Genomic DNA, 288,358 nt, shown 5'->3' on the forward strand with positions numbered 1-288,358 from the left:
TCCTTAGATTTATCACAGAGACCACCCAGAACCCCCAGGGCACCACCAATGATTCCCCATTACTGGTGGGAAGTCCCCTCTCCTTTTATTCCAGGCTCCTCCTAGTGTGTTTGGGATATCTTCTCCCTTCCTCTTACATTATCTATATCTACATCTATATCTATATCTATATCTATATATCTATCTATACACACACACATACACACAAAAACAAGTGTTGGTGAGGGTGTGAAGAAAAATGAACCCTTTTACACTGTTGGTGGAAAGATAGATTGGTCCAGACACCATAGAAAACAGTATGGCAGTTCCCCAAATGTTAAAAAGTAAGATATATCATGTGACCCAGCAATACCACTCTTGGGTATATTCCTGAAAAATGCAAAAACATTAATTTGAAGCTATATATGCATGTTATGTTCATTGGAATATTTATAGTAGCCACATTATAGATACATCCTAAGTATCCAATGACAGAGCAGTAGATTAAAAATATGTGGTATAGATATACAATGGAGTACTACTCAGCTGTTTAAAAAAATGATGACCTGTTGCTATTTGTGACAACATAGATGAAACTGGACAGGATTATGCTAAGTGAAATAAATCAAGAGAAAGACAAATACCAGATGACTTCACTCATATGTGGACTACAGAGAAACAAAGGACCTGAAAAAAACAAAAAAAAACAATCCCTAGAAATTATGCCTGAAAAACTTAAGAGGGGGAGGGAAGTTAGAGATGAGAACAAAGAGAGAAGAGGACATAGTGGTCCTGGGTAAAGGACTATGAACACCTGCTGGTGGGTGTGGGGTGGTAAGAGATACCTGAGGAGGTGTGACCTAGTTCCTTAAATCACATAGCATGTGGCAAACCCATGTTACCGCAATGAAAACTAAAGTACATTAAGTCATTCCTCTCCACCTGCCCCCACTTCAATAAGCTTTGTTATTTACAGACAGGACTTCCAGAAACCTCTGTTTTTCTCCTTACTATAAACCATCTCTGAGGCAAGAAGTGCTGGGGGTAGAGATGGGAGAGAAACATAGGACAAGCACAAGCTAATGTCACAGTAAAGTGTTCCGTCACAGAAGCTAGAATCCAAAATTCAGGGGGCGATTTGAATCATCCATAGATGAGAAAATCTCTTCTATGGGTTATTACTAAGTTGGCATTTGGCAGTAAAGGAAGAGAAGGAATTTAAGAATTTTCCAGCTTGATGGAAATGTTATCTGTTGAAAGTGATAGAGATAACGTAGAGAAGTGTCAGGTACGTGGTGATTTTTGTGCAAGTCTGAAATAGCTGTTGTAAGGAAGAAGACAGGGAAGTATTGCTGAACAATGTTCAACTCTTGGCGGAAATTAGAAAACACACATTGTTATGGCATACATCTGCATTATTGTGGGATTTTTGCCAGCACGCTTGACAGCTCTGGAGCAGAAAAGAAGGAAGACTACAGTTGGATGCAAGACTACAGTGGGATGGGATGGCAGAAAGACAACAGAGCAAAGGAGATAAGGCTATCGGTTAGAAAACAGGGGACTTGGGAATTTAGACAGACAGAAGACTACTGCTGCTTATGATCTCTGGGATAATAATGCACTGAGTGGTGGTAGTGGTGTGGAAGCTAACTCATTGGAGGTAAAATGCCAAGGAACTGACAGTTAGGGTGACATCATATTAAATTTAGTGACTCCAAATCCTTAGTCTGATTGATGCTAGCCCCCAACAGGCAGCTGTGATTTGCATTCTCACCCAGAAACCAGCCAGTTCTGTGAATCAGACATTCCTTCTGAAGATTCCACTGTCCATCTTTAGGTCAGAAAAACAAAGTGAATCATTTTTGTACAGGAAAGTCAACGACCTTCTTCGGAAGTGTGGGCAGGGGCCACTCAAAATCTTCATGCACTTAAACAAATGTTGGCTGCAAGGCCTAGAACTCTGCCAGCTAAAGACTTCAGAACATTTTACTTGAACTGCATCAAAAGCTACAACATGGCATGAGAAAAAGGTGTGGTGGTGGTGTGAGCACATTTATAAAGGGGAGATTTGCTCTGTACACAACTTGAAAACTTTTCAGCAATGTCCATGCAAGGAGAACTTGACCAGTGGAAAGGTACACCCAAGAATTCTGGTTAGGAATCCCACAGCAAAAATATTTGCATGAGTCTATCAGAGCATGGAGAAGCTCAACATTATGATCGACAACTAGTTGAACTCAGATTAAGCACAACAATTAAACTTTAGCTTTCTGCATAGCTCACCTGCACAAAAAAACATGAAAATTGGATGAATTGGCCTTTTCATCCCATGTGATAGTTTTCACACCATCTGGCATCCCACATTGCCTGGGTTAATGTTTAACCACCGTTAAATAAATAATTCCTAGCTGCCAAACTTCATGAGGTCTATTACATAGGGATGCTCAAGAGAGAAACAGCTTGTTCACACAAACAAAAACCTAAAATTTGAAGCATCTGGTCCATGGACTTTGATTTTTGGCTTTTATCTGAAGCCACAGTTTGATTTCTCTGTCCGTTTAGCCTACCTCACCCATCAGCAAACTCAGTGGCCAGTCATCACACCTTAACTTCAAACCCACTTAAGTATAATAGTCTACATCTTTAAGAAATCCTTGAGGATCTTCTAGAGGTAATTAGGGGGCATTCCACAAAACTATTTAAACATACCCTTTTGTGATGGCTAATTTTATATGTGTTCACAGTTGTAGGTCAAATATTATTTCTGTGTGTGTCTGGAAGGGGTTTCCAGATGACAGTGGCATCTGAACCAGTGGATTCAGTACAGTGGATTGCCCTTCCCAAGGTGGGTGGGCATCACCCTGTCCACTGAGGGCCTGAATGGAACAAAAAGCATAGGAAAGGAGAATTTGTTCCCTTTCGGCCTATCTGCTTGAGCTGGGATGTCAGTCATCTCCTGCCTTTGAACTAGTATTTCCACCTGGTTCCCTGGCCTGGTTGAGCTCCCGTGGTTTCAAGCTTTTGAACTTGAACAAGAGTTACATCACTGACTTTGCTGGGACACCAGCTGTGGATGGCAGAGCCTAGGTCTTCTTAGCTTCCACAGTAGAATGAGCCAATACCTCACAATAAATCTCCTTTATATATTCTATTGACATTTATATTAATACACAAATGCACGCACACACACACACACACACACACACACACACACTATTGGTTCTGTTTCTCTGAAGAACTTTAATACTCCAGATTTCTGAAAAGGTATAGAATATTCTCATGAAATTAGTAACTCTCAGACTCTATTTTTATGTGGCTCTTAATAAAGTAACTTAGCACTCTTGTTAATTCAGAAAATGAAATAATCTTTGGTATTGAGATTCTATCTCCTGATCAAAGATATCAGGGTTCCTTGAGAAATAACCAATACTACTTTCGGGGCAAAAAACTGACCAGATGAGCCTGTACATCTCACCTTACAGAAAGTAAGTTATCAAAAAAGACTCAGAAGCCAACCTGAAGTTTTTAACACTGGCCAAAATAGGGGCAATTTTGATAGATTAAAACATTTAATATATGTTTAGTCCATTAGTTCATAATGATACTTACAAAACATTTTTGGTCACTACTGAGATGCTAATCAATTAGCTATTTTGAAACAGAAAAACAGGCTAGAATATATCCTGCCTTTCCTTCATACAATGTACCAAAAAGTAGAAAAAATGAGTTTCCTTTATAGAATTGTTCTAGAAAATAAATGAAGAATGAAAAAATTAGAATACTGTTACTTTGCAATTCCTCTTTTTTTTTTAATGTTATTCTACCACTTGGATTTTTTTTTTTAAGATTTATTTATTTATTTATACAAGCACTGGGTACAGTCAGAAGCACGGGAGGGTGAGAGAATTCACCAGAGCCAGAGCAGGGAGCAGAGCAGGCAGAAGGACCAAAGTACACTGCTGAGGGGAGCAGCGGGTGGCAGGAGAGGTCTGCGCACCATGTGGGCAGCTGGGGATTGAACCAGCGCTGCAGAGGCTGCGGGCAGCTTCGTAACCCAGGGCTCAACTGCTGCGGCCACCGGGGATGCCCTGCAATTCCTCTTAATGTATCTAAGGAATAATTATCGGTTGCTAAAACTCACAAAAAAAGATAAATATCAAAGGTTAAATGGCTCTTGATGAAAAACACACTACCTAAGAGATAACCTTGCTGAAAGCTCAAACCTGAACTTGTTCAAGACACTTTTCTAGACCAGCTACCAAACCACTGGAAGCACAGAGGACACCCCTACAAAACGAATATTCTTCACAAATTGCAAGAGAAAGTAAAAGATATGATGAGGAAGCTTTTTTAAGACCCTATTTACCCTTCCTCCAAATAAAAGGAACCTATATTTGTTAGGGAAAAAGGATGTCCTAAAGCTAATCCCATACAGGCTTTGTGGACTCCACCCCCACCCCAGGCCAAAGCCAAAGACACTGGGAACTCCAAATCCCATCACCACCAAAGGGAAGGTGGCTGGGACCTGAGGGTGGGCTTAAGCAGCCAGGTTGGTATAAAGCCAGACACGTGGGCTTTGAAGGGTCCCCCATTTTGGCTCTCCGCCAGCTCGCAGCGTCCGGCCAGCTCTGAGAGTGACTTTGGGTTTCCAGGTCGGCGGATCGGGTAGGACGCATTAAAGACTTTATTTCCCTATTTTCTCCCTGAGTCGTACATTTTCCTTATTTCCTTTTCCCTTGTAAATAAACCTTTTATTAACCTTTTGTGTGTGCCTGTAGTGGAGTATTAATAAGTCCCTTTTAAGCGCGCGGGTTAAGCCTGACCCACAGCCAGGAACCCGATCAATATCGGGGCTGCCCTATAACATATTGATGTCTCCATGTTTCTTGTTGACTCTGGAATGACCCTGTCTCCCTTCAATCTCAAAGTTCTCTCATTTTCCTCATACCAGAGCTATAGCAAAGCTCTTACTCTGATCATGAATGCTCAGGTCTCACCTACCCCCATGTTTTTGAGGTCCTACCTACCCCTCACTCCTACTAGTGCATTTATATAAACCAAAGTCCTACAAATTACCATAAGTCAAACAAACCCTAAATATACCCACTTTGTCTAGTTCAGAAGTTCAATGTGATTGGGAGGATGAAACTCATGTTAGAAGCTGGTTCTACAGAACTTGCCAAAGAAGGAAATCTTACTCTAGGTAGTTGTCCAAAGCAGAAAGGGTAGCAAAGCTTGCCTGAGCCCTAATCTTTGAGGTCTTTGAGGTTCAGACAAAAGTTAGGGATCAGATATTAACACTAAGTCTAAGGGCATATGAAATTATAAAAGGTAGATAAAACCAAGAGCCTGGAATCAGTTGGGAACTAGACTGGAAGGTAAAGAAGAAAGCAATTGATAGAGCCTGAGACAGGCTATAAGGAACAGGGTGGATGCTGATTGGCTTTTGTCTAGCAGTCCTTTTGCCATTGGAGAGTTCTCTCTTCTCCAACCCAAAGCCTTGCCTCCTCTCCTCCATAAAGGAGGGCGATACCAAGTTTGGGACACTCCTGGGCCCCTATCTACCTAACCATAATTACTGGTCCAGAGATAAACACAGATCCAAACAGAGCAAATGAGGTTTATCCATGATAGTTTTCTAGTTGGACATTGAAAAGTCCCCATTTTGTGTAAGGATGAAGTGTCTGTCAGCAATAATTTTCCCCATGATGTGCAAAGAATTGTATGTGGCAGGAGACAATGAAGATAACATCTACTAGGAATGTGGAAAAAAGAAACAAAAAACTGAGATTAAAAAAAAAAAAAAGTAAGCTCAATGACATGACTTGAATCCTGGATTCAGTCTTGCCTGAAATGAGTACCAACCTTGAACACACCAGTTACACAAATTCCTTTCTGTTTGTTTGTTTTAGTGCACATTAGGTTACTGCCACCTGCAACCAAGAGTTTCACTGCATAATGTGGAGAAGCCATGTGCTCTATTCATTCCAAAGTGTCCCAGTGAATCCGAGGGCAAGTTAGGGAGAATTAGGCAGCCTCAAGGACAGTGCAGGTGGGGACCTCAGGAGAATTAAGGAAGGCATCAGAGATAAGGGCAGCAAGAGGAATGTGTTAACACTGGCCTTGGTTTCCTTCAGGTGATAAAGGATGGTGGAGTTTGGGAACCGGAGAATGGTTTAATTAGGGCAGCCGACTCATTTATGCAAGGAGGAGATGAGAAGGGGTCAGCACTGAGACCGGTGGGCGCCAGCCTGTTGTTTGACTTTCTCGTCCCTAAAATGCAGGTGTGCTCATTTGGGAGACTGGGTCATAAAGATAAAGCTATCAAACAAGGGGGAAGATGCAACAAATGGGGAAAGACAAACCTGTTAGATAAGGAATGTGAAGATCCCCTGCTCAGTAGCAGATTAAGTGAGACAGCTGAGAACTAACCAATCACAAAGAGACTGGTGGAACTTTAGAATAATGAGGGAAAGAAGGTATATATTCCCTGAGACACGACTCCACTTTGGCTTCCTTGCCCCTCCCAGGCCTGGTTTCCTGGCCTGGGAGTCCCACTTTATTTCTGTTCCTTTTCTCCTCAATAAACTTTTTCTTTTTCTAACAAACCTGCCTCTTCTCTCTTGCTTGCCTGAGCATCTGTGAAGTTCCTGCTGCGGCTTCGTGAGACACCAACCTGTGGGGGTCTAGTGGCCGGGACTCAGCGCTGCCGCTGCAGTCTGGGATCCGTTCCTGGCTGGGAGACTAGGCCTGATAATTCCAGTATCACCAGGACATGGCTTGCCCTGCTGCTCAGCAGTCTCTCCCATGCTCTCCTCTATCCTTCAAAAACCCACTGACTCCAACCTGACAAGCTCTTGCTCTCTCCATGACACAAACAGTAAACTGTCTCTTAGTGAAAACATCTGAATTATACTACACTGGCTGCAGTCTCCACATAACCAAAGGCATAAATTGTCACTGCTCAATGTTATAAAAATTTGCTGAAAGGAGTGCAAAGAGCATTTGGTAAATATAACTTGCTTCTCATTGAATTCAATTACCGTTTCATAAATGTTTCATAGAGGAAGACTTTGGAGCAGGAGTCAGAGTGTTAGGGGGAAAAGGATGTCCTAAAGCTAATCCCATACAGGCTTTGTGGACTCCACCCCCACCCCAGGCCAAAGCCAAAAGACACTGGGAACTCCAAGTCCCATCACCACCAAAGGGAAGGTGGCTGGAACCTGAGGGTGGGGTTAAGCACCCAGGTTGGTATAAAGCCAGACACGTGGGCCTTGGAGGGGATCCCCCATTTTGGCTCCCCACCAGCTCAAAGCCATTCGGCCAGCTCTGAGAGTGCCTTTGGGTTTCCAGGTCGGCGGATCGGGTAGGACGCATTAAAGACTTTATTTCCCTATTTTCTCCCTGACTTGTACATTTCCTTAATTCCCTTTCCCTTGTAAATAAACCTTTTATTAACCTTTTGTGTGTGCCTGTAGTGGAGTATTCATAAGTCCCTTTTAAGCGCATGGGTTAGGACCCACAGCCAGGCAACCCATTTTATTTTATATCGGGGTTGCCCTATAACAAGAGGCTAGTTTTAATCCTGAATCTGTACACCTTGTTCTGTTTTGATTAAACCATGTGGCATGCCACTCTGTGTCATGCACTATTTTAAACATTTCACTTCCGTTATTGCATGTAATCCTCAATAACCTACCATAATAAGGTAGGTATTTTATCTCATTGTATAAACAAAGAGACTGAGGCACAGAGAGCTTAAGCAATCAACCCTATACAACAAAGTTAGAAAATGGGGGGTCATGTGTTTTCAACTTGGGGACTTGTGTTCCTCAGCCACAAAATATGCAAATTATCTGAAGTGTGCTATGATAGAATAAGATGGGTTTTAGAGTCAGGAAAACTTGAGCTAGAATTCTGACTCTCAAGTGCTTCATATGTAAAAGTGACTGACATCACCTTCCTCTTGAGTTTGTTGTGTAGATCAAATGAGATCATATATGTCAGGAGCTATCAGAACTCCCTGAAAGAAACTTCCTGTGAACCAGTAGGGATTGACATATCATTGCCATGGAGTTTTAAACAAGATACTTGATGCATTTGATTCCTTTCCTAGGAAATAGGCTACTCACAGGCAGCAGCAGAAGAAAAAAATGTTTAAAGGTCCCTCTTTGGTTAGAAACCATGCTTGCTTGATTTTATGTTTCTATAAAAGCACAGGGAGATATCTGCCACAAATGAAGTAAGAGCGTTGCAATTAGATATCATCATGGGCCTGCAATTTCTACCCTGATAAAATGTGTTAAAACATATACGCCCTCCTCCAGGGAATATTCACCTAGAGGCCACTGCAGACACTTGGTTGTGTGTGTAGGCAAAGCCCCGCTATATCCCAGGCCATCACCCGATGAGCCACATGGTTCTGGAGTCAGGATTGTGAAGACAATTGAAATTCCCTGCCTTCAACAGTCATTAAAATCACATATTGTATCTGCATAGTGTTTACACCTGTGTGGAGAGGAATGCAGGAGAGTGAGGACTTCTGACTTCTCTCTCACTCAGCGATGTGCTATTTCCACCTCCTTGTAATGAAAAGAAGTAGAATGGGAACTTCAGTATAAAGCATAAGGAAGAAATCTGCCAGTTCTCCAGGATGTCCTACAAAAACAAGGCTCATATGAACAATAGTGATGTAGGTAATAACATTTTGAGTAAAACTGGGAGAGAGATACAATCCTCAACCTCAAGAACATTTAAGGGCTGTCAGAAGTAGCCAAATTAGGGGCAAAATCTTCTTAGGAAGAAGCTGATGCTTAATGAGCTGCCCCAGGGGTTTAACAGAAGCCAACAATAATACACTTCCTCTAGGCAAGGGGCTGATCTCAAAGTGGAAGGTAAATATTCCTTGAATACAGTGGCTTTGTATGGATGCAGTTGGATAGTCTTGCCTTGGGTGTCAATTCCTGGGAACTCACTCTTGTATTTAGCCCAGAGCATTTATTGACATGGGAGGACTCTCTTGTGACTCAGCCTTGAACACCTACAGTCCCCCCTAAATATGTTGCTGGAATACCTCCCTGAAGCTAGGATACAGTGATGGCCTACAATAAATGAGCTACCAGAGCTGCCTTGCATGGTGTTTAAAGAAGAGGTGAGGAAATTTATGAAGGTGAGATGTTAGAGGCACTATTTTCCTAGCTGTAGCCAATTATGCTGATACTAATTTTTATCTAATTATTATCAATTAAATCAGTGGTTAATCATATCATACCAATGGTCTATAAACAATTATCTTCGTTACTGGGCCTCCCCTGGTGGCACAGCGGTTAAGCGCTGGGTTGCAAGGCTGACCGCAGCCTCTGCAGCACCAGTTTGATCCCCGGCCACCAGTGAGGGTCCCACAAAAACAAACAAACAAACAAACAAAACAATTATTATCATCGTTACTTAACAAATATGCCTGATATTCTATACTTTTTAAGATTTATTTATGCATATAAGAACTGGGGTGTAGGCCAGAGGTGCGGGGTGTTGGGATGACTAAGAGGATTCACCAGAGACAGAGTGGGGGGCAGAACAAGCAGATCTACTGAAATGCACTGCTGAGGGTAGCAGAGGCCTAGACAGGAGAGGTCTGTTGTGCCATATGGGTTAGCTTCCTGGGCAGCGAGGGATCTAACTCATGCTGCAGTGACTGGGGATAGCTTCATAATGCTAAGACTTTAACCCCTGCACTACCAGGGAGACCATGGAATTTTATACTTTAAAAACAACACTTGTCACAGGTTAGGGATTTCCTGGAGGTGGCAGTGGAAGCAGAGGTGGGGAAGAGTGTCTTTCTGGGGTTATGGAAATGTTCTAAAATTGGATTTAAGTGAAACGTACAAATCTAAATTTACTAAAATCATAAAATTGTACATCTCAAATGGGTAAATTTTATACTATAATTTATGCCTCAGTAAAGTAGCTTTAAAAATTACTGTGAGAATCTTGTTGATACTTTGTGACTTTCCTTCGAGTTTCCGAAGAAAGCAGTTCTTTTTCTTTTTTCTTGTTTGATTCAAGGGATTAAAAAGACAGCATTTCTTGAGGTTACTGCCCAAGGTGAAATACTGTGACTTACAAGTTCTTTCCAGCTTAGCTTCAGAAAGTTGGAGTGAGCTGCAGTGTAATAATTCCTACACTACAAACAAGTAGGCAGCCTAAACCACCAGTCTCTGCTGTCCTCAGCAGGTAACTGTGCTGCGTGATCCACATCGTGCTTTTTATTAGAAGCGCAGGAATTTTTGACACCCAGATGTGTTAAAATGACTAGCTGATTAAAGGAACAGTAGCTTAAGCATCATGCCACAGAAGAGAGAGAATTTAATCTCTGCTTGTACACTGCGATGATCATAAAATCACCAGGGAGATTTGTTAGATTTTTAACTGATTAATTTTTTTTTTTTTTTGGCCAGCAGAGGGCAATCTAGATCCCATAAGACTACTGGAGGGGAAGAGAAAACAAGAACAGAAAAGAACATGCAAGGAAGGCTAAGATGGTACCAAGATTTTGATGGTTGGGTATGTTAAGTATGTCAGTCCAGGGCTTCTCACAGTCATGAACCACTTTCCTCCGCCCACTCACTTTCCTCCTTCCATTGCTAGTTCCTATGTAACAAACTCAGAACCTCTGCTTCTAAAAAGAAAAATCAAGGTGAGAGAAAAGGGCTGTGTTACTGCTAACATCAAGCCTAGCCAGGGTCTTCTCTAATTCTTTTAACTGTCTTTTTTTTTTTATTGGAAGCACTTGTATGACAAGGTGAGAGGAAGCTGCTTCCTCCCCTCCACTCCTGAGATGCTGGTCTATTAACCAGCCCTCTTGCAGTAGTCACAAATATACTCCCTCATCTGAGGCAGGGTTTTTCAGTGCATTGTAAAGACTGCTTACATAAACCTATGAGACGGGTCAGGATGCCTGTTAAACCTACAGGTTCTGGGCCTCCCTGCCACTTGGCAGCACTGTGAAGTTAATCCATAGCCACTGTAGCACAGCATAAGTTCAATTCCTGGCTGCCCAGGAAGGTGACCCACATGGTACAGCAGACTTTTCCTGTCTTGCCGGCTGCTCCCCTCAGCAGTGTATTTCAGTAGGTCCACCTGTTCTGTTCCCCAGTCTGTCTCTGGTGAATCCTCTCACACACACCCCCACCCCACACACTCTGGCCTGTATCCCAGTTCTTATATGCATAAATAAATCTTTAAAAAAAAAAGTAATAAACCTGCAGGTTCTGTGCTCCACTCTCAACAACTGGATCAGAATCCCTGGTTTCATGTTAGTATATTTCTTGAGCTGTTTGCATATTATCTTTCCTTTCTAGGATGTATTTTTTTTTTAAACTTGGGACAACCAAGTTGTAAAGATAAATGTTTTCATCTGACAGTTATACCACAGGTAGACTGTTCAGTTGAGAAGGGTGAATTAATACCTTGTATTTATTTTTAAAATGAAATTAATCCTGGATAAGTTTTTTTTCCTCTCAAGAGTTAGTCCTTGATCATTAGTTTTATACCATTTCTATTTTGTGTGACCTGTTTTGCAAGCAGGCCTGTTACTCAACTTGACTAACTGTGCAAGTGCCTACAATGAAATGAAATGCTTTTCCAATATTAAAAAAATCAATCAATGTGAATGTCTTTAAAAATCAAAGCAAAATAGAAAATAATACAGGCAAAGAGCTGACTACTTAAAACATCATTATATGGGTAAGTACTTCCTAAACTTGCCTGAATCTCAGAATTGCTTGATAGATGGCTAAAAACAGGGAGCCAGGCTATCCAGGGCAGCCACCATGGCAGAACTGGTACTTCTCAGGTCTGTAAAAAAATATATATATACACATCTATCTGGATTTCCCCAAGTCATCATTCTCCACAGACAGTTCTACTCAGCAGGTGTGCAATAATTACAATTACTTGGGGAGAATAACTGATGAATGCATTTGTGTTTTGGCATTGTGCTCAAAACCAAATGCAGGGTCTATATATCAGAAAGCTGTTTTCCCTAGTTGTTTATCTACTCCAAATGTGGTTCACTGGGAAATGTATTATTGAATTTATTAGAAATGCAAATATCAGACTTCATTCCAGGCCTACTATATCAGAATGTATGGGTGTGGGGCCCAGGCGTCTGTTTTAAAAAGCTCCAGGTGCATAGGTATTTTTTTTTTTTATTTTTATAGAGGCATGCTTTATTTATTTGTTTGCTGGTTTGTTTGTTTTGTTTATACATGCACTGGGTACAGTCAGAAGCGCGGGAGGGTGAGAGAATTCACCAGAGCCAGAGCGGGGAGCAGAGCAGGCAGGAGGACCGAAGTACACTGCTGAGGGGAGCAGCGGGCGGCAGGAGAGGTCTGCGCGCCATGTGGGACCCTCCTCCGGTGGCCGGGGAGCAGCCGGGGATCGAACCGGCGCCGCAGAGGCCGCGGGCAGCTTCGCAAACCAGCGCTCAACCGCTGCGCCACCGGGGAGGCCCTCCAGGTGCATAGGTATTTTTGAATGTTTTTATTTTCTTCAGATACTCAGAAGTGAAACTGCTATATTAGTGGTGGTTATATTTAATTTCCATAGGAGCTGCACCAGTCTACAGTCCCACTAACAGTGGATTAGGGTTCTCTTTATCCACATCCTCACTGATACTTACTTTTTTGATGACTACCTTTCTGACAGATGTGAATTGAGAGTCATTGTGATTTTTATTTGCATTTTTCTGACCAGTGATATTGAGCATCTTAAATGTGTCTCTTAGCCATCTGTAAGTCTTCTTTGCAAAAAAAGTCTATTGAGATCCAGTATTTTTCACTTGGATTCCTTGTTTTTTGTTATCAAGTTGTATAAGTTCAACAGATTTGTATATATCTTCTCTCAGTAAACTGTCTTTTGGTTTTACTGATGGTTTCCTTGGCTGTGTAAAAACCTTTTAGTTTGATACAGTCCCATTTGCTTATATTCAGTTTTGCTGTGCTTCCTTTGGAATCAGAAAGAAAAAAAGCTAAGATTAATATCAAGGAGCTTAATGTGTTTCCTTCTAGGATTTTAATGGTTTCAGGACTTGTAGACAACTCTTTAATAAAAAAGAAAAACAAAAAGTAAAAAATTTCAGGTAATTTTGATGCAGGTTTGAGGTTTTGAAGTATGGTGGATTATTTCCTAAACCTTCCTGATGTGAAATGCAAATCCCTAAGCCCCTCTGTGAAAAAATGAACGTGAGAAGCTGGAACAAGAACCAAAAGTCCAATATGTGCAAGTATCACTGTAATGCTAATCATCGGGTAGTTTAGAAGATCCTATGGGCCTCCCTGATTTCTGATAAGAATTACTGGTAGAGCTTTTTAAAAACACAGATTCTCTAGTCAAGCACTCTGTCTGGGATTGCTGGTAGAGTAATAAATAATTAGTCTTGTTTTCCTGCAGTGACTTAAAAGAAGAGTTAACTTTTCAGTGGAGAGGACTCTGTGCTTAGGGATACTGCTGCTATAGCTGGGATCCTCAGAAAAGATCCACAACTAAGTTCAGGCACAGAGGGCTGGTGCTGTACTTTCTAGTGGACTACAAGCTCTTGGGCAAGAAAACATGTGGAGGTGACATCATCAGGACAAAAAACCAGACACCCCTCCCCGCCAATTCAGACGGGGGTTAAGGGCAGTAACCATACTGAACTTGGCTTTAACAAATAAAGGCATGTCTTCTAAATTCCTGCTATGAGTGAGACCATCTGGTATTTTTCTTTTTCTTTCTGGCTTTTTGCTGAGCATGATCCCTTCCAGCTCCATCCATGTTGCTGCAAATTGCATGAGTTTATCTTTTTTGATTGCTGAATAATATTCCATTGTAAGGGACTTGGAAAAAGACTAATTATAATAAAGTAAAAAATTAAAATCAATAAGCAACTATAAGCCAGAGAACATTATGGGGAGGGTAAGGGTAGGAGGGATTAGGGTCAAAATAAGAGGGTGGGGGAATTGTATGGGGACTATAACCAAGATGAAAGTGCATATATTGTACAAAAATGAAAAAATGATGTAAAATATACAAACTAAAATTTAAAAAAATAAAGGCATGCGATGTTTCTCTTACTAATTACATGAAACAATTTTAAGGAAACCAAAATACTAGGAGGAAAAGTGTGAAAAATAATGCTTTTATAACTTCTGTGTTACTTTTACCTTTTGAAATTTTATGAAGTGAGTCTAAGACATTTTAGTACTTTTATTTCACAATCCAACAGGCTATTTCTTTGTCTTGCTAAGATACTTCATGTTGGTAAATTCCCCTTTTCATTATTAAGCTCCAAATACCACTATATTGGGTAAATAATTAACCCACTTACAATGCTCTTTTTCTTCCATTGTATCAACCCCAAAGAGTTGAATGTTTAAGGTTTAACATGCTACTCTTCAATAAAAAGCACATAAATTGAGCTTTAAAAAGTGCTTGATGTAGGGCAATAAATAATTCTGGTTCCCAATTTTACCTTGATAAATTATAATCATCATCTTATAAAACTGTTCAATGTGTCTTGATTCCCTGGTGTGAAAAGAATGATATAGGAAATTGAAACACAGCTGTAAACACCTATTTTTATTGCTTAAAGACCATAAAAAGCCTATAATCAAGATAGATTCTGCCAGGTAAAATCTATCTTTTGCATCTTTTGAATATAAAGAAATGAAAACTAAGTGAATCCTGCAATTTTTTTTTCAGATGATACACAGAAAGGGAAAAAAACCAGATTACAGAGAGCTCTCCAAATATCTTTAAAATTTTCTGATATTAGGCCTCCCCTGGTGATGGCAGCGGTTGAGCGCTGGGCTGCGAAGCTGCCTGCAGCCTCTGCAGCGCCAGTTTGATCTCCCGTCTCCGGAGAGAGTCCCACATGGCGCAACAGACCTCTCCTGCCGCGCCCGCTGCTCCCCTCAGCAGTGTATTTCATCGTCTGCCTGTCCTGCTCCCCGCTCTGGCTCTGGTGAATTCTCTCACCCTCCCACGCTTCTGACTGTACCCAGTGCTTGTATAAATAAATAAAACCTTTTTAAAAAAATTTTCTGATATTAAAATTTTATTCTTTCCCTCACTAATGTGGACCCCTTTGTTATTTCTCACCTGAAGGAACTTCCCAAAATCTTAGTCTTGCTATTTGTGGGTGACTAGTAGCAACTAATCTATAGGGTGGTACACAAGGGGGTTTGGGGTTTCTCTTTGAAAAAAATGGTACTGAGATGCTGTTCTCCACTCTTATGCCTCTAAAACAGACAACCTGCTCCAATTCTGTTATGAATTACAGCTTTTCCTGCCACAAGTGAAGAGTGCCACTGCCTAGGCAGGCATGCATGCATGATAGCTGAGTGACATTCAGTGGCCAGGCCTTTTAAGTGATTAGTATTCACTGGTTTTGTTCTTTCCCTTGATAGCTCTTTTAATATGGGCTTGATAAGAGGCCCCTAATCGGTGGGCATAGATATTGCTGGTGTAGCTACCCTTCCATGCAGCCCAGGAAGTCTTCATTAAACATCGGAGAGGGTTCCAAAAGGAGGCTTCAGTCTTCCTCTGCCTTCAGCATCAAGTCACCAGCAACATCCCCAGGGAATGAAACTCAGTCTGCATAGTTTTTAATCTAGTTAACAGATGGGTTTAGGAATATAAGCTTAAAAGTGCCCTCACAGTCCCATCCAGAACAATACAGGCTGTCTTAAAAATAGAGCCTGATAATCCTCAGGATAATCCTGATTTCCCAAGGCATTACTAAGCGTCTGCAGAAAAGGACTTGGCATGTTCCAGAATATAGGCTACTTATTAGACACAGGCAGGGAAATGTCAATTCTTGCCTATGTCATTTTAATTGTCTACTTAATCAAAGAGAAGCTAGGAGAAAATAATCATCTTCCGGAAAATTATTTTTTATTTACTAAGGTCTTTATTTCTTCTCAAGCATGATTTAAATTTTTCTAATTAAAAATCTTTTATAATTCTTAAGATTTTTTTATCTATGGGTTTGATTTTTTGATCCCTTTGTAAATATGTTTTAATCCTTTTTATATTATGTTCTAATTGAAGCAACATTGCCTTATACATTGTTACTGATAAGTAGAAGTAAAATAATTTTTGAATATTGATTTTATATCCACTCTATTAAATTCAATTACTGACTAAAGAGATCATGTGTTATTTTTTCTGGATTTTGTCCATTCATAATATCATTATTCTTTTCAAAATTGATTTTAAGAATTGATATATAATATTCTAATTTGTGTAGCAAGCAAAATTATTTTCATGTTAGAGTGCTTCACTATAGAAATCAGTATATTAGAAGGGAAGTATATGTTAGATAAGAACATTTGGATCACTGGCTTTAGCATGGAAGGATATATCAAAAGAGAACCAAGTATTTAAAGAACATACTTGTTTTCTCAGGGGTTCAGAAAATACACATTTTGTGTGCCCTGCTCCCCTATTTCCACTCACTCGTCCCCAGCCCATACATACTTATCAAGAGCAATGAATGATGGCTTTTGGACAATCTATTTCCAAATCTATATATTTTTTGCAAGTATTAATGACAACAAGAGACTGGTTGGAATATTGTATTTTATTTGCCACTCTGAACATTATATTCTTCCAAATGATACTGGCATCGATGATTTCTCTTAATGTCTAGAAGCCCTCTTCTCTCCACTTTCTGATGTGCTGTCCTAAATCTCTTTTCTGTGGTTACCAAGCTGTTTCCAGTGTTGAGGCTAGCTGGCTTCTTGGTAACAGATATTTCCTTCTTACAGAGTAGATCTGAGCTTGGAACCATATCTGGTTCTGATGTACTAGACAGAAACTAAATCAAACCCCAATACACCCACAGTCAGACCCAAAGAACCGACACAAAATAAGGACCAGAGTCTTTAATTCTGTCTTCAGCAATATTTATTGGAAACAGCAATGCTTCCCATGTAAGAGTTTATACATTAAGCAGTAAGATTTGCCTTTCACTCCACATGATCCACTATCGCAGGTGGCACATCCGAAGCAGCACATTAAACCTCTAAAAGAATCTGTACAGCTAGATAAATAGAACTCTGGATACCTAACAGGACTTTAATGACTGATACCAAAAGAAAGAAATACTCATAAGCTTACTCACAGCACTGTACACACAAAATGAAGATGAGATAGAAGGAATGGAAATCTTAAAAAATGACTGAATTGGGAAAGTTTTGCATATGCAGCCACACATCTTAAACTGCTAAGCACAAAATTCATCTTTTTTTGGTCCTCATTGAGGGCAGAATATGCACAAATGATGTTCAAAGAACACAAGGTGAACATAGAAAGGAAAGATATTTACTGTTTCTTGGTCTATGGACTAGTGAGGAAATGGTTTCTAGTGTCTTTCTCCTGTGTTTCTGTGGCAAATGGAGTCATGAAACATGTAATTCACAAGCAAAACTGAAGTGAAGATATTTGTTCCCCCTTCCCTGTAACCTTCGGAAAAGGCCTAAATACATGTTTCTGTACAGCAAGAAATGTAAGCTTGGAAAGCAGATTTCTTCCCAATTCCTCATAATGGAAACTCTCCTCTTTTCAGCACTTCCTACAATATGCTGATTGCTGACTCTCTTACTGAGAAACAAAATGAGTGTTCCCCCTGTGACTTTAATAGCTGGGAGGGAAGAAAACTGTGCCTCAGAAATAGGCAGAAGTGGGGGGCACAACAGTGACTGTTTTCAGAGAAGGCTTTGCACCCACACTCAACACTTTTCTACTGATAGCATCAAGGGACTAACTCATTCAGACCAGAAGACAATTTGCTGGTGAGGGAGACTTTCTTCACAATTCTGTGACTCACATATTTGGGAGGGGACGGTGTGAAAGCAAGAACTTTCTCCTATTTAAATGGAGAACCTGAGACCTTGACATGGCCCCTGGGTGATAGATAATATCTTCAGTAGAATGTTTTATCTGTGACGTGGCTCATGGTCATAGTCTAAAAACCCACAGTCTCCTGAGAACTGTGTAAACAGCACTACTGGCTGGTCTCAGATGGTATTTAAAAAGCACATGCCATGCCCACCAGACTAAGAAGATACCACCCATCACCATGACTCTGTGGGATCACACAAGTCAACCAAAGATACTCGGTGGGGCTTGATGACTTGGACCACTGCGGCCTGCACTTGGGATGTGTTGTAAGCAGCATTACCAAAGCAGTGGTTAAACTTAACTATCCGGGTCAAGAGGAGGTGAGCCAGCCAGCAAAACATCCTAATGGGGTAGGGCAACCAGAATTTCCACATAATTGATGGGGAAGAAGCCTGATTGGCCATGAAGCATCCCCTCGTACCAGTTCTCATCAATTTGGTTAGTGAGTGTGATGATATCACCCTCTTTAAAACCCAACTCCCCTTCATTTTCAGGCTCAAAGTCGTACAGGGCTCGGCAGCAGGGTTGATCCATTGGGGCACCTGGGAGTCAGAGCAGGAGAGAAGAACACAGAGAGACGGGGGATTTAACACACAGCCACAGCCTGCAGCACCGCCTGGCCGCTGTGCCCTTTGTTCCTCCCTCGCTTCTCTTCTTGCCCAAGTTGCCTGCTGCTACTCGACCCATCCCCAGGCTCCGCTGCCCTCTATCAGTTTTCAGAAGCTTTCTCAGATTTCTGGAAGTTGTTGGGTTCCTGTTTCCGTTTCCAGTAAGAAAAATGAACACGTCTATTTTTGTGATATGGACAACACAGTTCATCAAGCTTTGCCTTCCTGACAATGCCCAGAGATGGGAGACTGAATGACTTAGGAGTTTATAATGAGATTTAGGTTAACAGCACAACACAGCCAGAATTCCTTCCCTTCTAGCACTTTAAGAGCTCTTCACATGTGAAACAGTAGACTTCACGGACAATGCTGTGTAACCTCAAAGTAACAATGCCATTTCTTATTTGTTTCAAAAATAATGATTCTGGCGCCCAGAAAACTGCTATAATGTTGTGAAAACAAAACAGTGTAAACATTGAGTGCAAGTTCTTACACTGTGTGACCTTGCACAATTTATTTCACACTCAGTTTCTTTGTCTAAAATTGCTCCTAAATGGTAGTATTTTGGTGATTAAATGAGATTATGTAAAAAATTAAATAAATTTCAATTTGTATAGGAAATATGCATAATGTTAATTGTGTGGTAATATGTAATGTAATGTAATGTTGCATATGTAAATATGAGGAGTGCACTAGAGCTAAGATATATGGAAAATAATGCACTATGAGTAAAATAATGAAGAATGGAAATGTATCTTCAAAATGGATCTACTTAAAATAGCCAAATATATTAATAGAGTGCATATACAAACAGGCATATAAACTCAGACAAGTGCACAAAGCTTCCATGCCATCTAGATAGTTTTGAAGGAAACTATGTAATTTATTTTTACTTAGATAAAGCAGCAAATTAATAAGTCTATCAAAGTGAAATATGTGGTTGGTTTCTCAGCAGGGAGAAGCAAGTTACACTTAACTTATATGAATGGTCCTTAGAACCAGTTAACTGCTAAGAGTTGAGCTGTCTATTTGGCATGCTGGGGCTCTGAGCAGCTCAGTGAGCTCAGAGGGCAGAGGGTCCCTGCTGTCATCACAAAACCCTCTGCGCTCCTTATAAATTCCTATAGAACATAAGCATTGGGGATACAGGAAAAACAGAAGAAAATTGCAGGTCTTTGAAATCCATACCCAGCATAAGATAGTTTCCACTTCTTCAATGCAGCAAATGTCAAGGTGGAAATGTCTCAAGCACAGGTTTTATCTATTCTTTATGTGTAGGGGTGAGGAGAGTGATGGTTTCAACTGAAAGAATACATTGTTGGGTATATATCCACATTCCTGATGCAAAATGAATTTTAGCTTTTATTGTATCAACCAGGACAGATGAACTGGTTAGAGCAGGGAAGGGAAGGGAGGCAGGATTCATCTGCAAATATATTCACTCCTTTGCTCTTTGACTCAGGAAACCCACCCTACACACTCCCGAAGCTGCTGCCTGTGGGTTGTATGTGAGAGCATGTGTGCGTCACTAGCCACGGGCATTCACTCTCATGCATGCTTGACATGTTAAGGTGACAGTCAAAATCAAGTATTAGTTAGGACATTAGTGTGTGCTGGTGATGGAGAGTGAGAGAAAAGCAGATATGAAATTGTATTACAGAGAAAACAGAAATGGGGGAAGGGGGAAGATATAATGGGTGAAAAAAGGAGGATTACTGTAAAGAGCTTCTAGCTGGCAGAAGAATTTTGTAAGACATATATTACAGTATGTATGCTTCTTATGCAGCAAGAGTGGATTGCTCCTAAAATTTTTGGAAGTGTTAAAAAGATGTGTCCAAGACCCATGTACTGGGTTCTGTAGGTCTCAGCTCCTTACCTGCAGGTTTGGGGGTACCTGTGTGAGAGAGGCCCCCATTGGGCTGGGTACTGTCTCCAGTTGGAAACTCCAGGCTCATTCGTGGTTTGGGCTGATATTCCCTTCTAGGTTGAGATGACGCTTGTCTTATTCTGCATTGACAGAGAAAGGGGGAAGGGAGAGCATGTAGCCAAATGAGACAGGCAAAAATAAATAAATAAATAAAACCCAGGAAATGCCTGAGTCACACACCAATCTATTACTGGGGAAGAGAGGAAGTCTGAAAATGACCTTTAGTTTTCATACATGTATCTGGCTCTGCTTTTAGTGATGTCCTTTTATGGTCATAACCTCACTGTCTTCATCCGTTCTTTCAATCCCTTGCTTCTTACTTCATTCATTCAGAGCTTACTTTGCAAATATGCACTGTGCTAGATGCCAGGAACATAAAGATTAATAAGATACTATTTGTGCCCTTGTGCACTTTGGTCTGTTGGGGACAGCGAACATAAATAAAAAGGGTCAAAAATGCTGTTACAGAGACATGGAAAAATTACTACAGGGATGCACAGGGCGAGGGTGGGAAGGAGATCCTCTGTCTATGGGAAAGTTGGAGAAGGTAAGGGAGGAGGCAAAACATAGGTAAGAGTCACTCCCAGATGGATCATTAGTTGTTTCCGAAGACAGCTAGTCCACCTAGAGCCTGAGGAGGACTGGTATGAGGAAAGGAGGAAACTCTGCCTCCTCCAAGAATATTGAGCCCTGTGGGATCTAGGAAGGAAGAAGTGAATGCAGGCAGGAGGAAAGTAGATAGCTGGGTCAGTAAATGTAGTTTTCACACCCCTAAGTATTTTCCAGTTTCAGGTGTTCGCTAAGTAAGGTAGACAACAGATTTGCAAGAGTGAGTAGAGAGAATTAAGAATACAGTTGTTAGCAGAATGATACTGATTTTGAACATATTTCTGGGGGAAAATAAGCAAAGTGGTCCTTAATGCTCAGAATTCATAAAGACACATTTATTTAGTATGTTCTAGTGTACGTATGATTGTAAAAGTCTTAGAGGCTTCAGAATGTTAGATATATTCACACGAGGGTTCACTGAAAGAAGATGCATAGTTCAAGAAGACAGTGAGGAAAGGGAGTGTCTGGCCAGATGGAAACAGATGAGGAGCTTTCCCACAGTGCAGCATAATGACTTGAGGACACGTTTGCTTATCAGCTATTAGAGATTAGTCTAGTAAAGAGCTGAGAGTTAAGGTTGCTGAGGTGATCCTTGATATGCATATGGTTAGCAGAAATATCCTGCTTAATCTAAGTAAAGTACCATAATGCAGTACTACTGCATACAGCGTGCACACTGTGTGCCCCAACTCCAGAGATACTCATTCTCCAAATAAATTACCACAGTCCAATGGGGCACATCTGAGGACATGGAACAGGGATACAAAGGTAGCTTTCTCTTATGGTGGAAGATTTGTATCACCACCAAGACAAATGCAAAATGAAAAAAGACAGTCTTTCAAATAGGTTACACCTGTTCATGAACCCCAGTTGCAGCACTGTGTGACCCTGGGCTAGTTATTTCATACCCCTGAGCTTCAGTGCCTCATCTGTTATTAGCCACTTGGTTTAATATTACTTCATTTACAGGACTGGTATAAGATTGATGATTATATCCTTCAGCATCCACACAGTGGCGCAAGGAGTTAAGCACTGAAGCAATCCACAGCCTCTGCAGCACAAGTTCAGTCCCCAGCGGGCCAGGGAGCAACCCACATGGCGCAGCAGACCTCTCCCGACTTGCCCGATGCTACCCTCAGCAGTGTACTTTGGTCAGTCTGCCTGTTCTGTTCCCCGCTCTGTTTCTGGTGAATCCTCTCCCCCTGCATCTCTGGCCTGTACGCCAGCTCTTGTATGCATAAACAAACAAATATTTTTTTAAAAAAAGAAATTACATCATCATTGGTAGCACCTTGGTGTTCCGTCGGTGGTAGTCAAGATATAATCCAAGTATCACCTCTCATAAACACAGGGTTAGAATCAATGGAACAAAGGTAAGCAAAGCACAGGACAAAATAAAAACAAATGGCCCACTAGCTATCTGTACAGGATCAACAGGAATTTAGGCAGAAATATATTCTTTCTATTATTTCCACTTCCTTACACCTCATATCATGGCAAAAAAAAAAAAGTAAAATACAGTGGAATTGTAAAATACCTTTCTTCCAGTCTGACGGTGACTTGCTGCAGGATCTGGACCGCCTGCTTGTGGTACTCCAGCTGGGCCTGCACGAGCGCAGAGAGCTGGCTCACCTGTTCAATCTGCAGAAATGGGGAATCACACCTTAGTTACCCATTACTGTCCTTAAGCAACTACTACTGCCTGGCACCTAAGATAGGGCTGCCCCCGACACAACCCACTGCTTGGTGATGCCAATGACTGTGTGCTGAGCCCAGCTAAGACAGTTAAGATGGTTTTGCAGGTTCCAAATCAAATAAAGATAAGAAATCACCCTTGTGTTTGGAAATGCTTACCAAGAGGAGAAACAACATAAGTCAGAATCCTGTGAAGATCACATGACACCCATTAAACAGTCTCATGCTTAGCTATAACTTTCTGATGTTAGGATTTGGTTTATTTTATTGATTTCCTATAGGAAAAGGATATATTCACCAAGCTTTGCTCCCTATACTTTTTTTTTTGAAAATTCAAATGAGCTTTTATTGATCAAGTAATTTATTAATTTGGGGAAGAACTGGCATCTTTACAATAGTATGTCTCCTGTTATTTTGAATACTAACAAAACCTAGTAATAACTATGCAAGAAAAACTCAAGTTATAGCATAGTAAATTGTTTTAACCTTACAACAGAGGACTATAATAACTAAAACATCGAGGGAGAAACCTGGTATTTTCATTTTTTTGCTAAGAGCCTGGAAACTAGTCACTGACGTGTGTGTGCGCGCGCACGTGTTGCTTTTTACAGTGGGTAACAGGGATCTCTTTTCCTAATACTTACAATAAAATGACTCACCCATAATGTCTTGTGGGGTTTAGGTAAATAAATGAGGTGAAGCACACTGCTTCCTTGGAAGCAAGTCACCAAAGGGATTCTCCCCCTTTGTGTTTTGAGCAGTTTCATAAGATGAACTTGTTTTGGTTCCTTTCTCAGCTACTCTAATCAAACCTAATGAAACACAGAATTTATACACAATTCAGTCTCGAGTGTGTTGTATGTTTTCATAAATGAGACCCCAAATTCTTTTATAGATGTGTTTTCTGTTCTCATTTTTGTGAATTGTGCTGTCTACAGATGACTTCAAGCTCCCTATATTTTTAAGCTAAGTCAATATTAGTGCTGTTAACAAAAATGTGAATATTGATTTCTCATATGAGTACTGTGGGGAATAGTGGGGTTTGATGGAAAACCTTGTCCTGTCTGATTCGCATCTATAACATAAAGGTATTGCCTCAAGTGACATCCTGGGTTCACGCCAACTCTAGGCATCTTTGGTTATTCTTCAATTTGAGTCTCCTGTTGTGATCTAGTTGAACAGAGGCCTTAATGTCAACAGAGCCAATACTGCCCATGAGTTTTGGGGTAGGGTGGGGCACTGGGTGAGGGTACGAGTGTGGTGATTGAGGTTACTCCTCATGACTTCAATATTCCTGTTGAGTAGATGGACAAGTTATTTCCCATACACACAACCCTACATGGTATCTGGGTGGTGGGAAAGTTCAATATGTTCAACATGCCTCCCTTGCCAGTCACCAGTCAGGCCACAGTGGTTAAGTAATAGTACATCAAGGCACCATAAACATCTTGGCAAAGTTGGCAAACAAATAATGAGGCTGGTGTGGGGATGAGCAAGGACAGTAAAGCTGGTTAACAGGTTTTGTTACATGAGTACTGGGAAGGAAGGAATGTCCTTATAGCTTCGAGGGTAACAGACCTTCTAAAGCCATGAATAATAATTTAGTACTCTGGAAATGTGACCTTAGTTTTTAAACCACCTCATCTATGCTCCAAATATAGAATCTATGCCACAATCATCCATCTCAACTGAAATGACTTTCTGAAAGAAAATGTCAACTTTGCTTCAAAATATAGAATAGCTTAAACTATGTTGGACACTCAATTCAGAATGCATTATAGTTGATGTTCTTTTATAATTTGTAGTACATCTGCACTGTATTCCAACAGGGTAATTTTTTTTAAGCTACTGGACTTATATACATGGTTCATCCAGAAACATCCTTTATCTTTCTACTATTGGTAATAAGCAACATAGATATTGCTACTATTTAGATCATTAGTAGCAGACAATCTAGTTAAATCAACTGTGGGAATAAAGAAAAAAATTTACCATTCCTCTATGTTCTTTATAATTTCAATTTTTTTTAAAAAAAGAATCTTCTGATGTTCTCAAGATAGTGTGTAGCAGATATTATGATGTTTTTAATCATGTAACACTTTAACGCAATAATCTTGTGATTTAATAGCAAAATTAAATTTAAAACCACAGGACAGTTACTCACATCCATCTCCAAGAGATTGAACATGCTTGACTCAGCAATTTCTTTAGACTCATCAAATTTCTCCAGAGCTTGACGAAGTTCTTCATCTGGAATCTTGCCTTGTCGTTTTTTCTTATAATCAAAGTCCAGGCGTCGACCCTCCAACTTCTTTAGATGATGCTGAAAAAGTGAAGTGTAGGAATATGCTTTGAAAGGACTTAATGGAAAAGACCTATTTACAGCCCATCATGCCTATTTGCTTCTAAAATAAGACAGGCTAAATTGTAAAATATCTCATCACCAGAAAAGTAAAGATGACTGCATCATCCTGAAATGAATTAAGAGCAAGGAGGAAACTGTGAGAACTACCAGTGCCCTTTATATTCTGCTCTTGCCGAACCAAAGTCAGGCTGGAATATGCCTTTCCTTTCCATGACAAAATCTGGGAATGTGTGTCCATGCCCCACACATGTGGAGAGCACAGGCATGTAGAGCCCAATGTCCCCATTTCCAGAGAAATAGAGTCTTGTTAGAAGGTAGAGGAAAAACTCTTTCCTTGAAATAAAGTGAGAAATAATGATATTCTTGCTTTAGAGCCACAATATGTTAGTGCTGGAAAAAACTTATTTTTGAAGTAATCCAATCTGTTAGAAATAACTAAGTTGGGACCTCCCTGGTGGCGCAAGGGGTTAAGCACTGTACTATGAAGCAATCCACAGCCTCTGCAGCACAAGTTCGATTCCCAAATGGCCAGGGAGCACATGGTGCAGCAGACCTCTCCTGACTTGCCCACTGCTCCCCTCAGCAGTGTGTTTCAGTCAGTCTGCCTGTTCTGTTCCCCACACCGCCCCGCTCACCTCTGGCCTATACCCCAGCTCTTGTATGCATAAATAAATCTCAAAAAAAAAAAAAAGAACTAAGTTGCCTATTAAAAATATGAACAAGAATACCTAGGGTGGAAGCCCAGGAATCAATATCTTAACACTTAAGCTAGCTGACAGATGCAGATTTGGGGGAACTAACGATTAGCTTGACTTTCCCATTTGACAGATAATGAAATTCAATCACATAACCTAGCTGGGAAGGATCCTTAGAAAGGATCTAATGCCCCACACCATGCTTGAATCCCTCCTTGCATCACCCCTAATACATGGCTGTCCAGTCTCTGCCCAACACTTCCAGGGACAAATGGAAAAATAGCTTCTCAAAGCTACAAAACGTTTTCTTCCTCAGAACTGTGGTGCTTCACTACTATGGACTGGAGAAAATGCTGGATTTTCCTTGATTCTGGATATGTAAGGAATGAAAGGGAAGGAGATGAAAACAGGGCTGGAATGTGAAAAAATGAGAAAGACATTAAATTGAGATCCATAAATGTCTCTATACAATCCAGTAACCCAACTCCCTGGCATTCACCTGAGAATTTCAAAAACACTCTTGAAAGGAAACTTGCACTTCCATGTTTTTTTGTAGTGCTATCTATAAAAGCCAAATTATGGAAACAACTCAAATGACCCAAAACAAAAGAATGAATCAAGAAGATGTGGTATATATACATAGTAGAACGTCATTTGTTGAAAAGATAAACTCATGCCATTTGAGCAACATGGATGGAGCTAGAAGGTATAATGCAAAGTGAAACAGGTCAGAAGGAGAAAGACAAATACCAGATGGTGTCACTAATATGTGGAGTACAAAGGACCCCAACAAAGGGTCATATTAAAACTAGGCTAAAATGGGCCTCCCCGGTGGCGCAGTGGTTGAGCGCTGGGTTGCGAAGCTGCCCGCAGCCTCTGCAGCGCCGGTTCGATTCCCGGCTGCTCCCCGGCCACCAGAGGAGGGTCCCACATGGTGCGCAGACCTCTCCTGCCGCCCGCTGCTCCCCTCAGCAGTGTACTTCGGTCCTTCTGCCTGCTCTGCTCCCTGCTCTGGCTCTGGTGAATTCTCTCACCCTCCCGCGCTTCTGACTGTACCCAGTGCATGTATAAACGAAACAAACGAACAAACAAACAAATAAATAAATAAAACATGCCTCTATAAAAGAAAAAAAAAAAATTAAAAAAAATAAATAAATAAAACTAGGCTAAAAAATTAACCCTTGTAAAAAAAAAAAACCTAACCCTTGAAAGTAGACTATAGAACTGAAGCATCCAGAGGGGAAAGGGAGTGGGGGAGGGTAAGAACCAAGAGGGAAGGAAGCACAGTGGACTACGGTGGTGGACTATGGGTAATTCGGAGGTGGGTGCACTATGTTGGCAATACCTAATTGGGGCCTCTTAATATCACCTCAATTAAAATTTAATTAGTTAATAATAAAAAAGAAAAAGAAGTAAAAAGGAAAGGCGAAAGAATATTCAAGGCCTTCCTTCCAAGTACATGCTCTGCCTCTATTTCATGCCTTCATCCAAACTAAACATTTATTCCTTTGAAGGAATAAAGCACTGAACTTGGAGTTAGTGGCAGGGTACATAGCACTGGAGTCACAGTTACACTTTAGATTTAGAGTAAGTCTACCACTTTTTAACTGTTGGATCTTGAGAAAGTGGTAAGGCTGAGGAAGATTAAAGTTAGAATAAGGGGATCTAGGAGAGTTTAATTATGGCAGTCCATTTTACAGTCAACAGAGTTAAATTTCAGACAGGTTTAGCAAGTATTTGTTGAAAGAATGAATGAACAAACATTACATAGCTATATAAAGGTGAAATCAGATGAACTTTGTAAGACATAGCTCAACTCTTCTGCATGTTTTAGGAAGAGAATTAATGGATATTTTTCCTCATTCTAACAATCAATATGAAAACACATCTCTAGAGTGACAGACTGTATTTAAGCTCACAACTGGTACAGTTAGAATCTTAGGAGGTAAAATCAGTCCAGAAACCCATAGAATAATTTAATTTTGTATTATCAGGGAAAGTATAGTATTCTGGAGAGAGCTTGAAAAAAAAACTTTAAGTGAAAATCAAATGTGGAGAAGTAAAATGTAATATTCATTACAAATGTAATACCGTCAAAAGAGTGAAGCAAAAATTACTGAATTTCTGGTTTCCATCAATTGATTTTACTGGAATGTCTTGCAATTCACACGCTCAGTGGTGACAATATGCACAAAAAGCTTAAAAATGTTTTCTTATTGAAAAGGACACTTGCATCTGCATGAGTTAAAGTGCCCCCTTCCCAAAACACTAGTTGTAGGTACCTGAATTTCCCTCAGATCTTTGTCATGAAGATTCTGAAGGGGGTCAATGAAGTTCTGCTTTACTTCCATGTCCAAAGAGTCTTTCACCTCTGAGAGTTCCCGCATGGCCTCTCCCACATCACCAAGTGCTGGGCCTGGAAGGGGAAAATGAAGAATGAAATCACAATCTAATAAATAAATCACAATCTAATAAATAAATCACAATCTAATACCGTGGGCTTACTACCTGTATTCTGCAGACAACTGAGACAAGAGAAAACATAATATACTTTCCAGAAAACATTACAGTTTTCACGTAGAGTTTTCACATCATTCTCCAAGAGGATGATGGTATCTCTCACTTTATAAAAAAACATAAAAATTTGCTTTTCCATTAAAAAGCAATTTGGGAAGCTCCCTAGCCTTCCCCATTCTATTGTTGCTCTAATAGAGGCCTCATCTAAGGACAATGCATTTAGCAAAAGGAAATACCAGGAACAGAGAGCCAGGTTCAACCAAGAAGGATGGTTATTTGCTGAGACCTCACATTACCAGGGAGTAAAACAGAAGGTGTTTAGAATGTGAGACGAGAGGGCAGTGAAGGAATACATCACGTCTCACCTGAGGCAGTAGAATTATGTTCCATACACAAAAGAGCAGAAATCTAAGGGAACATTCATGGGTCAGGGTGTTGAATCACACTGATTGTGACTGTTTTCTTTGCCCCAAGACTCAGTTATAGCCAGACACACTCCACAGTAAGTGGATATGTCAACCAGCTTATAAAGATTTGGATCTCATCAGAGAACAAAGAATATCCCTAGGACAAATCACACTAAAAATAATGAATTTTGGGCCTCTCTGGTGGCGCGCAGGGTTAAGCACCGCACTATGAAACGATCCGAAGCCTCTGCAGCACAAGTTCAATCCCCGGCCGTCCAGGGAGCAGCCCACATGGTGCAGCAGACCTCTCATATCTCGCCCGCTACTCCCCTCAGCAGTGTGTTTCAGGCTGTCTGTTCTGTTCCCCACTCTGTCTCTGGTGGATCCTCTCACCCCCTGCATCTTTGGCCTACCCCTGCTATTGTATGCATAAATAAATAAATCTTAAAAAATTAAATAAATAAAAATAATGAATTTCCCTACAAGCAAATTTTGGCTTATGTACACAAGAGCTGAAATTGAGAACCAAAATATGAAATGATTTGAATAATTTCCTATAGAGCTTCTACCTGACACTAAAATCCCCATGGACAAATGAAAGAGTGAAAATGTGAGAAAGCAGTCATTACCAAAGTTGCAGTCATCTCCAAGCTCTCTTCCAAACTTGAGCATGGCCTCTGCGAGCAGTGCTTCTGCCTGAGGGTAGCCAGGCCCTTTCTCCTGGCCACGGATTTTGGACATGGTGTTGATCATGCTGAGTTTAGCTCTGGAAGCTGAAAGATTATCAGACCTCTGAATTAATCTTTCTTAAACATTATCATCCCTGTTTTTAAATGAATTTTTAAAGGTATTACTTTCAGAAACAGAGAGTAAGACTGGAAAAATACCAATTTAAGACACCAGAATTCCTCTAACATGGTGTCAACCAGATTGCTTCACTAGCTGAATTCGCCCCTACTGATCCTTCTCTTCTTAAGAAATCTACCTTCTCTCACTTTATCACTAATTATTTTCCCTCAAAACTTTATTCTTTCTTACAAATTGTTGCAATCTCTCTGACTATGGGTCCATCTTTACTTTCCCATCTTTACTATCTAATTAGGTGAAGTCACCCTCCCATTGGGTTTTTTGTGAAACAGCATCTTAATAGCAATCTCTCCTCTGCTCCATGAGAGCAGGATCCAGATTTGTTGACCTGTGTATCTCCCAGAGACAGTGAGCATAAAGCTGTGTAAACTATATTTTTAAGCAGTAGAAGAAATGTGCCCATAAATGAATAGACTATCTTGGAAACCAGTAGCAGAGCATGGCAGTGGTTTTCATAAGTAGATACAATGCACATCTTTTGGCTCAGGTGACCAACAGTATTTTGAAACAAACAAAGAATGGAAACTTTCAGAAAATACTTGTTTTGTTGAAAAGCAGGAGATACTAGCTATCAAACAGACTTTTTTTTTTTAAGAGAAAAGGGAAGATACCTGGCTTGGCTGAGGGTGGCATTCCATAGTAAACAAAGGGCATTAGGGCCAATCCACATAGTGAAAGTGAGAGCCAGCCCACTTCCCCTACTCATCCTTGTAGAGAACTGGCAACCAGGTGTGTAGCCTCTGGGCAGGGGACTAGAATATGCTTGCCCAGGTAACACAATCAACCCAAGAAAAGAGACCTCATGGGTCCTGAGCTGGAAGCATCAATGCAACGATCCCAGGCTGTCCATCATAGATTGAAGCCATTAGAAGCAATTAGCCCCACCCAACCTCCCCACAGAAGCATTGTTTTCCACCTAAGTGGAAAGATCAGCCACTAACACCAGATTATGAAAAAAACAACAAAAATGGAATGATATGAAGCAGTTCCAGGAGACAAAAATAACTATCAATAATATTTTTAGGTGTCTAAGATACTTTATCCATGCAATAAAACAGTAACAGGAACATTCTTAGAAATTAAAATATACATTAAATATGAATGTAAGCAAAATATAAAATTACAAAATCAATAAAAGCACAAATGATAGTGTTGGGGCAAATCTCCCCTAAAAAGCAGAAAAAGAAATAGGAGATGGAAATCAAAAGGTTGCACAAGGACTCTTCAAGGAGTCCACATACTAGAATCACATTATCATATGACTCTACATGTCTCCTATTATTATCATATTATTCTACATGTCTCAGCTTTGTGCAAGGGCATAAAATGAAAACAGTGAATAGTGATCTAACAAAAATTATGCTATAAACATACTGATAAAATGAGATAGGAAAAGAATGTGGAGGAATGGGAAGATAGGAAGAAAGCAGACAATTCTAATCTTCCAAACTGGAAATTAAAGAGAAAACATCCAAAACTGGAAAACCAAGCAAGAATGATGTAAGCACACTGTTTCAAGATTAGATGTAAAAAACCAAAGAAAAAGCCACAAGAATCTTCAAAGTGTTACTTCTGGAAAAAGGGAGCAGAAAAGGTATGCTGCTTTTTGTAAAAAAACAAAAAACAGGCTATAGGCCCGAGTGGTTGCTGCTGAAATGGGCAAGTTCACGAAACCCGGGAAGGTGGTGCTGGTCTTGGCCGGACGCTACTCCGGACGCAAAGCGGTCATTGTGAAGAACATTGATGGTGGCACCGCAAACTGCCCTTACAGCCACGCTCTGGTGACTGGAATTGATCGCTATCCCCGCAAAGTGACAGCTGCCATGGGCAAGAAGAAAATTGCCAAAAGGTCAAAGATCAAGTCTTTTGTGAAAGTGTATAACTACAATCATCTCATGCCCACCAGGTACTCTGTGGATATCCCCTTGGACAAAACTGTTGTCAACAAGGATGTCTTCAGAGATCCTGCTCTTAAACGCAAGGCCCGACGAGAGGCCAAGGTTAAATTCAAGGAGAGGTACAAGACTGGCAAGAACAAATGGTTCTTCCAGAAGCTGCGATTTTAAATGTTTTGCTTTGGTCATTACAAATACAAAAAAAAAAAAAAAAAAGAAAAACAAAAAACAAACAAACAAAAAAAATGCTTTGTAAAACTTTTTTTTTTAATAACTTGTCAAGGTATTACTTCTATTATGAAAAATAGCACTATAATATTTTCCAGTTCACTTTCCCTCAGGAGACCCTAAGTTATGGCTGAACTAGGTAAGCAATGCTCACCAATTTTGCCAATCCAGGTACTGCTCTAATTTGCCCTTTCAACTAAAAAATTTTGTTAAAAATATTTTCATTACTATAAAAAAAAATAACTAGGAAACATTCTAAGTATTAACAGGTGAAATGCCATCAGAAAAGCCATCAAAGGAAAGGGCTTGCTGAGTCCATACCTAGGTGATTTCTGGAAGGAAAAGTGTGGGTGAATTTAAACAACAGAAAGTGAAAAATAGGATGAACATAAAAGGTTCATCAAATCCAAGAAAAGGGTTCCCTGTTATGTATGCTGCTAAAAATGTGAAATTTTTTTTGGGGGGGGCCTCAAAATCTTTGCTATCTTTTAAGGAAGACGAATAAGGGGCAGCAGAGGCTCAAACTAAATCAGCTTCCAACTCGAAAGCGTAATCCACAGCACCCTTGACGAGTTTTCTAATTCTGGCACAGCCGAAGGGAAGTCAAAAGCTCGGCTGAGAGTAAAGTTGAAGCTCTGCCCTCATTGCTGACAGAGTTATTTTCTGTGACCTAAAAGCGGTGTTCCTGTGAGTCACTGCTCAGTCGCTCCTGAAGCTGTTTATACAAAATGGTAACTAACTGGGAATATGGCTAGTGTGGCAACTACTGTAAGAACTCAGAACTGCTAAATCTTAAGTTGTTTTTATTTTCATTTCTTAATCCAAATGAACCACAAGAAGACAAGCTACGGGGTCTTATCCTTCATGGAAAGTATCATAGTGCATTAAAATAAACTAGTTTGGGCTTATTAGGGGTAAAAATCCCGGCTCTAAATCTAGCTGCTATGAATCTCTGAAAAATATCTTGTTCATAAGGTCGCTGCTAGTGTTTAATAATAAACAGCAGCAGGAGCAGTTGGAACAGTTGGGATTAAGACAGATTCTGGTGTCAGAATGTCTAAGTCCAAATCCTGACTGTATTTCTTGCTGTGGGCCTCAGTTTCCTCATCTATAAATGGTATCTCCCTTTCACTGCACTAGGTTGATGTAAAGATTAAATGACAAAATGTATGTCACAATGCTAGCATAAGATAAACATTCAATAAATATAGGCCATTTCAGTGAGGGGCAGACATGCTAGCAAGTTTGCTTTGTGACTTTGGATGAATTACTAAACCTCTCCGAGTCTCAGGTTGTACATTTATAAAGAGCTGAGAAAAAGGAGACAGCTGGTTAATTCCTAAAACTCTTCAAAGTTCACTTACATAAGGTGATTTTTCTTAGAAGACTTTCAGTCATAGGACAGGTTCAGGCAGTTTCCCAAAGTTGCTAGAACTATCCTTCTTTGGAAAGGCCTTCCCTCTCTCTCTATCGGCCCTCCCAACACACCACCAGGCACACACACCTCTTCTACAAAGTCTTTCTGCCTCTATGTATGTGATCCCTTCCCTCATTTCATGCTTCCACTGTGCCCTGGATATAGATAGGTCATGTCTTTTGTGATACCTTACTTCTCTGTTCGAATGTCTGTTTCCTGTTTCAAGTTGAGAATTCTAGCTCAAGCTCAAGCATACAGAGGTGTTCCTTATTAAGGATACCATTTAAAATTTTTAATTTTTTAATAAAATTCTTCTGCATACATTGTTGTTTCTAACCCTTATAAAAGACTTCCTATTGACAAGCACCAAGGCCTCCTACTGTGCTCTGACATGGATCTAAAGGTTGCTCATTAATTAGATCTAAATGACACACTAAATGATCTGACAGTATGATTTGGTGAGTGGGTCATGCTGATGGCAATCTGGCTGATGCTACCCTTATACAAACTAGCCCAGAAGTGGCTGCGTCCTTCATTTCTCCAGACTCCATTTCTCAAAGCGCATCCTGTTCACTCAATACTAACTTAATATTAACATTCTCATATAAATGACTCTTTGAAAGTAACTGATCTCTAAATGATACCATGACAAATATGCCTCCTATGAAAATGAGAAAAGAGCATACAATCTCCCAGAATCTAGATACAGGCTCTCATTTACTCCAACACCACCAAAAAAAAAAAAAAAAAAAAAGGGTTCCTAGGTTAAATGGGGAGCCCTAGGTAAAGGGATAAAAACAGATCAAATTAACGAAAGTCAGTAAGTAGATTACACTGGACACAATGATGTATATCCACCAGTACAGAAAAATTCTGAATATACCCGTTTGATTGAATTGGTATTTACCAAAGATTTGCTGTAAAGGATTTTCCTTCTGTGATAAAACAAAGCAAGTATTTACTAAGCACCTACTGTGTGGGAGGGACTGTGGGAGGGGCTGTGCTTGGGAGACTTTGAAAGAAGCAAGACCCCAGGTTCTGTTCTCAATTAGCTCACTGTCTAGTTGGAGAATCAAACAGTGCTCCACTTATGTGACAGGAAGTAGACATGGCCATGCTCTGGGTAAGGTTAAAATGCATTTAGATCACAGAAAAGAGCAATAGATTCTGCCTACAAAAGGAAGGCCGAGTAGGCTCAGAAATAACTGACACAAGTTGAGTTTTCTTGAAGAATGAACTATAAAAACAGAGAGAGACAGGAAAGGTGACTAGGCATCTGGATAATATGAGCAAAGGCACATGAAGGTGCTTGAAGTATCTGGAAACTTCAACCAGTCTGTGGCTTTGGTGTAAGGTCAGAGAGGACAAGGTGAAGCAACTACAGGTTTCAAAGTTGAAACCATGTTATATAGGACCCTGAATTTCATGCCAATAAGCTTAGATTCTACTTGTAGTCAGTGTGACCCTATCAAAAGGTTCTGACAGTTACTTAAGAATCGGGCCTTTAAAAGAGTTTAAATTCAGATTAAATCAAATTAAGTTTTAGCAAAAAGATTCCTATTATTAACATAAGGAAATTGGGAAGACGCTGAGGCAGAGAGATCATTAAGAGTATACTTTAAATAAGAGCTTCCTAAGGAAAGAAAGGGGAGAAAAAGAGAAGTGTAGAGTCCTCGGGAGGGTAGCATTAACAGGACCAGGTGACTCATTTAATGTGAGAACAAAAAAAGGGGGCATCTGGGATAATGTTAGGACAGTGGTTGGCTGCCTGTTAGAGTCACCTGGGAGTAGCGGGTGATTTTAAGCTATTAACTTAAACTTCTTTTCTTGAGAGGTGCAATGCAAAGTCAAGACATGGGGATCTTAAACCATTGAAGACAGGGCAAAAGTGGTGTTCTGAAGGGTGTTTTGATCGCAAATTGAATGATGGCAGCGGACAGAATGCTTTTTCCCCTAAGGAAAAAAATTGGGAGTCCCGGTGTCTTTTTTTTTTTTTTAAGTCTGATTCATTATAAATCAAAAATCAAGTTTTACAGCAAATGGGATTTCCTTAGCTCTGGAAACGAGTAGCCTTTGTGGACCAGGATGCTGCGATGTACAGGGTCAGCAAAAATGTGGGCATAGGCTGGGCAGTAATTGAGTACAGGGATGGTGAAAATGAGTGCTCACTGGTGGAAGGGGCAGGATGGTAATGAGTCCTCCATGCTGTACCTCTTCTTCCTTACCCACCCTAAATGATCATGATATGACAGTTTGGGCAGGGCCCCTGTGAAAATAAAATAGTATTACAATCTGCCTTAAACTGCTCTATTATGTACTCGACAGTCACTTCCTTTCCTCTTCAATCTTTTGAGAGATTTCAAATAATTGAAATCTCAAGTAAGGAAACACTGACAGGTATCTGTCACAACAGGGAGAAGCCTGGTTTGGGGGGGTACTGACAAGCACACGTGATACACTCAGTCCCAAGCGGTGGTTACAGCATTCCAGGCAGCACTGCCATGTCCTGACTATTAGGGGAAGCCTTTTGGGTTTGGCATCCACCAGGAAAGGTCAAAGAAATGAACAGATTTTCCATGAGCCTTTCACTGCTTTTAGAGACTGAATTCCTTTGTTATCTCTCCTGCCTTATAGAAACCAAACCTAGCTGCCCCAAAAAGCAGAGATCTAACACTCATAAACATTACCACCTGGTCTGAAAACTTGGGAAGAACCCTGAAATATCTTTGAAAAGCTGAATATCAGAACCACATTTCATTCCATAGCAATCCCAGAAGTATCTATTATGAGTGGTTCATATATGTCATCTCTTTAATCCAGCTCATCCAGATAAGGAAAAGGAAGTGTAGAGAAATGATGTAACTTGGATAAGGATATGCAGCAATAAGAAGCTGAATGAGAATTTGAATCCTAGCTGTGTTTTAAAAGCTCATTCTCATACCAGAAAGCCACTCTGGTTCTGGTTGCTTTATTATATCTTCATTAAAGTAGGTCATATCAGGACTTGTCAGCAGCAAAGTGTAGTGCTTTAGCTATATTTATACTCGCTAGGTGCTTAAAAATGCAGAAGTGAGGAAGCATGATAGATGCTGAGACTCAGGAGGCAGGATGGGTTCTGCACCATGAGCCCTAGCTCAAGACTGGAGGTCTTTCCTTCTGCGTGACCTTGGGTGAACTGCCTGACCCATCTGGACCCCTGCTTCCTCACTCTGAACATAAGACCAGCTTACCTGACTTTCATAATGCCTTTTAAATCTAAAAATCTCCCTAAGATTACAATAAGATAAGTGAATTAGGTCATTTGCAAATAATTAGATGGTATACATCCTGGCGAGTGTACATGGAACCTAAATGTAAATTTTCAAAACCAATGAAATTTACCTTCGTAAAACTTTTGCTGAGATCGGAACCAAGAGGTTTTACTTTAGAACTCCAATGCAAAGATTTCTATTTCTAAAATGAATACTCTAGCCAGACGACTTTCTGGTGGTCTGTTTTCTGTTTATGGATTTTTACATAAAAGGGAATTATCTTAAAAGATCAAATAGATATTTCAAGGAAAACAAGAAGATAATTTATTCTCCCCTCTTGCAGAAAATTATCAAATTTCATTAGGAATAATTATAATTAGTTACTAAATACAACAGACTTTGTTGAACAAGCATTAAAATTTGGGGGACCAAATTGACATTTAAATATAAAAACACGGCCTCTTTTTGAAGATAAAAAGATTAGAACTGCACTGTCCTATGACAGAATCTATTATTATTTCCTATAACCAATGCAAGGACACATGCTTTCAAAGGAATAACACAGGACAGGGCTCAAATTGCAGCACGGCTGAACACCGGCTCTGCAGGGAAGAGAAGGTGCATATCCTCTCAGCGTTACTTCTCATGGAATAAGTAAGAGAAAATAATATTGTGCAATATCATTGTTTTAGCAGTGAAATGAGGTAATACATCTTTTCAAAGCAAGCACTAACCAAATGTTAGTTACTTTCTCTTCCTTCCCTCTTTTGGTTGGAGAAAACTGTAGTTTTCTATTTGCCTTTTTAATTACCTATCAAGAAACAATGATGTCTTTAATTGGGAGAAAATTCATTCTTAATTATTTTTTAAAGATTTATTTATTTATATAAGAACCGGGGAACAGGCCAGATGTGCAGGAGGGTGAGAGGATTCACCAGAGAAAATGCGGGAACAGAACAGGCAGGCTGACTGAAATAACACTGTTGAGGGGAGCAGCGGGTGAGACAGGAGAGGTCTGCTGCACCATGTGGGTTTCTCCCCAGCAGGCCTAGATCGAACCTGAGCTGCAGAGGCTGCCTACAGCTAATCAGCATTGTGCTCAACTACCTGCACCACCAGGGAGGCCCTCTTAATTATTTTAACTAAATTTTTAAAGTTAGTACAGAGACTTTGGGATTGAATTGGATATGAGTACAAATCTCCAAATCACACTAAGTTAGATTAAGGACTTAGTACTTGCAATAAAACATATGTAATAAATACATTTGAGCACGTATTTCACACTGGCAACCCAGGATTATTGCCTATCAGGACCTAATTTTCCTGAGTGATCTCAAAATGTAGAAGTTTGAAATGAGTGTTTCAATGTTGCCTGTACTGAGTAACCTGTTCTCCAGCCTTGTACACTAATGGCTTATTAAAGGATGCAAAAGTTTTACATGGTAATAGGGTCTTAAGTAAATTTTCTCAAGCCTATGCAGTTTCTTTTGAAGTTAAATATCAACAGGGATTGAGGAAAAGGAAGAGTAAAGTTTGCCCATGACTTACATAAATGTGTGACCCCAGCACTGGTTCATGCTACCCTCAACCCAAATAACAGGATTTATAAATAACACCTCTCTCCAAGGGAATAGAGCTCTCTTGTGCCCTGCTGAGTGGGAAGCAGCAGGGAGGTATTTTAAGATACTGAGCTATGGTATCCAGTCAGCAGCCCTAAGAGCCTGTGAGATGCCAACATCTCCCACCTCGACTTGGGGTGTTGCAAGGTGCCACCACAGGTCTCACAGCATACCTTGGGAGAGTAGGCAACTGCATCACAGGAGCTTAAAGCAAAAATTCCTGCAATTTGAAAAATACACAATTCCCTGTGTATTAACATCATGAGGCTTTGTTTCTTCCTTTTTTTTTTTTTTTTTTTTTTGAGCAGATAAAGGGTGAGCCCTTGGTGCTGTAACACTGTTGTGAGAAAGGTCCTGCAGGGACTTTTCCTGGAAGGGTTTTTCTGTGCAGGAATTGCTGGGTAAGCACCTGAGATGCCCTGAGCTAGGGCTGTAGGCTTCTGGGCATAGAAGGAAGTCATTCTTGAGCTCTGATAAAGTTCCTGGCACTGTGCCAGGTGCTTTTCACTGTCTCATGTTTCAAAGATATGATCAGTCTTATAAAGAGTGGACCTGTCCTTCCATACCCACCATACCCCAGGAGGTTCAGGAGGCTTCATTCTAAGTTGAAAAGATGTTCAAGATTTTCTCAATATGCCTCCTGCTTCCCTGTAAGGAAAATATCCAGGCAGACAAAAGTGAGAAGGGCAAGTGGCCTGGATCCCAGCAGACAGTAACAAGCTTGCTGGGAGTTGTGCTGGGAAAAAATCATATACTGTATTTGTTTTCAGTGCTGCATAAAAAATTTCACAAACAATGGGTTCAAATAACACATCATTGTTATAGTTTCTGTAGGTTAGAAATCTATAGGTTCATAGATCAGTTCTCTGTGTAGACTACAATCAAGGTGTTAGCAGATTGCCTTGTTTTCAGGAAATTTGGTAGGGAAGAACAAACTGCTTCCAAACTCAGCCAAGTTGCTGAAAAAATTTCCCTTCCTTGTGCTGGTATGACTGAAGGCCCCGGATTCTTACTGGCTATCATCTTGTAGCCACCATTGGGTCCTATTGGCTCCCCAGTTTCCTGACAGAGTCCCCTCCTTAGGCAGTCACAAGATGGCAGTTTTCATGGTCTAGGCCAACAGGGCACTGGCTCTCATTCCAGTCTGAGCAGACCATTTTATACAATGTAACATGATTATGGGAGTGACATCCCATCAACTTTCTGCCATATAATGTAACCTCATCCAGGCAGTGGTGAGTGACTGATCCCATTACCTTTGCTATATTCTATAAATTAGAAGCAAGTCACAAACTACCTACATTGAAAGAAAAGGGATTATACAAACATTCACTAAGGGTCACTCCAGAGTGTATTCACCACACACACCATGACTGAAGGTGTTTTCACATTTTGTTGCATAAGAAAATGAAAATAAAATGAACTCTGGAAACAGTCATATTTGAATATGAATTATGTTTCTTTTATTGCATGACTTTGGACAAATTATTTAATCTCTCTTGAAGCTTCAGTTTTCTAATTGAAAACACAATCAACTAATATCTATGTCTATAATATGAATGGTCTGGAAATAGCCTCAGCCCAGTGAACTTAAAAGTATGCACATTCACACCTGCCTCAAAGCAATTGTAAAATGTATTTTTTTAAAGATTTTTTTTATTTTATAGAGGCATGTTTATTTATTTATTTGTTTGTTTGTTTGTTTTGTTTACACATGCACTGGGTACAGACAGAAGCACAGGAGGGTGAGAGAATTCACCAGAGCCAGAGCGGGGAGCAGAGCAGGCAGACGGACTGAAGTACACTGCTGAGGGGAGCACTGGGTGGCAGGAGAGGTCTGCGCGCCATGTGGGACCCTCCTCCGGTGGCCGGGGAGCAGCCGGGGATCGAACCGGTGCCGTAGAGGCCGCGGGCAGGTTCGCAACCCAGCGCTCAACTGCTGCGCCACCGGGGAGGCCCGTAAAATGTATTAATTGTACATGACACCAAGTAGAAATTACACAGACAGAGTACCTCTTATCGTGACCTCTTCAAGCCTGCAAGGCATGACTCTACCTGAAATGTTAGCTACTCCTACAGGTGGAGCTTAAATATGCTTAAAGTGATTTCATTCCTTCATTCAGCAAATTAAGCACCTACTAACTATGTACTGGCTATACATAAAAAAAAAAAAAGACATAGTTCTTGTCCTTGATAGTTTACAACATATTGGGAGAGACAGAGACCACTCATTCAATAAATATTTATCAAGGGCACTGCTTGTATATTAATGGTAGTAAACAAGAAAAAGTTGCCACAGTTGTGGAGGCAGCATTCTAGAGAGGAAATGGGGGGTGGTGGGCAGTAAAAAGGTAAAACAGAGGGTAATTTTAAATGGTGACAAAACCACAGAAAGAGATATGAGGAGTGCAGACACATTATTTCCAATAGGGTGGCCAGGAAAGGACCATGTAGGAGAGTGAAATAATAAGCAGCCATGATAAGAGCCAGAGGAAAATGTTCCAGGATGGGGAATCTCCTGTGCAAAGACCTTGAGGCAGGAAAAGTAAGCATGCTTGAGGATTAGAAAGAAGCCAACAGAGCAGTCAGCATGGTCTCAGCAGGAGAGCAAGAGCCAAATCATGAAGGGTCTTATAGCCAGAAAATAAGTCTATTATCAGCTTCATGGGAAACACTAGAGAGTAATAAGCAGAGGAGAGATAAGATATGACTTAGGTCTCTAAATGCATGAGCTGGCTGCTATGTGGAGAATGTAAATAGGAGAGTACAAATAGGGGAAGGCAGGATATTGAACAAATATAAATATAGAAAAGTAAATATTGGCATAAACTATAAGAACAGGGCTGTGTGACTGCAATCTACTAATAACACTATACTGGCATTATGGTGGGAGTGACAAGTCACAAAGTAACTAATAAGCATCTAATAAGTTTAAGTAATGATAAGTACCATGAAGAAAACTAAAACAGAGAAAGAACTTAGAGGAAGTTGATGTGGGGTAATGTTTCAGACAAGATTATTAGGAATGACACAAAAATAAGGTGACATTTGAGGTGAAGACTTTGAAAAAACTGGTGTGCTGGAGGGAAGGAGAGACTGGTGGTACTGGTGCAGAGGGAGGGAGACACTTATTGGTGGGAATGCATAAATGAATTCGGATGATTGGACCCTATAGCCCATGATGAAGACTGTCGATCTTATCTTAAATAGGGAACCACTGGAAAGACTTTTGGAGGGGACTAATGTGAAGGTGTCATGAGAATCCACACTGGAGTGGACCTAGTTAGCCAGGCATCCCTTACTTAGCCCATGGGATGCCTGTCAGAGTAGGTGATATTTTAGGGGCAAGAAGGTTGAGAAAGAAGTCAGGGGTTAAATAATTGACAGGCAAGGCATTACAGGAAAAGGGAAGAGCCAATGCAAAGTCCTAATGTGGAGTAGAGCTTGAGGCACAGGAGAAACTAAAAGGTCAGGAAGGCTGGAGCCTAATGAACAAGGGGGAGAAAGAATTTAGACAGAACACAGGGACCACCAGATGCAGGTAGTGTATTAGTAGCTCAAGGTTATTAAAATGAGGCCATATTAGCATAATTTTCCATATATGTGATTTTTTTTTAAATCTATAGTATCTCTGTTGTGATTAACTACATTTTAAATAAGGTCTGGCTTTAGCAGTCTTTAGAGACATAGCAACAAAATAATTGATCCACCATTTCTAGCTGACTTAAAACTCTGAATTAATTAAGGTGTCTCAAACACATTAGGAATCTTTTAATTTTCAATACTTTCTCCCAAAGATTTAGTAAAAATAGAAAACCCTCTAGCTTTCTCAGTACATATACTATATGAATTATATACCACATCTGACCTGACAAAAACTTTATTCCATTGAGGTTTAGCAAGATTTTTCTCAAAAATTATTTTATAATCTATACTTTTTGTATTTTGATAATTTTTGAGTGTCAGGATTTTGAAAAGTAAAAGCTCCAGCTATAAAGGCAGTATACTCTCGAAGTGAAGGATGGATATATTCATCCACACAACTTGTCAGCAGACACACTGAGGGCAGACAATGTGCCAGGCACAATGCTAATAGTCCCGACAGACACGAAGACAAACACAAGTCAGGTCCTGCCTTCCAGAAAACAGCACAAATTCAGTATGTTGTGGCGTCAGAGATTTGAATACACGAATGTCAAATAAAATGTATTGATTTTCAGTTCTACTGTGACCGAATATCTTACAATCACTATATTCATTCATCTTTGGAAGGAGATAATTAAGCTGATGGGAAAGTGTAAGAATTTTAATGTAGTATCTTTGCATGGATTATTAATGAGGTAATTTAAAATCAATACAGCTAACTATTGCTCCTACAGGCAATATTCCACAAATGAGATTTGAAATTATTATTAAAATATTCTAAATAGACATCTAATGACTCCAGTTTAATACCCGAATCTTTGGCATGCTGGAGAAAACCAGACCATGCAGGCATTCAAAGGAAAAGCATTTCCATGGAGAACCAAACCCTGACTGTACAGTGTTTTCCTTGTTCAACTGCTTTATTACCTACACACCACTGAATGTTGTATAGAGTTAGGATATCAGGGTAAATAACTCTTCAGTGCAAACTGAAAAGCCTCTGCCATGACCAGTAAGCTAAGGCTGGGAAGGGAATAGAGCCCAGCATGTTTATTATTCTATTTAATGGGAAGAGATTCACTATAGTGCCTTAAAGCAGATTTATAGAAGGTTATAAAAACAAACTTAAACAGTCCACTCTTAAAATCAAAAGTTCATTTTTCTACTGAATAAAACCACCACCAACATACCTAACCCAAGGAGCTAACCAAACTTAGAGTCATAATCAAGGTTATGGTTAGGCTGAATGTCAAACTCTCTTGTCCTACATAGTCCATTATGGGAACCACTGGCCACATAGGATATTTGAGCATTTGAAATGTAGCCATTCCTAAGTGAGACATGCTTTGAAAAGAAATACACACTAAATTTCAAAACAAAATGTAAAATTTCTCAATAATTTTAATATTGGTTAATATTTTAGATGTATTGGGTTACTTAAGGCAGTAAAATTAGTCTTAGCTTTCTTGTTACATTTTTAATGTGGCCACAAGATAATTCAAAATGACATATGTGGCTTGCATCTTAATTTCTATTGGACAATGCTGATTTACTGCTTTTTCCCCCATAAAGCATCAATACCCACAAGAAAATGGATTTACAATATATCTTGTCTGATGACCTTTATAGTCTTAGATACTATAAGAATATTAGCCCATAATCAGTAGAATGGAATTTATGCAGAGTACTTTTCATGTTCAAACCATTCTTATATAAGTAGTTTAGAAATTTATACTGGTTTATGCTGTTTTGGTCAGAATAATTTCACAGTTCTGGCTGAAAGAATTTATAGCTCTGTATTTCAGGTTCTAAAAAGTCTTGCTTCACAGGCACATCTGTAGACCATGACCCCATTCACCCATCCTCACCTCATCAGTTAGCTGGAATTTCCAAAAGAAATTAGCTATGAAGCCCTCTGGGGCACTCTCCTCAGAGTACATGTACCTTATGCTGTTAGTCTGTGAGATCCCAGAGGGCAGGTGCCCGATCTTGGTTCTGTTTTTACCCCCCACTGCAACCAGAACTGATCTTGACACAAAGGTACATGCATCTGATAGATGTTTGTTACATGTGTCAAGCTGATGGTGTAGGGAAAAGAGTTTTTTCTTTCTCTCCCTTATATTATTGTATCACCTAGGACACTGACAGTCAACTGTGATTCATATCTCATTTATTCAAATGTGCAGGTGTCACTGGCTGCTAGAACGGGTCTGGGGATGTAGCAGTGAATAAAACTGGCACAGTCCTGTCTTTACAGGGGAGGCAAACAAAAGCACACCTATTATATAACTACAATAAATGTGCAGGTGCCACCGAGGAAAAGCAGAACAAGCATTCAGCGATGCACCCTGGTTGAGCCACCTCCTAGAGTCACTGAGAGGCTGAGTAATCCAAGTATTCAGCAAACTGCTTGAGTTTGGGGATATTTCTTTTGCTCATCTGGGCCCAAGGACTAGGGAACTGGGTGTTTGCGAGACTCTCACATACTCGTCTCAAGGACACATGAGTTCCAAACAAGTGTATCTGACTAGTCACCTTTCAGGAGCTTGCTAACCAGAGTCTGCTCCCAGTTCAAGAAATTAATGGAAGAACTAAATTATATATATCATAAACCAATTAAACACATATTTTCTGAATTCCTTAAAATGGTTATGAAACTTTGTTTTGCTTGGGACTCTTCTGAGTGACACCTGTATGTGAGCTGAAACCAACCTAAGATAGCCTGGTGATGGCCTTAATTGTCTCCTTGGCAGCAGATGTCCACTTAATTTTCAAATAGCCATAATACCAATATGTTGATAGCCAGCTAGCACATTTGGCATTCTGTTAAAATTCATGATTTAAAAAAATTCAAATCTCCCAATTACATTGTCTTCTAATAGTTTTTTTTGAACAAAACTATATCTCAACCGCACTATTTGTTTTCTTTCTGAATTTTTGTTATACCACTCTGAAAGTAAGGAGCCTCTGTACCTGAATGAAACAGAACCTAATCTTCTCAAAGACAAAACTACACAACAGAAAATCAAGGGCTTAGGTGGTAGGCAGACCTGCACTACAATCCTCACTTTATTCCCTTCTAGACAGGTTAACTTCTAGAACATTTCTTAAACTCTCTGGTCCTTGTTTAATCCTGCATAAAATGAAGTTAGCGTATGTATTAGTTTTCTAGGGCTGCCATAAATTATAACAATGGGTGTCTTAAAAAACAGAAATTTATTCTCTCATAGGTCAAGTGGTCAAAAAAGCCTGAAATCAAAGTATCAGGAGGATTAGTTCTTTCTAAAGGCTCCATAAGAGCATCGTTCCTTATTTCTTCCAGCTTTTGGCAGTCCCTCAAATTCCTTGGCTTGTGGTAGCATAATTCTAATCTCTGCCTTCATGTCTGCACAGGCTTTGTCCTGTACCTCTGTGTTTTCTTCCTATATTAATACCAATCACCCTAACTCCAGGATGAGTTCATTTCAAGATCACTAATGACATCTGAGAAGACTGTATTTTCCAATAAGTGACATTCTGAGGTGCTGGGTGCCTCTGAACTTTGGGGGACATACTGTTCAAAGTGCTATGCCACCTACAATAGGACATAGTTCCATTATTCCAAACACCTATGGCTTCCCTCTCAGAATTTGTGTTACAATGGATTTTCAGTCTCTTTCTACACTATGAATTGTTCAATCAGAAAAAAATGGTCACATTTAGAGATGAGACAGTATATAAAGACAGCATATACAAAAGTGTTATATTTATCTTAGCCCTACAACAGTGAGTTTTTGCAAAACTTGTCTGGAAATGCAAGGAAATCATAGCACACCTTAAAATTCTGTGCAAAGATAAAGACAAAAATGTCTGGCTCCTATACGATAATTTTTTGTGGTAAGGCATGGTGAGCAGTTCCTTTCGGAGCTTGGCTCATTACAGTTGTTACAGATTAAGGAACTTATATACATCTAGGAGATCTTTGTATTTCTATGGAATTATAAAGGTCAAGAAGATAAGTCTGGGTAAAAATCAGAAACTTGATTTTTGCTATTCTTTACCTAATCTGTTAACAATTTGGTTACCAGGAATCCCTGGTTCCTACAGCTTATTTGTGTCTATACTTTCATCCTCATGGAATCCCACTTATAATGTATTTTAAAAAGAAAAAAAATTGAGAATGTTATCACATAAATTGTGTCCATCTGCAAAACAGCAGCTATGCGGTCCTGGGTTAGTTAAAATTGAATGGACTCTGCAGTCAGCGACAGGAGGCAGTAGAGAGCCACGCTGAACTCCCTGCACTCACAACTGCTTCCTAGCATCCCACACCTTGCCTTTTCATATCTGCTGTCCACTAATGCTCAGTATCCAAGCAGATTGGGGCTCATTGCCTGGACATTCCCTAGGACAGTCAAAGACACTGGAATCCCAACTTGAAACTCCCAAAGAAAATAGTCTCAGGAGTAACAAGTTTTGCAACTAGTCGTACCTCTCATGTAAATACACTAAGCTGTGCTTCAAGCCTCTGTATTCTGCAGTTAGTAACTGCCATACAGCAAGAGAAGTGAGTGGATCTGTGATGTTGGCTCCTTTGCTCTGTTAAACTTTGTGCCTATGGAGATTGCCCCAGTTCTGCCAGCTTCTCTTCACAAAGTATACTGCTCCATTATCTCTATTACAACTTGTCTACAGTTAGCAGAAACAATTGCTGAGCTATGATGTGCTTGTCAAGGAATTAGAATTAAGACCAACCCTCCAAAGATGTCAATCATACTTGCATGAATAGATACCCTCTGTATTTCACAAAGCTATTCTACTTCCTATTTTTTACACTAGAAGGAATTACTCTCTTATCCAAAATGTACCCTAATTTTCTTTCCATACCTTAAAAATGAAAGTTGCATTAATAACAGCTTGCAGCTACCCTAACATAAGTGCCACCCAAGCTACCCATTCAATCCTACTAGTTAAATATACTACAGTGAGATAAAATATCAGAGAATTTTCTAGTTACTTCAAGTGTTAAAAATCTCCCCTCCACAGTTAATGTGCTATATATAAAGTCACTGAACCTCCAGAACAGGACTGAAGGAATAGACACACAGCAAACCTAAGACATCTAAGGGAAACTAGAAGTTACCTGGAGGGACACCCTGAATATATAAAGTGATCTCTTACCTGGATTGGGTTGAAGGTATTCAATTGTTTTAGTCATTATCTCCATTACAGCTCTGCTGGTGACATCTACTTTCTGAAATGAGAAAACAAATCTTCTAAATGACAACAATCACTAGCTTCAGAAACTTAGTGTGTGCTTGTGTACATACACAACCACTGGTGGTGTAACAGAGCAGAGCACAAGTCTTGCAGTGGAAGATTAGGGGCTCTGAGGAGGCGCCAGAAGTAATAATAGCTTTGCATTGAGCTATGCTGGATAAAGATTTGAAAATTTGGTTTAACCAAAGAGGAACCTGGTAATCTACTTCAATTTATTTCAAAGTATGTTTCTTTTTTTTCTGGCTAAATAAACAGGAGATTGTTTTCTCTTCCTTTAACTGGCTTACAAAGGTCTCTGAAAATGGTTTGTTACTCATTTGACAAAGAACAACCCACAAAATCATGTATAGCAAGATCTTCCTGTTCACTTTAAGAACACCAGTGAAACCAGCCAGGCCAGGGTGGGTATACATATCTGAAAGACACACAGGTCTCTCAAAGAAGTCACCTGAAGCAAAGTGTATCATCTTGTCATTACAATGTTGAGTACAGAGGGGTGCCCAGGCCAAACAGCAGGGCTGGGGGCAGGTTCCATAACAGAAAATGAGGGCTGACTGCTTTAAAATGCAGCAATTTATGCTGAACTTGAGGACTTTGACAGATTCGCTGTTCATTGAGCACATTTAGGTAAATGAAACTTGTAAGGTGGTTCCTAGACTTACAGGGTTCCTGATAAGATTAGCCTCTGCTTTCCCTTCCACACTGGAAGGCTCCTTATTGAAAATTACTCCCAATTCAGAAAAGGAGGTTGCTTAGAAGAAGACATCCCAAGAGGGGGGATAAAAAAACCTTACAAAACAAAACAGGAAAACAGGAATACAGCATAAAATAAACCTAAAGTTTACTCACTGTTTAAAGATTTATGTATTTATTTATTTATGCATAAAAGAATTGGGGTGTAGGCCAGAGGTGCAGTGGGTGAGAGGGGTCACCAGAGACAGAGTGGGGAGTAGAAGAGGTGGATCTACTGAAATACACTGCTGAGAGGAGCAGTGGATGAGACAGGAGAGGTCTGCTGTGCAATTGGGTCAGCTCCCTGGCCCGGGATTAAACTCAGGCCACAGTAGCAATAGCATGATAGTAGTGAGACTTAACTTTCATACCCCCCCTTAATAAAATTTTAAAAGAGACAATGAATTATATTTTGCCCCAGAGACATTTTACTGAATGTGTACAGTGGGCAGGCAAGGTGGCAGCTTTGCTTCCCAGCCCCACCATGAAAAATCCAACATCAACTATGTTATTTTCAAATAAGAGAGGCAAAGTTTTTACTTAATTTTTAAGAATGATGTACGCATATAAAAGTCTTGATAAAACATTCTAATCACTCCTTGAGATTTTGACTAATTGTAAGTAAAAAGCCTGGCACTAAAGTTCATCCTTGGAAACTTTTGTTATGTTCAGTCTTTGCATTCATGATGTCACCACCTCTTTCTGTTGGGACCTTCTACCTACATGGAGAGGCTGTGTAAGCTGTTCCCTCCAAGCCAGTCCTCTCTACGCTCCCCAGGATATTTTTCTTTTATCAACATTTGCATTGCATTCATTCACTCTAGGGGGGTAAATGATTAGTGAAAACAAACACATCTTTCTCTCCCAGGTATGTGCAGGAAATACTTGACACAGATATGAGTGGAAAAAAAATTTGATGGTGGAATTTCAGATAGCAATTGATTCCAAGGGATTTTTATTTTATTGGAGGTAAAGGGCTCCTCTCTCAATTCTAAGGAATTTTTCAATAACCAACTACACCTACCTAGAAAAACAACATTTATGGATGGGCTAAGTCTCCTCCTCATTCACACTCAGAAACCAAACCATAATCCATCAGAAGACTTTATCTTTGGTTTACTGGAGTCTATCACTATGTGTATTAGGTTTTTGCTACTATTACAATAAACAGAGGACAGCATAGTTTTTCCTTCTGAGATCATCATGGTATGAAAGCACTCCTATTTAAGAGGTGCCTGCCCACATTATGAACCCTGCCCCACCTCCTGTTGGATAACTTTAATTTTTAAGATGTCTTAAATTTGAGTATGCACAAAACAGTATTTAGTTGTGAAGTAAAATAGTAGTCCCCAGAGTTGTGTGGTATAGGGCTTGTGGGGCCACCCATGGAGATTCTGGTAGTATTAGCAAAACACCACCCAACTGCTGTGTACTCAAAGCCATGAAAGTGGGTTCAAAAGCTGTGTCCAGACCTAGTATGCTGAAAGTCCATGTCACACCCAGGACAGAAGGAAAACACAGCTCTCCACTGCATGTAAGACAGGGAATAAGAAGTTTGTGGCAGAGTATATCCAAAGGCTCTGTATGGCTATGCTTGGAAGAAAAGTAATTCTAAAGGTCAAGATTTCCAAGAGCTAAGTTGTCCAATGACTGTCTGACATCTGGTGCTAGAAATTTAACCAACTTCTAAGTTTCTCCCATCTCTGCCCTCAGTAATAATTATCACTACCATCAGTCATAAAGTGCTTGCTCTTTGTCAGACATTGTTCTAAGGACTTTAAATATCTTTACACATTTTAACATTAGCAGCTATAAAATAGAGGTTAAGAAACTTGCCCAATTCTGGCTCCAAAGTCTATGTTCTTTTTATTTTTTTAAAGATTTATTTATTCATTTATTTATTATTTATTTTATTTATTTATACAAGCACTGGGTACAGTCAGAAGCGCGGGAGGGTGAGAGAATTCACCAGATCCAGAGAGGGGAGCAGAGCAGGCAGAAGGACCGAAATACACTGCTGAGGGGAGCAGTGGGCGGCAGGAGAGGTCTGCGCGCCATGTAGGACCCTCCTCCGGTGGCCGGGGAGCATCCAGGGATTGAACCAGTGCCGCAGATGCAGCAGGCAGCTTCGCAACCCAGCGCTCAACTGCTGCGCCACCGGGGAGGCCCCAAAGTCTATGTTCTTAACTACTACCCTATACTTTTTGAAAAAGGCAACTTGTAAAAAGGCAACAGAGACATCTTCCAACCTGAAGAAATACCAAGTCAGAGTAGAGGCCCTTTGTACCACGCCTTGGATGCAGCTGAGACCCTGGCAGGGCCAATCACACAGGACCAGGATGAAAGCACCTGCCATCCCATTTTGTTTTTTTGTTTTGAAAGTCCTCAAGGTCTGTGGAAGCTTCATCCATACTAACTATTCTACCCTGAGTCTCTCTGAAAGGGAGGTTCTCCCATGCCAAGCAGTTTGACCTCATGTCCTAAGTTACACAGGGCTCTCTACCGAAATGCCAAGAGGATGAATCTTGCATAGTCCACAGGGAAGTCACCAAGAAAGGCATGAAAAGTGGTTCTCATTGGGGGTTTAGAAATCCCCTCAACTCTGTAAATAGAAGCCACTAGCATGGTTTAAGTCAGTAGTTGCAGGGGAGCACAGACAGGCTGGAGACAGCAATTTTAGAGCATTAAGTTTGGTCTCCAGAATGGGATAAATCCCTTTTTTTTTTTTAAAGATTTATTTATTTATTTATACAAGCACAGGGTACCGTCAGAAGCATGGGAGGGGTGAGAGAATTCACCAGAGCCAGAGCGGGGAACAGAACAGGCAGACCGACAAAATATACTGCTGAGGGGAGCAGTGGGCGAGACAGGAGAGGTTGCGTGCCCTGTGGGACCCTCACCAGCAGCTGGGAATTTAACTGGCGCTGCAGAGGCTGCGAGCAGCTTCGCAGTCCAGCGCTCAACCGCTGCGCCACCAGGGGAGGCCCGGGATCAATTCCTTTAGAAGGAGATTAGAAATAAGAAGCACCACAGTATCCCCTGTGGTTTGACCAAAGTTTCCCAGGAAGGAACCCAGACAACCCAAATCTTTAGAGACCCTGTGCTCATTTGAGGTTGACCCTTTCAACGCTTTAGCCACCTGCTCTAAACCTAACAGAGTAGGCTTTACTTAAGTCCTTTTGTTCAGAAAGTATAATAACCTTCACTTGAAATCCACCTTTGAAGCAACTTTATCTAATGTAACTATTTGTGTACTGCATTATCAGAATGTATCCCGAATAAGGGACAGCCATTAGTAAATTAGTTTACTAGGATCTTGCTCCTGATTCTACTCTGACAGATAATCACTTGACAGAGTTAGAGGTAGTGAACACAGGAAGAAGAGACCAGCAGAGCACCTATCTAATTCAAAGTTTTAATGTTTTAAATGTGCAAGTCTGAAGCTAAAAAAGGGAAATTAATTCCCTGAGGTCAAGGGTCTACTAAGAGGAACCAGGTTTACTAACCTGCAGGTAGAAGGCTGACCATTTCTAACTTCTCTTCATCTGTCCTGTCAATGATGTTCAGGAGTCTTTGTGTCACACTATGCTATATTGCGTCAGTCGTGGACAAGCTGATGATGGTCATAAACCTGTGAGAACCTTGAATGCACCTTGTTGAAAGGCTAGGAAAGTTATTCATATATCTAAACTGATGCTGTGAAAGCATATACTCTCTTATTAACAGTCTTGATATAATTAGATGAACTACGAAGATTTTCACTTAAATAATTTATTATAATTGGCAAGAACATATTCCCATGTGATAACAGCACAGTTTAACTTTGAACTTATGACACATAGCTAAGGATTTCCTCAATGTCCCAATTTTCCTATTACTTGAAAATAATTTTGATATGTCCTAAATTACAACCTTTATTCTTGTGAGCTCTGGGCCCACCATTTATTTACCTAACCTTATCTGGATGGGGGAAAGAGCCACTAGGAAAGGCTGTCCAGAGAAGGTAAAATGAAATATATCCAGGCATGTTCTCAGAAATAAAATCTCTGTTTTTCCTGAAAGTAAACATGTAGGCATATATTTGTTAGGTCTTTTTCCCTTCAATTTTCTCAATATGAAGATTTCAACAACTCCCAATCTTTAGAGTCGGGCAGTTCTTCCACCACTATCCAGTCTTGTAACTATAATATTGGGTTGGGAGAGAAACAGCTCTCTTCATCCTCTTTACTCACTGTAATGTTTTTCTTCTTCATGTTTAAGGAAAGCTTCAGTTAAGTGTGGCCAGTGGACCAAATCCAGGTCACTACCTGTTTTTATGTTTTTTTTTAAATGGTTAGAAAAATTTAAGCTGTGACTACTGTTTAATTTCACATTACTGTGTGAAATTAAAATTTCAGTGTCCTTAGGTAAATTTTATAGGAACACAATCACACATTAGTTTACAGTCAATGGTTGCTTTTGCTCTTCAACAGCAGAGATGAGGAGTTATAACAGAGACCACAGAGGCCCTGTAGCCCATAAAGGCTCACATACTTCTGAAAAAGTTTATCAATCTCTGTGCGAAGGTTCTATGTTCAGTCTGTGGGTGCTGACCATGTGGCCTGCTGCCTTCCTCTTTAGAGACAAGCGAATGGAAAGACATAGGACTGACTAGAAGGAGATGAGTATTTTGAAGGATCTTACCATCACCTTTATCCACTGGAGGAAATAGGAGTCAATGTTTCCTGGACATACATAGTGACCATGGATGTGAACAACAGCATTCTTGGTGGAATAATGAAGGGGTGGAAAGATAAGTACTTTACACAGCCAGATACTACATGATATCAGATGTTGTCACAGGGACACAGGAGGAGAGTTTCAGAAAAACAGACACCTTACAATGGAACACAGGTAGTGGGTGGGTTTAGGGATCAATAATCAATAGATGAATTAAGACCCACTTAGAATGGGGTAACTCACAGGGGTTATGCAAATGAAATGTTTAAATGTTACACAGAACATAAATCTTTTCGAATTCTTAATTTTTCTATCATTGAACTTAAGTAAATGTTTCTGTTAGGAATGCACACACACTTACAGTAATGAGGACAATTCATTAAGTAAGTCAAAAATATATAAAAACAGCAGCCTGGGAAAGTTTGTCTGACAGTGAGGTACGGGTTGGTCCAATTAGGATGTCTTTCATACTTCCCTACTGACTGGGAAGAGTTAATGTACCTGTCCTCAAATTGCTCTGCTTTATGGCAGTTATCTCCCACACTGGAAAGACCTATTAATAAGCAGTATGTTCAAAACAAAAATAAACAAGGCATTAGACTGAGATTGTCCCAGTGTATTCTTTTGCTAATCTTCTTAGACATTAACTTAAATGATATTAATTTGGATATATAATGTAAACAGGTAACTGAGAAAGATGTTTTTAAAATTCCTCCTTTGGGGGTCTCACCTACCTTACAATTCTACACCAGTGAGTGGGTCTCCTAGCACAGGAATCCAAATCTCTTTTATTTTATTTTATTTATTTATTTTTTAAAGTTCTGTGTTTATTTTTTTATTATTTATTTATTTTACACAAGCACTGGGTACAGTCAGAAGCGCGGGAGGGTGAGAGAATTCACCAGAGCCAGAGCGGGGAGCAGAGCAAGCAGAAGGACCGAAGTACACTGCTGAGGGGAGCAGTGGGCGGCAGGAGAGGTCTGCGCGCCATGTGGGTCCCTCTTCCAGTGGCCGGGGAGCAGCCGGGGATCGAACCCGCGCTGCAGAGGCTGTGGGCAGCTTCGTAAACCGGCGCTCAACCGCTGCGCCACCGGGGAGGCCCCCAAATCTCTTTTAACCACTACACCCATGAGCAAGATATTCCTTGGAATGACAGATGCCATGGTGCACTCAGGGCAACTCTGAGCATGCTCCTAACTCTCCCATTTGAGGTACCTCACCAGAATCCAAGAGAGATGTTATTAAAAAGTGATAGCAGCAGGAACAAATCTCTTTCCTTAAAGTTCAAATAACAAGAGTGCTTCACATGGCATGTGGGAACAGTGGGTTTAGCCTCTCTTTAAACATAGGCAGTGATGCAGAATTCAGTAATCCCTAAGGTTCTTAAAATAAAAAGCTGTGACAATCAGAAGTTCTTTCTTATGTTGGCTCTGAATTTATCTCCCTATAGTTTCCCCTCATAAATTCTAGCTCTACCACTTGGGGTTGGGTAGAAGGCTCTAACCCCTCTCCTTCCAGTGACTAATTCAGTGGATAAAGATAATGACCATAGACACACTCCTATCAGCATTTCCCTACACCTCACTCTAAAAATAACCCACTCTTTTTCGTTCTCATGTAGAATGGCATGCTTTCTGTCCTTTCTCAAAGTCCTGCTTTTCTTTAAATTTGAGGTTACTCAACAAATGTTGGTGAGGTTGTGGAGAAAAAGGAACTCTCCTGCACTTCTGATGGGAGTGCAAACTGGTCCAACCACTATGGAGAGCTGTGTGGAGATTTCTTGAACTACTAAACATAGAGCAGCTTCCATATGATCCAGCAATCCCACTCCTAGGTATCTACCCAAATGACACAGAAACAGTAATTCTAAAGGGCACCTGCACCCTTATGTTTATAGCAGCACTATTTACAATAGCTAAGCTATGGAAGCAACCCAAATGCCCAAAAATAGATGACTGGATCAAGAAGATGTGGTACATATACACAATGGAATATTACTCAGCAATCAAAAAAGATAAACACATGCAGTTTGCAGCAACATGGATGGAGCTAGAAGGGATCATGCTCAGCAAAATAAGTCAGAAAGAAAAAGAAAAATACTGGATGGTCTCACTCATAGCAGGAATTTAGAAAACCTAAATAAGAGACCAGGAAAAAGATTAATCAAAACAAAGTAAAAATCAAAATCAACAAGCAACTATAAACCAGAAACATACTACGGGGTGGGGGGGCTGGGGAAAGGAAGGACTGGAGTCAAAATAAGGGGGGGGGTGCAATTGTATGGGGGAGTAGAACCAAAATGAAAATGCATACATTGTGCAAAGATGAAAAAAGATGTAAGAATTATATAAAATAAAATATTTAAATAAAAAAAATTTTAGGTTGCTGCTTAAGAAGAATTTCATTCTCATCAAAGTGTTTCACAGCCATATTCAAGCCCTATGGCTGCTGCTGGTTTTAAGAGAAAGGATTTCCCAAGCTAGTTTTATGATTGCAAAAGAGACACCAGACCCTTCATACATATTCCTGCTGCACCTATATATACTGGAGAAGAGAAAATTTTAGGATTTAGCTCAGGCTCCCTCTCTCAGAAGCTTCTACTGATCTACACAGCCTGAGTTAGTCAGGTCTTTCATGGCAATCCTCCCTAGGCACCAGGCACCATGTCCTATAAGTCACTGATTTTATGTATCTATTTCTACCATCATTTCTAGCCCCTCAAGGCAGGTACATGCCTTAATCATTTTTGTATTCCTGATGCCCAACACAATGTCTGAAACTTGGAGGCATTTAAACATATTCCATGTGAACTAATGATTGTAAATACACACACACACACACACACACACGATTGCAGTAACAGATTGGAGAAGGAACAAGCAAGTCCCTAAATTTACTCCTGACCAAAAATCTGGAGCCGTTCAAAAAACAAATTCATGCAATATCTGTATCATGGTAAGAAATTCAGCCTGCATTTCATGTAGCTTGTAAGCAAACAGATATCATTTAAAACTAACACCAAAACAATTCCATGCATAGCAATTAAGAGGGGGAGTGAAATGGTTCTGAGCAGGGTTTCTGCAGAGACAACACAGCCACAGTATTCCACCCAATCAGCGCTGGAAGTGGAAGTCTGTGGGCTAAGAGGCATACAGAGTGATTTTACTGCTTCTCAGCAGGAGAGTGATGGGGGTAACAGATTAGAGCAACAACCTCTAGGAATACAACTTCTTTTTCCCAGTACAGCTGCTTGATGCAAACCTCTAATTTATTTCATTTTATTGTCTAATTGCACCTCAAGGAACACTGCTCAATGCTCTCTCTAGCCCCTGAACAATGGTCTCTGTAGCCCCAAATGCTTAGGGATCAGAAAAAATCAACTATAAAAAGGGAAATCTTCTCTAGGCTAGGGAAGATATTTTTTTTTTGTGACTAATAAATTAACAGGAGAGAAAACATTTGAGATTCTAAGACCAAAGCATGTGCTTTCTAATCACCAAAGAAATATTTACCTTTGATGCAAATTTAGCATGGGTAGAGAATGAAAAATTTGCAGCAGAGTCACAGACAAGGCAAAATATAAGTGAAATTAAAATGGAATAAAATAATTTCCACACTGCACTGAAATCTAAATATCTGTTTACTTGTGTAAACCCAAATACAAACAAGGAGAAGAAATTAACTTTATTGCAGGAATGTCTAAATTTTGAAATAAAAACTTCACAGAGTACTTTCTAAGAAATAAAAATAAACCTTTCCTTCAGATGCAAAAGGATGTCTGTGGGTTTTTGCCTGAAATAAAATACTGGCAAGATCTTTTATTTCAATTAGTTTGCAAGATAAGCATAATTCCAAAAACTTAACTAGTTATTCAGTGGTAAACTACTCTTTTCTCCAAAATTTCCTCTTCTTTCTAGCCTTACTTAAGAAACAGAAAGTTTGTCTTTGTTTAATCAGTGCACTATCGCACTTACTACCTTTAGTCTGGGCAGAGGTTGAAAGGTGGACTCAAATTCTGGCTCCTTGGTTCTAAGTTCCTAAATAACTGCCTAATCTGTGATCAACAAAATGGCACAGGCAAATTACAAATTCTCTCTGGAGTGGGAGTAGGAGCGACAGCAAATGATAAGGGGTGACTAAGGAAGATTGTGTGTAGACAAATGCTGGCACAAACTAACAGATCCAGGACTGATTATAATAAAACATGAGGAACACCAAAATTACAGGGACTGGGTAAGTCCAAGTAAAGTCATTCTGGGCATGTATGTCAGCATTTAGAGACTCGGTGCTATAGAAGGAGGATGGGCAGAATACTGGTTCCAGAACTGGGAACAGTAGTAGTTATTAGCTTGACCAAAGGTCAGATGCTTTTTTTTTTTTTTTTTTTTTTATTTTTATTTATTTTTTTTTTTATAGAGGCATGCTTTATTTATTTGTTTGCTGGTTTGTTTGTTTTTTTGTTTATACATGCACTGGGTACAGTCAGAAGTGCGGGAGGGTGAGAGAATTCACCAGAGCCAGAGCGGGGAGCAGAGCAGGCAGAAGGACCGAAGTACACTGCTGAGAGGAGCAGCGGGCGGCAGGAGAGGTCTGCGCGCCATGTGGGACCCTCCTCCCGTGGCCGGGGAGCAGCCGGGGATCGAACCGGTGCCGCAGAGGCCGCGGGCAGCTTCGCAACCCAGCGCTCAACCGCTGCGCCACCGGGGAGGCCCAAGGTCAGATGCTTTTTACAACCATCCAGAGGTGAGGAAAAAATAGGGATCAATGAGTGGGGTAAGTGACTGCAAGGCATTGAGCATATGAGACTCATATCTAGTTGAGACTCAGGAGTGTCATATTAAATCTCTTACCTGGTGGGTACTTACCCTATTAGTGAAGTCCATCTCAAGGACATAGACAGAATGGCCACATAGGTAAACACTGCAGAGTCTCATTTCACAAGACCGCTAGTGGTTTTTTGGCAATTTCTTGTTTTTTTTTTTCTCAAACTCAAATGTGTCTGTTCTCTCCTACTTGCTGTTTCCTTTAGTAGGAACATACTAGGTTCTGCTAACCCACTCATCATCCACAGCTTCACTTAAATATCAGGAAGGCCTTTTCTAACTATCCTGTGAGTTAGTTTCTTCTGTTACAACAAGCTTCTCTACCACCATGCTTTGTTACTCTTGTCACACTGCTCAGTATTTGTCCAGACACAAATACTAGACTAGTATTTCCCCACTAGTCTATGAAACTCATGCTATCAGAAACCTTGTTCACCTACACACTGCTATAGCCCCACATGACTGGTTCAGAGGAGGCACAGAACAAAAATTTGAATTCACCAATTAATTCATCAGGAGGAAAACTAAAAAAAAAAGTAAGGGAGGAAGCAGTTACAATTTTATTTGAAAACTCACACAAACAGCAAAAATAGAAAAACTAAGGCAGCCCCTTGGCACTGTTATGGACTAAATAAAAATGTAGTTCGTAGGTATGAGAAACTCGTGACAACCTCTTCATTTAACAGGGTTTACATTCCCATTCACTGCCTGTTAGCAAATTACCTAAAACAATTCTCTGCACAATGCAGTATACACTATTCACCATAAACCCAAATATCACTTGCTATAAACAGTCTCAGAATGCAAGAAAAGCAAGAGAAAAATGGCAGATGTCTCTACCTTCACCCCCATTTTTTGAGAAACTACTACCTTTTCACAAATGTTTTACCAGATGATTTACATTATTTTAAGTACTTAATACACCGCCACGTAAGGATTAATATTCTCATTTTACTTCAAAAATTAAGACACTGGGCCATAAACTGACTTGTGCAACAACTGGTAGAAGTGGAATGCGGGCAAAGGCTGGCATGCTGCACAGCCCTCATCTCCATCACGCCCTGCTGTCTCAGGCCACCAGGGTCCTGTCTGGGAAGTCCTCTAAGACAGTGACTAAAACGTTCCCAGAAACATCTGGGACATCACTCCCTACCTTCTCCCCTTTTCTTCCCATTTCATCCCAATGTCCTATATAAAAATATACCCTGAAAAGAGAGTAATTTTAAGAATAACAAAACATATTCTCAGATACCAGTGGAGTAAAGAATCCCTTTTTCCTTCTCTCTTTTCTGCTTAATATGCCTAGTAGTTTGATGCAAAGGGAATTCTACATGGTGAAAACTTACCCTCTCCATCTCTTTGAAGTCATCATCTAGCTTGGTTCCTTCAGCTCCTCCAACCTTCTCACTCACTTTCTGTAGGGAATGACCAAAAAGGAGATTGATTATAAATAAGCACTTTTAAAGTGTTACAAGTTTTAAGCACTTTCACAAACATCTTAAAATACAATCATTCTTGGGGCCTCCTTAGTGGCGCAAGGGTTAAGACGCAACCTATGAAGCTAACCGCAGCCACTGCAGCACGCGTTCGATTCCTGGCCAAGCCAGGGAGAAAACCACATGGCGCTGCAGACCTCTCCTGACTCGCCCGCTGCTTCTCTCAGCAGTGTATTTCAGCCAGTCTACCTGTTCTGTTCCCCACTCTGTCTTTGGTGAATCCTCTCACCTCCAGCCCCCACACCTCTGGCCTGTACCACAGCTCTTGTAGGCATAAATAAATCTTTTTAAAAAACACAATCATTCTCTGGTATAGATGGAGAATCACATTTTCACAAGAGAAAAGTGTGGTTCAGAGAATTTAAACAACATGACAAAGGTGATACACCTAGTAGGTAAACTGAAGCAAGAGTTCAAACTAATTTCCTGATTTCAACCTCAATGCTTTCTATTATATGAATCATTATGTAACTACCTAATCACTAACATTTCCTTTTGAAAGTTATAAGGGGCAACAGCATCACATAATCATTTCCTTCTGGTAATGGATTTAAAATGACACCTAGGTAGAAAATTGCTACTTCCTCAAACTATTCCTCAATGGATTATTGAATAGAGAATCACAAGTATCTAGCAAACTGGTAAGAAAAAAATTCAGCCCAGCTGAGCTTCATATAAAAGGATTCTAGCTGTCAACATCCTTACAGACACAGACAAACTATACAGAGAGACAGTGAGGGTATTTGCTACCCAATCATTTTCAATTATAATACATTTTATATGTCTCAATTTATATATGGTAAAGGGCAATTTTCCATATGTAGAATTAATTTCCTTAAAAAGCCAGATACAGGGCCTCCCTGGTGGTACAACAGTAAAGATGCAACCTATGAAGCTAACCACAGTCACTCCAGCACTAGTTCGATCCCCAGCCAGGGAGAAACCCACATGGCACAGCAGACCTCTCCTGACTTGCCAGCTGCTCCTCTCAGCAGTGTATTTCGGTCAACCTGCCTGTTCTGTTCCCCCCTCTGTCTCTGATGGATCCTCTCACCACCCACACCTCTGGCCTGTACCCCCGTTCTTGTATGCAAAAATAATCTTTTTTTTAAAAAGCCACATACATATTTTTAAAAAGCCAGATACATATTTAAATCTTTTTTAAGATTTATTTATTTATATATATTTTGTTTTAAAACAAAGATTCAAATAAAATCTAATAAAAATTAGACTAATAGAAAATACAAAAAGATCACAAGGAAATCCTTTGGCTTCATTAAAGAAAGGACTACTAGTGCTAATTACACAAAACATTCATTTCTCTTAAAATATTCCAATTATAAAGGTAGTTAGTTGCTTTTCATCAGGATCACATGTATTATATAACATTAGTATGCATAGAATCAAAGTATGATTTTTTATTTCCTTCAAAAGCCCCTGAGTTGAGGGTCTTTGAAGAGGGACCCCACCACAACCAGACATGTAGTGATGTCAGTAACACCCTGGGTCATCTTAGTGGGTTTTATTCACCTCTTTCTAAAGGGACTCCTAAATACAAGGTTCTGTCTCTTGGCTATGGAAGATGTAATATCCCCTTGGAGTCTGAGGTGCATTTCTTACTCTCTGTATTTCACTTCTGCCTTCCACCATCAGGAAAACCTATAGCAGAGATCAATCTTGGAAGATCCAAGGGTCTGAATTTTATCATCACTCTTAGCCTGTTAAGTCATCATTCCTTTCTCCCCAGCATCAGCACCAGAAGGAATATGTCATGATAGAAAGGCATGCCACTGACTGAGTCTTCTAACTCTTTGAGGTACATAGAGTTGTTATGAAAATTAAATGGCACAATAAATGTAATAACCTGTGTCATAACCTACAATATAGCAGTAAATCCTAGTCTACCTTGCTGACCAATAAAGTATATCTGTGCCTATATCCCAGTCTCTCCCATCAATTTATTTAACTGTTGTTTCATAGATTGAAATTAATCTACCCATTATCATTAACATAATAAATCTTAGGTAGATGAAGTCTAATAATTATTCAAAGTAAAAAGACAATAAAAACAATATTAACATCTTTAATTTGTAAAGCTGACACATACTTTTACTTGTAATTTATCAGCTACTATGTATACATAAGAACTATATAGAGCAGATATTATTCCAGTGTTGCAGATCAGAAAACTTAGGGTTGCCTAAGTTAAACTACCTGTCTATGGTAGAGATCTTTAGCTAGGAAGAAATGAACCCAAAACAGGACCTGAAGGCTATTTTTACAAACTGTAAGCATCTCTGCAGTCACACCACAGTTTTGAAGAGCTGTCCATGGTGCTTATATTTCCATCAGATGGCCAGAGGTAGATTCACTGTCTTAACCTTGGTCCTCGACATCAGTCCTCTCACTTAACCTGTTTCCTAGGTGATACAAGCTATCAATTATATCAGTAGCCTGCAGAGATCCAGGCTTTGTTTGTTATCACTGCCACCTAATCCAAAGCTTGGACCAACTGTGATTTGTTTGGTCCACCAGTCAAGATTCTTTGCCTGCTTTCATAATGATTATTGTCAAACTAAAATGGGGCTTAGGGAAGCCTTGAAATTCAATTTAGAACCCCCTAGTGGGATTCTAAATGCCAATGACCTATATATTTAGGTATAAGTCACAGAAAATTAGGAATAGAAAGGGATTTAAAGGTCATTAATATCAATTTTTCCCCACCAGTAAGCAAATTTTACTATAATTTTTCCGCTGATTTCCCCCCCCCCCTTCTCATTTTGGTCAGTAATTTCAGCTCATATTTCAGCCCTCTCATGTCTTCTTGAAGTTGGTGTTTTCAGTTAAATCTGGGCTGGAAAACTAATCCAGCTGAACTCCTAAAATAAGGAAATATATGTTACACAGCCCCAAATCAACCGTCTCTTTTTTTTTTTTAAGATTTGTTTATTTATACAATATCTGGGGTACAAGCCAGATGTGTGGGAAGGTTGAGAGGATTAACCAGAGACAGAGTGGGGAAGAGAACACATGGACTGACTGAAATACACTGCTGAGGGGAGCAGCGCGCAAGACAGGAAAGGTCTGCTGTACCATGTGGGTTGCTCTGCGGCTGGTGGGGATCAAACCAGCACTGCAGAGGCTGCGGACAGCTTCACAGCACTGCGCTCAACTGCCTGCGCCACCAGGGAGGCCCCATCTGTCTCTTATTTCTACCTAACTGTCTCCAATGTCAGGGAACTTATTATATCCCAACATTGCAATTTGGTTAAAGAGGATCATTATAGATAAATCCTCACAAGGAAAAATTCATTTTCATTTGCAAAATTGCCACAATAAACATGCAGCTGAGAAATGTCTCCATTTATAGTAACATTAGAGAATCCTAGTATGTCTGAGTTAATCATATTTTGATCATTTCTAGGGAATAAAATACGGCTATCAACAAAAACTCAAGGGCTTGTATCACAGTTTTAATCCCATACTACTCTACTGAGAATGATTTTAGCCCTTCCCCCCTTTTTGGCATCCATCAACAGGTTAGCACCACAGCAGCTGGCTACTGTCAAGTGAGTTACCAAATGGAATTGTTTTTACCATTAATAATTTAGGAGTTGTCCAGAAAAATCACAGTTGAGATAAAGTCATTAGACCAGTGGCTATAAATATCAGGTTAAAATTAGTGTGTGTGTGTGTGTGTGTGTGTGTGTGTGTGTGTGTGTGAAGGGGGGAGGCTGGGGGAGAAGGGAGAAAGACAGAAAAAGGAGAAAGTGGGGGGAATGAATCATTTTCTTCTCTATAAAAGCTGACATTTGGGCTGCTCTGAGAAAGACAGTTCACCAAACAAACTGAGGTTAGGAATTAGATGTGGTATGGTCTTGATTGGCTGGCTGATATAAAAATGTATAATTTAATTACATTCTTAGGAAAAAGAAATATTCAAAATGATAATTTATGTTGTTCTCTGGGCATCTTATTTTTCAAGACACAAAGGATCTAAATATATCAAGGCATTGAATTACACAGTGGGTTAAATAACAACTGACTCATTCCTTAGGAATATGGTAAATGTTTTCTTCTGTAGCTCTTTAAATAACATTACTAAAATGTCTATCATTTTATGTGTAAGAGTCAAATTGAAAAGTTCAGGATCCCTGAGACCATCTGGCCAACACTGATTTTTGGTCTCCTTACCTTTATTTAAAAATAATTTTACCCTATTATTTTCCATAAGTTGGTTCCCTAAACTATCATAATATAAAATATTTTCTGGTGCTATTAAGTATACATTGGTGATACAGGTACAATATTTTCTGGTTATATTAAGTATATACTTGCAGTATGAAAAAAGAATCAACTATTTTAACAAACTTCAACAAAGGATAAATGAATTCAATTAGTACAAATGAACAAAAATGTCCCCCATATCATCTATTAAAAACATTTCTGTTAAAAAATCTCAAATGTACCAATTTAGTACAATAGTGAGAGTTCCTATGTCCAATTTCACCTGCTTTTACACTCTCTAAATACTCTGTACTTTAACCAAAACCAAAATCACATCTTATTCTAATTTATTCTTCATTGTATTCCTCACAACAGGTATTCAAGTAAAGATATGAGGAACTGAACTACAATGCACTTTTGTAAATATTATTATCAAAATGAATCAGGAGATGTAAAGCAAAGTAAATGAGACTGAGCCCCTCACTCTCTCTCTTTCAAAAAGCGTACCTTTTCAAAAAAATTAAAATAATGCAAATAACCCATTTTAAATGAAAAGATTTGTTTGCTTCTAGTATCTGCAGTGGAGTTGGTCATGCTGACTATTTTTTCCCACAGAGCAAGTAAGAAAAATGTCAAAGAGAATCAGCAGCAAGAGACAGCTTAAATAAATGACCACTGTTCCCAGCCCAAAGGATGCTGCACTCTTTCCAACCATGACTCATCCTCCTCTGCATTAACTGTCACCTCCAGGCAAAAGATGCTTCATCCTCCACTTGCAGCTCTGTTTCTTCCCTGCATTGCATTTCATTTAGTAAACACTGCAGATCCATCTACCATATCTCCAACTGCCTTTTGTGAAAGTCTCCTTGAAAATCACATCATCAGTGAAATTTAATAGACTTAAGACTGAATAATTCATTCATATCTCACACCTGTAGTTCTTTATATCCTAAATCCCCCATTTCTGATCAGTTCTATCTTTTATTATTCATGATAAAAAGCCAGATTTTCTTACCGCTCCCAATGAGCTGTGCTTATTCCCTATTTCTTGTACCTGGACCTATTTTTCTTTTTTAAATTAGTATTTCAAATCCTACTGATTAACTAAGATGTTTGCCTAGATCTCAGCTTCTCTATCATCTTTACTGCCCACGCTACCTGGAAATTATTAAATTTCATTTGCACTTTTAATGAAACACATCATCTGCTTACTCACTTGATGAGTAAGGTTGCTGAGGATCTCTGCTCCTCTGAATTGTAAGATGCTAAAGGTGGGAAACAATCACATACATTTTTTTGTTTGTTTGAAATATCTTTGACTTAATACCTAACACAGTGTTTGCAGAACAGGCAATCAGTTGAGAAAACTTTACCTCAGTGAATTATTCTAAGATCAAAACTGCACATAGGGCCTCACTGGTGGTGCAAGGGGTTAAGCACAGCACTGGGAAGCTACCCACAGCCTCTGCAGCATGAGTTTGATCCTGGCTGGCCAGGGAGCTAACCACATGACACAGCAGACCTCTCCTGTCTCACTCACTGCTTCCCTCAGCAGTGTGTTTCAATCAGTCTGCCTGTTCTGTTCCCCACTCTGTCTCTGGGGAATCCTCTCACCCACTCCCCACACCTCTGTCCTGTACCCCAGTTCTTGTATATATAAATAAATAAATCTTTTTTAAAAAAACTGCACATAAATTAAAGGATGACCCTTAACTACGGCGAAACTATGAGTTAGCTCTGGTTTCACATCTCCTTTTTGAGAATTTAATTTCCTTTGTAAGTGTATTATCATTTTTCTGTTAGCTACAGGCAAAAAACTGGAAAATTCAATGAACTGTGATGTGTAACTGTGATGAATATTTTATTCATAACCAAGGTTAAAGAAAATTCTGCCATAGTTGTAGCATTATTAAAGGAAATATGGCAAGTCAGTAAATTACTAACGGCAATATGGAAGGTGAAAGTAGTAGTTATTTTAGATTCATCCTCCATATTACCTTTATTGCCATTACAGTGAGTATTAATGATATATATCCATCAAATCAATCCTGGTTCTAAGTATGTATGTATTTTAATTTATATGTATATGCACACATTCATGTACATTGACATATACATATATGGGCAAATATGTCTACGTTTAACACATATAATAGAAAGTAAACAGAATACTTTTCTGAAATGCTTTTAAAGAATCATCAAAAATAATTATTAAATACCAATTATATGTTTACTTATAGAATTAAATTAAAATTAAATAGAATTATATGACTATATATTATATTATAATTAAATAGGATTACTTTAATTAACATCCATAAGTTAAGCATACTTAGTTTACTAAAAGCAAAAAGTAGAACTTATACATTATTCTGACCATTTGCATCCCATGGAGCAATGTATAAAATCATTTACATGTGTAATGAAATTCATTGACAAGTAAATAAGACCCATTTGAGGTAAATCCAATTTTAAAAATTTAAAAATCCAATTTTTAAAATTGGATTTAGAGTTAAGAAAAATGAATTCCAACCCTGACAATAACACTGAATTTGTTGTATGAAAGAGAAAATGCATAACTTCTTAGTGCCTCAGTTTACTAACTTAAGCATTGAAAACCAGTATGATCTAACTGATTTTTCTGAGAAATAAGTTAGAAATAATGAGAAAAAATATAAAAGCACTTTTTTTTTTAGAGGCATGTTTTATTTATTTGTTTGTTTGTTTGTTTTGTTTATGCATGCACTGGGTACAGTCAGAAGCGTGGGAGGGTGAGAGAATTCACCAGAGCCAGAGCGGGGAGCAGAGCAGGCAGAAGGACCGAAGTACACTGCTGAGGGGAGCAGCGGGCGGCAGGAGAGGTCTGCGCGCCATGTGGGACCCTCCTTCGGTGGCCGGGGAGCAGCTGGGGATCGAACCGGCACCACAGAGGCTGTGGGCAGCTTCGTAACCCAGCGCTCAACCGCTGCGCCACCGGGGAGGCCCTAAAAGCACTTTATAAGCTATCAATCTTTATTCTTAAAATAAGAAATTATTATTTCTAAATAGGTGATCTTACATGAAAGGCAAATTATTAACTTGAATTCCTACATTTGGCAAAAAAATTCTAAGAGTCGATTTAAATTTATTAATAAAGAACAACATTAATAATGCACAAACTCTTTAGGAAGAAGCTACAGTAATCTCTTCTGCGGGACACTGTACTATTTTCCCATTATTTGTAGAAAGGCATTACCTATGACAATAACTAAAGAAGCCCATGCTCTGACTTTTCATTGAGAGTTCTTTAATCATTATTAAAATTTTTAACACTAAATTTTTTAATTTTTAATCATTCTTTAATAAGTTACTATGAAATCAAAAATTATATTACTTGATGACATAACAAATATACAGAAGGAAATACGAAAGTCATTTTCTTAGTATTTTCTTGGTATTTGGCTAAATACAAATTGATGTTGTTTTTTAGGTAGTATTATTACAGACACAGCTCCGTGAAAGTCATTTTCTTCACTCCCACTAATCACTTATATATACCCCTCAAAGAGAGGTTGGGAGGATTTCTTATAGACAAATCATTCAGAGTTTCATTTGCCCTCTGGAAAAATAGAGTGTACTATCACCTATAGTTTCATTTGAGGTGATCCTGCTTTTATCTTCTAGAAAATTTTTTAAAGTATGTAATTTGTACAGAATAAAAAACAACTGGCATTACTCTTTTTGTATTCTCCAAATAATCTATTTCTTCATTAGCTAAGTGGTAATGTAGGAATGGAGGGATTCCTCATCTCTGGCAATAAGAAAAATTTTACACACTGTCATAGTCCACTGCAACAGCCATTGAAATTGAACAAAATATTTTAAAAAAGTATCTGCTAAAAATAGGCTAATAATTGAGGCTAGAACTATGTCTTGTAGGATTTTTTAAAATTCTATTTTAGGTTCAGTCATAAGTTCCCCTGAAGAAAAAGTATAACTCAAAAAAAGGGGAAAAATTCACTTGAGTAACTGACTTGAGTAATTCATTTGCGATTTCAGTTTCGGTTAATGAGTGACCTAAAACCTAATGCCTAATGACTCAGTTGATAAAGCAGTAGTGTACCCTAGACTTTCATCAGTCTAGAGTATCTGCCCTCTGGACCTCTGTTTCCTCACCCACAAAACGGAGTAAAGTTAGGACATGGTTAAATAGCAAGGAGAGTTTTAAGGTCCTTAATTAAAAATTTGATATCTATTTCTGCAATGGTTGATTTGATGTATCAATTTAGGTAGGTTATAGTACCAACTTATCGAATCAAACACTAATCCAGGCACAGCTATGAAGAGATTCTGTAGATGGGTTTAACGTCCACAATCAGTTGGTTTTAAGTAAAGATCATTGACAATGTGAATGGAACTCACCCAAACAACTGAATTCAATTGAAAACAAAACTGAGGTTACCTTGAGAAAGGAAATTCTGCCTTCAAATCATACTGGTTCTGTTTCTCTAAGAACCTTAATTGATACAATTTCTACTTGCTGGAGTGCTATTTTGAGTATACTAAAGGTAGACGATGAATTAGGAAAGGAAGGACAATTGAAAATACCAAGCAAAGTGTTTTAAATGAAAATGTTATGATACTTCTTCCTCCCCATAATTGGGCTGTATTTATGCAAATCCAATTCTTAAAAAAATCATCTTTAGAGTAAATATACCAAAAAGAATAAATACAACTTAATTTGAATGTTAGCCCTAGAGCTTTCATATACAAATAAGACATGGCACACGCTCTCTGAAAACTTTGTGGGATATATGTAAATATGCAGGGTTCAAAACAGGGTTGGGAAGAGCACAGGGGACTGTGGTGATGGATCACAGGGATGTGGTAATGGGAGAACTATGAGAACCACATCTGAGGGGAGAAATCAAATACTGTCCAAAAATTAACAAAGATGTAAGAAAATACATAAATGAAAAAATAAAAAAATTTTAACATAATGTGATATGTATTAAATACACACACATATTAAGTAGACTACAAGCAGAATCTAGGGTGGACAACTTTGCTGAAGTTGGGTAAGAAGACAGACTGTGGAAAGATTCCTGCAGCCCAGCTTATCCTCAAATGAATATAGGTAAGCCAGAAGCATTAAACATGGGATACAGGAATAAAGTTTATCATGTACTAGTTACTAACGACAAAAAGTCAAAAACATATCTAGCATGCATTTTTCAATGCTGCCAGAACTCAGATATGAGCAAAGACTGCTGAGAATAAAGGCTGCAGGAGGAAGGAGGAATTAAATGCTTGTAGATCTTCTATGCCACACTAAAGACCTCAGGCTTTTGTTTGTTTTTAAGTTTTAGTCAGCTTATGTAGTTGCAGAATCATCAAAAGGATTCAGTTTCAATCACTCCAAGAAGTTTCCTTGTGCCCATTTTTGGTCACTTTTCACTCCTTCCTCTACACAACTATGGTTCTGCTTCTGATTGCTATAGTTTTACCTTGCCTGGAAATGTCAGACAAGTGCAATTATACTACAATGAGTGTACAATATCTGGCTTCCTTTACTTAGCAGTATGCATTTAAGATTCATTCATGTTGCTATTGTTACCAATAGTCCAGTTTCTTTTTACAGCTGAATAGTACTCCATAGCATTGTTTTACCTCATTTTATTTGTTAATTCACCAGTTGATGGATGTTTAAATTGCTACCAATTTTGGTCTCTTATGAATATTTGCAACAAGTCTGTGTAGACAAATGTTTTAATTTCTTTCTGGGTAGAAACCTAGGAGTGAAATTACTGGGTCTTGTGGTGAATATGTATTTAACTTTCTAAGAAACTGCTAAAATATTTTCTAAAGTATTTACTACTATATCTTAGATTTTATCTTAGCATTGAAGGAGAGCCACTCACGGGTTTTAAGCTGGAGGATAACAAACTAAATTAATCTGTACTTATCTAATTATAAAGTGAAAGCCAACTTGAAAAAGGTTAAGATTGGAGACAAAGATCTGGTAAGGATACGTACATCTTGGTGGAAGAAGAGGACTTGAAACAACAACTCTGGAAGGATGGACTCAGTAACTATTTAGGGTATAATATAAGCAGGAATTTGAATAATTTGACATAGGAGTAAAAAAGGTAATTCCAGGATGTCTCCAAAGACTTAGGCTTTGGCAAACGTCTAGATGAACAGGACTGAACAGAACCAAGATATACATCAATTGGCTCTGAAGTGAAACTAAGTAGGTTCAGCAGGAAACTGAATATGAGTCTGAGCCTTTAGGGAGAGGCCAGAGCAAAAGAAAACATGTGAAATAAGCACTATTTGTACAATTTCTAAAAGTGAAAACACAGATAAGACTGCTTAGAGAGAATACGTCCAGGAAGCAGTTATGGTCAAGGAAGGAAACCTGAGTGGCAACAGTTAAGAGGGCTAGGGAACCTAAATAAATAAATAAATAAACAAACAAACAAACAAATCGTGGTATTTTATATAGAAATCAAGCCATGAGGGATAAACTGCAAGCCAACAGGTATGTAAAGACATGGAGAGATTTCATACAAATATTTCATCCATTAACAGAGCTCTCCACATGGCATTTTCTGGTAGTCAAGCTCCATCCTGAGATAAATACTCTACTCTTCCTGTGTCAGAGAATGATATTACCATGTTCATAGCTGCAATCATAAATTTTAAGACTTAAATATCTTAAATAATAATAAAGAAGACATGTGTTGGGCCTCCCTGGTGGCGCAGTGGTTGAGCACTGGGCTGCGAAGCTGCCTGTAGCCTCTGCAGTGCTGGTTCAATCCCTGTCCACCAGCGAGGGTCCCACATGATGTGCAGACCTCTCCTGCCACGCCTGCTGCTCCCCTCAGCAGTGTATTTCATCAGTCTGCCTGCTCTGCTCCCCGCTCTGGCTCTGGTGAATTTTCTCACCCTCCTGCACTTCTGACTGTACCCAGTGCTTGTATAAATAAATAATAAATCTTAAAAAAAAAAAAAAGAAGACATGTGAAGAGCCTTCATATGAAAGAGGATGAACAACCACTTGGCTTGCAGTGAAGAGATCCCAGACTCGCCATCTCACATAGAAAATCACTGACCTGCTGACAAAGGAATTAATCACACACAGCTCAGAAAGATGGATATCTGTCTCAGATATCAAATTGGATAACTCATGTTTACAGAAATTCTATCTTCCAAACCCCCAAATTTTAAAGCATCTTAGTGACAAGGCAGAAATATACTTCATTTTTAATCCTGGGCTAGACAATTTTTTGAATGCTAAGCAGCCCATCACTGTCTGGATAGGCTGTGCACTGACAGGTATACACAACAGTTTGTTTCCACTGCACTGCAGAGGCTGCTGCCTGCATTGTACTTGACTCTCTGGAGGCTCATACTTTCCCTGCTCTCACTGAATTTATGAAAGAAGTGGTGGAGGATTCTCCATTATACATATTTCTGGCTTTAAAAAAAAAAACATACTATTTAACAGGAAAGATGGCTGCCAAGAGCTGGAACACACATTCTGAGACATGTCACTGCATCCCACATCACTTAAGAGCTAACTTGATTCCTCTGCCCCAATATGCTTTCTAAGTGTGGAAAAGAGCTACTGACTTAATTTTCCCATTTTCAACTGCTTCAATCAGTTATACACCAATAGTTATATCTTACATTCTTATGCAACTATACACACACATAGCATTTGATAAACAGGGAATTTTTTGGCTTTTTTTATAGACAGAGTTGCTTCAAGTTGAGCATTAAATTGGGGACAAGCTCCAAATACTATTCTAGAATTCCAAACAGGGACTCATGGCTTCCTTTTCTTCCAAGTTTCTGTCCAGTGCTTTTCAACCATGTGGGAGACTTGTTTGTAAATGAGTTGACTGCTTGCAGAGCAAGCAGAATATGTCAAAAATTAAAATATGAAAAGGACATAGGAAAGAATCCTCCTTTTAATTCTGCTCAGGCTTACTAATGTGCTAATGTCAGCACCTGCTATTGAGTAGAAGAAGGTGAATACAGGACTCTGGGATGCTGTCTTCATTTTTGTTAAAGCATGATGAGAGGATGGGATGGAGGAATAGCTAGAAGGGATAGACATCTAAGAAGAGACTGGGTACCTCTTTCTATGACAGAGAAAGAGTGAAGCCAAAATGTATCAAGAAGGGGGTTCAGTGGTAGCTGATTTGAATTAAATTTTGTGATGGGGGAAGAATGAATTAAAATATTAACAATATTATTGAGATATAATTTATATGCCATCGAATGCACTCATTTGAAGCATACAATTCAATGATTTTTATATATGTAGAGTTATATGATCATCCCCCAATCTAATTTTTGAACTATAGCAAAGGAAATTTTATATCAAAAAGAAACATGTACCTATAAGCAATCATTCTCCAGACCCCTTCCTAAACTCCATTTAAAGCGCCACCCCATGACAATCACAAACATATCTTTATGTTTTCAGGCATATACCCACTTTGGACATTTCATATATAATCATAGTTATGTGGACTTTTGGTTCTGGCTTCTTTCACTTAAAGTAACGTTGACCCAAGTTGCAGCATTTATCAGCACTTCATTCCTTTCTATGGCTAAATATTATTCTATTATATGTATATACCATTTTTTGTTTATACATTCATAAATGTGATGAACATTTTGTGCTATCTTTTAGGTTGGTAACCTCGAAGAAGACTTTTTACCTCTCTTAAGTTTTCTGATATGTCAATAATGAAAGGCTACTTCACAAGGCAGTTATGAAAATTATATGATACCTGTTAGTGCATTATCAACTGTCAATGCAAAGGGCTAGTGGAATTAATCTAAAAGTACCACGCCATGACCCTGTTAGCTAAGAGTAACAAGGTGACAGCATAAAGAAGTTCAGGACTCTGGGATGCTGAGATTGTAAGGCAGAGCTTCCAAAGTGCTTCCCCCAGGACTAATTTGTGGAAAAAACAAAACATAAACACTTTTCAAAATCTAAGCCAATTAAAGGTTTGAGAGTCATCATTATACATGGCATCATTCCAGACAAGGATCTTTAAGAACAAAATTGTGTGCTTGTGGACACTTATTAACAAATAACAACTAGTTAAAGATGAATTCAAGATTTATACTTTAGAACACAATGCTATACAATGCTATACTGAGAAGGCATATTTTAAAAGTGACCTCTTAGTTTTCTAATCAGATCAACTGATATGGTATATTGGTTGACTGAGTTAGCAAGTAGAGGTGAAGCAGAACAAAGATTGTGGGAGGAAAATGAGTGCATGTCTGAGGCTACACAGTGAAGTTTTTTTTAGGGCAAAATGAAAGTATGACAAGATGAACAGATGAGTTATGGTCAGTCAAGATATATGAGAGAGAGGATGAAACTCAGGCCTCCCTAGTTCCATATCAAGTTAAACTCCTGTTTCCCAGGAAATACTCTATATGGGCTGGGCTATAATTAACAGGTATGAATCAGCAGCACTGGAAGAGAATTTAATGTGCAAAAATTATTTCACAATTTTTCATTGCTTTCAATTACTTTATATGGCTAAAAATTGTTGCTAAACTTTTTTTAATAACAAGAGGAATCGGTTAAGCTCAATTAGGTTTTACTAACCTTCAATAATAAATCTGTAACTTCCTTTGCCTATATGCCATACTGTCCCAAGGTACATGGTACCCTTCCCTGTGAAGATGTTTAGATTCCTCTGTGCTCCCACAGCTGCTGGGCCTACTTCTATTCAGTGCTTGTCAAATATGTTAGCGTTGCTGGAAGGAAGTGATATATTTTTTTAATATTTTATTTTATATAATTCTTTTTTTTAATAAATTTTATTGTTATATTCCCCATACAATTGCAGCCCCCCATTCTGACCCCAATCCCTCCCCTCCCGCCCCCGCCCCCCTAAAAGTGTCTCTGGTTCATAGTTTTTTGTTGATTTTGATTTTCACTTTCTTTTTTTTTTTTTTGTTTTGTTTTTTTGTTTTTTTTTTTAAATAAATTTTATTGTTATATTCCCCATACAATTGCAGCCCCCCCATTCTGACCCCAATCCCTCCCCTCCCGCCCCCCTAAAAGTGCCTCTGGTTCATAGTTTTTTGTTGATTTTGATTTTCACTATCTTATAGTTATTCATTTTCCTGGTCCCTTATTTAAGTTTTCTAGATTCCTGCTATGAGTGAGACCATCCGGTATTTTTCTTTTTCTTTTTGGCTTATTTCGCTGAGCAATAATCGCGCCTCGGATAAACCTCATTGGCTACGATACTGCCACTGCGCAAAGCTTGATTTTCACTTTCTTATAGTTATTCATTTTCCTGGTCCCTTATTTTATATAATTCTTATATCATTTTTCATTTTTGCACAATGTATGCATTTTCATTTTGGTTATATTCCCCATACAATTGCACCCCCCCTTATTTTGACCCTAATCCTTCCTCTCCCCATCCCCCCCCCCTCCCCATAGTGTGTCCCTGGTTTATAGTTGCTTGATGATTTTGATTTTTACTTTGTATTAATTAGTCTTTTTCCTGGTCCCTTATTTAGGTTTTCTAAATTCCTGCTATGAGTGAGACCATCCGGTATTTTTCTTTTTCTTTCTGACTTACTTTGCTTTTTGATTGCTGAGTAATAAGGAAGTGATTTTTGATCTTGCTCATCTCCCAGTATCTATCTACGGCAGTACTGACACATAGTTGGTCTGCAGTGGAACAGCATACCAAGCTCTGTATTAAATTGATCTGCTAACTTTTTCCTTTAATTGCCTTTTCTTATTTCCCACAACAAAAACCCCTGCGCTACTAACAAAACCTGAAGGAAAGGGTGAATATAGAAAATAGGATAATTAGTAGTAGCTCTTGAAAAAACACATTCTCCAACAGTACTAAATTAAACACTTTCTCTATTCAGGTAATATTCTGGCATGTCTACAAAGAATATGCTGAAAAAAAGCTAGAGAAAGTAGGGTAAAAAGTAAGAGTTGGTCTAGCCAATACCCATTTAAATCAACAATAATCAGACAAGGTAGTCAAGGTGGTACCTTTTTACGTTTTCCACTACCACATTTCCTCCACCACCACGCTGGGATCTGGCCACCTTCTAACCTCTGTCATTCATTCAAATGAAAAATATTTACTGAATGTTTCGTGCAAGGCACTGAAGATGCAATGAAGAGGATGTGCAAAGGACCTTCAGTATAAGGGGTAAGCGAAGATCCCCCCAGAAGCCAGCATGAACAGACTAGAGAAGTGAGAAGGCACTCATGACAAAGCAGATGATGACAGCAGGAAATGGACCCTGCAGGCCCTTTTGGACTAAATGTTGGCCTTGATCCTAAGAGTAATGAGGGTGAAAAATAAGAGGATTTCTGATTTTAAAAAATCACAATGGATACACTTAGCTCAAAGCCACTCAGCCAAATGAGAGGTCAGCATCACAAAAGGATGTTGCTTTTAGGAGAGGTTTCATCCTGCCGTAAGAGCTACACAACATTTTGCTTTCATTTGAGGACCACAGAATCGTGATTGTCAAATGTCTGGCATGCACGAGAGAACATATGGCTTCTCTCTGGAGGAAGTCCTGCATGCATCAAGTCCCAAATTTGCTAATGAAAACATCCTGCTCTCCAAGTAGGCTTAGGAGAACATGGTTTGGTGTTTTTTGTTTTTTTTTTTAATTGTTTTCCTTTTGTTTTGTTTCTGGTTCTCAGTCCGACAGGGCATGAAATGTCACTTAATTTTCTGGGACTTAATTTTCTAGAACCTAAGCGAAATTTTCCCCATGTATCATGTTAGAGTTTTCCCCAAACTATATCTTTCTTGATTGAATTACCATCTATGCTTACATCTATTACCTAACATACAGTATGCATCAACCAGCCATTCAAAGCTCAGAGCAATAACTTTTTTTAAAGCAGAGGATTTATATACCACAGTAACTGTTCAAGGAGAGAGTTATGAAGTACCAAAGGGGGTAAAAACATGGAGAGAAAGTCTCTTTTAATTCGATTGTTGTGGCATATCTTCTCTTCTACTAGTTAAATACAGACTCCTTTATTTTAAACTTAACATGAATTTCACTCAAATAGGTACAATGAGCATGCACAGGTAGAAACTAGATGTCAGACAAAACAAAAAACAGATCTCTGAACAAAAATTAAAAGTTAGACTAGTTTCACATAGAAATTTGACACATTGTTTCAAACTCAAAAATGTAAACTTCACACAGCTTTTAAAACGGTAACAGTTTACTGCATTTAAGGATATTTTAAAAGAAATAAAATGTAAAAGTATATTGAATGCTCCCTTTATGCTCTTTTCCAAGGTACCACTGTCCTTCCCAATGACAGTTTTATTCTTTTACTGTCCATGTGTCTATCTTTATTCGGAGTTTCTCAAGGCAGAGCCAGGGACAGAGACAGCACATCTGACTTTCCAGGTGACAGTCCCAGAAAGCAGAGGGAGGGAGCAGGAAGAATGGCACAGCGAGAGACAAGGCCACCGAGTGTTCTGAAGCTGGTTACTGCATCAGGCAATGTGACTGGATCCCACTGGGTCCATGGAAGGAGCCACTCAGACTTCACTTTGAATGGACAGGATGCTGAAGCAATCACTGATTCTTGCTATTACTGACTGAAAGGTGCCCATAGATATGTTAACCACTTAAATTTCAGGCAAAACCCAGGAAAAGATGAAACCTCTGAGGCAAAAAGGCTGGCGTTAAGACCAAGCTGGGGCTGTCCACCAAGCTAGGATGAAAGGATGTGACCCTCAGCACACAAAGCATCTATGAGTGCTTAATCTTATTAGTTAAAGCTTCAAGTGGAAAATAATTTAGGATTAGAGGATCAATGAGATAGACTGAATGTGTTCCCCCAAAACTCATACATCGAAATCCTAACTTTAAATGTGAAGGAATTAGTTAAGTGTGACTTTTGAGTGGTGATTTGGTGATGATGCTCACGAATGGGATTAATGCCCTTATAAAACAGATGCCAGCTTGAGAGGACATGCAAGAAAATTGTCATTGATTAACCAGGGAGAGTGCCCGCATCATACACCAAATATGCTGGTACCTTGATCTTGGACTTTCAGGCCTCACAAACTATGAGGAAATAAATAAACTTCCGTTGTTTATAAGCAGCCATGATGTTATTTTATAGCAGCCTAAAAGAACTAAGACAATCAGACATATTCTATGTCACTTTTTTTTTTGTTTGTATAATACTTTAGAATATAAATGTCATTATTGTGAGGTGCTCAAATAGAGGCCATGGGTCAGATTTGGTCCAGAGGCCACAGTTTGCTTCAATCAGCATTGTCATATCCATAAACAACATAAACATTTATTTTGTTTTTATATAAAGATGATATTGTACTGTATATATCCTTTCGTAACTTGTTACACACCAGACAGACATATGCATATTGTTATACGCAGAGGTAAACCATTTTATTATTTTTTTTAAGTTTTATTTTTTTAAAGATTTATTTATTTATTTATACAAGCACTGGGTACAGTCAGAAGTGCGGGAGGGTGAGAGGATTCACCAGAGCCAGAACGGGGAACAGAACAGGCAGACTGACAAAATACACTGCTGAGGGGAACAGCAGGCAGCAGGAGAGGTCTGTGTGCCACGTGGGACCCTCACCAGCAGCTGGGGATCGAACTGGCACTGCAGAGGCTGCAGGCAGCTTTGCAGCCCAGCACTCAACTGCTGCGCCACCAGGGGAGGCCCAAACCATTCATTTTAACTGCTATAAAGTATTCCATTGTAAGACTATGTCAACATTTGCTTACCTATTTCCTCAGTGATGTGCATATTATTTTTTAAAACATTTATTTATTTATGCATACAAGAACTGGGGTACAGCCCAGGGATGTGTGTGTGGGGTGGGGTATGTGTGAAAGGATTCACCAGAGACAGAGTGGGGAACAGAACAGGCAGATCTACTGAAATACATTGCTGAGGGGAGCAGCGGGTGAGTCAGGAAAGGTCTGCTGCACCATGCGGGTTGCTCCCTGGCCGACTAGGGATCGAACTCGTGCTGCAGCAGTTGATTGCGGACAGCTTCATAGTGCTGTGTCTTAATCCCCTGCACCACCAGGGAGGCCCGATGTGTATATTATTTTTTAATGTCACAATAATACAGCAATAATATCCTTCTGTTAAGAGTCTGTTGATGCACATGAGTGAGAGTTTTCTCTAGGACATATGCTTTCAAGTGAAATTACTGCAGAAGGCAAATGAGTATGTGAATCTCCAACTTTAGTCATTGCCACATTACTCTCCAAAGTAATTATGTTAATTTATAGCCTCATCTGCAGTATATCAAACTCCTGCTTCTCTAAATCTTTCTGAATATTTGGTTTTAACTTATTTCTTAATTTTTTTAAGTCTGATAGTTATGAATTTACATTTCATTATTATTTTAATCACCATATTCTTGTGTACTAGAGAATTTGTATGTATTTTTACACTAATTGATCATCTATGATTCCTAGTCTACCTGTAGAAATCATGCAGTTATTTTTTTGTTTTAACTGCTGTTTACTCTGTACTGGGTTGTCATTCTGGCGAGGGGTGGGGGAGGTGAGAGACTACTGACTGCTCAGAGTACACAGCTGTACCCAGAAGGAGAGGCAGTCCCTAATGACAGAGAAGTCTACCAAGTTGCTCGAGGAGACTGATTTTATTTGGGACAGAATGGGGAGCACTGTATGCCTAAGGACATTGCCAAAAATAATGCAGATCTGATGGCAAGAAATTAATGACATGGGGACTCATAACTCTGTGAGAGCAGTGCTAAAAGTGAAGTGATAGACTAGCTATAATATAACAGGAAGAACCTGTGAGATAAAAAGAGCAGTCATGGGGTCATATTCATGCCTAAAAGGTAAAGTAGGTTGAAAACATACCCTAGACTGCACTCAACTCAGGAGACACCAAAGTGGGACATGGAACAGATACAAAAAAATTTCCCAAGTCAAACAGGAATCCAAAATACACACATCTTCCTAATTCAAGGGACTTACACACGATTCTGTGTATAATACTGGCTGAATGATAACCACCCTAACCTAGGATGAAGTCAAGAAGTCGGACTTGATCTCCCTCATGATCTCCCTCATGATCTGTTAAGTCTGTATGCATATAATCTATGTTCCATCTTCACAGGAAAGACTGGAGAGAGGCCCTTTAAACTACTAGATTTTGGCTAGCTGTGGAGGGAAACTATAGTTTCTGAACTGTGAAATTTATAGGCCACACACATATATCCAACTGGCTGATATCGATAAATGACACATTTACCCAGGAAATCTATTAGGAAACTAGGCTAAAAAAGAAATGAAAGAAAAAAAAATCCAAGCAGAGAAGTCAGGAAGTATATAATGAAAAGATAAAAGTCATAGAGTTAGTCCAGTCAAGTCACAATAAACAAGTGACCAAACAACATCATCATAGACTATCCAAAAAGGGGATAAGGGCAAGTATTCAGAGGTGCTACAATATATTGCCTAAAATGTGCCATTTTCATAAAATAAGTATGATATCCATACACAGGGGAAAAAACAAACAAAAAAAACAGGCAATAGTAATTTAGATTAGTTCAGAATGGTCTGGCTCAGAAGGGGGCAAACTCCCTTACCCTCTAGCACCAAGTTCCTTGCTCTGAATTTTGCCCCTTAGATCCAAATCAATCTAGGGAGCAGCTAGGAAGGGGAAGGAACTGAGCAGGCATTTTTGGAACCTTCAATAAGGGGGTGATGCATGTGGACTTGCTCTCTTTGTCATCAAGGAGTTGCAGACAGCACAGTGGGTGCACACGCGCAAACACACACACACACACACACACACCCTGGGTGGAGGGAGGGTCAGGGAAATGAGTCCCTGACTTCAGCAACCAATGGCTGGCCTCTGCTACACCCTGCCAGGCCCTGTAACTGCAACTCCACCTGGAACCATCAACTGAAAACTAGAACTTCTTCTACTCAGTTTTTAGTTCTTAGGATAAATTGTTTCTTTTTTTCTCTTTTGCTTCACCAAAGACCATTTTGTTTGTATTTGTGGTAGCCTTTAGCTGCACCCAGAAGCAAGTGAGGGAGGTTCTAACTCAGTGACAGTTTTAGACCCTTTGCCCAGCCACCAGAATTAACAAAGGACTTGAAAGCAGCCATTATCAATATGTTCAAAGAACTAAAGGAAACCACGCTTACAAAAATAAGATGACAAACTCTCATCAAATACAGTATATCAATAAAAAGACAGAACTTGTAAAAAAAAATCAGATGGAAATTCTGGAGTTGAAAATGTACATAAGCTAAAATGAATTTACTAGAGTGGTTCAGCAGATATGAACTGACAGAAGGAAGAATTGGCAACCTTCATAACACGTGAGTATAGACTATACAAACTAAGAAAGAGAAAGAAAAAAGAAAGAAAACTACAAACAGTATCTCAGAAAGATGGGACACCATTAACTACACAAATATGCAGAAATATATGCAAAGAAATAGTGGCTCTAAATTCCCCAAATTTGACTAAAAAACATATCTGCACTTCTAAGAAGCAAAGTTGCATAAATGAAAAAAGAAACACCATCCTCAGACATATCAATGTTGAAATTCAAAAATAAAGAAAAACCATTAAAATCAGTAAGAGATAAACAACTTGTTTCATTGTTATTCAATGGACCCACAACAGGATTGACACCTGCTTTCTGATCAAATGAAAGAAAAATCAGGAAAAGACATACAAATCTTGACCGCAGGAGAAAGACTCAAGAAAAATATTAGAGAAGGGGTCCTATTTGCCTGGGTAAGAATCCTCAGACAAATAGAAAGACTGTAAAAGAATTGCCTCAGCAAGGTAATGCATAGAGAAAATATGAAGGAAAATAAAAATCGTTGAATGATTTTACCTAAAACTTGTCTTTTCATTAGAGAAACTTCTCATGTATGTGGTTTGAAAGTGAGAAGTTATGAGAAGTTAGCCATTTTATTTTAACAAATAGGTGAAAAACATTTCTCAACCAGATATGCCAGTGACCCATTTTGTATTTAAATTGATGTATGAAAGAAGTATAGAATCATTTGCTAATTTTCAGAAGCGTGGCTATATTATTAACATTTTAAAAATATGTGCCAGTGGGTGATGTCAAGGGCAAAAGAAATGTGCAATTAAATACATAAAACAGAAAATTTACTTATTCCTATTTTTATTGAAAATATAAAATTTCAAGGTTTATTAAAACAGTTGGCATGGTCAGAAGAAATGGTAGAAGGCTCACTTGCACATAAATTATTAGCACTAGAAGGGAAAATAAGAAATATATGAGAATTTGAAAGTATATTATAAAACTTTAGTACAGAAAAATGAAATTCACAGACCATTTACTTATACTAATGCAATAAGCTTACTTTGACTATCAGAAAACATTGTTTTGTTTTTTCTCTCCTGTGTCTTTTAAATGTGCTTTTACCTTACAATACTGTTTATTTTTCACAACCAAAGCAAATTTACTAATCAGGCACACCAGTGATTTAGATAAAAGATATCAGTGAGAAGGAACAGAGAGCATCAGTGAAGCTGAGATAATGAGCAAACCCAGAGAATTTGCTGATTATTTAGAATGCTCTGGATATACCTCTCACCTACACCTACCATTTCCTAGTGGGAGTCTAGCTGTTAAAATCAAATATGAACATAAATTATTGACAGACGAAAATGGCTTGTGTTCAAAGAAAATAACCAGTGATAGTATGGGTCCTGTCAGACTGAAGAGAAGTCATCCTGATAAAACATCTAATGGAAGGGTTTCGTAAGCAAATATTTTATTGCATGCTCAAAAACCAGAGTTAAATTACAAATATAAAACTAACAAAAGAAGAGCCTGAATATTCCCAAAAGGAAAATAATGTTCAAGATGGCACTAGGGATCTACCCAAAGGACACAAAAACATTGATTCAGAAAAACACACGTACACCTATGTTTACTGCAGCACTATTTACAATAGATAAAACCTGGAAAGAACCCAAATGCCCAAAAATAGATGACTGCATCAAGAAGATGTGGTATATATACACAATGGAATATTATTCAGCAATCAAAAAAGATAAACTCGTGCCATTCACAGCAACGTGGATGGAGCTGGAAGGAATTATGCTCAGTGAAATAAGCCAGAAGGAAAAAGAAAAATATTGGATGGTTTCACTTATATAGCAGGAATATAGGGGAACCAAATAAGACATCAGTGTAAAAAAATAATAACAGTACAAAACACAACAAAGCAAAAACAGACAATGATAAACGAGAGACATCCTGCAGGGGAGGAGGAGAGAGAGGGATCAGAGGGAGGGAGGGAGGAGCACAGGGGACTGAGGTGATGGTGCACCGGTGCCTTGGGGAAGGAAATTCTATGTGGACTCAACCAGAGAGGGTGGGGGGAAGCAAATATTGTTTTAAAAAATAAAAAGAAAAATAAAAAAAAAATTTCAAGATGGCATAGAGAAGATTTTGTGTCTTGAATGGATATTAATATCATCAATAAGTGAGGTCCAGTAGAGAGGATAACAGATATATACCCACACAAATCTATAATTTTGTACTGCACAAGTGCAAAAATGTCACTAAACAGAAGATACTAAGAAAACTCACTAAACAGAAGATATTCATAATCACATTTGCCTTCTCTGGGCAGGGAAGACCATGTCTGAAGTTAACTGAGAGAGAAAGCCTGAGAGAGAGCCATATTTCCTGGCTTCCAATCCTCCCACTCCCTGGTGGTGTCTTGGTGGTGTCTTACTTTTTCAATACTTCCAGAGTTCCCATTTAAAAAAATAGTCTTAGATTGTTCTTCCAAGTGGATATGGAAACTGGGGGACAGTGAAATTTTAGCTTTTATCACAACCATTCTACATGCATCTTGGGCTACATTTCATTTGATTAGAACCATTAAAACCATTTATAGACCATCACTGCATAAGAGCTTTTTGAAGTGCCAGGAAATCTGGCATTTCTTAGGCAGAGAATTAAAAAGTGACGATTAACAAAGTATTTATATTTTCTAGTAGCAACCACTGCAGCAACAAATAGTGCATCAAAGGTGCATCAATGCAGAGAGACAGGATGGCTTTTATAATGTGGTTCAACCTCCTTATTCAAGAAACCTTCATTTGCATATTGTAAAGTTTTAAACTGACACAAATTTCATTGGTCTATTTACCAATGTGAGTTTCAATTATGGTTGAATAGTTTGGAAAAACCTTTATATTTGTTGTGTTTGAGGTCTCATGCCGGCATAGGATGGCTATAAAGATTAAATAAGTTAATACACGTGGTTTTGAACAGTGCCTGACACTAAGTGCTGTAAGTATTAGTTATAAGTGTAATCATATTCTTATTTGATTATTGCAATCATATTCTTATTTGATTATTAATGCAGACAGGCAAAGTGAAGTACAGTCAGTGATTCAGCCTAGAGTTCATTATCTCCCTGGTAATGACAAAAATCTCATTATCACCTGGGATCACACAGGCAGGAGGACTAAGCATTACCACTGACATCACTACTGGTTCTCTGCAGAGCTGCCCCCATTTCACTGTCCTAAATTTCCTATTAGTAGTCAAAGCCACAAACATATACCAAGAGACATTCATGTAAGTGCACACATGTGTGATTACACATACAAATTACACTTTTTTTCTTTATATTAGCTATAATGGCACTGGGAAATTTGAGAGATTTTCCCAAGAAACTAAGAAATAAACAACAGATGGTTTCAGTAAAATGAGGTTCCTTCATGTAATGGAACTCACAGCAACAGCTTAAGATGATGGAAAAGATATTCACTACATGTTGTAAAGTGAAACAAGTCAGACTTCAGGACAGTATAATCCCAACTATTAGAAAAAATACACACACACAGATACATACACACACAAGAAAAGACTAAATCCTCAAAATACCAAAACTTATCTTTGGTGAGAGACATGATTATTTAAATTTTTCCTTTCGTGTGCTTATACTTTTATAATGAATACATATTACTTTTGTAATCCTAAAAGAAACCCTGAAATAAATGATTAAGTTTCATAGACAACACTGGATGTGGCTATTTCAATGCTAGTTTCCTAAATCAGGTAAGGGTTTGGGTCTATCTGTACCTCAGGATCGACATCAAAACTAAAAACCAGATTCTCAGTCTAATAAAACTGAAAATCAAAAGGGGCCCAAAAAGAGGTGCAGAACCCAAACAACTTAGTAAGAAAGATGAGCTAGAATATTCAGAAAGGAGTGGCTGATGTGGTCTAGATACAGCTCTCATTTTGTTTTCAGTCTATTCCTCCAGTAAAGCTTCCCACCACTTATTGACTATAGCGTTCCCTGTTTAATAACACATTGCCACCTAGTCTTGTCCAAATTTTTCTGTGGCAGACAATGCAGCAACTATTGTAGTGAATATTAATATACACATTGATCATATTTTGGTATCTCTCATTGGGGTCATCATACAAATGGACACCATAACTCATGAATTTAGAATTACCAGTTTTGATAGTTGTACATTTTATTTTATTTTTAGATTTATTTATTTATGCATACAAGAACTGGGGTACAGGCCAGAGGTGTGGGAGTGAGAGGATTCACCAGACAGAGTGGGGAACAGAACAGGCAGATTGACTGAAATACACTGCTGACGGAGCAGCAGGTGAGTCAGGGGAGGTCTGCTGTGCCATGTGGGTCACCTTCCTGGCCGGGGATTGAACTTATGTTGTAGTGGCTGCAGATAGCTTCATAGGTTGAGTCTTAACCCCTTGCACCACCAGGGAGGCCCCGAGAGTTGTACATTTTGAATCCTTAAGGTTGTTGAGCTTTTTCAAAAGTTAGACATAGAAAACTAAATATTCATCTCATTAGTTTTACTTTTCAGAGTCCTCACATCTCAATTCACCTAAATTATAAAAGATGCTAGAAATTCATTTTCTCGTTTCTTTTATCCTCTCCCCATTCCAAAGAAGTAGATGATCATGCAGTTAATTCATTTGCAAGTTAATTTCCTGGCCATGACATGTCTTGGTACCAAGCTGATTTCTATGTGAGAACAAATACTTCTAAAATGATCATTTTAGAACATAGCAGATGAATTAAAACATCCTTTCTTCTATTGATAAACTATAATTCACATCTACCTTTCAACAATGGGTTTTGTTTGTTTTAGTCCACTACAGTTTACAAGTAGGATACTCAACGAATAAAAAATATATGTGGAAGATTTTGTAGAGAAGAAAAATAAAAAGTTCCACTTATATAAAAAGATACACAATTTGTAATTTATTTTATAAGCAAAATGAACTAGAGAAAGGATTCTCAATGTAGCTGGTTTTAAATATTAATAAGCATGTGGACATTAAAACTTTAAAATGTACTCAGAAAGATATGTATCTGACTTCAAAAACTTTATATTACAGTTAAGATTTTCCTTTGTCTTCATATTTATAAGTTGCTCTGAATTTGGTATGAAAAAATTGATTGGAAACAGTTCCTACAGCCTAGAAATAGTTAACTCATATATGCTTAAGGCTTTAATTTAAAGGCTCAAAACCTTATTTAATTAGCTTAGCCACTTTAGAAAGTAGATAACATTTAGCACACTTAATGTTAAGAGAGGACAACAGAACATTTGCTATGAAGTGGGAAGAAAATCAAGTGAAAAGGCACTTGATTTTCAATGAGTTTTTACAACAATCCTGAAGAATAGGTAGACTGTATTATCTAGGTTATAATCAGTAAGCATAAAAATAATCCAAAGCCTTGTGGCTACCCTGAGTAAACCAGAGTATCTTCAGGATATAGGGAAGATTCTCTGAGTATAGAAGCCTATAAAAAATAAACCATCAGAGGTTAGTAGAGACACAGATGGATGACTATATAGAATCAGAGGCAAGGTAAGATTTATTGCCCTCATATCACAATGTCACTCCCCACCTGTTTATGAGAGCAGGACATAATGAAGGATATCAGAATTATCCAGAAGCTAATTTCAAGTACACTGAAGCTACTTCCACCCCACCAACACCCACTAAATGACTAAATCATAACATTTGGAGGTGGTGTCTGGGAATCTGCATTTTAACATGCTCCCCAATCACAAAGAAATGCCCTCACATTTTGTGCACCCTGTCTAGCACCACAGAAAGTCAATATATAGTTCCTCCTCTTAATTTCCTTGACTATACTGATGGAAATGTAATGAAATACCTGAAATAATCACGATAAGGAGCTCTAACACCCTGTGAGGGAGTTAGAGTGACCTAGTACTACAAAATCACGATATCTAAATTTTGCCATTGCTTTTTCTAAAAGTTGTTTTCTGTTTCTCCATATGGTAAATGCTGAAGTATTATCATTGCCATCTGGAGCTTTAAAGTGTTATACCATAAAGCATCAGTAGAGCTTTACAGTGTCCCTAGATTATGAGATCTGAAATCACATAATAATTCACTGGGTAAAAGTTGTCTTTTACAAGAGCTAAACCCAAATAACCTGCAACAGAGAGGGAAAATGAACTTAATGGTATTTTTCTACCCCCTGTGGGCACCATCACATATCAAGATTCATTAATTATTTGGAACTCAAAGATTTCAAACAGAACCTTAAAATTCAAAAGGTCAGAGGCATAACAGGTTTCAAAATAATGGTTGACAGATCAGCTGTTGATATATCTTTTACTACTGCTAATAATAATACCAAACATACTTATAACCCTTTACAGTGTACAGACTGCACTTTGGGTATCTTAATTAATTTTATCTTCTCTAAAGACCCACTAAGGGCTCAGGACCCTTCTATTAATAGGCAATTTTTATCTCTATGCTGCATCATTTGTGCTAGAAAGTCAATTTCTTGCTTCTTTTATCCTCTCCTCATTCTAAAAAGCAGAAGATCATGCAGTTAATTCATTTTTTCAGGTTAATATCCTTGCTGTGACATGCCTGGGTACCAAGTTGATTTCTATGTGAGAACAAATGCAGAGGTAAAATAGCATATTCTCTTCTGCATCCTAAGCACCTGGCATGGCAGCTCATTCTAAAGAAAGCACTCACAGATTCAGGATCCTTACACACACAGATCCTTCCATTATATATTTTTTTAATTTTTAAATTTTTTAAAAAGATTTATTTATTTATGCATACCAGAGCCGGGGTACAGGCCAGAATTGTGGGCGGTGAGAGGATTCACCAGAGACAGAGTAGGGAACAGAACAGGCAGATAGACCGAAGTACACCGCTGAGGGGAGCAGCGGGCAAGTTAGAAGAGGTCTGCTGCGCCATGTGTATTGCTCCCTGGCTGGCAGGGGCATTGGACTCATGCTGCAGAGGCTGCTGGACAGCTTCATAGGTTGCGTCTTAACCCTTTGCGCCACCATGGAGGCCCCACATGTTTTTTAATAATTACCATCTCTTCTAGAGATGAGACAACTGAGGTTCAGAGAAAAAATGGTATTTATCCTGGAGAGATGACTTGGGAAATGTGGGCAATGACATCTCAAATATGATACTTGTGTGGAAAAAATCATCATTTGTCATGATATAACTAGACAAACACAGATGAAGGTTAGTGGGAGACAGATTACAGCTCAAAGAAGGAAGACGTCTGTAACCATGAGAAATAGCTAAAATGGAAAAAGGTTTTTTTAAAAAGGAGAGGCACACAACATCTAAAACAGACAGCAAAAAGGGGCTGGAAAATCAGTTGGAAGATCAACCACATAACCTATAAACTTCTGTCCAAGTAGAAGGCCCCATGAATCTGTTCCTCTAAACAGCTTACACAGCTGGTAACTGGTAGAAAGGGGATGGGACTCTCTGCCTGTTATCACTGTTCACACTGGACCACAGAGAAAAGTTGTAAAGAACAGTTAACTAATAGGTTCTGACTATCCAAAAAGCAGCCCAGTAGCCGTCAGCACCAGGGCAAGGAGAAATATTCTGACATATTCTCTTCCCTGAAACCAACCAACCATATAATGCACTTGTGTGTGTTTATATATATGTGTGTACAAAACAAGTTTTCAAGAATGGGCAACAGGCAGTGACCCCTTTTTGACAGAAAACAAATGAAATGAGCCTAACAACTGTTTCAATTTACTGCTCTGAGAGATTTCCAGGTCGCAGGTCAAGGAGGGAAAACACAACTGAAGCTTCAGAGATCAGTTTCTGTGGAGATAACAAGGTGACTGGGATTCACAGGCCAGAATGCCAGAGTGGAGAGAGCTGCACAAATGCTGAGTCACAGAGAGAGGTCTACAGAGAGTCTTCTCAACTACTCAGCAGAGCACTGCTCAGTGAGTCCATGAAAGGAAACTAACCTAGACTGTGAGAAGAATCATCCAAGAAGATTAGCAGGAACAGGCCCCAACATTCCCATGGAGGCATGAGCAGTGCCTATTCCTTTCAGACACATCGTAAACCCATAGCTGCTCTGGCACTTGAGTAGTGTTCTCAGAGTCTTGCTCCAGTATAGGCATATGGTGCTTTAGAAGCAGATTAAACGCTATTCTAGACCTCCCCAGCAAATTTTAAAGAAAGGCCAAAAGAATAAAACTATTTCCAAGTAATTTAGCCCGACCCAGACTGAAGCTCAAGAATTGTTAGGGCAATTTAAAAATACCCAGCACCTAATAAGTTATAATTCACAATATGCCACTAAAAATTATCAAGCATATAAAGAAGCAAAAGTAAAAAACATGATCCATATTGAGAAAAAACAACCACTTAAATCTAACCCAGAATCAACATAGAATTAATGGCAAGAATATTATAATATCTATACATACACACACACACACACCCCATATATATATATAATCACATTCCTAGAGATGAAAACTACACTGTCTGAGATTAAAAATACACTGCACAGGGCCTCCCCGGTGGCGCAGCGGTTTAGCGCTGGGTTGCGAAGCTGCCCGCGGCCTCTGCGATGCCAGTTCAATCCCCGGCTGCTCCCCGGCCACCACAGGAGGGTCCCACATGGCGCGCAGACCTCTCCTGCCGCCCGCTGCTCCCCTCAGCAGTGTGCTTCGGTCCTTCTGCCTGCTCTGCTCCCCGCTCTGATTCTGGTGAATTCTCTCACCCTCCCGCGCTTCTGACTGTACCCAGTGCATGTATAACCAACCAACCAAACAAAGAAACAAATAAATAAAACATGCCTCTATAAAAAATAAATAAAAAAAAAATTTAAAAAAAATACACTGCACATATTGAAGGGAAAACAATGAATTTGAAAAGACAGCAACAGAATCTATCAAAAATGAAACAGGAATATTAATCTTAAAAAAAAAAAAAATGAAAGAAGCATCCATGCCATGAGTTGTGTGATTTCATATGAGTAACTAAAAGTAAAGGAGAGTGGGGAGAACAGAGAAAAAATTGAAGAATGGCTGAAATTTTCCCAAACTTTAGGAAAACTATAAATACATTAATCCAGGAAGTTCAATGAACCCTAAACACAAGGAATTCAATGAAGAAAATTGGAAAAAAAATCATAGCCAAAATGCTCAAATATTCAAATTGCTCAAAACCAATGATTTAAAAAAAAAATCTTAAAAGAAACATACTATATACAGAGGTTTAAAGGAATTAAAAGTCTAGTTGACAGCAATAAATAGAAGCAAAAAATTGTAGAGTAATATCTTTAAAATACTAAAAGAAAATAGAAATCAATCACAAATTCTATACACAGTGAAAACACCTTTCAAAATCAAAGGAAACATAAAGACATTTTCAGATGTACAAAATCTTTTTTTTTTAATTTTTTTTAAATTTTTTAAAAAGATTTATTTATTTATTTGTTTGTTTATTTGTTTTATTTGTTTATACAAGCACTGGATACAGTCAGAAGCGCGGGAGGGCGAGAGAATTCACCAGAGCCAGAGCGGGGAGCAGAGCAGGCAGAAGGACCGAAGTACACTGCTGAGGGGAGCAGCGGGCGGCAGGAGAGGTCTGCGCGCCATGTGGGACCCTCCTCTGGTGGCCAGGGAGCAGCCGGGGATCGAACCAGCGCCGCAGAGGCCGCGGGCAGCTTCGCAAGCCAGCGCTCAACCGCTGCGCCACCAGGGAGGCCCTGTACAAAATCTTAAATAATTAATCATAGGAACTGCACTAGAAGAAATGATAAAGGAAGTTCTTCAGGGAAAAATGTAAATGATATCATATGAAAATATGACTCTACACAAAAAAATGAAGATTAATGAAAATGCCTCATGGTTAAATATGTGAGATTTTCATTATTATTAAAATTTATCTAAAAGATAATTCACTATGAAAATGGGAATAATAACCATGTATCTGAAGATTATAACACAGCTAATAGTAAAATATATGATAATAAGTACATAAAAGGCAAGAAAGGGAGAGGTGGAAGTATATTGTTTTAAGGTTCTTAAATTAGATGTGAAATAGTAAACACCACTTGAAGGTAGACTGATAAGCCTGAATACTGTGCATCACCTAAAGCACAGCCACTAAAATAACAAATATAAATAACTATGGCTATTAAAACAAGGGAGATAAATTGAGATCATGAAAGCCCTCAAAAACAAAACAAAACAAAACAAAACCAAAACAACAAAAAACTGGGGCCTCCTTGGTGGTGCAAGGTGTTAAGCACAGCACTGTGAAGCTATCCTCACTCTGCAGTATGATTTCCATCCCCGGGCAGCCAGGGAGCTACCCACATGGCGCAGCAGACCTCTCTTGTCTCCCCCGCTGCTCCCCTCAGCAGTGTATTTCATTCAATCTGCCTGTTCTGTTCCCCACTCTATCTCTGGTGAATCCTCTTATCCCCCACACCTCTGGCCTGTACCCCAGTTCTTGTATGCATAAATAAACCTCTAAAAAAAAAAACCCAAAAAGTAAGAAAACAACTGGTGGAAGGAGTAGAAGATGAGGATTTAAACCAGAGATATCGGGCCTCCCCTGGTGGCGCAGCGGTTGAGCGCTGGGTTGCAAGGCTGCCCGCAGCCTCTGCAGCGCCAGTTAGATCCCCGGCCACCAGCGAGGGTCCCACAAAAAAATAAATAAATAAATAATAAATAAATAAAAAATAAATAAACCTAAAGATATCAATAAGTATGTTAAATGTGAATGTTCTAACTCCTGAATAAATGGTAGAGATTGTCAGATTGGGTAAAAGAGTAAAACAGTTATTTTTTGCTTACAAGAAACACACTTTAAATACAAAATTCTAATTGGTTCAAAGTAAAAGGATGGAAAAGATATACATGGTAACACAAGAAGATATACCATGGTAGCAAAAAATCTATATTCTCATCAGAGATTTCAGATTTCATAGCAAAGAGTATTTACCAAGGCAAACAAGATAGTTTCATAATAAATGGGTCATTTAAGAGAATGTAACAATTTAAATATTTATGGTCCAATAATAGATCTTCGAATGCATGATGCTACACAAGAGAGAAAAACAGGAAAACAGACAAATCCAAATTTAAATTTGGCTATTTTAGTATCACATTCTTAATAATAAGTAGAACAAATAAATAGACAGAAAATCACCCAGCACAGAGTAGCCTTAAACCACACATATTAAACAACCTGGCCTGACTAAAATTTATAGACCACTCTACCCAATAACTACAAAATACACATTCTTCATAAGTGTACATGATACATGTACCAAAACAGACACTATTCTTGGACACAGAATAAGTCTTAGTATATTGAAATTGATTAAAGTCATACAAAGTATATTCTCTGACCACAATGCAATTAAATTAAAAAATCAAAAGAAGAAAGATCTCTGGAAAAAATCCCCAAATATTTATAAAGTATACATTTTGCTACTAAATAAACAGTTAATGAAAACATGAAGCAAATTTAGAAAATATTTTGAAGTGAATGAAAATACAACATATAACAATTTGTAGGATGGCACTACAATATTTTTTAAGGAGAAATTTATAGTACTAAACACCTAAGGAAAAAAGGAAAATAGAAAATCAGTGACTTTGGTTTCCACTTTAAGAAACTAGAAGGAGGGCAAATTAAACATAAAGTAAACAAAAGAAAGAAAGTAATAGAGTTCAAAGCAAAAATCAATAAATGAATTAAAGAACAGAAAACAAAAGGGAAAAATCAATGAAATCAAAAGCAAGCTCCTTGATATGATCAGTAAATTTGATATATCTCTAGGCAGGTTTATTAGGAACAAAATTAAGATGACACATATTACTAGCATGAAGGAATGAGAAAGGTGACATCACTACAAATTCTACAAATTTTAAAGGAATAAGTGAAGTTTATACCAGAACCATGATGTTAAAGTACCATTACAAAAATATCAACTACCATAATAAGAAACTAAAAAGATAAAATCATGTATGATCATCTCAATAGAATCAGAAAAATCATTTGATGAAACCAATATCATCCTCCGATTAAGTCTCAGTGCAGTAGGAATAGAAAGCAATGCCATAAAAATTAGGTGGGGGTGTTGGGAGAGAGAACAGATAAACTATAAGATACTGCATATAAAACATTTTAACGTTTTGAGTTTTTAAAAAATTTTATGTATTATATATTATTTTATAATATAATTAGAAGAAAGAAATAGAATCTAGATTAAGGAAATTAAGGTGCCATGTAAAACAGCATCAAAAAATAGAAAATATATGGGGATAAATCTGATAAAATATGTATAAGATCTGTACAATGAAAACAACTGCTTCGAGAAACTTTTAAAGAAGTAAATGGAGAAATATATCTTGACCATGGGTCAGAGAAGTCAATATTTTTAATATCTCTCTCTTCCTAAATTGATTTATTATAGATTCAATGCAACTCCAGTCGAATACTAGCAATCTTTTTGCGTTTGAGTATAAACTGACAGATTCTAAAATCCATACACAGATATGGACAATAGCCAAAACAACTTAGAAAAATACAAACACAGACAGCACATAGGTCAAACACGCGTGTGCATATTTAATGTACACATATTAAGATTAAATACACAAAACATGTGTGTAATGAGAAAACCTCTTTTCTTTACATGTAATGTGCAGTCATTCACATATTGGTTCTACATTCAGTCTTAAGTTTCATACTATGTGTCTGGGTGCCCCACTAGACACAGTGGAGAAAGAGAGATCAAAGATACACATCCCACTTGTTTGTCAGATCCTATACCAGATAGAGGGCTAATATGTGGGATGTCTCTCTGCTGAGGAATGCCATGCCTCCAGGCATGGATTGGACTTTGGGTTTTACTAATACACCACAATAAATGCATCTGGGTTTAGGACTCTGACATGATATCATGATTAGAAGTTCAATAAGTTTGTGTTTTAGTTATACATAGACACAAAAAATGTGTATTTAATCTATGCACATCTTATTAGACAGTGGTCTCATTAATGAGATGACACTGGGAAGAGTACCTCAGCAAGCAGAGACTTGATACGTGATTATGGAAGTTTTGCCTGAAGTAACAGTTTAAGCTAAAATAAATGGGATGTAAGGGAGATCCAGCCACATCTGACCCCACCAATCCCCGGAGTTGATTTGACTCTTCTGGCTGGCAAATTGGTTATCCCTCTCCATCCTCACACCTCCATGTCACAAAGCTGTGTATGTTACCAAAGCTGTGCATCAGGTTAAAAGGACAGCTTTCTCTGAACAGAAATGGCCCTTTCTTTTAGTCAAGGGTATATGAGTAGTTGCACTCCCCTGCTTGAACATCCAAAAGAAAAATAAATGGTTTCTAATTCTGCACAGCATATAATTGATGATTATTTTTAAAACTTCATTAATCTTTCTGGTAAAGGAAAAATGTTAGATTTTTAGATTCCAAATAGGACCTCATTTTCCAGACTGCATTGCTGCCAGGAAAAAAAAAAAAGGGCACACACCACATTATTGGACTTCCTATTTTTGAGCCTAATATCAAAAAAAGACTGATGTTTTCCATCTAAGACAGTTATTGTAAAGGAGTGACCTCGCTCACAAGTTAAGATGCAAGCAAACAAAGCATGTTTCTTCTGGGCAAAATGTATTCTTTGTGGTCCCCAAATAACCCTTGGGGAAAAAAAAGCATTTCAACCTCCAGAGTCAGGAACATTGTGGGTCAGCACAACCTCTGTACTAAACACTTTATCCCCCCTTACAAGCAAATAAAATGTTTTCATAGAAAAAAGAATCACGGCAACAGGAAATAAACCAATACAGAAACAAAAGGTATGTCCAGGCTACAGAATACATTTTTGAACATGGAAAAAAATAAAAGCCTGGTTACTTAGGGTTTCAGAATTAAAGGTGATACACTGGTCCTGCAAGTAGAATTTTTCTTATCTAAAACCTGAGAATTTTAGAATCCAGTTTCTTTGAGCAAAATCTAAGATCTATGGCAACAAAGGTCCTCAAATGCACTTTAAATTTCCTTAATCCTAAATCTTGTAACCAGGCTGAATTTGCATAGCCTATTTTCTTAAATGGGGCCATGCAGACAGACTTTAAATAGAACTTTTAAAACTGATCTCAGAAGTGGACCTCCTTAAAATAGCAAATTTGCAGTATTCAACAAAGGGCATTCATTATTTGAGTCACACAGAAACAAGTAAAGTGGTGTGTTAAAGTTAGTAGAGACCTGGCCATGTGTTCCTGGTTAAGAACATTAAACTTATAACATTTAATTTATAAGTCATGCAATCATATATATTTGTTAACCACATATTCAATGAGTTTCTGATAGTCAAGATTTATGTTTTCAAGTTCAAATATTACACTTTTAAAAAGCACAAGTTAGAATATTTTCAAACTGGAATTATCCTATTCTCAGTTTTTAAGTTACTCAAGGTAGACTTTCTCTAGAAAGAAAAATTATAAAAAGGGGCCAAGAAGAGTTAAATACAAAAATAAAATGAATGAAACATGACCACCGGTTAAGTTGAAGGAAAATTCAGCATCACTGACTGAAAGTCAAATTCAAATGCAAGTGAAATTGTAGAAAAATGAAAAAAATAAGCAAGCCCAGAACCGTAAGATAGCAGTAGAATGGGTGAGAAGACAGTCAAAAAGCAGGAACTGCAAGTGAGCAAGTGAAAATGAGGGGAAGAAAGAAGATAGCAGGGAATAGTCTAGAATGTAGGGACATTCTAGACACCCATCTCAAAGACCCTGAGAACAGCACTGAATCAGAGAACACCCATAACGCAGATGCCCAGAGCCAATGATATGCTAAATTTTCTTTGTACACTATTTAATATAATGGAGACATCAGGAATGCTCCCAAATATACATGCTTCCAAGAGGATAAATGTGAAAATAACTCTCTCCAACTTTAACCTTATATTTGAGGGCAGGGGAGAATGAGGAGAGTAAATGCATGTTATGAGTATGTATGAGATAGTATATGGGATTATTTTATCACATGTTTATATTGGCGCAGCATTTTGATTTTCAGCAGCAAGTGGAAGAGAATCACGGATATGCTTCAGTCTTTACCCTTCAGTATTTAGCGGCAAACTCTAACAGCTGTAAAGTAAATGGTCAGTATCTGAAAATTCCCTCTCCTTTGATGAAACATCTGTAGCCTAGGAAGTGAAGAATTTTCCACATTAGTTGAGGAATGAAATGAGACACTTAAACCTCAGCTTCTGTTCATAAGTACATCAAGTTTACAAATGAGTCCGTTTGGTAGCATAAACTCAGGATAACATAATTATGCAGGTAGATTATAGAGAATACTATAAAGGTGCCTCTACTTTACCAATGTTTTGTCTGCATTTGTCCTCTGATTACACAGATTTCAAACTCACAAGGGACAACAAACAGTTTCAGAGAAAGAGTTGGGACCTGGAATGAAATGCTCCTGGAGGGGAGCTACTGAGATCACAATAATGTTCTGCATGGCCCCAGAGGTAGACTCAGAAACCCAAATATGAGAACAAGCAGCTTAGTTTTAGAATATTAATTGGCTGAATTGACTAAGAATAACAGCTGATGCTCTCTCATTTAATTCTTACAAATGGATTACAATAAGGAAATCAAGGATCAGAAAATTAAGAATGTGCTCAAGGTCAGAAAGCACATGTGTTACACTCAAATACAGAGACTTACCAGATTAAAACAACCAGGTTTCTTCTGTCATTCTAGACTGCTCTCATTAATTTCTGGTCTTCAGGGGAGTTTAAGTAGGGATTGGCTAGCCACTGTTTAGCAGTGTAGGGACTTTATATGTCAATGGTTACACAGAGATGTTGTCTTTTTAGCCTGAAATGCTACAATTCTCTTTACAAGGCACACTGAATTTTCTTCCAGCACTTACTATGTATTTTTTGAGGTGAAACCCCACAGCAGCTATATTTAGCCTTAAATGGCTCTGTGTCATTTTTCAGACAAAGATTAGCTTTGACATTAGCTTTGGACATCAGGAAGAAAGGAACAGATGAAGAATATCCAATGAACCCAAGTTGCTGGCCTATGAGATGTTTGAAGCTAAGAGGGCAAAAAAGATGCAAATCTTCCTTCATAAGCAAAACTTTGCACTCACAAAAAAGAAACTAGAATGAAGACATAAACAGTGCATAACATACAAATCAACATAGGAAAAATTACATGTATTGCACTCATTCATTTTTACAACAGAGCTAAATGACTATAAAAATTTACCAGAGGAAAAGGTAAGAGGAAAAGAAGCTACAGTTTCGCTGGGAACAGCAATTGCTTCTGGCATCTGGCAGAACCAAAAGGCTGGTACAATTTACAGGACTGGAAAGTTTGTGAAAAGGTGCCAGCATCACAAGCAGTGTGGAGGAAAAGCTTAAATTAAGAGAGCATAAAAATACATTCATGACTATCATATCTTGCTGAAAATTTAAACACATTCTAAAGAAATAAAGACAACTGATTTAAAGTACAAAAAGAAGCATGATCCCGTGGAAAAGCACAAGCATGCAACTGAAGGACCTTCACGGCCTTCAGTGATTCCCTCAGCTACTCCATAATAAAGGGGGCAAACTCTCAAATAATATTTACACAATCCTAAATTTTACTTAAAATCTAAAAATCAATTAATTTGACTAGTCTTTACATTTCTCCAAAGAGGAAATGCAAATGGCCAACAGGCATATGAAAAAATGTTCAACATCACTTATCATCAGGCAAATGCAAATTAAAACCACATTGAGATACCGCCTTACACCAGTAAGAATGGCACATATCAAAAAAACAAGCAACAACAAATGTTGGCAAAGATGTGGTGAAAAAGGATCTCTCCTACATTGCTGGTGGGTGTGCAACCACTATGGAAAGCTGTCTGGAGGTTCCTCAGTCTACTGAAAATGGAACTACCATACGACCCGGCAATTCCACTTCTAGGGATCTACCTAAGGGACATAAAAACATTGATTCAAAAGACGACCTGTACCCCTATGTTTATTGCAGCACTATTTACAATAGGTAAAACCTGGAAATAACCCAAATGCCCCCAAATAGATGACTGCATCAAGAAAATGTGGCATATATACACAATGCAATATTATTCAGCAATCAAAAAAAAAAAACAAACTCATGTCATTCACAGCAACGTGGATGGAGCTAGAAGGAATGACGCTCAGTGAAATAAGCCAGAAGGAAAAAGAAAAATATCGGATGGTTTCACTTATAGCAGGAATATAGGGGAACCCAATAAGACATCAGTGTAAAAAAATAATAACAGTACAAAACACAACAAAGCAAAAACAAACAATTATAAACCAGAGACGTACTGCAGGGAGAAGGATCAGAGAGGGGGAGGGAGGAGCACAGGAGACTGAGGTGATGGTGCATTGGTGAAGGAAGCTCTATGGGGACTACACCTGAGGCGGTGGAAGGGAGTAAATATTGTTTAAAAATGAACAATGGGGCCTCCCCGGGGTTGCGAAGCTGCCCGCAGCCTCTGCGATGCCGGTTTGATCCCCGGCTGCTCCCAGGCCACCGGAAGAGGGTCCCACATGGCGCGCAGACCTCTCCTGCCGCCCGCTGCTCCCCTCAGCAGTGTACTTCGGTCCTTCTGCCTGCTCTGCTCCCCGCTCTGGCTCTGGTGAATTCTCTCACCCTCCCGCGCTTCTGACTGTACCCAGTGCATGTATAAACAAAACAAACAAACAAATAAAATAAAGAAATAAATAAACATGCCTCTATAAAAATTAAAAAAAAATTTAAAAAATTAAAAATGAACAATGATGTAAAAATTTAAAAATTAATTTACAAAAATTAAAAAATAATTTGACCAGTCTTTAGCTCAGTTTCCAAAAAATCTTTCTTAATAAAATTCTTAATAAAACAAATTGGATGAAACTGGCACATGTTATTCTAAACAGTCACATTCTTTTTAAAACTTCATGCTCATATCAAAACTTCATGTTGATCAATTTCACAATGGTTTGGTCTCACAAACATTTTAAATATCTTTATAAAAAGAGTTCACTTAGTCTAGTTTAATAGTAATATTGTTTTTTCTGAGTCACAAATTTCTAAAACTATTGCCCTACCCATAGAATATAGCCAATTTTCAACTGGTGAAGGGCTGGGAATTCTGGTGGCACCCACCCTACCTTCACATTTCATCTGAGCTGCCTCTTCTTTCAAGACAAGCATGAAACTAAGCCTTGAAAACTGACTTTAGAACTGAAGCATCCAGAGAGAAGAGGTTAAGAACAAAGAGAAAGCACTATGGACTATGGTGGTGGACTATGGGTAATTTGGTGGTGAGAGCAATACCATGACAATATGTGATGGGGGAAGGGGAGTCCTAATATTACCTCTATTAAAAATAAAGAAAAATACAGTACATCAAAATTTTTACAAAGAAAGTGTTTGAGGCTCTTGCCAATGTCTGAGCTATACACATCTTGAAGGAATTATTACAGATTACTGGGTTGTCCTAAGTGATTTCTAAGGATAGGCAGAGCAATGCACTTCATGCAGATCAGAGCAAGGGCCAGGATTAACAAAAGGATAATGAAGTGGCATAGCCAGCTGACTGCAAGGCTTTAAGAGATTCAGAGTTTTGGGGACACTGCAAGGGGGGAAAAGTGCCTAAAAATAGTTTAATAGGAATTTCGACAGCATATTCCCTCTTTCTAATTGAATCTAATTCTTTGATACTTTTGAAGTCACAGAATCTGCATCTTATATACATTTATGAGGATATTTTTCAACAGAAGAGTCATTTTCCTATGCTTAAAGATGATTACGGACATTACAGAATCATTAGTTTTTTGGTTTTCCAATGGTATTTTAATGTGTTCTATAAAATGCTTTTTATACATAGTTTTTTTTTAAATGAAGTAACAAAAATTAGCTTCCAAAAAACGGTATTAGCCATGAGTTGATAATAGTGGAAATCAAATGGGCATATAAGGGTTCACTGTTTTTTTTTTTCTACTTTTAAATTTAAATTTTTCGATGGCCTTTCTCATTTTGTTTTGTTTTATGCCATGTACCTTGGTTTCTTTTTATATAGAGATATATGTTGATTCTCTTATTGCTTCTGGGTTTGGAATCATAACTAAATATACTTTCATCAAAGCAAGATTATTTTTTAAATTCTTCCATGGGGTTCCTTTAGTGCTTTTATGGTTTTACTTATAAGCATTCAAATCTTCATTCCATTTGGAATTTATCCTGGTATAAGATATGAAATATGGGGTCCAGCCCTTTTTCCAAAAGGACTAAGCTGTTTGTCCCAATAACTATCCAAATATCATTTATTGACTCACCTATCGTATTTCACTGGCTTAAAATGCCATATTGTTTCATATTAAATTCCACTGGGTCTGCAGTCTCTTTAGTCTAGTGATCTGTTTCTTCTTAAACCAGTAACAAACTCTTTTAAACACTAGAGATTTTTATGTTTAAGTTTATGGCAGGGCTACTCCTTTCTTATGATTCTTTTTTAATATTTTCTCTGGCTATACATGGTTATTCATATAATTATGATAAGGTTATCTTGTTTAAAACAATATTTTAGAAGCTCTTACATTTATAGATTAATTTAGGTAAGCCTGATTTCAAAGAAGAAAATGGTAGGTTCTATTTCTATGTCTTCTAAGAAGAATTTTACTTTATTTTTATTTTTTAAAATTTTACTCCTAGCTTATTCCTAGTCATTTTATCTATAAGCTACTGCAAATAAGATCTTTTCTTTCATTGTATCTTCTAACCAGTAGTTGTCTGTATGTTTCTGTATGTTAATATCTCTGTATGTCACAATGAGTCTTCTTGCTGTTAGTAATGTTCTTCCAAATAATCTCAGAAATTTTTCTAACATACAACCTATCATCCATTAATAGCGATGATTTTACTATCTATTTCAACTTCTATACTCTTTACTTCTTTGTTGAATGTACCGATGTTAAAAAAGATAGAAAAAAGATAGGTGATAGTCTTCTTCCTGATTCAAAGGAGAATATTTTAATGTTTTGGTTTGACTCTGGTTTGTGGGTAGGACTATAGCAGATTAAGGAAACATTAGTTCCTAGCAAGAATCATAGTAATTAATGAATATTAAATTATGTCAAAGCCTTTATCACTTACGTAGATAACTGCATTTATCTCCATACACTATAATGGTAGAATGAATTTGCAGCTTCCCTAATAGTAAGCCATCACTGCAGATCTGGAATAAGCCCAACTTGGTTTCTCCCCCAACATGTGTCATTTAAAAGACTTCAAAATAACAGTACACATTCTATTTATCTATCTATCTATCTATCATCTTTTTTAAAAAAAGATTTATTTTTGCATACAAGAACTAGGGTACAGGCCAGAGGTGTGGAGGGTAAGAGGATTCACCAGAGACAGAGCAGGGAACAGAACAAGAGATTGACTGAAACACACTGCTGACAGGAGCAACGGGCGAGTCAGAAGAGGTCTGCTGAGCACCATGTGGGTCTTCTCCCTGGCTGGGGATTGAACTCCTGCTGCAGTGGCTGCGGATGCGGATAGCTTTACAGGTTGTGTCTTAACCCCCTGTGCCATCAGGGAGGCCCTCTAGCTATCATCTTGATTTAAAAATTAACAATTTTCTATATTTGATTTATAACTATATATATATATATTTCTCTCTCATACAGTTTTGCTTAACCATGTGAAGCACATTTCTACTTCATGACATTTCATCCCCAAATATTTCACTAAGAATCTTCTAAAAGTAAGTACATTGTGTCAAATAACCACATGCCACTTAAAATAATTTCCTAATATCATCTAGTATTTAGTCCATATGATTTACTTAATTGTGGCAAAACATATTTTAAACTCAATTATCCACAACCCAATCATGGAACCCACATGCTCACACATGACATTTATTTTTATTTTTTATTTTTTTAGAGGCATGCTTTATTTATTTGTTTGCTGGTTTGTTTGCTTGTTTTGTTTATACATGCACTGGGTACAGTCAGAAGCGCGGGAGGGTGAGTGAATTCACCAGAGCCAGAGAGGGGAGCAGAGCAGGCAGAAGGACCGAAGTACACTGCTGAGGGGAGCAGCGGGCGGCAGGAGAGGTCTGCGCGCCATGTGGGACCCTCCTCCGGTGGCCTGGGAGCAGCCGGGGATCGAACCGGCGCCACAGAGGCCGCGGGCAGCTTCGCAACCCAGCGCTCAACCGCTGCGCCACCGGGGAGGCCCCTCACACATGACATTTAGCTGTTACACCTTTCTAGTCTTTCAGTTCTGAAATGTTTCCTCTTCTTTTTTTTCCCCTCCAAGACATTCACATTTTGAACAGACCAGGCCACTGTTTTCAAGATTGTTGCATAGTTCAGATTCTTCTAATTTGTTGCCTGACAGTGTCATTTAGCTTGTTTTTCCATCTCTGTTTTATCTAAAATCTCTATGTTAAAGTTTCATTAGATCTAGATGAACTATTTTTCTCAAGATTGCTCCAAAGATGATGATGTGTGCTTCCTATTGCATCACACCAGTAGGCTGTGCCACCAATAATAATGATCAGCTTTTTCACTTGGTTAAGGTGGTAATCTTCAGGTTTCTCCATTAAAAAGATATACTTCTACTATTTCAATTAACAATAAATGTTTGGATTAACAACCTGGTACCATCCAAATATATTAATGGCTGTAGTATCACTTAGTGGCCTACATCAGAACAATCTTTTCCCCATTACAGGTTACAGAACTGTAATTTTCTAACTTTACAATTCCTTATATAAGGTCTCATCTTCTAGAAAAAACAAGCCATCCTTTATTCATAGCTTTCTATCCTCAATTTAATTTTGTCTGACAGTAGGTTCAAAATCCTGTGTTGTTATTTTGTTTGTTTTTGTTTTTATTTTTTGCTCTGCCTTTACTGGTACAATCAAGTTAAAATGAGGACTTGCTGGATTAGGGTGGGTCCTTAGTCCAAAATGACTAGAGTTTTTCTAATAGAAAAGACAAGGAGAAAGACTCCGGAAAAATGCCATCTGATGGCAGAAGCAGAGATTATAGTAATGTGTCTACAAGAGGAACACTAGGGGGCCTCCCCGGTGGCGCAGCGGTTGAGTGCTGGGTTGCGAAACCGCGCGGCCTTTGCGGCGCCGGTTCGATCCCCAGCTGCTCCCCGGCCACCGGAGGAGGGTCCCACATGGCGTGCAGACCTCTCCTGCCGCCCGCTGCTCCCCTCAGCAGTGTACTTCAGTCCTTCTGCCTGCTCTGCTCCCCGCTCTGGCTCTGGTGAATTCTCTCACCCTCCCGCACTTCTGACTGTACCCAGTGCATGTATAAACAAAACAAACAAACAAAACCAGCAAACAAATAAATAAAGCATGCCTCTATTAAAAAAAAAAAAAAAAAAAGAGGAACACTAGGATTGCCAGCAACACTAGAAGCTAGGAAAAACATGGGGCAGATGTTTCCCTAGAGCCTTCAGACAGAAGAGGACTCTGCTAACGCCTTGATTTCAGACTTCTAGCCTCCAGAACTGTGAGAGAATACACTTCCTTTGTTTAAAGCCACCTCATTTGTAGTAATGTGTTCAACAGCAGTCCTAGAACACATATAGATTTGATCTTAATTATGTCATATGTAGGTACTATTTTGTTTTTAAACATTTTTTTCACCTTTGACTATTTTGCTTTGCATTGTCAGGACAAATATGTGTATAATTTTTAAAGTTATTATTTGAGTGTTCAGAGTTTGTGAGTGGGTAACTCAATTCCAACTTCTCTAGCCTCATTCTTAGTCCCTAGTCTTATTAGCTCCTCTCCACCAACTTCTCCACGGCAACTCAGGTCTTCAATTCCCTCTTCAGTTTTTGGCCACTGATATTTTCTTTACTTTCTGTTTGGCTCTGCTATTCATTAAAACATATAATTATTTTATTTTATCTAGCATTTCTAGGTGTGTTACAGCAAGATTTTTTCCATTTTTCTAGTCTATCTTATTCCTCTAGAAAGATTCTATACACAGATTTCATCCATATAAAGACAATGTTTATTTTGATCAAAACACCAAGAATATCCCTTGCTGGATTGGAGACTCCATTTTTCTGCTTCCCTCTCTGCTTCCATGGGTAGACTTAAAGTGGAGAATTTAGAGAATAAAGGAAGACTACCGCTCATTGTACCCATGAGGGATTAAGGTCCAGTGTGAAATAGCTTGACCATGGTAGGGCACACTCCATATTAGCATGACACATGGCTAAAAGCTCCCGCATCTCTAAGACAGGACTTTGAGATAAGTTCATCTGCTAATCTGCTTGATGTAGTTCTAATATTAAAAACTATTTGAGTAGCATCTTTATACCATATGTTTAAGTCCTCAAAGTTTGAGTCAAAATATCAGAAGAAGGGTTTTCTTAAGTCTGCAGAATATATAGAAAACCATATGGTCTAATGCTGATAAGATTTTATTGAGGGTCTTTGTAATATTTAGGAGATGCACAAACTAATCATAAGCTCATAGAGTATAGGTAATTTCTCCTCCCCCCGCAAAAAAGTAGGATAAAATAAAGGGAAAACATTAAAAATGTGGAAAAGGAAGTGAATCTGGCTAAAAAAGAGAAGGTAGACAATAACTGGTTACCTTTAAAAAAAAAAAAAGACAGATTTAGAAATCAGTATTGACTATCAGAAAAATGGAGCCAAGGAGAAGAGTTTCAACTCTTCTAGAATTATGATTAGTTTTCATCTCACAACTGGGTTTGGGGATATTGTTTTAGGAAATTTACTTGGATTTTAGATTTAAATTTATTCAACTGAATAAATCATATGTATATGGAAAAATAATAATGGTAAGAAATGCTCAGCAAGTTGAGAGAAATCTGTATACTTCTTTAAATATGAAGAGAGAACATGAGCTAGATAGTCCACCTTCTGAATCCAAATGGTTAACATGACCATTTCAAAACAATTTTTTTCTTAAAGAAAAAACAATAAATCCCTAGCAGATGGATCCTGAACACACAGAGGAACTCTAGTTCTCCAACAATAATTTTGCCTATGTGTGTGGCCATATGTTCCTTTTTGGAGACAGTGGTAGCTAGAATGCTTTTTTTCTTCACAGAGTTCACAAACAAGTGTGACAATGCCGGGAACTCTTGTGATGTATTGGGAATGCAAATAGATGTATCTACTCTGGAATGCAAATTTGCAGTATGTGTCAAATTTTAACAGTTGTACCTTTTGATCCTGGGCATTAATTCTAAAGAAACTTGTTTCTCTAGAAACAAGTATTCATCATAACATAATTCTAACAAGTGCTGAAAATGTCACAAATGTTCACCATTAGGTAACTGGCTAAATAAAATTAGCATGTGTCATCAGTAAAATTCTATGTGACAGAAAAACTGGATGAGCTACTAAGCCAAGGAATCTGGAGCTGCCCTTGTTCAATAGCCATGTGGTCATTCCTGGGAGCTTAACTTCATGCAACTTCATAGTAACACAGGCAAGCACTCCTGAACAGCCACTGGGGCCAGTGTTCAGCAGGGCAGGAAGACGAAGGGGTGGAGACAGTAGCAGAAGACAGACACTAAGGCTCTTCCTTAGAGTCAGTGAATTTCCCCCTCTAGACTGTGCAAACTTGGGGTGGGGGAGTCAGCAGAGGATATCCCTGGAGGGTGATACTAAAATTTCTGTAAACCTGACAAGAATATATTACAGTTGGTTCTAATTTAGTTTGGAAAATATAAGACATGACCACTTGTCTTTTCCACCTTGACCATTATGCAATGGTTCATGTTGGTTGCACAGAAATCTAATAATATCTTTATGAAATGACTGACAGGGAATCAATCATAATCATATACATGGAAATATTTCAGGGAATTTTGGATTTTCCCCCATGCCATTCTGCATTGATTTCCACCCCCCTACAATTTGCATTTACTATACCTTTAGGGAAAGAGTAAAAACTAAAAGGAAAAAAAATCACGAAATATCTAACTTCCTTTCAAGGTCAAAAACATCTTCCACATGTACTTGTGACCTACACAGGAACAGGAGCATATAGTAGCCCAACTTCTCTATGTACATGGAAACAAAATCAGATTTTGTTAGATGACCTGCCCAAGGCATCATTTCATCCAGCTAGTTTAACATTTTATTTCCCTTTCTTCTCTCTTAACTATTTATCACTTCTCAACTTGGATTGATGAAATTGTAGCTCTTCTATGCCCTACTTACCTTCTTTTTTTAAAAAGATTTATTTATTTATGCATACAAGAGCTAGGGTACAGGACAGAGGTGTGGGGGGTGAGAGGATTAACCAGAGACAGAGTGGGAAGAGAACAGGCAGACTGACAGAAATACACTGCTGTGGGGAGCAGTGGACGAGACAGCAGATGTCTGCCTCGCCAGGTGTGTTGCTCCCTGGCCAGCCGAGGATCGAACTCATGCTGCTGAGGCTACGGATTGCTTCACAGTGTGGTGTTTTAACCCCCTGAGCCACCACGGAGGCCCCTACGCCCTACTTTCTTAGTTTACCTAAAGTTTGGAATTCAGAATCATTCCAATACAAATATATTCATACAGATTAAAAAGAAAAAATTCCCAAGGACTTCTTTCTTCTGGTTCTCTACTATTCACAGACTTTCCATATCTCTATTTACCTTATCTATTCCCCCCCCCCTTTCTCTCTTTCTCTTCTCTCTCTCTCTCTCTCTCTTTCTCTCTCTCTCTCTCTCTCTCTCTCTCTCTCTCTCTCTCTCACACACACACACACACACACATACACACCCCACCCGTAACTTGAGCAGGAGCATCTTCTCTATTATTATTTTCCTAGAACTACAAATCATAAAGATTTTTCAACAATTACACTGCTATGGCCAAAAAGATTTCCATGCACTATCCCATAAATGTTGTCAAATGTTCTAATTTAAGGGTGCTAATTTAAATGTTCTAATTTAATAATCTGTTTCTCTGTCCAGCACAAAAGGCAGAGTATACTTGAGGTATAAGACTATATTTCTATCCAACTCCATTTCTCTATGGACCAAAAACAGCTACTCTTTACTTTACTGGGGCCTCTGGACACAGAGAAGCTCCATTATTTACATAGTCTAGAACTCAGAGCAGATCTAGAAAGTCTCTGCCTCCAAAGCTGATGTTAAGAGCACTAATAACTGATAATAGGACTTGGAGCATTTTGTGAGTTTGAAATTCATACTCAGAAAACCCCATGTTTTAGGCAAGACAACAGAGACCTGTTGTGGTGCTGACTGGAATTCTAAGTGAGAAGTTGTATCTGGAATAGAGTCCAGACATCCAAATCTTCCTATGCAGGATTCTATTAAAGTACACAATATTCATATTGAAGTTTTTTCAGGATCTTCTAGGTGAGCACTTACAACATATACTTAATATTGATGATAAAACCCTAGAAGAATCTAAAAGCTATGAGAAAGTTAAGGAAGGTAAGAAGATCATGGAGATACTATGTAGACAATGAGGTCAATTTTAGTTTGGTATTCATACAAAAAATGTGGAAGGTAGAAAGAACCAAAAGGGGGGGCAGGTGAGGACCCACCTCCCTGAAAGTCAAGTGACCATATTTCTGCTGTAAAACATGTAAGCATCTTTTTCTTCACTGTTGTTCACAAAACTTGTTTTCTTCAGTCAATTAGCTTCAGGACACAAACATAAATCTGAAGTTATCATTGCAACGTACAAGTGTAACAGCAATTTGTAGTTAAAATACCCTTCTTTAAGTTATCAAGGCAGTTTTAAAAGATATATAACCACTTGGAAAAAAATACTATCTCAACTCTTTCAACATTGTGGGCAGTCTCCAAGTCCTTAAGGTGCCCCTGGTGAGAACAACAAAGCTTTAGAACTGACAGGGACCAGGGGATTACAGAAGGCCTTCACAGAGGGATTAGAAAGGAAAGTCATCCTAAAGTCATGTGATGTATACAGATTGCTGAACAACTGAAGCAATAACAAGAGCCAGGATTAACACTAGTAGGCCTGCCTACTCATTATTCTACTGTTTTCCTCCCCAGTATGTCAAGATGTTTTTTAAAAATGCAATATCAATACAAAAAAGCCCGGTATTACTAAGATCAAGTACTCTCTTCCAATTCCTTCAGATAAAACACCATTCTCTAATTTCAGACTAATCAAAATTTTTGTTAAACTGTTTTCATTTTTTTTTTTAATCTGAAGAGAGTCTTCTTATTCCTGCCAAGAAGAAATCCACTCCCAGCTCTCTGAATAAAGGCCAACCTGACTAAAAAAGGGGCTGTGATTATGTAAGTGCTATTTGACCTGCCACCACCACCTGGGAGCATCAATACAGAAAGGGCTTTTTACAGAGAAGGTCAGAAGGCTCCAGGCCAGCATGCAGCGGGTTCAGATACCTCCTGGTTACAGAAAGTTTCCATCTGCAGAAGTATATTGAGACCCAAGCAATCACATTTGTTTCACTGAGGTTATGTGACACCAAAAACCTTACAGACTCCGTGGAAATAATCCAGTTGCTCCTTTTGAGCACACAAGAGAGAAGCTAGGTAAAGTATCTAGCCTTTAGGAAATAAAAATATCCAATACTTGCTGACACCTCAGGCATCTAATATACTGTGTATTAAGCAGAAGCAATCATGGGATTCCCAAATTCCTCTCCCATCCTTTATCATGTGCTTGTCACCCTAAGAAAGCAGAGGAATTGCATTTCATTTTAATGAAATGAAAACATCTTGGTAAGATGTTGAACTAAGGGATACTACTGAACATTCCAGAATTTTTATCCACTGAATAAAGCCAGAAAAAGCAATCGGTGGAAAGGATAGAATGACATTTCTTATTAACTCTGTTTTCCTCTGTACTCCCCTAGCAGTCTCTGCAATGCTGCTTCTCCCATCATGATTCCTGACTATTTTTCTATTTTTTCCTAATTATTCATTTTATAACATTTTATGATTTTACTGGATTTTCCTCAAAAATCAACACTGTGACTGTTGTGCTAGGTATCACTGAAGTGATGTTTTCCCCATGCCCTGCCAAAACATAAAACAATTTCCAGTCTGTAACTCCCTATTTGTGAAAATTTTACTTGGAGGTTTTATCAATATCAATCTTGGTATTTAGTTCAATTATTTTAATACCTCAGAGCAATACTGTTGAGAAATCATCATCCCCACTTTTCTGGCACAGACACTTCTAGAAAGAATGCTCTTACTTTACCTAGAGGGGGATAGGTTCATTTAAACCTGTCACATGCTTATAACATTCATGCCCTCAAATACTTGCTTTCTTCTTCCTGACTTGAACTCTATGGTTTCAGTTGCTATAAATGGGGAAAAGGTGATATGTTATGTTTAATTGTGAAGGCTGAGTAATATCAAAATTAGCATAAACACATCAAGTCTAGTATATAGCAAGTCCAGGATTATAACATTAACAGAGCAATAGTTACTTTTAGAATAAACAATTGGGAAAATTTCTCAAATAAAAATAAAGCTTTCTCATTAGCATAAATAGTGGGCAGTTAACACCACAGTCTCTTTGTCTGATTCTGTATTATCTCAAACACAGTCCAATCCAATCTACTTCTATCTCTGGTTTCCCTATTAGGATTTTTCCTTTCTGAATAATATAGAAGTTTCCAATTCGCAACAACAAAAAAATAATCACTGCCAGTGACAATTTTGAAAAATAGTAGGTTTAAAAGAAAGAAGTAAAATAAAACCTAGCATGTATTATACATAAATTCAAATCATTAACAAGCTCCCTAAATTTCCATTTTACATTCAATATAAACTTTTTAAAATAATAAACTCTTATATCAACTGAAATTGAATACTACGAAAATTCCAACCAAGATATACAGGTGAACTGATGTTCAGTGCCCATCTTGAGAGCAAAATGAGACCCTTTTCCCAATAGTGACTGTTCCTGTTTCACTCAACAGGGAATACTTCAAGTTTTTAGCAAATTTTGTTCAATCTCGCAGAACAATATGTATGTGGAAAGATCCCTGTATTAAATGACAGGGAGGAAAAGATTTGTATTGGTATTTGTGTGTTCAAAGAGCTTTTATATCATTCATTTTGTGCCAAACAAAATATAATAAACACATTATTCTATTCCCATTTTTACACAGAAGTAATGGTAACTCCTAGAAAACAGAAATTGTGTAGCAGTTTATTGTGTGTGTGTGTGTGTGTGTGTGTGTGTATCTAATACAACCAAAGAGCATCCACTAGGTTTCCTACTCTTGAGATTTTTGTACCAGGAGAGATACTCAGGTACTTGCTACAGGAGAAAAGATCACTGGCAATTAAAAATCTCAAAAGGCAATGCCAATCCATGTAGCCACTTTTCTTTAATCACAGAGAGACACTCAATAAATTTTCAAAATCTATATACATGTAAGTTCCCAACTGGCCAAGACCTTTTTAGGAAACTTTCTATTTTTAATCAACATTACAGTGACATAGTTCAAAAAAAGAACTAAAAGTTATAAAGTATTCAAGAATATCAATGTGAAAAATCCTTTAAAATATGTTAGAAAATTGAATTCATGTATAAAAAAATTATACATAACACCCAAGTGTGATTTCTCTCAGGTACGAAGACTGGTGCAGCATTTAAAAATCAATTAATGTGATCCATCACTTCAACAGGCTAACAAAGAAAAATCAGATGATCTTATCAATAGATGTAGAAAAAGATCTTTAACAAAATGCAAAACCCATTCATGATGAAAATTTTCAGCAGACTAGAAACAGAGAGGAAATGGAAAACTGGATAAAATGTAACCAGAAGAAACCTACAGTGAACATCAGACACAGTGTTGGAAAATTAGAGGCTTTCACACTCAGATGCAAAGCAAGGATGATGCTACTTAACCACTCATTGTCAACATTGTGCAGGAAGGCCTATATAATGCAACGAGATAAGAAAAGGAAATAAAAGATATTTGGAAAATAACAAAACTGTCTTTGCAGATGGCATGATTATCTATATAGATAATCTAGACGAATCACCAAAGAAACTCCTAGAACTAATAAGTAATTATAACAAGGTTTCAGGATATTAGATTAATTCATGAGAAATCAATGTCTTTCCTATACGACAGCAATGAACAAGTAGAATTTGAAAATATACCACCATTTACATTACCTCCAAAAAGTGTGTACCTCCAAAAGTGAGTACATAGGCATAAATATGATAAAATATGTACAATATATGAGGGAAATGATAAAACTTTTTAAAAAGCACAAAAAGGAACGAGAGATACTGCAGACTATGTTTCTATAAAGGAAGATTCAATATTTTCAAAATATTAGGTCTTCTGATGTTATCTGCAGATTTAACATATTTCCAACCTAAATCTCAGCATGCAATTTTGTGGACATCTACAAACTGCTTCTAGAGCTGATATGACGAAACAAAAGACCAAGAACAGGTAATATTGAAGGAGAAAAAAAATCAGAGGTCTGACACTACTCGACTTCAAAATTTACTATAAAGCTACAGTAACCACACAGCATGGTAGTGGTGAAAGAATAAACTCTTAAATCAATGAAATAGTGTGCCCACATGGTCAAAATAGAACCACAGAGTCAATCCTTATTCTTTAGTCAAAAGACTAAAAATGGATCTGCCACATAATCTAGCAATTACACACCTAGGTGCTACCCAAAGAATACAAAAACATTAATTGAAAGGAAATCTGCACTCCTGTATTTATTGCAGCACTTTTTTTAAAAATTTATTTTATTTATTTATGCATACAAGAGCTGTGGTGCAAGCCAGAGGTGCCGGGGGTGAGTGAGAGGATTCACCAGGGACAGAAAAGGGAGCAGAACAGGCGGATAGACTGAAATACACTGCTGAGGGGAGCAGCAGGTGAGACACCAGAGGTCTGCTGCACCATGTGGGTCAGCTCCCTGGCTGGGGATCAAACTTGTGCTGTAGATAGCATCATAATGCTGAGCATTAAACCCTGGTACCACCAGGGAGGCCCCTGCAGCACTATTTATAACAGCCAAGATATGAAAACAACCTAAGTGCCCAGAAACAAATAAGTGGATCAAGATGTGGTATATAGACACAATGATCAAAAGAATAAACTCATGCCATTTGTGGTAGCATGGATGGAGCTGAAAGGGATTATGCTACATGAAATAAGCCAGAAGGAGAAAGACAAATAATGGATAGTTTCACTCATATGTGGAATACAGAGAAACCAAACAAAGACAAACATTAAAAACAAGGTTTAAAAACTGACCATGGATCTGAGGCATCAAGAGGGGAGGGGGAGAGGTAAAGAGAAGGGAAGGGGTGAGAACAGGGGCAAGGGAGAGGGGTAGCGCACAACAGACTGTGGAAAAGACTATGGTGGTAGGAGAGCTAAGGAGAGAAATCTCATACTGTCAAAATATTAACAAAGATGTAAAATAATGGTACTTCATTAACATAAGCAAATCAAAAATATGTAAAATAAAAATTTTAAGAAGCAAGAAATCAACTTCCAAATCAATTTTGATAACCAATTTTAATGATTTGTTCAGCAAATGAGAGGTAAGTAAAAGATCTAATATTTTCACTGATTTATGGTGGCAACGTTCTGTGATTAACAAAGTAAAATATGAAAGGAAATAGGATAAGAAAACAAGTAAAAGGGAAACTTAAGTCTCAAAGGAAAGGATCAAAACTACAATAGCTATAAAACAACTAGAACAGGGAACAACTGAAGAAATATCCAGACATGTATCCACTTTACAAGAAGTGTAAACCTATATTGCTATTCAACACAATGTACACAGCAGAGTAATTAACACTGCAGTACAAAACTCCTGGTGAAGAAAGGATAACAGCATGAATCTGAGGTCATATTATAAAGAATTATAAGTTATTCTCCTGGAACTAGGCTCTGCTGAAAATCAACTCTGCTCATTTGTAGACTGAAGTAGGTATTCTTTTATTTTTTTTTTTAAAGATCCACCTATCCATTCATACAAGAACTGGGGCATAGGCCAGGAGGGTGAAAGGATTCACCAGAGACAGAATGGGGAACAGAACAGGCAGATCGACTGAAAACACTGCTGAGGGGAGCAGTGGGTGAGACAGGAGAGGTCTGCTGTGCCATATGGGTGCAGAGGCTGCGGATTGCCTCACAGTGCAGTGCTTAACCCCTTGTGCTACCAGGTAGGCCCTTTTTTTTTAAAAAAAAAATATTTATTTATACAAGCACTGAGGTACAGGCCAGAGGCATGGGAGGGTGAGAAAATTCACCAGAGACAGAGCAGGAAGCAGAACAGGCAAAAGGACCGAAATACACTGCTGAGGGGAGCAGCAGGCAAGACAGGAGAGGTCTGCCGCGCCATGTGGGAATCTCCCTGGCAGGCCAGGAATCGAACCAGCACTGCAGAGGCTGCGGACAGCTTCACAGCGCCGTGTTCAACCCACTGTGCCACCAGGGAGGCCCTAAAGTAGGTGTTCTGAACACATCGAAGGTAGGCTAATTTAAGCTATGACACTTGATAAATTTAGGTGTATAAAACGTATCTTTCACTGATGATACTTTCTATTAATCTGGATGTGACACCATGGTAAATTAAGGAAGATGCATACTGTAAAATGATTACTACAGTAAGTTTACTTCACACTACTTTGACTTCCATAGGGTCATTTTTATATCTAGAACCATTTCACTTTATTTAGAGTTTTTCAGTCCAATTTCACACCTTAAGCTTCACCCCTCATTGAAAATCATCTTAGATGATGTTACATTTTTTTTTCTACCCTATACAGAGGGAAGTTGAGTTAAAATATGTTCTCCTAACAAAGACTTGAAATACTAATGAAAGAAATAAGATTGTAACAAGCAAACGATAGTGTGCAATTATATTGCAAATAATATTCATTATAAAAAAAAGCATTGCTTTGAATTTGTAGAAAATTTAAAATGGGTATTTATCTCTTCCCCAGAAATCACTGTTATAACTATATCTTAGTTATGCTTACTAAAATAGAAAGAAAAATAATGACATAAATATTAGGGATTTATGAGGAAAGGGGCATAAAGATTATTTATAGTCTGGGACCTGAAATTTAGAGAGTAATTTTCATATTTGAGATGATGGCAATTATATGGAAATAAAGGAAGATTTCTACCTAACACCATTTTGTTATGTAACAAAATTCACTGAAGTTATTGCTGCTAGATATTATGCTACTATAATTGTTAGAATTTTAAGCTAGGAACAGTGAGATTGCATTGCAGAGCTCAGCATGATAATAGTAAGTGTTTCCAGCTCTATGAGAGTTTTCTGCTCCCTTTGTTCAGTAAAATTTGTCTGTTTCGGTCTCCAAAAGGCTTGGAAAATTTAAATACCCCTGAACTTGTTTTGAATATGTTATGCCAAAGAGATGTCCACCTATCCAATGTCAAATGGTACCAAGATTATTCAGTTCTGCCCACTGAGATCAGTTTTATAGGGAGACTCAGCAGTACAACACAGCAGAATTTTTGGTCCAAAATTATAACCTAGCAGAATTATCTTTTGGACAATAATTTTTCTGTTGTATACAGTATTTGATATAGTTTGATATAGCACCGAACAAAAATGCAGTTTGGGATGGAAATTCGGTAAATATAGAAAGGAGTATATCAGAGGAGAAGTAACATTCTTCAACAGGTAAACATTAGATACATTATTTGTGATCAGAAAAAGGAAAATAAATTCAGGGTTAGAAAACAGCAGAGATCATGAGTATATCTAGTGCCCAGATCAATTTCTAATACCATTGTCCAATAAGAGGAATCAGGGTGCATTGGATAAATGGCTGATTCTTGGACTGGGCAAGAAACATCCCAAGATGCACCTGAAACATTTTGTAGTCCCAGAAAGTGAGGACACATCTGATACCCAACATACACACCAACAACATGCACATATTGTTGGGATTATGTCAGAGAGGCATAAGAGCAAACTCAAATAATTCCTAATGGATGGAGTAATTTAAGCAAAAAATAAGTAGTATTGCATGACAAAATGAATTATCAAGTAAATATTCATGAATCTACATATGAGTTCATAAATGATTGAATAAATTATCAATGGGAGAGAACAGACAAATATCCCACGCAGAAGTACTCCAAATAATTTATACACTCCCCCTCTTAGAAAGAGGGAGCATAATTCCTCACTCCTCACAGTAGGCTGCTCAGAGAATTATCTTTCAAATACTACAGTATGAAAACAGGGTGTAGAGAAAAGGGTAATTTCACAGTGGGGAAATCTGACAAAAATGACGTCAGCCAAGTGACCAAGGTTCATATTCATAGTAATAATTCATTTGATACTGTGTATTATACTAATGTGACATGAGGAAAAAGCGATTTACTTCCATGGTGAATCATAAGAAAAAATATCAGACAATTTTGAGTAGTGGGGCATCCTATTATATTCCTATCCATAATTCTCAAAACTATCAAGGGCATCGAAACCAAAAGCTTTGAGAAACTGTCACAGCAAAGAGGAGCCTAAGGGATCTGAAAACTAATATGGTAATTTGATATCCTGGATGGATTCTAGAAATAGGGGGAAAAAAGCAACTAGGCCATAAAAGGAAGGGAATCTGAATAAACTATATACTTTAGTTAAATAATAATATATCGGGCCTCCCCTGGTGGCGCAGTGGTTGAGCACTGGGCTGTGAGGCTGCCCGCAGCCTCTGTAGCGCCAGTTTGTTCCCCAGCCACCGGCGAGGGTCCCACACACACACAAAAAAAAAAAATAATAATAATAATAATAATTTATCGATATTACAAAAACTGGCTAGCACTAAAGAAAAAGCAAAGATAGGCCTTGCTACCTTTATGTAGTTAATTCTACCTTCCTAAGCAGACATGAGACTAGAGAGATGCAAAGAGAGATAAAATGGAAACCATTCAATCAAGGAACTTAAAGATAAACTCAATAAAGTAGACAAGATTCTACCATAGAACTATATACATGGTGTCCTAAGGTGATCTTAGAGAAAAGTCAACAGAGGGCCTCCCCTGGTGGCGCAGCAGTTGAGCGCGGGGTTGCAAGGCTGCCTGCAGCCTCTGTAGCGCCAGTTCAATCCCCAGCCACCGGCGAGGGTCCCACCAAAAAAAAAAAAAAAAAAAAAAGAAAGAAAGAAAAGTCAACAGACATAATCTGGTATGGGATGGCTGAATGAGGGAAACAAATCATCAAGAAAGGCATCCAAAAGGAATCAGTACCAATTCTTAGCAAAATAATTAAAGAAGACACAAAGATCAGTAAAACAGAATCAGTAAGCACAATCACAGGTGAGCATGCATTTTCATGTATTTTCAGGGACCCTACAGCAGTTATCTTAAAAAGTATAAGTGGTGAATGGCAAGACATTAAGGTGAAAGAGTAAGCAAGAGTGAGATGATGGTGGATTATTAGGTGGAGTCCAGGAGTTTGGACTTTGTATTATTGGTAATCAGTCATCATCAAACTGTTTAAAAGGAAGTAACCTAGTCAGAATTTTTTTTTCTAAAAAAATATTATGGTTACAGTATAAAAGACATACTTGAGAGGATCACATCAAGGACAAGTAGATCAGTCAAAGTCAAAACAAGAGAACAGGGCCTCCCCGGTGGCACAGCAGTTGAGCGCTGGGCTGCAAGGCTGCCCACAACCTCTGCAGCACCGGTTCCATCCCCAGCTGCCAGCAAGGGTCCCACATGGCACGCAGACCTCTCCTGCCACACCCGCTGCTCCCCTCAGCAGTGTACTTCATCAGTCTACCTGTTCTGCTCCCCACACTGGCTCTGGTGAATTCTCTCATCCTCCCGCGCTTCTGACTGTACCCAGTGCTTGTATAAATAAATCTTTAAAAAAAAAAAAAAAACAAGAGAACATAAAAAGAGGAGAGTAGGTTTGCTGGGTAAGACTATTGAGAACTGGCAGGTTAGAACAAATGACTTCATATGAGTAATAGAGGAGAAATCAAAGAGCACAGTAAAACATGCAGATATAATCTCTAGATAAGACAGAGCAGGCAAAGTAATCTTTTCTGCAGGAAAAGGTAGGTGAGAGACAAATTCCTTACAGGAAATTTTGAGTTTGACTTATTACTAGAACAGTGAAGCTGTCCAGCATGTATTGGACTACACAAATCTGAATTCTCATCAAAGAGCTGGAGGTATACATTTAGAGGTCATCTTAGTACAAGAATTAAATTATTAGCATAGATGAATCCAGTAAGGAAGCTTTCTAGAATGAAAAGAGAAATGTCTCAGGGAAAGTTATAAGTAAAAATTATAGAGTTTGATGAATGTAAGGTGCATTATCCTTTATATCTTTTCTAAAAACAATCATTGTTTTTGTTCTCTATTGTAGGGGAGGTGGAGGGAGAAAATCCAAGGCTCTGTTGTGTCTCCTGATGGATTGCAGTTCAGGATTTCCATATTCAAATTAAAGTTTTAAAACTAAATGCTTATTTAAGCCCAACTAATTTTCCAGATCCATATACATGCCAGAGACTGTATCTGAGCTCTTTTCATTGGAATATTAGTCATCCTATTCATTAATCTGACCATAATGAGTTCATGTCAGGGATCTTAGAATTCAGCTGACTTTAATGGCTGTTTTAGTTTCTGTTCAATCAATTATTTACATGTTGTGCATCTTAACATCAAGCCACTGGTACAAAGATCTGATATTATATGTTTGGTCACTTAGAAACCAAGATTTTTCAAGTTTTTCTTCTCTGTTCCCAATTTTAACTCTAGCCAAGACAGAAATTTGTATGTACCACCTTAACAAAAAAAATGCAAGTTCAATATCTAAATATAAAACACTTTTAAATAACTATTTATTTTATTACCAGTGTAGATATAGGTCAAAATAAAACATCAGGTTGCAGAGGTCAGTTTCCCATTAGGCCTCTTGTGATACACCAGTCTCTAACAGTCAGTAGGTCACCCAGTCAGTTCTACACTAGCTTAAATAGGATTGACTAGTGTGGTTTCATTTCAGTCAAAGTATAGGTGCAATTTTTGACAAGGTAACCCAGTTGTTACAAAACCAAATAACACCTAAAGAAACAGTATTTTATCCAAAAGCTTTTTTTACCTCAAGGTAAATTAGATGTCATTATCAGTTACAAAAGCCATTATTAAGTTTGCCAAATTAAATTTAGCTTTAACTCCCAGCTCTACTACAGTGAAAGTCAATTATGTACAGAAAAAGGCACAGAACAGCTAACATTATTCAAAAGGTCCTGACATCAGGGACTTTTTGTTTTTTAAGTAGGACCTTAGAAAAGCTATTTAACTTTACTTAAATAAAATTCCTCAGGATATAAAATAGAAGGTTTTACAGTGCCTAGAAAATGTAATTGAAGCCAAAAAATCTGATGAATAAATGAAAAATAAACAAAAGGCTTCAGTATTAAGGGTTAATAGTCTGTTAGATATCTTTCTCTTCAGTAATAGACATTATAATGACGTATGTCCTATACAATTATTCAAATATGTACTGTCAACTATAAGATCTAACAACCTCACTTAAACATCCATAGCCATTGCATTTATAGAAACTAGTGGTTCTCAAAGCATGATCCCCAGACCAGCAGCATCAACATCACCTTGGATTGCAAATGCAAATAATCTAGCCCCACCTGAGACCTAATGAATCAGAATCTCTGGGAAAGGGATCCACCAATCTGTGTTTAAAAAACCCTTCCAGTGATTCTGATGCCCAGTAAATTTTTGAGAACCACTAATGCATGTAGAAATCTTGCTACGTAAGTAACAAAGACATCTGTTTCCAGAACTTCATTTTCCAGGGGAAAATGAACAAAAGATAGAGTTGGGAAAACAGAGAAAATGCAACTAGATGGCTCATCTTCAATGCACTCAGAAGGATAAATTATACAAAGTCAGGCTTTTGGCCTGATAACAATTTTCTCCCCATACAAACAAGGAAAATAAAAATTTAGAAAGAAAGAAAGAAAGAAGCTACTGGAGAGTATTAACCAAGATCATAAAGAAAAGCCATCACTTATCTCTCTGGAAGGAATGAAAACTGGTAGAGTCATTTTGGTAGGTAATTTGACAATATTTAACAAAATTCTTTAAGTGTTTATCTATGGATCTAGCAATCTCATTTCTAGGAATCTACCCTAAAAATGCACCTCCAACATTACCAAAATATGTATGCACAAAGTTAGTCACCAATATATTCTTTCTGACTGCAAATTGCTGCAAACAATCTAAATGCCAACATTTAGAAACTAGATGAATAAATTATGTGATATTCACACAAAGGACGCTATGCAGTTGTAAAGAAGAATGCAGACTATCTATAAATTTACATGTAGTGACATCCAGAATATCATGCTAAGTGATAAAACAAAATTCAAAAATGCAGTGTATGTTAACTTTTGTGTATGAAAGAACAGAAAATATACATGAATCTACATATTTTTACAAATGAAGTAAAAGATAAACAAGAACCAAATGACACTAGATATCTACAGTGGAAACCAGGTAGGAAGAATAGGAATTGTGACATTTCTTGGACACAACTTCCAATTTTGAAACCATATTACTATTTTAAAAGTCAACAAACATAGATAAAGGGATCCTAAAATGGAATACATCAGAAACATGACCAATTGTACTTCAGATAAAGAACATAATCGCAATGAGGAAAGGAAAAAAGGAACTAGCCCTAGTAACATTTGAATGCAGTACTTTGACCATATACCTTCAGTCTAAAGACAAAAAGAACAATGAACAATAAACTGCAGGCATTTGGTTTCTTTTTTACAGTAGTACAGGGTAGAAATTCTTAAAATACTATGTATTTTTAGGATTGAACCAAAAAGTAGGTACTATATTGAGAATAATGGATGCCAGGTTTTTCACAGATGGTGAAGTGAGTTACAAATACAGAAAGAAGAATATCAGAATGAACTCTCTGGCACTGGATTGAAATGGAAGGTATCAGTATGAGTTCACGTTTTTTAAAAGATGGCTGGATAGAAAAGTGTATGCACTACAACATGTGTATTATATGTATATATATTTACATACATATTATGCGTATATATGGTTACACATCCTATCCTACCCTTCCTCTTCTTACCACCCTTTCTCTATATATATTTTTCTCCCTACCTCCCTTCCAACTTCTCTCCCTCCTTTTTTCTCCCTGTTCCCTAGCCCCCAGCACTATAAGGGGGCCCAAATGTGACACTCTGGTAGCAATAGCAATCAGTGTACCTAGCACCATGCTCTAAATACTATTACCCACTGAAAAAGACTAGGGTTCCTTGATTAATTGGTTGATCCCAGTGCTGAATCAAAAGAGGTACAAATGAGCTTGGAACAGAGAGTGTCATGCCTAAAAATAAAAAAATTACTGAAGTTTTGATGGGCTGACAACAAAAAGATAAGAAGCCAGGTTGAAGGTGCTCTGGCCAAATTTAGGATGATTCAAAAATCAAAATGAATACTGATAATAACAGACACTGTTATATAAGACACTGAATAAGAAGAATCCATGAGTCCATAACAAATGTAAATAAATAAACAAGCAAGCATATATCCAAATACAATTGTGAAGAAACTTCAGACAACCTAAGTTCCAGGGCATTCTAAAAAATAATTTACCTATACTCTAAAAATATCAAGGTCATGAAAGAACAAATGAGGATGAGAGGAACAGCTCCAGGCTATAAAAATCTAAAGAGGCATGACAATCAAATACAATCCCTATAAATGGATCTTGAACTCAGTGAAGGGAGGAAATATTATAAAGTTCACTGTAGGGAAAATTGACAAAATTTAGGTTCAGACTGTAAACCGGATATAAAATATATTCATTTTTCTTGTGTACTAAGTCATATAAGAAAAGGTCCTAGTTCCTAGGAAATGTGTATTGAAATATTAAGGGTTAGTCTAGAGTTAACTCTCAAACAGTTCAGAGAGAACATGGTATGTGGACAAGAGGGACAGAGATAGCAACAAAGTCAATGCAATAGCTAAGCCCTAGGGAAGGAAACCCAGGTAAAGTGTATATATGGAAGGTTTATATGCTAACCAAGGAACTGATCTGCAAGTCTTACGTCATTGCAAAATAAACAGTTACTGAAAGGAACACAGCCTCTTCAAAATAAAATCAAAGTAAAGAACTGTCAAATTTGTTCTCAAGCAAAGAAAACCTTAAATCTCCTCCAATGCTTTGGTGAATCTTAGTCTGAAATGTCACTGCTCTCCAGGACACCTAAAAATATAATTTAAAGGGTAAAGGAAAGAAAGATCATACATGAAGTAGTTGGAAAATATTTCCTATTTCCAAAAGTATTTCTGAATTTTCAGTACTATCACGGATTCAGTGTCACTTTCTCTTTCTTTGTTAGAAAGGTTGTTTCTCATAAATTTGACATTAATAAATTTTAATACACAATGTTTTAAAAAACAATTCTTTGCCTTTTTGAATTTTCTTATCTCACAACCACAAGTCCAAGATAACGACAATTTTAATTTTTAAAAGATTAACAAACTAATGCAAAGACAGAGTTGTACATACAGCTCAAAGTAAGCAACGCAAAACATGCCAAGAACTGAAAATTGGGCCTCCCCGGTGGCGCAGCGGTTGAGCGCTGGGTTGCGAAGCTACCCACAGCCTCTGCAGCGCCGGTTCAATCCCCGGCTGCTCCCCGGCCACCGGAGGAGGGTCCCGCATGGCGCGCAGACCTCTCCTGCCGCCCACTGCTCCCCTCAGCAGTGTACTTCGGTCCTTCTGCCTGCTCTGCTCCCCGCTCTGGCTCTGGTGAATTCTCTCACCCTCCCGCGCTTCTGACTGTACCCAGTGCTTGTATAAATAAACAAATAAAAATAAAATCTTTAAAAAAAAAAAAAAACTGAAAATTCCAGAAGCCTGATACAATTTCCACATCACAATTGCCTTGATTTGATTTTGTTTGCATCAACACATTTCTGAATATGGTAAGAGAAAGTAATAGGAAGCCCACTATGCTAACATATTCAGGAATTCATCTTTACCCACAGGAGATTAGAAAAACAATTTCAATATTTTAATCAGAGATTTAAGCCAAACAGTACTCCCAACAGCTGTTCTTTTAGCAACTAGTAACTTCATTTAACTAGATTTAATGAAAGCTTTGAGTATGAATACAGCAAACCTAAAACTAAAGACCATTTCCAAAGGATAACTTTTTAAAAAAATTACAACATTATTTCTCTATTTCAGATTTTTCTCCCTTAGTAGTCTTTAATTTAAAATTTCCACTGATGTTGACAATAAACAAGAGATGATGACTGGAGGAGTATCTGTCACCATAACTGAGAGAGTTCATTTCTCTAATGAAATGGTGAGCCTTTAATTCATGTTGTTTCAATAGATATTTTTTTAGCTTCTTAAGAGAGGTTTATTTTTGCCTTTGATCTTGTTTTATTTTCGAACTCAAGTTCAGTCACTGACAACTTCACCTGATTACAGATCTATTAACAAAGCGTCTACAATGCTGAAGCAAGGATTGTATCATCCCACGGTAGATTTATACAAATGTCACATCTCTATGATGGATCACTCCCCAGAACCACTAATAAGAATATAATTAACAAGTAGCTATGAAATGTGAGACTGTAGCCACAGAACAACAAATCCATATTTTAGAACCCTAAATGCTCATGTTTTCTGATGCAAAAATAATTTTCTACTTCTTTGATTCACAAAATTTGCTAAAATCAGATTCATCTTTTGTAAACTGAATCAGAATATTGTTAAATTTAAGTCTTACAGAAATGGAATGCACAACCATTTTAGGCTAAGTAATGGGGGAAAACATTTATGACCAGGAAAAGCAGAAAAAAAGGAAAAAGCATTAGCACACAATAAAAAAGGAGAAATTAATTGAAAATGGAAAAAAATATGGAGGAAATAAATCTCAATATAACATTTATCACAGTCAATACACCTGTTTTATACTAAAATCACCAGCTAAAAGATTAATTCTCAGGTTTTCTGGTTTTGGGTTTTTTTTTTTTCCCCCACTTTCAGTAACAATGAATTACAACACTGTATATGTTTCAGGAGAACTGGTTCACAGCTCCTCATATGCATGTCACCCCACCATCCCCACCACCAAAGTACCCATAGTCCTTTACCATACACCACTGGACCCCTCCCTGGTTTGTTCCTATCTCCACCTTCCTTCCTCCACTTCCTTCCCCAATAGCCTCAATTCTGTAGTCATATCTCTAGGTTTTGTCTTGGTTTGGTTTTATTAGCACTTTCGTTTTGTTTCTCTATATTTCACATGAATGAAATCTTCAGGTTACTTGTCTTTCTTTCTCTGGCTAATTTCACTTAGCATAATCCCCTCCAATTCCATTCAACTGGTTATTTTTTAAATTTCAGCAATATATTATTTTAAAGAGACACATCCAATATAGTGCACTGATGTGCTGTGACTATCATCACTGAGATTCAGAGATCACATTTCTGTATCTCTTTTGACACCAATAAATCCTCAGCTGTTTTATTTCTCCTACTTATAGGAATAACCAAATCCCAAACTCACAACTTCCTTCAGAAAATGAGGCACAGAGATATATAACGTAACTTTCAAGAAGGACTGTTTTGTTGATCCATAAAGACTGAGGCCTTTTTTTTTTTTTTATCACTTAACATGCCACTCTCTTCTTTTGCAATTGTGTATCCTTCAACAGCACAGGACTACAAGACTTGATTGTTCAGTCTGTCAGACTGGTATTACCAACCATTTTGAGCATTATATTCAGCTACTTTCTAAAACATCTAATTGATCTTATACTCCATATTTCTCATTTTCTTAAGATTTATTTTTATATTCCCCATACAACTGCACCCCCGTTATTTTGACCCCAATCCCTCCTCTCCCCACACACCCCATAGTGTGTCTGGTTTATAGTTGCTTGTTGATTTTGATTTTTCTTTATTATAATGTTATTCCTTTTCCTGGTCCCTTATTTAGGTTTTCTAGATTCCTGCCATGAGTGAGGCCATCCGGTATTTTTCTTTTTCTTTCTGGCTTATTTTGTTGAGCATGATCCCTTCCAGCTCCATCCATGTTGCTGCAACTTGCATGCATTTATCTTTTTTGATTGCTGAGTAATATTCCATTGTGTATATATACCATATCTTCTTGACCAGTCATCTATTTTTGGGCATTTGGGTTGTTTCAAAAGCTTAGCTATTGTAAATAGTGCTGCTATAAACATAGGGGAGCAGGTGCCCTTTTGAATTAATGTTTCTGTGTCCTTTGGGTAAATACCTAGGAGTAGAATTGCTGGATCATATGGAATCTCTATCTTTAGTAGGTTGAGGAATCTCCACACAGCTTTCCAAAGTGGTTGGGCCAGTAAAATCAAATACTTGGGAATAAACCTAACAAAAGTAGTAAAGGACCTATACAAAGAAAACTATAAAACACTATTAAAATAAATAGAAGAAGACACAAAGAAATGGAAAGACATCCCCTGCTCATGGATCGGAAGAATTAACATTATCAAAATGGCCATCCTACCAAAAGTAATCTACAGATTCAATGCTTTTCCAATAAAAATTTCAAATGACATTCTTCAAAGAAATAGAAAAAATATTGATGAAATTCATATGGAGCCACCAAAAACCCTGAATAGCCAAAACCCTCCTGAAATAAAAAAAAAGGGAACGGAGGCATCACATTTCCAGATTTCAAACTATACTACAAAGCCATAATAATCAAAACTATATGGTATTGGAACAAGAACAGACACACGGACCAATGGAACTGAATAGAAAATCCAGAAATAAACCCACAGATTTATGGTCAACTAATCTTTGACAAAGGAGCAAAGAATATGCACTGGAGCAAAGAAAGTTTATTCAATAAATGGTGCTGGGAAAACTGGGTCACTACATGCAAAAGAATGAAACTTGACTCCATATTTCTCATTTTATGGATAGGATATCACAAAATTTTTCAAACACCCTGTGTATGGTATATCAGACTCTTTAGACAAGTTCACTACTAGAAGAAAACCTGGAAATCAGCTAGTCAACACTCTCCAATTTTCCCTGGGAAAACATTAAGATTCGGCAGGAGATTAAGTGGTTCTCTCAGGTCACCCAAGCAATTGAGACAGAATACATTCAAGGCTAAAATCATCTAAATTAAACCTGGGTTCTCTTCACTATGCATCAGTGGCCTAACAGAGAAAAAGGGAAATATTTTCTGAGCATATGTGCCAAGCATCGCACCCAATGCAACACACTCTCTAACCAAAGTCTCCATTTATGACCAAACAATAAATGCCGACAAGATCAGCCTGATCCTACAACTGTAGGATCAAACAATGTGCAAGGCAGCAGGGAGCCAGAGTCCTTCCAAAGAGGGAGAGCTGAGGAGAGTAGCCAGCTAGAGATGCAAATAGAAGGCTGCCAGCGCTTCTGATTTCTGAAATCCAGAACACTTCTGATACTTAAATGTTGTCAATTATTTTTTAATGAACGCAATCCTAGTCAAAGAAACCACATCTGAATGGCAAAGCACTTAATGCATGTCAGGGATTTTGCATTCATCCTCTCATTAAATTCTTTATACAACCAGCATGTTAATAGATGTGGCACCTTTAACTCAACGAGATTAAATATAGTTGCCCACATAGCTATCAGTGGGAAAGTCATAACTCAAGCCTTTTTACTAATACCCCCACTATAATGCCTCATTTAATGCTCATTTACACCCTCAGAGGCAGTTATCACCAGGTGTGTTTACAGATTGGGCAAAGAAAGTCACAGAAACTAGTAGATTCTAACCTGAAGTTATATCAAGAACAACTTTATAAAAACCAGGATTGTTTTTTTCTTCCAGTCTTAATGAGATGAACCGCTCTTAATGAAGATGAACATCTGAGCAGCATATCTGACACAGAAGTAATATTTCTTGACTTTCCAAATGTTTTTTGTTTAGCTTGGAGATCATATCGAGATTATTACGTCTCTAAAGCAAGTCTATTTCAATTTTAATCCAACAAATAACAATGATTTCAAACTATATCTGACAAACTCATCAGTAAATCCTGAGAGCAAATGCATTTCTGTGTTTTACCACCAATTTCTCACTTGGATTCCAGAAGACAAGTAAATATAATGATCTCTGTTAGAAGGAATAAGAATTCTCTCTCTAAATCTACATGACAAGATTTGGAGATTAACTATTAACTTCCACCCATTCATTAAAATCTCTCTGGTATAAGGATAAAAGGTGAAATACTGGTGTGAAAACATACTTTAAGGGCTGACATTCCAGGGACAACTTCTATGTCTCTATCTCCCCACACATACAAGGCAATTCAGAAACGCCTTCTCTGGCTCTTGTCCTAGTTAGTTGCCATATTCACAGCTGAATCTGTACATGGGGCTGAAACATTCTCCCAGGAATACATGGCAGAGAACCAAGGAAAACTAAAGCACTAAGTGAGGGGTCAAAGACAAATAGGAACTTCTGTTCATAAATTTGAGCTCTAAACGTAACTACAGAGAGGGGCCTGGTCATTCAGCTCACCCTCATCCCTCTTTTCTAAACTTCCCCACACTGTATTTCCTCCCTGGATTCCCATTTCGATCTCCAGTTAATTCCCTAGGAGGAAACACTAGCAAGAAAACCTCTATCTTCTTTTTTCATTCTCCCATTAAAAGTCATTTGACTCCATTTTGCTCAGAGGTAGATGATTGCACAATTGAGCTCCTATTTAATCAGTTACTCCCCTAGAGACATTTGCTTTTTAGCTGGAAAGCCTTAATGAAAAGGATTCATTTCTCAGTGCTAGTGGCAGCCATTGATGTTGCTTGGGTTCCTCTGGGCTCAATGTACCATCCCATCCTTCACACACTCAGAGTTATAAGCTGCCTTCATGATGAAGCTCTCACAAAGGCTGGTAAAAATCAAAATGACCCCAAGAAAATGGCTCCCTCCCCACAGGAGATAGAAGAAGATAGTGAAGATAAGGAAATATCAGCAGATGATTGTAGCAGTGGAGAAGACACTGTCATCCCTCAGGAAAAAAGGCAAGTAGGCTGTCACAACTGCAGCCAAGAAGGTGATGGTCTCTCCAACAAAAATGTAGGGTGTGGTTGCCATGCTAGCAAAGAAAGCTGCTGTCACCTCTAGCAAAAAGGCAGCTGCTACACCAACAAAGAAGACAGTCACACTACTGGCAAGAAGGGAGCCACACCAGATAAAGCGCTGGCAGTGATTCCTGTTAAGAAGGGAACAGTCACCTGACAAGGGAGCTGAGAATGGCAAGAATTCCAAGAAGGAAGACAGTAGCAAGGAAGATGAAGGTGACAAGGAAGAGGATAATGAGGTAAAAGAGGATGAAGATGAACAGGGAGATGATGATGAAGACAAATGAGTATGAAAAGCAATTGCAGATACTACACCAGCCAAAGCAAAGAACGCTACTTCAAAGGCTGTTCCTGTGAAGGCAAAGAACATGACTGAGGGCTGAGAAAGAGGATGATGATAAGGAAAATGAAGAGAGGAAGATCCTGTCAAAGAAGTACCTGGTAAACAAAAGAAAATGGGGCCTCCCTGGTGGCGCAGGTGGTTGAGCCCCGCACTGTGAAGCTGTCTGCAGCCTCTGTAGCACAGGTTCGATTCCAGCCAGCCATGAGAATCCCACATGACTCAGCAGACCTCTCCTGTTTCACCCGCTGCTCCCCTCAGCAGTGTGTTTCTTCAGTCTGCCTATTCTGTTCCCCACTCTGACTCCAGTGAATCCTCTCACCCTCCTGTGCATCTGGCCTGTACCCCAGTTCTTATATAAAAAATAAATAATTATTAAAAAAAAGAAAAGAAAAGAAAATGGCCAAGCAGAAAACAGGTCCTGAAGTCAAGAAGCAGAAAGTAGAAACCACCGTACCAACTCTTTCAATCTCTTTGCTGGAAACCTGAAATTCAGCAAATATGCCCCTGAATTAAAGACAGTTCTCAGTGAACTTTTCTGCCAAAAATGATCTTGCTGTTATGGATGTATAAATTGATGTATCTAGGAAGTTTTGCTATGGGAATATTGAATCTACTGAAGACCTGGAGAAGGCCATCGAATTCACTGATTTAAAAGTCTTTGGCAATGAAATCAAACTAGAAAAATCAAAGGAAAAAGACAATATGAAAGACTGAAATGCAAGAACACTTTTGGTTAAAAGTCTGCTGTATGAAGTCACTTGGGATGAATTAAAACATGTGTTTTGAAGGTGCTATGGAGATGATATTAGTCAGCAAGAATGGAAAGATAAAAAGATTGCTTATATTGAATTTAAGATGGAAGCTGATTCAGAGAAAACCTGAGAAAGAAGGCAGGGACTAGAAATAGATGAATGATCCATTTCTCTGTACCGTATCAGAGGAAAGAGCAAAGTCAAGATCATGGAGATAGAAAAATAGCACTTGGAGAGGTGAATCAAAAAATATTTTCCCAGATTTTTTTAATCTTATTTATTTGCCTTTAATTGATGAAATATTAGGATACCTCAATCAGGTAATACCACCACAGTGCACCCACCACACTATTTCTACAGTACAACAAAAAAAACTCTTCAGAAGTATTTGAGAAAGCAATTTTTATCAAAATACCCCAAAACCAAAATAGCAAACTTAAAGGGTATGCATTTATAGAATGTGCTTCATTCAAAGATGGTAAGGAAGCTTTAAATTACAGCAATAAAAGGGAAATTGAAGACAGAGCAGATTAGGCTGGAGTTGCAAGGACCCAACGGATCACGCAATGCAAGAAGCCATCCATCCAAAACTATCTGCCAAAGGTCTGTCTGAGAATACCACAAAAGAGACATTAAAGGAGCTGTTTAATGGCTCTATTCCATGATAATCATCACTCACTGGGGGACTGGATCATCCAAGGGTTTTGGTTTTGCTGACTTCAACAGTGAGGAAGTTGTCAAGGCTGCCAAGGAATCAATGGAAGATGGTGAAATTGGTGGAGAAAAGTCACTTTGGACTGAATCAAACCTAAGTGTGAGGTGACTTTGGATGTTTCAGTGGAACCAGAGTTCCCTTTGGAGGCTGAGGCAGTAGCAGAGGGATCTGGGGCAATTTCCCAGGAGGAAGAGAAGGAGTTGGCAACCACAAGCCACAGGGGAGAAAATGAAGTTTGAATAGTTTCTTCTATCCCAGTGTCTTTCCCTCTTGCAAGAAAGGTCTTCGCAGTTTTGACTGTTAGCGGGTCAATGACAGAATCTTCAGCAGATATTCTAAAATAGTACACAGTCCTGCGGTCTACGTGGAAATCCCTATAAATGACATTTCAAAGGGGAACACTTTCGGGTTTTGACTGGGTATTGACAGAAAAGTTTCAAAAAGATGAGAGACAGAGCTAAATCTGCTAATTTTTGAATTTATATTGATCCTTCCCATGTACAAAACCATTTTTTTCCCTTCAAACAGTTTTTTGTTTGGATTTATTTTTTGTACTGGGTGTGTAAATGAAAACAATGTTTTGTAATTTTAGTTTCAACAACTACAACAGATTACCTTCTCTCTACTCTCCTGACCCAGAATTTTTAAATTGGTCATATGTACATACCTTCATCACAGTGTTTACCATACTATACTAAAAAGACCTGAAGTTCCCACTAGACAAGAATCTCTCAGAAGGTAGGATTATGTGGTAGTCACTCAATATACTCAATATAGAGTTGAGAAACTAAAAAGAATTGAATTGAAATATTAATTCAAAATGTATATTTCACCTTGAAGTGGATAACTAAACAGTATTTTCTAAGCATTCCCTAAGAGTAGCTTTTTTAGTACAAAATAAGAACTTCTATAAATCTAGAGTAAACAGGTACTTTTGTAAATCTGTATTTCAAACAACTGTATATCATTTGATGATTTTTTTTCTTAAAGTCAGTAAGTGAAATCAGTTTTCAAATCCTCGCCATAAGTTAAAAAGGTTATTTGTCCTTTTTTTATCCTATTTTCCCTCAATTGTGAACTATTATAGAATTACATGAAGTTTCAGCTATAACACAAGAACTGTTTATCCAAAGAACATGAGTTTTAGACTTCTCTTTGAGGCATTTTTTACTTTTTCTCTGAAATTAGAATTTGGTCATGATTTTTCTCATCCATTTTGCCCCTTAAATTATGGTAAAAGCATATTTCACATAGGGAACAAATTACTGTAAAATTAGCATTATTAGAATTAATTTCCTTTGTATTGAGAAGTTCCCTTCCCCACAAAATTAAGGCTTATGTTACCTCAAAGTCACCACTGAAGTTTAAAGCATTGATACAATATTTTACTGCTTGTGAAATTAAGTTGGGCTTATAGCTAACAGAGTACCTAGCAGATCCTCTATATCAATTTAAAATTTTATATAGTGAATATGAACACGTTTAACTCTCGTCAGAGTGCATACACACTTCATTCCAAAGAGGATTTCAAGGCATTAAAACAGAATTTAAGAGATGACCTGACAGCAAATCTAACCCTGACTTAAACTGTATCAGTTTAGGTTTTTCTTCAGAGTTAAGACATGCAAATCTCTGTGCAGGGCAACCTGGATCCCCTTCCACCCTCTTACTGGAACAGAGCAGGCTGGGACTGAGTTAGGGAGGATGCTCTAGATGAAGGAGGGCCCTAAGGGATGCTATGCAACCCTCAGAGACCATCAGGTTCAGGCCATATAAAACAGGTATGTTCAAAGTGCTCAAAAAATCAAAAACAATGCATAGAACAGGAAGGCCAGACCTAAAATATGTGACAGCATCTAGGTCAGTGGATTTTAAAAAATAAAATGCTTTAATCATCATTACCAAACAACTACATTTTGATACGTTCAAATAAATACTATTTTTTAAATGGTTTTCAGTCATTAAAATACAGGGTAAAACAAATTTCTCCTTAAATCACTTGAAAATCGACTATGCAGATTTACCCATCAGGGCACATAATCCAACCCATCAAATAAAACACACTGTGAAACATTAAGTCATGTAGTTATCTGTTTCATTACAATGGACACAGCTCATAGCGCCACTTCCCAAGTTGCAAGATCAGGGAGGCAGAAACAACTAATGTAGTAAAACACCCAATTTCCCTCCTACAGATTTGGCCATGGTGGGCGAGGGGCAGGAAGGCTGCTGGCATGCTCCTTGTTGTCATCTTTTTGGTTATTTGAGAAAGGGCATACCATGCATATTCAGGAAGACAGGATAACAAAACATCATCCAGGTAGTTGTTTTATAATGTATTCAAATCTTCTGATTTGTTATACTGTGATTTTTTTCTTTTTCCCTTTTCACTCATGGACCCTGGCTTAAAGTCTCTCAGTTGTCCAAAGCATTTCCAGAGCAAAAGGAAAATGCATGCTGCTCCAATTCCTCTTTTCACCACCTCTGTCTGCTGAGGGATTTTTCAGAGAATGATTAAAAAACTGTTTGATCTATGGACATCTGCAGAACACAAGCCATGGTTTCTTCTGGGACCTATTTAATCTCACTGTAGATAGAGCGCCTATCACATCCTCCTGGAGCAGCAAACCTTCATCATTAAAAATAACAATTTAAATGGAAAATGTCCGCATTTACCAGAGTCAGGTATTTTTCTTTTCTTACGATTATCTTATACCCTTCCTTACAATAGAATAATATACTTTAATCACAAAACAGTGTGTTCTCATAGCCTTTAGCATATTGCATTAGTTCAATCAGCCACTGATTAGTACAGTCAGTGGTGATTAAACTCAATTTTGACTGCAACTTTATTTTCATAATTTTTTCTTTCTAAACCTTATTTTCTCATTTGAGATTCTTTGACATGATATATTTTATGTCCATCACACAACTCTACTGATTCTCAATCTTAACCTATATTTTTTGAGTAGCCTTACAGAGAAGCAAACTGGTTCAGATAGAGCTTTCCTATAAACAACCACCCCCCCTCCCAACCCAATGCCTGGCCAAAAGACAAGATTCAGCTCTAGTACTACATTTTCAGTTACTACTTATCAGTTACTGCTTATCTATTCATTTGGATAACAAAGTTTCACTGAATACACAGGAAAAAAAACACAGCAGCCCCCCACCACCCCTTCTCTCTTGGAGTGTGTTATTCAGGAGAAACAGCACAGAAAACTGCAGGAAGAATATAGTCACCATAGTAAAGACAGATTATAACTGATACATGTACAAAGATATAGAAAGTATGACTCATTCTTTAGTAGGGCAGCAGAAAGGGAGGCAGCAGAAAGGAGCAGCCAGAGAAACTATTAATATTTCCAGTCTGATCTTCTGATTTTGACTGGGGAAAAAATTCGACTTGACTCTCAGTCTCCTGCCTTCTCACAGCCTGGCTCTCTTCTTTGCTTGACACTTAGCAGCTAGTTGCTAATTAGAGTTAGGAGAAAGTCAAAGCCAAAATTGCAGAATGAATAATTACAGAAGACTGACTACGCAAATACATTACACAAGTATTTTTCTCAGGGATAAAAAAAACCTTTTCAGTCATTTACTTTTTTATAAGTTTGAGGTTTTCTCTAACTTGAAGCAAGGTGATCACACACCCTCCATGTCAGTCTTTTATAAGGTCTCCATGAATATTCACCAAAGAACTCCTTCTTCTCTTGTATGGCTAGCCCAATTCAGCTGCCCACCAATTGTACTGCTTACACCCTTCAGGCTTTGTCAAAGGTTAGGTCCTTGCTGTAACAAATCATTTCAACACATTGGTTTTTCCTGACCACCACACCTAAACATCATTGTATGCTGAACGCATAACCTCAAGCACTAGGACTTTTCACATTCCTCCTTCTCCTGAGTCATCCTAGCATATAGAGAGCTGGAGACTGTCCTACAGAATCTGTTCCCACCTTTGCTGTTTACCACCTTCAGGTATCCTCTCTAAGCCCATTTGTAAAATGGGAATGGTAGCTACTTATCCCTCGGAGGATTTCTATTAGTATTACATGAAAATACTGTGGAATGGTGCTTAACATAGAGGTTATTGCATAGAAAGGAAACAATGAGAATTCTATTTTTTTTCCTCCTACATAAATCTAACTCCAAACAAGTTTTTCCACAGAGTGATACAAGTCTTGCTTTTGAGAAGTTCTTAGAGACACTAAGTGGTTCTCAAATTTAAGTCATCAATGAAAAAAATTTAACCCAAAAATGCCATGCAGTAGCATACACTGGGATCCTATAGTCAGAATATATTCTTGGTTTACTATTTTTGAAACAATTGGATTCTGTGAGTTAACATTTTGTATAGATTTTCTATAACTCTGTTCACTAGCCTATAATTTTTTTGAAGGTTTTTTTTTTTTTAAGATTTATTATGCATTCAAGAGCTGGGGTATAGACCAGAGACGTGGGGGGTGGTGGTGAGAGGATTCAAGAGAGACAGAGCGGGGAGCAGAACAGGCAGACTGAAATACACTGCTGAGGCAAGCAGCGGGCAAGTCAGGAGAGGTCTGCTTTGTCACGTGGGTTGCTTCTTGCAGCAGGGGACAGAACTCGCACTACAGAGGCTGCAGGTTGCTTCATAGTTTGGTGCTTAACCCCTTGCACCACAAGGGAGGCCCACTAGCCTGTAATTATCCCTTCTTATATTTTCTTCCTTTCTTTTTCCATCAAAGTTTTCACGTCTCAGAAGACATCACTACCAAGGCAGGTTCCAGAGTAGTTTCTGGTTAATAAAAAAAAATTAATTCAAAGAAAATTATAAGGCATATGAGGAACACATGCATTATGAATGAAAACAACAGCTCAAACAATCTAATATTTAAGAAAACCAGGTCAAGGAGCGCTCCAGATGGTATCGAGAAGGGAGGAAAAAAGAGAAAGAATAAAATAGAAGATATGAGATTTGGAGACTAGAAACAGTAGCATTAGAATATAGTAGGATACAGAAAAGTAAACAGATGGGAGATGATGAAAAAAAAATAACAGTGAAGAATTTTTAAGAGTGGGGTAAAAAAAAATATGATTGAAAGAATTTCTATTCAAAAGTAAAATAGAAGATAGCAATGCAAGAAATCAAGCAAGAAACAAACTAGGCATAACAAAAAAAAATAGGGCCTCCCCGGAGGTGTAGCAGGTTGAGCACAGCGCTGTGAAGTGTCCGCAGCCTCTGAAGTGCGGATTCGCGGGTTCGATTCCGGCTGGCCAGGGAGATACCCACATAGCATGGCAGACCACTCCTGTCACGTCCACTGCTCCCCAAAGCAGTGTTTTCTGCTCATCTGCCTGTTCTGCTCCCCTCTCTGTCTCTGGTGAATTCTTTCACCCTCCCACACCTCTGGTCTGTACCCCAGTTCTTGCATGAATAAAATAAATCTTAAAAAAAAAAAAAAAGAGGGCCTCCCCGGTGGCGCAGTGGTTGAGCACTGGGTTGCGAAGCTGCCCGCGGCCTCTGTGGCACCGGTTCGATCCCCGGCTGCTCCCTGGCCACTGGAGGAGTGTCCCACATGGCGCGCAGACCTCTCCTGCCGCCCGCTGCTCCCCTCAGCAGTGTACTTCGGTCCTTCTGCCTGCTCTGCTCCCCGCTCTGGCTCTGGTGAATTCTCTCACCCTCCCACACTTCTGACTGTACCCAGTGCATGTATAAAAAACAAACAAACAAACAAACAAATAAATAATAAAAAACATGCCTCTATAAAAAAAAAAGAAAAAATACAACATAAGATGGCAAAAATAAGCTTGATACAACAGTAGCTATAACAAAGTAAATTAATGGAATTAAATACCATATGGCAGCATCTCAAACAGGATTTTTTAAAAATCATGACTCCAACATTAAACATATGGAAAATAAATGTCAGAGAATCATAAAGCAGAAGAAAATTATTAATTTTCCTATCATATAAGATAGACTTTAAAGTGAAAAAAATACAAAAGTTCAGGTTTGGAAAATTCTTCGGGTTCTATAATTTGATTATCAGAGGAAGAAGGAAAAGGGGAGGAAACTATAGATTTCATAAAACAAGAAAAACTTCTATGTGGTAAAGAAAAAGCTCAAGGTGCTCTAAAAAAAAGGATTATCATGAGCAATCTCATGTGTTAATACATTCTAAATATGACCAGGTTATATAAAGTAATAAGATTTGTTTTCTCCTTTATATTGCCATTTATGTATGATTTTACAAAAATATGCTTGACCATGAAAATATCAATTATGTATTAACTTAAATACATTTCAATCTATAAGAATAACATAATTGCTAGGATTTGAAGAACACAGACTTGTGTATGTATGTGTGTGTATCTTTTAGAATGTCATTTACTTCTTGCTTATGTAAAATCCTAATGGTAAGCACATTTTACTTTATTATATCAATATATATCTGCAGTATCATATTCCCTAACTGAGTTGAGAATCTGAATGAGAATAACATCATCTCAACTGTTATTTTTAGTTACAATTCTAATCAGAGCTGGTATGAGGTCAACTTACTCTCTCCAGGGAAGATGTTGCTGTTGGTATATTAGAAATATACGAGACACACTAAATAAAAACCAGTGGACATATGATTTTTCCATTAAATTAACTTAAAGTATGAGTCATTCTACATTTTTCCTGGGAAGAACATCTGGATATATTAAATACCATTTTGTACAAACCTGTCAAAACTGTTAACTGTGATTTTTTCTTCCTCATTTTTCTATGTTACAACAGATGTGTAACAAATTGGTTTGAAATGTTTATCTGTTCAACATTCAGGCAGTGAAGGAAAAAATAAATACTCAGACATCTCTGAGAAAAGAGTATTACACATTGTTTATTCAAAACAACTAAAACATTCATTATGTTTCTCATTCCTGAAATTACGCCTTATATTTTTATTAAAAGAAAACTTTGCCTCATTTAGCTAAGTCTAATGAGGCAAACTCACTTGGGTATGTTAAAGAGACACACCCAAATTAATTTTCATAACCAATAGAAAAAGCAAGCTGTACAGGCCTTTTGAATATTATATATTTGGTAATACTGATTTGTGTTTATCATACAGGTTTTTTTGGTCATTTAAAACATTCTGACGAATTGAAACTACAGTATTTGTGAAGTCAAATGTATTACTAAAATCAAAATGTTGTAAATCTGCCTTTAAAAAATGTGTACTGTAGAATTTTATGATGAATGCTGAGTTAAGGAAAAAAGGCATAAGAACACGCACTGACAGATTTATTTTTGTATATACACATTTAAAAATAACATCACCCAGGTCCTCCCTGGTGGTGCAAGGTGTTAAGACTCAGAACTATGAAGCTATCCATAGCCACTGAGGCACAAGTTTCATCTCCAGCCAGGGAACTAACCACATGGCACAGCAGACCTCTCCTGTCTCGTCCACTGCTCCCCTCAGCAGGGTATTTCAGTAGATCTGCCTGTTCTGCCCTCCACTCTGTATCTGGTGAATCCTCTCAACCCCCCACCCCAGCACCACATCTCTGGCCATACCCCAGTTATTCCATGAATAAATAAATCTTTATAAAAAAAATATTACCTAGGAAACACAATTATACTGGGAGGAAAAATAAAATGCTGAAGTAGCTGATGAAGCAGTGTTTTTGTATCTATATTTTATTATAATTATTAGGAAAAAAATTGATTATATAATGAACAGTCCGTGGTACTTTGCTTGTGGGTTCTCAGTTGTCAGTTCTTTCTAGTTGTTGTTTTCATCAGTTCAACCCAATGAACCAAAATATTGTAAGAAACTCTCTTGAACATTTCAGATATACCAAAAGACAGTTTCTAGACAATATTTGAGATTATCAACACAATAATATAGAACCTTAAAAAGCTACTTGGAAAAGGATTCTTTTTCTGAGCAGCTTTAATTCTTTCAAGCCACTATTGGTATTTTCTGGAAAATGAATGTATTAAGTAATGGCAACAAGAAAATAATCCAAGGAAACTGTCCTCAGGTGTCTAAATAATTAATTTTCCAATGCTAAGAAACAGTGTATATTTTTTAGTGAGTTAAACAGAAGAATAAAATCACGTGTCTTTGCCTGGCATGGAGCTTTAATTATTTAGCCCCAAGTTACCTTTGCTATGCAACTTCCTACCCTTTCTCGGTAAGTTAATGTAGATAAATTGATAAATTGTAGATAAATTCTTAATCCTCAAACCCATCTCAATAACTGTGCAAGCATCCACCTACTCTTTATAATGCCTTTTCCCCCAAGTACTTACATCCATATACATAAACTCAGCAAATTTTCAAGGTCTAATACAAGGATGCTTCTTTGAGTCCTTGGAAGGCTATGTGTCATATTATTTATTTTAATCTTTACAGATACCTTTTCAACAGTAGCTATAGTAGCTGTTGCCATTAAGTGCTTCCTATGTGGTACCGAGTGCTTCTTAGTATTACTCTATTTAACCCTTGCAAAAAGCTACTTTGTTATCCCCATGAAGCTCTGAATGTTAATTGTAAGAGTAGGAATATGAGTTCTGCAGTCCGAATTTGAATCCAGCCTCCATTACTTGCATTCTCCTAAAGTAGCAGTATTCCCAAATGTTAAAAGTGTGTGTGTAAAACTAACAAGAGCTCTCTCACAGAGTTGTAGTAAGAACTAAATAAAATCACCCACATGAAGCATTTAGTATACTGTTTGGCACACAGTTAGAACTTGCTGAGTGTCAGGTATTGTTCATTTTAGTCTTTCCCCCACAATATCAAGTATAGTGTTTTGCACAGTGGAGAAACAAAAACATGTTAGTGATTAGAGAATATGCCATCTTTTCTTGTAAATTCTTTACAAGTTAATTTAGAGAAGCAGTTTGTGCCCTGTTGACTTCAGACAATCAGAAAACAAACTGAATTCAAAATGTTTATGGATTGATCTCACTGATGTATCTTTTCTGTTCATTTATTACATAAGCAGCATGCACCCCAGGAGCATTGGGGAGATGGAGATTGAGCTTGACTTCAGAGGGACATGAAAAGTTATTTGCCTGGAAATTCTGCTGTGTGTTAGAAGGTAGAAATGTAATAATATACAGCTCTAGCACACAGTCTATAACATTAGAAAACTGTTAAGATAATCAGCATCTACCCAAAAAAATACTCCTTTTTGAAGTAGAAACCAACCAAAAATTTTCAACTTTGTTACAGTGAAAATTAATTTATAATTCTGTACCTAAATTCAATTCCAGTATTTCACTTAAAAATATATGAATAAAATTATGCAAGCCTAAAGGCAAGTTTTTCTAATTTCATTCTTTGCTGGAATTTAATTTAAGTAGTTAAAATACTATGCTTTTAACTACTGTGCTACATTAGGCAACATGTTGGAAAAAAATAACATTCTTTAAGACCTAAATGATATGTTAAAACTGATCTGAATACCTGCATAATATAATCATTTCAAGGACACAATAATAATAAGTAAATAAAATAGTCATGGTAAAAATAAGTAAATCAAATAGATATTTTGAAACATTCCCAGGCCTTGGCTTTGATAAAATCACGAAGAAGTGCTGTGGAGAAACACAGTAAAGTTGCCCACCCTGCAGAGGACCATGCCCTGGTGCTTGGTACTGCTCTGTCTGACTGATGGTCATAGTTCACATTCAGAGCAGCCCTGCAAGGGGCAGGACTTGGCCTGCTTCACAGGGGAAGATGGGAGGAGGCTGGTTAGCGAGGTCCTTCTAAAGAAATACAAATGCTATTGGCTTTCTTTAACATTATGAAGAACAAGCTCTCTAGTTCACAGAAAAATGTATTTCAGAAATCTGTTCAGCCCTTTAATAATAAGTGGAAATAACGCTCTTGGAAAAAAATAATAAAGGGCCAGCAAATTTGATTAATGCAGTTTTTAAAGAAAGAGAAAGAAATCAAAAAGAAAAAAGTAACCTCCTTCAAATTCTCTAGTCACATAATAAATAGTAAAATAAGAGTACAGCTCAATCAGGTCCACAAAGAAGAGAGACAAGGTAGCATTGTCGCACCCTAAATCTCTGCTCATATGTCACCTTCTCAAAGGGCCATTTTCTTACCACCTTGTCCAAATTAGTTTCCCATCATCCCAACTATTCTCCACATCATTACTGGATTTCCACATAGCATTTTCAAAATCAACTATGCTTTCATTTACTTGTTGACTTTTTTTATCTGTCTCTACTGTTAACAAGAGGATCCATTAGGACTTTTTTCCCATTGCTAGTTCAAAGTCTAATTCCTAAAATACAAGTGCTCTACAAATATTTGAATGATGGATGAATAAGCAAATGAGCATCCAATTGCACAATGACTTTTTGATAATGAATTAAAAAATATACCAGGAAATGAAAAAATAGTAAAGGCTTGTTTGGGAGATCTTGAAAAAAGTCAGCTCTATGAAATAAGTATTTTAAGATCAAAAGGTAAGCTCTATGCAGAAACAGAAATTGAGCAATTGATCTAGTCTAACAGTAATAATGACACAAGTAATAACTATCTTTTGGGCACCCAATGGTACCACAGGCCATGTTTCTAGGCACTTCATCACATCCTCCAAGTCCCTCCCTGGACACAAAAGAAGAAAATGTCTGAGTTAAATGTCCACTTTAAGTTGTTTTTTAATATAGGTTAAATATTCAACTAGATACTATTATTTTTATTTCCACAGCTATTAAACTTGCACAGTGGGAAAATAATTTTTCTGGCCCCAAATAAAGATTATTTCCCTTAACATGATAAAACAGCTAAACAACTAGAAAGTCTACTGTGGCATGACTCCCACAGTGAAGAAGGTAATTTTTCAGAGTTATGATCAACAGGGGATAGGGAATCATAGCTCCGGGCTACAACATGCTGTTGTATATCATAAGGTTTCCTTACACAAATAGGTCAGCTGAAAGGAAATACAGCATTGTTTGGAAGCATGGAAGGATTTTGGGGGTAGGATAGAATGTTGGGAATTATTAACATGAAGGTTATACATAGTATGTGTCATCCATCCTTTTTGTGATACACTTCCATGCTGTCCAGTGGTAAATGCTACTCTAGAATCTATAAATATGATAAAATGTAGTTTAGGATTTTCAATCCAATGTTGCATTGTGTTAGATACCTCTTTTTAAAGAATTACTATTATTTTAAAACCCCAGCACTAATACTCTGCACACAAGCACCCATATGAATGCTCACTCTTGCGTGACCTCTCTCCTACAACCCAAGATCTAAACCCAATTAATATTTTAGAAAAAACACAGCAATGACACACAGTAGCTAATAAAAACCAAACTTTGTGCTAAAAAAGCAAAGTTTCAGTTTGCTGTGGCTGGGTGCCTCTCCAGGTCATGTGCCCACAGAGAGCTGAGATGTGCATTCAGGACCTCTTGGTTACTTACTGCCACCTCCACCACCTGAGTTGATAAATGGCAACTACAGAAAAGAGCACCTCTCATTCTTCCAAAACTTCAGTAATATTTTTCCACTGGAATTCCGAACAACCAGAAATCCTCCAAAAGCATTAAGGGGGAACATTCATTTTATCCCTTTTTCCTGAATCCTCATGAGCATCACAGCTGACTCCAAGACACAGCTCAAAGAGAGAAGGGCAGACCAGTTAGTCCCCTGTTGTGTACACTCAGAGCTCCCCATACCTTCATAGCAGGCACCTGCCATCACACTATGACGAGGTGCCCTTGGAAGGCAGATTTGTGCATCCCCAGTCCCCCAGAAGGCAGATGCAGGATGCATTTTAGGAATCCACATGATTCTGAATCAAACTGACTCAGAGTCCGGTGCTCATCTCACCACCCATGTCTTTTTCCATTTCATCCTAATTAGAGATGTTCAAATAAGTGCTTGCATTGAACACTGTGCTCCCTCATCATCCCATGACGTAAAGAGATGTTTATCCTTCTCTATCCAGGACCCTGTTGTAAGCTTCATGAAGCAGAAAGCACATCTGTATTTCTTAGTTCAGTTATTCCCCAAACCAGAAAAATGCTTAGCATTTATGTGGGGCTCAAAATTACTGGCCAAGTGAGGTGTACAAAGTCATCTCTGCCCTGACCATTAGAGACATAAACAGAGACTAATAGGACCACATATCAATCAAGTCAAAGGTTGAGATGTAACAATGATAAAGTAACCAACCTTGATTTTTAGCTTGAAAGAAAAACATCTAGAAATATTTCAGTCGTTTGCCCACATCACAACAGTTAGTAGCAGAACCAAGACATGAAGCTAAGTCTCTACTGAGTAGCCATAAGCCCAGGACTGTGCCACACATAAGTAGAATACGGAGGAGAACAATTTCAAGGATGCTGGAAACACCCCTCTTAAAGACATCTATACTTCCTCAAATGACCAACACCTTTTATTTAATCATTAGAGAAAACAGAGCAAAATCTATGGTATAATTATGTATTTTACATAATTATGCATTTTAATTTTCTTCATGGTACTTTTTTGTTTTTCTGATTTTCCACAATGAAAAGGAGCATAGTGGTAATGAGCTCAATAAAAAGTCAACTACCCTGATGATTTTTCATAATCTTATGCTGCCATCATCAAAACTATAGCATAAGAGTACTACAGATCAGGCACTAAACACAGGGTTTCACCAAATTAACCAGTATAATCCTCACAACAATCCTTAGGGATGGGTACTACTGTGATCTCCTCTGTACAGATAAAGAGACTGTCTTTGAGAGTCCAAAGTCAGTAGGTCAGCCAGGACTCCAAGTTAAGCAGTCTGAATCTGAAACTAGTACCCTTCATCACTATGGTTTCATACAAGGTGTACGCATCTGGAACTCAAGGGCTCTATGAAAAGGAGATAGACCTGGCTATGCAAATTCTGTACTGTGTTGATGAAGAAGGTGTATAAAGGTTGCCAAAAGATACTGACAGCACATTTAGATAACTCAAATTTTCCTTTAGCCTTCTAAAAATATTTGGTTAGTTAGAAATTTTCCTGCTTTACACTTCCTCCTCAGAAAGATCTCGGAACACAGTCATGTGGACATACAGATAGAAGCTTGTTGGGCTTTTGTTGTTTGTTGTTAATGAAGTATCATTTTTTATATCCTTGTCAATAACTTGACAGTATAGGATTTCTCCCTTCAGATGTGGTCACTGTAGATTTAACACCACCAAAGCACCCATAATCCTCCACCATAGTCCACTGTGCTCTCCCTACCCCCACATATTCTCACCCCCCCTTCCCTTTCCCTCTGTATGCCTCAGATCTATGGTCAAAAAGCTTTTTGTTTTTAACATTCATTTCCCAGTGACTTAACTAGACTATCAAATTCACATCTCATCCAATTCACAGACATCAGAATCTCACATGTGTAATTGGCAAATATAACTTCATAACTATACTGGCATATGCTAAAATACCAAGAACCAGTTGCTACAAAAATAAAAAATGTCCCATAATTTCACCATACCTTATTAAAGTCACTTACACTTTCTTGTATTTTGACCATAGGCAAATACATTAAGTTACCTGCACAGTATATATACCATTTCATAGTTTCCTTTTACACTGAACATATTTTGAAGAGTTAACCATACAGTTACATGGTCTCGCAGAAGATTTTTTGAAGCCACTGGCAGCAATGCATAGCTGTATCTTCTCACACCACAGGTGTACATCAATGGACAGGGCCCACAGTGACCCCCAAGAGACCTGGGTTTACTCCTATCAGGCAAGGGCAGTACTTACAGTCCTATGCTACTGGCATTCCCATAAGCCTGCGAATCAAAGTTACCCTCGTAGAAGCTAAAATTTCACTCCTGATGGTACACTCACTTAGGAGACACTGAAAGGCAGTAGTAAAAACCAATGACAGCTGGCTCAGGAGAGGGACAGAGCAAAGCTGGCCAGTCACAAATGATGGCTAGTTAACATGCAGCTCTTCTGCAGAACTCCAAGCTGCTTTTGTGCTGAGATTAATATCCTTTCTTTTCATTCAAACTTTTTCCAGGAATGAGCACCAAGAAACAAAACAATTAGTTTCTGTTGATAAAATAATGAATCAACTCAATTTCATTAGCAGAAGCTCCTGGCAGAATCACTTTCCGACAGATCACCAAGTAACATGCATACATTAAGAGCACAAAATCTACAGAATGCATTAAGAACATAAACAGTGTAAGCTATTTGACTCACTCATGCATTAAACCTAAAACCTCACCATCACTTGTGATCTAGTTGGTTGGAAGAAGAAAAAGTATTCCTAAAAAGTGTACAACAGTATTATTTCAGGGCCATACAAGTAATCCTGACTCAGAAATTCCAAATTTAAAACCAAGTTTGACTTAGGAGCGAACATCTAAGAAAAGCACTATCGGTAAGAATACGTTCCCTACAGTATTACCTGCTGTGTCAAAAACCAATCTAAATTCTAATAATATGAACAATCTAAATTCTAATAATATGAAAACAGGTACAGTAAATCAATTGGATAGCCTGCAATGCAGCCATTTCAGTGACATTTATAAAGTATATGGAAAAATTAAAACATTGCTGGTATATGGATGATCGATGAAAATTAGATAAAACAAACACATCTGTTGGACTATCAGACTAATCAATGGGGACCAGAAGGGAAGGAAAAGGGAGGAAGCTAAATCAGGATGAGGGGAACACACTAAGGGGAGAGATAGGTTTGGACTTTTAGCAGTGAACTTAATACAGGATATACACATGTTGATTCTCAAGATTGAACACCAGAAACTTGCACAATGTTATAATGCAGTGTCACTTCAATTAAAATAATAATTCTTAAAAAGAAAAAAAAACATTGAGATAACATTGGTTTACAACACTGTATGTGATTCAGAGGTATAGGATCATGCCTCCTCCTTCATGCCACCACACCACGCCCACCACAAGGCAGCCATAGTCTTCCCCCATTGTTCATTTGGACCCTCCATACCCTGCTCTCCACTCTCCCCTGAACATTCTGGTAGCCTCAACTCTACATTCAGATCTCCAGGGTTGTAATTAGTTTGGTTTGTTTCTCTATATTTCACTTATAAGTGAAACCATAAGGTATTGTCTTCTCCTTCTGACTTAATCCACTTAGCATTAGAACATGCAAAATTGTAAATAGTTGTGGCAGACACTGTGACTTTTTAATACCAATCTATCATTGGTAGATTGTTTTTTATAATGAAAGACCAATTTACCATATTTTATTTTTCATTTCTGGCACTAAGTTTTTGTCAATTTTAAAATTCTTTCCTAATGTTACAATAAATTTAGAGAAAATGACACTGACTAGTTAGCATTATACTAATCCTTTCATTGATTCATCCCATTAATAGAGAAAATAATGTTGTATGTGGTCAGTAGAGCTTAAAAAATTCCTTAAGCTCTACTAAAGTCTTTCTGAAAACAACGCTGAAAAAGAAGATGGCAAATCCTAAAAAGCATAAAAAGAAAATGCTTCTGACAAGAAAACTTTGTCCAGAAAAGAACTTCAGGTAATTTTGAAATTATAACAAAGTATTTATGTTTTGAAGATGATTTCCAAAATATTAGCATGAGCATGGATGGAATAAGCAACCCTAAAACCATCAAGCAGCCATTTTGTCTACTTTTCAATAAAAGTTTCTTCCATTTATGGATCAGGAAATAAAAGGGTTCATTTTCAGAAAGGTACAGGAAAAGTAATATGCATAAGTCAGTGGAAAGTAGGTTAGAATACAGGATGTTTTAAATTCCCAAAGAATTCATTGTCCTATACTGAGGGTGGTATTCAAACATATAACCCTACTGCTCTCAAAGCAGTGAATGGCCAGCAAGGATGCCTACCCATCTGATGTGAACATCCACTGTGACAGGAATTCATTTTTTCCAGGATAGCAAGTTATCATGTAAATGGCCACACTTACATAAGCCTTTACGTGTCAAATCCTTTCCTTAAGAAAAGCAAATTTGTCTTCTTTGTATTTCCATCTACAAGCAGCTGAAAGTCTTGTTTCATGCATTTACACTACAATCCCAGAAAGGATAGCAAAAGACAGTAGCAGGAAAATTCAGAATGGCCAAGGTTCACCGGGCACAAGAGTCATTACCAAGATGAACATGAAGACTTGAATGAAAGAGTGTCAAAACTCCTAGGTGTCAAAACTCCCAAACTTCACATATGCTATGAAGGTAAGACCAACACACACCAAGATGTACAGTAGTCAATAAAGTTTTGCTGAATTGAATATACCCAAGCAATTACTCTATATCATAGAAGATGTATATCACAGATCAATCAGAAACTGGAACGTTCTAATAAAAAACTTGATTTGGGGCAAAAAAGACATATAATCTACTCCAGTGATCTCCTAACTTAGAATAAAATTTAGCAAGCAGACCAATGGTATTTTTATTTATAAATTACATACTTTCTCTATTAATCAAAACATAAAATCACATGTTAAAGTTTGAGAAAAATATAAAAGTGTTAAGTTCTAATATTTTTTCCTACATCTCAACACCCAGTATGGAACTGTCAATCTTAAACACCCAGTATGGAACTTCTGATCTATTGCATTCCATATTTGGATTATAATACTTAGGGAATTTGAATGTAAGTTTATGTTAGACTCACACAATAGTTCTTTTCCTTTGATTACCCAGAAGACACTTTAATAACCTGAAGCTCAAGATTTATTTTAATGGTTGCAACCCTCCTGTTTTAGTGATGAATAAATGAAAGCCAAGACACATTTGATGATTCTACTGATGTCACACAAGCCATCCATTGCAATACCAGGAATAGCTGTGACCAAAGTTCCCTTCTAAAGGCCCCCTATGAAGAGACCCTGGTTCTCTTCACTATTCCATGTCTTTGTGCAGCGCGTAAGCAGGGCCTTTGACCATAGTGCATGGAAACCTAAGAGGGAGCAGTCCACACAGTGCAGGGGATGGCACAGGGCAGACATCCTCCCCAGCAGTCTCCTTGGGATAGAAGAAACTGCTGTTCAACCTTGGAAGAGAGTTTATCTAAAATACATCTTCAACCTGGCCCTCAGGGTCTCTCTATAGAAATTCAACGAATCTTAACACAGGTCTTTAGTAAATTTAGGAAATGGAGGGGGAAATGGAGGAAAGGAAATGTTTTCAAAAGAAATGAAAATTGGGAATCAGTTACAGATATAAAGAGATCTGACACACTGAAAGTGAGGCCTCAGTTAAATTTATATTCCATTTGAAAAACATGGTTTCTTACCCAGAACCTAACTACTGGAGCTGAAAGATCAATTTGTGGTACTAAACTTTCATTTTAGACATCATAAAACTGAAATCCAAAAGACTAGAAAAATAATTCTTGTTAGGAAAATCATAAACATTGTGTGAGGGAGGTTATTCTGAAGTCCAGGGGGATAAAACTGGATAGCATCCATCTTGTTCTCTATAAAATGAATTGATAAATTTTTCATTTTGTTTTTTAAAAACAAAATGTACTGCCAAAACAGAATTACTTAGAAGAAATGCGACAACAGTTAAGAATCTACTATGTATATGCCATTGGCTATTACATTTGTACATTCCACCCTTACAGGGTTGTTTTAGTAACAGAACAGTTTTCAAGAATTAATAAATCTAGAGTTCATTTCAACTCTTTCACTCATTTAGTCCCATACAGAATCACCGTGTCTACACCATAAGTCAAAACTAGACTATCAAGGAAACAGATCATGCATAGCCTCTGGACATTTTCTTTTTAATTAAATTTGTCTGTCATTTATGTGTCTATATAACTTTGGGATTATTTGTCTTCCATATGCGCACATACTTCACTCACCCTCCACCAGTCCTCCTGTGCCAAAGAAACTGTGGACTATATACTCAACAGTATGCTCCTCAGCTATTTAAAAAATGAAATAGTTCCTTTGGGGACAAAATAGATGATGGAGCTTGAGGTTATTATACTAAGTGAATACTTTCAATGCTACCAAAAACCATGTATTAAATCAATTACTCCAGTCGCTCTCATAGGATCTATATGCTGAATATCCATGTTCCTAAACAGAGAGTTCTAATCCTCTACAGTCATTATGGTAGAAGGCGGCTGTGACTGAAAATAATATAACTGGTCCAGCCCTGCCTTGACCATAAAGACAGGCAGAGACTGGGCTACAGATCCAACCTCCACTTTCTGCCAAGTAGGATTGGAAAACCCTTTGATTTCCTTAACTTTTACTTGGCAATAATTCCATTTATCAGTGTTATCTTTAACTTTACCTAGTGTCCAGCAGTAGTGATTCTATAATCACCACAAAACTCTTAGAAGAACAAAAAACAAGGGACCATCCTGCCCATCCTAATCAGTCCACTTGACCTTAACCTCTCTGGAACTCTTAAACTCTCTGTAGGAGAACATTTGCTCTCCTACAAGATGTTCACACAGAGAATAGTGTTTCCTAATATAAGGTCAAAGATGACTCCATAGAACCAGAACAGCATCCAGAACTATGCAATATGCATAGCAGTAATATTCAAACACAGATATACAATCTTGGGAAAACTGCAATAAGTTGAGAAATAGATTTCTAATATACCATCACCATCATTCATTCAATAAATATTTCAGGGTTGTCAACTATAAACTATTAACTATTACATATTCATTCATGCATGAACTGATTCAGTTGTTTAAAAAATATTCATTAAATGAAGTTATATTTTATATACCTAGAACATGAATAAAGGTATAGTCCCAATTCCCAAAAATAGTCACTTGGGAAACGTGGTAAAATATGAGGATTTTTATGTCTTATCCCAAGAGACTTTGCTCCAGTAATAATGGGATGAAAACCAAGAATACATACTTTGATCAAGCACCTCCAGGTAAATCTATTGCAGGTGGCCTGGGGATCACACTTAAAACAATGACCTAAAAGAAGCCAGAATATATACAGAAAGACACATTCAAGGAAGCATTTGAAAACGCAAGTCAGAAGGGGCGGAGCAACATGGCGGCAAGGAGACGCTGCGAGTAAGATCTCCCATTAAAAAAAGTTAATAGGGAGGAAAAGCGGCAGGTCCCAGTGAGAACTGGGACACGGAAGATAAACGGACGACTCCAGCAAACTGCCCGAAGAAGAAAGTTGCCATAAAAGAGGACGAGAAGGGAGGGAAGCGCAGAACCCTGCTCCCCTCCCCCGCCCACAGAGGCGGCACTCTCCGACCGGCAGAGAGGAGGAAAACAACAAACCAAAACGCCCAACAAGAAAAACGGACACAGCAAGTGGGACTGTGAGTGGAAAGGAACTATTGCAGCCACCACACCCCGTGAACGGGAGCTGAGGCGAACCCTGCAGGATCCGCCGCGGAGGTGAGCTCCACGCGCCATTAAAAAGAGAGCCCCGCCCCCCAGGAGGAGACCAGCACCAGCACACAGCCCCGGCCGCCCAGCCCGGTAAGCTTGCGCGAAAGCGGTGCTCGGATTGCAGCTGCCCAGGTCCCCGCGCCTGCGACCTAGGCTTGCGGGGAGACGGCGGAGGCCCTCCCTGAGTGAGCAGGAACAAGGCGCCCAGGCAGGGGAGCGGGATTCAAAAGGCGCCATTCCCGCGCCACTGATCTGGGCTACAGCCCGCGTCCTGGAACTGAGGGCTGTGGAACTGAGACCCGGGCGGAGGCCCTCCCCGAGTGAGCAGGAACAAGGCGCCCAGGCAGGGGAGCGGGATTCAAAAGGCGCCATTCCCGCGCCACTGATCTGGGCTACAGCCCGCGCCCTGGAACTGAGGGCTTTGGAACTGAGACCCGGGGCACGAAATTAGGGGCGTGGGTTCCCCACGACGGTGGGGCACAAGACAGACACAGCACCCTAAAGCCGTTGAGGTGTACCCTACCATCCCCGCTCTGCTCCCTGTCCCACGGGGTGGAAAATCAGCTCCCCAAGGGCTCTAGGAGAGATCTCTGGTGCCACCTAGCGACTTGACCCCAGCACAGGCTACTGAAGGAGCTAGTGGCCAGCTGGGGAGTTAGCCCACACCGGGCCCCTTCTGAACAAGTAGTCTGAGCCCACAGGGAGAGCGAGCACCCACAGCCGGGGCAGACCAGGCGCGCAGAATAGAGTGCCTGAGACCAGAAGCGCAGGGAGTGTGTCCCACATCACCATTTTAGAACAGGGACATTTCTTCAGTAAAGACTACCTGCAGAAGGCTTCCCCAGGAGCCAGAGGTGAGCGGGGGAAGTTCGCCCACGCCAGACCCCCTCTGGCCTGCAGTCCAAGCCCAGAGGGGAGCAGGAACCCACCGCCGGGGCAGACCAGGCGCACAGGGGAGTGTGTCCCCACATCGGCATTTTAGAACAGGGACCTTTCTCCAGTAAAGGCTGCTTGAAACTGACAGATGACTCCTGGAAGAACCAGAGGGGAACAGAGAAGCCCACCCAAGATGCCGGCAAGTCCCAACAACACAGTGTCCCAACGCATACGGCAAATTAGAAAACAGACAGTAGGGAGGAGAAGAACCACACGCAACCTAGCAACTCTCCAGAGAAAAAGCACACCACAAAAAGAAAGCCAGCCCCCAGATTGCAACGACAATAACTTGGAAGAATTTCTGAGCCTTCCAGAAAGAGAATTTAAAATTGCCGTGATTAAAAAACTGACAGAAGTCATAAAGGAAAACAATGATAAGGGAAAAATAATCAACGATCAGAAGAATGCAATTGAGTCCCTAGAGAGGGAAAACAATGGTCAGAAGAAAGAAATTGAGTCCCTAAAGAGGGAAGTAAAAGAAATGCAGGAGATCAAAGAATTAATGGAAGAACTAAAGAATTCTGGAAAAAGCAATGAAAGCAGAATAGATGAAATGGAAGAACGAATAAGTAATCTTGAAGACACAGAAATAAAAAGAACCAAAACAGAGAAGGAAAGAGAAGTACGAAGGAAAAAGAACGAAGAAAGACTTCGGGAACTATCTGACTCCATGAGGAAAGGAAATATAAGAGTTATAGGAATACCAGAAGGAGAGGAGAGAGATGTAGGAACAGAGAAAATATTCAAAGAGATAATTGAAGAGAACTTCCCAAATGTGAAGAAGGAGCTGAAAATTGATATACAAGAAGCAAGAAGAACACCAAACTTCCACGACGAAAGGAAAAATACAGCAAGACACATAATAGTAAAGCTCCCAAGAATCCAGGACAAGGAAAAAATAATGAAGCTGGCAAGAGGGAAGAAACAGATAACATTCAAAGGAAAACCAATCAGGCTGACATCAGACTTCTCCGAAGAAACACTACGGGCAAGGAGAGAGTGGAGGGACATAGTCAACAGACTCCAAGAAAACAGATGCCAACCAAGAATACTCTATCCCGCAAAGCTCTCCTTCCTCTTTGAAGAAAGAATATGGACCTTCCCAGACAAACAGAAACTCCGGAATTTCATTGCAACTAAACCCCCACTCCAAAAAATACTACAAGGAGTCCTAAAGCCAGAACCTCAGAGCGACGAATAACAATGAAAGAAGGCCAAAAAAAAAAAAAAGTTATTAAAAGAATAAATAAATAAAATCAAAGGAAAGACAAACACAATGGCAAATACAGATGTTAACATATCAATATTAACTCTAAATGTAAATGGACTAAACTCTTCAATAAAAAGACACAGAGTTGCAGCCTGGATTAAGAAACAAAACCCAACCTTTTGCTGTCTCCAGGAAACACATTTAGCTACAAAAGATAAAAATAGGCTCAAAGTCAAAGGATGGAAAACAATCCTACAAGCAAATGGGCCAAAAAAGAAAGCAGGAACAGCTATACTTATATCAGATAAAACAGATTTCAAACTCAAAAAGATAAAAAGAGACCCCAATGGTCACTACATTATGATCAAGGGGACAATACTTCAAGAAGAAATAACACTAATTAACATATACTCACCAAACGAAGGAGCACCAAAATATATCAGACAACTGTTGTCCTCTCTGAAAACAGACATCAGAGAAAACACATACGTAGTGGGAGACTTCAACACACCACTATCAACAATGGATAGATCAACAAGACAAAAAATAAGTAAAGAAACCAAAGCTCTAAATAAAGACCTAGAGCAATTGGGCTTAACAGACATCTATAGAACACTAAACCCCAAAAAAACGGAGTACACATTTTTCTCAAGCGCACACGGATCATTCTCCAGGATCGATCACATACTGGGGCACAAGACAAACATCAACAGATACACCAAGATTGAAATCATATCAACCATCTTTTCTGACCATGAAGGCATCAAACTAGAAATAAACCATAAAAAGAAGGCAAGGAACTTTCCTACCTCATGGAGATTAAAAACCACACTACTGGAAGACCATTGGACTAATGAGGAGATCAAAGAAGAAATTAAAAAATTTTTTGAATTGAACGACAAGGAGGACACCAATATCCTAAATGTATGGGATGCAGCAAAAGCAGTAATAAGAGGAAAATATATAGCAATAGAAGCTCACATCAAGAAACAAGAAAGAACGCAAAGAAACAACCTAATCTCGAAGCTCAAAGATCTAGAAAAAGAACAACAAGAAAACCCCAAAACCAGTAGAAGAAAAGAAATAATAAAAACCAAAGCAGAAATAAATGAAATTGAAACTAAAAAAACAATCCAAAAGATCAATGAAACCAAGAGCTGGTTCTTTGAAAAAATCAATAAAATAGACAAACCCCTAGCCAGGCTCACAAAGGAAAAAAGGGAGAAAGCACAAATAAACAGGATCATCAATGAAAGAGGAGAAATCACAACGGACACAGCAGAAATCAAAAGAATAATCAGTAACTACTATGAACAGTTATATGGAAACAAGTTTAACAATCTAGAGGAGATGGACAAATTCCTACAACTCTACAATCACCCAAAGCTAGATAAAGAAGAAATAGAACACCTAAACAGACCAATTACAATTAGCGAAATTGAAATGGTAATCAAAAACCTCCCCAAAAACAAAAGCCCAGGACCTGATGGATTTATAAATGAATTCTACCAAACATTCAGAGACGAATTAGTGCCTATCCTTCACAAACTCTTCCAAAAAATTGAGAAGGAAGGGACAATACCAAACACGTTCTATGAAGCCAACATTACACTAATACCAAAACCGAACAAGGACAACACAAAAAAGGAAAACTACAGGCCAATCTCCCTAATGAACACTGATGCAAAAATCCTCAATAAAATTTTAGCTATCAGAATCCAACAATGTATCCATAAGATAATTCACCACGACCAAGTTGGATTCATTCCAGGGGCACAAGGATGGTTTAACATCCGAAAATCAATCAACGTTATCCAACACATCAATAAAAAGAAATATAAAAACTATATGATAATATCAATAGATGCTGAGAAAGCTTTCGACAAAGTACAACACCCATTCATGATAAAAGCCCTTGAAGTTCTTGGGATACAAGGAACATACCTCAACATCATAAAGGCCATCTATGACAAGCCAACAGCCAGTATCATTCTCAATGGTGAAAAGCTGAAAGCAATTCCATTAAGATCTGGAACAAGACAAGGATGTCCACTCTCACCATTGCTTTTCAATATAATACTGGAAGTCCTAGCCAGGGCAATAAGACAAGAGAAAGACATCCAAGGAATCCAAATAGGAAAAGAAGAAGTCAAACTATCACTATTTGCAGACGATATGATATTATACATAGAGAACCCCAAAAACTCCACAGAAAAGCTAATTCAACTCATCAATCAGTTCAGTAAAGTGGCAGGATACAAAATCAACACGCAAAAGTCAGTAGCCTTCCTATACACAAACAATAAATCTGAAGAAGAAGAAATCAAAAAGACCATCCCTTTTGTTATTGAAACAAAAAAAATCAAATATTTGGGAATAAATCTAACAAAAGAGGTAAAGGACCTATACAAAGAAAACTATAAAACACTGTTAAAAGAAATAGAAGAAGACACAAAGAAATGGAGAGACATCCCCTGCTCATGGATTGGAAGAATAAACATTATTAAAATGGCCATCCTTCCAAAAGCAATATACAGATTCAATGCTATTCCAATCAAAATTTCAATGTCATTCTTCAAAGAAATAGAACAATTATTGATGAAATTCATATGGAATCACAAAAAACCCCGAATAGCCAAAGCTCTCCTGAAAAAAAAAGAAGGGAATGGAGGCATCAGACTCCCAGACTTCAAACTATACTACAAAGCCATAATCATCAAAACTGCATGGTATTGGAACAAGAACAGACATACAGACCAATGGAATCGAATAGAAAATCCAGAAATAAACCCACAGATTTATGGTCAACTAATCTTTGACAAAGGAGCAAAGACTATGCATTGGAGCAAAGAAAGTTTGTTCAATAAATGGTGCTGGGAAAACTGGGTCGCTACATGCAAAAGAATGAAGCTTGACCACCACCTCACACCATACACAAAAATCAACTCAAAATGGATTAAAGAACTAGACATAAGACCTGAAACCATAAAATATATAGAAGGAAATATAGGCAAAACACTACGTGATTTGCACATCAAAGACATCTTTACAGACACATCACCCAAAGCAGTGATAGTGAAGGCAAAGATAAACAGCTGGGACTATATCAAATTAAAGAGCTTTTGCACAGCAAAAGAGACAATAACAAAAACAAAGAGAAACCCCACCAACTGGGAGAACATTTTTGCACCCAACACTAATGATAAAGGACTGATCACAAAAATCTGCAAAGAGCTGATGAGACTCAACAACAACAAAGAAAATAATCCAGTCAAAAAATGGGCAGAAGAGCTTAAAAGAAACTTCTCTGAAGAGGAAATGCAAATGGCCAACAGGCATATGAAAAAATGTTCAACATCACTTGTCATCAGGGAAATGCAAATCAAAACTACCATGAGATACCATCTTACACCAGTGAGAATGGCACATATTAAAAAAACTAGCAACAACAAATGTTGGCGAGGGTGTGGAGAAAAAGGAACTCTTCTGCACTGTTGGTGGGAGTGCAAACTGGTCCAACCACTGTGGAAAGCTGTGTGGAGATTTCTGGACCTACTAAACATAGAGCTTCCATATGACCCAGCAATTCCACTCCTAGGTATGTACCCAAAGGACACAGAAACATCAATTCCAAAGAACACCTGCACCCCTATGTTTATAGCAGCACTGTTTACAATAGCTAAGCTTTGGAAACAACCCAAATGCCCAAAAATAGATGACTGGATCAAGAAGATGTGGTACATATATACCATGGAATATTACTCAGCATTCAAAAAAGATAAACACATGCAATTTGCTGCAACATGGATGGCGCTGGAAGGGATCATGCTCAGCGAAATAAGCCAAAAAGAAAAAGAAAAATACCGGATGGTCTCACTCATAGCAGGAATCTAGAAAACTTAAATAATGGACCAGGAAAATGAATAACTATAAGAAAGTGAAAATCAAAATCAACAAAAAACTATGAACCAGAGACACTTTTAGGGGGGCGGGGGCGGGAGGGGAGGGATTGGGGTCAGAATGGGGGGCTGCAATTGTATGGGGAATATAACAATAAAATTTATTAAAAAAAAAAAAAAAAAAAAAAAAAAAAAAAAAAAAAAAAAAAAGAAAACGCAAGTCAGTGTCAATAAACAGGATGAGGCAGAAGGTGGGCCTTATTCACAAAAGCTTAAATCTGGATAAACGGGGAAGAAATTATTTTAAGACAAGCTATAAACTCTGCTTAATATATAACAAGGAACCCATTGAACATGGCAAGGATGTTGTGCCTGACAGCCAAAAATCAGTTATCTTGGTTCCTTAAATTTAATTTTCCCTATTTCCGAACTGCATGATTCTAAAGGCTGTAATATCACAATTTTACAAAAGACTGACACGCACTGTTATTTCTATCATAAAGCTGTAATAGTAATTTAACATTAACATGGGATAGGATTTTAGAGATCAGAATCTTCTTACCTGCACAGTCTGAGGGCTAAAGGCCCTGTGACTAAACACAGCTCACACATTTCAGGAAATGTAGAATCAGGGCTAGAAAGCAACTCTCCTGGCTCCCAGCCATCCACACTCCATGAGATCCTCATATTCTAAAGGTCAACATCCCAATTGTCTCTAAGTCTCTGCAAAGGCCACATGCTGAACTCTGATGCAATTTCATACAGTTTGGACAGAAGGCATCAGGGAAAAAAGGCAATTTAATTTTCTAGAAATTAATTAAAACATGGATTTTTATAAACAGCTGGCATTACATATCACCGTATGCTGTGCTAGGGTGAGCGTTACTTCTAAAAATATTGAAGCTTGTCTGATGGAATTGGATCTGAGATCGATTCTTGGCTGGAAAGCTATATGAAGTCTTGTTTCACACTGGAGAGCTATAAAAGGGTAGCTGGCAGCATTTCAGCCATTAATAGTTAGTGCCCCATATGCATTCTCTTTTTAACGGGACAAAACCTACCCAGAATTTTTTGCTGGAAATTAAAGCCGCCCATATTTAAAAAAAAGAAAAAGCTCCAAACACACTACTAAGGCTTACCCTATCTTCTCTCACATTAAAATCTTCAAATCAGAGTCAAAAAGCCTGAAGTCACCAAGGCAAGCTGCATCACATTACGTGAAAACCAGAATTACACATACTTACACTTACACACACACTCACACACCCCTCTCAAAATAAAGTTATCTGGTTATCTCCAGAACAACAGATGGGTTCCACAGCTAGAACAGTAAAACTAGTTCTATAGCTTAGAACTGTATGTAGGAAATAGATAATGTTCTTACTTCCAGCCAATCAAATGCCCTATCTGGATTGGGGGCATTTAAGGAGGAAAGAGGGGAGTCATATATTTCTAGAACACCTATGTGTAGCAACAATGCTAACTGCCTTGATCTATTCATTGTATTATGACTGACTTAACTATAAACCATGATTTTAAATGATGTAATCATGTTCAAAAGAGGAAGCTGAGACTCAGGAGAGCTTAAGTAATGTTACCCTGATCATACAGTCAAGTCTCCAGATATTCATTGACTTATGCATCATAACTGCAAAACTGCTACAACAAAGGGACATCCCTCCTTTCATCCAAGAGAATTTAGAGCTCTTGCATCTTTTGTTCACTCATGTTCATCACCAGCGCGTGCAATAGCTGGAAAAGGTAAGAAATGTGAGGTAAGAAGAGATTAAAATACATCATAGGAGAGGCTAAAGCCAAATCTTCCCAGAACACTGTTGTATATATTACTTAGTCACTAGAGCAATAAAAAGAAGCAATCCCCAATATTCGTGTACAAAGAGCCACACAGACACTTTGGATGCCAGGTGTCTTTTCAACTAATGCCATCTGGAATTTCTATCTTGGGGAGATTTACCTGGGTTTTATCCTATGTTTACACAGCTATCACAGAAAGATGAAGGGGCTTGGTAGGATAATTAATATCTTTACCTTCTCAAAATGCCATCAGAGCACAGCCACAGCAATTTATTTTTTTTAACTGATGGTATTCATAGCACTACATACAAATTACACTATAAGAATGAAAGTCCCTGAGCTTCAGGTGCATATTTTTCATGACAATGTGAGTACATTAAAACACCTTACAATTATGATTACTTTAATTATTATTTCTAATTTTATAAGTAAGGTAACAGTTGGGGTTTGCTTGCTAACACTATACTTTTGTTACTTTCCTTTCACCAGCTGAGTTGCTATAGGTAGGAGAGTCATGTTTTGTGGCTTTTACTTCTTAGAAGAGCTTTGAGGTGAAGAATCCAGCAAAACAGTTGAGGACTGAATGCCTTCACAGAGCTTTATCAATTATATCCCCCAAAGAACTTGCTAGCTCTCTGTCTCTCTGATAAGATGAGCTGAAGTCCCTACCTCCCAGCCACTATTTTTGCTTTGGGGTAACTTATATCACAGGAAAAAAAAAGAGGAAGCAGAACCAAAGGATATCTAGGTAGGTGCTAAGAAAAATGACAGCTGCTGTTGTCCTTTGAGTGCACTAAAAGAACATGAGCTTTGGAATCTGGCAGATTTTGCTGGTAGTCCCAGTTCCTCTATTTAATAGCTTGTATGGGTTATTTAATCTGTACCACTTGCTTTCCGTGGCAGTCATGAGAACTGAATGAGCAGAAGTACAAAGAGCAGGCATTCCAGGTATTGCAGGAAAAAGAAAGACAATCTGGCTCAGAGTCAGGCTCTAGAAACCAGCAGGGAAGTGGGGAAAAGGGAGGGCAAGACCCAAAAGTGTGTAGTAAAGGGAGATCATCTTCAAGGTCTGCTCTCCAGGCTCTTTCAAAAATTAAATGGCTTAGAAACCTGAGGGACACAATAGGGAAAGCCAGTCGCTCCGAGGGAAGATGAAGAATCCTTTGGAGACCACACGTAGGGGAGGGCTGCCAAACACCTAGGAGAATTTGAAGAATACTATGGAAGTGTCTTCTCAGAAAACATTCATGTATACAAATAACATTTTGCATTTCATTTCAGGTTCTCCCTAAGAACTCCTGCTTGGATGAACTTTGATTTACTGGGAAAGGTTAACTGGTAGGCGTTTTGAAGAACTGCAGTAGACTGCCACAGTTTTATTTGTTTAAAAAGAAATCATTAGCATCATTTGAAAAATCCAAGTGTGCATGATTCCTTTAACAAAATCACACAAACAAATTAGAAGCAGGAAATATGAAAGATAAGAACAAAACCCAGCTACGGCCTTTTCAAAGTCATGCCTAAGGCTCAGCAAAGATTCTAGAAGGGACAGCTGTGTGTTTCTCTCACTTTGGCCATCTACTCAACTGCCTCTCACAAAGGTACTCCAAAACATCACTGCTGGCATTCCCAAACCTGGATTCAGGCCATAGGAAATATAGAACTGCTCATATGAGATGAGATTCTCTTGACATATGGAGACAATAAAAGGAACAGTTGCCAGGTAGAGGTCAGATCCCATGCCAGACCTACACCTGCAGAGGAATATAAACAGACTCCCACACGCTCCATCTGCTGTCTTATGGCCAGTGCCTTCCTCTGTGAGCCATAACCAGAGAAACAAGAGGGCAACTCTCCATAAGCTCAAATAAGGAGGATCAGATTTAAAAAGTCCAAAACAAATATCAGAATAACAGCTTTCCTGCTCTACTTACCAACCACAAAGCAGTGGGACTGACACCTTCGTACAGTTTTCTCCATTTGCCTTGGAGTAACCCTGGGCATTGAGGACATAATTTCTGGTTCTGATTCTCCATAAGGATACAGAGTGACTGCAGTCTGTCTTTCATATTGAAAAGTTGTACCCTTGATATGTGAAAGCTCCATAGAGAAAGCTGAGTAAGAAGAAATGAATCAACCCCACCTCCTACCCCCACCAATTTCTGTACCTAAGTGACTTCTAGGGGACTCACTTACCTTCTTCAGTCTTGAATGTCCAAAATCAAGCAAAGAATTGAAAGCCAGAAATGCTAGACTGAGGTTGAAATAAAGGTTCAGCCACTTACTAGCAGTTTCGCCTTTGGAAAATTACTCTTTGTCTGGTTTCCTCACCTGTGAAATGGAATTTATCCTCCCTTAGTATTATATAAGGCTATGACTGAGAGAATTCCGTGATGGGACTTATAGGGGTACTTTTAAAACAATTCCAAATAGATAATAAAACGTCAAAAACCATTAGGTGAATTGGAGGGACAAAAGCAGAGGAGGGTTGTAAGGAAAGGAGGCATGTGTTCCCACATCCCTGCAGTTAGCAGTCAGCACACTGCATACTGCAGTACAAGGTGGGATTCCTGGACCAATATCCAGTCAAAAAGAGACATGAATGAAATGGTATTCACAGGCTACTCCCACTAAGGGAGCCAAAACACCCTCACCTCACCGCCTCCACCTGCCTTATTCACACGCAATGGTCCAGTGTTAAAGGAGAACCTACAGAGCTTCTGAAAACAGGACAGCTGAAAATGCAGGCATGGGAGAAGACCAGACTATGCACACTCATTCAAATGCAGTCCACAAAGGTATGGAAACAGGGAGAATGACAACATCTGTCAGGCTAGCACCGGCCAAGCCTTACAAAAACAAATACCAGAACAATCTTCATTTCACAACTACAAATTAAAACTAACCCTCCTCATTCCTTTCACATCATCCAAAATTCATCAGCCAGGAAACTGGAATTTTCTGAAGTATGGGCCCAGCACTTCATGTAAGAGTAAGGGTCACTGACAACATGGGCCATAGGGCGCTTGAACCTATGATGTGCTGAACCTGGGCTTTTCGGAGTAACAGCTGATTCCAGGGCTAGGGCGGAATCTGTACAAGATGAGCCTAGAATATCTTTTTATGTCAAAAAGTGAAAAATATTTTTTTTTAAATGGAGAAACAACACAAAGACACAATAATCAGTCCAAAGGAGCTTCCACAAGTCAACTCTGAGATAATTTGAGCACCAAAATAGCTGAGTTCATTAGTGACTTATAGAACATTAGAAAACAGAATTCTTGAGTCCTGATCAATAGACGATAGCTGGACAGATAAACAGGAATGATGAAAGCTGACTGGTAAACATGGAAGGAATAGTGAGCTGGAAAATCCTGATTTTGCACCAATCATAATAAAGACTGGATCCCTTAAGTGTGATTTTGATAAGAAGTATGAAGTATGATTGATTTTGATGAGAAGCAGAATACTGGCATGATCTTAGTCTCATAAATTTCTTACAAGTTGCAAAGGAAAAAAAAAAAGAAAGTAGTAATTAAGCATTCAAGAAACTTGACAATGCCTTAACAAAGTGATCAAAGTTATCACCACCAACAAGCACTGTCTTCAGAGGTGATACCCAGAGAAGGATACAATATTACCTAGACAATACTCCAACTGATATTATACAACCAGAATTAAATCATGAGGAAACATGATTAGGTTCCCAAACTTAGGATCATTCTTTTCTTCTATGGGGGAAGGGATATATTCTTAAAAATTATGAACATCAGAAAAGATAAAGCAAAACTGTGGAACCATTTCAGAGTAAAGAAAACTAATGAACAAAATATCCAACTATATACTAGATCCTTTATTGGAGAGAAAAATGTTATTAACAGATCTTTGGGTTGACTGGTCAAGTTAGAATATGAATGTTAGAGCTCATTAAATAAAAACTAAGTATCAATATTAAATATACTGTGCTTGATAACTGTAATAAGGGAATATCCAAATTCTTAGGAAATAAATATTTAGATATTTAGAGGTGAGAGGTGTTAATTGAGATATCCTCAAAATGGTTCAGAAAAATATATCATGGCGTATATGAAATGATAAAACTAAAAAAGTTTAAATTTTAGTAATAGCTGAATATAGGTAAAGGATACACAGGTATTCTTTGCACTTTTTCTCCTCTAAGTTTGAAATTATTTACAAGTACAGTAAAAACAAAAGGCATTATGCTTTACCATTCTATACATTCTTATTAAAACACTGTCATGTCTTAGCTTCCAGAACATTTTCTCTTCAGGACTGCCTACTTCCTCTCTGACTTCTCCCTCGTAAGAACCTCTTCTTCAATTCATTCACTAAAAATGGTGGGTCTCTTGTTTTTAGTCATCCACTAGCCTACATAAAGTCTCATTCATGTTCAAGGTTTGGCTATACATGAACACAGTAGTACCTATGTCCATATTTCCGGTCACTCTATTCCCCGGACTTCTCCACCTACTCACTGGACTTCTTACAACTCCCAAAACACAAGTCATTGTTGCCAGGACACAGATCTAGATCTGGGGAACATTCAGGCACAGTCTGGGGGCTGATAAAGCAACACCACCAGACACCAACCTTTTATTCTTCATTCTTATTTCCACTAAGGGGCACGCTCCAATAAAAGAGAAAGGATAGAGAACAGAACCAATGCTTTATTCACCATGTTCAAAGAACAGTAAGCTAATGGAGAATGATTACTAAAAACCTCAAGAGAAAGGGAAGCTGACAAAGCAGGGAAAATTTTCATTTTGTGATACTATAGTCCTTACTTTCAAAAACCCCAGCAAATGATATCACAATTTTAAGTCTTTGTTCTCAAGTTCCATGCACAGACCCTGTGAAATGAGGGACCATCTGGCCAGGCTTAGATTTGTTATTCTTTACCTACCTTGGCTGCTTCTCACCTTCCTCATTTTGAAAATCAGAAGAAGATCACAGGCACCCACCTTCTCAAGGATAAGTCATGCCCAAGGCTACATCAGAAAACCACAGACACTATTCAACCCCAATTTTATCCCAATTAATATTCTCTCACATATTTAATTGAGATCGCTTTTGTGTCTTTTTCACAGAATTAGACAATAATAAAGTTGAGGACACCTATGGTGAATAGAGATAAAGGCTAAGTCTGGAAACAGAAGATTTTTCACTCACAAAATGGCCTGGGCTCCCAACTGCAAATGTCCCTATACTATAGGAACATATTAAATCAAGTTATTTCTTAAAAGAACCCCTCTCTCTTAAAGTTACTGAAATCTCTCCCCAGTCGCTGGCAGAGCTCTAAGAACTGGAAGCTCTCCTCCCATTTGGACATTGCAGATGGCTTATTTGCATATTACACGTCTCTTAGTTGAATATTGTTTGGGGGGGATATGGAAAGAAGCAGATGGGTGGACAAGCTTTTTTTAAATGTCACTCTGGCGAATAACCAGGCTAATAACTAAACCCTAAATAATAAAATTTCATAACAATTCAGATGAAAATTTATTAAAAGATCACAAGGGAAAGGTCAGTTTATAAATGCAGAAAATTCCAAAATAACAAATAGAGAAATAAAATAATCTGATTCTAGCTTTCCCAAAATTTACATTTGGGAAAATCAAAAGAAGACACATCCCCTGGCTCTGGGGAGAGGAATTAGTAACTTCAAGAAAATTACTAAGGTAGGGAAACCTATAGAAAATCAAGATAAAAAAATTGTAGAAATTAAAGGTTAGAAAGTAAAATTTTTACTGGACAAAGCAAAAAAATGGAGGCAGTGACTGGCATAGTTCTAGTCTAAAAATCACCCTAATTTTGTCACCCAAAACAGAAAATTTGAAGTAAAAATTGTTTTTGTTTTGAATTATCCACATCATGGCTTTAACTCGCCATCATTTATTACACAGAACTAGGCAAAATGCACACTAAAGAATAGGCATCTTTGAGTGACACCCCGGTGTCTCCATCACCATCAGTCAGACTCTGACTGATTTAATCACAACTTTAAATATCATCCTAGCATCAATACTTTAGACAGTTAAAGAACAATGAACTCGACCTTCACCTGATTGGATTTGTAAAATTTCTTGGTGACATTCTGTGTGAATCAAGTATTGATAAAAATGAAAAAAGGCAGTATACAAGTATCACTTTGATTAATATACATTATTAAACATAGGGGGTAAATGATGCCATAATGATTATTGGGAAATTTTCATCTCACTGGCTGATCAAGAGGTAAGTCTTACACATGTTTGGTGGACATAAATTAGCAAAAAAAAGTAATTTTGCAATATATACTAAGATCAGTGATTCCAGTTCTGATCTACTGCCAAAGCAGTAATCCTTAATACTGAAAATGTTTTATGCACAAAGACATCATCATAACATTATTTAAAATAAAGAGGAAAAAGGAATAACCTATCCACAGACAATTGATTATGCAAATAATGATACACTCATATTATAGTCTATGGTATTAAATTCAGCTTTTTTTTTAATTTTTTTAAACAATATTTGCTTCCCCCCACCCCCTCAGACTGAGTCCCCATAGAATTCCCTTCCCCAAGGCACCTGTGCACCATCACCACAGTCCTCTGTGCTCCTCCCTCCCTCCCTCTCATCCCTCTCCCTCCTCCTCCCCTGAGTATGTCTGATTTATAATTGTCTGTTTTTGTTTTGTTGTGTTTTGTACTGTTATTATTTTTTTTACACTGATGTCTTATTTGGTTCCCCTATATTCCTGTTATAAGTGAAACCATCCGATATTTTTCTTTTTCCTTCTGGCTTATTTCATTGAGCATAATTCCTTCTAGCTCCATCCATGTTGCTGTGAATGGCATGAGTTTATCTTTTTTGATTGCTGAATAATATTCCATTGTGTGTATATATCCACATCTTCTTGATGCAGTCATCTATTTTTGGGCATTTGGGTTGTTTCCAGGTTTTATCTCTTGTAAACAGTGCTGCAATAAACATAGGTGTACCGGTGTTCTTTTAAATCAATGTTTTTGTGTCCTTTCGGTAGATTCCTAGTAGTAGAATTGCTGAATCATATGGTAGCTTCATTTTTAATAGATGGAGGAACATCCAGACAACTTTCCATAGTGGTTGGACCAGGTTGCACCCCCCCAAGCAATGTAGGAAAGCATTAAGATAATGCAAATAGGGGCCTCCCCGGTGGCACAGTGGGTTGAGCGCAGTGCTGTGAAGCTGTCCGCAGCCTCTGCAGCACCGGTTCGATCCCAGCTGGCTGGCGAGAATCCCACATGGCATGGCAGACCTCTCCTGTCTCGTTCGCTGCTCCCCTCAGCAGTGTATTTCGGTCGTCTGCCTGTTCTGCTCCCTGCTCTGTCTCTGGTGAATCCTTTCACCTTCCCACGCCTCTGGCCTGTACCCGACCTCTTATATAAAAATAAATAAATCTTTTTAAAAAAAAAGATAACGCAATTATAAAAACTTCAGGTTTGATACATGAAAATTACAGCAATCAATTGAAACTTTGCTGACATCTTTTAAAAGTTGTAAAACCTTTTCATAAATGACACATTGTAAATATATAAAAAGCATTTTCTGATTAAATTCCAGGGCAAATTTGTTGCGCTTCCATGGTTAAAAACTTCTAAATATTTTGGAAACAGTGACCTTCTGATCATCTCCTTCTTTCAGAGACTTCCAACTTAACCAATCTAAAACTAAGGTCATCTTCACCTCCCCCAAAACATGCTCCTCCTTCTCCCCTGGACTTCCCCGACCAACTGAAAGACATCATCTAGTTAGTCACTCATGCCAGAAAAACTAAAAACTAAGCTTTTCAGCTTTTCCCTCTTCCTTTGCATCCAAATTATCAAGTCTGATGAATTCAATCTTGAAACACCTTTTTGATCTTTCCACCTTTCCAATCCCATATTTGGACTGTCAGCTAAAACCTCCATCTTCTCATGCCCAAATTATTGCCATCCTCCTCCCGCCCCCACACCCCCTCTTCCCAGTGGCTGCCCCAAACTCTGAGAGTCAAACTTTGCCTGGGTTTATATCCTGATTATGCTATTTAGTAGCTTCATGTCTGTGATCACCTCAGTTAACTAGATATAATACCAGTACCTATATCACAGGATTCTGTTTGGGTAAAATGAGTTAATATATGTAAACATTTACAACAGTGCCAGACAGCTAAGAATCACTACAAGTGTTTGCTATTATTGCTATACACTTGTCCCTCACTACATCCCCAACATAAAGTATAGTGTGTGGCACACAGTAGATGCCCCATAAATGTTTCTTGAATTTGAAGAGTACACTATGTACCAATAAGATTCTGGCTATACTATTCCCTTATACTGGATACCCTTTTTTCTACCAACTCTTCATAATAATTTGAAGTGTACCTCAATTTAACTTTACAAATCAACCTGAATAGAAAATAGCTATAAAATTTAATTATTTTTACTTGAAAGTTTTAAAAATCAGTTGTTCCAGTTCCTTGATTTGGGTGCTTTTTTCCTCTGGGAAATTTCTCTCATTTTTAACATTAATGTACTGACAAATTAAAAAATCATACTAAATGTCCAGTCATCTGTCCCATCTCCTCAGAGAACATCAAGATACTACATCTCAGAGGCATAATCAGGAACACTCATTTAATACTCATTGCTGATGCAAGTAGAATGCTAGTGGGAGTAAAAACTGGTATGCTTTGCAGCACATATGTAAAAAGTTGTATACACTGACTAAGCAATTCCCTTTAAAAATATTCCCTAAAGAAATACTCTAAGATGTGGACATTTATACCTAAATGTGTTCATGTCTGTGTTCTATTCTGAAAATTTAGAAACAGTTTAAATTCCCAACAATATGACTTTAAATAATGGTTTGCTTATTTAACTGTTTAAGCAGCCATTTAACAATCAGATTTTTTTTTAATATTAACATAGAGGTTTACAGAGAGCAGGGCAGTAGGGGGAGAGGGGAGAAGAGAAGTGGGTTGTAAGGAAGTACAACCAAGTAGGAGCGATGGCCCTCTCCAGCTTTGAGTTTACGAAGGTTTACTTCTTTGAGAGCTCCAAGCTCTTTTATGCCATTTACTTGGTATAGGAACCTAGGTAAATTACTATGCCATCATTTCCTCACATGTGAACAGCAACAGATTCTGAATATTAAATGAGCTAATATACATAAAGTACTGTGTGCCTTGGACACACAGTTAGCACTGTAGAGATGGTTGATAATGTTTATTTACCTTTTGTACTTATGGAATTCTTCTGAGTTACCATATGTAATTTTAGGAATTAAAAAAATCAGCATTACTAACAGTTCCTAATTCCTTGAGAGAAACCAAATTAGGCAGAAATTTAATTCAGTATGTAAAATACAGAAATTTGCAGATTTTAGCAAGATGATACAGTACATTGACTATTATAAATAGAACACAAAGCTAGGTCTGGGCCAACACCCTTTAACTGAACACATTGACATTCATGCAAAATCAAATAAAGACTATAATTCAATGCAGATGAGGCTTTACTGCTAAATCAATCACGGAGAAAGCATATTTTCAGAGCTTTTTAAATTATAAAACTGAATAAGGAGTCCTGAACTTGTATTGTCAAATGCTACCTCCAGGGAAGCAGAAAGACATGAGAATGGTGCATGGCAAATTTCTGCCACTCTACACACTTGATGAAGAAATAATAATTTAATAAATTCCCAACCCTAGCAGGACTTCACAAGAGCAGACTTATCAACACAATTATTACATTTTGGATGGGATAATTCTTGGTTGTGTTTTGTCATATGCTCTGATTCTGCAGCATTCCTGGCCTCTACGAGATGCCAACAGCAATTTTCCAGTTGTGATAATCAAAAATTTCTCCAGACATGACCAATTGTCCCTGAGGGCAAAATCATCCCCAGTTGGGAAGAGTGCATGAGGGAAAAAAAAAAAAAAAACATAATATAATCTCTCTCTTTCCTCTACATATCAGAACACAACAGAACTCCAAACTGAAGCTTCTGTTGGAGTATTGCTTATTTTAGAAACTATCAATACTTTACTTCAGCCCATTACACCCCAAACGCTAGCGCAAATGAACTTCTTGCTTTTTTCACCAAATCCAACATAATTTCACAACTGTAAGGCTTTAGTTCATGATGCGATCCAATCCAGATTATCTGATGCCACATGCCCACAGAAAATAGTCCTGACATACCGCTTTCCAAATAAGACATTTTTCACATTAAGGTTTGAGACCACAGAAGTAAGGTAAGTAAGCTACAGTTGTCAAGAAACACAACTCCATACACCCAGCAATTTCACTCCAAAGTACCTACCCAAAAGACACAAAAACACTAATTCAAAGGGATTATGTGAATTTCTGTGTTCACTGTAGCACAGTTTACAATGGCCTAGTTATGGAAACAACCTAAGTAAGTGCCCAATGACAAAAGAGTGGGTTAAGAAGATGTGCACAGGGCCTTCCTGGTGGTGCAGGAGGTTGAGCGCAGCACTGGGAAGCTGTCCGCAGCCTCTGCAGTGCGGGTTCGATCCCAGCCAGCCAGGGAGACACCCACATAGCGTAGGAGACCTTTCCTGTCTTGCCTGCTGCTCCCCTCAACAGCGTATTTCTGTTCTTTTCCCTGCTCTGTCTCTGACGAATCCTCTCACCCTCCCGCACATCTGGCCTGTAGCCCTATTCTTGCATGCATGAATAAATAAAATCTTAAAAAAAAAAAAAGATGTGCACAGATATACACAATGGAATATTACACAGCTGAGAAAGATAACTCTTACCATTTGCAATAATGTGAATGGAACCAGAGGAGATTATACTAAATAAAATAAGTCAGAAGGAGAAACACAAGTTTTACCAGATGATTTTACACACGTGGAATGAGAGAAAGCACCAAGAAGGGGACACTCAAATTAAACCAAAACAAACCCTAGCAATCTGACTACAGAATAGAGGCCATCAGAGGGGAAAGGTATGGATAGGGGACCCAATAGACTATGGTAGAAGACTATGGGTGCCTTGATGCTGAGTGTGATATGATAAAATGCATCGGAAGAAGTGTAAATCATATACAGTATTATAAACAAGTTACCGCATTAAAAATAATAAAAAGAATTGTAAAGAAACATGACTGGAAAGACAATTTGTCACTGAAAAAATCAAATGTTTAGCTAATTTTCACTGGGGAGACAGAGATGAATCATGTAGGTCAGCAGTTTCCAAACTGTTTTTCCCCAAAAACAGTCTAGGCAGATGTTAATAGGAATCTTGAAATATGTGATATGGAAATAAATCTGAAAAATTATCTGACAGGTGGTTAAAACCACACAAGTGCTTGAAGAATGTAACATGTTGATATGTTTATGAAATTCAATGAGAAAAAAAGAGGACACTTTGTGTTCCACATTTATTTGGCCATTTAATCTCAGCCCCAATAATGTCTACTTCCCTCCTAAGGGTTCCAAGGAGCACCAGTCTGGAAAACAATGACAGAGACTGAACCTCCAAGGATTATGCTAAAACCTGCTACTGATTTCTTCTTCTTTCTAAACAAGTCCACCTATGTGTACAGTTTTTTAAATTGTAACATTATGAAAAAGAATAAACTGAAAACATCACAAACATCCACCAATAGCACATAAGTTAATTGACATAACACAATAGAATACTACCAACTATGAAACAATGAAGAAGCTGTCAGTGTGCTGATACAGAATGATCTACAAAGTACATGAGTGAAAACAACCAGACAGACGCAGAATATTTTAGTTAATGCACCACCATTTGTGTAAGGACATAAAAGAGGGAGGGGGAAAAGAGCATGAACAAAGGTATCAATATATGTCTGAACTATCTTTGCATGGAAACACATAACAGAAACAGTGGTTGTTTTAAGGAAAGGAAACTAATCAGAAGGAGGAATAGAGACATCACTGTCTAATCTTTTATACTATGCTGATTATATGATATATTCAAAAGAAAAATTAAAGCTAAAACTAAGTTTATAAACTAATTTTACCAGATTAGAACAGAAATTAAAGAAGATACAAGAATCTACTAAAATTTTAAGCTCTAATAGTAAAAAATAAAACAAAGAACTTTAATAAATCAATGCTGTGATTCTGCAGTTTGATGCCATGTTTTTTTAATTAGGAAGAAAAGATTTTGATAAAGTTGTAACAATATTTGACACCCCCCCCCTTGAGGATTCCATATAGTCTCATAACCTAGCTATTGCCTTTGTCCTAACATTTGTGTTCTCCAACTCGCAGGCCTTTAGCTTCATCCATCCCTCCACCAACACTTCACAAAAATAAAAATAAAGACACCACCTCCACTGAAAAAAGGTAACAGCCTCTTTTATTAGTTTAGTGTATATGGAATTAGTTTTGGGAGATTTCCTTTACTGATTTGAATGTTTAAAGGTATCCCGTTAAATTATCTAAAGTGAAATTAGACCCCTGTATGTGTCTTCCCCAATAGAACAAAATGCAGGTCTGCCTTCCTGGTCACTGATTCACTGTGTGTATCACTGAAAGTAATCACACTTGTTTACGAGTGTAGCATTTCTATTAAAAAAAAAAAACTTAAAGTTTTCTAGCTTATCTTTTCCCCAGGATCTAAAGTGCTTCAACTATTATGAGATTCAGGTCTATACAAAATAGCTTAATAAATAATTTTCCTCAAAACCTTTAAGCTGATGTAAGATAAATAAAATGACAGGAGATGCTCGACTACCAGACCAAACTCTCTTATTAGAGAGACCGAGAGCAAGCAAGGTACACACCACCTCAGAATGTCAATTCGCATCAACACCTCTGTGAGGTTGTGCCACTGAGCAAAATTTTAACCTTCTTATTTACAGGACTACAACCTGCCATGCAGTAGAGAAAGCAAATTGGTACAAAAGTATTTTTTAAAGTACTAGTTCAAATGATCAACTGCACTTGTTTAAAATGTTTACACAGCCATTTTACTAAGTTTTATGAGGTTAGTGCTAAATTTTTTATGGTAAAGGATACAGAATTATTTTAATGAGTATCTCTTCATAATGGTGAAGAGTCTAGGTGGTTTTATTTTATTTTACTTTCATTCTAGCTTTTTTATAGTGAGAATATATTACTAGGGACAATAAAAAATAAGATGTTTTAAGGGGAAAATCAAAGATAGGTTAAACTTTTTTTAAAGGCTCAATTTATTCATAGAAAATACAGGTAGTCAATTTTATGGTTTTGAGAATTGCTAATAGGTCCCAGAAAATACTTCCTGCAAAACAGACCCTAGGCATCTCCACAGCCTGAGCCATTAAAGGGTACTTACCAGGAAGCCAACCTTTGATTAACCAAGTTGTGCAAGAAACACTCAGCTATGAGTTGATACCTGTCATTTAGCAATTGTGGACACAGGCAGCTAAAGTGTCCCAGTAGTTGGGATGGTCACAAAGAAGGAGGGCACTCAGAGGAAAGCAGGTAGGGCATTCTCAGAAGGATGTGATGAGGTGCTCACATAAACTGAGGGTATCACTGGCCACATGGCATTTCTTTGGGTCCCTGGAAGCCAGGGAAGCTTGTCCCTATACCTGAGAATGCTGCTGTATACATATATATATATATATATATATATATATATATATATATATATATGCTGCTGTATATATTTCTCCGGGTGAGGAGAAATCTGAATTTGTTAAAGGACCTTGTATTTTTGTGCTCATCTGTTAGTTTTTCTATCAGCCACATCATCCTTGTAACAACTACACCTTTTAAGAGTATGTGCAGAGACAGAACAAAGATAAACTTCACTTAATCGAAAGTACATCAGCTTTGGGGACAGAAAGTCCTGTAGCCTACACTCCAGGTGAAGAATTTTAGGAAACCTACTGAACCTTTCTGGGCCTCAGTTTCTTCATATACAAAGCATTTCCATTTATAAAGTAACAATAGCAGCACTAATACATAGCTCCCAAGAGTGTTACCTTACACAAGAAAATACATCATGTTCATGTAACACCTATGACATATAGGAGGTTCTCACTGAATGCTGGTTTCATGCCCTTTTCAGAGTCTGACCTATTGCAAAAAATAGCTATTGTGTCCCAATTTCAGGGCCACTAAAGGCACTGACACAGATCTTTAGTGGGCCAGCTCATTCTGCTCCCTGAAATCCAGCCAAGTCAATTTCCTTGACATAGGGGTTCAATCCATTTTTTCCTATTTCCTCCAACACAGGGGTCTGGCTAACACAGTCATGTTAATGTCCAAGTCTAAAAGGGGGCAAGGATTTTAATTTTTTTTTCTCTTCTTGAACACCATGAATATTCAGCATTCCACACACAGATGCACATACACACAATAACTTTGTTAGGATGCTCAGGACAAACAGAATCCTTGTGATTTTCTGAGAATGATCAGCACTTTGTATGCCCTAGAAAAAGAGCAGTCAGGTTAAAGAAAGAACCTTATATCCCAAATAAATTTGTTAAGAAAGTATATTCCCAAAAGTTGAAAAAATAGATAAATGGCATTTTGCCCAGTCTTCTCAAACAGAGCCAAATAATTAAGTCTACCCACCAAAGAGAGAGACAAGAGTATAAAGGAAATACAAAACCCTTTAGAAAATGACCACACAAGATCCCCAGTATTGTCAGCAGTCATTTGATTTACCAGGCACCAGACCAAATAAGGCTCTGGTAATTTAGTGGCAATAAGATGAGCCTAGTCAAGAAGGAAAGAAGAGGCAAAGGGAAAGCATTTCATGTTGATAAACCAAAATAAGACTTTCCACATGGCTGATAACACCAGCAGAGCAGTGAAATGCTAAGAGGATTTCTGTGTTTGGTATAAAGCATCTTGCTGCTTCTCTTGCTCTGCTCAACATACATGACATGCATTATGAAGTGATCATTGCAACGCCCAAGAACCAAGTCATGATTTTCCCCAATCTGTTATGCAGGTATTCTGCATGACAAATTTTCTTTATAAAAATTCTAAATATCTAAAGGAAAACAAATTTGTCCTTTATTTGACAAATAAAAATTTCAGCGCTTAGCTCTGATAACAAAGAAAAGAATGCTATCTTCTCCAGGGAGCTTAAAATTTTCCAACATGCAGAACTGTAGGGAACAGACTGCTTGGGGGAGGGACAATCGTGTGGTTTCTTGCCAAAAATATAACCATTGTTGTTATTTATCTGAACACAATATTTTGTCATTTTAATTTTCCCCAACATCAGATGGATATTTTGTAAAGACAGGCAGTTTTCAGTAGAGCATGGATGACATACCACTGCTTTTATGAAAAAGTGGTTGAAAATTAAGAAATCTCAAAACGTCACTTGGAAAGAAAAATGTATTGTTTCTTCAGTTGAGCATATAACAATGATCCTAGTATTTCATTGTTACACAGTTCTCAGATCCTAAAGCTTGTGGCATTAGAAAAGCAAAGACTACATTAAGAAACTCCTCTTGTTGACTCTTACTGTACCATGAATAAACTGTCTCAACTTCATCAAGTCTAAGAAAAACAGGCAGCCACTTCTTACTCCTGTTCAAAATAAACGTAAGTGAAAAGACAGCAATAAAAAGGACTAAAGTATTGATATGGTACAACGTGGGTGAAGTCTGAAAACATGGTTAGTGAGAAGATTCAGACACAAAGCAGCGCCTATTGCATGACTTCTTTCCTGTATGAAAGAATTGGCCAATGCATACAGAATTGGCCAATCCATAAAGGCAGAAGTACTTTAGTGATTGTCAAGAGTTTCCAGGAAAGAGTGCACATATTGGGAGGAAATGGCAGTGCATGCATTGGCTATGGAGTTTTTTTAGGTGATAAAAATGTTCTAAAATTGAAAGTCTATGAATATCCTAAAAAACACTCAATTGCATACTTTAAATAATTGAATACATGTTCTGTGATTTATATATCATTAAATTTGTTGTTTTTAAAAAGTACAATGACAGGGCCTCCCCGGTGGCACAGCGGTTCAGCGCTGGGTTGCGAAGCTGCCCGCAGCCTCTGCAGCACCGGTTTGATCCCCGGCTGCTCCCCAGCCACCGGAGGAGGGTCCCACAGCCATGTCCCACGCAGACCTCTCCTGCCGCCCACTGCTCCCCTCAGCAGTGTACTTCGGTCCTTCTGCCTGCTCTGCTCCCCGCTCTGGCTCTGGTGAATTCTCTCACCCTCCCGCGCTTCTGACTGTACCCAGTGCTTGTATAAATAAATAAAAATAAATCTTTAAAAAAAAATAAATAAAAAGTACAATGACATACTCTTACAGTTACACAAAGATACACATTAAATGTGTCTTTTAAGTCACACATACACACACCCTTCACCTTATTCTCAGTGCAGGATCTCTTGCCCTCAGTATTACGGTTCTGTGCTTATCAAACTTCATGTACGTAAGAATCAATTGTGGACCTTGTTACAGAGCAGATGACGACTCCTTAGGTCTGGGGTGGAGCCTGAGACTCTGCATTTCTAGCAAGATCCCAGGCAAAGTTGAAAGATGTATGTCTTTCCCACACCACAAATGTCCTGCCACATGTATGGACTCAATATCCTAAAGCAATAAGCATTGACAACAGCTACTGCCACAAATCCAGGACAAGGGACAGCAGGAATATCCCAGGAAGGACTTTACCTCCCTGTCCCTCCCATGGACAGAACTACAGAGAGAAGACAAGAGGCAGAGCCATCACTGAGCACTGGAACTCCCTTCACACAGGCGGAGCACAGGCTTGCTCTCCAAGTCAGCACTACTGCTGTGAAACTCTGAGAGAAATGTGTCCTTTGTACAACTGGATCAACAACTGGATCCAATAATGCTAGCTAATGACTTCAGAGAGTTGATACTGAGATGAAATAAAATAATCATGCAAAAAGAGCTTAAAAATCATAAAGTCTTATATAATTTTACACTGGTGGTAGAATGTTGAGCTAGGCAAGTTGTCCTTTTGATTTCCTGATGGACACACATGACAAGTTGGGCAGAATTCAGGTCCAGCGATTCTGGCCATCTCCTTCAGTATGGAAGACAGAAGCCAAGGCACTAATTCTCTTTAAGCCTCTTCTAACAGGGTTTGGCAAAGGTAAAGGTCGGTTTCCAGAAAAGGGAAACTTCAGCTACCAAAATTATCCAGATATATTCTAAGAGGCAGTAAAAGGTGTAGTCCATGTCTTAAGGATATACCAGCTACCTCTGAGAATGCCAGTGTAAGATCATGAACTTAATAATAAAAGCAGCTTCAGTTACCATTCATGGAGCCTCAGATATCATGTCCCATACTTAATTCACACACATCTCAAGCACACTATTGCAATGACATGAAAGTGTTTCGAGGTCTCTGATTATGCTGTAGCCAGAAGGAATGAAACCCAATAAAGTTCTAAATGAGCTTTCCTTCTATTAAATTGTAGTATCCTGAGGGTAAGAAAAATTTTATTTCACTGTAAAATGTATTTTCATTTTCAGGAACAATTTCAGCCAAAAGAAAAAATTTAAAAAGAATCCAAAATACGTTATCTATTGTACATACAATATGTACCCCACAAAATTAATATTGGAGTTACTTTCATAATCATGAATATATTCAAGAAATGCAGAATTTATGATGTAGTTCTCAAAAATACACCTTCAGAAACAAGTTTAGAATATCTGAAAAAACTACTCATCCACTTACTTATTATAAGACAGTCTTAAAATTAGATGGAGTTAGTCTACATGTATTCTACATTTTTTTTACAGCAAAGTAATTGTCAAACTCTATGAAATAAAGACCAATAAAGCATGACTTCCTATCAACAAATTTGTATTTATTGTATAATATCTACACAATGAACACCAAAGACACAAAAGGCTATATACATCTTTTATGTAATGAATAAATATAGTCTCAGAGAATCAGAAAAAAAACAGTTAATTACCAATTTAAAACAACAACAAAAACTACCCTCACTGAAAATAAATGAGGAAAAAACAACCCACATGAGGCAGCGCCATCACTGAGCACTGGAACTTTACTACACACAGACGTGTCACATGACTGTGTGACTCAATTCCAAGACAGCATGACTGCTGCAGTGCTGGCATATTAATCATCATCTCTGTATTCCAGCAATAAGTCTTTAACTGTAGTAACTTTTGTGTGAGGAGCCTACAAACTAAAGAATGAGATGACTAAATATAATGTAGTCATTTTAAAAAGTGCTCCTATAACATACAAGCAGGCCTCATTTTGAGGAGCCATTGTTCTTTGCTTATTACAAGTCTACCTGTAAGTCAGCAAATTTACAGGAAGAGAGAATTTAAGCTCTAATTTAAAAACAAAAAACAAAACTTTAGAAAATTTACTGGAGTTCTTAAAATGAGTTTTCTTTAAAAATTTGTGTGAAACTTGTATTTCCCCTCCACCAAAAAAATCTAGGCTTTATCTAGATTTGCCAAGATGCTTAAACCTGGATTTTTTTAAGTATATATTTTAACTTTGAGGGTTTCTCCAAAGTTCTTGATTCCCAATGTAGCACTTACCTCCATTAAACAATCATAGCAGTTATTACAAATCTATCAACCAATAAAACCAATCTAATAAACACCTACTTTCATCCTAAATCATAAACTCCTAATGACAGAAACAGGCCTTTAACCCCATCTTTAATTACCTTAGTGCCCCAGCAGAACCCTGTCACAGAACATACTATAAAAAGAGAAGAGCAGGGCCTCCCCAGTGGCGCAGCGGGTTGAGTGCAGCGCTGTGAAGCTGTCCGCAGCCTCTACAGCACCGGTTTGATTCCTGGCAGGCCAGGGAGATTCCCCACATGGCCTCTCCTGTCTCACTTGCTGCTCCTCTCAGTAGTGTATTTCGATCATCTGCCTGTTCTGCTCCCCGCTCTGTCTCTGGTGAATCCTCTCACGCTCCCGCGCCTCTGGCCTGTACCCCAGCTCTTGTATAAAAATAAATGAATTGTTAAAAAAAAAAAAGAAAGAGTAAGAGCACTCTGCTAACACATACCACTGAATTCAGAAAGCCCATTTGTTATAATTTCCATAAATTAAGTGATTAAAAGGACGGAAAGAAAGGAAACTATCACTTGCTGTATGCCAGCCTCTTATGTGCATTTTGATATTTAATCCTTGTAATACTCTAAGGAAACTGCATTATGAGAAGGTGAAACTTTCCCATGGTTGCACAGCTACACTCAAGTGGGGCCTCAAATCAAATCCAGACCCACAGTTTAAATTGCATACAGATGACACTGTAACACACTGACCAACTCAGGAAAAATTCAATTTAGTTGTACCAAAGCCTCCACCCTAACTTAGCAAATACTTGAGCAGTACACTTGCATCAAAAATTTCCTTTGTTAGAGGTGCCTGAGGGTGCTTTTAAATCGGAAACATTATTTTCAGAATGCTAAAGAAACTCTAATACCAAAATATAGGTTACTGATATGTTGCTGAGTAGCTGCTGGGCCAAATTTCTACTGGAAGACATTCCATGAACCATTTCCATGGTAACATCTATTTAGGCATGAGCAAGAACAATGTTTTAATGGGAAATTTCTCTTTTGGACACAATATGGATTCTCTGAGAAAAACCAGAAAGCAAATTATGTGACTATTTTTGTTCATATCCTCTCTATTTGGTTAAAAAAAATACATAAGAAATTATATTAAAGGCAACCATTCTACATTAGTAAATTCACCAATTGTTCTCCCTAACTATAAGGGTACTAATATATTTATGTTCACAAGAACTTTGACCTACTGGAGAAACCTGAGTAACTGACACCTTCAAGGTAGTAAAACTTGGCATTATTTCTTCATTACCCAGTTAATAAAATCACCCAGGGAGTTTTCATGTGTTTGCTCTGTTCTGCACTGCTGGTCAAGTCAATGCCCAAGTCCCACCTCCCAATTCCATGAGTGTGGGCTAACAGGCGCAGGCAATTACAATAAGTGAACAGTCTTGAGACACTCAGTACAATAGGTTTCCTTAAGATATTAGCAGAAAATAAATTTCCAGTAATACAGGTGCATAACATTCTAAATAACAAAAATGCTTCTAAATTAAGATAGGATCTTCAGGCCTCCCCGGTGGCGCAGCGGTTGAGCGCTGGGTTGCGAAGCTGCCTGCAGCCTCGGCAGTGCCGGTTCAATCCCCAGCTGCTCCCCGGCCACCAGAGGAGGGTCCCACATGGCGCACAGACCTCTCCTGCTGCCCGCTGCTCCCCTCAGCAGTGTACTTCGGTCCTTCTGCCTGCTCTGCTCCCCGCTCTGGCTCTGGTGAATTCTCTCACCCTCCCGCGCTTCTGACTGTACCCAGTGCTTGTATAAACAAAACAAACAAACAAACAAATAAATAAATAAAACATGCCTCTATAATTAAAAAAAAAAAGATAGGATCTTCTACCTCCAATTTTATGATGGAGAAAAGCCAATTCTAATTATCCCCGTTACACAGCCTAAGATTCTAGGAGTCTCTGAACTTAGTTCTTTCTAAGTCCACTTGAGGAAATTAATGATCCAAAATTCAAATGTTTAAGGAAAAAGGAGTGTTATTTCTGAAGACCTCTTTGAATTAAGCCAGGTCACACATGTAGCTTTGACTATGTCTGTTCTAAGGCCAATAAGCAGTGAGACCTATTGTCTCTTTGGAGAGTTGGAACCAGCAGACCTGATACCACTTGAATGCAAATCAAGTGGAGAGAGAAATAAACAGAAGACTAGCTCCTGTCAGTACAGGCACACCTCAGGGATACTGCAGGGTCTGTTCCAGACCACCACAATAATAAAGCCAATATCAAAATTCAAAAAAATTAGAACATGCATTTGTTAATGGCCTGGAGCTCTCGGGGTAGCAAAAGAAATCCATGAGAAGCGCAGGGGCAAGTGCATCATCACGCTTTGGCTTCCAGGATCCTCCCACCCCATCCCACCCCCCAGCCCCAATGTGAGTCCAGGCAGGGCAGAGCTGGGGAGTCCATGCCCTTCTCAAGAGGCAGTCCTACACAGCTCAGCTATAGTTCTGTAATGTGGGTCCATAACTTTATTTTCTAGATCAAAGTGCTTTTTAAACATTCTCAAAAATTCTCCCAAACCCCTCTCAAGTACATTCTCCAATGCTGGAAATTAGAAACTCACAAATTTGATACGGCCAAAAGATGTATCTTTTATGACCCATAAATGATTTTTAAATATTAGGTGCCCTTCTAAACACCAACCCTACTGGGTTCACCTTCCCACTGACTACAGCAGCACAGGGGCTGCCCTGCAGGAGGCCACCAGTTCACCAACCGCACCTGCCAGGCTTCTGTAAATATTTGATTTGTAACCCCAATATTTGTCAGAGTTTTACAGGTAGAAAACATGATCCTGAAAGTGCTCAATAGTTCTTCTTAAGATAGGTTAAATATCTTTGCCTTTCCTCTTCAATTCCAATCCACATTTGCAACATTTCAGAAAAATCACATTTAAATCACTTGTTACAAAGGCTATACAACCCTGATTACCTGGGTTCAAACTCTAATTTTCCCTACTATAAATTGTGATTTTGAACAAGCTATTACATATTTGTACTTCTAGTGCCACACCAATGAATGGCATTACACAAGTAAATAACTACATAAATAAATACACCTTGCTAGGCTTAGTCATATTTGGTGACTAATACCATCACCTGCTGGACTGAAGCCCACTGAGAGCAATGACCATACCCTCACCAGCTCTGCATTCCTTGTGGCCCCAATGCAGAAGCCGCAAATGCTGGGCTCAATTTACCAGTGTGGATAAGAAGAGTAAAAGAGCAGATCACCTATATGTGACAGCGGGTCTCTTGATCTCCATCCACAAGAACAGAGCTGCTTTACTAAAAACACCATTATTTTAAAATTTATTATGAATTAAGAGAAATGAAGTCATTTCCATGAACTTTTAACACATTTCTAGAACTAAAAAACGACAGGCTAAGTTGCATTACCACTAGTATGTTACTGAAAATAATTCATGTTTTTCCCCACATAACTTCCACCTCAAACCCCACTGACAACTCCTTTGCTTTGAGCCTTGAATGATTTTATTCACTTTCTGGAAATGTCTATGTAAGGAGAGACAGTGAAGAACTATGAAAACATGTGTAACTGTCTCAAACTTCAGGGCTCTTCCTGACAATACTTTGTCTAGGGAATGTGAATGAAGCTTAAAATATCACTGTGCTTCAGCCATCAAAACAAATTGTCACTTCACTTGAGAAAGTGAGTCAAAGTGAAAATACTTGTCACTTCCAACCTATACAGGTGAGAAAGAGCCAAACCTGTTTATCAAAGTTTCCATTGACACGTTTCTACAATAAGATTTGAACATAAAGAGAACTGCTGGCAAATTCTTAATGCAAAAAAAAATTATTTCTAAATATCTAGCTTCTTCAATTAATTAAATACAAGTGCAAGTCAGTTCCCCAAACATAGGACTCCATTTTAATTTTAATGGAGGAAGCAAAAGGATAGAAAATTTTTGACTTTGACCAAGGCAACAGACATTTCTTATCATTGTACATTCAACTCTCAGGACAAGTATTTGGAACAGAAAAGCATTCAGTAAATCATGAAATGAACTGTATTTGATACATCAGTTTGAACAGTTTGTGATGATACCCCAAGCTTCACACAATTATTATCATTCATGATGTCAATAAAGGGAATTCTTCCATGGACTGAAAGAAAAACAATCACAATATACAAGTTTTAGAAGCCTACTGAAGAGCTCTAGTCATTTAAAAATTTTAAGAAAAAGTTAAAAACACAATTCCACATCCACAAATATGATATAAATATATTCAGACTATGAATAGTGAGCAAGTGAAAATCTGTCTTGGAAAAGGCCTTAATGTGATTTATTTCACTTAAATGTTCAGTTAAACATGTTGCATACTAAGGAACCATATTTAAGAATTCTTTCCCTGGACACACAAACTTCTTCCTCTGTATCAGACTCTTAAAGGAGAGAAAGAAAGACTATCAGCTGGTCAATATGCTCTTCCAAAGCACTGTGGTTGCTGGGGTGCTCCCATCTCTCACATGATTTCATAGGAAATCACAGTAAGAACTTGTTCCAGCTGCCAATGCTCTATTTCTAAATTGACATTTCACTGCCAGACAAGAAGAAAAGCCAGTTAAGACACATCTTGCATTTCATAATTTTATTTATTGGTTATGCAGATTTCAGCATCACAGAACACATCTACCACTAAATCCCTTATTTATTCTAATTCAAAAAGAGTAAAATTTCAAACAAAAGTGTTAGGCAGCTCAGATGGGAGAATATCAAGCTCACAAGAGACTATATCACCTCACTAAAGAATATCAGTAAAATGTGATATAAACTTCTTAAATTGATCTTAATAGTTTAAGGGATCAAAAGACATTTATATTTTGAAGAAATTCGATTTCTGTGATTAAAACTAATGAGTACATTTCATACATTGTGAAATATTTTTAGCATATTTCTTGACGATATTACTGACTATTTCTTGTGCAACAACATAGCTCATAAGTAAGCAGTTCTCGTATTTTTGTTTTCAGCATTTATTGAGAACAGCACTTCAATGATTTTAACTTCTTGTTTCCTAGCTCAATCTTCTAAGAATGCTAAGATGAAGAGGCCCAACTGTTACAGCCTTAGAGCAGGAGAGCAAGAAGACTAGCATAGTGAACGTCATTTAAAAGGGATTGCTAGTGTGATGCAAGCAAACGGTAGGCTAATAGCTCTCAGGCCTGGTTGTATACATCATTTGGGAAGCTTCTGGATAAACTGGCCTAGGAAGAAGAGCTTAAACATGTTTTTCTAAAACTCACTCAAGACATGCTAACTCAGAGGATTGAGAAGCACTGGATTATATTATTTGAAAAAAATCAAGATTAAGCCATTAGAAAAAGTTACCATGTGATCAAGTGTAGAAATTTTAGGGAAGATAAAACAATGTGTTGACTTTGATGAAACATGTCAACTTACAGCCTGGGTCTGATATGGGTGAGTGTACACACAGCCAACAAGATGTATGTCTTCTGCCTAGTCTGGACATAACTCAGTTAGGATTTCCGTAATACTGAAAGGAGGTCATAGGCTATGACAAACTTCACACTAGAAATTTTATATGTGGTTTAGTGCATATATACAGACACACATATGCATGCTAATGTTCACTTAGATGTGAACATTTGTAATACGATAAACACAAAGACACGCCCACACTACGGTATGATTGCAATGTTGGCTGAAGTCCTCCCTACCAACGAGCTGCCAGGCTAGAACTATCTGCTCACTGTAGAATGCTGAACCCCTACAATTTTCTCATCTGTAAAATAAACAGTGATGTAGTAGATGCTATCTAAGGCCCTATCTAGTCAATAGTTTGTTCACTATATCATCCCCAGTACTAAGGAAAGAATCAGGAGAGCCATACCCTACTATGACCAGAAATTAAAATAAAAAATAACTTTTTAATTGTGATAAAATATACATAACATAAAATTTTCCCATACTAACCATTTGTGAGTGTACAGTTCAAAGGTATTAAATATATTCACACTGTACAACCATCACCAACATCCAAGTGCAGAACTAATTTATCCTCTCCAACTGACATTGTGTACCCAATAAACACTATCTCCCCATTCCTGCTCCCTCCAGTCCCTGGCTACCACCATTCTACTTTCCATTTCTATGAACTTTACTACTCTAGATACCTCAAAGTAGGATCATACAGTATTTCCCTTTTTGTGAATGTCTTATTTCACTTTGCATAATACCCTCAAGGTTCATCACTGCAGCCTGTGACAGGAACTTCTTCCTGTGGAGGCTAAGTAATATTCCACTGTATATATGTACCACATTTTCTTTATACACCCATCCATCACTTCATGTCTTCCATTCACAGTCACTTATGTTGCTTCTACCTTTTGGCTATTGTGACTAAGGCTTCTTTGAAGATGGGTGTACAAATAACTAGGTTTTTTAGTGAGGCAAAACAGATTCACTTTATGTTCATGATTTTTTTTAACATAACAGGAGATATCTTGTGAACAAATCAGGACTCTTTGCCCTTCCTGCATTGAGTTGGCCTCTGTAAGCACAGCTCCAGAGATGCTGGAATATCATAGGAAACAGTCATGCATAGCACCACTCCTCTGCTGGGTCCAGGCCTCCCTTAGGTAATGTTGCTCTTTACTTATAACTGAAGAATAATATAAACATAGGCTGCCTCAGGAAAATAATCCCCCAAAGCACCACAATGCAAAGATCTGAAAGCACTTTGCAGGGGATTCAAAGTAGAGGGGTTTTTTGACAGCACATCAATTTCTAGAATAATTGTAGGATTTCTTTTAGTCACCATACAATTTGTTCACACATAAAAAAGTAATGATTCAGGGCCTCCCCTGGTAGCGCAGCGGTTGAGCACTGGGCTGCGAAGCTGCCCACAGCCTCTACAGTGCCGGTTCAATTCCCGGCCACAAGCGAGGGTCCCACATGGTGCAGCAGACCTCTCCTGCCACGCCCGCTGCTCCCTTCAGCAGTATATTTCATCAGTCTGCCTGTTCTGTTCCCTGCTCTGGCTCTGGTGAATTCTCACACCCTCCCATGCTTCTGACTGTACCCAGTGCTTGTATAAATAAATAAATAAAAATCTTTTTTTTTTTAAAAAAAAAAAAAGTAATGATTCAGTAGTAGAAGTTCTGAGTTACTCTTTTTTTTTTTTTTAAAGATTTATTTTGTTTTATTTATTTATGCGAGCACTGGGTACAGTCAGAAGAGCGGGAGGGTGAGAGAATTCACAGAGCGGGGAGCAGAGCAGGCAGAAGGACCGAAGTACACTGCTGAGGGGAGCAGCGGGCGGCAGGAGAGGTCTGTGCACCATGTGGGACCCTCCTCCTGTGGCCGGGGAGCAGCCGGGGATCGAACCGGTGCTGCAGAGGCTGCGGGCAGCTTCGCAACCCAGCGCTCAACCGCTGCGCCACCAGGGAGGCCCGTTTTGAGTTACTCTTAAAAGAATTTTTTTCATTCTGGTACCATCATTTCCCACCTTTCCCCACTCCATTTTCCTCTAAAATAGAATAAAGAGGAAAATACAACAATCAATTGTCTGGTTTCCATTTTCTTGTAAACTTTGTTTTTCAAATCAATAATATTTTAGTTATTTTTACACTGCTAGGTCAGTGAGACCAGTCACTCCCTATGAGGAGTCCATGTCCCACTAGAAACCATTCAGACCTGAAAAACTTCTGGAGGCAGCGGTGAAAGTGATTTAAGGCAGGTAGTGAGCTCCACAGCAGAATATGCTACAAAATACTTGGAAAGAAAGAAGCAAAAGCTAAAAATGTTTTGGCTAAAATGCAGCAAATCAGAGATAATGTTGGGTGATAAATCCTAATCTAGCCACAAAATATTACTTTCAACTGTGACCTCCCACTGATTCATTAAGTAAAACAAGAGTTCACCAAAAAAAACAAAAAACAACAACAAAAAAAAAAACACGAATTGATACTCCTCTCTGAGTGGGTTATTAAAGTGAGAAAGAACAAAAATGTCCCTGCATGTGACACAGCAAACTGGACGAAACAGGTTAAATACTTCTGAAGGACTGAATGGACTGAAACCTTAACAAGCAAGCCTCAGGCAGGAGAAAGGTAAGACAGACAGCTTGTTTAGATAATGCACTGAAAACAAATTCTAAGGTTATTACAAGATAGTTAAAAATAAATGGGGAGCCCAGCAGCCTCATTTCTAGTCTTAGATAGCTAATATCACGTCTGCCTCTAGCTATCCTGCCAAGAACATCCTGCCTTGAGGCCAGAGGAGAGTGTCAAGGATGTCCGATCATCACTCTTCAGTCTTTTCCTCTTTCAAATCAGACTGTCCAATAAACACAGCTCTTCAGTTTTTTAGCACTTTATAAAAAGAATGCCAATTTAGTTTTCAAAAGGTGGAGACACACTCTTGAAGTAAGCTTTAGGTTACATACAGTTAAACCAGAAGGCTTTCTATAATGTGCTTGAAATGGTGAGGTCTCGGCTCCCATATGTGAAATGACCTGTAAGATCCCCAATCTAAAAATGTGATTCATGATTCCTAAGACTGATCATTGATCATTTCTCTTTTATAACTACTAGAACTAAAATTACTTATAATTATTTGACAGAATCAAATCCACAACATTATTTTCTCCCAATGACCAAATTCCACCTTTAAAGTGGAGTATTCCCTTGATCATAATGTAGTGACCATTGGGGTCTCTTTTTATCTTTTTGAGTTTGAAATCTGTTTTATCTGATATAAGTATAGCTGTTCCTGCTTTCTTTTTTGGTCCATTTGCTTGTAGGATTGTTTTCCATCCTTTAACTTTGAGCCTATTTTTATCTTTTGTAGCTAAATGTGTTTCCTGGAGACAGCAAAAGGTTGGGTTTTGAATCACAAAAAACCCCGAATAGCCAAAGCTCTCCTGAAAAAAAAAGAAGGGAATGGAGGCATCAGACTCCCAGACTTCAAACTATACTACAAAGCCATAATCATCAAAACTGCATGGTATTGGAACAAGAACAGACATACAGACCAATGGAATCGAATAGAAAATCCAGAAATAAACCCACAGATTTATGGTCAACTAATCTTTGACAAAGGAGCAAAGAATATGCATTGGAGCAAAGAAAGTTTGTTCAATAAATGGTGCTGGGAAAACTGGGTCGCTACATGCAAAAGAATGAAGCTTGACCACCACCTCACACCATACACAAAAATCAACTCAAAATGGATTAAAGAACTAGACATAAGACCTGAAACCATAAAATATATAGAAGGAAATATAGGCGAAACACTACGTGATTTGCACATCAAAGACATCTTTACAGACACATCACCCAAAGCAGTGATAGTGAAGGCAAAGATAAACAGCTGGGACTATATCAAATTAAAGAGCTTTTGCACAGCAAAAGAGACAATAACAAAAACAAAGAGAAACCCCACCAACTGGGAGAACATTTTTGCACCCAACACTAATGATAAAGGACTGATCACAAAAATCTGCAAAGAGCTGATGAGACTCAACAACAACAAAGAAAATAATCCAGTCAAAAAATGGGCAGAAGAGCTAAAAAGAAACTTCTCTGAAGAGGAAATGCAAATGGCCAACAGGCATATGAAAAAATGTTCAACATCACTTGTCATCAGGGAAATGCAAATCAAAACTACCATGAGATACCATCTTACACCAGTGAGAATGGCACATATTAAAAAAACTAGCAACAATAAATGTTGGCGAGGGTGTGGAGAAAAAGGAACTCTTCTGCACTGTTGGTGGGAGTGCAAACTGGTCCAACCACTGTGGAAAGCTGTGTGGAGATTTCTGGACCTACTAAACATAGAGCTACCATATGACCCAGCAATTCCACTCCTAGGTATTTACCCAAAGGACACAGAAACATCAATTCCAAAGAACACCTGCACCCCTATGTTTATAGCAGCACTGTTTACAATAGCTAAGCTTTGGAAACAACCCAAATGCCCAAAAATAGATGACTGGATCAAGAAGATGTGGTACATATATACCATGGAATATTACTCAGCATTCAAAAAAGATAAACACATGCAATTTGCAGCAACATGGATGGCGCTGGAAGGGATCATGCTCAGCGAAATAAGCCAAAAAGAAAAAGAAAAATACCGGATGGTCTCACTCATAGCAGGAATCTAGAAAACTTAAATAAGGGACCAGGAAAATGAATAACTATAAGAAAGTGAAAATCAAAATCAACAAAAAACTATGAACCAGAGACACTTTTAGGGGGGCGGGGGCGGGAGGGGAGGGATTGGGGTCAGAATGGGGGGCTGCAATTGTATGGGGAATATAACAATAAAATTTATAAAAAAAAAAAAAATAAAGTATATATTTATGTACACATATGAAAAAAAAAAATAAAGTGGAGTATTCAACAAATTGTAACACTCAAAATTATCTTAAAAATTACTTCTTGTTCTACTTAAGCATTCCAGAAAACCTGAAAATCAACAATGCAATTTAACCACTCACTGCCTTCCTCCTCTACCCCTAAAATTAAAAAAAAAAAATTAAATACTATTAGAAGAATTGATGTCTGTACCAACTAAAAAAGATATTTTACAAGGGGTATAAACATTACACAAAATGACCTTATTCTCTCTGTCTCTCTCTCTCTCTCTCTCTCTCTCTCTCTCTCTCTCTCTCTCACACACACACACACACACACACACACGCACGCACACAGAGTTAAAACCAGCATTTCCTCCATTAGAAAAAACCACCAAATGGTGCAGCGGTTGAGCGCTGGGTTGCGAAACTGCGCGCGGCCTCTGTGGCGCCGGTTCGATCCCCGGCTGCTCCCCGGCCACCAGAGGAGGGTCCCACATGGCGCGCAGACCTCTCCTGCCGCCCGCTGCTCCCCTCAGCAGTGTACTTCGGTCCTTCTGCCTGCTCTGCTCCCTGCTCTGGCTCTGGTGAATTCTCTCACCCTCCCGTGCTTCTGACTATACCCAGTGCATGTATAAACAAAACAAACAAACAAACCAGCAAACAAATAAATAAAGCATGCCTCTATAAAAAAAAAAAAAAAAAAATTAAAAAAAAAAAAGAAAAAAAAAAAAAAGAAAAAACCACCAAAGAGGGAAACATGTGCCACTAATTATACTTGAATATTTCAAGGAAAGCAGCAAGCTGCTAAGTCTAAGAATAAATATCCTCTGAGCATTAAGCCCTGTGTATAATTTTCCACCTTTCACCCATTTTGCTATGTATGTCCTTTGGTAAAATATTGGTTCAGATAAAAGTATAAGATCTCTCTTAGACAAAATGAGCTTCAAAAACTGACAAGAAAAGAACCTGTACATTACAGGCATAACCAGGCCAACAAGACCTGATCTATTGGCTGAAGATGCTGAGCAGTGCAATAACGCTGGAGAAACAACAAGCCTGAGGCCTGGAGGAAAAGCTTGAGTGGGTGCTTATATTCGAAAGTCCTGAGGAACACAATGATAAAGAAAAACCGCAGAGGCCAGTCATCACAGAGCTAATGTAAAAGGAAAAAAAAAAAATGCAGGAAAAAAATGTATAGAGCTCATTACCTATTGCAACTCCAACAACATAGTACAATCTCAATATCCTAAACCCTAAACCCCAAATTTACATTACATTTTTCGCATACATGGACAATTTATCCCTTTCTTCCCTCTGCTCTGCTTCCAATAAATCCCTCTTCCAGGACAATGGGTAAAGAGCCTTATATAAATGAAATGTGTTCCCACATTGCAGATCATCATGAAATCAATCTGTAAAATCCATTTCCTGCAAAATCCGAAATAGAGATATTCACAGAATCAGATACAGTGTTGAACACTGAATGTTGTTTGTAGTTCTGAAATCAGTGTACAGGGAAGCAAGAACAGATACATTACAATAGCATAGAAATAGCACTGTATAGATGTATCATTAACAAAATTATGCATCTAGATTATCACTGTCTACAGTGTATGTAGGGCTGCTACATAATTGATGCTGTTCTCTGAAGATCTGACTGAAAAAAGATCAGAATCTGAACCAGCTGTGCTGTTTAACATTATCTCTGAGGGAGGTGTGTGCATGTAGGTGGTTTATTTGAAATTTTCCCTTCAACATTATACTGCTATCTCTGTTGTTTGATGGGTTTTTCCTTCCTGTTTCCTAGTTATACTGTCTTTAAAGGCTGAAGAACATGGACATTTAATTAAAAACATAAGAGCTTAAGAACAGTGATGTTTAAGAGGCTGTACTTCTATTAAACATTGATCTAATTCATCCAGGAAGGCTTTGTCTGTTGAATAAACTCCAGTAATCATGAAATTTTAATGAAAATGTTCCTGAACCCCATCTCCTTCTTTGTTTTTGACCTTCTGTTCAATACCCTGAATACTTCAAACATCCTTAGTACAGTGTTTATGAGGGCCAAAATTGAGGGCCGCATTTACAGGAGCCAAAAACAAGTATTATAAGAATGTAAATGCTTGCAAAATTTGGATAGCAAAATATCTTTTTATTTTGTAAGGTTAAAAAAAAAAACCCTGTTCAAATTTGAACAAAATAGATACAAACTTACTTATTTTCATTTCCTAGTTTTCTTATTATCAAAGGTATATGCTCATTGTATTTTGTGAAAGATGCAACATCCAAAAAGTTTAACAAAAAACAAAGCTCACAGCAGGGATAATTATTAACACTATGAACCTTGTTCCAAACCTCCATACAGTCACATGTTGGGACATGGGACATGCCCATAATTTCACTTACAGGTCCATGCTACACTTGCCTTGACAAAATTTGCCCTCCCCCCACCCAGAGGACATCATGGAAAGGGATCCTTGTGAACAGATACAGATTACATCATTTTTAATGGCCACAAAGAACTCCACTGTGAGACTGTACCAACATTTCACTAACATTCACAGTTACAACTTTTGAACATATATTTTTGCACGTCTCCAATTCTGTACTTGTGCTAAAATCCAAGATGTGCCTTAGTCAAAGAGATAAACATACTGACACACACTGCCTAACTAGCTGCTAGAAAAGAGCAACTGGAAGCATGGGAAAGAAACCTTTAGTCCCAAACCCTTGTCAAAGCTGGGTTTTGTCCATTTATTGTGTAGCTGTACACCGCATATCTGAATCACAGTAGTCATGTTACCCCTATATTTTTGCTACTTAGAATTTCTTCATTTTTATGTAGCACAAATCATCCACCTTTATTCTATAACCTCTGCACTCTATCAATCATGTTCAGAAAGTATCTCTCCAACTCCAAAGAATTTTATTTCCTATTATTACTTCACACTCTTTTATATTTATATTTCCCACTCACCTAAAATTTTAGTATTAAGTTGTGATAAAATGACCCAATTTTATTTTCCAAATTAAAAGACAATTGAAATATTTTACTAACTAACCCATTCTTTCCCCCACTGATTTTAAATGCTACCTTTATCACACGCTAAATTGTGCAATATACTTATACTAATTATGACCAGCATCTCTATGTTACCCCATTGATTGAATAAAGGAATTACTGATGGACTGAAGTGCATTCCAGCACCAAAGGGTGGACTGTCAATATCAAATTCTACCTCCACCTTTAACTAACATGGCTGTTAGTTTGTATAAGGCACTTAATCTCTCTGTGCCTTCGTTTCTTAATCAGTACAATAGATATGACAGTGCCCACCCCATAGGCTTTTTTATGAGGCTAAAATAAATGGTAAACACTACATACATGTTTCTTTTCCTTATCATCATCCCCAGAAGCAAGCAAAGAGAAACTTGATCCCTGTCTTCAGGAAGTTAGAGACCAATGAGGACAGATATTTGATCAAATGGTTAAAATTAATAGACAATGACAACAGTAAATGGATTAAGGGGAGCTTCACCAATTTAGCAGATCAGAGAAGGGGCTTCCAACAAGTAATTTTTTAATTAAGGGTTAATGAATGAAAAGTGAATCATCCCCAGCATGAAGAAGGGCACTCAACACAGCTACGTGGGCCTCATTGAAGAGTCCCACATCTGCCTGGTCTGGGGAAACTCCTGCATGCTGTCCATTCAAATAGTAACTTTACAAAGGATTGGTTTCCTCTCACCTTCAACTTCTCAATTTAAATTCACATCACTGAGAGATGCTCCAGGACCCCCCAACTTCTGAAAAGTCAGAAATATGATCTTAGGTAGGAAAGATGATGATATGAACCATATCATATGATCTTATTTGTACAAGAAAAACTATTGCATCTGGAAATGTTCCAAGATTTGAGCTTCAGTAAAACACAAAAAATAGGGTCTCCACTGGTGGCGCAGCGGTTGAGCGCTGGACTGCGAAGCTGCCCACAGCCTCTGCAGTGCCGGTTCGATCCCCGGCTGCTGGCGAGGGTCCCACATGGTGCGACAGACCTCTCTTGCCACGCCCGCTACTCCCCTCAGCAGTGTATTTCGTCAGTCTGCCTGTTCTGTTCCTCCCTCTGGTTTTGGTGAATTCTCTCACCATCCCGTGCTTCTGACTGTACCCAGTGCTTATATAAATAAATAAATCTTTAAAAAAAAAAAACCACAAAGAATACTTATCAACAATGTCATTCTTTCTGAATTAAATATGCAAGTGTCTGTGAAACCATCATGTCCTTTTTTTAATGTGTAAATAATAGTACCTTGCTCACATGTGAAATTATCTCTGTCAATAAGAGCTTCCAGGCTCTACCTGACAAACAATGTTTAGCCTTCCGACATGCTAGAGAGATGTGCTATCTCTCCACCACATAATGTCAGGTATAACCTCCATATTGCAACACCTTAGTATTTTTTTTTTGTTGTACATGTGATAATGTCTAATGGTATATTTACATGACTACTGGTTGCTCTCCTACATTACACTGCCAGTTCCATGAGACCATGGAATAAGTATTTTATTCACCTCACTTTACTCAGAACTTAGCATACAGTCTGGCAGGTAGTTGATTTGATTCTGCACAGATGGATGACCAGAGCTCAATTTGAGGTCAATACTGGCACTAACTCAAGGTTGAGAAGCAAGGGTCATATCAGGCAAGCCTTGCAGCTCACTGTTTAGGATTCTGGCCTTTGCAACCAGAGCCACTGAAAGGGTGGCAAGTTGACTCAGGTTTTGAAAAGATGATTCTGACTAAAATGTAAACTGAGTGTAGGCAAGAGCAAATGCTGGGAGACTTAGCAATGGTCACAGATTAAGTATACATTATAAAGCTTCTTTCCTGCCAGTGCAACCAAAAAAATCTTCAAATTCTCACTTTTCAATACTCATAACATTCCAGAAAAAACCTACTATTGCATATTTTTAAATTATTTCTACCATGAAGGGGAATAAGTTTCTGTATTTGTGAATGTCTTTTTAGGAAGAAGAGAGCCATCGATAGCCATTACCACATGCAGCATTTTGGGGACATTATTCAACATCCCTACTATTCCCTTGCATTGCTTCTCATCCTTCCTAGCCCTCAAAGCTGACATGAACACATGGCACTGGTTTAAGTGCAAATATTCTGCCAACTGGCAAGAAGAGTAAGAAGTTTGGAGCAGACTTTTGTAATTCCATCATTTCTTCAAAAACTATGGGCATATTACTCATCCTCCTTTTTCCCATATATTAAATGGTTCAATATCAATATGCCTTCTCCCCAGGAATTAGAGTAGTCAAATAAACACATACCACACTATAAACAGCGTACTACTGTGTGAGGTTTCTGTTTGAGAGGAATGTTAGAAAAGCAAGTGTCTAAGCAGTTATTACTCAGAATCAAATCAAGAAGATTTAACTATTTGACATACTGAATACAGAACTTTTATTTGGCAGTGAGGGTTTATTCAAAATCCCTAACACTTGTTTCAAAATATAGGTAATGCATCCACTTAATGAAAACAGAACCAAACTTTAAGAACTTTTGAAGGAACTATTATTTATTTTATGTGTGGGTAATCTATAGCAAAGAATTTTTAAAGATGAAGGAAAATAAATAAGGAAAGAGGAGAGGATGAGAAAGGCAGGCAGGAAGATTGACGGATCAACTAAATTTAAGAAACTACATACTTCTTAAAGAATTAAGACCCTGCTTCAAGAATTCTGAATTCATGATGGTTAAGCTCCGAAAAGTACCTGCAGTACAGAAACATGCTTAATTTTGATTAATTCAATATTTTTCAAACCTATATGGCCTACTTGGTATGTATCTTTCCTCCATGTTCAGTCTAAGAGCGGACTCTTCAGACAGCAGTCCCTAAGGTTGAGCTGTTTTGGATTTTTTTAGTAGAAATATCTGTACCCCTCCCCAGATCGAATTCAGACAGTTAAGTGGTAGAACCAAGCATAATGTACTGCTGAGTTTGGGAAACACAGGATCAGCTTCAGTGTTTCGCACTACCAGAGATACTATGACTAGGGTCAGAACCACTTCTAACTACTTGCATGAGGTGAAGATAAAGCATATTCAAAGGCATAATGTAAGAAAAAGTGGATTAACTTTATCTACAGAAACAGAATTGCACACTTTTCCCCAGGCTACACATTCTCCATAAATCAAGGCTAGGATACCAACTGTTCACTCAGGAACAAGAGGAGCTATCATACTGATATAAATAAAAATCTATTTTGTATAAACAGAGTTTTTAAGTAAAAAATAATTTACTGAGTAACTTATTAAAGCATATTTCAATAGCCTACTTTAAAAAGTTATAAATCTACCAAACTAAAACCGCCTCTTCTACCAGTAATGCCCAGCAATGGGGGAATATCTGGCAACCCCCTTCCACTCTTCAGAGAAGCACCTAAGGAGAACAGAATATAGACTGTATAGGCAACAAAATTTCCTTACATCTCATTTAATTTAAAATTCACACTTAAAAAAAATTCACACTTATATACGGTATCTTTAAAGACCAAAATCCAAAAACACGCAAGAGAATCAAAACCAAGTTTCACAGCAAATAAAAGCATCAGTTTAATATGTATTTCCATCAGTTCCTATGCACAAAAACAAATTTTCTTGAGGCAAAGTCCCCAACTCTGTTTCTCAACTTATGAATATTGGATCCAAAAATTTAAAGAGATTCTGTAGAGGCTGGAAAAACAAGCTTTACTCCAGAAATGACGTCACAGCCTATTTGTTTCAGAGCTCGAAGCACTTTTCATAGAAGCCATTAAAGAGTGCCAGGCCCCAGAGAAAGCCAAACCATCCATAAAGGCACACTTGTGCCCAATCAGCAGTCAGTCCCAGTGCACCAGTTGATCTTGCCAGACAAGTCTGCTCTGGGAGGGAGGTGAAAGTGGCAGGTCTATCTCATTACTGAGCTATTTCATGGTAGTTGGGCTTCCATTCTGTCCTTTGTTTAATGTGGAAAGGAGGTATTGTTTTTCCATTTGCGTCTTCACATTTTTTGCCCTCAAAATAGAAGTTCACCAAAGGCTATTAATAGTACTTTGCATTAAAGTTCAAAGAGGATCACTCAGACTATCTCCTATCTTCTTGAAATCTATCTCCATCTCACTTCATTCTTCTTTGCTGGGACAGCATTGCCATATCTTTTGTCAAGAAGCTAAGAAGTAGCAACCAGAAGATTCCAGGCATGAGGGCTGGAGAATGAGACTGAATATCTTTTACCAAATTACCAAGTGCTTCTTGCAGAAGCACTCTTCTATACCACACAGGTGCAAGCTTCCCTTTACACAATCACAGAGTTGAAACCATGACACTCTCTTTTTTAAGGATAAAAGTAGACATCTGCAAAAATTAAAACTTCATTTAAAATGAGAATCATCAGCAGTTTTCTTATACAATGTTTCTACACTTAGAGAAATAGCCATGCATTCAGAAGAAACACAAGCAGTACAATTTCATTCTGGGTTCTATGGAGAATGAGGTATGTATTCTAATAGTTTGAAGCTAATGCCTAATGTAGTAAAACCATATCGACATTTAGTTCTAGAATTTGAATGGACCCTGGGTTTGTTCCTAATTCCAGTAATAAGATTTATACTTAAGTTTATAAGATTCTTCTAACCTTTGTTTTCAATTTAATCTGAAGAAGTGGGAATGGAAATAAGATGATGTAGTGAGAAGAAAACTTAGTGGTAGACACATATATGTATATATAACACATATATGACATATGTAACATATATATAACATGTGTGTGTATGCATTTACCAAAGACGAGGGAAAAAATGTAGAAGCAGAAACTGTTCATCCATAAGCCACTCCAGGAAAAATCACAGTTTAAATGTTAATTTCAAAAATAAACTGATAGCAATGTAGTGTAATGCGACGTAAGTTCTCTGTGTCTTTCAGCTACTCTTAGGGTTCTTTACAAAATTAGATCTACAGCATAACTGTTTAATGGCTTCTTTTTTTCACTTAGCAATAATCATGACAATTTCCCTAGAGCAATAAAATCCTCCTCAGGGTAAAATGAATGTAGGGAGTTCATATTACAGACATACCATGACTTACTTTCCCAACCCCTATCATTTGATAGTTACTAGTTTCCAATTTTTCACTGCAATAATTACTAAAGTGAACAACTGTGTACACAAGACTTACATATTGACATGTATCTTTTTTTAGATAGCTTCCTAAAAACAAATTACAAAACTGCTGATGTCCAGCACTATCACAACAGTTTTATAGTCCAACCATCAAATGAAAACTCATACATTACCCTTGCTAACACAGAGTATTACCGTCGTTTTAACTTACGCCAGTCTGAACAACGAAACTATCATATATTGCTGCTTGATTTCCATGATTTTTTTATTTGTATTTTGCCCACTTGCTGTTTCTCATATATTGCCTTTCTGTACTCTTTTCTAATTTTTCTATTAACATGTTCTTCCTTCTCCCACTGATTAATGAATGTTTATATTAAGGTTGGCATAGGACTAAGGTGAGCATTACTGGCATTGAACAGCTCTGAAATGAGTTGATCCAGATTAAAACCCTGATTCTGCCACTTAAAAAAACCTATGTAACCTTGGGCAATTAACCTTGCTGTGCTTCAATTTTCTCAACTGTAAAATGGGGACAATAATGCTTTCTTTGGGTAATTACAGGTAGTTAATACTTAAAATAGTGTCCAGTCAGGCTAGTCACTTTTACAATTAAAGAAATTTATTTTTACTTTGAAAATTAACAATTTTATATGTGGTCATGCTTTAATTTCTAAATCAACTTTTTAAAGCGGTTAGAAATATTATGTCATGCAGAAAAAGTAATTCAAAAATGGATTAAAGACTTAAACATAAGTTCTAAAATCACAGATCTCCTACAAGTAAACATAAGGTTTTTGACATTGGCTTGGTGATGAATGTTTTGGATCTGACACCAAAAGCAAAAACAATAAAAGGAAAAGTAAAACAAATAGGACAATATCAAAATAAAAAGGTTTTGCCTAGCAAAGAAAGCCACTGAAAATGAAAAGGTAACCTGCAGACTGAGAGAAAATATTTTAAAACCATATATAGATATAGATATAGATATAGATACAGATAGATACATAGGCTTAACATCCAAAATATGGAAGGAACTCAAATATTTAAATAGCAAAAAAAAAAAAAAAACCCATTACAATATGAGCAGATCCAAATAGATGTTTTTCCAAAGAAACATACAGATGGCCAACTGGTACATGAAAAGATGCTCAAAATAATTAATCATCAGGGAAATTTAAATCAAAACCACAATGAGTTATCACTTCACACCTTTCAGAATGGCTGTTATGCAAAAGAGATATGAAATGTTGGCAAGGCAATGGAGAAAGGGAACCCCCATACACCACTGATGGGACTGCAAAATGATGTAGCCACTAAGGGAAAAAGTATGAAGGTTCCTCAAAAATGCAGGTTCTTCAAAAAATTCAAAACAGAATACCAAATGATCTAGCAATCCTTTTTTTTTTTAAAGATTTATTTATTCCTGCATACAAGAGCTGGGGTACAGGCCAGAGGTGTGGGGGGCAAGAGGATTCACCAGAGACAGAGTGGTGACCAGAACAGGCAGATTGACTGAAATACACTGCTGAGGGGAGCAGTGGGCGAGTCAGGAGAGGTCTGCTGCACCATGTGGGTAGCTCCCTGGCCGGGGATCAAACTCGTGCTGCAGTGGCTGCGGATAGCTTCATAGGTTGCATCTTAACCCCTCGTGCCACCAGGGAGGCCCCTGATCCAGCAATTCTACTTCAAGGCATTTATTTGAGGAAAACACAATCATTAATTTGAAAAGATATATGCACCCCAATATTCACTGCAGCATTGTTTACAATAGCTGAAATATGAAAACAATCTAAATGTCCATCAATGGCTACACATGCCATATGCTCCATCTATTTGGGGAATTTAAAAAACCCACCAAGCTCACAGATACTGAGAACAGATTGGTGGTTGTCACAGTCAGTGAGTGGGTAATGAAATGGGTAAAGAGGTAAAACAATACAAATTTCAGGTTATAAAATAAATAAACCATGGAGGTATAATGTGCAGCATGGGAACTATAGTTAATATTGTATTGCATATTTGCAATTTGCTGAGAAGGTAAATCTTAAAATTTCTCATCACAAAAAAAAAGTTTGTAACTATATAGGATGATACATGTTTACTAGAACTACTAATGTGATCATTTCACAATACATACAAATATCAAATAATAATGTTGCACACCTGAAACTAATGTTATATGCCAATTAAATCTCAATTTTTAGTTAATTAAAATTTTAATTAAAAATCTTAAAAAGTTAAAATAAAAATATACAAGGTAAGCCCTTTTAAATACATCTTAATATGGATAAATAGAAAAGAAACAAGAAAGATGCATTCAATCAACAATCATCAACAAAATGCACACTTTGGGGCAGGCACTAGGGACACAATGAAGGACAGAGTCCTTGGTACCCTCAGGGTACCAACAAGGAAAAAGTTGCTTGCAATGCAATGGACCAAGCACTACACCTATGAAAAGCATAACAAGCAATTTTCATTGCACATGCAAGGGTGTTTTACTCATACCTAATGAGGGAAGTGTAAAGGTTCCTGAGAAATTACAAAAGCTAAGATCTCAAAGGGGGGTAGTGATTAGTCAGGTATAAAATAGAAGAGCAATTTCCACAAAAAGGAAGACATAGTACAAAGTCTCAAAGGTAGGTAAGTTTGTGTGACATAAAGGGAAGATACAAAAATCTATAAAGCAACAGCTCAGTACATATAAAAAAGAGCTGCAAGAGATGAGACCAGGCTTCCCTGGTGGTACAGGGGGTTAAGTCTCAGCACTATCAAGCTATTGGCAGCCACTGCAGCGTGGGTTCACTCCTAGGCCAGGGAGCTGGCCCATAGAGCACAGCAGACTTCTTCTGTCTCACCCCCTGCTCCCCTCAGCAGTGTATTTCAGTGGATCTGCCTGTTCTTCTTGTCTCTGGTGAGTCCTCTCACCCCCTGCATCTCTGGCCTATGCCCCAGTTCTTGCATGCATGCATAAATAAAAAAATCCTTAAAGAAAGAAAAGAAAGAGAAAGAGAGAGAGAGAGAGAAATGGGACTAGATCTGTAAACTGGTCAGATTATACTCCAAACTCCTCAACATAACATACAGGGGCATTATGCTGGAAACATAAAGAGCCACTGAAGGATTTTAGGTTGAGAGGCAACATTAGATTTGCTCATTAGAAAAATGAGCTGCACTTCAAAAGTGAATCAAAGGGGAACAAGAACAAAGCATGAAATGTCAGAATCTAAACTTATGCCCAAGACTGTATTATTTCAGCTGTGGAATTTAGGTATTGGCTGGAGGAGGGTGGAGTTGCAATCAAGTGACTACTGACTTCGCTGGGACCTTACAGGTCTTCAAAATGAGAAAACTAAGAGGAGATCTGAGTTTCTCCTATTGATCATGTTCTACATAGGCTAGTGTAGATCATCTTTCACCATTTTCTAAGTGTTTCAAGAGCTTCTCTTGGCGTACACCACTGCCTCCCTTCCGACCATTAGGCACAGGTGACTCAGTGCTGCTCTCATGATCCTCCCTGTTATAATAGATAATCAAATTCCCTGTTAAGGCAGACAACTCTTTGATCATCAGAAAATGGTGGACTTAGTCACATTGTGGGAGTAGGCACATTTTGAACAATACAGTTGGTACAGACTAACTCCCTCAATGAGTCTATCATTTTCTTCTTCTTTCAATCAGTGTGATTTAGCGGAAAAAAGTCTCTATGTATTGTTAGTATATCTACTGATGTCTAACATTTATTAATCTCCTATTCAAACAAAAATGGAATAAACCTCAAGTTCTTCAAATAAACCTCATTTTCTTTTTCTTCTTTCAATCAGTATGATTTAGTGGTAAAAAGTCTCTATGTATTGTTAGTATATCTACTGATGTCTAACATTTATTAATCTCCTATTCAAACAAAAATGGAATAAACTTGGGCCTCCCCGGTGGCGCAGCGGTTGAGCGCTGGGTTGCAAAGCTGCCCGCAGCCTCTGCAGCGCCAGTTCGATCCCCGGCTGCTCCCCGGCCACCGGAGGAGGGTCCCGCATGGCGCACAGACCTCTCCTGCTGCCCGCTGCTCCCCTCAGCAGTGTGCTTCGGTTCTTCTGCCTGCTCTGCTCCCCGCTCTGGCTCTGGTGGATTCTCTCACCCTCCCGCGCTTCTGACTGTACCCAGTGCTTGTATAAATAAATAAAAATAAATCTTTAAAAAAAAAAATGGAATAAACCTCAAGTTCACAGATTAACTCAAGTAAGTATATCCAGAACTTAACATTTTTTGTATGTTAATTTCCTATACCTCTATTTATGACACTTGATAGTGGTTTTGCCATGTGTGAAAGTGATTCATTTTTAAATTAAAATCAATTCAGTGAGTTAAATATGAATACAGGAGCCTAAAAGTCATAAAGATAAAACTAAATGACAACTTTGGGAAGCAGATAACTCCACACCATAACCATATGAAACAGCCTACAAAAACTGACTGCCTAAACACATTTGAATCATTCATAGCAACAACTAGCAGACACAGTGACATCAGTTTCCAAGAATTTAGACATTTCAGTGAGGAAGCTAATCTACCAACACGTATCATGCTATCAGCATAATTCATTGTCTCATAAAAGTAGAGTAACAGTCATCAAATTTAGACAAATGTAATGATAAAAAAATTTGTGATAAGCTTTCTGTTTAGGACATATCGTTTCATATAAGGTGGTGTACAGTGAAAATAAACCAAAATGTTTTAAACACGGACCTCTAAGAAAATAACTGAACAAGCTTGAAAAATAAACTAAATGCATCATAATAGTCACAAATACTTGAACAACTTAAATGCTCTAAATAATGACCTTTCCCAGCTTCTGCTGGAGATAGGAAAAAGTAGATTTCCATGTCCATGAGAAGAAATTTAGAGAAGAGGTGGCTAGGGAGCACTATAAGCCTCTCTGGAAAATCTGGACTGAGAACAAGGAAAAGGTAATGACCACTTTAAAATAGAGAATAAAGATTTTGTGTTTGTGAGTTTCAAAGAGACCAAAGATTCACAAAAAGTATTGGATGAAATGAACCCAAAAAAGCTTGATGGAAAACAATTTTATGTTTACTAAACTTAATTAGAAAGTGGAACAGGAGACAGAGCACAAGCATAAGGAGCAGAATGGAATCTCTGGGTAACAGGATATTAACTTTCAAGAGTAAAATCTTGATGAGGAACTTCTCCAGAAAGCATTTTGTTCTGTCAGTCTACAAAGACAGAGAGCAGCCCTAGCTAAAGGTTTGGCATAGTCAGTTCCTCTTGCCCCTAAGTAGCCATTCAAGCAGTTTAATGAATAATAAAAATATGGCCAACAAGTCACTGTGCACGGTACTAACTCAACATAAAGTATCACACCAGGTGACTTCAGTGAGCAGTATGCAGAGAATGACATGGTGAAAACTGTGCCCACTCTGTAATCGACTCCACAGGACACTTCACCTGTGAGTTTACTTCATCACTCAGACACAGCACTGCGGCTCATTATTCTCTCTCCAGCCAAGCTGCTCAACTGATAAGTACTGATAGGACATCGCAGAGTACCAGACTTCATCCTTCCCAAAATATGCCTGACACTGCTCACCAGCTGCACCTAAACAATACTCACAGCTATGGATCCACAAATAATGCCAAAGAACATGGACTTAACATATCACAGACAACACAAAGTGTGCTACAAGCATCTGCAATCCTCAGAACAACTTAATGAATGACCTCAAATTACCATATGGCAGCCTATGTGTCCATACCAGATAAGGGCATTTCGTTGTGTGTGTGTTGGCACTGGCCTTCCATAAGTGAAAAGCAACCACTCAACCACTCTACCTTTACCGGGAGAAATTCATAGTCTCTTGCTGAACAGTAATAATTCAAAAACCCTTCATAGTTCTACATTTTCTCCCTATCAAGGTTGTCAAGGGTGTCACTGTGCTACAAGCCATTAAGCTAAGAGGCTGTTCAGAAAGCAGTTAACAGCTTCACTCAGGACCACAAAAAGAAGCTTGTGTTTCACCAGCAAAAATTGTCTATATGCCAAAACCTAAACAATGTAGGAAAAAAACTGTAAAGATAAAATGTATTCCAAAAAGACAAAAGAATATTGAGTCTTACCAAATAAGAAAAGACTGACTGAGCAAACAAGACTCACTTGTGATTAAATAAAGTCCAACCATGCAATTTCCCTTTTGCCATGTGTGTTGTGTGCACGTATGTATGTAAACATACACACAGCATACTCTCATGAGCACACATAAATTAAGGGGTTACAGACAGAAGGGGTGGCAAAATCATATAGCTTTTCAAACAACACCCACTTCAAAATGCAGGGTACACTGCTAGACTACCATTCCCAGCCTCCATCTTTCCACAGCACTAAGATATGCCAATATCTGGCCATTTTACATGTTCCAGCTAAACGAACATAAACAGGGGTGATTATTCCTTCTATTAGTTTTCTGTTGTTGCATAACAAATTACCACCCATTCAGCAGCTTAAAACAATGGAATTTACTAACTCACCATTCTACAGGTCACAAGTCTGGGCCAACTTGCCAGAGCTCTCTGCTCAGGGTCACAAGAGACCAAATCAAGGTGTCAGCCACACCAGGATCCCATCTGCAGATTCTAGGAAAGAATTCCTCTCCATTTAGGCTGGCATTTCTTTAATAGTGTGGGTCTATGGTCTCTGATTCCATGCTGCCTGTCTTCTAAGGAATCTCTCTGTTTCTAGAGTACATTTTTTCTCTCTTGCATGGCCTCTTCCCTCATTAAATAGCAACAATATGTCCAGTCCTAATACAGAGACTCTCCCTGACTTACCCTTGCATTACTAATTAGAGAAAATGCTCTGCTTTTAAAGAACTCATGTTATTAAATAAAGTCCAACCATGCAATTTCCCTTTTGCCATATAAAATAACAATCTCAAGAGTGACATCTTTTCAGTGACAAGCTGACACACACTTTTCCTATGGCAACCTTAAAAGTCATGTATTAAAGATGGCAGAGTGCCTGTTATCCTCAATCTTGGAAGTAAATAACAGGAAAAAAGAATGAAAAGGTTTTGAACAACAAAGGCCCATTTAGACTTTTGGATTAAACCAAAGGATCAGACTCTCTTGGAAAATTCAAATTAACACAACCACGTCTACTATTGTAAACTAGATCTTAAAAAGTGCTTCCATTACAGTAACTGGCGAAAAGAATCGATGAGAAGTAAAGATATCATAAATCTTCTTAAGTTTCTGAACGAATTTTATTGCAGAACCAAGGTAAAACCAAGGAACTTCCTCTAGAGTAGGGGATGGGAATTTCACAACGCTAACCTGGCATCACTGTTATGGACAATAACTGCCAAAAACCCCACATGCCCTTTCTCAAAAGAGACTGTCCACATTGGGGATAGTTATCATACATTAAAAGACATAGACAGACTATCTCCATGTGTGCCTAATGAGCATTGCACCTTAATGTGAGACATGTCTTAGCATTACAGAAATGTTCCAATTAGGATCTCTGGGGAAAGATCAGTCTGAGTTATAGGGATGAAATGTATATTTCTTTCCAGTAACACAATTCAGAAAACACTGCATAGTGAATCTTCAGAAAACTAAGCATCTATGAAAACCTCCCAGGAGCTATGTGGTTCTCAGGAATTACAGACTGCGTCTTCAAGTCACTCACGCCACATACAATTTGATCTAAGGATAGAGTTGGGGATGTGGGGGTGGGGGTGGGGGTGGGTGGTCATAGAGAATAGGAGATTAAGGCAAAGAAATTAGAACATCATATTCTGAATGTATGAGGATATAAAATCCTCATAAAACATTATTTCCTGAATCATAGAGCTCAGCTAATGATTTAGCATTGTTTAAATTCTTTTGTTCACAGGTTGTAAGAACATTTGACAGGGTCTCACAATTGTACTTTACTATATAGAGACATAGGTCTGTCTCTTAATAGTCTTTAAAATTCATTATAAGTCATATAAATCACTCTTAAATATTTGAGCTCCAAAGTAAATAGGGAACTAAAGATATCTAGACCAAAAAATGAACATCTTTGTACTGCAAAATATTTAAACTTAGTATTTTGTCTCCTACTGTCTCAACATCCCCACCCCACCCCCCCCACAATGCAAGCTGTGAGCACCACACCCAGGTGACCAGGTACTCCACTATGATATGGTAGGTCCCACCACACATTGCCTTCTCCACCCTCCCCTTACCATGACCTAGTGAAATTCACTAGAAAGGAAATCGCCTCATGCCTTTTCTTCTATACACTATATATCTTATACACTCTATCCTTATCTTATATACTTTATATATCTTATATAGTCTATCCAAGTAGTTCTTCTATACTCTGTCCTCCTTATACGATCTTTCTTATATACTATCTTGCTCTCTTTGGTACCCAATTGCTATATGTACATACACATACATATGTACGTATGTATATACATACGTACATATAAAAAAAAAAAAGATTGGCTCTCTGCAGCTTATGATGGACCCAAGATTAAGAACCTGACAAAGGGCACTACTGGTCTAGAAATCTGGATCAACCAATAAGCAAGATATTTTGAAAGCAGCACAAATTTTACTGCTTAGAGCAGGCAAGTAAGGAACAGAGAATCTCAGATAAAGTCAGGCCCTCCGATAATGTCATTTTGCTCAACATCATTTCATTAAAACTCGATGAGAAAATATAATTGTAGCCAATGTTCAATGAAAAAATGTTTCATTATATCCGGTTTCATTACACATTGTTTTGCTTAAAGTTGCGGTTTCCAAGAACCTATCAACATTAAGTGAGGATTTACTGTACATATTTAATTAAACCAAATCAACAAATGCATAAACAAATTTATGTGACATTCTCCAGAGTAAAGAATTTATATAGAATTCAGCATGTTAATGTGATGAAAGCATGAAGAAATTAGTTAAAACAGGAAGGCATAAAAATTAATGCAATTAAAATTTTCCAGTTCAAGTATCTGTGTATGACTATATAATAATACATAGTCAAATGCAGAAGATTATAATGGGCATATATCCTAACCAACTCAGTGAAAATAAAACATATCTCACTCAATGCAATAGAAAGTTTTAATTTACAGACTTCATTATCCTTTTAAATGGTGAAGCAAATACATTTAGAAGAACACTATAATGAATTCTTTTATGCAAATAGTGACTGTTTTAGGTTGATAATGTGCCACCCCATGCCAAAATTCATGTTAAGTCTTTTTTTTTTAATTTTTTTTTAATAGAGGCATGTTTATTTATTTATTTATTTATTTGTTTTGTTTATACATGCACTGGGTACAGTCAGAAGCGCGGGAGGGTGAGAGAATTCACCAGAGCGGGGAGCAGAGCAGGCAGAAGGACCGAAGTACACTGCTGAGGGGAGCAGCGGGCGGCAGGAGAGGTCTGCGCGCCATGTGGGACCCTCCTCTGGTGGCCGGGGAGCAGCCGGGGATCGAACCAGCACCGCAGAGGCCGCGGGCAGCTTCGCAACCCTGCGCTCAACCGCTGCACCACCGGGGAGGCCCAATTCATGTTAAGTCTTAACCCCCCAATACTTCAAAATTCCTTCCACGGAAACAGTGCTATAGCAGATGTAAAAACTTAAGATGAAGTCAAACCTGTGTAATTTGGGCCTCCAATCTAACACGACTGGTATCATAGAAAACAGAAAACAGTGGATACAGATAGATAAGGAAAATACCATGTGATTATGAAGTCAGGGATGAGGGGTATGTGTCTACAAAGCAAGACAGACCAAAGATTTCCAACAAACCGCCAGAAGCAAGGAGAGAAGACAGGAACAGGTTCTTGCCCAGCACCTTCAGCAGGAACATGCCGCTACTAACACCTTCACCAAGACTCCAGAAATAATAGCTGTGTCTGCTTAAGGCAGGTAGTTTGTGAAACTTCATTGCAGCAGTTCGAGAAAACACACCTATGGCCTAATACATTTTACTCTACAACAAACTTTCATGTTATTATAAAGCAAGGTGTATCCAGACAAAATGCTTGACAAAGTTAAAAAAAAAAAAGTATATATTTTTCATTAGAACAGTATTTTAATGGGAACCGGACATCTATTTTTACCCAGTCTGCTGCCAGTTTAAACCAACAAGTGAAAACAAAAAATTGGTATTACTCTTCCTAAGATGAAATTTCAATATGAATAAAACTGATTTGCCCTATTTGTGGTGGTAAAAATTATCTTACTTATGCTAATTGTATGACAGGTTGTATCTATGGACAACTGAGTAACGAAATATACAAAAGTAAAAAGATGATCAATTTTTGCTATGTTAATATATTCTTAAACTGAAATAATTTCCCCTGTAATAAATTTTATTTGGCAAAAGTACTTCTTTTCACTCCCAAATCACAGGGACGTTGAAAATAACTCAGCAACAAGGTAGAAATGGATCAGTTCTTAAACCAAAAGAACAGTTGTGACAAAAATATCAAAACAGTGAGCAAACATTAACGGCACACTGCTTTATTAATATAAATACCATCCTTGCTTAACATAAGCAAAAAACTAATTTTATGAAGAGAAATATTAGCTGAAGATGAACCTTCCAGTTATTAACACATGCTACATAATGCAGTATAACCATTCTCAAAAGGAAATGATTCTAGGATTACTCTGTGGACACAACCGGATTCATGGAGGTATATGGGGAAAGGTCTATAAAAGCAGGACATGGTTATTTCACTTGCAAATATTCGTACTGGCTTTACATTCCTTATATGTGTAGGTAGGATAACTTTTGTTTGGGTTCTCCAAGACTGTGCCTTATTAAGTTATGTACAAGATAGCCTACATGTTTCACCTTTAAAATGAAAGGTTTTTCAACAAAAAGAAAAAAATGATGCAGTGAATTTGCATCTGGACTCGGTGTGATAAACATTGATCTTTTCCCAAGCAGACTCATCTGTACTAAGTTCTTTTGTATCACAATTTGATTTTCTATTCCAAACTTCAGAGCTTCATATAACTTCAGGATTTAGCTAAAAAAGAGCTGTCTGATTATTTTTTGTTAAGATATCAAAGCAAAAAATTGTAGCTTTTAGAATACCTTCAGGTCTCATTACTGGTATAAGGGATGGTCCTTTGTAATAATGACAGTATACTTAAACACTTATTGAACACATTTTATGTGTTCTACAAACTCACTTTCACATCAATTCTAAGAAATGGGTACTATCCTTATAATGACAGATTCAGAAGTTAAGTAACTTGCTCAAGGTCAGAGAGAGCTCAAGGCAGGAGGAGGAGGGTCAAGCCTTAGCCTATCCTACTCCAAAGTCAAGGTTCCTCAGTGACTAGGGCACCAAGATTTGCAAAGGAAGTCCTCAGAATGGGAAAAAAAAAAAAAAAAAAGTGGTGCTAAGGTCTGCTTTGAAGAAGTGAAAAGTACCTGAAATTGAAAAGGTTAATAACATCAAAGAAGTCCCGCCTGAGAATTTATGGGCAGCACATAGCTGTGAACATGAAGGAATCTGAAGCAGATAGTTTATTAGAGGCCTTCCAACTTACACCAGCAACACATTTATATTTGCAAACATTTCTGGCAAAGATGTATCAGAAAGGTTCCTATAAAAAGTAAAAATAATTCCATTAATGGGCATTTTTACTGCAATTATCTTAGTCTTTTTGAGTTCCCAAACTGACAGCTGGAACTGCTTCTATAAAGGCTAGTGTATGGTGACAGCGATGGCACGTGGGCCTACAGGAGGTGAATTTCATGTTGCATCTGTCACCATAATCTAACCAAGAATCTATAAAACACAACCCTCACCTTTTCTGGATGTGGTTTATAACACAGACTGTCAATGTGGCTGCCGAGAGGGAAACCTCACTACTTTGATAAATTATGAGAAAGCGCCCTATTAAGGCTAAGTTATGAAAAAAGATTTAATGGTAAATGACGAGACATCGTTAAGGAAATCAATAAAGTTCTTAGCTAAAGATCCCTTAACCTAGAACTGCATGACAAGGGTTCTTTTTTTAAAAAATGTAACCATCCTCATTATATAAGAAATAGGTCATGTTGTAAGGATTCCCTAAGTTTTTTCCCCTATCCAAATTTCTTCAACAGATCCCCAAGAGGCTGAAATTACCAGACTCTGAATTAACTATGTTTTCTATAATTACAGCTAATGAACCCCACAGAGAAAGATGGGTATATCCATGCCATAAAAGCCTCTCTAAAAACAATCCCTTAAAATACATGATGACTTGGTTCTAGAAAAGCTGCCAAATGCGTGGAAAATTTTTCAAGACATTCCGCCTGTTTGGTCAAGCCTTGGTCTCCAAGGAGTTTCACCACCGAGCTCTCCAAGTAAAAGTTATGAAAATGCATGAGCTCCCCAGAAGGTACCCCCCATCCCTCCTTTTCCCCTGGCGCCTGCAGACGACGCAAAGAGGGGTTCAGGGGTTCAGGGCTCCCAGCCCGGGCGCGCCTACTGCAGGTATCTCCGCAGGCACCTCCGTGCGGGGCCGCCTGGCGCCCGCACCTCCCGGGAAGGCGGGCGGGCACCGACCCCGCAAGGTCACCGGGGAAAAGGCGACTTTACATAACCTCCCTCCATCCCCATCCCCATCCCGGCCCCCGCGCGCCGGGGCTGGGTGCAAGTCGCGGTCCCGTTCCTCGCCGCGCCCGCGCGCGCCGGTGCGGGGGCGGCGCGCCCGGCGGCCGGGAGGGACGCGGGGGACCCCGCAGCGCCGCGCCGAGCCCGGGGTGGCAAGGGCGGGCGGGCTCCCCGGCGCGGGGTGCCCCCGGGCGCTGCGGGACGCCGTCAGGGCGGGCTGGACGCGGGGTCGGGGCCCCCCCAGGGCGCCCCGCCAGCGCCGGGCACCGAGCGCGCCCCGCGCGGCTGTGCCCGGGACCGCCCCGCGGCGCACCTGTCACGCGCCTCACCTGAGTGGCTTTGTGGAATTGCTTCTTGAGCCCGGCCACCGACATGGTGCGGGAGGCCGCGCGGGCAGCTGCGGGCACGAGGAGGAGGCGGCTGCGGAGCGAGCCTGGAGGGCCGGGCCGGGCGGCGCGCTCGCCGGGCCGCCGCTCGTCGTGCCGCCGCCGGGGCTGTGGGCGCGGGGGCGCGGAGCGGCGCGGGACGCGGGCTCGTGCGGAGAGACACCCTGACGTCAGGGGCGGGTGACGCGGCCTCTTAAAGGGGACGCGGGAAGCCCCGCCCCGGGCGCGGGGCAGGAGAGGCAGGTGGTGCTGCGCGAGCTACCTGGGCGCGGGCGCCGTTCCCTGGGGCCTGGAGCCCGGGGCGCCGGGGCGCGAGCTGCCTGGCTCGAGGGCTAAGGGCGTCCTCCCGCCCAGGGAGTGTCGCTCGTGGCCCGGTGGACTGCGGACTGGTCGCTGCAGCTGGGTAGTTCGGGCACTAGCTCGACTCAGGTGACTTCTTGGCTTGCAGGTAGCAGCTGAGGCGCTGCCTGCAGGCGGTCCTGCCCTTTGAGCTTGGCCTTTTTGCAGCCAGTAAAAAGGAGGCGCGGCATTCTGTCTGCGATCGTGATTAAGTCTTTGCTCATTCTCTGCCTTGCTCCCTCTTGGTCACAAGACAACGTTTCTCTGCTGCGGTTTCGATATCCCTTAAGCCTATGTAACGTTAGGGAAAGTCACCGAATCTTTTTAGTTGTTTGCTTTATGCAATTTAACCATTTAACCACTTAAAAAGAAGAAAACCTTAAAGCTGATCAGAAAAATAGAATTGAAGTGAGATCATTGCTTTACTACAGTAACAGCATTTAATGCTGTGTTTGCAAATATGGAAAAGCCCAAATATGAACTAAGCGTTTTCTTATGATAGTGAATGTGGGGTTTTCCAGCCAAAATAAGTATTATATAATGTGGAAAAGCATGCTGCTAAGTGGACAAATACTACATATGTAACAAACCGTATATGGCTGAGCGAAAGCTACCCTCTGCTGGAATTAGATTAATTGGTAGCAGAGCAGCACTGGGTGTCAGCTGTGTTCTGGTAGGTAGCTGCTACCTCATGCTACTGAGGAGCATGTAGAAAGGAAGTTGAAAGCTTTCCCCAGGCTGAGTCCAAAGTCACAAGGAGGAGAGGCAGAACAAAGTCCCTAGATGACAGTCAACTGACATTTAACCTGGGTGAGAAATAAACCTGAGTAATTGTAACCCAGTGAGTCTGGAGTTGTTACTGTGGCAAAACTGGTCTTTCCTGACTGATGCACGGAACAAATGCTTTCCCAAAGATGATCTAGATGCTCCAGGTCTTCCCCATGTATATTTTGTCGTTGTCATTAAAAATGGCCTGCTTTTTTGGGCTTCCCTTGGTGGCACAGCAGTTGAGCGCTGGGCTGCGAAACTGCCCGCAGCCTCTGCAGCGCCGGTTCGTTCCCCGGCCGCCGGCAAGGGTCCCACATGGCGCGCAGACCTCTCCTGCCGCCTGCTTCTCCCCTCAGCAGTGTACTTCATCAGTCTGCCTATTCTGTTCCCAGCTCTGGCTCTGGTGAATTCTCTCACCCTCCCGCGCTTCTGACTGTACCCAGTGTTTGTATAAATGAATAAATAAATCTTAAAAAAAAAATGGCCTGCATTTTTCTTACAAAAACCATCACTGGAGTTTGGAGAAGTATATTCTCTTTTATGCAGACTCTGAAGCAGTGTGTAGACCTAGCCCCAGGCCCTGAGTGTCAGAGGGATGGTGATTCATGCATGGACTTTTCCCTGACCTCTTACATTGCATTTTTTCTAACGTTGTGGAGAGGATGAACAGTAAGATATGGTGATCAATTTCTTTTTTTTTTAATTGCAATAACATTGGTTTACAACCTTATATGTGATTCAGAGGTATAGGATTGAGTCCCAGGGCAAGTTTAGGGTTAATTAGGCAACTACTGGGATGGTGCAGGCAGGGACTTCGGGACAGTTAAAGAGGCTTCTGAGATAAGGACAGTAAATTCTAAGAAGTGCTAACCAAAATATACTCCAGACATAGAATGCTAATAATGTTTGTGCCGCTGGGGCAGTTTGTAAAATGTAGCATGCATCTAAACATTAAGCTGAACAATGGAACATTTCATCAAGGATGAGCCTTGGTTGAAGCTGTGATTTCTCTCCAAAGCAGAAGGTCCTGAGTTTCTTGAGCTTTGGTCTCCCGCTGTGAAAGCTCTAAAATGGGGACCTGAAAAATCTCCTTAAATTTTTGAATACTTCATGGAACCTAAATTAAACAAAAGCAAGTCTCTCTCTTTTTCTGGTTCCTTTTCCACCAACATATAAGGTTTATCCTGTTATATTTCAAAGGAACAACCTTGAGAGGAAGAACTTTCTAGGGACATTAAACCCTTCTAAAACCATGACAAGGGCCTCCCCGGTGGCGCAGCGGTTGAGCGCTGGGTTGCGAAGCTGCCCGCGGCCTCTGCGGCGCCGGTTCGATCCCCGGCTGCTCCCCGGCCACCAGAGGAGGGTCCCACATGGCGCGCAGACCTCTCCTGCCGCCCGCTGCTCCCCTCAGCAGTGTACTTCGGTCCTTCTGCCTGCTCTGCTCCCTGCTCTGGCTCTGGTGAATTCTCTCACCCTCCCTCCAGCACTTCTGACTGTACCCAGTGCATGTATAAACAAAACAAACAAACAGACCAGCAAACAAATAAATAAAGCATGCCTCTATACAAAATAAATAAATAAATAAATAAAACCATGACAAACTCTCAGAGATATTCCTGGATCTCATGTAAAGTCAGTATTTCTACAGAAGACCTATGAAGACCTTTGAGACTTATAATGCTCCTCCTCCTATCAGGCACTGGGGTAGTAGTTACTAGGGGATGGTCAGGTAAGATTCCACAAGGAGTGTGACCTTGAACACCACAGAGTTTCCAGGCCAATAATTTGGAAACCCTTCTTCTAGATAGATATTGTGACTTGAAAACAGAGGAATGCATGCACCAGAAACTGGAAAAATTTCAAACCTGAGTGCCCTCTTTGGTGGCATGGAAACTGTGACAGGCTCTACAGAGAAATACTGAAGCACAATGCAGGGGAAGGGAAATCAAAGGTCAATGAGGAAGAACTTCATTTAATAGAAGGTTGTTGTAATTCAACTACCCTGTCGTCTCCTGAGATCAAATTAATGCAAAATGGTAAATAAACCTAGATCTGCTCAGGAACATTCCAATTAAATGAAACCCCCCACAGCACCACCTCACTAATTGGACAGGAAATTCATGGTCAGCAGTAATCCCATTGCATCATTTATGCACTATTTCTCCTTGCATTATGCCAAAGCTGCTGGCAAATACCAGACATCTCATTTGCACAGAGCCACTGCATCCCTGGTGTCCTTCAGAGGACTCCTCTTTCCAAAGAGGCAGAAGATAAGAGACATTGCTCACCATTTTGCCCTTCAGCCTCTGACACTATTCCTCTGGCCACAAGGGCAATCTGCTCCAGGCATTAGGTATAAACTCCTGAGGGCTGGAAACAGAGCCAACCAAAGTCATTCAATTCCAATGTCTTATTTTACAGATGAGAAAACAAAAACAATGACAATGAAAGGAAGGGATTTACTCCTTGTTACTTTTTCTATTCCATGCCCTAGCCTCAATTCAGGGCAGAGCCTCCAGTCAGTGTTCACAAATATAGACTGAAATGAATGAAAAAAAATTGAACCATTTATCACTGTCACTGATGCCCTATTCTACAACAGCCTTGCCCTGACAGTCCTGAATTGAAGTTGTGCAGGACCCAGGCAGTTGTTCAGGGGTGGAAGACATGTAACATAAGACTTTGTACCTTTGGTTGCTGCCAGTAGCCCCACCCAGCATAGACAGGGCTCATAAACCTTATCCCAGAGGGGGCCTCTCTAAGAGGGGGTCTCCCTCTGGTGAAGGGGTTAAGTCTCAGTGCTATCAAGCTGTCGCCAGCCACTGCAGAAGGAGTTCGATCCCGGGCGAGGGAGCTGACCCACATGGCACAGCAGACCTCTTCTGTCTTGCCTGCTGCTCTCCTCAACAGTGTATTTCAGTAGATCTGCCTGCTCTGCTCCTCACTCTGTCTCTGGTGAATCCTCTCACCCCACACACCTCTGGCCTATACCTCATTTCTTGCATGCATAAATAAAATCTTTAAAAAAAAAAAAAAACCTCCCAGAGATGACCACCTTCATTTCCTTGTTTCCAGGTCTGTTACCTGCCATCCACCCACCAACAGATACACAGAGAAGAGCACATGATTTTTTTAAAATCTCTTAGAAGTAGATTGTCCAGATCTTTCCCATCTTCCCCTCACATTTCTATATCTCCCACATAGTCTCCTCTCCAAAGCACAGGGACAAAAACTTCCTTTCCATTTAGCTAAGCCCTATTTCAAGAGGAGTAGGTGGAGATCAAGTAGGGGACTCAAGTAAGGCTCTTCCATCTGGGTCCATGTTTACTGTTTGCCTCTCAGTTTAAAATACTTCCAACTTCCCTAACAAATCCTGCTATTTTCAATGCCATCTCCAGTGTATTTTCTTTAAAGTCTTTCCCCATCCTTCTGACCTTAAAGTTTTTGTGAAACCCCAAGTTTTGGTGCTGCACCTCTGCCGTGAACTTGGTCCAGTGTGCATTGTAGATACTGATATAGAGTATTAGATTTTTTTTAATATTTAAAGAGCAGGTTTATTAGGGAAGGGATAAAACAGTTAAAGACACTTGCATAGACACAAGTGGGCAGGAAGAGCTGCCCTAGAAAGGACAGGTTTGCTAAGAGAGGCCTGCATGGTTGCAGGCGGGCAGCCTTGACAGGTCACAGGCAGGCAGGATGCTGCTGCCCTGAACAGAGAGAGAGTTGTGAAAAGAGGCACCTGCATACTCACAAGTGGGCAGACAGAGTGCTGCTAGAGCATTAGATTCTTAACTCTTTGGGTGTAAGGGGCTTATCTTTCCTTTTACAATTCTTAGCAGATAATGTAAACCTCCAGTCAATTAGTCGATGGGCTAATTGTTATTTTAAAAGCCTGAAGAAACTTAAAAAGGTGGACACAGCAGAGAGTTAGAAAGACTGGAACTAGCTTGCTTGCAGCTCTTATAGGTGCTGCTCCCTCACTGTATCCAAGCCTGGATCTCCAAGTCAATTTTGAGAGTCCAAGATAATGTTCCCGGAAATCCCGCTTTGTTCATTCGGTCAATATGCTTTCTCTTTCTTGCAGTCCATAAATTTAAAGTGATCTATGCTCTCTGACCCTCAACCCCAACAGCTATTTCAACCTCAGACTTCCTTGGGATCCAGAAACTCACATAAAGAAATTTAGGCATCTCTAGTTCTTGCTAAGCATTGCATTCGGTTTCCTTCTCAAAGGAGGGTAGGGAGATTGAGTGACAAGGAATTCAGTCCTTCAGTAAATGTCAATTCTCCCTGTAAAACATTGACAGGCTGATTTACAAATCAAACCTTTTGTTTATTTGATTAGTATGTGTCAGGCTGCCAGCACATAAACCTCTCAAGCCCCTGGGAATTGGCAGTTGAATACTGGTAAATAAATGTCAAGCAACTAGACTCTGAGACAAAAGGGCCTGCCCTGGAAAGAGAACAGCCTTATATAAGTACACATTGTTAGAACATCCTTACTACTGGCTTATTTATTTTATTCCTGGATAGATATTATCACTAGAGAATCTGAGGGCATGTTGTTAACCCTGAGCATAAGCGTTGGCCAGTCTGCCTGTGAAAACTTTGTATGAAAGTAGCAACTCTGTGCTTCTCTGGTCCACACACATAAAGCTGACCTCAGTGACAACTAATCAAATATAGAGCAACTCCTTCACTTTTTTATTAAAGTAGCAATGCATTATATGTTCCATGTGTGCATCATTGAAAATCAATGTGAAATGCTGAAAATCAATACAGCATTTCAAATGCTGAAAATCAATACAGCCATTTCAAACACTTAAGTTAGCATTAAAACACCACTCTGTCAAGAATATCAGTGTTGTCTCAAGGTCTAGTCACAGGAAGTTTGCCAAATAGAAATTCCTTAAAACAAATAATTTGGAAAGATTTTTAGTTTCCTGTAATTGGAGTTGAATTGGGGAACATTTTGACAGCAAGTCTTAAGTTACCCTTAATATTGAAGATGTAGCACAGAGGGAAGGAAACCTCACCTCAACCTGCAAGTATAAGACCAAAGAAGACGTGTAATAGTGGGGAAAGTCTTTTCTCTAACAGGTCCCACTTGACTAAGAGGTCAGGGGAAGAGGAGCGGTGGGAAGAGCAAAGATAGATGTCCCCAAACCCCACCTATGAGAAGTCTTAGGAAGGAGAGAAAATTGGGGACAGCATGGGATCTGACCGGCTTTTTTTCCTAAAGATTTATTTTTATTGGGTCTCCCTGGTGTTGCAAGGGGTTAAGACGCAAGCTATGAAGCTATCCTTAGCCACTGCAGCATGAGTTCGATTCCCGGCCAAGGAGATATCCACACAGTGCAACAGACCTCTCCTTTCTCACCCGCTGCTCCCCACTCTGTCTCTGGGGAATCCTCTCACTGGTCCCCCTTCCCTCACCTCTGACCTGTACCCTACTTCTTGTATGCATAAATAAAAATAAATCTTTAAATTTTTATTTATTTATACATACAAGAACTGTAGGCAGAGGTGTGAGGGGTGAGAAGATTCACCAGAGACAGAGTGGGGAGTTGAACAGGTGGATCTGCTGAAATACATTGCTGAGGGGAACAGCAGGGCAAGATCGAATTCAATCTGCAATGGCAGGCGATAGCTTGATAGTGCTGAGACTTTAACCCCTGCACCACCAGCAAGGCCCATGGTAGGCTTTTTTTTTTTTTTGCATTCTTTTTTTAATTTAAATTTTATTTTTTATATTCCCCATACAATTACAACCCCCTTATTTTGACCCCAAGCCCTCCTTTCCCCGCCCCCCACCCGCCATAGAGTGTCTCTGGTTCATAGTTGTTTGTCGATTTTGATATTTTCTTTCTTATAGTTATTCTTTTTCCTGGTCCCTTATTTAAGTTTTCTAGATTCCTGCTATGAGTGAGACCATCCAGTGTTTTTCTTTTTCTTTCTGGTTTATTTTGCTGGGCATGATCCCTTCCTGCTCCAACCATGTTGCTGCAAATTGCATGAGTTTATCTTTTTTGAATGCTGAGTAATATCTTACACCAGTGAGAATGGCACATATTAAAAAAACTAGCAACAACAAATGTTGGTGAGGTTGTGGAGAAAAAGGAACTCTCCTGCACTGCTGGTGGGAGTGCAAACTGGTCCAACCACTGTGGGAGCTGTGTGGAGATTTCTTGACCTACTAAACATAGAGCTTCCATATGATCCAGCAATTCCACTCCTAGGTATTTACCCAAAGGACACAGAAACATCAATTCCAAAGAGCACCTGCACCCCTATGTTTATAGCAGCACTGTTTACAATAGCTAAGCTTTGGAAACAACCCAAATGCCCAAAAATAGATGACTGGATCAAGAAGATGTGGTAGGCTTTTTTTTTAAAACCAGGGAGGTATGTGCATATCCAAGGACACAGGGTAGGGGCCAGGTAAAAGGCAGGTGTAAGGCATGCAGAAGATTTTAAGGCCCATGAAGGCTCCTCACTGAGGATGCAGAAGGGACTTGGAGAGGTCACCCGGTAAGAAAGGAATGCCTCTTTCCCTGAAAGAGAATAGTGATTGGAAGGTGGGGAGGTGAAGCCATGAACCATGAGGGGAGAAAGTTGTAGTGACAGGTGGGAGAGCAGGGGAGAAGCTGACACCCCTATCTGCTCAGACTAGAACACACAACACAAGGGTTCCCCGCCATCTGGTTTCTGCCCTACTCCTCTGTCTCAGGCACCAAGCACTACTCATCTCCTGATGCCCTTACCCTCTGAGCTCAAAGGTCAGCCCTTGGTACACTCCTTCCTCTGGCCTGGCCTCTGTGCCATTATTCTCCCTGCCTGGAATTGTTGTTTTCTGCTTTATACCTGGCTCATTCCCTGCACATCCTTCAGATACCAATTCAAAGACTTTCCCAAAAGGGCCAGATCTCATTACTCATCCACTAGAGCAAAGGATTGCTCTCCTTGCATGGGCCTGTCTCCGCTGTGATTTTGCATGGTATAGCGTGATTTTTTTGCTGTTTCCCCCCCCTCCCCTGCTGCTCTGAGAACCCCACAGGGTCACATCCTGGTGGGGCCTGCTCACTACGCAGGCCCAGCAGAGTCTGTACAGCATGTACCCCATGGGACATTCCATGGTGAGTAGATGAGTGGGTGGAGATACTTTGGGAAATTTATTATAGTAAGACTCAGAAGAAACTGAAATTGCTTCTGAGGAATCATGATGGTCTCTTTCCTTAAACCTAACTGAATATGATGTGGTCCCCATAAATCAGCAAGAAAGTTGCTTAGTGATCCCATAAAAACTGGTTCCACTACTGAATGTATGCGTAAGTACCTCGTAATTAATATGGGAAATGTGCTTTTAACCCAAGGGAGGGAGGGGTCGTGGTGAAAAGATTTAATGGAGGAGGTGAACTAGCACCTGGAAACTAACTTGTGATCAGAGCTCAAATCTCAGGGAAGCTCAAGATGGAGCAGTAGATAGACATTCAAGCCCAAGTCTAGGCGTAGAAGGAAACAACTTCCAAATTCAGAAAGAGAGAAAATGGCTGGGGCTGGACTGGGTAGTTGGGGCCCATATATTGATAATGTGATTTAAGGCTTACCGCACAGGTACAAAGCCTCCAACCTTTCAGGACTCTCTCCCTTTCCTCCCAAAAGTCTTTCATAGTCTTGAAAAGTGGTCTTCAACCCACACCTTCAGCATCATCAGGACTGTGTTACAATAGCAAATTATGGAGGTACTACCCCTAACCTAGTGGGTGAACAATCTCTGGAGTGCAAACAAGCAGCCTGACTTATCAGGTCCTCCTGGTACTTCTGATGCATGCTCCAGACCGAGAGGGCTTGGACTTGAAGCTGCAATGGCAGTGCTGGAGCAGGAAGAATCTTGGGAATTATCCAGAAACCTTAGGTAGCCAAATATATAAGCTTTTCTCTTCCAGAAGTCCATTGGAACCTAAGAATAACAGGTATCATTATTACTTTTCTAGAAGGAATGAAATTGAAACAAAAATATTAAGCTGTTTGGCTAAGAATTCAGGGCCTGGTATGGCTTCTGTAACATATTATTACAAATTAGGTGACTTGAAACAATAGAAAGTCATTCCCACCCTGTTCTTTAGGCTAGAAATCCAAACTCCAGGTGTCAGCAGTGTTGATTACTTCCAAGGGCTGTGAGGGAGAAACTGTTATCACCTAGCAAACTTTGGCTTGGTTCCTTGAAGTCTAGATGTACCACTCCAATCTCTGCATCTGTCTTCCCATGGTGTTTAAATTTTGCTCTTTTAAGAACAGACTCATATTGGAATAAGGGACCACTCTCTTACATTATGAACTCATCTTAATTTTGCTAATTATATCTGCAACAAACCTTTCTCCTTTTCTGAGATACTGAGATACTGAGTAGTTAGGAGTTCCACAGATCTTTTAGGAGGTTACAATTCAACTCATAGCAGAGCCCCTATTCAGGACTCATGTGGAGAACACTTGACACCAGGAACCCAGGGACACTTAGCAAATTTCCTAATTTAATTCCACTCGCAGGGAAAAAATCATAAACAGGGTAACACAGAGTGTTCTGTGTGTCACACAATGTCTGCCCCAAACAAATGATGTTTACATACATTAACTTGGGATGTTTTTCGGGCCCTGTTCATTCCCATTGCACATCTGGGTCATTTAAGTATAATAAATGGCTATTTTTTTTAGATCAATAACTAATTAAAGACATAGCTTAAAGAAAAGAACATAATATATCCCTTATTCCAACCCACATTACTCTTTTCTCCTTCTGGCTTCAGTCATAGAAAACAACTAACAAACTAACACTGGGTAGTAGGAGAGACCCATGAAACGTTTATAGTCAGAAGGCAATATTCAGGATTATTTTTGTAGTTTTGGGCCAGTTGGGGCTCACTCTGTTTAAGCATTAAACAGTCTAGGCAGAGATGGAGCTGGGGATCCAGTATCCACCAGGCACCCACCCTACAACTCAGCCTCTCGAAGAACTCTGAGCCTGGGGGCACTGAAGCTTCAGCTATTTCTGTTTAAGAATTGTGTTAACCGGGCCACGCTGGTGGTGCAAGGGGTTAAGATGCAACCTATGAAGCTATCCGCAGCCTCTGCAGCACGAGTTTGAGCCCCGACCAGCCAGGGAGCTACCCACATGGCACAGCAGACCTCTCCTTACTTGCCCACTGCTCCCCTCAGCAGTGTGTTTCAGTTAATCTGTCTGTTCTGTTCCCCGCTCTGTCTCTGGTGAATCCTCTCAACCCCCACAGCTCTAGACTGTATCCCAGTTCTTGTATGCATAAATAAATCTTAAAAAAAAAGAACTGTGTTAACCAAAAAGTGATAAAGTTCTCAGACCTAGATTTTGTCATGGAATTCCTTAAATAAATGTTTCCAGATCTACAGTGGGCAATATTTAAAAATCTCTAGTTATTTCCATGACGGCAATTAAAGTGTCTAAGAAGCTGAATGAAAGAAACAGCCCCAAAATAATTACCACTTCTAATTTCTGCCATTTCACTCATTGAACATAAACTCTCATCAAATTTTCAATTACATTCCGGCAGAAGCATTGATACATCTCATGTAATCAAAGAGTTCTCTTTCATTTAGTTTCCTTTTCTCTAATAATTTGCATTATGTAAACAACCAAATATAAACTTGTAAAATTTTCTAAATCTCTATTAATACTTTGAAAATGGTTGCTCTGGTTGGTTATTATAAGGACTCTGAAATATTAGTTTTTCTCAAAATATTTCAGACTGCAAATTTACTCCCCAAATTTTCCTTGTGTCACATAAACTACTTAGGGTGTTAGCTATTTTAAGAACATTTTTCAAAACAAAGCAAAGACCAAATAGGAAAGTATACAAAGAATATGAACACACTACAGTTAGATAAAATTCATGATAGTTATTTTAAGATGAGTATCACAGGAATGATATAAAAATAAGTCTAATTTCACAGAATTTGGAAAGATTTTATTTTAGTGAAGATGTTATGTAACAAGTGTCCTGTATATTTTCACCAAAGTAGAAGTGGTGTAACTAATGAAAAGCAGCTTGGCACTACATATCAACTTGAAAAACATAACTTCATATCCAAAATACCTAAATTAATTAGAAACTGAGGCAACTAGTTGCCAGGGAAATGCAAATCAAACCCACAGCAAAGCTCATACTACATACCCACTAGGATGTAAAATAATTTTAAAAAAATAGAGAATAAGTGTTGGTAGGATATGGAGAAACTGAAACACTTATACTGCTGGAGGGAATATTAAATGGTGCAACCACTTTGGAAAACAGTCTGGAATTTCCTAAAATTGTTAAAAAGAGTTACCATGTGAACCAGCATTTCCACTCCTACTTATATACCCAAGAAAAGTGAAAATATATGTCCACACTAACTTGTACGTGGGTGGTCATACCAGTGGCATTCAAAATAATTAAAAGTGAAAACAATCCAAATGTCAGTTGCTGAAGGATAAGTAAAATGTGGTATATAGTTAGCTATCCATATAATGTAGTATCATTTGAGAATAAAAAAACTGAATACATGCTATAGTGTAAATGAGCCTTGAATATGCTAAATTAAATAATCCTTACAAAATAATTCATATCCTAGGATTCCCTTTAGTGTCTTAAATAGGCAAATCTAAAGAGACAACAGTACATTCACAGTTACCCTTGGCTGAGGGTGAAGGAAGGATTGGAACTGATAGCTAAAGAGAGAATGGTTTCATTTTAATTAATGAAAAAGTTCTAAAATGAATTGTGGTAAAGATGCCCAAATCTGTGACTAAATTACCTTTTTCTTTTGCCTTTTCTTTCTTTTTCTTGATCAGTCCCAAGAGGGGCTTTCCAGTTTGTTAGTTTCTTCAAAGAAGAAATTTTTGGCTTATTGACTTTTCTATATTCTATATTTATTTTCTATCCATTAATTTCCATTCTTGTCTTGATTCTTTCATTCCTCTCACTTTAATTTGAAATTATTTTCTAACTTCTTGAGCTAATGATGAGCTCAATGATTTTCAGACAGCCCTCATTTCACATACAGTTACACGTCTTCCTTAAAGCATAGTTTTAACTGCATCCCATAGATTTTAATGTGCTATGATTGAATTATTTAACACAAAATAATTTCTATCATGAATTCTGTCTTGACTGTGGACTATTTAGAGCTATATTGCTTCATTTCCAAACATATGACACATTTATAAAAATTTCTTTATAAATGAATTTTAGTTTAATTCCATAGTGGACCTAAAATATAGTCTGATTTGAACCTTTAGCATGTTGAGATTTTCTTTAGGTCCCAGCATATAGTCAATTTTTGTAAATATTCTATGTGTGTTTGAAAAAAATATATACATTCTGCCAATGTTTCATGTATGTCAAGTTTGTTTAATTATTTTGTTAAATCTTCTACTTTCTTATTGATTCTATTTTATCAGCAATTGAAAATCATGTTAGATTTCCCACTATGAATGTAAAGTATCTATTTCTTCCTGTAGTCCTATTGAATTTTACTTTACTTTGAGCTTATGTTATTAGCTGCACACAATTTAGCTTTATTATATATTTGTTGTGAGTAAACTCTTTGTTGTATGAATCATTTTCTTTATTTCTAATGTTTTATAATGAAAAATATTTTCTATGATACTGATATAGATAAAAGATGGTTAATATACAGTAATTTCCTTTAGTCTTTCTTTTTGAACTGTAGTCTTACTCTGTACTCTTTATTTTCTCCACCAGCTTTGTTTTCCTCATTTCCAATTTCCGCAACTTGTTTGGATTGACTTTGTGTTTGTTATTCTATTTTTCCCTATTGCTAGCTCCAAAGTTATAAGTGCTTTTACTATTCTTTTTTTTTTAATTAAGATAAAGTTGGATAACATCATTGGATTTGTTTCAGGAGTTACAGGTTTAAACCTCTACAAATGTTTGTTTTCACAGTGACCTCCACCAAAGCTCCAGTAGTCCTCTACCATGCTCCATTCTATCTCCCCCACTTCACTCTGCCAACCTTACCTTCTGGTTGCCTCCATTTTGTTATTGGGTTGGTCTGTCTAATAGTATTTGATTTTCTCCCTCTGATTTATTTTGCTCAGCATAATCCTCTCCAGTCCCATCCTTGTTGTTGCAAATGGCAAGGGTTCATCTTTTTTTTTTTTTCCCATAGATGACTGCTCATTCTGTAGATATATCACATTTTCCTGATCCATTCCTCTGTCCTTGGGCATTTAGGTTGTTTCCATAATTTAGCCATTGAAAATAGGACTGCAGTGAGCACAGGTGTGCAGATATCCCTGTGCTCTTCAAGTAGATACCTAGGAGTGAATTGCCGAGTCATATGGTAAATCTACAATATTTTGAGAAACCTCCTTACTGTCTTCCATGGTTGCCTGTGAGATTAAAGCTTGCATTTTTGATTTATTAGAACATAATGCTAATTAGTACTCTTGCCTTCCTCTTGGACAATGCAAGGACTATGCTATATTTACCTCCATTTATTTAACATCTGACTTAGGTCTATAAAACCTTTCTTAATGTTTTATACAACCAAAATTCATTAAGATGATTTATAAACTTTCCTTTCTACTGCTCTTCCTTTCTTCCTGCTTCTCCCACCTTCCATCTGGGAACATGTTTAGTGTGCCTGAAAAATATCCCATGGTATTTCCTTAAGAATAGGTATGCTGATGACAAATGCTCTAAGTTTTGGTTCATGTGAAAATGTCTTCATTTTACTTGTATTCATTAAGGTTTAAAATAGAAATTTAGTTTGTAATTATTTTCTCTTGATACGTAATGTGAATTTTTCTTTTTTTTTCTGGATCCCATTATTTCTCATAAAGATAATCCACAGAGTAATTTTTTGTAATTTTAGGACAATATGTATTCACTCCTCCAAACAGCTTTTAAGATTTTCTAGTTGTCATTTGTTTTCAGTACTTTAGCTGCAATGTGCATAGGCATGAATTTCTTTTTATTTATACTATTTGTAGTTTGTAGGACTTAATCTCTACCTTGAGGTTTTTCACCAGTGTTGGAAATTTTATAGCCACATATCTTCAATTATTACTTATATCACATTGTCTCTGGGACTACAATATACCTTAGACCACTGCCCTATATTCTCTATGTATTTAACCTTCTCCTTTGCATTGTTTCACCCATTTGTCCATGTTTCATTCTTGTCTTTCATTAGCTACATTCCTAAACATGCTCAAATTTTTATTATTTAATTATTTGAGCTAATATATACAATATAATTGTTTTTTTATAAATTATGCTTTTATTCAATGGCCTTGATAAACTCATTATTAATTGTAATAGTTTCACTGAAGGTTCTATTGGATTTTCTATAAATGCAAACATGTGATATGTGAAGGGCAGTTACTACCCTCTTTCCAATGTTTACTTCTTTGACTGTGAAATGTTGAATAGCAAAGGAAATAGCAATCATTCTTTCTTTTTCCTAATCTGAGGGCAAAGTTTTCAATATTTTCTAATTTTATTTTCTAATAAGTACCATATTTGCTTATTCTTTTTTTGTAGGCATCTTTTATTCTATCGCAATTCCCTTCTATTACCAGTTTGCTACATTTTTACGGATATGAAATGTTTTGGATCTATTGAAATAACCATATGCTATTTTTTTTTCTTTATTCTGTGCTGAATTACTTTGATTTTCAAATATCTAGATAAACTTGCACTACCGGGAAACAAATAACTTGGTCATATTGTAGATAGATAGGTAGATAGATAGATAGATAGATGCTTTTTTGTATAGAGATGGATTGGATTTTTTAGTTTATTTAGGATTTTACATCTCTGTTCATAAGAGTAACAGACCTATCATTTTCCTGTCTTGTGATATTCTTTTCAGGGCTCTTTCTTGATTCTTTCAGACATCTGAAGACATACACATTCTAGAATCATCTTAATCAAAGTTTAATACCAGGGATGATTCCAAACTGACTATAGTCCCCGAGGGCCCAGGACACTCCCTGTTTGTTTTTTTCCTGGTCCAGACAATCTTATTGTCAGCCCTGAACATGGGCTCACCCACCACCATCCCTTTGGCAGGCCTTAGACATCACATTTGGTCTCCTTTAACTCTGCCTATCAACTGCCTTTTTGGGAATTTGCAAAGTTCCCCAAAGAAAATATTTCCAAACAGCATGCTTACCTCTCTAGATTTCATCTTTTCCTGCGATTCTGATCTGGTCATTTTTCATTGCTTAAGTCTCCAATACCTTGAAGCAGATTTATAAAAATATTTTGTTCAGAACTGTTAGTTGGTTTTTGCAGAAGGTTGGCCCAATTTCTTTGTACACCATCATTGGAATCAGGTGTTCCAAACTGCTTTTAAGCAATTCAGTGATTGCATAAAATAAGGCTCTCAGATTCACAGTGATAACAAAATTGTCCACTTCACAAAGAAAGAGCTGACTTTTTCCTGCATAGCTCGAGGGGTGGTTGATTCTAAGTAAAGTTCAAAAAAATACAATATGCCATTGACAATGTGGCTTAATAAGAATTTAAGGTATCTATTGAAACATTTCATTCAGAATGACACAATTCTCTTCACAGAGAAATCAGTTTCTTCACCACTGGGGAGGAATCAAGGAGTGGGCTTATACTTTTTAGTGACAATTTAAAGATTTGGAACTTTTTTTTTAAAGATTTATTTATTTTTATACAAGAACCAGGGTATAGGCCAGATGTGCGGGATGGTGAGAGGATTCACCAGAGACAGAGCCAGGAACAGAACAGGCAGATCTATGAAGTACACTGCTGAGGGGAGCAGCCCGGGAGACAGGAGAGTTCTGCCGCTCCATGTGGGATTCTTGCTGGCTGTTCAGGATCGAATGCATGCTGCAGAGGCTGCAGACAGCTTCACAGTGTGGTGCTCAACCACATGCACCACCAGGGAGGCCCATATTTGGAACTTTTTTTAACAGAAAAAATTAGATTGACATTCATATAACAAAATATAATTCAGACAGGAAACTCATGAGCAATTAAAATAGTACCATTGATAATACTATTAAAACAATCAACCCCTTACTAGCGCCATAGGCCTCATCCATAAATGTCTACTCTGGTCAACTGGGCACTGGTTTTCAACAATTCTTTTGCAGAAAAAATAGTGACTAGTTTAGATTCAGAGCAATAAGACACATCCCCAGTCTCACCCACAGCCAGGAAGAATTAGGAAATAGCTGTGGCAGATAAACATGTTCAACAAAATGCCCCTTTGTTTATATTTAGTCTTGTTTTTGTATCTTCAAACATGTGTTTCCTTTTAATGAGATGTCATTGAGAAGAGGCCACTGACAGCCTGCGAAAAGGAGAGTGGAAAGTAAGCTGCAGGTATGTTGGCTGGGGAAAACAATGATCTACAATGCATGCCCCTTCTGCCCCATCCCTGCTGAGACCAGAGGCTGGTCCTTGCCGAGTAATAAGTCATTCACAGAAAAGATCATCAAGATCTTAACAATCTCAAGGGTAGGAAAACAAAGCTACAAAACAACATCCTGAACACAAGAGATACAGAAGTAAAGTGTCTTAGAAGCGGGAAATGCAGGACTTGATTCCCAGTATTATAGTTCGTTGTTGGAAAAAAAAAAATTTCTGCAGTGTTCTCAGGCTGTGGATAAGGAGATCTTGACCCATATAGAAAAAATCATCTTAGAATGCAGTTGTTGAACATATCATCTATTCTGTATTTGTCTTCTCATTAGTGTCAGTGAGTATTGATTATTTACCTATGCCTACAAGCACCAGAGGTAAAAGACATAGAGAAGTCCCAGCCTTTTCCCCAATGACATCACTTTCAAAAAGTTCAAGATACACAGCTCATTCTCTGTCTATGGGCAGATATCCCTTTTATTTTTCTTTCTCTAATGTGGGGATTCTTAGCATCCACATTCCAAATGAGGTTTAAATTGATGGGATTTAAACATGTCCTTGCAGAATTGGAGGAGAAAGCAAACTTGATGACATTGAACAAAAAACATTGTTTCATCTACCCGGAATTTAAAGAATTGTGAACTTTAGAAGGAGAACTCGATGCAGCCAGGGGTCATGAAGTCAAATGCTATGGATGCAGGCCAAATCACCTCCTTGAGAATACTAGGCTTTCGCCCTTTCTTCCTGGAGTACTAGGCCCTTTCACTTTCTCTTTTATAGATCCAGAAGATCAGAGAAATATTTCTGGTTTTGAAGAAAATCTACAGGTAAGTCTGAGGATAAAGAGTAACCAGTCCAGAGCCCTGAGTGGGGAGCATATGAGCAGTGTCAGGGACCCAGCCAGCTTTCATGGAGTCTAAAACTTACACAATTATGACAGCTTCCTTAAGAAGAATGCAAAATTAAAAATGCAGAAGTTAGTTCTCAGGCCTTGGAGCAGCAGCTTGAGTGTCCTTGTCTTTACAATATTTTCACCTTTGCTTCCTGCCTCGAGGGTCCATCTCTCCTTTAGTCCAGCTAACCATTACCCTTAGGAAAACTGATCAGCAGGGCCAGATCTTCTGACATCTTAAGAACAGTCAGAATCAGGATGTTTATGGAACATTTCCCACTTGTTTAAATATTGACAAAAAATTCAAATAAAAAAAAACCACCCTTCGTAAGACTCAGCATTCGGTCATCCCTTTGGCATATCTGGCAAATTGAGTTATGCAGTACCTGAGGTTTGAGGAAAGCTGTTGCCCAAACAATGCAGTGCACCTCTCAGCTGTACGCCTGGGGAGGCTGAGCTCACCTGGAGCAGTGACCATCAGAGAAACTCACTTGTGAGATGCTTTGAGCTTTGATAATGATTTGGGATGAGGAGTGTGAGAAGAGGGTACAAACATAAAGAAAATGTTACAGCAGAGTGGCAGGAGGAGTTGACAGATTGAATGTAGGAGGAGAAAGAAAAACTACTTCAGACCTCTTTCCTTCAGAAATCAATTGAATTACGGCCCCTCACACAGTGATTTCACGGCTGGGGCATATGAAGACCTTACGGCAGTATTTCTGAAAACGTGGTACACAAACCACCTGATTCTGGAACATCTGGTGTGCTTGCAGGAATGCAAGTATCTGGGCCCAACCCCAGAAACTCAAGTGTAAGTCTCTGAGAGTAGGGCCAAGAATGTGCACCTAACAAGCACAAGGCAATTCTTCAGCAAAATGACATTTAAGAAACACTGAAGAAATGCCATGGAAAAAAAAAATCTAGCCATGATTTGTCTATGGAAATAGATGCATGTAGAAGATTCCAGGCTTCCAGTTATCTTGATCTGGTGCTCCTGGAAGATATTCATAAGTTGGTCTCCCATCAATTACTGCCTTCTTCCTGTCTTGCACACTTTTAGTTCTGAATCTGAAGAGCATTCCCTGCTGCCAAGCAGAATGAGCCACTGACAATCTAAGATAGCCATGTCAGCTAAAGCAGCCATGTCCCTGAAGGTCTGACCCTTTGATTTCCTCCTTGGTCTCCTTGCTGACACATCACAACCTCAGCTGTATTCTGTTGACACTTAGCAGGTGAAATGTCTTGAAAACTCAAGGTCTGCTTTATATAAATTATAAAATGCTTACCACGTACAATGCTGGTACTGGATCTTCTACCGGGAAATTTGGAAAGCTACACATAAAATAATGAAGTAAGATTACTCACTAATACAATACACAAAAAAATAATCTCCAAGTGGATTAAGATTTAGATTTAAGACCTATAAGAATAAAATTCATAGAACAAAACATTAGCAATATATTCCATGATATCAACAATAAAGATAATTTTGGTGACTCAACCCCTTTAACCACTATGGAATTAAAAACAAAAACAGGGCCTCCCCTGGTGGCACAGGCGATTGAGCACAGTGCTGTGAAGCTGTCCACAGCCTCTGCAGTGCCGGTTCAATCCCTGCCTGCAGGCAAGGGTCCCACATGACACGGCAGACCTCTCCTGCCTCGCCCGCTGCTCCCCTCAGCAGTGTATTTCAGTCAGTCTGCCTGTTCTGTTCCCTGCTCTGTCTCTGGTGAATCCTCTCACCCTCCCAAGAGTCTGGCCTGTACCCCGGTTCTTGTATAAATAAAAATAAATGAATCTTAAAAAATATATATAAAAAAACAAAAACAAACAGAACTACCTCACGTTAAAATGTTTATGTGCAGCAAAAGAAGATATCAATTAAATAGACATCCTAGTGAATTTGAGAAAATATTAACATAGTATGTAACTGATAAGGGATTAATATCAAGATATATAAATAGCTCACACAATTCAACATCAAAAATAATACCATTACCAAATGAGTAGCAGATAGGAAGAGATAATTCACCAGAGAGGATATCCAGAAGGCCAAAAGACATATGAAAAAATGTTCATGGTCACTTCTTTTTTTTTTTTTAAATATTTTATTTTATATAATTCTTACATCTTTTTTCATCTTTGCACAATGTATGCATTTTCATTTTGGTTACATTCCCCATACAATTGCACCCCCCCTTATTTTGACACTAGTCCTTCCTCTCCCCCCTCCCCCCCCATAGTGTGTCTCTGGTTTATAGTTGCTTGTTGATTTTGATTTTTACCTTGTATTGATTAGTCTTTTTCCTGGTCTCTTATTTAGGTTTTCTAAATTCCTGATATGAGTGAGACCATCCGGTATTTTTCTTTTTCTTTCTGACTTATTTCTCTGAGCATGATCTCTTCGAGCTCCATCCAAGTTGCTGCAAACTGCATGTGTTTATCTTTTTTGATTGCTGAGTAATATTCCATGGTGTATATGTACCACATCTTCTTGATCCAGTCATCTATTTTTGGGCATTTGGGTTGCTTCCATAGCTTAGCTATTGTAAACAGTGCTGCTATAAACATAGGGGTGCAGGTGCCCTTTGGAATTACTGTTTCTGTGTCATTTGGGTAGATACCTAGGAGTGGGATTGCTGGATCATATGGAAGCTCTATGTTTAGTAGTTCAAGAAATCTCCACACAGCTCTCCATAGTGGTTGGACCAGTTTGCACTCCCACCAGCAGTGCAGGAGAGTTCCTTTTTTCTCCACAACCTCGCCAACATTTGTTGTTGCTAGTTTTTTTAATATGTGCCATTCTCACTGGTGTAAGATGGTATCTCATTGTCGTTTTGATTTGCATTTCCCTGATTATAAGTGATGTTGAACATTTTTTCATATGCCTGTTGGCCATTTGCATTTCTTCTTCAGAGAAGTTTCTTTTTAGCTTTTCTGCCCATTTTTTGACTGGATTATTTTCTTTGTTGTTGTTGAGTCTCATCAGCTCTTTGTAAATTTTTGTGATCAGTCCTTTATCATTAGTGTTGTGTGCAAAAATGTTCTCTCAGTCGGTGGGGTTTCTCTTTGTTTTGGTTATTGTCTCTTTTGCTGTGCAGAAGTTCTTTAATTTGATGTAGTCCCAGCTGTTGATCTTTGCCTTCACTATCACTGCTTTGGGTGATGTGTCTGTAAAGATGTCTTTGAGGTGCATGTCATGTAATGTTTCGCCTATATTTCCTTCTATGTATTTTATGTTTTCAGGTCTTATGCTAGTTCTTTAATCCATTTTGAGTTGGTTTTTGTGCATGATGTGAGGTAGTGGTCAAGCTTCATTCTTTTGCATGTAGCGACCCAGTTTTCCCAGCACCATTTATTGAACAAACTTTCTTTTCTCCAGTGCATATTCTTTGCTCCTTTGTCAAATATTAGTTGACCATAAATCTGTGGGTTTATTTCTGGATTTTCTATTTGATTCTATTGGTCTGTCTGTTCTTGGTCCAATACCATGCAGTTTTGATGATTATGGCTTTGTAGTATAGTTTGAAGTCTGGGAGTGTGATGCATCTATTCCCTTCTTTTTTTTTTTTTTTTTTTTTTTTCAGAAGAGCTTTGGCTATTTGGGGGTTTTGGTGATTCCATAGGAATTTCATCAATAATTGTTCTATTTCTTTGAAGAATGTCATTGAAAATTTTATTGGAATAGCATTGAATCTGTATATTGCTTTTGATAGGATGGCCATTTTGATGATGTTAATTCTTCCAATCCAGTTCATGGTCACTTCTAATGAGATGCCAATTAAAACTACAATGTCATCTCATGCCTGTGTAGGGAACATGTTAAAAAGACCTCCAGGGACTAGGGGATTAGAGAGGACACAGAGAAAAAGGAACCCTATTACATTGTGATACATTCAGAGAATGTGAACTAGTGAAAATGAGTGAAGTCACAATTACTTTTGGAGAAAAACCAAAAATATTGTCAAGTTTCTTGTGGTTCTGGATGGTCAGTGGTAGGGTTCACTTGAAACTGGAATCAACCCTGAAGGGAACTCACTTCTGCTTTTAGGATCTGGAGATGGGGGCGTGGGGAACAGAAGGAAGTCCAGTTCTTGGGGGAACATCAGACAAATCTCTCAGGGAATAGATATTTTGAATGGAGAAGGTAGGCCAGGGAATGGAGGAGGTGGGTCAGAGAGTGGGGTGGTGGGCCATGGAAATCTCTTGAAAGAAAATAATCTTTCGGACACTCCCCACATATTTTCTGGAAGAGGCAGAGGAAAAGAATGACCTGTCCTTGGGAACAAATCTCTTGCATCCTTTGGAAACAATGAATCTTTAATTGGAGGAAAAAATACAGGACTAAAGCCAGGGTCCGTTGCTTCCCTTTTGGCAGGAAGGGATGAGTCAGACACATATTACTTAGCAAGATTCCCTTTGCCATCATTTCTTATAGATTACATTTCTGAAGTCATTGGTCCATATGCTTCATCCAAAGATATCATATCTTAAAACTTAGGAGTTCTGCTGGTCCAGATACTCTACCAGAATTAGAACAAAATCTGTCTTGCTTTACTGGAAGAAAAACTGGATTAGGATATAGTTGCTCACAGACGAGATGATCATTTTATTTTATTTTATTTTATTTTATTTTATTTTATTTTATTTTAAGTCACTTATTTACCACTTCCAAAATAATTTTTTGTCTTTTTAAATTTTTTCATCTTTCATTCTTTTTTTTTTTTTTTAGATTTATTTATTTTTACAAGAACCAGAGTACAGGCCGGATGTGCAAGAGGGTGAGAGGATTCACTAGAGACAGAGCAGGGAACAGAACAGGCAGACTGACTGAAATACACTGCTGAGGGAGCAACAGGCAAGACAGGAGAGGTCTGCCACGCCGTGTGGGTAGCTCCACCGCTGGCGGGGACCAAACCAGCATTTCAGAGGTTGCAGACAGCTTCACAGCACTGCGCTCAACCACCCACGCCACCAGGAGGCCCAGCATGATCATTTTATATTCCTTTACCCTTGAAGGTAAATGGAACCCAGGGTAAAAAGTAGTTTCTAAGAATCAGTTATTCCACTACAGCTTGTTCTAGAAGGGAATTATCCAAGGGACTTCCTGGCCCTCTTGAGCTTCTTCCTCTTCCCCTGGACTCATAGGTGAGAGTCTCCAGTACAGCTGAAAGAGAGAAAAAAGCTGTCATTTCAGATGAAGGTTGATCCAGTGGTAAAGGACCATATGGGGAATTCTCTCTGCCAAATGCTGCATGTGGAATATCAAGTGCATAAGGATCTTTTTCTAAAAGTTCAAAATTTAAACTCTATTTCAGTTAACTTTCATCTGTTGTGAGCTTTTTCTTTCCTTAAATTATCAAGGTTGGCTGCCAACCAACTCTGTATTTTTTTCTCATGGGCATTAATCCACCCTTGATAAGAATGAATATATCTCTCAATTCTTCTAGAAGAGCTTTGACTGGCTTTTTGCAGGTCTCCATTCTTCAGGTGCAAGGCTAATCTTTTCATCTGCTTTGGAAAGTTTCTGCTCTTTCTCTAAATGTTAATTTCCCTTTACTATTAATTTCCTTTGAAGTGTTATTTCAGTTTCAGATACAGTTCAATCACTACTTGAAGCTTTTGATTCTCACTTTCAAAGTGTATTTTTTCTGACTGCAAAGATACCTGTTCAATCTTGAGGTTTTAATATACTCTGCAGGCTCTCCGTTGTTTTCTGTACTTCAGGTAAGTGAGTGCACATTTGTTTTGTTTTGTTTTCTCCTTTTGGGGTTTTTAAAGAAGTGTTTAACTTAGCAGCATAAATTGGTTAATTATCATATTCAGATTCATTCTTTATTTCCAGCTCCAAGCTATCATCATCTGTATGTCTTCTCCAAGCACAGTAACCCAATCTTTCATTAGCAAGGGTTTCGTCAGTTCCTTGATCTGATTTTCTTTATTATATAGAATTTGTTCAGCATCTACTTTGAACTCTTCAAATGTTATTGAAGTTTCCATTTTTCGACTTCTTATAAAAGCCATTTCTTGCTTTCCTGAACTTGAGAGCTTTCACCCATATAATTTTTTTATAGCTTTCTTAAGTCATTCTCCATCCATTTGAACTATTTTTAAAGTTGTGTTGGCTTCAGTGTCTTATAATGTAAAGGATTTTGATTCATTCTAGTGACTGTATCCTTTTAGAAATACCCACCATCGATTCACCTTGCTTGGAATGTTCAGATTTTTAACTTTCTTATCTTTGAAGTAACATCCTTATTAGCATTTTTCTTTTCTTTTCTTTTCTTTTTTTAGACTTTATTTTTTATTTATATAAGAACTGGAGTACAGGCCAGAGTCGCAGGAGGATGAGAGGATTCACCAGAGACAGAGTAGGAGCAGAACGGGCAGAAGGACCAAAAGCACTGCTGAGGGGAGCAGCAGGCAAGTCAGGAGAGGTCTGCTATGCCATGTGGGTAGCTCCCTGGCCGGCGGGAAATGAACCGATGCTGCAGAGGCTGCAGACAGCCTCACAGTGCTGTGCTCAACCCGCTGCGCCATTGGGGAGGTCCTATTAGTGTTTTCAAAGTATAGGATTTGCCCCCTTAGATGTAGTCATGTGGCATTCCACTACCAAAGCACCCATAGTCCACAGTGCTCTCCTTTGTCCCCATTCTACCCCCTCTCAAGCCTCCTCTCCTTCTGCATGTCTCAGATCTATGGTCAGCTTTCAAGGGTTGGTTTTGTTTGTCTTTGTCTGACCCTTTGGTCTCTCTATAGTCTACACATAAGGACACATCCAGTATTTATCTTTCTCCTTTTGGATAATTTCTTATTAGCATAATCCATTCCAGCTCCTTCCATTTTGCTCCAAATGACATGTGTTTATCTTTTTTGATTACTAAGTACTAGTATTCCATTGTGTATAGAAACCACATCTTGATCCACTAATCTGGCATTTAGGTTGTTTCCATATCTTGGCTATTGTAAATAGTGCTGCAATAAACATAGGAGTGCAGGTCTCCTTTCTAGCTAGTGATTTTGTGTTCTTTAGGTAGATATCTAAGATATAGAATTGCTGGGTCTTATGGCAGATCCATTTTTAATCTTTTAGGTAACCTGCACACTGTTTTCCATAGGGACTGGGCCAGTCTACGTTACACCAAAAGTGTACGGGGGCTCCTTTTTCTCCACACCCTCAGCAGCACTTGTTGTTTTTAGTCTTTTTGATATTGGTTATTCTCACTAGTGTGAAGTGGCATCTCATTGTGGCTTTGCATTTTCTTTTAACTTTTTCTAAAGAGTTCAGATTTAGATGTGTTCAACTTTTCATAGATAGCCTCCTAGTTTTTGGCTTCTGTTATTTTTTTCTTCCTCCTTAAAGTTGGCATCCTTTAACCAAGAGTTGGAGGCTTCATACTTGTTTTGAACAAATCTCACATATTCAAGCAGTTTACATTGTTCTTCAATTCTTGTAGAAAGTTCTGAAGAAAATTTTTTTTCTTCCCCCATAAAATTGGCTTCTAACTGATTGAAAACTTCTCCAAAGAAAATAAGAGAACACTAAAAAAAATCTAACTGTTGCAGAAATAAATTCTAGCTTTTTACCCAGGCAAGGAAGAACAAGCGGTACTTCAGGAATGGTGAGGTCAGGAGATTTATTACTCATGCCTGAGGTCTCAGACCTGGGTAGCCCCTTAAGTTCTGAGCACTGGTCTAGAGACAAAGGGTCTCTTTTATACATAACCATCTTACATTGATAACATTGGTCAGCAAGCGCAAAAGTTCTTGACAAAAGGGGGAAAAATGCAGACATCCGAGGATGGCCTGGGAGATCAATCAGCCTGGCCAGTGGTCCCACTGTGTTAGAATGTCTCCTCCTTTAGATATGCTTATTAAGGAAGCAAACTTGTTATTTACACCTCCTTTGCATTATTTACTGCACCAGGCCTGTGACTCTTTAGCAGGAAACAGGAAAGATTTTATTTGCTTAGCAGTTCCCTTTCACAACTATGGCTGCTTTTATCACTAATTCCCAAGGGAAACTGTAGGGATGAGGGCCTGTCTCATATCTTCAGGCCAATGTTGCAACAGCCCTGCCATAGTTTTTCCAGGACTATCTGCTGAAGAGCAATACTAGTGTCCTCTGTGGTGCCAAGGCTACCTGGCTGTGGTGGCTGCAGCCAGGGCTTAGCCAGAGAACTCAGCAGTGTTCTGAGTGGAGCCCAGCAAATCAAAAGAAAAAATCACCAGGAGCAGGCTGAGAGGGTTAGTGGGGAGACCAGAGCAAAACCAGGCCAAGAAGAGAGAACTCAAGTTGGTTTCCTCTCAAAGATTCTTGATCTCCAGAAATGTAAGAAAAGAAGTTTTGATTGTTGAAGCCACTCAGTCTGTGATATTAGGTTATGGCACCTCTACCAAATTAATACAGTCTATTAACAATCTTTTCAAATATGGAGGATTGCAGTGCAAAATGGCTCCCAAATCCTTATTTAGTTCTAGGTCTAAGTCTGTGACTTAAAAGAGCCCCAGACACAGGGTGGCAGAGCAGGAGACTGGGCATCCAGCAGCATCAAGGGAAGCCTGGGATTGGTTGTCGCTTGTAACATTGCTTGGCCTCCTAGGGCCTGGGAATTAAAGGTTTGGCATTAACCTGGAATTAAGATAACTGATGCACAGCAGACATAGACCAGATTTTCTCAATCTTAATAGTGCAACAGAATCATCTGGTGAGCTTTAAAAACTACCCATGATTAAAAAAAAAAAAAAAACCCACAAAAAAAACCCCTACCCATGATTACCTCTACCTACTTCCCTACACCTACCAAGTAAGTTGAATCAGATTCTCTAGGGTTAAGGCTTAGGTATCTAAGTTCTCCAGGTTATCTGACATGCAGCCAGGTCTGAGAAACATGAGGTTAAAAGATAAATTTCATTTTGTTCTTTATGTTTTACCTTATTTTATGTTCTTTTTGTTTTCAGAATCTCTCTGACACTGAGAAGCAGGTTACAAAGGTCCATTTGCTAGGCTATAGAACTTAAGGAACACAGCATTCTAGATATTTAAAAAGTGGTAAAATCCAAGGGTGTGTGTGTGTGTGTGTGTGTGTGTGTGTGATTTGTAATAACTATCCTGTGTTGATCCTTTGTTTATGAAGCAATTTCACCAACAGGCCCTCATTTAATCATCACAGATCCTTATTAATGGTGTCTTATTATTGATGTTAAGCCCATTTTCCCAAAGAGGAAAGTCAGGTTTTTTGCAGATTAATGGGTTCATCCAATACGTTTGTGTGGTTTGGGCATCACAAAAGCACAGTGGTTTGAGACTTTGGTATTCTCCTATTGTTAGTTTTTTTTTTTTTAAGATTTATTTATTTATACAAGAACTGGGGTTGAGCCCAGAGGTGCAGGAGGGTGAGAGGATTCACCAGTGACAGAGCGGGTAGCAGAATAGGCAGACGGACCGAAGACACAGCTGAGGGGAGCAGCAGGCGAGACAGGAGAGGTCTGCTGCGCCATGTGGGTATCTCCCTGATCAGCCAGGATCGAACCCGCACTGTAGAGGCTCTGGACAGCTTCACAGCACAGCACTCAACCCGCTACACCACCGGAGAGGCCCTGCTGTTTGATTTTTAAAATTGTCTTCCCTGTCCCAGGTCCCTAGAATCAGAGTTAAGCCAGAAGCAGTTGGTGGAAAGATGGTGTCATTCATTTAGCCAGAGGATAGATGCCATTGTCTGCCCTGCCAGAGTCAGATCTGCCCAGCAGCAGACCTCTCCTGTCTCAGCCGCTGCTCCCCTCTGCAGTGTATTTCGATCTCTCCCCATTCTGCTTCGCACTCTCAATCTCGTGAACGCTCACACCCTCCTGCACCTCTGGCCTGTACCCCAGCTCTTGTATAAAATTAATCTTTAAAAAAAAGAAAGAAAACGGTAAATAATTTAATTTGCAAAGTAATATCAGTTGTCCAAGTCACAGCTGGTTTCATAGCCAGACGCAGATCTTCTGACTGACATAAGGTCAAAATGAAAAATTTGGACCCTGTGTGTCTGTATCTCTTGAACAACATATTGTATTGGGGAAATTCCTTTCAAAGTGGAGACTTAGAAAGACATCACTTAATTAATTTAATTCAGTTGATAAGAATTTGGAAAGAAAAAAACAATGATTGCATATGCCGTGTGTTACTGCTCTCTAGTGTCCACTGCCATTATCGACAAGTGATTTTTATTTGGAAAGAATATCACCCTCGTAATGCCTTACTGATTTTCTTTTCATTTGAATTTTGATGAACATGTTTTTTTTTTTTTCAATGTTCAGTCAATTCTTTCTGTCTTTTTTTTAAAGATTTATTTATTTATTTATTTATGCAAGAGCTGGGGTACAGGCCAGAGGTGTGGGAGTGAGAGGATTCACCAGAGGCAGAGTGGGGAACAGAACAGGCAGATTGAAGTACTCTGCTGAGGGGAGCAGCGGGCAAGACAGAAGAGGTCTGCTGTGCCATGTGGGTTGCTCCTTGGCAGGCCGGGGATCGAACTTGTGCTGCAGTGGTTGCAGATAGCTTAATAGGTTGCTTCTTACCCCCTTGCACCACCAGTGAGGCCCTCTTGTTGTCTTCTTGATTTGAAATTTTTGCTTTCAGAAGAGTGAGCTTACAAATCAAGAGAACATGAAACAGAACAAAACAAGCCTGGGAGAATTAGGTAACTTCAGGGGTTGCTTTGAATTTAGAATTATTTAAATATTCCAACATTTGATAATAATTGAAAAAGGAAATAACCCTAGTTCCCAGTGAAAACTACTCAGGCAACTTTCTAGAACAAAGAACTACCTGTCTTCTGGAGGATGGGTTCCAATCACCTCCAGCAACTACTTCAAATAAAAGTAACACTGAGATCTGGGAATACCCTTAGAGTCCTGCGAGCTACCTTGTCACCAGTTCCTCCTCTGGAGTCAGAGTTAAGTGTAGAGGGACCTCACTTCCTCACATGTCTCATTACCTATATGGGTCAGCAAATATACTGAAAAGTCATTATCTTGCAATCCTTGAAAACCCACAAGGTTGTAGAAAAAACATAAAGTAAATCTGTATCTGTGTATATGGAATAGTGGGATTTTATAATCATTACGTATATGTGTAACAGGGTGGTCCCCAGGAAAGGGGGAAGTTCCAGGTTCCCTGCCCCACCCAAGGGAGGGTGGAGCTGAGCAGGAAGAGGGGAAGCTGCAGAAGAGACTGAGGAAGGAGCAGGATGGAGCCAGGAGACCTGGAGGAGGCGCATGGAGCCTAGAGACACGTAAAGAAACTGTGCTTGTCTTTTGGTCGTGGACTGGGTGACACAGATGTGGGTGAGACCCGTGGAGAGGTGACCATGGCAGCTTTTATCTTGATGTTGATTTTGCTCTTTTCCTTCCGGGCTTGTCTGGTTGTTTCTGACTCTTTTCTGTGGGTCCCCACTGGAAGATGCTTTAGACTTGTGGCAGGCTTTGGGGCCTTGCTCTGGGCCGATCCCATATGGATGGAGTTTTACCCACGAGGGGACGGGTAACTTTGGGTGCTTCGCTTAGAAACTAGACTCTTTGCCTTACCTGTATTGTTTCCTAGTTTTATTAAAGTTCCTTCCCATTAAAGTCTCCTATGTTTTGTGTTGATGCGGCGGATGGCAGAACCCACTTAGAATAGACAGGTTTGCGGGGTTTGGGCTGCCCCTCTCCCTGTCCTATAACATATGGATATTATTTTCAATTAAATTGAATATTTCTAAGCTCTATTAAGAGCTATATTTCTAGCTCTTATAGGTTAGTGGGGATCTCAATCAGGCTTAGTACTGGAGTTTTCTCTAACCCCATACGCACTGTAGCCCCCGAGTTGTCTGAAGGTCTGAATGCCTGCAAATCCACATTTGGTCATGTAACAGGGTGGTCCCCAGGAAAGGGGGAGGTTCCAGATTTCCTGTCCCACCCAAGGGAGGGCGGAGCTGAGCAGAGAGAAGAAGCTGCTGAGGAGACTGAGGAAGGAAGAATGTAGGATAGAGCCAGAAGGAGACCTGGAGGAGGCACATGGAGCAGAGAGACACGTGAAGAAACTGCGCTTGCCTTTTGGTCGTGGACTGGGTGACACAGATGTGGGTGAGAGACCCGTGGGGAGGTGACAATGGCAGGTTTTGCCTTGATGTTGATTTTACTCTTTTCCTTCTAGACTTGTCTGGTTGTTTCCGATCCTTTCCTGTGGGTCCCCACTGGAAGGTGCTTTAGACTTGTGGCAGGCTTTGGGGCCTTACTCTGGGCCAATCCTGCTTGGGTGGACTTTTACCCACAAGGGGACGGGTAACTTTGGGTGCTTGATTTAGAAACTATATTCTTTGCCTTTCATGTGTTGTTTCCTAATTGTATTAAAGTTCCTTTTCATTAAAGTCTCATATGTTTTGTGTTGATGCGGCGGATGGCAGAATCTATTTAGAGCAGGCAGGTTTGCGGGGTCTGGGCTGCGCCTCTCCCTGCCCTGTAACAGTCACAGAAAAGCTGTGAGGAAACAAACTGACTCATAGTCATTAGACAATTTATATCAGATTTCAAAGCACATCCTTAGGAGAATCACTGCTAAAAGTTGCTCTTCTGACCATTAAAGGACTCTCACATACTTAAAAAAAAAATCAGTTTATTTTTATTAATGTCTTTGGAGTTGTAACTCACAATTCATAATATATTTTGAGATACTCCTCACCTCATCCTGCCCTCCTCACTTCAAAATAATAATAAAGCCTGTCCTGAATTAAGCTGTGCTAATTACTTTCCATTCATAAGCTGATTTGTGTCCAGGTATTTAATGAAGTTAAAATTAAGCCCCACCCCTTGCCTAGAAGGGAGGTTTGGGAGGCTCGACTAGATAAATGGGAATTGATAAGGTTACTATGGGAACAAGGCCAAGAGACTGATCACTTTGACTTTGAATGAGGAAGCAGGGCCCAAGTCAAAGGTTAACTCTTGAGACCGGCCATCCCAGCAGGAACTGGCCCAAACTGACTCCCCGAGTCATGAAAAGCCCTCAAAAACAAGTTATAAAAAGGAGTCCTAAATCCTTCTTTGTGCAGACCTCTCCTGTCTCGCCCACGGCTTCTCTTGGCAGTGTATTTCAACAAATCTGCCTTTTCTGTTCTCCACTGTCTCTGTGAATTCTTTCACCTCCATATCCCCAGCCTCACCCCATAATTCTCCCCACTACAGTTTGGTCCTTACATCAATCCTGTGAGTATCAGCATTATTCCCATTTTATAGATGAGGTTCAAAGAGGTTAAGTAATGTGTCCATGGTCACATAGCAAGAGGTAGAATTAGATCTGAATTTGAATTTGCTTTGTTCTAAAAATCTATGTATTTAACTATAGACTTCAATACTATGTTACATTTTCTAGTAAAATTAGAAGGGAAGGAAAATATTGTTTTATTTACGTTGAGAGAATTTTGGACACTATTTTAGACACAAACCACTGGTTGGCGTTCCTCTGTTAGTCTTTACTCTTTCAGAGGTATACAGATACAGCAGATAAATTCAACACAGAAATTAAAGTGTAAAACTTTTGTAGATGCATGATAGCGATTTAGAACTAATGTTTTAAGACTTCTTACAATTAAGGTATTTTTGATAATCTGGCATTCTTACAGAGGAGTTCTAGTACAGTGCTTACATAAAAGTACCTCTTTTTCCATTTATCTCCGTTTAAAAAGGCTTCCAGATTCTCATGACTGACTTTGATATTCACGGAAAAAAAAACAGATCAAAATCTCACAGCTCTTGGGAAGAAAATGCAGAAATAAAGATAGAAGAAACAGGTCTTTTTTTTTTTTTTTTCTCCCAACTTCAAAGGTGCCCAGAATTTAAAAAGTGGAACTATCTTTTATTCAAGCCTGCCATCTTGAGGTCGACTGGAGAAGTGCTTCGGTCTTTGGGGGAAATCAGTACCATCTAAGAAGAGAATGATTGGTATTTAACAGGGTGGTCCCCAGGAAAAGGGGAGGGTCCAGGTTCCCTGCCCCACCCAAGAAAGGGTAGAGCTGAGCAGGGAGGAGGAGCAGCTGGAGAGGGAGACTGGAGGAGTAAGGAAGGAAGATGGGGGAGCAAGGAGGAGACCTTGCTTCCTGGTCGTGGACTGGTTGAAACAGATGTGGGTGAGAGATCCTTGGGGAGGTTAGCAATGGCAGCTTTTATCGTGATTTTGATTTGGTTCATTTCCTTCCAGACTTGCCTGGACCCTTTGCCCCTTTGCTGTGTTCCCACCAGGAGGTGCCTTAGACTTGTGGCAGGCTTTCAGGCCAAAGGGCCCCTGCTTTGGTGTAATCCTGTTTGTCTGGGCATTTACCCACAAGGGGATGGGTAACTTCAGGTACTTGATTTGGAAACTATATTCTTCCCTTCTTTTTATTGCACACTAATTGTATTGAAAGTTCCTTTCCATTAAAAGTCTTAAGCACCAGGTATGTTTTGTCTTGATGCGTGGATGTCAGGGATGTCAGAAACTATTTACAGCAGGCAGGTTTGGGAGTTCTGGAGTGCCCCTTACCCTGCCCTGTAACAGTATGAAAATACTTTTAAAACTATGATGATAGTAGTAAAAGTATGAATCACTTTCAGAAAATATGAATCCAAAGTTTGCCACTATAAGCTTGTGAACTGTCATTGATGGAATTGTGGTTTTGCCAGTGCCCTGTGACCAAAGACCATCATAAATATATATGAACTTGAATAGTGTTGCAGCGAAAAGGAACACACACAATGGGGATCATGGGGCGTCTCACTAAAGGAGTGTCCAAAAGGACTTTTCATAGAATAAGAACTTAGGAAGGCACAAAGAAATGGCGTTTTACTCTGGATTGGATGCTTGTATTTGTAGGGTGCATTTGTTACAATTAATAAACCAGCATTGATGCATTTTTAATTATATAATGAGAGCTTATGTTTTAAGGATAAATTTAACTCTTGATGGCACAGCCTGCTTGAACATTTTTAATTTTTCTTTTTTAAATATGAACCATTAATAAACACAGTTAAATTTAGTTTATACGGGGAGTCTCCAGAAAGGCTGTGTAGGATACGGACAGTTTATTAACAGAGGTCAGCAACAATGGGTTTTTCAGGTAAAGTCTGGCACACGAACTCATAACAATTTAGTTAATTAAAATTTGGACAATTTTATTTTATTTATTTATTTTTTTTTAATAGAGGCATGTTTTATTTATTTATTTATTTGTTTGTTTGCTTGTTCATTTATACATGCACTGGGTACAGTCAGAAGCGCGGGAGGGTGAGAGAATTCACCAGAGCCAGAGCAGGGAGCAGAGCAGGCAGAGTGACGAAGTACACTGCTGAGGGGAGCAGCGGGCGGCAGGAGAGGTCTGCGTGCCATGTGGGACCCTCCTCCGGTGGCCGGGGAGCAGCCGGGGATCGAACTGGCGCCGCAGAGGCCGCGGGCAGCTTCGCAACCCAGCGCTCAACCGCTGCGCCACCGGGGAGGCCCCAAAATTTGGACAATTTTAGACAAACCTAACTCTAGCTGCACAATGAGCATACATTTCAACTAATTTTGAGGAGGTTACATATATATATATTGATACAGTTAAAATTATTCAAAGACATTTGTATATTTCATTAATCTATTGTCATTTTAAGAAATATGGGTCGTTATATTTGATAGCCAGTGTTCGTATTAAAAAAATTTTACTTAGGAAATTTTGGGGGCATTAAATGAGTTTAATCATTTCTCTATAATATTAGTGAAGGATACAGACATTATAGCTTAGCTAATATTACATTTTTTGATTTGGAGATACAAGTTTTTATAAAATTAAACATTTATAAGTATTTATTGTCATTTCATTTAGTTGAATATAACTATTATATATATAATTTTTTATTTGAAAAAGCAATGGGACCAGTAGTAATTTAACTCATAAAACTAATATAGGAAATATGAACCATGAGATATTTAACTTTGACATTGAAGAAATTAAAATATTTTGCTAATACCATTTCCATGCAGTAAACTAATTTTTAAATTTTTGCAAATGTTATAAGAATCTCACTTATTTTGAAATTAAAACTTTTTGTTACTACCTCATAGCTATAAAAATAAAGGGGGTTATCTATTATATCATTTTCTAGCATTTTACTAGGCACTTTCTAGTATCCATAAAAAGAAACATAGCTCGGAGGCCTCCCAGGTGGCTTAGGGATTAAGTCTCAGTGCTACCACCTCGATGGTCCACTGCAAGGGCCTGAGTTCCATCCCCAGCCAGGGAGCTAACCCACATAAGGCACAGCAGACCTCTCCTGTCTTGCCTACTGCTCCCCTTAGCAGTGCATTTCAGTAGATCTGCCTGTTCTGCTCCCTAGTCTGTCTCTGGTGAATCCTCTCATCCCCATTCCTCTATGCAAAAATAAATAAATGACATCTTAAAAAAAAACAAAAAACCCACAGCTCAGAAACTTTTTTTCCCTCTTAGAAAACATATACTGCCACATTTTCGTAATTTTTTTCAAAAATTGTGAAAGATAAGTCAATCTTCAAACTTTACAAGAAAAAGAAAATGGAACAAAAATAAAGTGATATACAACTATTTTTTGAAACTTGAGCTTCTTTCAATTTTATCAAGACAAACAAATAAGTCATTGTTTATTAATTCCTTAAGTATAGAAACAAAGAGGAGAATGACTATCCTATGTTAAGTAAAATGATCTCTCTTGGAGTAGTAACACATTTTGCTTTTTGTTCAAAGATATCTCTCAAATGAACAATCTTGTTTATGACAGAAGTTCCCCAAAATGATCATTGCAATTCCAAATTTTGCCTGGTGAAATTTTAACATTGACAAAATCAGTGTACATTATGGTGAAAGAATTATGAAAAAGCAGATGCCAGCCTAAGACAATTCCATGAGAACTGATGGCCTGCTCTGTAAAGCTGATGTTTGTGTAAGTGCAGTTTTATTTTTGAGTGTGTGTATATGTATATGTGTGTGTTTGTATAAATATGTGTGTATAGGCTGATACATATACAAATATATATAATTTATATGTATATATAAGCTTTATTCTTAAAAACGTGCTAATGGTATTCTGATTTATTTTGATTGCAATCAACAAAGAACAGTGTTTTATAATTTATAACAAATAGGTTCTTAGGGCCTTAATGGAGTCGAGAGGAGAAGCATAATTTGATTAAATGTAGTCAGTAATGGAATATTGTGATGGTTAATTTTATGTATCCACTTGACTGGGCTACGGAGTACTCAGATATTTGGTCAAACATTATTCTGGATGTGTCTGTGAGGGTGTTTCTGGTGAGATTAACATTGGAATAGTCCTCCTAACATGGGCCTCATCCAGTCAATGGAGGGCCTGAACAGAACAAAGAGACTAAGACTAAGGAGGGAAGCTCTCCTGCCTGACTCTCTTGGGCTGGAACTTCAGTCTTGCCTTCCACTCTGACTGAAATGTTGGCACCTCTTGGGCCTTCAACCTGCTGACTTTCAGACTGGAACTATACCAATAGCTCTCCTAGGTCTCCTAAAACTTGTCTACTGCATATCTCAAAATTTTCAGCCTCCATAATCATGAGAGCCAGTTCCTTCTAATAAATCTCTTCTTTCTCTTATAATAAATTATATAAATTTTTATATTTATGATTTTATATCAATTATACATATATACTATATATACAAACACATCCTATTGATTCTTTTTCTCTTGAGAATGCTAATATAAATATCAAGGTACTATGTACTGGTATGAGTTACGTATAGAAAGTCTGTTTACAAATAACCACTTCTTAAAACTTTCCCACTTTTGGAAATATTTTACACACATGACATAAAAGTAAAGGGTTCTTATTAGAAGGAAAAACAAGGGACTTTTTACTGAAAACTGTTCTTAATGTTCTTTGACCAAAGAAGTTTCTACAGCTCCACAGGGGTCAACCCTGTAATGGAAGACTATGTTCAATTAATGAGTTCTCCTTAATGCAAGCTTTAATTGATTTCTCTGCCATAGGCCCAACCTCTTTTATGGGATTCCTCTTAAAAGATAAAGACACCAGATACTCTAATTCCTGAGTGTTAGAGGTCTAGAAGTCTCAGAGATACTAAGCAAATGCCAAAAACAGGATTATACAAAGCAAAAATTTCACACAGCACAATCTACTGCTAAATGAAAGAAAACTACCCTAAGATAATCTTCAAAATCATTTTTGCACTGTGAAAAGGTAAGATAGGTTTACAACTAAATTGATTTTCACTTACTAAGTCACTTAAAAGAAATATATAGTATAGGGCCTCCCCCGTGGTGCAGCAGTTGAGCGCTGGGTTGCGAAGCTGCCCGCGGCCTCTGCAGTGCTGGTTCGATCCCCGGTTGCCCCCCGGCCACCAGAGGAGGGTCCCACATGGCGCACAGACCTCTCCTGCCGCCCGCTGCTCCCCTCAGCAGTGTACTTCGGTCCTTCTGCCTGTTCTGCTCCCCGCTCTGGCTCTGGTGAATTCTCTCACCCTCCCGTGCTTCTGACTGTACCCAGTGCATGTATAAACAAAACAAACAAACAAATAAAAAAAAAAAATGCCTCTATTAAAAAAAAAAAAGTTAAAAAAAAAGAAATATATAGTATAAATTCATCAGAAGTCATCTAAAACCCTTCTTCAAGATATAGAATCAATTTTATGATTATAGAAATATTTAGATGAAGCAGTATCTGGATATTGGAGTTTTAGATTGGTCAAGAAAGTGCTCTGGTGGTGAGGTTGGAACCTCCTTACAAGATTCTAGGCATCCTCATCCTGAAAGTTCACAACTCATCTGTAGATCCAGAGGTACATTAATATATTTTACTCAGTGATTTTGCTACAAAAAAGGGAGGGATATCAGTTAGAAGAAAATGCCTGTTTAGAAGTGTTAAGTGGGTAGCCTCGCAACCCAGCCGCTCAACCACTGCACCACCAGTGGAAACAACCCAAATGCCCAAAAAAAAGATGACTGGGGGCCTCCCCGGTGGCACAGCGGTTGAGCGCTGGGTTGCGAAGCTGCCTGCGGCCTCTGCGGCGCCGGTTCGATCCCCGGCTGCTCCCCGGCCACCAGAGGAGGGTCCCACATGGTGCGCAGACCTGTCCTGCCGCCCGCTGCTCCCCTCAGCAGTGTACTTCGGTCCTTCTGCCTGCTCTGCTCCCTGCTCTGGCTCTGGTGAATTCTCTCACCCTCCCGCACTTCTGACTGTACCCAGTGCATGTATAAACCAAACAAACAAACAAACAAATAATAAATAAATAAATAAGACATGCCTCTAGAAAATTAAAAAAAAAAAAAAGATGACTGGATCAAGAAGATGTGGTACATATACACCATGGAATATTACTCAGCATTCAAAAAAGATAAACACATGCAGTTTGCAGCAACATAGATGGCACTGGAAGGGATTATGCCCAGCGAAATAAGAAAAATACTGGATGGTCTCACTCATAGCAGGAATCTAGAAAACTTAAATAAGGGACCAGGAAAATGAATAACTATAGGAAAGTGAAAATCAAAATCAACAAACAACTATGAACCAGAGACACTCTATGGGGAGTGGGGGGCAGGGACGGGAGGGATTGGGGTCAAAATAAGGGGGTTGCAATTGTATGGGGACTATAAAAATAAAATTTATTTTAAAAAAAAGAAGTGTTAAGTGGAATATGGGACAGAATTTAGTGGTACTTGGAGAAATGACAGGAATCAAGAGCACTTTGTCAGTGGGTACCGTGCAGATGAAAGGAAAATCAGGGGTGGACAACAGCAAGTTGGATGAGTTTGTGCACAAAGTTTTAGGATGAGTATTTTTTAAATGTGTTTCTTTTTTTTTTTTTTTATAGAGGCATGTTTTTATTTATTTGTTTGTTTCTTTGTTTCTTTGTTTATACATGCACTGGGTACAGTCAGAAGTGCGGGAGGGTGAGAGAATTCACCAGAGCCAGAGCGGGGAGCAGAGCAGGCAGAAGGACCCAGGTACACTGCTGAGGGGAGCAGCGGGCGGCAGGAGAGGTCTGCGCGCCATGTGGGACCCTCCTCTGGTGGCCGGGGAGGAGCCGGGGATCGAACTGGCGCCGCAGAGGTCGCCGGCAGCTTCGCAACCCAGCGCTCAACCGCTGCGCCACCGGGGAGGCCCTAAATGTGTTTCTTCTTCTGTGTTTATTCTCAAGTGTGTTATACAAGAGTCTAGATGACCTCAATATCCCATGTGCCTTAGGGGAAAGGCCCACGATCAGTGTGTGCCAGTTAAGGCTGCCTTTTAGAATTAGTTGTGAGCTTTAGGACTGTAGCTTCCCAAACTAAATGTGATAAACCTCAAGAGTTCATCTCCCACAGGAGTCTAGCTACCCAATTGGTTCCAAGGTTGTAAGGGTTGTGATGGAATTTTGTGTTTGATTTGGAGACTCAAGGGCAGGATGGCATACTAGTAAAGGGTTTCAAAGTCCAGAGGTTGAATTTCAGGCTCACTCACAAATTGGCTATGGGATCTTGGAGAAATATTATCTGAGCCTCATTTTCCTGATAGGGCTATTTCAGAGATGAAATCATTTAGTACACTACCCTGTCCATAGATCAACAAATGGCAGCCATTCCTATTACTATCACTGAAATTGCATGTATGGAGGGAAGCCAAGTGAAATTTAAATGGCATCTACTGTGTGGCAGACTTGTCTAGTCCCTTTCCTGCACTACCTCCATTAATCCTTGCAAGGTCCTAGGAGATAGATACTCTTCTGTGACTGGAATTGTGATTGTCTCACAGCAAAGTAAAGTTGAAAATGCGCTGAATGACTGATGTGTGTGTGTGTGTGTGTGATTGTAAAGAGATAATTGCTATTCCTCTGTCAACTAATAGGTCATAATTTTATGAGCCAATATTATAAAAATAACATGGACAGAGTTATAGTCAAGTTTGTAAATATTGACAGGAATTTTAAAAAGGGAAAAATAAAGGCTTTGGAAAGCTATACTAATAAATGAATCAGCACTGGACATTTTAAAACAACTCATGGGAGAAATTGTCAGTAATTATTTTTTAGAACTTGTCTAAGCAGTTAAAACTCTGAAATAGATTTTTGTCCTGGCACTTCTGGCTGCAGTATCAAAGATGTTCATAATTATACAGTGTTGTTTCTTGCTTTAAAGGAACTATCTCTCACCTGCAAAGTTGCGAGTTGCCACCTGGTGATAGTAGAGTTCCATGCCGCCCAGGAAGAAAGGGCGCTTCCTGATATGAAGTCACAAAAATGCCGATTGGCTTTTGTTCAAGAAATACTTTTCTCTGTTAAAAATGGCTAAAAGCTAGGTTATCAAACTAAACAAGTACTATCCATAAAGACATACTCAAGTGAATTAAGCAGAAAGGGAATAATGTAGTTGAGAAAGCCCTCATTGCTAGAACAAGCTAAATGATATTTCTGTACTGCTCTGATATAGAACCTGGCCACAGGGCAGTACTCTTGTCTCACTCACAGCTTAGATTTTTCTAGTAGAACCTATTCAGCCTCTTCTTCACCACCTCGGCTGTCCTTAACTGTTCTTTAAGTGCCAATTCCCCTCTTTTCCTCTCTCCCTGTCTTGTGAGAATCCTTGAAATCCCCCCAAAGTGCAGAGTATTTAATCTAAGTATTTGGGTGTTATTATTTTTTAAAAAGATTTATTATTTTATTTATACAAGCACTACAGTCAGAAGTGTGGGAAGGTGAGAGAATTCACCAGAGCCAGAGTGGGGAACAGAACAGGCAGACCGACGAAGTACACTGCTAAGGGGGGCAGCGGGCGTGGCAGGAGAGGTCTGCGCATCACGTGGGACCCTCGCCAGTGGCTGGGGATCGAACTGGTGCTGCAGAGGCTGCGGGCAACTTCGCAGCCCAGCGCTCAACCGCTGTGCCACCAGGGGAGGCCCTGGTGTTTTTTTTTTTAACTTCATTTTGATAATTATCCTGTGCCTTCTCTAGCCAGAATATTTGCAGATAAGCAGTTCAAAGTCTCAGGTATTCATTTCCAAGTCAATTTTCAACTCTAGAGCAAATAAGAGTTCACAGAATTTTTCATGCTCCAGACTTGAATAGTTTTAAAACCAGAAGAAGAGGGCAGCTTCAATCAATTCATTACAAAATAGATCACTCAAAACATTGCCATTGTCTGGCCTGCACCACCAGGGCATTAAGCCTAAGGGCTGCCTGACCATTACAATCAGGACTTTCTTTTGTTGCAAACACAGGTCTAAAATCTAAGGGAAATAATTTCAGGCAAAATTTAAAAATATATCAGCTGATATTTTGCTCTTAATAAAAATAAAAACATACTGAACTTAATTCCTGATTTTATTGTACCACTAATCTGTACCCAAATTATCAGCTCAAACAAAGAAACCTGTTTTCACTAAACAGGGTTCTCTTCACTGTGAATGGACAGCTCCATTTGCTGGGACTCTCAGCAGGACCACCTCTGACTTTCAAGACTGTGCACAAATATTCTCACAATGCCTTTCCTGTATGATTCAGGTTTTGATTTTACTGTGAGGGGGCTACTTGCTAAGCCAGTTCTCAGGAGAACATGGTGGCTAGAGACTATGGCCCTTGTGCTACTTGGCTAATTCCAGTTTTCCTTACCACTCCTGTTCTTCAGGTTCAAGTCATTAGTGGACTGATTCACTTTCTCCCTCAGCTCCCCTACATACCTGTCAAAATCCAATTCCTATTCAAAACCCTTTTACACCTCTAATACTTGCAGTGGTTCTGTTCTCTGGATTGAATTCATTCTCATTATCCAAAACTGTGTGAGTGGTTATTATAAAAGATCTGATGAGGAAAACACATCATTCACAAAGTCCTACAAAATCTGAAGGAGGTAATAGTAATTACTGGAACCGACGGAAAAAAGTTTTCTACCTTTGGATATGACTGAATTCACACGAGAAAAAGAAGTATTTAGGGGGCTTATATGGTTATTCATGTACTTACTAAAATTCTTGGTTGCAAGGAGCAGAATTCAAATCTGGCATCTTAAGCAAAGGAAAAGTCACTGGCCTCACACAGAGGAGTTGAACATGGAAGAGCAGTTTGAAAATGGACAGGAACCCAATGAAAACTGGAGAGTTGAAAGCAGAAAGTCCAGGGTAAGAGTTTGGGCAAAATAATCGTTCAGGAGAGTCCACAGTGAAATAAAATTACCTCTAAATTTCTCTCACCCTTGTAGCATCAACTCAAAGGAGAAAGTTCTGGAAGCCAGAGCTCATTGGCAGAGATCACGTGACCTCTGGAAAGGAAAATGTGAAAACTTCAGGTTCCACAGTGGGGAGTGGCTTCTACCTGACAGGGAGCTCCAAATCGCCCAAGTGAAAAGCGCTCTCTCATTATGGGTTTAAATAACCTTTTAGGGAATCTAAGCGTGGATAAGCATATTTGATTTTAAAAGGCCATTGACTTCTGTAGGGTAAATGAAGTTAAAAAATCAGGCAGTTTTACACCCTCCTGCTGCAAGTGTGGGTGTCCAGGCCAAGAGGCGTGAGCGTGGGGCACGCATCTATGATTATGGACACCTGGGCCCAGGGAGCGCCAGCGTGCCCGTGTGTAAGTGCAGGCACCTGTGCCAACAGGCCAAGGGTAAAAGGAGCACATTACTAGAAGGGACCACTTTGATGAGAGGACCCCTCTGAGGTGAGACGGCAAGACCACGAGACCAGAATGCCAGACTGAGAATGCCAGAGAGAGACCAGAGAAAGACTCCAGAGATTAGCAGGGCGCTGGGAGGCACTGTTGCCTCTCCAGCCTCCCAAGCCCCTGTCTTGCCTACAAACTTGGCCTGGGGTGACTGTCTACTACAGCTTCCCAGAAAAAGAAACATTTGCATATAAGCAAATATCCTATAATAGGGTATCTACAGATAAAAATCCTAGATTTTTGCTTTCGAAAACATGGCCTTTTACTGTTTCCTCTCTGAGAAGGCTGGCTGCACTGCTGGATTCCCAGCGGTTATTTAGCATACTCCCTGCATGCCTCTGGCCTCACCCCAGCTATACTGTAGCTTTATGTCCTGTTTCCTAATTTCTGAAATTGAAATTCTACTGACATCTAATGCATTTCACTGACATCAGCTGGCAGACTTGTAATTGTCTGACCTTCTCATCGCCTCTGCATGTTAAAATTACTTAAGGAATACATGTGCTAAAAGTTGGGTACCATGATTCTTTCAGGAAAAGGTCACACGAAGCCAACAACACATAATTGCATCTTTCACTGGTGATGAAGTCCAGCCGTATGCACCTTGCAAAGAAGACACAGAGAACCACTGAGTCTTCAGAGAGTGCTGGCAGGTCTTTCTTCAACCCATACATCTACCCACATGTCAATTTATATTTGAATTAAACTTCTAACTTAGAATTCTCAGGCAGAGAGCCTTTGCTTTATATCTGTTTTAAAATTTAATATGTAATAAGACTAGTAAGAAGTTAAATATTAAACAACAAACTCAGAAAAGTAATATAATTATCTTTTAAAACTTTACTGGAGTTTTTCTTCGTGAGGACTATGTAAAATTAAAATGAGAAGAGTTAATTTTATGCATTTTTCCCCTGTGCAATACTGTATTAATCAGAATGTAGTAGGTTTATCCATAGAAACAAACAACTCCTAAATCTCAGTGGCTTTTCCCTACAGAAGTTTATTTCTCACTCACATACACAGTAAGCAGTGAGTGACAAGGAAACTGCCCATCACTCAGACTCAGGCTTCTTGTGATGGAATACTCCATCTACCCTGTTCTTCCAGAACTGCAGGAACAGGAGGAGGTGAGATAGAGAACATGTTCTTTAAAGCTACTCAGAGTTGACACCTGGGAATCCATTCACATTCCAGTACATTGTGAAAGTCATATGCCCTCTCTTGAGAGAGGGAGGAGAATCATAATCCTATCATAGGCTAGAGTTAAAAAGTTCATGATCGTACCATAATTAAAATTCTTTTTCAGATTACAGAAAAATAGGTATTTCATTTATTGCTGTTATCAGATTATTATAATCCAGTGTGTGCATTACCAATGGGGCAACATTCTCCTCAAGGAATGAAAACAGGATCTTTGGGAAGTGGGGTTGGGTAGAAAAAACTTAAATGAGAATGATCTGTGACCCTTCAAAGTGTCACATTATATAAACAGATATACTATATTAGTATTTCATTGGGGGTAATTGAGGAAAAGTCTATTTGGGTGTTTAATAATGAAAATAGAGTTGAGAAGTACTGGTCTAGGGGAAAGCATATAGAGAATCAGGAAGAATGAATTCTGATTCTGGCATTTAATTGGATCAATTCATTGATCACTCAATTAACTTGAAAAACTGCTTTTCACCCCTTGTCTAAGTTTCCCAGGGCTGCCACAACAAACTGCACAATTTTGGTGACTTACCACAACAAATGCATCCTATCACAGCTGTCAATCTAAAATTAAGCAGTCAGCAGAGCCCTGCTCCTTCTGAAGGGGAATGGATTCCTCCTGTCTCACCCTGCTTCTGGTGACAGCATGACTCCAACCTCTGCCTCCGTTTTCATATGGTCTCGTCTCTCTGATGTGTCTGTTTCTCCAAATTCCTCTCTTTCTAAGAACACTATCACTGGAAGTTTGCTTTGCAAATACCTTATTTCCAAATAAGGGCACAGTCACAGGCACTGACTGGCACTAGGCCTTCAACATACCTTTTTGGCAGACTGCAGTGCAAGCACGCACACATTGCAGGTTCATGTAACATGATTAAGAGTTTTGGAGCCCTCAGTGGATTTTGGATGTTACAGGCCTTTCATGCTCTCAGGGAATCTGGTACTGAGGCAGGCCAGCTTGCAGGCAGGCCAGGCAGTCTCCCAGCCCCCCAGGAATCTCCTTGCTTTTTCCATAGTCTCAGAGGTCCTCCTGCAGTGCCTCCGCTGCTGCCTGCTAGGCACAGGTGTGAGCATTTACACATGCGCACACCCCTGCCCTCCGGCCCCGATGTCCATAATTATAGGTGCGTGTGCTCCACACTCAGGCCTCGACCACAGGCATCCACGCCCCTGACGGGAGCACGTAAAAAGGCCTGCTGATTCATTTACCCTCCAGAGACACAATTCAATCCTCAATGTACTTTGATTCTACAACTACATGTGCAATTGTTTAGCAGTGCCCACAGGCTTCCTTTACTGAGTGCTTATTTGGTGTGTCTTTATGCACAGAGCACAGTTCCACAAGGGTTACATCTATACAATAAAACAAAATCTACTCTTGGTGTCACAGAGCTTTAAGTCTAGAGAAGGTAGGGGCGATAAACAGATACAATATAACACTAAGGAAGAGGTAAGACAGGGTAAGATGGAGAAGAAGGGTGAGAGGAGTAAAAGAGAAATTTCAAAGGTAAATTGGGAGTCAGATATACAGGGCTTGAGGCTGTAGGAAAGATCTCTGCTGTTATTTAGAGTAAGATGGGAAGATATTGGGAGATTTGGAGCAAAGGAGTGACATGAGCCCATGTGTTTTAAATGAATGGTGGGGGGTGAATATTCTGTCTTAGAGCAACAGTTGTATCAGGGAGACCTAAAGCAACTGCCATAGCTCAAATAGATGGCTTGAATTGGAGTGAAAATGGGGGTGGTGGTAACCTATTGGATTCTGGACACATTCTGAGAGTAGTCAATAGATGGACTGATGAGTTTCTGGTGGATTGATGGGGATGTTAAAAAGGGGAGACAAGGATGCCTACAAGACTTTTTTTTTTTTTAAAGATTTATTTATTCATGCATACAAGAACCAGGGTACAGGCCAGAGGTGCAGGGGGTAAGAGGATCCACCAGAGACAGAGCAGGGAACAGAACAGGCAGACTGACCAAAGACACTGCTGAGGGGAGCAGCGGGTGAGACAGGAGAGGTCTGCTGTGCCATGTGGGTATCTTGCAGGCTGGCAGGGATCAAACCTGTGCTGCAGAGGGTGCGGACAGCTTCACAGTGCTGTGCTCAACCTCCTGTGCCACCAGGAGAGGCCCTCCTACAAGACTTTTTGACCCGACAAAATCAAAGCTTATAGAGTTGCCACTCACTGAGCTAGAGGAGTGAAGGAAATGCAGCGTTTGGCTTTGGACATGTGAAGTTTGAGATGCTTATGAGATAGCCAATTGGAGATACTGCTCTCACCAGAACTGGTTGGTTTTCCCACTCTGTGAGGTAAAAAAAATGTTTTTAACTTGAGACTCAGAATCTTTTTTGTCTATTTACCCTTTCTCATTTCCTACTTATTTGTCAGTACACTTTATTATATAAAATATGGTACATGTTATTATATACCTAAGTTTTTTTCTCCTTTATTCTGTTGATATAATTAAATACATTGATACATTTCCTAATCATTGTATTTGGGATAAAATCTATTTAGACAGTTATGAATTATTGCATATGAATATTTGAATAACTAGAATTTCTATTTTACTTAGCATATTTGTATTTCTACTAGTAAATAATATTTATAGTTCTCTAAAGATGAGCGTTAACCACCTCCTTATATTCACTTGTTGAGCCTCTTTTAATGACAGACTCCACTCTTGGTGGTGTTCCTTTTGTTTATATCCTGTTAGTGCTCCAAAGAGGCATTTGCAAATTTATAACCCATAAGTTATATTTGCTTTCCTTCCCCCAAACTAACACGGTAAATCATCATTCTAAATAAAATATATGCTTACCTTGAAAAGATGGTTTCAAAGGCAAATTCTCTAGTAGCCTCCACTTCATCTTGTTAATTCTAGATACCTGGTGTGGTAGGCAGCACCTGAAATGTCTTCTAATGACTGTCACATTGTGTCATTTACATTCATGTTATCTCCACGCGTGCATAGGTGCATGTGTATGTGTGCGTATGATGAAGTGTGTTGCCATATTGAAAATATCTATGTCGCAAAGAACTGAGGGCAGTCTCTAATTGGTAACTAGTAGGCACTAAGACCCCAGTAACATAGCCTGAAAATCCTGTCAACTACATGAGTGAGCTAGGAAATGCGTCCTTCTGAATCAAGCCTTGATTGACTGCAGCCCTCTAAGAGTGTGAAGATGTGATTAAGATGTGCTCAGATTCCTGATCCATAATAACTGCCACCCTGCAATTTGCCATACAGTAATAATGAACAGAACTGCTTTTTATAAATTCCTTGTAAAGTTCATGATTACTGGAAGTTCTTTGGTCAAGTAATTGGTCTAGAATACTGCGTCCCCCACCAACCCCAATCACCCTGCTCCTATCAGCCCATGCTCCCTGAAAAGACCACAAATGCAGGCTTTGGAGGTAGAAGAACTAAAAGCAATAACTTAAATATGATTAAGGAGAGAATAGAACTGAAAAAGAAAAAAGTATTATCACTACATTCCTATTAGAGTGGTTAAAATAAGAATACCAACAATACCCAAGTCTTGCAAAGGAGGCTAACCAATTTGGTCTCTCAGATATTTTTGGTGAGGCTGTGAAATGGTGTAGTAACTACATTTTTGCAACCTCTACCAAGTGAAACATACTTACTACGTGATGTAGCAATTGAACTTGTGGATATTCTAGAGATATGAAAACTTGTTCATACAAAAATCTATTTGTGAAGGTCCATAGTGACTGTATATGTAATCGCCCAAACCTGGTATATTAGCCAGGATTCTCCAAAGAAGCAGAATCAATAGGATGTGTGGTGAGAGGGACTTGTATTAAGTGATTGGCTCACATAATTATGGAGGTTGGCAAGTCGAAATTTCCAAGGTGGACGCGGGTTGGAGAACCAGATACAGCCAATGTTGCAGTCCAAGTCCAAAGGTTGTATGGTGGCACAAGTCTCTCTTGCTTCGGGGGAGGGGTGGTGGGGTCAGTGTTTTGCTCTGTTCGGTCTTTTGTTCTATTCTGTTCCTCATTTTAGTGAGACATGTTCAGTCTTCCATTATTAAGTATAATGTTAGTAGCAGATGTTTTGTAGATGTTCATATCAAAACGAGGAAGTTCCTAGTTTCGTGTTTTTTTTTCCCTCATGCATTAGTGTTGAATTTTTCAAATTCTTTTGCTCCAATTTTATAATCATACCCTATTTCTTCATTAACCTATTAAAATGGTAGCTTACATTGGTTAACTTTTGAATTCTGCATCAGCCTTGATCTTGTATCTTACAGTCAATATCCCTTAGAAATATAGATATAAAAATCCTGAACATAGTTTTAGCAAATTGCATTTATTGGTCTCTGCACTCACAAATTACCACAAACTCAGTGACTTAAAATAACAGAAATATATTCTCTTAGATTTTTGGATGTTCAAAGTCAGTTTCACCAGGCTGAAGTCAGGTGTTTCAATAATGCCGATTCTTTCTGAAAGCTGTAAGGGAGAATTCATTTCTTTCCTTTTCCATCCCCAGGGGCTGCCAACATTCTTTGGTTCACGACCCCATTCCTCTATTCTTAAAGTTAGTGGAATAGTACCTTCAAATTTCTTTGTCCTGCTGCTTCAGTGGCAAGACTGCTCTATAACTCCTCTTGCTTTCTGCTTAGGAGACATTAGACCTAAAGATAACCCAGGATAATCCCTCAAATTTCTTAATTTAATTACATTGGAAAGTCCTTTTACCAGGTAACAAATTCACAGGTTGCAAGGATTAAGAACATCTTAAAAAAAGGTGATGTTTTCCACTTACCATGCTTTCTTTCTTTGTACTGTCTTTATTTAATAGTTTTGGCAATACAGTGCAGTCTCATTTTTATCTTTGTAACTAAATCGTTGTGATACTACATTTCAGACTATGTACTATTGCTTTCCAGTGAGTTGAGAATATTGTGATGAGTACTTAATCTGTTACTGTTGATAAATATCACATTCTTTTGGCACAGGTATAGTGTTACTGTACATAAACATAATGCTTTGTTGTCTATTTCAAAGTAAAATAATCCACACTCCACTATACCTTAAACATGTGATAACTGACAGCCATTTTTCCTTTCTTATTTTCTTTTGACAAGAAGAGCATGCATACAGGGCCTCCCCTGGTGGTGCAGCAGTTGAGCGCTGGGCTGGGAAGCTGCCCACAGCCTCTGCAGTGCGGTTCGATCCCCTGTTGCCGGCGAGGGTCCCACATGGTGCGACAGACCTCTCCTGCCACCAGCTGCTCCCCTCAGCAGTGTATTTCGTCACTCTACCTGTTCTGCTCCCGGCTTTGGCTCTGGTGAATTCTCTCACCCTCCCGCGCTTCTGACTATACCCAGTGCTTGTATGTATGTATGTATGTATAAATAAATAAATAAATCTTTTTTAAAAAAAGAAGAGTATGCATACATATTAAAAATAATCATGATATAACAGTATTTGCGGCACCCAAAATGCTGCACCAATACTTGCCTCCGCTGTCAGATGACAGCAGTCACAAACAATACATAAATGAACTTTATTGATGGACAAAAATCTGAATTTCATATAGATATCATGTGCTACAAAACATTACTTTTGATTTTTTTTTTTAACCATTCACTAATGTGAAAACTATTCTTAGCTTGTGGGCTACACAAAATAGGTGGCAGACCAAATTCTGGTGGGAGGAGGTGGAGACATGGAAGTAAATAAGTAAACAGATAAGCTAGATATTTTTGTATTTCAAAGAAAATTTAATAGATTTAAGGACAAAGGAATGTGCCTCTCAGGGACTGTGCAAGGTGAACCAGAATGAATGAAGTCAGTGGAGAGAAAAGTTGATACAGAGTATTCTAGAAAGAGAGAACAAGGGTAAAGGCTGGGTACAGGCAGAAGTTTGATGAGTAAGGGGAACCAAGACAGTCAGGTGTGGTTGAAACATAGTAAAGAGGTGAAATAAGCCGGGAATGTTGGGGAATGGAAATAAGGATAACACTGTTTAAAAATGTAACTTTAATTAGTTTAATTAATTAGCTTAAATTAATTAGTAGGAGTTCTGCTAGGTCTAGTGTAATTTCATACACTGGGTTTGTGGTCCTTGCTAATTTATATGACCACACATAATATTTTTAACTTAAAAAAAGAGAAAGAGAGGAGAAGAAAATGTTCTCATTTTTTGTCAAATAGTTTTAGGAAAACACAGTAGATCTCCTATATCATCCAGTATTGTGACAATAACAGATACCATTGGACAACACACTTGAATTAAATGTTTATCCTTAAGTTTTGGTGGTTCATTTTATATCTGCTTACAAAACAAATATGTTGCTCCTTGAATGACTTAAGCCCATGTATAGCAGTTTTATATAAAAGTCTATATACAAAATTTAAAATTTAAAACAATTTAAAACATTAAATCCTCAGTTTATACTTTTTTATTTTTATATTTAGAGCTAAATTGTGTGTGTCAAGCTTGTTCGAATTTCTTCTAATGCACTGGAAGGAAAATCATGTTTAAGTTTGCATTGATTTGTGGCAATATTTGTATTCAACAATCAAATGCTACACTATTTCCTTTTAAATGGCTAGGCACTTAATTTGTTTCACTTGTTCAGCAATTAATTAGTTTCAGAGAATTCTTATTTTGGTATTGAACCTGACTATTGATAGTTGGAACAGATACTGTATCAGGATTGCAATGCATGTTTTCCAATCACACCATATAAAGTTTTCACATTTGAAAAAATTTCTCCATTATAATATCATCTATTATCTTTCATAATTGTGAAATATTTTTCATCTAGCTTCTTTTTTTCATTTATTTTTTCCAGTACTGCTTCTAGTAAATATGAAGCAAAAGGAAGCTGTAAGAGAAACAGAGAAAAGAAGATTATCAAAACTCTATATTTTCTTCAGTCTAAAAACATACACTAAATATTGCTAAACCATTAGAACTCAGCAATCTACAACTTTGCACCCATAATGCACCTACTGGGTCTCTTCTCAACTTATCTTGCTGGTTAGTGTGGGTAATTTTATCTTTTATAATAAAAATGATAAAAGAGCAGAAGTAAAATGAAAAAAGATAAACGCCTTATTGAACAATTCATGGTTTACTGACCATGTTAATGATGTAATCTGCAATACAAGCAGCTAAGCCATTTATCTTCAATCAGCTGATCAATAGCAGGTTACAGTCATCTCTAGGGCCCACAGGCCCACAGAAGTAGTACTGTATGTTCATCACTCATAAAAGAATGAGAGAGAACTATCAATACACTTGTCTGTGTTAGAGCAGAACATCTCAAGAGTTGTAAGGTAAAATTTCAGAGGCAAAAAAATGGCAAAAGTATACCCATTGATTAAGTTGTTATAGAAAAGTTTGTTTGGCATATCAAAGTGTAATACACATGTTGCAAACTGCTGAGTTTATAAAATGTAGAGTACATCTTTAAATTTCATAATTTATATAGCTCTTCTGGCAAAGTTTTATTGTTCCCTCTGCTTCACAGGGTTGCCTGTGGAACCTCAACCCATACAAAACACTTCTGGGTTGTGAGTAAAAGAGAATCTGAAATGTTTCCCAGGTACCTCCCACGGCCCTACCAACTTCCTTTTTTTCTTCCTTCATAGCTAATCCAGTGTCAGGTAAGAGGTTTACAATAATTAAGACGTTCACTAAGTCCTTTCTTCCAGAGTTGTCCTTTTGATTAACAAGGGAAAGATTATTTTTGTTTCTCTGAACTTATCAACGAGAACACTTGTCATATCCAGTCCCCTCCCACACAGTAAGGTAGCATGAGACCCTCTGCTGTTCTTGGGTGACCACTGACAGTGTTACTGCCAGCGCCTGAGCAGAGACAGCCTGAGATGCTCTGTATGTGTTGTTCAGCTGTGCTCAGCTTCAGCTATGCTCAGCCATGTGACTGTAGTAATTGTAAACCAAACAGAATGGTTTTTTATTGAATTTGAAATGGGAAAAAGAAAAGACGGGCACAAACAAACAGATTGTGCAGGCCATGGAGAAACAGAGAACCATAGCCGGTGCACAGGACTGTCTTAGAGCCTAAATAGCTTTCTAGTTTAACACCCTTTCATTTTTACAAATAATGTAATTTAAATTCTCAGGGAATTAATAGCAAATGTTAAAGAAATGCACACATGAAAAATTATAAACTACTAGGAAACTTTCTTATATTTTGAACATTGCACTCAGTACCCTATATACTCCTATCAAAAAAGCAGACAAATAAGAATAACTTCTCATTTCTTCCTGGTAGAAACAAAAGCAGAAACAAGTGTTTAATACGCCATTTCCTAAAGTTGGTCTAAGAAAAACAGGGTTCTCTGATCACGTAAGTTTGGGAAATAAACCATATCTTTATAAGTTCTTTTATTTCAGGATCTCTTAAAGGTTCTAATATGCTAACTGGCACTGTCTTTCTCCAAGAGGGCAATGTAATAACCATTTTTTAAATTCATCTGGCCACACTTTTCTGATGGTCTAGTTTTCACATGGAACTAGTGATCCATGGAACATATTTAAGGAAACATGCTGATTCTATACTTTGCTGTGTCACAGCACTTTGGGGCACAATGCACTGACACTAATCATCTTATTTGCAGATTCACCCTTTTTTGCAGATTTCATTTTGAAGTTAAAATCTAAACCTACTTTTATTATCTTGTGTATTAACAGTTTTCAACATGGCATGTACATTCTTAGACATTTTGCTCCCTTTAAGAAATATAACCTCAAGAACTTCTCTTCCAGGAAGCCTCCATGGTGGAACAAAATGCCATTTAGTAATTTATTGCCAACAACCCCTTTTATTTTCTTCCTCAATCTCCCACTAAAACAAAACACCCCACAGTTAAATGCAACTGTTTGTCAATCCTGTTTATTGGATTGTAAGCGTCTTTTAAGCTTTGTATGGAGACTAACACACTACGGATTTCAAACACCAAATCACCTTCAGTCAAGATGTACAGTACCTGTACATCCATCTGCCCTTGTAAGTTCTATTTTTCTCCACAAACAGACCAGAAGAATATTATGTATCTTTATATAATATTAGTTGGAGATATTTGGAGCTGTTTAATTCTTCTTGATTTTCCTTTTTTTTTATAAGCCAACTCTAACATTTATATTCTAAACTCAGTGTTCATTTACTTGCTATTTATGACTTGTATTTCATTGGCATTTACAACTAGGACTCTCAAATAAGCTTTCAAAATTTTCAATAGATAAGGATCAATTGTAATTTTATAACAAAATAATTGAAACAAACTTAGAGGCAGACTAAGGAAAGCCTGAATTACAAGCCATTTCATAAAATATTATTTTCGATTCCTGGCTGGCCAGGGAGATACCCACATGGCGCAGCAGACCTCTCTTGTCTCGCCTGCTGCTCTCCTCAGCAGTGTACTTTGGTCAATCTGCCTGTTCTGCTCCCCACTATGTCTCTGGTGAATCCTCTCACCCCCTGCATCTCTGGCCTGTACCCCAGCTCTGTATGCATAACTAAATAAAGCTTAGAAAAAAAAGGTTATTTTTTCAGTGTGATTCTTACTGGCAGAAAAACTGTGGGGACAAAGGTTACATGCAGATAAAAATCAAATGTAGAGGCCTCCCTGGTGGTGCAGCGCGTTGAACACAGTGCTGTGAAGCTGTCCACAGCCTCTGCAGCGCCGGTTCTATTCCTGGCCGGCCAGGGAGATTCCCACATGGCAGGGCAGACCTCTCCTGACTTGCCCACTGCTCCCCTCAGCAGTGTATTCCAGTCAATCTTCCTGTTCTGTTCCCCAGTTCAGTCTCTGGTGAATCCTCTCACCTCCCACACCTCCGGCCTGTACCCCAGTTCTTGTATGCATAAATAAATCTTTTAAAAAAAATCAAATGTATAAAATTACCCACTGCAATTGGACTACCTGAAATAATGAGGACATATATTTGCATTCTTAAAAATAGATAAGTTAATGTATTAGGCCTATTGGTTCTCATACATTTCTGCTAACAGTAACAGAAGATATTTTATTATTGTGTAATCTCATTGCAGCACAGCTTTTTGTTTTGTGGTGAATAATTTATCACTATAAATTTTTACCAAATGAATGCAGAGAAAATTTTCTTTACTAGAAAGCTCTTCTGTGGCATAATAAACAAAAAATAAAATCACAAAGCCAGACTCATTCCTATGATCTCAGAATTCTATTACATCCAGCACCCAAAACAGAGGGAGGATATAAAAGAGAACTTTTCTTAAAATTGTATCTTGAAAATATCTTAATAATAAAATATCAATACTGAACTAATTAGTATTTTTTAGGGAATGTGCTTAATTTTTCCACAGCTTGAAGATCATGTAACTTCAGGTACACAGAGTTGTACGTCATAAATGGGAAAAAAAATGCATGGAAGAACACATTTACACTTTTGTCCACACACTCCTGTGAGCATAACTTAGAGTGAAAAAGTTGGTGGACAAAAAAGAAAACCTTTTCAGGACAAATATAATGGCTGGAATTGAAAAAGAAGAAAAGTAGGTTAAAAAAAGAAGAAAAGTAAAAAGAAGAAAAGTAGGTTAAAAAAAGATGTTTTCTATTTTACAGATTTTTCTCTTGGGTATAATGATAAAGTGACATTCAAGTGCAACCAATGAAGTCCCTATTTTTTTTTCTCACAAAATTCAAAGACATCAGCAAAACCACCTATGTCAGTAATAAAAATAAGAAGTCTTTGACTTTTAAAATGTTATCATACTGTCACAGTGGAATAAAATTAGCTTGAAAAATGATCTAAAGGCACATGATGTAGTTCATTATGTATAACAGCAACAACAGCGGTTTCCCAGTGTTCATAAAGGCTGCTCCATTAAATTTACCTCCAGTCAATAATTAGGAGTCCACAAATAAACCTGGGCAATTAAATCAATACTGCCAGGCAATTATATTCCAGAGTCCGGGCTCAGTGGCACAAAAAGGCACTATATCAAGCTGCAGTATTAAGTGGTCTAATGCCATTTTCAACAGGATTTTTTTATATACTAACTGGACAGAGTAAGCATACATCCAGATAATGTAGAATGTACATATACATGTGCACACATATGTATTTGTATATACACATATATGTACATACACATATACACACATGTGTTAGTTAAAAAAAATCATATCCAGTGTAAAATTTGCTATTTATCCATATGGATCTTTTTTGTTCACAACTGATAAGTTTATATTAAAAGGTCATATTTACTAGTTGAACATTTTTTTTTTTTTAAGATTTATTTATTTATACAAGCACTGGGTACAGTCAGAAGCGCAGAAGGGTGAAAGAATTCACCAGAGCCAGAGAAGAGAACAGAAGAGGCAGACTGATGAAATACACTGCTGAGGGGAGCAGCGGACGTGGCAGGAGAGGTTTGCGCGCCATGTGGGACCCTCGCCCACAGCCAGGGATCGAACCGGCGCTGCAAAGGCTGTAGGCAGCTTCGCAGCCCAGCGCTCAACAGCTGCACCACCAGGGGAGGCCCAAGTTGAACATTTTAAAAGTTCATTGAAAAGTTTATCTTTTTCAAGCTGAAAATTATACCCCAAAACAATCATTCCTGAACTTTGTGTGTCAGACACTGGGGTATGTGCTAAGTAATGTGCTAAGTAACCATGTGCTAAGCATGATTAGGAAATGGTGGCCTTTCATTTCAAAAGCAAGTCATTACCATCGAAGGCTTTGTCTAGCACCCGCACAATAGTATTTCAGCAACTTTAAGCAAATAAATGTCAATCACCTATGACTATTTAAATGATTCTGGATAAGATTTCAAAAATATTTCAAACTGACTGATATTAAGGCTATGAATAGTTCACATATTATTTACTTATTCTTGACTTCCCCCAAAGTATAGATACCGTTATTTGCTAATATGAACATAAAATAACTGCTACTTAGAAACAGTTACAAAGACCTTCCAACTCACCAGACAATAGTAATTATTGTTTGCTATTTTGAGAAGTATGTTTTAGTTGCTTAGATTCCAGTTCATTTTTAAAATAGACAATTAGGTTGAGCAAAAAGAACTGTAATGCAAAAGTTTTAGAATACATTACATGCTGTCAGTGATGTCAAAACAAAAGCTGGCTATGACTAGAAAAGCAGGGCTCTCACCTGCCAATAAACTGCCCTTGATCACTTACAAGAGGGGCACATCCCAGCAGACTGCATGTGTATTAAAAAAATACTTGAAAGGGAAGAAAAAGTATCACACAGGTCACAGCAGCAGTCTCAATAGACCCCTCAGGGATTTCAACTCGTCTTGGCCTTGTCATCCTCTATGCAGCTTTCCACTCGGCCCAGAAAATGTCGATAGGAAAATGTTTGAGGGGCCTCTGGTGGAAATTTTTTCATTCTTTCTGCATTGACAGGATGCCAAATCAATATTTACTTCCCACTAACAAGCAGCTCGAGGTCTCAGTAGAAAATATTGTAGAGAATGCGGGAAGACACAGTAATAAACAGCTGTCTGGCTGTGAGGAAAACATGAATTGACTGGAAACAGGTCCATAGTAAAAGGTCACTGAAACCCATGAACTCCTCAGGTGTCCATATCAACAACTAACTTTAAAGACACATAATAAAGAATCTCTTTTCCTGAGAGGGCTGAGAGAATGGATCCTTTTCAGACTAGCAAGCATACAGGCTGACTCAATAATTTAATTAATGCATTTGCTAAGACCCATGTTGGCTCTTTCCCAAGGCATTTGTTTCATTTGTTAAGTCCAAAAGAACAAATAGAGGGTTAACTTTCCTCTCTATCTACTGGAGTACTTCTTTACCTAACAGAAGTAAAATAATGTGTAAGTGTGTACAAAAGTTAGAAATATGGTAAAAATGGAAGGCTTGGAGTTATCATTTGGAAGTTTTAGTATGAGGAACAGAAAAATGAAATACCTGTCCTTCAAGAAGTTTCTGAATGTATAACAGCCATTCCTTGTCATGTTCAGCATCTATCCTTGTCCTTTCCATCTCCTAAAGGAAGAAAACACGAATACTGGTGTAAATTGCATTTATATACTATTGATCAGTTATTAGATACTGAATTAAGCTAGAGATATATTGGTAGAACTGGATTTTAAAAAGAGCACCATGTCCTATCACAGTAGAGAATATTTAAATCCGTGTTTTTAAATATTTAATTGATAACTATTTACATATATGTGGGAGATAAAGCTATATTTCTATACTTCCCAATATAAATCGGGAATATTTTATCACTGCTTAAATAGTGGAACTCAAGGTAGGACCGAGGTGGAGGTGAACATGACTAAAATAAGGAGAAAATTAAGATGGTGCTGTATGAAAAATCATCTACAAGTGACCCTTAGAAGGTAACAAAGATAATACAAAAAAATCTGATTTGTTTATAGATAAATAAGGAGTAATATAAACAGAATGTTTCTAGGCAGGGCCCTGGTGTATTTAAATGTATGATTGTTTAAAATATTCAAAGGCTTATTCATAGGCAAGGAGTAGTTCAACTTAAAATGTTAGGAGTCACTAAATATCTTCAACTCATTAACTATCAAAGTAAGATATTTCTGAAATTACAAGGTATTCACACATGCGACTGGTTATTCATTTAAAACCAAGATTCAGTTTATAAGAAAATGGACTTTTTAAAGAGGGAAAGGTTTGGAAAATGCTTGTTGGAATTTCCTACATGTCAGGTATCAGGCTAGGAACTTCATACAGACCATCACAATTTTTTACATTAATATACTAGAGTATGATGCATTTCAAAGAATGTATGCCAGGTGGTTTGGGTTTTGCTTGTGTAAGTCACTCAACTCTTTGAACCTCTGAAAGATGCAAGGGTCAGTCTAAGCAAGCTTGGCTCTACAATTACACTTGGTAATATGTTAAGGTGCACTGATCCTTCTCAGGACAGTATTACTACTTATGTCCTTTTACTTCCAGGAGGATTTCCATTGGATGTTGTGTGGTATGTGTACTACAGTGCTGTGTGCTCTGCCTTCAGGTTGCATCTACGTAAAAGCCAGGGTGACATTTTTTTTTTTTTCCACAGAAATGTGCCCCCTACTCTGGGACTAGAGACATCCTTTTTTAATTCATATGTGCATATGTGCAAAGGGGACTACTATTCCTAATTTATCCATTCGGAGGAAGTGTTTTTTTCTATTTTGCAAACCTATGGAGGATATCTTTTGAAGCTGCACAAGATGGTGGCCCTATTTTCCGGAATATGTATTTGTACTAGTGCACATACATGCACAAATAAAAAGGATTTTGCTATTTTTTATTTTTTAGCATCTTACTCTTTTATGTAATGGTCAAAATATATTTGCACTTTCCCATTAATTAGAGGCTGCCTGTCTCTTACCTCCCTCAGCTCATACATTCTTCTTCCCACATCTTTCCTTTCTTATCCTGGATTGTAACTTTTGATATGGACAGCCAATGTTGTAACATCAAGTTCAACAGTTTCTTTAGTAATTAATTTTTTTATTGAGGTAACTTTGGTTTTCATCGTTGTTGGTATTTTGGAAGTATAAATCCTTGACTTGAGGTGTAGTTACTGGTAGTACTCCAATGTAACCCACAATCCACCACCACAGTCCACTGTGCTTCTTCCCCATTTTTTCCTCACCCTCCACAAGCCTCAGTTCTGTAGTCAGTTTTTAAGCGTTAACTTTTAAGTTTGTCTTTATCTGAACTTTGTTTGGTTTCTCTATCCACATATAAGGACACCACTGATTAAAAAAAAAAAACACCAAAACATTTAGGTAAGAGTGGATCTAGGCATCAATCTTAACTTTCATTACATTTCTCATTACAAACCAACAAATTTTAGTCAGCTGCCCATAGTAAAGTATAATTAACACTCTTGCCAGAGATACTATTCTTTCTTGTGTGCCTTATATGTGATACTCCATCTGGAAATATTCCTGCAATTCAAAGTTCAAATTTCCCTAGAAAGTGAGACATTGTAGCATGGGTACTGAAGATAATTCACTATTACTGTTCCACAGGATAGAAATAATCTCTGAGGATTCCTTTGACCTCTTTTCTAAGAATTGTTAGCCACTTCAAAACCTTTGCAGGTTGTAGGTCTGCTCTACTCCAGAAGTTCTTTGAGAAGCTAACAAGGGCTGGAGGAAGTTCTTATACAAACATTTAAGTCTCTCAGTTTATTGATTCATTGAGCAAATACTTACTGGGAAGCTAATATCACCTTTTTCTCTTTAATCTTTCCAAATGATAAATTCTAATTTCATGTATTAAAGTTCTAATATTCATGTATTAAAGTTCAGAGACTTAATAATAAAACAGATTGAGTATATGCCACAGAAGACTATATAGTGAGATTCTGATGTTTATGAGTCAATAACTTAGTCAAAAATAACTGGCTTTCCCCAAAGGGGAAATGCTACAAAGACCTAAATTCACACAAATAGGAGCATTTTAATCAATTTGAAGTAATAAATATATTTTTCTTTAATTTTATTAACAGTAATTTTGAATATACCTAGGAAAACCAATAGATTTACTACTATTTAAAACTGCCATATAGGGGGTCTCCCCTGGTGGTGCAGCGGTTGAGCGCTGGTCTGGGAAGCTGCCTGCAGCCTCCACAACGCCGGTTTGATCCCCGGCCGCCGCCGGCAAGGGTCCCACACGGCGCTCAGCGCAGACCTCTCCTGCCGCCCGCTGCTCCCCTCAGCAGAGTACTTTGGTCCCTCTGTCTGTTCTGCTCCCTGCTCTGGCTCTGGTGAATTCTCTCACCCTCCCGCGCTTCTGACTGTACCCAGTGCTTATATAAATAAATAAATAAATCTTAAAAAAAATTCTTAAAAAAATTAAAAAAATAAAACTGTCATATAGGAGGAAATAATCCTCAAATCAATGATGACCCAGTTTAACCAAATCCATTCACACTCAATTAAAAATGTTAGATATATAAGATATATGATTAAGATAAAGAAAATGGAGGGGACAGGAAAGGATAACTGACTTAAAACAAGCAGCTCTAAAGGATATATGTTTTTTTGGCTTATTTCTATATTTCATACTTAAATTACTTTTTTTTAAACTTAGTTCATGTATCTTTCATTGACACATGAATGATCTCACCTTCATTAAGATTATCTTAAAGATGAAATTCTAAGAATTATAAAAACAAATAAACACCTATGGTTAAATTCAATGTATAAAAATCCATTTATTGATAAATATTTTAAATGATCTTACCATTTCATCTTCTGTGTCCAGTATTTCCTCTAAATCTGATCGTGAAATGTTAAGGATAGAAGCTGCCAAGGTCTGTGCTTTATGGGTTGAAGTTTTACAAGCATCCTGGTTTTTCTGCATTTTTTTAAGCTCTCTGATATGTCGCCTTACCTGATGGACATCATTTTGTAATTCTTTGACCAAAGCCTATAACACATTGGAAAGAATGTGGGCTCATATGGAAGTCATAAATGAAGATAAAGTACTCATAACTTAAAAATGTGAAGATGATAGCAAATCACTTTTTATTAGCTTTACTCTGATTTATTTTGGAACATAATAGATTTCTCTTTACTATCAGTATGCAAAAGAGTTCTCCTAAAGGACAAATTAACCAACTTGCTGGATTAACCAAAACCCTCCAATTTCTCTTTCACATTCACTAACTGATACTTAGTAGTTCAATGCTTGCAGCAGATAGACTATTTTTCATCATGCCAAAACACAAATACTACCACCAGCTGAGCTGATATGAGTCAGTTCCATTTATTTTGAAATGTCTGTAGATGAGTGTTAACAGGTAGGTTACCTGTTAATTCATTAATTGTTAATTCATTATTACATAAGCTGTTGATATAGGCTGACAGAAATATTTGTTTCTATTGATTAAAATTGGATTCGAAGTGCTTTGGAAGAACTTTATAAAGACAAATTGGATAAAACTTCATTTAGGTATTATGTAAGCAAAATAACAATAAAGGGTTGAAAAAAAATCATAATCTTGGATTGCTTTATAGTAGTTTTTAAGTTATACCCTGGAAAATTAATAAACGATAACATAAACCACCCTCTTTGTGCATAAGAAAAGGACAGCTTTTTTTTGGGTGGACAAAGCTCTGGACCTAAGTGCCTAGTTAAGTGAACTGAGAGTAAGCTAGCTAATATTTAGGCTGTTTTTAGTCTTTTGCCAGTAAACAATGTTACAACAAATAATGATGTTCACATACACATTTTTACATCTCTAGGATATATCCCCAGAAGTGAAAATGCTCTACCAAAAGGTGTGTATAACTATAATTCTTGAAAGTTATTTAATCCTGACCCTCTCCCAGAGAGTACCAACTTAGACCTCCACAAAGAACTTATCAAAGGACTTGTTTTACCTCACATAATCAAAACACCAATCTGGTATCAGTGTTGTCTTTTTTGTCACTGTGTATTTAAGTTTAATTTGTTTAATAAAAAACAAAGTTGATTGTCAGTGAGAATTGAAATAATTATATTTTTGTCATCTTTTTGCTTTTTTCTTAGTGATTTATGAGTTTATATATTAGGAACTTATATTGTCTGTTATGTATATATGTGACAGTTATTAGTGTTATGTCAATGAAAATTTTTTTTTCATGAACTCAATCTTCCCCTCTCACTTTGAATTTAGTGATATTTATTGAAAATTTTTTCACATTGAGGTATATTCATTTTCAAATCATGATTTTTTTCTGATACTGTTTTTACTTTTCATTTTAAATGTTTTATCCCCTTACAATCATTTAGGCAATTACTACATAAAATCATATTCAGATGTCTCATCACCACTTATTAAATAATCCACCTTTCTCCCACTGATCTCATATATATTTAGGTTAGTTTCTGGGCTTTCTATTTTGTTCCACCTCTCTTTTTATTAATTTCATAACATTTTAACTTGTGTGGCTTCATAATAAATGTTAAAATTAACATCTGGTAGGGCTATCTCCCTCTTCTTACCCTTCTTTTTCAGACTTTTCTTGGTAATTTTTGGTTGTTAGTTTTCCATATAAACTTTAGATTCAGCTTTTATATGTATATATACATATATACATTTCACCTAGGTTTTCAAATTTATTTGCACAGAGGTGAGCTAAGTACACATATAAATTTGTATATCTGTATATTTAATTCATAATATAATATTTTCATCTGCTCTGTAGCAACTTAACCTACATTGAAACTTCTTTTCTTGCATTTACTTTTCCTGTTTCCTTCATTCTTATTCTAGTGTATTTGTATAGATACTGTGCTAGTTCCTTTTTCAGGACTCAGTTTTTGTTTTTATGAGGAAAAGTTTTTTTTTTTAATTTTATTTTATATAATTCTTACATCATTTTTCATCTTTGCACAATGTATGCATTTTCATTTTGGTTATATTCCCCATACAATTGCACCCCCCCCCCAACTTACTTTGACTCTAGTCCTTCCTCCCCTTGCCCCTCTCTCCCCCCCCTCCCAGTGTGTCTCTGGTTTATAGTTGCTTGCTGATTTTGCTTTTTACTTTGTATTGATTAGTCTTTTTCCTGGTTCCTTATTTAGGTTTTCTAAATTCCTGCTATGAGTGAGACCATCCGGTATTTTTCTTTTTCTTTCTGGCTTATTTCGCTGAGCATGATCCCTTCCAGTGCCATCCAAGTTGCTGCAAATGGCATGTGTTTATCTTTTTTGAATGCTGAGTAATATTCCATTGTGTATATGTACCACATCTTCTTGATCCAGTCATCTATTTTTGGGCATTTGGGTTGCTTCCATAGCTTAGCTATTGTAAATAGTGCTACTATAAACAAAGGCGTGCAGGTACCCTTTGGAATTAATGTTTCTGTGTCAGGACTCATTTTTGAAGATGAGTTTTTCCAAGATCACCAAGCCCCTCCCCTAAGAAAAATCTTGCTGATTATTGTATTAGAATCATATTAATTTTTATTTGGATTACATAATATTTTAGGATATTGAATCTTCTTAATCAAAGGCCATGGTATTCCCTTCCAGTTGTTTAAGACTTCAGAAGGATTATTTTTAATTTTTAACTTTAAGATCTAGTTTATTCCTGTGCAGTTTACTTTTATTTTTGGTTGTTGTTGTTGGTTGTCTCTCATACTGACTGTATCTTTTATATGTAAATATTGTTGATATATAGTTAGCTTACTAAAGTTTCTTATAGGAATTTTTCAGCTATTTCCTCATTCATTTCTAGAAATTCAATCATATTTGTAAATACAGATAACTTCATCTATATTTTTCCAATTTTTATACTTCCTTTTCTTAAACTATACATTCTTTCTGAACAATACTAAATAGTAATATTGATGGACATACTTGATTTATTCCTGATTTTTGTGGGAGTCTTACTTCCTAGGAAATACTTTGCCAATTTCAGAATATGACATATTTTCATATATGAAGAAATATCTTTTAATACATCAATGAATGATAGTTTGATATATTTACCATAATCTCATTTTATTTTTATGTCTTTCAAAAATGGATACCAAATTATCTTAAATCCATTCTAACAAAGAAATTGTCATACTGCTCATCAAAATACTGTATCATTTTTACATTCCATTCAAAAGCATGCAAGAATATTTTTCCAAAGAATCTTGTCAATTTTGGGTTTTATACACCTCACATCTTTAAAGATCTTTCATAACTTCTCAGATGAATATCCAGTAGACAAGAAATTGTTTATTTTTTGCTTATGTTACATTTCCTGGATTCCCAGTGAGACTGTACATCTCTATCTGTTTGTTGGCTATTTGTGTTTTTGATTTGGTGAATTATTTTTATTTGTTCTTCCTTCTATTGGGCTATTTGTTTTTTGTTCACTGATCTGCAGGAATTCTTTATATAGCCTAGATACTATTTTGTCTGTTATATATATGCAAATATTCTCTCACACTATCACTAGCCTTTCAACTTAGTATATAGTATCTTTCCCCTACAGTTAGGTGTTTTTAAATAATTAGGTTTTTTAGTTATGTCCTTTATTGATTTTAGGTTTTATGCATAGATCATGGAGTTTTTTCCCCCCATCTCAAGATAATGAAAATTTGTGCAATGTTTTAACCATTTTCTCTTTTACTCTTGGATTTTATATCAATGCATAACATGTGTGCGTTATATGAGGTATATTGCTAACATTTTTATTTTCTGAAATGACAGTAACTTCTCCAGTGCTATTGACTACTAGACCCTGAAGATGATTTGAAATGCGAACTCAAATTTTATGTTCTAAATTCTCATACATATGAATCTATTTTCAGAACTTCCTATTCTGTCTCAATGCTCTATGTATTCACCCCTGCATCAATTATGATGTTTATTACAGCTTTATAGCATGTTTTGATGCATGTTGGAGAAAATGTTCTCTTTCCATTCATTCTTCTCCTTCCTTGGCATCTCCACTCCTTTTCTCTTTTAGTTTCCTTCCTCTCCCCCCCTTACTTCCTTCTGAATTGTTTTGTCAGTATTTGAGACTGCACTGACATTTATATTAACTTTGGAATGAACTCACATTTACAAAACAAATTCTTCTTTTATCTAGTTCTAGTTTATGTCTTTTAATGTTCCACAGTCTACTTTTTAGGCATCCTGCATTTCTTGAAAGGTTTATTTCTGGATATTTAATGATTATTTTTATAATGTAAATAGAAATTTTAAGTTTTCAAATGTTATTACTTGTAAAGGCTATGTTGTACACTGACCTTATTTTGAAATCCTTATTGTTCTAATAGTTAATGATTAGATTTTTTAAATTTTCATTATCTAGGTCCATAAATATGTCTTTGCTAAGCACAGTTTGGTTGTATACTTTTCCATAATTACATATTTTCTTGTTTATTTACATTTCCTAGGCCGTAGTGGAAATTCTTTTATTGTTGCCCAAGAAAACTGATGTTTAATGTAGGTTTCTGAAAGGTATGTTTTATCTTATATGTCATATAAGACACAGGTGGTTGGTTATTGTTTCAGTGGCCACAAGTAAAAGCCAAATAAGATAGAAGAATAGGTATTCCAAAGTTATATAACAACTCCATATGCTGGGAATCCAGTTTCCCTTCTATGATTTTTCAGTCTGCCCATTCTAAAGATATTGCTTTTTTTCTTCTTAAGAGTCTAAGATGGCTTATCATCACATCTGTCTTATTGCAAGTAATAAAGGGGTAAAGGAGGAGGGGTGGACATGTGCCTTCATTTTAAAGGTACTATGTGAATAACATATTTTTACCAATAACATCTCACTAGCTGGAGATAAATGATTCATAATAATATGCTTCAAAAAATAAATAAAACATGGGCCTCCTCAGTGGCGCAGCCTCGGCAGCGCCGGTTCGATCCCCGGCTGCTGGCAAGGGTCCCACATGGCGTGCAGACCTGTCCTGCAGTGCCCACTGCTCCCCTCAGCAGTGCACTTCTGTCCTTCTGCCTCTTCTGCTCCCCGCTTTGGTTCTGGTGAATTCTCTCACCCTCCGGCGCTTCTGACTATACCCAGTGCTTATATAAATAAATAAATAAATAAATCTTTAAAAAAAGACACTGATGAAAGAAAATGAAGCTACAAATACATGAAAAGTTATCCCATGCTCATGGATCAAAAGAATTAATATAAGTCATCTATAAGCCAAATGCAATCCCTATCACAATCTCATTGGGATTTCTTATATAAACAGAAAAAACAATCCTAAACGACCTTGAACAGTCAAAACGATCTTGAGAAAGAACAAAACTGGAGGTAAGACACTTCCAGATTTCAAACTATGTACAATTACTACAACTCAACTGTAAAAATTCCAAATAATCTAATTAAAAAATGAGCAAAGGCCTGAAAAGGCATTGTTCCAAAGAACACATATAAAAGCCAACAAACACATAAAAGGTGCTCAACCTTGCTATTATCAAAATGTTAATCAAACCAAAAACACAGTCCCATGTTTTATGCATCATTATTCACAATTGGATCGATAAAGAAAATGTTACACACACACACATACACAGAGAATATTATTTGACCACGAAAAAGGGAGGGAATCCTGCCATTTGTGACAGCATGGACTGATCCTAATAGCACTATGCTAAATAAAATAAGTGAAGACATAGAATGAGAAGATGAGAAGAATATAATGTACAGCAGAGTGACTATGATTCACAATACTGTATTGTAAACTTCAAAGGTGCAATAAGAGTAGATTTTAAATGTCATCACCACAGCAGCAGTAAGAATAACAAGGCAATTAAGTAAAGGATGTGCTAACTAACCCTACTGTGGTAAAGATTTCATAACATATGTGTGTATCAAGTCATCTTTACAAACCTTACACTAACACATTATATGCTAAGTATATCATAAAAGCTAGAAAAAGAGCAGAAGAAAATCAGAATTAAAAAATAGAGGATTAACAATTGTACATATAGAAATAAAATTATAATGCTCCACAAACGTTCTCATTATAGAAGCAAAAAATTTATTTATTTATTTTTTTTTTTAATTTTTAATTTTTTTTTTTGTTTCTTTTTTTTTTTTTATAAATTTTATTGTTATATTCCCCATACAATTGCAGCCCCCCATTCTGACCCCAATCCCTCCCCTCCCGCCCCCGCCCCCCTAAAAGTGTCTCTGGTTCATAGTTTTTTGTTGATTTTGATTTTCACTTTCTTATAGTTATTCATTTTCCTGGTCCCTTATTTAAGTTTTCTAGATTCCTGCTATGAGTGAGACCATCCGGTATTTTTCTTTTTCTTTTTGGCTTATTTCGCTGAGCATGATCTCTTCCAGCGCCATCCATGTTGCAGCAAATTGCATGTGTTTATCTTTTTTGAATGCTGAGTAATATTCCATGGTATATATGTACCACATCTTCTTGATCCAGTCATCTATTTTTGGGCATTTGGGTTGTTTCCAAAGCTTAGCTATTGTAAACAGTGCTGCTATAAACATAGGGGTGCAGGTGTTCTTTGGAATTGATGTTTCTGTGTCCTTTGGGTAAATACCTAGGAGTGGAATTGCTGGGTCATATGGAAGCTCTATGTTTAGTAGGTCCAGAAATCTCCACACAGCTTTCCACAGTGGTTGGACCAGTTTGCACTCCCACCAACAGTGCAGAAGAGTTCCTTTTTCTCCACACCCTCGCCAACATTTGTTGTTGCTAGTTTTTTTAATATGTGCCATTCTCACTGGTGTAAGATGGTATCTCATGGTAGTTTTGATTTGCATTTCCCTGATGACAAGTGATGTTGAACATTTTTTCATATGCCTGTTGGCCATTTGCATTTCCTCTTCAGAGAAGTTTCTTTTAAGCTCTTCTGCCCATTTTTTGACTGGATTATTTTCTTTGTTGTTGTTGAGTCTCATCAGCTCTTTGCAGATTTTTGTGATCAGTCCTTTATCATTAGTGTTGGGTGCAAAAATGTTCTCCCAGTTGGTGGGGTTTCTCTTTGTTTTTGTTATTGTCTCTTTTGCTGTGCAAAAGCTCTTTAATTTGATGTAGTCCCAGCTGTTTATCTTTGCCTTCACTATCACTGCTTTGGGTGATGTGTCTGTAAAGATGTCTTTGATGTGCAAATCACGTAGTGTTTCGCCTATATTTCCTTCTATATATTTTATGGTTTCAGGTCTTATGTCTAGTTCTTTAATCCATTTTGAGTTGATTTTTGTGTATGGTGTGAGGTGGTGGTCAAGCTTCATTCTTTTGCATGTAGCGACCCAGTTTTCCCAGCACCATTTATTGAACAAACTTTCTTTGCTCCAATGCATAGTCTTAGAAGCAAAAAATTTATATGCCCAAAACACTTTACTAAATCTTACCAAAGAAAGTATATATTAATAATTATGATTTAAGCTTCCAATTAATTTCTATTCTGTGGTTATTTATTTCATATCTAATAAAAACCATTGAGATGATGGAATTTGGCATATGACCCTCACATACAAGCATATTAACAAGTCTTATCAGGGCTAAATCAAACTGAGCAAATACTTCTAGAAATTTCCCTTGTGTGTTTTATTCCATTATTAGGAGAATTCAAAGTCTCAGCCCTGCCACATATATCCAGCCCAGATGCTCAAAGCACTTGATTTTACCCCAGGGCAAAATTCCATACTCAGGATTAGATCTAGAACAGATGGCTACTCCACCTCTTCTATAATCTGGCTGTGCCATATGAATAAATGAAAAGACTAAAGGGAACACAGATTCCACAACAGGGCCAGAACAAACATTATTACTATTAATACTACTAATAATATTTATTAAGTACTTTTGTGTACATAGTACCCTAATAAGTTCTGCATAGAATGAGTCCTGTTGATCATAACATTTAACGTAGGAACTAAGTGCATTATTTAATTATGCTCATTAAGGAACCTGCATAGCTCTTGCCTTTGCAGAATCTTCAATCTAAGCAGTGACTATGTGTCCAGGACAATTCTTGAAGCAGATACAAAATCAATTTTTCAAGAGTTTAATGAGCCCTATTACGACTCAGTATTCTGAGGATAATGAATGGCAAAATCCTTTCCCTCAGATTAGCTACAATCTACTTGAAACAAAAACAAAAAGGCATTTAAAGTGTTATACAATAACTGTAAGAAAGAAAAAAATCAAAATCAACAAACAACTATGAACCAGAGACACACTTTGTGGGGGGGGGGGAAAGAGGGATTGGGGTTAAAATCAGGGGGATGCAATTGTATGGGGAATATAAAAAAAATAAATTAAAAAAATATCATTCATGTCCTTGATCATAAATAAAAATTAAAAAATAAAAAATTTTGTTTTTTTAAAAAGAAAATTTTTGCTAAACTACTTTATGTGATAAAGTACAACCATTACATTATCACAAAAGTCATGACTCTTTGTTAAGACTATAATACTCAGATATCTAATTATGAATTTCATTCTTCTATTTGAAGAATTTCTGGCTATAACTTTTTTTTTTTTAAAGAACATACTCAAAGAATATTTCAGGAGTAATAATTAAGTTCTAAGTAGATCTTATAAGTGTGTATTTTATCTTCTATCTTGGTTTAAAAATGCAATCAAATGCTAAGTAGAATTTAAAACAAGAAACAAAGGCTTACAAAACTAAAATTCTTAATAAAAGTGATTCTAAATTATAAGTAAAATAGTGCCATGATTCTACATTATAAATATTGACAATGTTCAATGGAAATACTTATCACAAGTTAAACAGTGAAACTATTCAACAAGCATCTGGAAGAAAATGACATTTTAAATATGGAAAGGTAAATTAGATTTACTAAAATTAATACTCTGCAATCATTTAGGGTCCTCTGAGACAAACAATATTGGTTTGACTTTACACCAGTTGAAACCTTTGTTAAAAAAGATAAAATGTTTTATTCCATTCATTTTGTAGATATTTTTTACAATAAGAAAACTCCCAAGGTATCTATAATTTTCAAAGAAACAAAGCAAAAGATTTGTTCCCAATGGAGTACCATTAACACTAGAATAAGATGCTGTAAGCTCCTATTTGTAGGGCTTCCCTGGTGACCTAGGAGTTGTCTCAGCACTATCACCCCTATAACCTGAGTTTGATCCCTGGCCAGGGAGCTAATCCACATGGTACAGCAGACCTCTCCTGTCTCACCTGCTGTTCCCCTTAGCAGCCTGTTCTGCTCCCCACTCTGGCTCTGGTGAATATTCTCATCCCCCCACACCTCTGGTCTACACGCCACTTCTTTCTTTTTTTATTTTAAAGATTTATTTATTTATTTATACAAGAACCGGGGTACAGGCCAGATGCACAGGAGGGTGAGAAGATTCACCAGAGACAGAACGGGGAACAGAACAGGCAGACTGATGAAATACACTGCTGAGGGGAGCAGTGGGCAAGACAGGAGAAGTCTGCCATGCCATGTGGGATCCTCCCCGGCCGGGATCGAACCGGCACTGCAGAGGCTGCTGAGAGCTTCACAGCGCTGAACTCAACTGTGTGCACCACCAAGGGAGGCCCTACACTCCAGTTCTATGCAAAAATAAACAAAAATTTTAAAAATGCTGTAAGCTCCTAATTTCAGAGGAATGAAGAATATGGCATATTATATATATTAATATTCATTCCAATTTTATATAAAATTCAATTATCTTTCATATTATATTTAGTTTATAAGCACAGGGCAGTAATTACTTATACATACAATCATTAGCTAATGGAAAAAGTACCTAAGGGAGTGAAGCAATTTTGAAATATTCTAAGTGTTGAGTATCTTCTCTACAGGGGTTTTAGAGATTCCAAACTATCCAATAAATCTACAGAGGGAAGCAAACAAACAAAAAAATACTGATTTGAGGGACTCCTCCCATAACATGGTGGAATAGGGAGGTATTGCTAAATCTCTCTCCTGAGTACAACAAGGAAGAGATAAATCTTACTCACAGGAAATTTCACCAGTTCATCACTGGCAACAAGGGATGGACCCACGGATATTCTGCTCTGAGGCTGGTGGTTCATTTGCTGTGGGAGTGGAAAAGGGAGAGGCAAAGGGAGTTGTGGCTAAGACAATAGCCATGTAGTGAGAAAAACAAGCTAGGGAATGTACACAGTGTGGTACACAGACCATATGTGGTGAATGTTTTTGGTAAATCTTTTCATTGGGGGGAGTACAGACATATATACACACAGGGGTTGGGACTGATGGTTCAGTAGCAGAGAATCAGGCTTCTGATAGTGTGGGTGGCAGAATTCCCTCCCTCTTCCCTGCTGGGAAATCAGAAAGAGACATCTGATGATCATCATGATGGGGAATGGCAAGGAAGTTGGGCCCATGAATTTGGGCTTTGTGAAGCAGTAAAAAGTGCTTGCTTTGGAGAAAGGAGCGAAGAGACAACGTAAAACACTCCACCTCAAGTAGTCTTTTCTTTCCACCAAGACTGACACCAAACCTTTGAACTACAATCTCCCACTGTACCAGGGTAGTGCCAGGGAAAGGAGAGGTTCCAGGTTCCCTGTCCTACCCATAGGAGGCAGAGCTGAGAAGAAGCTGGAGAGGAAAATGGAAGAAGGAAGAAAGATGGCAGAAGCAAGGAGGAGACCTGGAGGAGGCACATGGAGCAGAGACACATGTGAAAAGCTGTGTTTGCTTCGCGGCCTTGGACTTGTATCAGGGACTTGGGGGACATGGAAGAAGACACTTGAAACAGATGTGGGCGACAGACCTATGGGGAGGTTAACAATGGAAGCATTTATCTTGATTTTGATTTTGTTCTTTTCCCTCCAGACTTGTCTGGCCCCTTCTGCCCTTTTCTTATAGTCCCACCAGAAAGTGCCTTAGACTTGTGGCAGGCTTTTGGGCCTCAGTGATCGTGCTTTGAGCCAACCCTGTTTGGCTGGGCATTTAGCCGTGAGGGGATGGGTAACATTGGGTGTTTCAGGTGAAAACTATTTTATCTACTCTTTCCCTTTTCTTCTCTTTATTGCACACTAATTTTATTAAAGTTCCTTTCCATACTACAGTATGTTTTGTTTTGATGCAGTGGATGGCAAAACCTACTTAGAGCAGGCAGGTTTGGGGGTTCCAGGGTGCCCCTCACCTTGCCCGATAACACCACCTCTCTCTCACCTGTCATAAAGAAAAGCAAAGAAGATACAAAAGTAGAGACATAGTGCCTCAACTGGTAAAAAGCAAGTAAGGTAACACACTTGCCTAGGAAACAAGGAACATCTAAATAAAAGATAGAAGCTGAAAGATAAAAGAAGTCTAGAGACCTAAATAAAGGGCACAAATTTGAGGATCTAACAGGAAAGTATGTTAGAATAACAATCATTAAGAAGCTCAATGAGTACCTACAAGGGCAATCAAACACAGAAAGGTGCCTTCAGTATCTTAGAAAAGAGAACAAAGAACAGAAAGAGTTCTTCACTAAAGAAACTGATGGCTATTAAAACACACACACACAAAGATACTGAATGAAATGAGAACAAATATGGAAATATATTAAGCAGACTTAAGCTGACAGAAAGAAAATTTCTAAAATCAAATATACAAATTTATAAATGACCCAAGTGGACAGAGAGTGAGAGATAAGATTTAGAAAAAATGAAGAAATGATGAGGAATTATCAGATGCCATTAGAAGAGGAAATGCAAGGATACTTGATATTCCAGATGGTGAAGAGAGAATGAAGCAGAGATGCTATTTAAAGAACTAATAGCTAACAATTTACCAAACCTAAGGTAAGAATTAAACATGGATGTCCAGGAAGGTGAAATAATACCTAAATTTCCTAAATACAAAACAACCTTCACCAAAACATATAGTTAAGCTATGAAAAAAAAGTACTTATAAAAATATAAAAGGCTGTTATAGGAAAAAAAGAATGTAACATTCAAGTGCATCTCGAACTTTTATCAGATTTCTCAGCACATACTCTCCAGGTTAGAAGACATATTTCTACGTCATACTATTTTTTTTTAAAGATTTATTTATTTATACAAGCACTGGGTACAGTCAGAAGCGAGGGAGGGTGAGAGAATTCACCAGAGACGGAGTGGAGAGCAGAACAGACAGAGTGATGAAGTACACTGCTAAGGGGAGCAGCGGGTGGCCAAAGAGGTCTGTGTGCCATGTGGAATCCTCGCCCGGAGATCGAATTGGTGCTGCAGAGGCTGTGGGCAGCTTCGCAACCCAGTGCTCAACCGCTGCGCCACCGGGGAGGGCCCTATGCGTCATTCTAAAAGAAAAAAAACTACGAGTCAAAAATACTTTATCTTGTAAAATTATCGTTCAACTATGATGGAAAAATAAAGATTTTCCCCAGAAAAAGCTAATGGAGTTTACCAAGAGGCTGTGGGCAGCTTCGCAACCCAGCGCTCAACCACAGCACCACTGGGGAGGCCCCTATACGTCATTCTTAAAGAAAAAAAAAACTATCAGTCAAAAATATTTTATCTTGTAAAATTATCGTTCAAATATGATGGAAAAATAAAGATTTTCCCCAAAAAAGCTAATAGAGTTTACCACCACAGACCTGCCTTACAAAGAAGTGTTAAAAGAAGATTTTCTGTGTGAAAAGACAAAAGAACACAAAATCCTGTGCAAGGCGATAAACAGTAATATGGAATCAAAAGCATAAATAAAAATAATATGATACAACAGAACGTTGAAGGGAATGAGAAAAGAACAGAATCTGTATAGCCCAATGACGATGAGGTGATACCAGCACACAAAAAAGACTATTATAGGTATAGAAAGTTTGCTACAAAGTTCATGGTAAGCACAAAACAAAAATCTAGAATGGAGACATGCAGAATAAGAATTGATGAAACCGGGCCTCCCCGGTGGCACAGCGGTTGAGCGCTGGGTTGCGAAGCTGCCCGCGGCCTCTGCAGCGCCAGTTCGATCCCCGGCTGCTCCCCGGCCACCAGAGGAGGGTCCCACATGGCGCGCAGACCTCTCCTGCCGCCCGCTGCTCCCCTCGCAGTGTACTTCGGTCCTTCTGTCTGCTCTGCTCTGGCTCTGGTGAATTCTCTCACCCTCCCGCGCTTCTGACTGTACCCAGTGCATATATAAACAAAACAAACAAACAAACAAATAAAACATGCCTCTATAAAAAAAAAAATTAAAAAAAAAAACAAGAATTGACGGAACTAAGAGAGCCACTGGCGAAAGCCATCCAAATGAAAAAACAGACACATGGAAAAGAAATAATAGAAAGATAAAAACAAAAGGAAGAATAGCAGTAAATAAGCCTCACATATTAGTAATCAACCTGAATACAAATGGTCTAAACTTAACAAATAAAAATGACATGTTTGATTTAAAAATGGAAAGCATAATCCATTGATACAAGCAGTCAAGACTTACCACGCATCTAAAGACAAACATACACTTAAAGTCAAAGACTGGAGTAAGGTATTTCAAGCCAATAAAACAGAGAAAAAAGCAGGAACAGCTATCCTCTCGTGATAAATTACTCTTTCAGTCAAAAAAGGTAATTAGTAACAAAGACAGGTATCATACAATCACCAATACATCAAGTTGTGACTTGTCATCAATATTTATACACACAACACAGGTGCACCTAACTATAAAAAACAACTTTTAAACAAACCTAAAACAACTCATTGACAGCAACACAATAATAGGAAGGATTTCAAACACCATTTACATCAATGGATAGATCATCCAGCCAGAAAATAAACATGGCAATAATGACTTCAAATAAAATAATGTCATAATTTATAGACATTTACATAGCCTTTCATCACAAAAGAAATGAATACATATTCTTCTCATGTACACCTGAAACTTCTCAAGGATCTAGCCTTGCTGGGACATAAAACATGTCTTAAAAATATATCAAAATTGAAATTATATCAAGTATCTTTTCTGATCACAATGGTTTAGAGTCAGACATCAACCAAAAGAAGAAAACTAGGTAAAACACAAACACGTTGAAACTGAATGAAATGCTTCTGAATAACCGCTGGGTCAATGAAGAAATCAACAAAGGAATAAAAAATTATAAAGATTTTCCAAAAAAACACCTATTTTTAGTTCTGTACCTGCCCCTTTCCCATCATCATCAGCTTTGGTGCTTCCTTGTGCAGTCAGTTCCTGGACTTCTCGTGGGTTCTTCAGTCTTCAGACCATTTCAAGATGGTATGCCCTTTGCAGGCACATTAGTTGGTCCTCCTGCTGCTCTGCTAAGCCATTTATCATCCCTCTACTCTAGACAGACTGTGGACTGGGGCACACATGACCCTTAGTTTCAATGAACATGGAGCAAGTTTCCGGTTGTTCTTGCTTAGGTGATTTTTTGAAAGGAGAGTAGAGCAGAAATGACTTAATTCTTTCATCTTAAACCCCATATTGATTCAGTGACTAATAACTTTTTATAACTAAATTGACATTAAGACAATAATATTAATAAGAAAAATTTTAACTTAACTATAAAAATAAATCTTTTAGATAGAAATCTTGAAAAATGTGACAAGTAGGGTAGGGAAATGTTTTACGGCTTAGAAAAGTAGAAAAAAACTAGAGTATTCCCCAAACTACCTGAAGCAGGTCAATGATTACGCTGCCTGAAATAAAGTGCTAACATTAGTAAATCACAAATAACTCAAACCTTCACAAACATGGTGAACTCTTCCACTTTCTCATTGGCTAAAAGTAGTTTCTTTTGTGCACCTTCTAGGGCCTGCTCACTCTGCAATGCTAATCCTTGAAGATGCTTAGATGCTGCTGTTTCAATTTCTGCCAATGCTGATTCAGTCTCACTTACTTTTGATATTAAGAGATTAAGTTTGAGATCCTGCAAAAGACCAGTAATCATAGAATAAAAAAAAAATTCATAATCAGGTTTGGAAGAGTTATATATTCCAAATAAACAGTTTCAATACTCTAAATATTCATTAACTTTATTTGGGTAAAATGATAGCTGTTTTAATTTACTTCAAAAAAATGACCTGAGTGCCTACTTTCATCTCTTTATGAGCTTTAAAAATTGCAATTTATTAAAAACATGGAAGTTATTTTAGACCAAAGGCTCCGATATAGCTAAGAAATATTTAATTAGTTTATAAGTTTAGGTAAATCCAAAAAATTAATATCCATTTGTATAAGTGTCAGTTCTTAGTATGGTTTATTTATTAGATGTTATCAAGTCAAACAAAATCTACTTCTCTAACACAACACTTTTGCTAAACAAATTCTTAGTATTTCATGCATAGATGTAAATGTTTTTTGCAGTTATCTGAAATATTTCAATAGCTTATACTGTTTTGGGGAGGAAAAAAATGAAAACTTTAGAAATGAAAAAAATGTTATATTCTAATTTAATGCATTCTAAAATGTCCTGAAAATTTACCTTTTTTTCTAACTCCTCTTTAGTTTTTTGATACATCTGTTCATACTGTGACTTTTCTTTTATAGCAACAGCAAGTCTTTGCTTTAATGAATCAATTGAAACCTTTTTGTTAGAACATTCTTCAGTTAATGTCTTCACCTACAGTAGAAGAATAATGATAATTATTATTGGTAAAAAAAAAGTAGGTAGTATACTATAATAGTTTCAACAAAAAACAAATGAATACGTTAATAAGTCTAATTTCATTTATTTTCTCATAGATGATATCAAATTTAAGTATGTTGTTTGCAGAACTCATTTCATGATAGCAATTATAAAAATTGCTGATTATGAAGTTTTTATTCTAAAACAAGTCAAATTATGGATAATTAGAAAACTTTCCATTGTACTCTCCAATATAATATATACTTTTTAGGAGAAAATTAAAAATATAACATTTATCACACATCTGAAAGAATAACAGAAAAAATAGTTTTTCTTTTTCTGTTAATGCAGTAAAGATATATAATTACTCATACAGGATTTCAAGGCTTTATCTGAAGTGAATATTGAAGTTTAAAAATAAGCACAACTTAAAAGGTAACATTGCAAAAACCTATGGAAGTAATTAAAATTTAGGCGTGTATGTGGAAGAGAAAGAAAATTCATGTGCATTTGTTTTTTCCTGTAAATGCTTCTCTTTTAAATCCATCTGAGCTAATACTTACTTCTTCTTTTTTTTTTTTTTTATCTCCAACAAGGAAAGTCAGGAAATGCTCTCTCCGGAGTGGGTAACATTTAGTGAATGCCAAAGCACAAGCTGCTTTATGAGTTGTGCAAATAGCACAAAAAAGATCTCTTAGTCAGCAAATTACTGATTTCTATTTTGGGATCAGATATTATATAGCTATTTAAAATGAAACTTTCTTCCTAAGTATACTGAATTAAGTGTATATAAGGAAAAAATATACTTTTAACAAATTGTGTTAAGTATACTTTTTAAAAAACTTCTGATAGCCATTGGTTATCACTTTCATAAAAAATGTTTGCTTCTATCATTATAAATCATAGTTTACAATGAAACCAAATGCTAAATAAAATATAGTTATTTATCACAGGAATATTAAAGATTTAAAAAATTAAACTTTATGACCTTCTCATGGTATATTTATAAAGAAAATGTATAGCTATATCATATATGAGATTTTTAGAATCTAGAATTTTAAAGTAAATGATGCAATTTCGAGTCCATAATGTACTTATGTAATAGTACATATATGTCCAATGACTATTTTCTATACATTTATTAAGACTGAATGTTCAGGACCTCCCCGGTGGCACAGTGGTCGAGCTCTGGGTTGCGAAGCTGCCCGCAGCCTCTGCAGCGCCGGTTAGATCCCCGGCTGCTCCCCGGCCACCAGAGGAGGGTCCCACATGGCGCGCAGACCTCTCCTGCCGCCCGCTGCTCCCCTCAGCAGTGTACTTCGGTCCTTCTGCCTGCTCTGCTCCCCGCTCTGGCTCTGGTGAATTCTCTCACCCTCCCGCGCTTCTGACTGTACCCAGTGCTTGTATAAATAAATAAAATAAAAAAATAAAAAATAAATAAACACAGAACTTATTAAAAAAAAGACTGAATGTTCAATTGAAGAAAAAAATACATGAGGAACTTTTTTATATGAAAAATAAAAGTTGCTACCTTTTTTTCAAGACTTTCTAACATTTCATTAATACTCTCATTACTTTCCAAATTTACTTTTTGTCGAAATTTCAAGTCTTCTATCAAATGTCTTTTCATGGTTATATCCCTCTCCATTCGAGACATTCTTGAAAGAGAAAAAAAAGATGTTTTTATCAAGAGTGATAGAAAGTACTTTAACAATGAAGGTATCTTATATATTATCCAATGTTATAGGTACTTTTAATGTTCTGCCTACTTTTAATTTTTAAATGACATATTAATGAAATTACAAATTAATAAAATAATTGCATAGAATCCAATATTGCTCTATTAATAATGTGAATACTTCTAAAATATACAATCCAATTGTAACTTGGCAATTATAGGGCTGACTATGCATTAAAATATAAAAATAAAAGAGCTGAGAAACAGTAATAAAATTTATGAAAACAAAATTATTATATTAAAATTATCAGAAGGGAGGAGAGGCCAAATTGGGAAAAAGAGGTCAATGGTATGGTGAAAGTTAAAACTGAATTTTTAGCAGAACTTTTTGTAGTATATACATATGTTGATCTCAATGATGCACACCTGAAACTTATATAATGTTATATAACACAATACTATTTCAGTAATTTAAAAATTGCATTCTAGTATTGCTTGCTAGGGAAAACCAAAGTGGTATTTGTAAGAAACAGTTCTATACTTTAATAAGCAAATGTAAAGTCTTACGATATTTTATAAAGACACTAAAATTAAGCACAATAGCTGGTAATTGAGTAACATTTGGGATTAAACATCATTTGATAACATATTAGTATAAAATGGTAAATGCAACATTGCTGTTATTATTGCTGTAATAAGAATAATAGTTAACATTTGAACACTTACTATGTTGCTATATTATATACTAACTCGTTTGATTATTGTAAAAACTATGAATTAACACTATTAAATTGAGATGCATAGTTAGCAGGTGGAAGAGCCAGAGTTCAAAGAATGTTCTTTTTGGAACTCTCACTGTTAAACAATTAAGCAAGAATACCTCTTAATCTAGAAATAAATGTCAATTTATTAAATTGAAATTCTTTTTAAAAAATTAATCAATCTTTTTGTCAAAATGTCACTTTTAAGTGTTCTTCACTTATATTGTGACATACATGTATGAATATGATATATACATATTTCTATATCTATAAATTATATATACATAATGTAAATGATTTGAACAAATAAGTCAAATTATTTTAATATATATAGATCTTAAATAATAGACGAAAATTATATCAAAACATTTTATAACCTGTAACTCTAGTATAGCTATAAAAGACCCAGGAAAAATAATTTTGATTCAGTGAGAGAGCATTTTAAGCCCCTTTTCATAGTTATACATATAAAGTAAAAATTTTCATAACCACTTAGTTATTTTAAATACAGATAATTTCACTTTAAATCAAATGTAAGGATCAACTTACACATATATTTTGGTCAAGTAATTACCACAGTCTAAAGTTTATTGTTTATGACCATTAATTTGTATTTATTCAAAATTAAATGTTTAAGATGGAAAATCTAACTTTAAGTGTGCTTATTATAATTAAAAAATATTAATTAGATCCCTATCAGACATTCTATATATGTAATATTCCTTAAACTTTTATCAAAACATGAGCTAAGGAAGGAAAACTTAATTTGTAACATGTTGGCATTGTTTCTTGGAGTGTAATGGCTAATAGAATTAACTGCCACTAGGTGGCACCAAATACAATGGATAAAAATAAGACCATACTTTTCCTGCATTTCCTTTATGTGCTCTTCTTTTGTTAGGAGTTCAAATTTCAGAGACTTCACATTAGATGACTGTTTAGTGAGTTCATTAGTTGCATTCTAGAGTAGAAATACACATAAATTTCAATATATCTTTCAATCCTGTATTAAAGCAGCATGAAAATAAATGACATCATGTAGAATAATAAATTTGCAATATTTTATGTTATATAAAATGAACATTTTAATATTTTTAAATGTTTTATTTCATATGTTCTAATAGAAATTCTGTGGTATACTAAAATTCCTATGTAACATATCAAAACCATAGAGGAACACAATTATTTAACAACTGCAAAGAGTATACATTCAAATTATTTTAATGGTTTAATAAGATAACTTGAAACTAATGCTGGATTTACTAAATAATTTGTAACAGACTAATTTGGTCAGATATTTGCTACTTCTCTTCATGAAAAGGAGGAATCCATTTCCCAGACTTTTGAATCTGTACAGGCCTGTGAGTGGCTTTGACCAAAGCAATGTGGCAGAAATGACAACAGGAAAGTTCTAGATCTTGGGCCTAAATACCTTAACCTATTAAAAACTTCTGTGGAATCTCTTGCAAGTACTATAGAGGTAAGGCCACACAGGGCCTACTGAATCATAAGAAATGACAAACTGTTGTTTTAAGCTGCCATGTTTTAGGGTAGTTTGTAAATAATAAATAACTGACAGAGAATGTTTTCACTATTAAGTACTTTCTTACTTGAATTATTAACAATACTACTTATTATCAAAACATTTACACATAAATATTTGTTTTTCAAAGGAGCACAGCTCTGTGGTATTTTAAAGCTTTTCTTTATCTAACTCCTAGTTTGGTTTCTCTATATCCACTACATTAGTGACACCTAAGATCAGTAGTTCAAAAATTACTATACTTCATTACTGATGGGCAAACTGAACAATAACATGGTACATACCAAGACAAATGCTTTCAGTAATCAGAAAATCAAAAATTCATCAATATAAATCAGAGTGCCATTCAATACTGATTATATGAAGAACTACAAATAAATATAAATAACTGAAGGATTTATCATTTACAGGAAAGAATTTATATGTTTATTATTTTATTACTTGTGTATATAAAGTTGGGTATCTCAAGGATCTATGTCTAATATGGATAAAAATGAGGATACAGAAATGCACATGTACACTCTAATCATACTGAATGACTACATATACCCGTGAAGAACACTGATCTTAGAATTTACATAAAAATTATAATACTAATTGGATAAAATAAAAAGATGTATATAGATCTTTAATAAATTCTCATTCTAAGTTTTTCTTAGTTAAGCATAAAAACATCAACTAGAAATAAGCTATTTCTTGGGAAACCATTATATGAGCAGTTTGATACTCTTATGGGCTAAACTGTGGCCCCTCAGAATTCATATGTGGAAGTCCTAATTCTAGGTACCTCAAAATGCTACTTAAAAGAGGGAATTAAGGTACAATAAGGTCACATGTGTGGGCCTTAATCCAATATGACTGATGTTCTCATATGAAAAGATTAGACTACACAGACTAAGAGGCAATCAAGTAAAGACATGGTGAGAAGGTGGCCAACTACAAGCAAAGGAGAGAGGCCTCACAAGACACTAGACCTATTGATACCTTGATCTTGGACTTTGAACCTCCAGAATTATGAGAAAATAATTTAAGTCATCCATTCTGTGGTAATTTGTGGTAATTTGTTATAGCATCCCTAACAAAGTAATAAAGTATCAAAGCAGAAATTTGTAGTAGGGAGTCTTTTGTAATAAAAGGTACCTGGTCTTCTAAGATATTTCTGTATTAAAACATGAAACAAAATAAAACAAAAGATTTATCTTTTCTGTCACTATTGCAGCCTGGTCAATGTTCTAGTACTGTAGTCTGGATATGGACAATGCCACTTTAAACTATTATAACCATGGTCTAAATTGCTGTAGGCATTCTTACCAGTTTTACCCTTGTGACTCACAAAATCATCCAAAGTGAAAGAGATATGCATATGGATAAAAACTTACACCATGAGGGAAAGAGTAATGTAAATAACTTATATTCATTTGGGCCTATTGCTAAAAATCACATTAGACCAAAGGAGTAACTAAAATCAGATAAGTAGAACATAAATCAACTTAAATTGCTATAAATTAAAAAAATTACTAATTAGATTGGATATAATTGGATCTAACATTCTATTTCATTTTGGTGAAAAATCAAGTTATGTTAGGATCATGAAAACTTGAATATAAGAGGAATCACCAAACTATGAATTACAGTCTGCAGTAAATAAAATCAAAGAATTAAAGAATATCCAATGATTTTTATCTCCTGTATCTAGAAACCTATACACTGAATGCTCACTTTATATATTTTATTCCACTTTTGTTCAGACAGAAATACATTTTAAGATAGTATACCTATGCCAAAACTTGCACAGCTATGACTTCTCACATTTTTATTATATAAGATATTTAAACTTAAGTATTGTGGCTGTGGCAAGTTTGGCATATAAAAAACTGTCTGAAGTTGTTAATCAAGAGGCATTTATTTTATTGCTAATCAAAAAAGATAAACTCATGCCATTTGCAGCAACATGGATGGAGCTGGAAGAGATTATGCTCAGTGAAATAAGTCAGAACGAAAAAGAAAAATACTGGATGGTTTTACTTAGAGGAGGAATGTAGGGGAACCAAATAAGGGAGAAGTAATTATAATAAATGAAAAAACAAAATCAACAGGCAACTATAAATCAGAGACATTCTACAGGGGATAGGAAAGGAGAAGGATCAAAACAGGGGAGGGAAGAGCACAAGGACTGTGGTGATGGTGCACAGGTGACTTGGTGGTGGGAATTTTACAGGGACTACACCTGAAAGGAGAAAGTAAACATTGTACAAAAATGAACAATGATGTAAAATATATATAAAATTAAAAAAGGGAAAAAAGAAACATTTATTTTAATGCTAGTATGTGTACTTATTAATAAAGCAAAATATTTTCACACAATTTTACTCATTTACTTTAAATTCTATCCCATTTTATTTTATTTAGTAATCCTTGACTTAAAAATATTATTGGACAGTGCATACCATGTATTTCATTAAAAACACTAGTTTAACCGATAACTCAATACATTAATATCCTTTTTACGTCATGGTTATTCTATTCCTAATGTATTCTGTGTATTTCCAGCCAGAATTTTCCTTCTAGTGATTCCCATTATATCTATGGTACCATATACTCTGTCCTGTTAACTTCTAGATGGCAAACCCCATTGAAGGAAAAATTAAATACGTGAGGAATAAATGAGTTTGTTTTGAGTAGCATGAAAATGAACTTTCAAATTAAAACTCACAAACTTTGTTTCACACCATATAATTCTACTTAAACTAAGGTCAGCCTTACTTTAGAGTTGTGTACTGCTTCATCTGGGCTTAAACACAACTCTTTATAAATAAAAGGAGCATGCTTTTATTCTTCCTTTCAGGTTTAACTTGATGAAATCTATTCAAGCAACCTTCCTTTGCCTTGTGCTTTTTTCTCCTTATACTTTCCTTTTCCTAGCCCATCTCCAACTTACAACCAAATTAAAATGTTAGCAAATATGTACAGAAGAGCAATTCTATTTATGTTGATACATTACATGTTTGAACAGAATTCTGTTTAATGCAATGAGAATGGGGGGATTGATGAGTTGAGTAGTGGGACGAAAGGATCATGGCCAGTTTCTACCATTTCCTAAGTTAGGCTATCATGGTGTCTTGTCAGTTTTTCAGAAAATAGTATTATGAGTTACCATATAAGAATTTTTCAGGCTAAAATGGAAAACTGAGGTCAAATGTAGTATAACAATTTTTGGATTATTTATAATGTAAGTTACCTTTATTAGTAGAATTAAATAAGAATTGATATAAAGTGCATTTATATTTGTAAGTTATTGTATATTTTCACCTTTTTATTAAAAGTTATAATCACCTTTAGTTTACACTGCAATTGCTTCATTTCCAAATCCATGCTCCTTGAAGAACCAAGTGATGTACCCTGTATCCGTGAAGCTGTTATTCGGGAAACTTCATCTGTCAAACTTGTGATTTCAGATGATGATTCCAATTTTTTTAGTAAGTCTTCTTTCTCTTTCCGGAGTCCAGCCAAATCCAAATGTAGTTTCTGTTTTTTTTTTTTTTTTTTAAGAAAAGAAATATAAATCTATTATAAAAGTAATTGCATTCCATCTAACAACCACCAGTATAACATTCTACAAGTAGGAAAATGCTAAAGTGAAATTAATTATAAAAGTAGATATTGTAAAACTTCACAAAAATAACAAATCCAATTAAAGTTTTTGCTAAAGGTTGTTAAGGCAGTAGGGCTTGTAAAGGTTAAAATAAAATGGGCCAGCTGTACTTAATATATTTTGGTTGGCTGGTCTTACTCATGATGTTCTATTTCTTTGCCTTTGCATATAATGGGGGTGAGCCAGAGATTCACATATTTGATAACCTTGACTTCAGGGCTGATGTACTTAAGTGGTAAAAGCCAAGCTGGAGCAGGACGGGATAACAGATGCTAGTTGTTTATTCCATTGGGTAGGTCTTACCACCCTATATAGCAGCCAAAACGCTTCTCATTTAGCAACATAAATGTTAAGTCCAATTAGCAGAAGAGGCTTATTAGAGATTTAGTTCAAATAAATAGCATACAAACAAATTTGCTCAATCTAGTACATGTGATTGATAGCTGACAATTCCTTTTTGTAATGTCGAGGTAGATTGCACTAAACTCCTTGCATGTGAATTTTTAATAACATAAACATTTTATTAAATGACATACTGGTAATGTTTTTAATGAAACAGCATAAAAGAAATTGTCTTCATGTAAGCCCTTCTCATTCAACAATCTGTAGTCACCAGAATGCCACCAAGCTGTAATGGCATAACAACCGAGCTCCTTAAGAGGATAACTGCACTACTATTTTATTATTCCAAAGAAGCTTATAATATGGTAGTGTAACATAAGGAACAATTAGACAAAATGGTACTGAAATCTCTCAAAGGAGAAAAAAATCTTTCTTTGTTAAGAATCCTAATGAGAAACAGCAAAAGATGTAGCTGACATGTACAGTAATATAAATATGGGACATAACAAGTTATTTAAGTACTAACACTAAATTTAAACACTTCCAGAAACTATACCAGCAGGTCCATAATTATTTATGTATTTGTGCATTCAGTGTATGCTGTTAAATGAATATTTCAGATTGATAAAAGGTAGGGCTTGATATATTTGAGACTAAACTGTGTTTTGGTGAAATGAAGAATACGTTTTAGTTAAAAAACTGTTTCTTTGGTTATATTTTAACTTATGAGCTAAAAGCATGTTTCCAACAACCCAAATGCCCAAAAATAGATGACTGGATCAAGAAGATGTGGTACATATATACCATGGAATATTACTCAGCATTCAAAAAAGATAAACACATGCAATTTGCTGCAACATGGATGGCGCTGGAAGGGATCATGCTCAGCGAAATAAGCCAAAAAGAAAAAGAAAAATACCGGATGGTCTCACTCATAGCAGGAATCTAGAAAACTTAAATAAGGGACCAGGAAAATGAATAACTATAAGAAAGTGAAAATCAAAATCAACAAAAAACTATGAACCAGAGACACTTTTAGGGGGGCGGGGGCGGGAGGGGAGGGATTGGGGTCAGAATGGGGGGCTGCAATTGTATGGGGAATATAACAATAAAATTTATAAAAAAAAAAAAAAAGCATGTTTCCATAGATTTTTATAAAATACTCCAATTACATTTCCTGTTATTCCCTATCCAAACCTTCCAGGAGTTCCTGG

The 288,358-nt window shown here is 38.1% G+C and overlaps 3 protein-coding genes and 1 pseudogene across 4 annotated transcripts in view; 2 read left to right on the forward strand and 2 right to left on the reverse strand.

Moving 5' to 3' along the window:
- Positions 1-18,267: 18,267 nt before the first annotated feature.
- On the reverse strand, positions 18,268-204,779 carry SH3GL2 (SH3 domain containing GRB2 like 2, endophilin A1; the record flags this gene model as incomplete). Its single annotated transcript, XM_084239277.1, has 9 exons — positions 18,268-18,467; positions 20,410-20,540; positions 22,607-22,710; positions 24,929-25,087; positions 28,107-28,240; positions 29,378-29,521; positions 46,831-46,903; positions 58,550-58,618; positions 204,735-204,779. 9 exons carry the CDS (start codon positions 204,777-204,779, stop codon positions 18,268-18,270), a joined length of 1,059 nt encoding a protein of 352 aa, XP_084095403.1.
- On the forward strand, positions 31,271-31,681 carry LOC311174681 (large ribosomal subunit protein eL27-like; the record flags this gene model as incomplete). Its single annotated transcript, XM_084239278.1, has 1 exon — positions 31,271-31,681. The coding sequence occupies one exon, from the start codon at positions 31,271-31,273 to the stop codon at positions 31,679-31,681; it is 411 nt and encodes a 136-aa protein (XP_084095404.1).
- On the forward strand, positions 125,324-127,501 carry LOC311172685 (nucleolin-like; annotated as a pseudogene). The gene is made up of 4 exons: positions 125,324-125,523; positions 125,996-126,038; positions 126,320-126,915; positions 126,999-127,501. The product of its transcript is annotated as a nucleolin-like (transcript).
- Positions 204,780-253,767: 48,988 nt separating the features above from the next.
- Positions 253,768-288,358, reverse strand: part of CNTLN (centlein) — a gene marked incomplete at its 5' end in the record, with an annotated part of 238,450 nt that continues 203,859 nt past the window's right edge. Inside the window, 8 exons of the mRNA XM_084239276.1 lie at positions 253,768-253,997; positions 260,084-260,161; positions 263,402-263,587; positions 278,284-278,469; positions 279,025-279,162; positions 280,700-280,826; positions 282,471-282,568; positions 286,484-286,675. Of these exons, the coding sequence (XP_084095402.1) occupies positions 253,896-253,997; positions 260,084-260,161; positions 263,402-263,587; positions 278,284-278,469; positions 279,025-279,162; positions 280,700-280,826; positions 282,471-282,568; positions 286,484-286,675 (1,107 nt within the window). The 3' untranslated portion in view covers positions 253,768-253,895. The remainder of the gene's footprint in view (positions 253,998-260,083; positions 260,162-263,401; positions 263,588-278,283; positions 278,470-279,024; positions 279,163-280,699; positions 280,827-282,470; positions 282,569-286,483; positions 286,676-288,358) is intronic.

The sequence above is a fragment of the Talpa europaea genome (assembly GCF_964194135.1).
Source record: "Talpa europaea genome assembly, chromosome: 7".
Taxonomy (NCBI): domain Eukaryota; kingdom Metazoa; phylum Chordata; class Mammalia; order Eulipotyphla; family Talpidae; genus Talpa; species Talpa europaea.